We start from the raw sequence: 251,755 nt of genomic DNA, 5'->3' as shown, positions 1-251,755 counted from the left end.
AAAGTTGTCAGTCAGTTCTTTCTCTTGACAAATATGCAGGAGTATGCTTTGCAGCAGGCACTGTTCTCGGCTCTGGGAGAGCAGAGAACCAGGCAGAGTAGGCTCCAGCCCACAGAGGACTTTCATTCAGCCCTGGAAGACCTTAGAAGTCAGCTAGACCTTCCACTTACCCTAGGAAGTGAGTGAACTGGGGCCCCAAGAGTCCACACCATGCAGGGTACAGCCTTGGTCCTGGGGTCTCAAGAAGCCAGAGGGAGCGGTTTTCTTCAAAAGACACCACACTGCTTCCTTCCAACAAGACGTAATTAATCTTAGAAATGTAAACAGTAGAGTAGAGGTCTGAGAGAATGAAACATGGACAGTGAGTGTTGATTGGCAGAAGAGTGTTAAAATCTGAGAAACCCGATAGCAGAGAGTCTTAGGACGTGTTGGGAGTCAGTATTCATTCAGAAACATTTCTTTGACACCTGCATTCTGCCCAGCACCATGCTAGAGAAGACTAGTTCAATTTGGTGAGATAGGTGCTGTAATAAGTTACAGAGTACAGGAGGAAGCAGCTGGCTCCACTAGGGAATTGAAGGGAGTGATACTGATCAGAGACTTAAAGAATGGGGTGGAGTCGTTTTTCCTAACTGGAAAAAAAAAAAAAAAAAAAGGCAGGTATTGACACACAGAAAGTTGCAGGACAGCTAGAAGTTGCTATGACGTGACTGTAGATGTGATACGGGATAAATTTTCAGAGAAAGGAGATGAATACAGATCAGTGGTTTAAACTGTAGGCGGTAGGTTTCCACATGAGGGATTCATCTAGATGCTGAGTGACTGACTATTAAGGCAGAATACCCAGGGGAGGTAGGTGGTTGGAGAGAGGCCAGCTGGAGCTCCAGTTCAGCTGTGGAGGTGACTTCCCTCAGGGCCCAGCAGGACAGCCTTAGAGTGTACGGCCTCAGGGTAGCCCTGCTGGGGCAAGAAGCTGGGCTTTCATTCCCCACCACCGCTACCACTGAGCAGTCACCAGCCACAGCGCGGCCCAGGTGGGGCTGGGCGGAGTAAACCAGGTCCAGATCAAGGGCAGCCCTCCAAGAAGAGCTGCAGGTGTCAACCCTGAAAGCACTTGAAGGGCGCGTTGGGTACAAAAATGGAAAGGGGCATCCAGGCAGAGCTGAGCAGAGCACTAATGCTGTTGGCTATAGAAGGATGTAAGCGGGAGATGAGTGTGCACAATTTGTATTTGAGGAAGCTGACTGGGGCTCAGGGATGGGGAAGATGGACCGGGGGAAAACAGGCAGGCATCAGAAGAGCTGTGTGGAGGCTGACCAGTGTCCCAGGATGTGATGGCAGTGGGGGTGTGGTCTCAGGAGAGATTGCAGGAGGCGGAGTCAACAGACAGGGCCTGTTGGAAGGGAGGGGGCTGCTGCAGGACTGCTGCGGTGTTACAAGCGCAGGGGTCATGAAAGCAACAACAGGCACAAAGAAAGAAAGAGCGTGCTGGAGCTGTGAAGGAGACACCAGCCTGCCGGAGGTCAGCCCTGGTGAGACACGGGCTGCTGAGATGGAGCCCCCACCCCTCTCAGAGCAAACCTAGGGATCTGGTCAATCCCCAGGAGATGCTTAATCCCCTAAAGGAGCCCAGGGCAGGATGGAAAAGAGACTTTTGATTAGCATTTTAAAATGTACATCTCTAAAACACAACATTCACATGGGTCAAAATCCAAAACGTATACAAAGAAGCCTTTTATCTCTACTCACCACTGCCAGTCCCAACCTAGAAGCAGCCACAGAGAGACCACGCCTATGCAAGCAGACAGCTAAGCATACTCAGAGAAGAGATTTGACTGCATGCAAATCTGGGCCTCTCTTGCGCTAAGAGGTTGTATTTTCCGGGCTCAAAAGGCCTGTTCTGGCCCCTGTGTCCTACACTTCCAAGCAAGGGGCAGCCCTGGGTCCAGAGGCCCCACCAATTCCCACGTTCTTATGGAGCTGCTCCCATCGCCAAAATCTTCCCTACCCTGCTAGCAGGGAGAGTAAGAGAAACAGCAGCTGATGGCCTAAGGAATGGAGAAAAATGGCTGCAAGAAGCAGCAGTGGTGCCGGAGCCGGGCCTCAGCAGCCTGGCCAGCCCTGGGCTCCTCAGAAGTGGACCCACACTGCTCCTGCAAGATGCACGTCACACCTGAAGTGGACTCCTCTTTCTAGAGCAACTGCCCAAGGGTTAGGGGTGCCCAGATGAGGCCACCTGTGGAGCTTCTGTCCCCAGGGAGTCCCCAGGGAGGTAGCTCTGACCAACTAGCTGACGCAAAAAACCAGGTGATGGAAGCCGGGCAGAACCATGGGGTCTCAGATTCCAGCTTTCGGTCATTGTAATACGTTAGCATAAGCTAAAAGACACATCCACCAGTGCCATGGCAGTTCTAAGGCCAACCATCAAAGATCAAAACGTGGGTGGTGGCCCAGTTCCTGGAAATCTCTGTCCCTTCCCCAGAATGGTTGGATAATTCACCCGCTCACTAGCCTGTGAAATTACCCAGCCCATAAAAACTGACACCCCATATTTCCGGGCCTCCTGTCTTCCGAGACAGCCCACACTCTGTCTGTGAAGCATGTTTCTCTCAAATAAATCCACTTCTTACCTATCCCTTTGTCTCCCACTGAATTCTTTCTGCAATGAGATATCAAGAACCTGAGCTTCATTAAATCCTGAGAACAGGCCTGTGATCTCAATTAAAAGACCATGAGTGGGGACTTCCCTGGTGGTCCAGTGGTTAAGAATCTGCCTGTTAATGCGGGGAACACTGGCTTGATCCTTGGTCTGGGAAGATTCCACATGCCACCAGGCGACTAAACCTGTGCATCACAGCTACTGAAGCCTGTGCGCCCAGAGCCTGTGCTCTATGAGAGAAGACACTGCAATGAGAAACCTGAGCACCGGCAGCTAGAGAGTGGCCCCTACTCGGCGCAACTAGAGAAAGCCGATGAACAGCAAGGAAGATCCAGCACAGCCAGAAGCAAATAAAAATTTAAAGTGTGACTCTCCATAAACTTAAAAATAAGATGATGAGGGATTTCCCAGGCAGTCCAGTTGTTAAGAATCTGCCTTGCAATGCAGGGAACATGGGTTTGATCCCTGGTCAGGGAATTCATATCCCACATGCTATGGGGCAAGTAAGACCACATGCCGCAACTACTGAGCCTGCAAACCACAACTAGAGAGTCCGTGTGCCTAAAGGAAAGATCTCACAGGACACAGTGAAGATCCGGAGTGCCGCAACCGAGACCCGAAACAGCCAAACAAATAAATATTAAAAAATGTTTAGGCTTTGACATTTAAAATAAATACACAAATAAAAAACTGTGGGTTCAAGTCCCATTCAGGGTTTAGGCTGGACTCGAGTCACAGTCAGAGTTACACTGTTTCAGCAGTGTAAACAGGGGGCTGGCTGTAAATGTCTAACCTGGAGCCCATCTATTTCCTGCCTCAACCTCAGCTCCCTGCCTCCTGCTCAGGGGTCTGGGGCCTGGGAGAGGACTGCACAGGACAGCTGCCAGCTGTGGGGGCGCCGGGGACCTCTGTGGGAACAAGCCCTGGGGAAGCTGGCCAATCCTGCAAGCTCCCTGAACCTCAGCTCCGGGTCCTCCCTGCCCCACCCTTCCACTCCCCTCGGAACTCAAGCCTGAGTCACAATGGGTGCAAAGGGGATACAGAGACACAGTGTTGCTTTAGTCAGCAATTCCAGCCGTTCTGCTTCTTTGCACTGAATTCAGAGGTTCCACACCACTCCCCGTCCACTTCCTCCCCACCTCGCATGAGGTCTAGGGTGCAGACACCTCTGACTACCCTTCCCCACCTTACCCTAAGCTCCTGGCTCTGGGATCTAAAGGATCTAAGTCCCAGCTCGGCCTCCTCTGCCCCACCCAGATGGGTGCAGCACGTCTTGCTCTGACCGCCATGGCTCGCCCTTCATTCTCTCACTCATTCATTCTTTCCCAGGACCCCTACCACCACCACCAGCTTTATCTCAGTGCCCTGCTGCTGCTGCTGCTGCTAAGTCGCTTCAGTCATGTCCGACTCTGTGCGACCCCATAGACGGCAGCCCACCAGGCTCCCCCGTCCCTGGGATTCTCCAGGCAAGAACACTGAAGTGGGTTGCCATTTCCTTCTCCAATGCACGAAAGTGAAAAGTGAAAGTGAAGTTGCTCAGTCGTGTCCAACTCTTCGTGACCCCATGGACTGCAGCCTACCAGGCTCCTCCGTCTGTGGGATTTTCCAGGCAAGAGTGCTGGAGTGGGGTGCCATTGCCTTCTCCGCAGAATACTGGAGTGGGTAACTTTTCCCTTCTCCAGGGGATCTTCTCAACCCAGGGACAGAATCCAGGTCTCCCGCATTGCAGGTTGATTCTTTACCAGCTGAACCACAAGGGAAGCAGACTGTCTTGTATTCCCCCAATTACTATACTCCCAAACACCTCCACACATTCCTAAAATATGCGTTAGGGCACTGTCTCTCAAACTACCTATGGTGAAAAGCCAGTTACCTTCCCTAACTCCATAATCTGTCCAATATCTATACTTTTATTTAAAAAAAATAAGAGTCACTGGGGAAAATGAAACAAAAAATTAAAACATACAGAATATAAGTTCCATTTTATTGCATTTGACAAACAAAAATTACCATGCAAGTGTCTAAATGGTTACTGTCAGTTTTTGCTCTTATCTCATTGCAGGCCAATAAATAGATAGTTCACAGACCAGTTCTGGTTCGTGGGCCACATTTTGAATAGCACTGACCTAGAGACAGTCAGTGACACCTTTGTTGAAAATCACTAGTAACACCTAGAGACACCTTTGTTGAAAATCACTAGTAAAAATAAAGCAATACCTAAGAATGGTAGTTAATATTACCTTTATAATTTTCATGCTAAGTATCCTCTCTTAGAGACTGAAACAAACAATAGTATCCACATAAACAACCCTGCACTGCTCCACATGCTCCTGTCTAAATCTCCCGACATGCACACAGGTCCTAGCTCGTTCCTTTTTTAAAGGGCAACCTTGTCTTCTGATGTTGAATTTCTCTTTGCAAAGGTGCATCTACACTATTTACAGAGTGAAAAGTCCAGATTCCTTTTACAAGCAAAAAACAAAAGGATAAAAACAAAATTTGATTTGAAAACGACTCATAAAAATATACATACACGGAACACAAAAATGATGCTCCTCTCATGCCTGTCCACATGGAGGTTCCTGCCCATCAGCCTTTCCTGTTTCCCCACGTCACACCTGACCTTCTGAGAGTTCACCCTGTGCCCGCCCATCACTCAACACAGGAAGGACCACAAGGATAGGCTTTGCTTTCGATCATGGTCCACTTACTTATGACACAAATACATTACTTGTCCAGAAGAATTTGTTTTAAAGCATTGACTCCTTTCCTTTTTTAGTGGTGTCCTATTGAGAATATTGTCACATGAGACCACTGTCAAGGCTTCTCCTATCCTTGACACTAAGTAGAGTTAAATATCTCTCCACACACAATGTACAGAATGACATTAAATTTTAAAAATTGCTTTAAAATGCTATTAACTTTACCAATTTTCATTAAAAAGATTCAAACAAATCTCTGATGTTGTTCTCTACTTAACTTTCAGGTAAAGTACACAATAAGCTGTGAATTTTAATCATTTCGATTTTCTATGAAGATTTCACACATAATAACATGACATAAAATACTTTAGTCAATGCTCTCAGTTCAGTTCAGTTCAGTCGCTCAGTCGTGTCTGACTCTTTGAGACCCCATGAATCGCAGCACCCCAGGCCTCCCTGTCCATCACCAACTCCCGGAGTTCACTCAGACTCACGTCCTTCGAGTCAGTGATGCCATCCAGCCATCTCATCCTCTGCCGCCCCCTTCTCCTCCTGCCCCCAATCCCTCCCAGCATCAGAGTCTTTTCCAATGAGTCAACTCTTCACACGAGGTGGCCAAAGTACTGGAGTTTCAGCTTTAGCATCATTCCTTCCAAAGAAATCCCAGGGCTGATCTCCTTCAGAATGGACTGGTTGGATCTCCTTGCAGTCCAAGGGACTCTCAGGAGTCTTCTCCAACACCAGTTCAAAAGCACCAATTCTTTGGCGCTCAGCTTTCTTCACAGTCCAACTCTCACATCCATACGTGACCACAGGAAAAACTATAGTCTTGACTAGATGGACCTTAGTCGGCAAAGTAATGTCTCTGTTTTTGAATATGCTATCTAGGTTGGTCATAACTTTTCTTCCAAGGAGTAAGCATCTTTTAATTTCATGGCTGCAGTCACCATCTGCAGTGATTTTGGAGCTCCCAAAAAATAAAGTCTGACACTGTTTCTACTGATTCCCCATCTATTTCCCATGAAGTGATGGGACCGGATGCCATGATCTTCGTTTTCTGAATGTTGAGCTTTAAGCCAACTTTTTCACTCTCCTCTTTCACTTTCATCAAGAGGCTTTTTAGTTTCTCTTCCCTTTCTGCCATAAGGGTGGTGTCATCTGCATATCTGAGGCTATTGATATTTCTCCCGGCAATCTTGATTCCAGCTAGTGTTTCGTCCAGTCCAGCGTTTCTCATGATGTACTCTGCATAGAAGTTAAATAAGCAGGGTGACAATATACAGCCTTGACGTACTCCTTTTCCTATTTGGAACCAGTTTGCTGTTCCATGTCCAGTTCTAACTGTTGCTTCCTGAGCTGCATACAGATTTCTCAAGAGGCAGGTCAGGTGGTCTGGTATTCCCATCTGTTTCAGAATTTTCCACAGTTTACTGTGATCCACACAGTCAAAGGCTTTGGCATAGTCAAAAAGCAGAAATAGATGTTTTTCTGGAACTCTCTTGCTTTTTTGATGATCTAGAGGTTGTGGGCAATTTGATCTCTGGTTCCTCTGCCTTTTCTAAAACCAGCTTGAACATCAGGAAGTTCACGGTTCACATATTGTTGAAGCCTGGCTTGGAGAATTTTGAGCATTACTTTACTAGCGTGTGAGATGAGTGCAATTGTGCGGTAGTTTGAGCATTCTTTGGCATTGCCTTTCTTTGGGATTGGAATGAAAACTGACCTTTTCCAGTCCTGTGGCCACTGCCGAGTTTTCCAAATTTGCTGGCATATTGAGTGCAGCACTTTCACAGCATCATCTTTCAGGATTTGAAATAGCTCAACTGGAATTCCATCACCTCCACTAGCTTTGTTCGTAGTGATGCTTTGTAAGGCCCACTTGACTTCACATTCCAGGATGTCTGGCTCTAGATGAGTGATCACACCATCGTGATTATCTGGGTCGTGAAGATCTTTTCTGTACAGTTCTTCTGTGTATTCTTGCCACCTCTTCTTAATATCTTCTGCTTCTGTTAGGTCCATACCATTTCTGTCCTTTATCGAGCCCATCTTTGCATGAAATGTTCCCTTGGTATCTCTGATTTTCTTGAAGACATCTCTAGTCCTTCCCATTCTGTTGTTTTCCTCTATTTCTTTGCATTGATCACTGAAGAAGGCTTTCTTATCTCTTCTTGCTATTCTTTGGAACTCTGCATTCAGATGCTTATATCTTTCCTAGGGGTATTTAATTTTCCTAGGGGCACTTATGACTCGATGAAACCATCTTTTGTATGTATTTGCTTCTGCAGAGTGGGTCTCCCCAGCTTGAGAATAAGCTTTATGAGAGCAGGCACCTTGGCAGTCTTCATCATGCTGTGGGGTGAGCTGTATTGGTACTCAGTGATGACTACTCAAGGACTGACTGGCTGAATTACGTAAATAGTTGTTGAGTGGCCACCACGGTGCAGGCACTGGACTAGGTGAGGGGACTGCAATCAAAGCAGCCTTGTTGAGAGAGCACGGCCCGAGAGAAAGCAGAGATGCGCACCCCACAGGATGACCTGACTGCAGGCACCATAGGGCCTGCTGCTGGGGAGGCACAGAGGAGATGCGTGTTTGAGCCCCAAGCCAGGATTCCTCCCCAGCACCTGCAGCCCCAACTCCAAGCTCACTTCCCTGCGAACCTCACCCACTAGCGTTAAGAGCTCCCCCAGAGTCACACGTGTCTCTCTAAGGGCAGAGCTGTAATGTTACATTTGCCTATAAGATTACTTGACTGCCTCTCTACACTGTTTCCAAAGGTTCTGTGGGACAGCCCTGCTCGGGACCATAAGCTCCATGTATCTGTTTGCCCTCCAGGCCTACCATGGCGTCCAGTTCTGGGGCACCCAGTCACTCTCTGTTGAACAAAGGAATGGACAGGGAAGCTGGGTCCTCCCCAAAGCAAGCAGCTCCTCCTTCCTGGGACTGTCCTCTGTCCCTTGTTCTCATCTACCACCCAGAGCACCCCACAGTCTCTCCTTGTTCCAAGGATTCTGTTTCTCATGCAGGCGTAGAATCCAGGGCTTCTACTTCTTGGCACCACCCCCATTTATATGCCCCAAACCCAAGGCATACCCTCGACTTGTGCACTGGTGGTTGTCATCCAGGCCCTGCCAGGCAGTGAGTTTCTTGGCCATGTTCCCAGCCACACCACACTCTGGGCAATTTTAAGGCAAGTTTGTCATCTTCACCAGCCACTAGGCAGTATCTGGCTCTAGTAATAGAGACTAGTTCTGGTTCATGAAGTTTTTCCAGCTTTTCAATTGCATTTCCTGGTTGCTTTCCCTTCATCTCTTCCCCTAGATTTGCCAACCTGCGTCAGCACCTGCCACACCCTGGGGGAAATAGGATGCTCTAGCATGGGGACTTTCCCTCTGGGGCTCTTCTGTCTTTGGGGCCCAGCCTTGGCACCCTGCCCTCCCCTCTCACTGGCCAGTCTATTCTCTCTTCTTCTCCAGTTATGGGTATCTGGTGGCACCACTGATCATTGAGGAATTTCCCCAACCTGGCAGAGTGAACTGAGGAGCAGAGAGGACAGAAAAAAAACTGTAGCACTCAAGTCAAGTATGAAGGATCCCAGAACCTTGGGGAGGTGGTGAATATAAAGGATCTTCTTGGACTTTGAGTCATGTTAGCCCTCAGAGGCCATCCCAAGAGTCAGACTGCTTCATAACTTTGGAGAACATTCTAGTCCTCGAATGTTCTCTACCCCATTTCACAAAGTTGTTGACCAGCACACATTTGGTTATCCCCCTCTCCCATGATGGTGAATTCACCACCACTTATTTAGGCCCATTCTATCTTTGGACTGCTTTAATTGTAAGAAAGTCTTCCCCCGTAGCAAGTCTATATACATTCACTGGTCTTTGCTCTCAGGATTAACAGAATCACTGTGGCTTCTGTTCCAACTAGAAGCCCTTAGAGTCTGAAGATCATCTGCCCCTGGAGTCTTCTCCCCCAGTTTGACATTCCCATGTCCTCTTTCTGGTCATGGCCTGCTCTCACCATCTTGATTTCTCCCTCTGGACCTCGCTGTTTGTCCCTGTCCATCTTAAATGGACCACACACTCCCAACAGGGTCTGACCATCACAGATCTGGGGCCTCTGCACGCCCCCATTCTGGATCCTAAAGTTCTCTTCATGCTGCTCAAAGTCAGGCCACTACTTCTGGCAAGGTGCTAGCTCTTACCAACCCTGTCCCAACCAGAATCACCCTGTCTGCCCACTGGTGTCATTCCATTGCCCACACATCATGCCCTTGTGCGGAGGATGGTGTGAGGACCAAAGAACCAGACTGTGCCTCTGTCCCCATTTGATGCCATCTGGTCAAATCTGGGCCCTCAAATTAAGTTTAGATCCGGATTCCATCATCCAGCATTGCTCCCAACTATGTGTTAGCAGCCTTCAGTTCTTGAGAATGGCAGTGTGCTCAGCCAGCATGTCACTGAAAAGTGCCCCCACCAGTAGAGACTTCCCTTTAAGTTGACAAACACACATTAACCACCATTATTTGGAGATGAAATTCCTACCAGTTATATCTACTATCCTATCATCCTACCCACAGTTAACCATTTTATCCCTAAACATGTCCCAATATGGAGCTGATGGCTGCAGAACCTCTGTGATAATCACTGGGAAACCTGGTTTCCAGGCCTGGCTGCCACCAATGTGTATGTGATTTCACGTTACCAAGTGTGTGAGGGCTGCTGGGAAATAAGCAGGGGCCAGATGATCCATGGAGCCCTCTCCAGCTCTGACGTCCTGTTCTGGTGGTGGTCAAGGTTAGAGAAGGTCAAGAAGGTGAGGGAGAGGAGCTTCCATGTTGCAAGAGACAGGAAGTGGGCACTTCTGCTCCTGTGTAGAGAAGCTTCAACTCCACCCTTCCTTCAGGGTGGCAGGTAGCAGGCTCAGCTATTCCCTTTGCAACTCCTTTACTGCAACTTAAGCTGATCCTTGAGCTTCCCAAAAGCCCAGGATGGTAAAAAAAAAAAAAAAGTGTTGATGGTAAAAAACAAAAACAAAAACCACCTGCCTTCCAATGCAGGAGATGAAAGAGATACCAGTTCAATCCCTAGGTCAGAAAGATCCCTTGGAAGAGGAGATGGCAACCCACTCTGGTATTCTTGCCTGGCGAATTCCATGCACAGAGGAGCCTGGCCCAGACTTCCCAGCATTTGATTTCCCCTCAAGTGCCTGGGGTGCCCCCACCCAAACATCTAACCACTGCTTGCTTGATACCCGGCAGAACTATGGCCTCAAGAATATCCAGACCGTCAGTTCTGAGTTCCTCACAGTAGAACTCTCTCCCAACCTGGCTCTCCAGCACACCCACTCCAGCTTCCCGAAAGTCTTGCGACGCTTCACATCCCCACACTCTGGACGTTCACTGGGCGCAGCTGAGCACAGTGGACAAGCTAGACAGAGGGAAAGTACGGTGTCTTCTGAAATGAGACAGCCAAGGTTGGTTGGTTGGTCAGTTTGTTTTAGAGAAGGAGAACTTTATTGTGTGTATATAAAGGGTGATTTCAGTTGTCCTCTGAAGGGCACCCTGACTTTCAGCGTGACACCAGGCTGTATCACTTACAAATTGTGTGACCTTGGGCAGAATCTCAGTTTCTTCTTATCCTGGTTGTAAAGAATTTAGTTGTTATTAATATTGGCTTCAAAGTCACAGAACCTCTCTTCATAGTCTATTTTTTCCTTCACTCCCCAGTGAGGATTCTTCGCCCCACTGCCCAAGTCTGGCCCTCACATGCCTCTACTAGAGTTTGTTGGTGGGTCTCTCAACTCTGCCTCCCGTGGTCCCCATTCCCTACTGGGTGGAATTCCTACCTGCGCCCACCCTGCCCTCTTCTGTTACCGACAACAGCAGTTTTAGTCATCTGACTCTGGTTGATTGATGTTGAGTTAGCACAGGATTGAGATCAGAGGGTACAAGGAAGGGAATAAATTTTTAGTTAGAGAGACTAATCTTAAACTCAGTAAGTGAACGCGGTGTTAGGGGCACTTGGTTTCCTCCCAGCTCTGCGACCTTGGGCAAGCAACTTAACCTCTGTGGGAACCCACTGTATGCACTGGTCCTCACCGTACAATCATAATAGGTGGTGACTGCCTCAAATAGGATGTCTGGGCCCAATCAGTACTCGGTTATTCTTGCTCTTTTCTCTGCACAGAAGGGAGTAAAATCCCTTCCTCAAGCATCATTCAGACTGTGGACTCAGACACCTGCCTGCTTCCCACTTATCCCACACAGGAGGCCAAATATAACTCCTGACACATCCTTTTGCCTTAAAGCAAGAGGCTTGTCTTGGCTCCACTGCTCTTATGTTTATAGGCACCTGGTTCAGTCTCTGCCAGCCAGCTAAGTCTGTTTGGCTATCTCTCACCCACCTTCCTGTCATAACACGTGCTTGAAATGCCCTTCCTGTCCTCTTTCCAAAACCAGGCTCCACCTTCTTGGAAGCAGATTTAAGACTCACTTCCTCCCTTAAGTCTGCTTGACTCAAACTTCCCAGTTTCAGGATTGCTAATCACGAAAAAATATTTCATGCCTGCTGCAGCCTTCCTCCACCCCGTCTCCTCCACCCTTTGCAACTATGATGTAATAAGATTGCACCTGTCACATCTGCACCTGTGGGCACCTGTCTTCCCAGATATCTGGTTGTACATGTGAGTGGTTATAGAGTAGGAAGCAAGAATAGATGGTGGCCAAAAACTCAACCAACAAAACAAAAAAGTAGCTGGTGAGGTGGAGCGAGGACTGGGCCAGATCAGACCTATGTCCATTTGACCACTTACTACATGGGTGACACTTAGCAAGTTACTTAGCCTTTCTCTCTGAGCCTCTATTTCCTGGCATATTTGTTAAGAAAATCAGAAAATTACTACGACTTCCCTGGTGGTCCAGTGGTTAAGAATCCGCCTGCCAATGCAGGGGACATGGGTTTGACCTCCGGTCAAGGAACTAAGATAGCACATGCTGTGGGGCAACTAAGCCCACATGCACTAGTAGAGAGAAGTCCCCACATGCTGCAATGAACACCCAGCCCAGCCAAAAAGAAAAAAATTACTACTATTATTATTTACCTTACCCAGTACTGTCCTTACTTAGTACTGTTCAGGCACTGTCCTAAACACTTGACATAGACTTTACATTTAATTTTCACTCAACACTAGCAGGTAGGTAACATTATTTTCCCTATGCTTCAGCTGAAAATACTGAGACACAGTAGAAACTCAACACAGGTATTAAGTACCTTGCCCAGGTCACATAGCTAATAAATGGCAAAGCCAGAATTTGCACCTAGGCAGTTGGACCCCAGAGTCCATGTTCCTAAGCACTCTCCTTACTGCCTCCCACATGTAATCCTGTGTGTGTGCAAAGCCATTGACACAGTGCTTGTCATTGCAGCCCCAGTGAGGAAGGTGACTACAAGTATAGGAGGCCAGGGCACGTGTCTCTTTCCCTGAAGCTTGTCAGGACAGAATAGAGAGTGGACGCTTTACACCCATTTCCAGGGCCTAAGAAAGGTGGGGAAGAAATATAAAGAATTTAAAGCCATATTTTACCCAGATGTGTCTTATACATATGCCACATGGACACACACTTCTCACAAATACACAATCAGTGACCACTCTGAACCCATGAAGCTTCCATCAGGAAACCTTCCTGAGCTGGTCCAGGCCTCACAATCTCTCAGATCCCTAAATGTGCACAGCACTGACCATTAGGCCCAGCCAAGCCAGCCCTCACTATGTAGTGTTCTAGTCATTCAAATAATTATCCAATAACTACCGAAAATCGGGCCCAGGTATTGGAGAAGGAGGATCAAAAAAATGTTGTTTCTGTCCTCCAGGAACTTTGAATCTCGTAGGAGAAGCTAGCATACACATCAAGACTTCACAGTAGGACAGAGGAATACGTGTTATCATTGACAGATTGAGGTATTTTGGAAAGCTTCCTGGAGGCGACACGAGTTAAATTTTAAAGGTGAACAGGAGTTACTCTGGCAAAGGAAGAGGTGTGGAGGAAGGAGAGTAACGAAGAGGGAACAGGTTAACAAGCTTGGGAAACCCCAAGCCGTTCTATCAGCAGAAATGAAGAGTTTTCGATAGAGGCAGAACATGAGGCCATAGGGATAAGGAGGGCCCAAATGCCAAAAAGCCTGATGTGCTGATCTGAGAGAATCAGAGTCTTTCCCAAAAAGCTTCATGGAAGGGTTTTTGGCAGAGACACATCACAATCGAATCTGCATTTCAGAAAGGTTGACTCAGCAACACAGAGATAAAGGGATGACAGTGTGAAAATGAGGGGACATTGAAAAGACTTTCAACTATCTCTGGAATAAATGAACTGAAATTCTTGGCACAGTGGGAACGGAGGGGGTATTTATGAGATATCATGGAAAAGGGCGGAGGCCATCCACTGATATAGGTAACATGAAGGCCAAAGGTGAGACTGGAAGGGGAGGAGCCAATGATACTTTTTGACTTCTGGAGTTCCAGGTGTCTCTTGAACACCGGGGTGATACCTAATAGGCTTATGAATATGTGTGTGTCTGTATTTTTTTTTTCCATTATTACAGTTTGCAAGACATGTGGACTGGAGATACAAGTTTGAGTGCCATTGGTGTACAGGTAGCAAGAGTGTCGATGTAGTCACTCAGAGAAAGTGTGGGCCAGGACTGAGCTCTGAGGAGCTCCAGCTCCAAGCAGTTTAAGGCTTGGATTTGTGAACATTCTTCCAGGAGCAGGGTGTGAAGAAAGAAGTAGTAGGAAAGGAGATCAACATCATTTAGAGGAAAACAAGCTGAAGAGACGAGAAGAGAGGGACGAAACTGCAGGAGAGACCAGAACACGGTGTCAAGTCGAGGAAAGTCAGTAGCATCAAACACTGCAGAGGTCAACGGAAACTTCATGTTAGGTTTGGCAACTAAGAGGTGGCCAGTGCGGTCAGAGTGAGGTCACTCGAGCGCTGAAAGGGTGGTTTCCGGCTGTGGAAGAAATTTTTTCAACTGAAACTCAGTTTGAGCAGCTGGCTGGGAACTGCACCCCCCGCTGCTTTCCCGAGCTCATCAGAGTTAAGCGTTCACACTAACACACCAGAAGGCTAACAAGGACTTGGCGTTTTCGAACAGAGCGCGCAGGAATCCTGCGCAGGCGCTTCCGGAGTCGGAAGCTCTCCTGCGAGCCTCTCCCCAGGCCTGCAGAGGGCGCTGCGCCTCGGAGAAGCCAGGGCGTGACGCCGCTCTAGCCAGCGCTCGGGCTCGGTGGCGGGCGCCGCAGCTCCGCGTCCCGCTCGCCTCCTCCCAGCACAGGTGGGTCCGCCCGCGGGGGGCAGCAGTGCTTGGGAACCTTGGGGCGGGCGGGTAGCGGCAACCTCTGGGCACAGAGTGGTCTCCATAAGCTAAGTGCCCCAACTCGGGCCCAGCTCCGGCGGATCGGGCTGTAGGCAGGGCCGCACGTGTGCAAGACCAGTTCGGGTGGGTTCCTCCTGGACTTGCAGTGTCTGTCCCGGGACCCCTTAACACCCCAGGGGTCTCCGCCCGGGCTTGCTCACGGTTTCCTGGGGACATCGAGGGGCGGGGCTCCGAGGGGCGGGACTCCCATGATTGACACGTCTTTCGCCAGGTTTCACGGGCACCACTGGACCCTTCCCCTGCCCTGAATCTGAGCCAGCACCATGGTGAGAACCCTGAGCCCAGCTCCTCACCTCCGCATGCGCACGCCCTTGCCCTTGTCCGGCGTGGGCTTGCCTCCGTTGCCCGATATAAACCTGGGGCTCCGCAGGGGTGGTTCCGGTGGGTCTGCCCCAGCAAGGCAGCCTGCACTCTTGCAACCATAGCACGGGCGCCTGAAGGTGAAGACATCGGAAGAGCAAGCGGAAGCCAAAAGACTAGAGCGGGAACAGAAGCTGAAGCTATACCAGGCAGCCACCCAGACTGTCTTCCAGAAGGTGGGGCCCTCGGAGGTAGTCCCCTCCCACCGTGGCTCCCTTAGCATAGCACTTGACCAAGAACTGCGCCTTAGAGTCAGGTTGCTTGAATCCACATCTGGGTTCTATCACTTACTAGCTGTGTGTCCTTAGGCAAGCTACTGAATCTGTTTGGACCTCAATTTGCCCATCTGTAAAACAGGGCTAACGATTGTACTTACTGCATAAGGCTGTTGTGAAAATCAATGATTGCAAGATTACATATTATCCCATAAAGGGCTTTATATAGTACTTGTAGTAAAGTGTGGCATTCACAGAACATTCAGTAGTTCTATTTATGTTATGGAGCTCTGTAGAAGAAGAGTGATGTGATCCCTGATCCTGTTATCTATCTTCTCAGCGCCAGGCTGGAGAGCTGGATGAGTCAGTGCTGGAACTGACAAGCCAGATTCTGGGAGCCAACCCTGACTTTGCCACCCTCTGGAACTGTCGACGAGAGGTGCTCCAGCAGCTGGAGGTCCAGAAGTATGTAGAGGTTAAGGGCCCAAGGAAGATGGCCCTCGCTCTGGCCCTGCCCGGCCTAGGTCCAGGGGTGGGAGAAGAATGGGGCAGCCAGGGGCATAGGCAGAGGGCAGTGGAGGGCTAGGTGCAAAAAGTCAAGGGTGAAATGAGACTGGGTGTTGGAGGGCCCTGACCCCCATTCCTCTGGGCACAGGTCCCCTGAGGAGTTGGCCACTTTGGTGAAGGCAGAACTGGGCTTCCTGGAGAGCTGCCTGAGGGTGAACCCCAAGTCTTATGGTACCTGGCACCACCGCTGCTGGCTGCTGGGCCGCCTGCCAGAGCCCAACTGGGCCCGGGAGCTGGAGTTGTGTGCCCGCTTCCTCGAGGTTGACGAGCGGAACTGTACGTGCCTGCAGATTCTGTCTCCCTGCCTACACCTGCCCCATGTCCCGGTACTAGGGCCTCAGTAAGGTCCAGAGTTGGGAGGGATGGCCAGGATGGGTCCACTGAGCTGATGACACAAGGGATGACAAGGCCAAATGTGTCCTCCATGGAGGGCACAGAGGTGTTTCTTGGGGTTGCCAAGGGGATGCCATGGTCCCAGCCAGGCAGCTCTTCTTGCCCTGCTTCTGAGATGTGTTGTCTGCCTATCCCCCCAGTTCACTGCTGGGACTACCGGCGGTTTGTGGCTGCACAGGCAGCTGTGCCCCCTGCAGAGGAGCTTGCCTTCACTGACAGCCTCATCACCCGAAACTTCTCCAACTACTCCTCCTGGCATTACCGCTCCTGCCTCTTGCCCCAGCTGCACCCTCAGCCAGACTCTGGACCCCAGGGGCGCCTCCCTGAGGATGTGCTGCTCAAAGGTAAGCAGGGTCAGGGAGTGCTTGAGAGGACTTTCCCATGCTGCTCTTCTGACCCTGATGCCTAGGCCTGCTCCTGAACCTACCACTCGGGAAAATGCCTGGCTCTGGGGATGCATAAGATCCAGCCCCTGGCTGCAGAGAGCCCAAGTGTCCACTTGGCTCCTGATGTACGCAGCGCCTGGGTAAGGCTGGCATATAAGTGAAACTGAAGGCAGGAAGTTCTCCAAAGAGAGGGCAGTATGTGGGGGTAGACAGGAGCCCAGAAGGGTCCTAACCAAAGCACCATGCCTCCTTGGCCCCTGCAGAGCTGGAGCTGGTGCAGAACGCCTTCTTCACTGACCCCAATGATCAGAGTGCCTGGTTCTACCATCGCTGGCTCCTGGGACGAGGTGAACAGTAGGGAAGAAGTGGGGGATTGGAGCCAAGAAGGAATGGAAGGATATTTAAGGAGACCTGAGACTGTTTCTTCCCACAGCTGATCCCCAGGACGCCCTGCGCTGCCTGCACGTGAGCCGGGATGAGGCATGCCTGACTGTCTCCTTCTCTCGGCCTCTCCTCGTGAGTCCCGAAGCTTTTGCTGAAGGGTACCGTGGATGGTGGGCCTGGTGCCGTTGGAGTGATGGTCTGTCTCTGTCCCCTGCATCAGGTGGGCTCCGGCATGGAGACCTTGCTGCTCATGGTTGATGAGTCACCCCTGGCTGTGGAGTGGAGGACCCCAGAGGGCAGGAACCGGCCTAGCCACGTCTGGGTATCCCAGGGTTGGTGGGTGGAGTCGGGGCTGGGACAGGGCTGGGGTGGGACAGTCAGAAAAGTGGTGCAGCCTGGGCTTTCTCTTAACCCCGTGCTCCCAGCTCTGTGACCTGCCTGCCACCTCCCTCAACGACCAGTTGCCCCAGCATACATTTCGTGTCATTTGGACGGCAGGCGATGCCCAGAAGGAGTGTGTGCTCTTAAAAGGTGAGCCAGCCTGCAGCCTCCCCCCTTTGCAGCAGCGCCCCCCATCCCTGTCTTCCTCTCATGGGTGTCCTCTCCTACCCCTGCTCTGTCTCTCAGGCCGCCAAGAGGGCTGGTGCCGAGACTCCGCCACGGATGAGCAGCTCTTCAGGTGATGAGCACAGGGAAGCACACGGATAGGAGCAGGGCTGTGCACTCTGGGCAGCTGGGTGGGATGCTGAGGGCTCAAGCAGATGTCTCAGACTGGCTACTGGGGATGACCAGCACTGCTCCCCCACCCTGCCCACCCTCAGGTGTGAGCTGTCAGTGGAGAAGTCCACCGTGCTACAGTCGGAACTGGAGTCCTGTAAGGAGCTGCAGGAGCTGGAGCCTGAGAATAAATGTGAGGCCCGATTCCCCTGAGCTCCTGCTTCTCTGAGGGCCCATCCTAGGCAGGCTCCTTGCCAGGAGGATCCCTCCGTCCTAATCCCCACCCTCTCCCCAGGGTGCCTGCTCACCATCATCTTGCTGATGAGGGCGCTGGACCCCCTGCAGTACGAGAAGGAGACCCTGCAGTACTTCCAAACCCTCAAGGCAAGTTGGGTCCATGGGAGTTAGCACGGGGGCAGCCCAGCACGCAGGGGCCAGGCAGCTGACACACAGTCCCTGTGCCCTCTTCTCCCCGCCAGGCTGTGGACCCAATGAGGGCAGCGTACCTGGACGACCTGCGCAGCAAGTTCCTGCTGGAGAACAGTGTGCTCAAGATGGAGTACGCGGAGGTGCGCGTGCTGCACCTGGGTCACAAGGTAGGGCGTGCGCATGCGCCTTCCCCACCCTCACCCCGCTGGCCCGCCTCCCTCTTCCTCAGGACTGGCTGTGTCTATATCTGCTCCTCAGGCCTCAGCCAAGACACTCACCGTCCCCCGCTTTGCCTTCCTTCTCACGTGCCCTTCTGGACATTTCCTTAGCTCATTCCATGCTTCTCTCCCTGGGGCAGACCCCAACACCTAACAGCTGAATAGTTCTCAGAGATTCCTGACAAACTCCTGACTCTGTTTTTCCTCTGTAGTGGTTCCTAATCAATCTCCCTAACACCTTATTTTTAACATGGTGCTGCTGCCCACCTTTGCTCCCACCAATCCAACTCCGGGCTCACTGGGCCCTCTCCCGCTGGTATCTGTGTTCATCCCAGCACCGTGTACCTGCCCCGCTCCCTGCACTACAGGCCACCCCGACCCCGTGTCCTTGATCAGGAGCATGTACTACTGGGGGTGGTGAGGTATGCTTCCCAGCTGCTCCCTCCTGTCCTCAGCTGGGGACCCCCCAGGGCCTGTGTGGGGCGCACTGGGCAAAGGCCTGATAAACGACAGCTGAGAGCTGTCCTCCAGGCCTCGCTGGGTATCTCGTCCCCCTCCTCAGGATCTGACGGTGCTCTGCCATCTGGAGCAGCTGCTCTTGGTCACTCACCTTGACCTGTCACACAATCGTCTCCGAGCCCTGCCCCCTGCTCTGGCTGCCCTGCGCTGCCTTGAGGTAAAGCCCCCAATCCTCTGTCATTGTTCTGGGTTTCCCTTTCCCCTTCCTCCACCTCACAAATCACTCCACCCTACTAAGAGATGCCCGGGTCCTCCCAGCCCCCACAGATGACCCCAGCCTTCTCTTCTGTCACCCAGCCTGACCCGAGGAGCCTTTCCATGCCCTGTAAGCTGATCACCCTGGGCTCCCCGGTGGCTTGTACAAATCCCATACTGACAGCTGCCTACCTACCTGCCTTGTCTTCCCTGCTCCCAGGTGCTGCAGGCCAATGATAATGTAATTGAATCCCTGGATGGTGTCACCAACCTGCCCCGGTTGCAGGAGCTTGTCCTGTGTAACAACCGTATCCTTCCGTCTGGGTGCCATTCAGACAGCAGGGAGGGCAAGGTGCCACACCAGGAAGGGATGGCCAAGAGGCAGGGCGGGTATGCCCTGGGCGTGAGGAGGGGGCATTGGCCATCTGAACTGAGGAGAGGATAGCCTGGCACTGTATGAGGCTGTTATTGACTCTCACTGGTAGAGTTTTGCAGGATGGAAGGAAGTGACTCCCTCAAACCTAAGTTCACAAACCACTGCCTACAGATGTTCTTGGGTACCACATCGTATGTTTAAAATCAGGAGGTTTTATATTCTTTAAAAATCTAGAATTCTGATTATTCTCAAATGTGTAAGTTGAAGCACGCTTTGGCCTGCATTTCCACTTGGGAGCCCTTGGCCACTGATGAATCATGGGCGCCTCTGCAGCAGGGGCTGGCTTTCCCCTTGGCCACAGTTTCCACCACTCCTCCGGGACCATATCCCCTCAGGGTCCTGTGCCTCCTGCCTGGCTCCCAGGGGCAGGTATCTGCAGCCTAGAGGCCTGTGTCCTACAGGGAAGTGGCCAAGGGGCCCATCCAGCGGGTTGCTCAGTAGCAGTGCTCGATCTGCAGTGACAGGTGTTCAGGAGCAGGCGGATCTGGAGAACCAGCTGAGCTTTCCTTGACTCCTGCCCAAGGCCTCCAACAGCCTGCGGTGCTCCAGCCTCTCGCCTCCTGCCCCAGGCTGACCCTCCTCAACCTGCAGGGCAACCCGCTGTGCCAGGCGGAGGGCAGCTCGGAGCACCTGGCCGAGCTGCTGCCTTCGGTTAGCAGCATCCTCACCTAAGAGGCCCTGCCCCCACCCTTGCCCTTTAACTTATTGGAACTGAATAAACAATGAGGAGGTCCCTGAGCACTGCTAAGCTGCTGCCGCCACCACCGTTATTGCTGTCACCACTGCTTTTCTGGACAAGAAAGGGAGAGAGATGTGTCGGCTCCCCCGCTGTGCTTCCGTTTCATGCTCAGTCTTGCTGTTCCCTGTCGGGGAGAAGCAGAACCTCCATGTTGGGGGCAGAATCAGGGCCACGGCTGGATTGGAGTCTGCCTTCTGCTTTGGGGCTGGGCTGCGCCTAAGCTCCAGGCTGGCATCAGGTTTGGGTTCAGGTTCTAGTTTGAGTGGGGCTACAAAGCACCTGGAAGTCTCTCCAACTAGAAAGGCTGAGAGAAGTTTCTTCTGTGATCTGTGTCCCTTCCAGACACCCTGTCTGCCCTGGCTCTCCTTCACCAAAGCTGTTCCCAGGAGGTGTGTTCAGGGCGCCCTGGCTCCACTGTCTTATAACAACACTATTAGTCTCCATGAGTAGCATGCCCAGGATAAAGAGCCCTTGAAAATACTTGATCCCATTTGATCCCCGCAAGCTCTCAGGGCTGAGATGATTAGGCCCATTGTGCTGATGAGGAAACTGCTGTTCAGACGTACCCAAGGTTGCTGAGCTCAAGTGCTGGAGCCAAAGCTGTCTTTGTAACTTGGTCTGGGATTCCAGATTCATGTTCTTGCTTCTGGATTGGGCAGAACCTGGCCTTAGGTCCTAAAGTACAAAGATAGTATCTTTTCCCAGGGTCCCCCCTCCAACACACACAAGTACCTTGTCCTGACTCTGAAAGCCCTGCGGCACTTGAGCCTCCTGGGACGAAAGGGGAGTGGCTCAGGGGTGAGGGCCCTGAGTCAAACCTGGCTGGGTGGGGAAACAGAAAGATTGATTGAAACAGGAGGGAGAGAATGTGACCAGGCATTTTCCTGTTTCCCTGAGAATCTACCTGGGCCTACATGTACACACACTGGACTCTCAGGGCCCTCCCTGTCCTTTCTGTATCCGGAGTGATATACAAACAGCCTTCCGTGAAGCCCTTTGGCTGACCTGCCTGGAAATTTTATTTCTGCTAGTGTGATTTCTATTCTTGAATGTGCTGGAGGTGGGGTTAGCCACCCCCTGCCAGGTCTGGAGCTTAGACTTGGACAGGAAAAGGTCATGAAGATGCGGAGGGCTCTGCTAGGTCCTGGAGCCTCTGTCCCCACTCCCCTAGGCACCTCCCTGCCGCATGCATCACCAAACTCAGCCTCTCCTCCAGGCAGCTTCCTTGTATCTCCTTGCCCTCCCTGTTTTTACTGTCTTCTGTTCAGTGTCCCATGGGCAGAGCTGGGACAATGGCAGGATGGAGAGAATAGAACCTAAGAACAGGGTCCCAACCTTCCGGAAGATGCCTGACCTCCTCTTTGCCTTGGGGTTCTCTTGGTGGCCTCTGTGGTGTTTCTCTCAGGGTTGGGATGGAATTGGGCAGGTGCCTGCAGCCGGTTGGTCAGGATTCCTAGGAAGAATTCCAAGTTGAGAACTCCGGCCTCCAGCTCACCAGACATTTGTCTCAGTGGAAGAAAGGGGTACTCTGCAGACTGGGGAGAGAGACTTCATTTCCACCTGAGCCCCAGAGCAAAGACCAAAGTCACCTCCAAACCCCTGGGGGTTGGGGAAGGGTGACCGTTAGAAAACGAGATCGCTTCCACTCTGACCTTCCTAATCCCAAAGGTGGAGGGTCCCAGGGAGCAGGAAGCAGCTCTCACTCATACTGGGGGCTTGGCGGAGCCAGAGGAAGAAGGAGGGACAGGTGGATGGTAGGGTCAGAGGATCTGGTAGAGCCGGCAGGTCAAGGGCTGGCTGGTGGAGCCAGTCTGAGGGCCAGGTGCTGATGTCACCAGTCTCTAACAACTTGGGATCCAGGGACCTCCCTGGGCTGGACAATTCCTAGAGCGAGCCCATGGACAGTTTCAGAGACACAGGCGGGCAGCCTGGGCTTGGGAACAGCAAGTCTGCTGGACAGAGGTGGCCCCTGGCCCATTGCCCTCTGAGCTTCTCCACTGAGAATGTGTCTCTGATGCACCCAGTTTGGCAGGCAGCATCCCCCAGACAGGTGATCGCCGGGAGTCTTTCCAACTTGAGCCCTCACAGACACCAACCGCGCCCTCTCCCTACTTGTCGGTCCTTAGTTCCTCGAAAGGGGAAAAGAGGGTGTGGCCCAGAGTCATTTCCCGGCCCCCAGACGCTGGACCTCCTCCCCCAAGTGGGGGTGACGAAGCAACCTTCCTCTTCTTCCCAGAAGCTTGGCCCCGCCCTCCCCCCTTAAAAACCACTTACCGGCCCGCCCCACGCTTTCCATTCGTGCGGCGGAGTCTGTCCCGTCCCATCGGTCCCGACCTGTTCCACCTCCGCCGCGGGACTCAGAGATGTCGTCGCCAACACCTTCATCAGGTGAGGGGCTCCGACGGGGCACTGTGATGCTGAACCCCAGCGATGCTGTCTGGGGGCCGAGGTCGGGTCCCAACAAGGTGGAGTGCGGGCCAGCCAGAGCCTGTCCGCCCCAGCGAGGCTCCCGGCGACCAGAGATCCCCTGCCTGGGAAGACTGACTTCAGGCACCTCCGCCCCCTTCCCCTCCCAGCAACTGCTCATGGGTGTTTGACCCGACAACGTGGGAAAATGCCAGGACCCCCAGTGGTGAATGTCACTCATCTAATTCGGGGAGCAGTGGGTGGGGGATTCCTTCTAAGCAATGGTCCTTGAGGCTTCAGCATTGGATCTCCAGACTGAGGAGCTGGCAGGGGGAGCAGGCTCAGGATGGTCTGTGCTGCCGCCTCGAAGCTGTGACAAGCGTGCACTCGTTTCCGGGATGAGTCCTGGAGCAGGTTTCTGGATTGGGCATCTGCTTTGAAGGATGTCCCTGTGAGGGTGAGAGGGGAAAAAGACTCATCTCTCTAATGTGGGAAGTTTCTCTAGGTGAGTGAGAGGAGTCTTTGGGGGAAGGTCTCTGGGTGGATCTGAGGGAATCTCAGGGTCAGGGTCAGATCACCTGTCATCTGGCTGGGACGGAATCAGCTCTCTGGATGGAGGGTTTCTGAGTGAGCTGACTGGAGCATCCTGTAGGGGTAAAGGAGGTCTGAGTGAGTGATCAGAGCCTCCTTGCCTCTTCCACATAGGGGGTCCTCGCTCGGATGTCGGCCGCTGGGGTGGAAACCCCTGGCAGCCCCCCACCACCCCTTCTCCAGAGCCGGAACCAGAGCCAGACAGACGTTCTCGCCGCGGGGGCCGATCCTTCTGGGCTCGCTGCTGTGGCTGCTGCTCTTGCAGGAACGCAGAAGACGATGACTGGGGGCCTGAGCGCCGTGGAGACCGGGGAGGTCGAGGGTCTGGCTCCAGGAGTCGAAGACCCGACTCCCGGGGTTCAGACTCCCGCCGGCCTGGCTCCCGGGGCAGCGCTGTGAACGCAGCTGGAGATGGCACCATCCGGGGTGAGGCCCACCTGGCCATGCTATCTGAGAGCCAAAATGCCTTAATTGGGCCTGAGGCTCATTCTGACATCTCTGGGGGCCTGGGAGGCTAGTGGTGGGGGCCTAGACGCCCTGTGGGGCTCTACTGAGCCAGAGCTGTGGCCTTGCAGAGGGAATGCTGGTGGTCACTGGCATGGATCTGCTGAGTTCACGCTCAGACCAGAACCGCCGAGAGCACCACACAGACGAGTTCGAGTACGATGAGCTGATTCTCCGCCGTGGGCAGCCTTTCCATATGGTCCTCTTCCTGTCTCGTCCCTATGAGTCCTCCGATCATGTCACCCTGGAGCTGTGCATCGGTCAGTGGAGCCTGCAGTGGGGGATGGGGATGGTGGTGGTGAAGACCCCAGGTAGGGTGGAGTAGGGATAGGGAGCTGGTTAGCAGGGCTGCTAGCCCTGGTATTAGGGTCACAGGGATGTCTTTAGGCTCCTCCCTTACCCCACTCCTCGCCCCTGCCAGCTAAGGCAGGTGTAATCATGTAAGTATGTCCCCTGGAGGGAGGGTCTTGGCTTCCTTGTCTTCATTTCCTAAGCTCACCCTCTCCAAGCCTCCAGGAGCATTTGTCTCAAGATACTTTTCCTTTGGATCCTTACTGCCACATCCTCTCCAGTGTTGCTGCTTTTGTGTATCTTTCTTTCTGGGTCTGCCCTCCTTCCCCAGGATGTGACTTCACTCTCTGTCCAACTCTGTCTCTCTGTCCCCATGGCCCAGGGCATGTGCCTCCCTCATTGCATTGCTTGGTGGCCATTGACTGCCTAGGCTGGTGATTATGCTGCCACCGGGGGCGGGTGACTCCTGGTACCCTTTGATTAGGGCCTAGCCTTGCCCACCCCAGCCTCTAATTTCCCAGGTACCCTTACCACCTCCAGCAGGGATGCCTTGGGCTCTGGAAGCTGCAGCCCCAGAGAGCGGGCAGGCTTTCAGGACAGGAAACTGTGCTTTCATATGGGGTGGGGACACCTAGACCCAGACAGGGTGGCTCTGCTCCTCCTGCCCAGATACTGGCACAGTCAGGCAGGTGGAGGGTGACGGTGACCTGGTCTCTTCTACTCACCTCCGAGTTAAGTGCGAGGGAACAGGTTTGGGATGTTGGACTGGAGCTCTGCCCTGACATGTGGGCATGCGTCGGGTGGGGACAGAGCTATTCTCAGTCTGGCCCAGGCAGTTGTCCAACTTGGGACACACATCCTGGGTGGGGCTGAGAGAAGTCCAAGGCTCCATCCCCCTGCTTCAAGTGGGCTGCAGCAGCTAATCGGTGTTTCCCCCATGGCAGGAAACAATCCCGAGGTGGGCAAGGGCACCCACGTGATCATCCCGGTGGGCAAGGGGGGCAGTGGAGGCTGGAAGGCCCAGGTGACCAAGTCCAGTGGGCAGAATCTGAACCTGCGGGTCCACACCTCCCCCAACGCCATCATCGGCAAGTTTCAGTTCACCGTCCGCACACGCTGCAAAGCTGGAGAGTTCCAACTGCCCTTTGACCCCCGCAACGAGATCTACATCCTCTTCAATCCCTGGTGCCCCGGTGAGCTGCTGGAGCAAAATGTGGACAGGAGGGGAGGGCATGTAGGGTTTCCTTTGCTAGATCTGGGTACACGCCTGGGTGCCTAGCCCTAGGAGAAGCCAGCTTCCCAGTGTCCAGGTGAGGGGACCTCGATGCAGGACATAGAGAAGTGACCAGCCCAAGGTCACAGAGCTGCATCACCTCTCCTAGTGAAGGGCCCTGGTGACAGCCACCCTTTTCCCATTGTCCCCTATCCTGTTTACTCCATCCGTCCTGGAAGCAGTGCTGCCGGGTTAGAGGTGTCCCTGCTCTTCCTCTGCAGTCATGAGCCCTGCAGAAGCAGCCAAGGGGCAGGTGGGACCCAGGGAGAGGGCTGAAGGGGACCAAGCATATGTGTTTTGGGGACACAGAGGACATCGTGTATGTGGACCATGAGGACTGGCGGCAGGAGTATGTGCTTAATGAGTCTGGGCGAATTTACTATGGGACAGAAGCGCAGATTGGCGAGCGGACCTGGAACTACGGCCAGGTAGGGTTCGCTGGGGCCTCGTGCACTCGGGGGCACTAGAGGCAGGTGAGGCGGGGTGGCGGCGCAGGTGCTAGCCTAAGGGTCACCTCTGCCCTGGCTCCCCCTAGTTTGACCACGGGGTGCTGGACGCCTGCTTGTACATCCTCGACCGGCGGGGCATGCCCTATGGAGGCCGCAGGGACCCCGTCAGTGTCTCCCGGGTCATCTCTGCCATGGTGAGCTCCCTTGAGCCTCTGAGCCCTACTGAGTGTCTGCCTGCTGTCTCCCTCCCCCATTCCTACCATTTCTGATTCTTCCAGGACCCCAGCCCTGTCCGTGCCCTTGCAAAATGTACGGTGGGAAGGGATCTCACTCATTCCCCTCCCAGCCTGCCCCCTAACCCTCCCCTTCCTGGCTCCAGTTCCAGCTCTTGTGGAATGTAGGGCCAAACCCCAAACTTGGCACACCCAGGATTCACATTCCTGTGTCAGACCAGGATGGGGGGGCAGAGGGCTGTGGGAGGGGCAGGCAGGACTCAGGCTGCCTCCGAATCTTGAGTGTTTAGGGGTGAGGGGTGGTTGCAGGGCCAGGGGCTAGGCTGGGGGCCACAAAGCAGGTCCTGAGCCTCTTCCCCAACTCTGCCCCACCCCATCCTGTCCTGGACAGGTGAACTCCTTGGATGACAATGGGGTCCTGATTGGGAACTGGTCTGGAGATTATTCCCGCGGTACCAACCCATCAGCATGGGTGGGCAGCGTGGAGATCCTTCTCAGCTACCTACGCACCGGCAACTCTGTCCCCTTCGGCCAGTGCTGGGTCTTCGCCGGTGTGACCACCACAGGTAGTGGAGGGATGGGACCCGAACCGCCTGGGCTCTACACGGAGGATGGAAGGAAGCTAGGCTCCACCTTCGTGAGCCCAGCCCAGTTGCGGCTACAGTGCAGGGACAGGCGGGGGTGGCTGGCAGGCTGGCCTTAATTATCATTAATTAGTGTTAACAACCCAGAAAGGCCTAGAGGAGAGGAGGGAGAAGGGACAGGCAGGCACAAGGCCAGGCAGGTAGCCTGGCTTCCCCTAACCCCCAACACTCCCTGGCTCGGTGAACTTCTGACTTTAGTGACCCCTGACCCAGCTTGGCAACCCCAGTTGCCCTTGTCCCCTTGCTATTCCTGACCTCATGCCTCACCTGCCCTTTACCCCTGCCCTGGCCCGGGGCCCTGAACCCTAACCCTGGCTGCCCCCCCACAGTGCTGCGCTGCCTGGGCCTGGCCACCCGTACTGTCACCAACTTCAACTCCGCGCACGACACAGACACTTCCCTCACCATGGACATCTACTTTGATGAGAACATGAAGCCCCTGGAGCACCTGAACCATGATTCTGTCTGGTGAGGCTGGGGCTGGGCTGGGCTGCCTGTCCCTGCTGGTGACCGGAGACGCGAGTCCTGGATGCCGAGAGCTGGGGATGCTGGGGAGGCCCCAGGCAGGCAGCCCACTGAACCCTCCATCTGCTTTCATCCAGGAACTTCCACGTGTGGAATGACTGTTGGATGAAGAGGCCAGATCTGCCCTCAGGCTTCGATGGGTGGCAGGTTGTGGACGCCACACCCCAGGAGACCAGCAGTGGTGAGCAGGGCCCCTGCCTGGCTCCCAGACCCCACTGGGGGTCCCTCCCTGTGTCCCCAGCTAGGGGAATAAACTCCAGTGTCCTGGACGGGGCCTTGGAGTCAGGTCCTTTCGTTCCACAGTTCTTCAGACGGACTCATGAGGGCAATCACCATGTGACCCTTCATTTATTTTCACCTTTCTGCATAATTATTAGCCCCAATTTTATTTATTTATAATGGTTATTACACTCAGATGGCTCAAAAGTCCCAAGATTTGAGAGAATTCAGTGAGAGGTTTCCCTCGCCCGACAAACCCACTTTTCCCACTTACATTTTTATTTACATGTCCTGGAGGTAATTAATTGAAAGACCTTTTTAAACCATATATATATAGTTCAAAAAGTCACTATTTTAAATAAAGAGCTTCCCAGGTGACTCAGCGGTAAAGAATTCGCCTGCCAATTCAGGAGATGCAGGTTCATTCCTTGGCTTAGGAAGATCCCCTGGAGGAGGTCATGGCAACCCACTCCAGTATTCTTGCCTGGAGAATTCCATGGACAGAGGAGCCTGGTGGGCTACAGTCCATGGGGTTGTAATGAGTTGGACACAACTGAGTGACTAAGCACATTTTAAGTAAAACATGCTTGGAAGAAAAAAAATAGAATTGCATAACATAAAATGTAAAACTTCCTATTCTCTCCCAGGTGGTTTCAGTTTTGTTTCAAGGAAATTTCTAGACCTGAACTCCAGGAACAGATTCCAGAAATCTGTGTGTTTTTGAAAGTTCCCCTGGTGATGTTGCAGATCAGCTGGGTTAGAGGCTTTCTCTAGGGCACAGTGTTAGGTCAGCAGCAGAGTGAACCCAGCCCCTAACTTCCTCTCTTTTGGCACATATTCTTGCCTTTACCAAGTTCTTCTCATTGCTCCACTGAGTTATATGTATGGTATGGGGAAAAAATCAGGGTTCAGGTAGGTTCAAAGGAGGTAACAGCTTCTATAACCCAGTCCAGCCTAAGAAATAATCACTGATGGCGTAACCTACTAGTCTCGTCTCTGCAACATATGTTTCTGCAAAAATCAGATCTCCCCAGACTTTCCTGGTGGTCCAGTGGTTAAGACTCCTCACTTCCACTGCCAAGTCTGCAGGTTCAGTCCCTGGTGGGGGAAGTTTTGCATGCCGTGAGGTGTGGTCAAAAACAAAATTAGATCTCAAACAGGTCCCCCGCACCCTTCCCACTTAATAATCTGGCCCCAGGTGGCCCCCACCTGCCCCTCCAGCTGCTTCTCCCCTCCCTGCATCCCGCTTCTCCCTTCCTCACCCTGAGTCAGATAGCCCTCTCCTAGCCTACCTTCCTCTTCTGGTCTTGACCAGACCCCTCCCTCCCAGTCATCTCTGTGAATAGTGCCCCCTGAGTTATACAACCCCAGAGACGCCTGTGATATTGAAAGAGCCTGTCACAGGACACCAGGAGACATGAGTTCCAGTCCCTGCTCTAGGAAGTGGGTGGGCTAGGTGGCAGGCAGGGATTCTGAGGCCAGCCAGGGCTTGATTCTAGCTTGATCACTTCTTAGATATGTCATCTTAGGCCAGTTCCTTGCACCTTTGGGCTCTGGTGTTCTTGTTTGTAATATGGGGATGATGTATACCTTATAGGGTGATTGGGAGGATCAAACGAGAAGCATATTAGACTAGCAGCATGGCTGGAGCTTAGTAGCTACTTGGTAAGGATTAGCTCCTTCCAGTCTCTCTGTGTCCGGCTGTCTTACGTCCTGGCATTCGCTTTGCCTTGCTGAACCTATTTCCCCATCTGTAAAAGAAGACCCTAGTTCGAGGTATTTTCTAAGATTCCCTCCTGTTGGACAGCCCTCGCTTCCTGTTCTGTGTCCTCTCAGCCACACCTCCTCTCTATCAACCTGTCTCCTCCAGAAAGCCCTCTGGAGCATGTTGAAGACAGACACTGTTTCCTACCAGCTCCCCAGTCACCTCCCCACAGAGAGGATACCATGGGCTGTAGAGCTGAGGGTGGTTCTGGATCTTTCTGGAATGGTGACTGTGATGCCATCTCTCTCCCAGCTGGCAAGCAGAGCCATAATGGGCTCTGGGTTTGTTTTGATGTAGGATGGGGTGGGTGGGGTGGGGTCTTGACCTCTGGGGGGTCATAGACAGCTGACATCCAGCTTCAGCCAGTGGAGGAAGTATGCCAGCAATTTGGTTACCAAGGCAGGCTTGTCCCCCCACACTTGTCGCTGCCCCCCTCACCCCCACCAATGACTGAAGCAAAATAGAACTGCTCTCCTCTTTGTTTTCCCTCCCTGAGTTGAACTGTGAAGTCAAATTGGTCAGCCGTGTCCGACTCTTTGTGACCCCATGCACTGTAGCCTGCCAGGTTCCTCCGTCCATGGGATTTTCGAGGCAAGAATACTGGAGTGGGTTGCCATTTCCTTCTTTAGGGGATCTTCCTGACCCAGGGATCAAACCCAAGTCTCCTGCATTGCAGACAGACTTTTTACCGTCTGAGCCACCAGAGAATCCAGACTGGTGGGGGCTGAACCTGGGCAGTGGGGACTGGGTGGGCTTGGAAGGGTGGGCCCAGGATCTAGGGGTCCCACTCAGCCTCCCTGGATCTCTCACCCCTGTGGTGCCCTCACTCCCGTAGGCATCTTCTGCTGTGGGCCCTGCTCTGTGCAGTCCATCAAGAATGGCTTGGTCTACATGAAGTACGACACACCCTTCATTTTCGCAGAGGTGAGGGCTGTGCGCCCGGTGCCCTCATGGGCATCCTGGGGAGACCAGGGCACTGGCGTTGGTCCTAGGTTCTCCAGGCGTGCCCCACTGCTGACCAACTACCTCTGTGACCTTGGGCAGGTCACTCATTCTGCAAATCTTAGTTTCCCTAACTGTAAAAAGCCATAATAATGGCTGCCGTGCTTTCTGTGCTCGGGATCAAAAGACATAATGGGTATGAAACTGCTCTATAAGTCATGGAGTCAGCAAGTGAGTGCAAGGGATTACTGTTATTAATGCCCAATGCACTGTGCAGAGCCTCCCAGATCAACTTCTTTCCTGCTCTCTGGCCTTGTCTGGCTCAGCTTGAAAAGTCTCCCAGTTTCACTCTGCCAGGAAGCTCCCAACCTTTGGATCCAGCCTTCCCTGCAGTTCCTAGGATCCGAGGAAGGCAGCTGGGGGGTCAGGCCCACCCTCAGACCCTCTGGCTCATTCATTCCTGGTTCACACCCCTGACAACTGCCCTCCTGACAGGTAAACAGTGACAAAGTTTACTGGCAGCGACAGGATGACGGCAGCTTCAAGATCGTGTATGTGGAGGAGAAGGCCATCGGCTCACTCATCATTACAAAGGCTATCGGCTCCAACATGCGGGAAGACATCACGCACACCTATAAGCACCCAGAAGGTACCAGCTCCCCATCCCGGCCAGCTCTGGCCACAACCAAGGGTGCCTTCCAAGCGCCCGCCCACCCAGCAGCAGCTGTAAGCTCACCCTTGACCCTCAACCCCCAGGCTCAGAAGCAGAGCGGAAGGCAGTGGAGACCGCGGCCGCCCACGGCAGCAAACCCAACGTGTACGCCACGCGGGACTCAACGGAGGATGTGGCCATGCAGGTGGAGGCGCAGGACGCAGTGATGGGGCAGGACCTGACGGTCTGCGTGGTGCTGACCAACCGCGGCAGCAGCCCCCGCACTGTGAAGCTGCACCTCTACCTCTCTGTCACCTTCTACACCGGCGTCACGGGATCCGTCTTCAAGGAGAGCAAGAAGGAGGTGGTGCTGGCGCCGGGGGCCTGTAAGTGCCCCTTCCCCAGCCTGTAGCACCCCTCTCCATGTCTGGGTAGCCCAGGGCTGGGCACATGGAGACCCGGGGAGGCCGGGTCTGGGGAAGCAGGCCTCGGTGACGCCAGGCCTCTTCCCTGCAGCGGAGCGCGTGACCATGCCCGTGGCCTACAAGGAATACCGGGCCCAGCTTGTAGACCAGGGAGCCATGCTGCTCAACGTCTCAGGCCACGTGAAGGAGAACGGGCAGGTGCTGGCCAAGCAGCACACCTTCCGTCTGCGTACCCCAGACCTCAGTCTCACGGTAGAGCAGCGGGCTGGGCTGGGGGCAGATTGGAGGGCGAGGCGCGGGGCACGAGGCCAGAAGCAGTGGTGGGAGGAGGTTAGGGACCAGCCTGGGCTCTTGGGCTTCGGTTCCCTTTTCTGGAAAATCAGAGCTCATTTCCCTTACTCTGGAGTGGCTTCAGCTGGGGAGTAGGTTGGAGTTTCCTCTCTGGCTTTGGGTGAGGCAAGAATGGGGGCTCAGGGCGGTCTTCATTCTAAGGAGCTTTCCCTCCCTCTCTGGTGGGAGTGTCCAGTCCCATAAATTTGGCCCGAGGCTCTGATAATGGGGGTCTCTTTCTCTCTCAGTTACTGGGAGCAGCTGTGGTTGGCCAGGAGTGCGAAGTACAGATTGTCTTCAAGAACCCGCTGCCTGTCACCCTCACCAACGTCGTCTTCCGGCTCGAGGGCTCCGGGTTGCAGAGGCCCAAGATCCTCAATGTTGGGTGAGTGTAGCCCCTCCTTCTGCCCCGGCCACTGCCCTTGCCAGCCTCCTGGCTGCATGGGTCCCACCTTTGTCACTCTCCTGCTCAGGTCAGGACAGTAAGGTCTGTCACCTGGGGCCAGCCAGCAACACCTCCTGACTGAGTTCAAGAAGGCCTGCTTCAGGCAGTGCTCCTCGGTGTCCCTGCCCTGCCTTGCTGGCTTGTTAGGGAGCTAAAGCCTCATATAGGAATCACTAGCTATTTGTCACTACTGTTGCCCAGCACTCAAGAGTTGAGCAGGCACTTTTCAGGAATGTAAGCTCCTTTGGAGACGCCCAGTACCCTTGAAAGTACATTAGAGATAATCATATGATGAGCTTCAGGTCCTGGCTTCTTCACTCATGGGCTGTGTGCTATATGTATGATCTCTATGCCTCAGTTTTCTCACCTGTAAAGTGGGGATAACAGTAATAAACTGGCTCTGAGAATTACAGGAGACAATACATGTAAAGCCCTCAGCATGGTGCTGGGCACAGCATCAGTGCTCTGCTGGTAGCTGCCCACCCTTTACAGATGTGGTGGCTGGTGGTCACATCTCCCAGAGCGTCTCGGCTCCTAAGGGGCAGGCTCCACTCCTCTGCCATGGTGCACACCTCACACAGGCTCTCAAGCTGGTTGCTGGGCTGGTGTGGTGAGCAGAGTGAACAGTTCCTAAGGAAAGAGCCCTGTGCCTCAGGCCCTCATCCCACCTGCTGGGGCCTGATCCCAAGCCAGGGGAGGCTGTGTGCCCAGCAAGTGCCCAAGGTCGTGTTCCCGGGCCATGCTGCCACCTCTGACATGGACTCACACATGCAGGAACAGGGACAGCAGAGAAGGCCAGAGGCTGACCTTTAAGATCAGCTTTCTGGTGACACGGGCAGGCATTTTCCTCATCCAATAAAGAGCACCCGAGGGAAAGTGACCACACTCACGGAGGGGCTGGGTGAGGAAACAGAGGGTCCCTGACCACCCTACCCATCCCTCTCCCCACACACAGGCTCTGCCTGGGGGTGGCTGCCACTTTCGCCAACAGACCAGAGCTGAAAAGGCTGCTGTTCTAGCTTTGCCCCATGCTGGGCTCCTGGGTGATGGGACACCTCACAAAGGAGCGCTCTCCTCCTGTTGCCCTAGAAGAGTTTCTGGCAGCTTAGAGAGCGGAGCGTGGAACTCCCAGGCAGCCTGCTTGCTGGGGTCTCGCCTGCCGCTGACAGGCAGAGGCTCCCTTGTCCTGAGGGGTCCCCGGAGCTGGGCTCCCCTCAGCTTCCCTGCCAGATCTTTGATTCTCTCCCTTTCCAGGGAGTAAGGCAAGGGCCACCCACACTCTGTACTGGAGACTCAGCCCCTCTCTTCAACTGTGGGGCTTGTGTGGGCCCAGTCTCCCCACCAGTAAATGAGAGGGTTGGATGGTGGTTTCTCAAGGCAGGCCCCCGGTTGACATTCTGTGGCTCCTCCAGCTACTGTGAGCCCAGGCTGGGCCTCCAGCACAGGTGAGAGCCCCGAGCTGCTGATTTGGGTGTATTATTGGCTGGCCAAAAAGTTCGTTTGGGTTTTCCCCTAACATCTTAGAGAAAATCCCTGAACAAACTTCTTGGCCAACTCAAGCAATTCCAAAATTGGCATTACTTCACTCTCATTTGGACATGAAAGGCTGTGGTATGGAGCCTCATTATGGCATAAGGTGTGCCACCCCACCTGCTTACTGGCCACTTAATAAACATTCCAGCACTTACTCCTCCAGATGGCTGTTGTCACCACTAAAGCAGGCACCAAGGGAAGCTAGAAGTCTGCTCCAAACCCTTCTGGGAATTTCCCCCAGAGCCTGAATCACATTCTCTAGAATGTCCTTAGGGTGGTCTTCTAAGGAAGTGGATTTGACTTTGGGGAAACAGCTTCAAGTCATTTAGAACTAAGACTGATTAATAAGGTAAATAAGTGAGCTAGGTGGGTCATAATGCCCTTTTCAATCAGAAATGAACCTTGGCTGTAAAGGAGGGACAGTGACTTGGCCAGGTGTGAGTGCACGCCCAAGTGGGTACATGTAATGTGTGTGGAGTTTTAAATGGCTGTGAAGGAAAATCTGAGAGGAGCTTTTTTAAATGTTCAGTGTGGTTGAACAAGAGCATAAATGCTAATTTTATGCTAATACTCAAATTAGCATCAAAGACAATGCTAATTTGGATGTCTAAGTTCTGATGTCCTGTCAGAGAGTTTTATTACTGGCACTCAGTATGTTGTGGGCTCATTCCAGCGTTAGTAGCTGATGTGTTTGCCTTAAGCTAGGGTGCAGCCAAGGTCTTGCCTGACACTAAGATCAGGGTAGGGAGAGATCTTGACATCCCTAGTTGGAACCTAGAGAGCAATTTATCTTGGAAATAATCTTATAAATAAAGGCTAGGCTCTGAAATCGTACAGTTCAATTACACATATGTGTGCTCAGTTGCTTCAGTTGTGTGACCCTATGGACTGAACCCCACCAGGCTCCTCTCTCCATGGGGATTCTCCAGGCAAGAATACTGGAGTGGGTTGCCATGCCCTCCTCCAGGGGATCTTCCCGACCTGGGGATCAAACCCTTGTCTCCTGAGTCTTCTGCATTGCAGGAAAATTTATTACCCTTGAGCCACTGGAGAAGCCCCACAGTTCAATTATAGTATGGGTAAATAGACTTTTGAAGGCTGGTCTGAACCCAAACAACCTTTAACCTCATTTCAATGGAAAAGTGGGCACAAATTAAAAACACAGATTTGTTACCAGGCAGAGTACAGCTTGGGGCTTCCGCTGTAACTCAGTGGTAAAGAAACCACCTGCAGTGCAGGAGCTGTAGAAGATGCAATTTCTGTCCTTGGGTTGGGAAGATCCCCTGGAGGAGGGCATAGCAACCCACTCCAGTATTCTTGCCTGGAGAATCCCATGGACAGAGGAGCCTGGCGGGCTTCAGGGCACAGGGTCTCAGAGTCGGAGATGACTGAGGCAACTGAGCACGCACGCAGAGTATAGCCTACCTGTTAAGTTGTAGACTGAATTTCAAGTTGCATATTATGATAGAAAATCTAGAAATTAAGTCTACAACCTATCAGGTAGACATCTATCTTCCAGACTTTCCTACTTCTCGCCTTCATAGAGCTTGGAAGCACCTTCAAGACCATCTGATCCCACCCCCTCATTTTATATTCACTTCCATTTTACATCAGAATGTGAGGATGATTGGTACGTGTTCTAAACTACACAGTTAATGGGGTGGAAGGAGTACAGAGTGGTCCAGGGACGTCCCTTGGCAGCAGGCTCCAAGCTAAATGTTTTTGCCCCAAGGAAATCCTTGATGTTGGGGTGTTGGCTCATTCTTTTGGAGGACTGTGGTGTTTGCACAAGTCTGGCTCCAGAAATGGTCCCCAAGGCAGGCTCAAGTTTAGCAGGGGCCAGAGGTAAGGGTTTCAGGCAGAGGCAGGAAAGGACAGATGCTAACAGGTGTAAACAACTGCAGTATACATTCAATCACAGTCAGTGTGCCTGTGGACTCGCAGATCACTGGAGAAGCTCAGAGATTCATTTTCCTGAGGGTAGGAGGTGCTCCAGGGAGCCCTCACTTAAGAGGAAGGGTGAACTGGGTCTGGAGGCAGCCCAGGGGCAAGGCATGAAAACAAGGTGAATTCAGGAGAGGGGTGGAGCTCACTGGGGCTGGTGGGCAGGAGGAATGTGGTGGTAGTGGGGGGGAATGATCGCAGGCAGGCGGGGTGAGTCAGAGTGACCCTGTGTGTCAGGTTACGGAGCTACAGTTTCGTCTATCTCCTAAGCAACAAGGAAGCCAAGCCCTTGAAAGGCTCAGTTCACCTCTGAGTGATTGGAAAAATGAATGGAAAATGAGATGAGAGGCAAGGAGGGCAGATAGAAGGCAGGTGAAATTGTAAATTCCTGGAGGGGTGATCTGGGACTAGAGGTGCATGGGAAGGAAGAAAATAAAGACACTGAGGTGTGTGTCTGTGTACACCAGCATGTGTATTTCTCTCACATACACACTTGGTGTGTGTCAGTTTAATTTAAATATGCCACCTGTCTGTTCTTGGGAGGGACTCCAGTTTTGTTTGCTTGTCTTTTGGGGGACTCTAGTTTTGTTTTGTTTGTTTTGGGGTTTGTTTGTTTTTTTTTTTTTTTTGAGATAACATCCTAAGAGGTGATGGTAGCAGAGAACTCCTTTTCTTCCACCTTCTTCCTTGGCAAGCCTGGAAGTATTTGGCAACACTGTGTCAAGCCCCAAAGTCTCCTTTTGAGGTTTCCTTGGTCTTGGAAACCCATCAGGGCATGGGGCTGACCTGGTTGGGGCAGGAGCACTGGTGATGGAGAGGAGGGGGCTGTGCTCGCTCTTCGGCCCAGATGTTTGTGAGAGCAGGGAGGGAGGAGTGCTGAATGCCGAGGAGATTTCCAGCTCGGCAGCTGGCTGGGTAGCCGCTGATCACGCTTTGTGGAGGCGGACTTGGGATTCAGGCTTTGTCCTCCGTCAGTAGGTTAGGTCGTGGGTGTAGAGATTCCAGCTGAGCCCAGAAATGCCGGAAGGGCTCCGCCTTCTGCTCCTTCCTTCCAGCTGCCCCATCAGCCCTTACTCCCCACTCCGCACCCTGTCACCCCAGGCCCATGACCCTATCTCTGCCCACAGGGACATTGGGGGCAACGAGACAGTGACCCTGCGCCAGACGTTTGTGCCTGTGAGACCAGGTCCCCGCCAGCTCATTGCCAGCTTGGATAGCCCACAGCTCTCCCAGGTGCACGGGGTCATCCAGGTGGACGTAGCCCCAGCCGGCGGAGGCGGGGCCTTCTCAGACATTAGAGGCAGCGGTCGCTCACGGGAGACCATCCCCATGGCCTCTCGAGGTGGGGCTTAGCCCTGAGCCAGAAGCAATGGGACTGATGTCAGATGAGCAAGGACACTGCCTCAAGACAGGGGCCTACGGCAGAGAGGCTCCCCAGGGGCTCAGGTGGGAGACCTGGGCCCCTGGGAGGAGCTGATCTCATTTGCACAGATGCTAGACGTAGATGCTAATAAACCGTTTTTTAATAAAGCTGCTGTTCTGTCCATGTGTCAGTCTATACCGAGCTAAGGAGTGTGGGCCCATGGCCTATCCTGGGGATGCAACTTGGCATTTCTGACACCCTTAGTTCTGAGAAGCGTGGTTGGCAGATCACCAGCGGCAGCCCTCAGCAGCTCTTACTGCGGGCCGCTTGGCATCAGGACAGCCTCCAGTGCTTCCCCAGCTAGTCTCCCCCCACCCCAGGGTGCTTCTACTGATCGAAGCCCTTCTGAAGCTACCTGGGCTGAGGGGGACTGCCCCTTCCACAGCACCCCCTGATGGAGAGAAAGAGCTAAATTCCTTTCTATGGGCACAAGTTTGAGGTAAGAAATAGGCTGGACTTCTCTGGCAACGGCAAAACTCACTTTCCAGTATTGATCTTCAAATATCCTTGTCAAAGAATTTTTACGAAAGTAATATGTGTTCAGTGTTAAGCATTAAGAAAATACAGAAAATGGTAAAGGAGAAAATAACAATAATCCTCAACTCCCACCATGTACAGAAAGTAACTTAACATTGTTTCACATGCTGCTTGCCACCACCCCCCGGCACCCTGCCCATAAATTCCTACAGAGTTAAATATTCTTTGAAAACACCACAGTTGGAGACTAGATGGTAGACTAGGCCCTCCTGGTCCCTCGGATCTCCGGCTGCCGTTCTCACTCTCCAGCTGGTGCTTCTGCCTCTGCTCAGACTCGGCAGTTGGGGTGACTCAGGCCTCTGCCCTGGGCTGTCTGTCATCCAGCTACACTCTGCCAGCCTTGAGGTTTTAAAGACTCCCCAAGTTGTATGTGTTCCTTGAACCCCAAACTTGTGTATTTACTGCCGTCTCAATATCTTTACAATGTGACTGTCCAATGTGGCTGTCTCTTAGACACCCCAAGTATAACATGTTGGTCTGAAGTCAGACTCATGACCTTGCTCCAGCATATGTCTTCCTGCAGCTTCCCCTCCTACATCAGAAAATGGCACGTCCATCTTTCCAGTTTCTTGGCGCCAAACTTTTGGAGTCACCCTTGACTCCTCTCCTTCTCTCATAACCCACACTGGATCTGTCAGCAAATCTTGCTGGTTCTATCTCCCATAGGTGTTCAGCTTCTGGCCACTCCTCGTCGCCTCCGCAGGCACCATCCTTCTCAAGCTGCTTTCCTCCCTCAGCTGGACTGTTGCAGTTGCTTCCTAATTATTTGACTCTTGTCCTGTGACACCCTGTTCACACAGCAGCCAGAACGAGCAGGTGGACCAGATCGTGTCAGTCCTCTACTCAAAGCCTTCCGCTGCTGCTGCTGCTAAGTCGCTTCAGTCGTGTCCGACTCTGTGCGACCCCATAGACGGCAGCCCATCAGGCTTCCCCGTCCCTGGGATTCTCAGGCAAGAACACTGGAGTGGGGTGCTCTTGCCTTCTCCAAGCCTTCCACTGCACCCCCTCAAATCAAAGTCCTTAGAGTGCTCTGTGACTCCGCCCTCCCTCCCCTCCCCGCCCCAGGCTCAGTCCATCCATCTCACTGGCCCCTTCCTACTTGGACAGTGTGAGGCACACTCCTGCTCCACGAGCTCAGTGGGCTGCACTTTGCCTGCAGACTTCTTTCCCGCGTGGCCTCACGGCCCATGCCCTCTTCTTCAAGACTCGCTTAACTGTCACCATCTTCCGGTCTTCCATTCTATTTTAAAGTTGCAGCACCTTCCATGTTTGCTGTCCCCCCTTGTTCTTCACTTTTCTCCAGAGTGCATGTTACCATGTGATGTTCTTCTATTGAATTTTTGTATCGTTTGTTTATTATCTAATTCTGTCTACCACTACTGCCCCATCCTAGTCCAATCCACCATGTTCCATCACTTGGATCGAAGCTCCAGTTCTTCCGCAAGCCTTTGCCCTTCCCTGTCTATTCTCAACTTGGCAGCCAGGGGATGCTTTTAAATGTCAATCAGATTATGTTACCAATCTGCTCACACTCTCCAGTGGCGCCTCACCTCTCACAGAATAACAGCTATGGCTACTTCACCTTTCTTGTTGTTTCTCAAAGCCTTGACATCATGGCCTTCGGACTGACAGTTTTCCCTGCTTGGCACATCGTTCCCCTGATATCCAGGTGGCAGGTACCCTCCTTTGAAGCCTGTCCTCAAATATCACTGTCTTAATGGAAGCTTTTCTGGCCACCCAATTTTGTTTTTTATTTATTTTTCTCTGTGCCAGGTCTTCACTGCTGCATGGGCAACTCTCTAGTTGTGGCTCAAGGGAGGGCTTCTCACTGCAGTAGCTTCTCTTATTACAGAGCATGGGCTCTAAGCGCGCGAGCTCCAGTAGTTGCGGCTCCCAGGCTCTAGAGCACAGGCTCAGTAGCTGTGGTGCACAGGCTTAGCTGCTCCAAGGCATGTGGGATCTTTCTGGATCAGGGATCGAACCCACAATTGTCTCAATCGCTCAATCGTCTCCTGCATTGGCAGGCAGACTCTTTACTTCTGAGCCACCAGGGAAGTCCCTGGCCACACCATTTTAAATTGCAACCCACTCTTCTCACGACCACTTTTCCTTGCTTTATTTTTCTCCATAACACCTGTCTACATCCAACATATTCAATAGTTTAACAATGCATTTATTTATTGTGTCTCCCCTGCCCCAACTGTAATATAAACAGTGATTTTTCTATTTATAAACAGTGTAATATAAGCAGTGATTTTTGTCTGATTTGGTCTTTGTTATATGCTCAGAAGCTAGTGCATGAAAATGCTCACCGAATACTTGCTGAGTGAAGAAGAATTTGGTACTGACCTATGGCTTTCCTGGTGGCTCAGACAGTAAAGAGTCTACCTGTAGTGCGGGAGACCCAGCTTTGATCCCTGGGTCGGGAAGATCCCCTGGAGAAGGAAATGGCAACCCACTCCAGCATTCTTGCCTGGAAAATCCCATGGATGGAGGAGCCTGGTACGTTACAGTCCATGGGGTCACAAAGAGTCGAACATGACTGGGCAACTTTACTTATGTATAAGAATGACTGTCATCTTCACAACAACCGCTTAAGATAGTTGGATTGTAATTCCCCCTCTACAGATGAAGAAACTGAGGCAAGGGGCTAGGGTACCTGTCAAAAATCATTGAGCAGTCTAGAATAGGATGGGAACCTGGGCAGTCTGGCTCCACAGCCTGTATTTTATCTGAGACTGAAAGCGGCCCCACAGAGTTCTTAATTTCACCCTCAAACTCTTCTTCCCCTAGTTTTTCCCATCTCATTGTTACTATGATCATCTAGTTGTTCCAGCCAAAAACCTACAAATCACCCTTGATTCCTCCCTATTCTCGCTCCCAAGGTTCACTCCAGCAGGATTTCTTATCAGTTCTGTGTCCAAAATATATTGGTGTCTGTCCTCTCCACTCACACTGTCACTGTGCTCTTTCCCTACGGAACTGCCATAGCCTCCTGGTGTGTTTCCACTCTTGTTTCTGAATAATCCAATTTCTACACAGCCAGTGAGCTTTCTAAGCTCTAAATTAAATCCTGGCATTCTCCTGCTTAAAACCAGACAGGGCTGGTACTGAACTCATGTTCATCTGTTTGCTTCTTGAAAGCCAGTACTCAAGAGACACGTATTGGTGGGAAGGGACTAGCTGCATTATTCAGGAGGTCATCAACCTGGGAAGACGGTGGACTAATGTCCATTAGTTGCCATTTCCAAGTTGCTGGTTATGGACAAAGGGTTTTAAAGTGGAGTTTCAGGGGTGTTCGAGATGGGGCTATGTGCAGAAGAGCAAAGTCAGCCCCAATAATAATAATAAATTGGTCATGTGGTGTTCTGGTCAGCACCATCTAGAAGGGTTTATGTGCCTTTAGTTTTCTACTCCAGGCTTGGTCTGCTCCCGTATTCTTAAGGCCAGTCCCTGGGATTCTTAAGCAAGATTGTCTCCCACTCAACTAGTCATTATCTAAAAGCTCTAAGACATGCCAGGGTCAGTAGGGAGCGAAGATGCAGGTAAGTTTTAAAATCTGTGCTGCTGGAGCAGCTTATGGCTACACTTCCAATGCCTTCCCAACACCTTTAGAACCATGCAAAGTGCTACCCTCATCTATTTGGCCTTGCAGCCATCTCTAACCTCAACTCCACCACTTGCCCCTGACCCTGCTGCCTCAGCCCCACAGTCCTTCTGCTTCTCAAATTCACCAGCCTTCTACCTAAGCCTTGGCATCTGTTCTTCCTTCTGGAGGAACACTCTTCCCCGTGGCATGGCTGCCCCTCATTCTTCAGGTCTCAACTCAGATGTCACCTCCCTCAAAAGAGAGGGGATATATGTATACCTAGGAGCCTAGTGGGCTGCTGTTTATGGGGTCACACAGAGTCGGACACGACTGAAGCGGCGCAGCAGCAGCAGCAGCATGGCTGATTCATGTTGAGGTTTGACAGAAAAGAACAAAATTCTGAAAAGCAATTATCCTTCAATTAAAAAATAAATAAAATTTTTAAAAAAAGATGTCGCTTCCTCATAGAGATCTTCTCTATCCATCAATCTGATTAGTTGGTTACCTCCAGTCTCTTAAGTATATCACCCTATTTTATTTTGTATCCTACTCAGCACTTATTGTTTAACATCAATGTGCTTGTTTGTTCATTAAATTCTCTTTTCTCTAAAATGTAAGCTCCTTAAGACCCTATCTGTCTGTTCACACCCAGGACCCAGAACAGGGTCCAGCACAGAGCTGCAGGTGTTTGCTACTTACACACTTAAAAGCAACAACTTGCAAGATGTAACTTATCATTGTTCCTTGAATATGTGGAGCAAACTCCAATAGTTGTACTGTTTTTTAATAAAAATGATGTGATTTATTTGATTAATCTCCCATTCTTAGAAATTTAAGTCTTCCCAAAGTTTTACTAATTTTTTTCTCAATTAAAAAAAAATTGGAGTATAGTTGATTTACAGTGTTGTTAATTTCTACTGTGCAACAAAGTCATTCATTATACATGTATATGTACATTCTTTTAAATATTTTCCATTATAGTTTATCATAGGATATTGAATATATAGCTCCCTGTGCTATACAATAGGGCTTTGTTGTTTTTCTGTTCTATATATACTAGTTTGCATCTGTTAACCCCCAGATCCCAGTCCATCCCTCCCCTCCCCTCCAACAAAAGTTTTGCTATTCTAAATAGAGCTGTAATAAATATCCTTGTACAAGAAAATAAATCTTTGGGCTCATTTAAAATTATTTCCTTAAGATAACCCCCAGAGTGAGAATTATTATGCAAACAACATTGAACACATTTAAGGTGGTTTGATACACTTTATTAGTTTCCAGAAATACATCAGTATCTCTTTTTATTGAACTTGGGGGAAAATGTGAGAGCTTAAGATTTCTAACAACTTTGTAACTTGCTTCACATTTATTCACTTCATCCTGGTCCTCTGCATGTATCAGAACTCAAAAATGCTTGAAATCCTGAAAAACAAAAACAAACACAAAAAAACGGGAAGGCAATGCTATTCTTCAAACAGCTAGAGCGAAAGAAACAAATATATGTTGAGCTCCTACTGTAAGTTAAGCTCAAACTGGGTACTTTGTGGGGATCATCTCCTTTTTTTTTCTAGGGGTGAGCATCAGAATCCCTATTGTCCCAGTTTAATTTGTTCTTAGGCCTCTGGCTCCCCTCCCACTAGAATGGAAGGGCAAGGACCTTATCTCTGTTACTCACGCTGATTCATAGCCTGTGACATACTAGGTGTTCATTAAATATCTGTTGAATGGAAAATGAACTAAATTGGAGGGTGATGGGGCGTCTGGAGGCTTAGGAGTGCAGTGGATGATTATGTTTTGGAGAATTTGTGGGAAGAATGCATGAGGGATAACTAGTCCAGCTCTGGGAAGACATAATTGGGTACTCAGGGAGAGCTGAGTAATGACCAGCTGAGCAAAACTCTTACTGGAATTGTACCTCAGCAAAAGTACTAGGGAAACGTATTTAATACCATTTACATTTTATATGATTATTTCCTTTACATCATCCTTTATAAAACAGAATGCCTTTCTTAAAAAATTAAAGATGTATTCTTAGTTTTGGCTTTAAGAAATTCACTAGAAGACTTCCTTGGTGGCTCGGTGGTAAAGAATCCACCTGCCAACACAGGAGACACAGGTTCAATTCCTGATCCAGGAAGATCCCACATGCCTCGGAGCAACTAAGCTCATGTACCACAACTTCTGAGCCTGAGCTCTAGAGCCAGTACTCTGCAAGCTCAAACACCACAACCAGAGAGTGGCCCGTTTGGCACTAGAGAAAGTCTACACATAGCAGTGAAGACCCAGTACAGCCCCAAATAAAATTTTTTTAAAAGAATTTAATAAGAAATCCACTAGAGTTTCTGAGGGAGGCTTGGGGAGATAACTACGAGGGGTTTTGTGGAGGTAGTCAACACATGAGCCACAGAAGATGAAAGTCAAGCCCACGAGGCAAGGACGAAGGACTAATCCAGTATGTGCAAAGCACAAGATATGAGACAACTTGGTATATCCTGAAATGCAAGCAGTTTGAAGAGGACTGGCTTATAGGTGCATGATAAGTGCAAAGTGGCAAGGAATGTGTTAGAAGAGGTGAATTTATTCAGATCATTAAAAACCCTTTCGCCATATTTTGGAGCTTGGACTTTCTTTCGAAAATAAGGGGGAGCTTTCAGTTAGGGATGATGTGATCAATTTTGCATTTCACCAGATTTATGATGAAGGCAACATGGAAAAGAAATTAGGAGTTGGGCTGGAGATGGGAAGACTAGAGTCTTCTCAATATGAGAGACAGGGAACCTGCTGTAAGATACAGACTGTGAGCATGGAAAAAAGAGGGGGTAAGTTTGAAGGTTCCATTAGAAGTAGAACTGATTAGACTTGGTGAGGGATTAGATTTGGAGAACAGAGAGGACAAACTTAAGGGCAATGTTTTTGTTTTCTGAGTCATGGGTAAAGAAACATGTCATGCACAGAAATACAGAGGCCAGGAGAAAGAACAGAATTTAAAATAGAAGATAATTTTCAGTTTTCATTCTGGCATATAAAGAGCTTAGAAGTTCTTCTTACTTCTGTCCTTACAAGAAGGATGAATAGAAAATCAAAAACCAAGAGAAAATCTTGAATGAAGCCTGAGGAGTAGAAGTGGGTACATCTTACCTACAGAGGAGCAAAAATAAGAATTACATTAGGGGAATTTCCTGGTGGTCCAGTGATTACGACTGTGTGCTTTCACTGTCAGGGCCAGATTCAATCCCTGGTTGGGGAACTAAGACCCCGCAACCCATGCAGGGCGGCCAAAATAATAATAATAATAATTACATCGGACTTCTTCAGAAACCATGCAAGAAGAGAGCACAGTAAAATGTCTAAAGTGTTGAAGAAAAAAAGTCCATCAACCTAGACTTCTGTCTCTAACAAGATTATCTCTCAAAAGTGAAGGAGTTAACACTTTTTCAGGCAAACAAAAATTGAGGGAGTTTGCAGCCAGATCTGACTTGCAAGATATGCTAAAAGAAATTCTTCAGAAAAGAAGGAAAACGACATAGGCCAGAAACTCAGATCTACATAAAGGCAGAACTTTAGGGAAAAAAATAAAGGTATAATTAAAAAGTCAGGTAACTAGAATTTCATAGATGTCCGATTTGAGTACTTTGGAACTTCCAGCTAGATGTCCCGCTGGCAGTCGAATGCATGGCTCTGCACAGAAGACTGATCTGGGTGGCGGGGGGGGGGGGTGGGGGGGTGGGGGGGGTGGGGAGGGGCGGGGTGTGGGGGGGTGGGGAGGGGGGGTGTGGGGGGTGGAGAGACAGGGAGGATCTCTAAGAAAAGAGATGGCCCATGGAAAGGGTAGTTTCACCAAATCCCTGTAAGGCAGTCAGAGCAGATAATTAATTCAGAAAACAAAGAATACACAGTGTGTGTCAAGGTTCTGTCCCTGGAAATAAGGAGAGATCCCAGGAAGGGTGACAAGGAGAAAGACAAGTTACATGAGGAGGCTGATGGGAGTAAGCTCACAACAGAATTCCAAAACGGAAATCTATGTTATTATTTTTAGCACTACACGCCTTTAAAAAATATATCAAACACAGAAGAACAAACAAAATTACCTACAGTCTCACCATCTAGAAAAAACTTAACAATCTGACGTATTTTTTCAAACTTTGTATTTTATTTTTTAAGGGCGGGCGCCCTCTCCTGTTCTGTAAAAAGAGCCGAACTCTTACTGGAAGCCGCGCACCGCCAGGGGAAGGCTTTGCAGACACTGGTATGGGCGCTGGGATTTAAGGAATCGGATTTGAGAGGCTGGAGACGATGGAGAGGGAAAGTGGCACGAACCTCCCTTTACCGACTAGAAAGGCAAGTCTTCAAAGAACGAAGCGCTTTCTCTGCAAGCTCCCCGAAATAATGCACCGGTTGGGGGCGGAGCCCAGACGCGCGGTCCCCTCCACCCCGAAGCTGTCGGAAGTGCGCGGAAGCGAGGGCGGGGACCAGCAGCGGCGCCGGATCTGCCCGGGCGTGGCCTTGTGACGCGACGTCACGTAGCCCCCGTCTGGCGGCCCATTGGTTCGCCACTACCACCCTTTTCCCGGGTAGGAGAAGTGGTCGCAGAGCCGGAAGCGAGGTAGCCTTCGGGTTTGAGACAGCGGCGGCGTTTCTAGTGCCAGTGGAGCTGGCCAGCTTCTCCATTCGGGCTCCATCCCGAGTTGGAGAGAAACACCAGGATTCTGGTGGTCCTTGGGAGGCGCAGAGTGGGATAGCCAAGTATCCGTTGCAGACTGAAATAGCGGAGCCAGTGAAGGCCACCGGAAACCCCGCCCCTGGGAGGAGTCGAGAAGCCGCGCCGAGGAGGTAGGAACCCAAAGAGACGGCCCCTGGGGTGGAGTCCACCTGCCATGGCCACACCCCCGGGGGCCGGTCCCGCTGCTATTCGCTTTGTAGCAGCTGCCAGCTGGCGAGTCATTCGCGGACGCTGCGTGGAGCATTTTCCCCGAGTATTGGAGTTTCTGCGATACCTGCGCGATGCTGCCCCTGGCTTGGTTCGCTACCGGCATCATGAACGCCTGTGTATGGGCCTAAAGGCCAAGGTATTGGAACCAGTAGGACCTGGTAGAGGGGATAGGGGCCGACTGCTTGGGGATGGAACCGGTAGGAAAAGGGCAGTTTGCTCCGACGTGGGCATTCTGAGCTCAGTACCCTCCACAGTTGGTGGTGGAGCTCATCCTGCAGGGCCGGTCTTGGGCCCAGGTTCTAAATGCCCTACATCACCACTTCCCAGAGTCTGGACCTGTAGTGCGGGACCCCAAAATCGTGAGTAACCCTTGAAGCGAGCCCTACCCCGGTTAACACCTGATGCAGCAGAGTTGCTTCTCATCCTGGTCACTGGATCCTGGTGCCCCTTACCCGTTTGCCTTCCTTACCCTCGACAGACAAAGCAGGATCTGAGGAAGATATCGGAGGCTCAGGAAACCTTTTGCCAGCAGGTGAAGCAGCTGGCAGAAGCCCCTGCTGACTTGGCTTCGAAGCTGCAGGTAGGACTGGCTGCTTTGGAAGCAGTGGGGTAGCTGTTGGCTCTAGCCCTCTCTGACCTGCTGCTTTTCCTCCTGCAGGAACTTGAACAAGAGTATGGGGAAACTTTTCTGGCAGCCATGGAAAAGCTGTTTTTTGAGTATTTGTGTCAGCTGGAAAAAGCACTGCCTACGCTGCAGGCACAGCAGGTTTTGTTGGGGCAAAACACATAAGGACAGAATGCTGGGGTGGCGGGTGGGGTTGTAACAAGGCCTGTGGTCTTCATAATTCTCTCCCTTCTCACAGCTTCAGGATGTGCTGAGCTGGATGCAGCCTGGAGTTTCTGTTACTTCTTCTTTTGTCTTGAGCCAGTATGGCGTGGACATGGGGTGGCCACTTCCAGGTACCAGGACCATGTGGGAGAACTAAGAATTTAGGGGGTGGAGTGTTTAGCTTGAGACCTTTTGAGACAGCCCACTGTTAGGGTTACATGGGCTTGAGGTATAAGAAACCAAACTGATTGGATGTGTTAGAATTTTAGCTTTTTAAGGAGCCTTGTTTTCTTCTTCAGAGTGCTCTGCTGCTGATTCAGTGAACACAACAGAGCCCTCAGAACAGAGTCCTCCTCAGCAACCAAGACCAGCACTCCACGACCCTCTGCCAAAAGCCTCTCCTGGCCCACTGCCTCCTCAGGGACCAGCCTCGAGGAAGCATCCAGAACCTCTGACCGGCCATCATTTCAATCTGGCCCCTCTAGGCCGGCGAAGAATCCAGTCCCAGTGGGCACCCACTAGCAGAGGCCATAAGGAGCGCCCCACAGTCATGCTTCTCCCCTTCAGGGATGTGGGTTCACCAGCCCAGGTCATATCTAAGCCTGGGAAGAGCAAAGACGGCACACACACAGCAGATCCAGCAGGTGCTGTGGGCACCAGGGCACCCTCCACCGGGAAGTCTAGGAGTCCATCCAAGACCCTGGGGGGAAGAGCTCTGAAGGAGAATCCAACTGACTCATCTGCCTCGGAGCAAAAGGAGTGAGTAGAACAGCTGCTTCTCCCTACTAGCAGCACGTGCCCTGCCCGCTTTCCTTTCACCCTGTCTTTGCTTGCTCCCACCTCAGGAACTGCCACATGGACTGCCACATGGAACCACTAAGACTCTCATTATCACCGCCTAGGAAGTCAGGTAGGTATCCTGAGTCAGAACCAGATCAAACAGCCTTCTCTCCTGGGGACTCCTGAGGATCTGTGTTCACTGAGGAGAGTACCTGGACTCTCTTTCCTCCCTACAGTGTGTCCTCCATCTCTGTACAGCTCTGACATTACCATAGGGGACCTGGTTTTGGACTCTGACGAGGAAGAAGATGGCCAGAGGGAAGGAAGAGTGAGTAGGAAAGCTGGGAAGGGGGTGGGTGGGCAGAACAAGACAGAAAGTGACATGCTCTAGGATATGGAGGGCTCAGGGCATGTTTCAATGATGATAGGATCTCCCTGCTCCCTTCTCTGCAGGAATCTCTGGAAAACTATCAGAAGACAAAGTTTGACACCCTGATCCCCACCTTCTGTGAATACCTACCCTCTTCTGGCCCCAGCACTGTGTCTATCCCCTTCCCTGGCTGTACAGACAGTTCTAGACTCCTGTGATAAGACTGAAATGCCCACGACATTCTGCCTGTTTCCTTTCTCTCATACAGTTTAGTGGGGATAAAGTGGAAGCCTGGGCTTGGGTTGCCTGACTATAATGCTGAAGTTACTTTGTAATGTTTGATAATTAAATTCTGGATTTGTTAAAACAGTCTTGATGCAAGGAAGGCGAATGAAGCCTTCTCTAAGGTCAGGGTAGGTCATTCTTTAGAAACACAACCAGCCTCTCTGGGGCTGGAAGCGGATCCTTTTGCCATTTTACTTCCCTTGGAGAGTATTGTTCAGACATGCCCAATTACCAGGGCTGAGAGCCTGGAAGAAAAATTTCCTTTTGCTCTTCTGAAAATACTCTGTGGTCTGATGCCAGAATATACTTTGTAAATTCTCATGCTGCCAGGTTCCTTGGGGGTAGTGGCTCTAGAATGGAGATATTTCATGGGAAGGGTACTCACTGTCCCTGACTCTACTGGGTCAGTGCCGACTCCACTTGCCCTGGGGTAGCACCCAGATGCCAGCCTTATGCAGAAAACCCCAGAATCTCAAAGTCATTGGGATCTCTCTTTATTGAGGTATTTAAAGTATGTAAATACTGCCACGCTTTGTAGATATTCAAAGGTCTATTTAATGAATCTGATTAACATAACATGATTCTAAAAGCATACCTCTACCAGAACCAAGGCCACATAAAACATTTATGTATGAATCAGCCTCTCTTCTTTTTAATCATCTTCAGAATGCTGGGTCCCCAGATTCCCACTTGATTCTCTCAACTTCCTTTTCTCAGCCTGCCTGCCTTGCTTCCTCCCCACTGAGTGCCCTCGGCATTTTGCATGTGCAGATAGAGAAGTACAGAATTACTGCAGGAGCCGTCAGGAGGATAGGAAGTGACCAAGTAATAGCCTCAGTAGCTGGGATGAGAGAGGGGCCCACGTGGGAGCCCTGTCGTAGATGCTAGAGCCCTGGGAGGGCAGAACTGCTCAGGTCTAGCTCTCGTCACTGAAGATCGGATTCACCTGCTGGGTGACACGGATGAAGGTAGTTCTCCGGCTCAGCTCCTTCAGCTTAGCTGCTCCCACGTAAGTGCAGGTGGAGCGGATGCCTCCAAGAATGTCTCGGATGGTATGTTCCACATCCCCTTTAAAGGGCACCTCCACTGTCTTTCCTTCTGAGGCCCTTAGAGGAAGAAAAGCTTTCTTACCTTTTCTTGCTGGATTCCTTACCCTGGTCTCTAGCATTTAGTCCTTCCCTGTTCATCACTTTTCTTCCAAGAACTGTACTATCCATCTCCCAGCAACCGTGAGTTCTGCCATCACCCTTGTTGGAAAGTCATGCTTTCCAAGAACCCTTGGCCTCTGGCCACCACACCTACCTGTACTCAGCCACACCCCCGGCATACTTCTTCATGGCCATTTCGGAACTCATGCCGTAGAAGAGCTTGTACTTCCTGCCATTCCTCTCGATGAGCTCACCACCTGACTCACTGTGCCCAGCCAGCATGCCGCCCAGCATCACGAAGTCAGCCCCTGCCCCTGCCAGCACCAGCGAGAGGGTAAGAGATGAAACTGGCCCAGGTGCCCAAACTGTCACCCTCAGAAGCAACTCACACCAAGTTTTCAGGCCTGACAATGATTCTGGCATCTTCCTGGTTTTGTTTCCTTAGCTGTCCCATAACCCAAGCGCACAGGCCTGCTCTGCCCTGACTTCCTCAGTAGGCCTGACTTTTCCAAGAATTTCAAAAAGAGTCTCTGCCAGGCTTCTGCTCTCTGCTTTTTGCTGCTTTTGCCGTCTTCTGGTCACCTCTTTTTACTGTGCCCAGCCAAACAAGACTCACTTCAAGTGTCTCACTTCAAGAGCAAAGGTCTCCCACTTCAGGGTGAGTAGGGATAACCCAGGAAGCTGGAAAGTACAGATCTGCAGCCTTACTCCCCAGAGCTAGATCCTGTGGATGTGCTCTGGGGCTCGGGCCTCTACTCCATCCGGCAGTCCAGGCGATGGTGCAGATGGTCCTGGCCCACATTTGGAGAGTCTGTATTTAGAGTTTCAGGATGTCCCCTGCTGACCTGCCCCAGGTGACACCATAGACTTCTGGGTCCCTAGTCATATTATAAAAGAACAGCTTTCTTGGACTTCCCTAGCCTGATCCTCAACCCACTCCAGTGTTCTTGCCTGGAGAATCCCAGGGACGGGGGAGCCTGGTGGGCTGCCGTCTATGGGGTTGCACAGAGTCAGACATGACTAAAGTGACGCAGCAGCAGCAGCAGCAGCAGCCTGATCCTAGACCCTCAGAGGTGACTCATCCTCTTCTACAGGATCCTCCTTATGTGCCCTCCTTACCGAAAGCCTTGGCCACATCCCCAGGACAGCTGCAGCCTCCATCCTGCAAAGTAAGGAGCACTGTGAAGAGACGGCACGGATGCCCCAAGCCCTCTAGGAGGTCCCAGCGGCCCAGCTCAGTGCTGACAGGGACCCAGGAACCCTGATCCAAACTCTACCAGAACCTCCAGACGTGGGTGAGAACCCAGATGTTTGGCAGCTTCATACCCTACCCTGCCCTTGACCTTACGGAAATGATGTGGCCTTTGAGGCCATGAGCAGCATCTGCACACTCCATCACTGCACTTAGCTGTGGATACCCGACTCCGGTTTTCTTCCGGGTGGTACACACAGAGCCTGAGAAGAATGTGACAAGAATGAGGATGAAGTCCTCCACAGGTGTCGGCCACTGGAGGGGTGACCAGTGCCCCCAGTGAACCAGCTTACCCGGTCCAATTCCCACTTTGATGATGTCAGCCCCAGCGAGGATCAGCTCTTCCACCATTTCTCCTGTTACCACATTCCCTGCCTGGGACAGAACCATCAAAACAGCATTCTCAGGGTCAGAAAGAGAGAAGGCCATGTGCTTCCAGCATTATTACAAAGAAGAGTCCCTGGGTTCCCCTTTTAGATGAGCCACTCACTTCAAAGGACCCTGCTTCCCAAGCTGAGGTCAGGAGGTGCGTGGCCAGTGTCAGTGTTATACTGGGGTAAAGTGGGGGTCCAGCTGGAATAAGCTCACACCAGATTTACAGATTTATCTCCCTCCCCACCAAGACACCCAAACGCATCCTGTGCTTAAGCTGCTACGTCATGAAACCTCTCTGGCTTCAGGGGAAGTGGGAGGACTTGGTAATGTAGGCTAAGTACCCACCTACCCAGCTGTATTTGCTTTTGATGAATAGGACAGAGAGACCCCACAATGCTGTGAAGAAAACAAGGCCTTGTCATCACTCCCCTAAGCTTGTAAAAAAATAAAACTGCATTTCATGTAACCCCTTTAATGTAAGACTTGTATCTGTCCGTCTTTGGGCAGGTGTGTATGTACCAGAGATATGTGCAATGCATAAGTGTTCCATTGTGGTTTGGTGAGTGACATCGGGTACTGGATTTACAAGACCGTGTATCAAGGGTCAGAGACAACAGCACTGGCCAGTAAACAAACATCTAAAACGGGGAAGCGTGGATAACCACCCAGTGCCATGATTAAGTGGACTGGGAAATGCAGTAGAGGAGAAAGGAACTGATAACAAAATAGAGTGGCAGGAAGAGTGGAGAAGGAGAGGCATGGACCCACCAGAGGGCAACAGACATACCATGATGGTGTGTTCAGGGAAGCGCTTCCGCACATCCTTCACAAATTCAACAAAGTGTTCAGAGTAGCCATTGGCCACGTCCAGGCATACATACTTCACCTGGGGAATAGCGTTCAGGATCTGTTCCAGCTGCTCAAAGTCTGAAGAGCCTGTGCCTGAGCTGGCAGCCAGATGCTGTGAGAGAAACAGGGCCATGAGCATGTCAGAGGCAACATGGCTGGTTAGCCAACGGGAGTGGGGAGGTCAGGGTTGGAAGCCAAGCAAAAGGGATTCTCGGAAGACTGGGCTAAGGAAGGGATCAAGGGAGGGCCAGTGTTACCTCAAGACAGTCAGGATTCTGGCTAGCAAACTCTTTCCACTGCTCGAGGCTGTAGTGTTTATGGACAGCAGTGAAGAGGGAGAACTGGGGAGAAGAAAGAGCGTTAAAAAGGAAAGAACTTGTTAGAACCGCTTTCTCTGGAAACAGACCTTTATATTATCCTATCTGAGGGACAAAAGGACTGAAGTCTGGAAAAAGCAACTAGAAGATGTCAGTGGTTGAACTGAGACCTCAGTTCCACTATTATTCTCCCTACAAATGCAATTGTGCTTTTCCACATAAGCTAGTACTTGCCTAACACTCCCACCAAAGCACTAAGTCATCTGGATTGGATTCCACCTGCCAGCGCGTGTAGTGCTTGACTTAAAAGGTGACAAGGACAAGCTGTGGGTGCAGTGGGATAAGCAGCAGACAAGAGAGAACCATGAAAAGGCTGGACAGAGAGTGTCTGCCTGCACTGACTCAGCTCCTCCTCCTATGACAACCTAGTATAGAACTAACCTATTTTTGGTATTTTCTGTTCCATTTATCAGCAGTAATTCAGTGAGCCTAAATGCTCACAAAATCAAAAAAGGTAAGGCCTTAAGGTTAACAGCCGATAAGGTACTACCCTTTCTCCATCTCCGCTAAAGTAATGGACAAATGGGACTTTCCCGGTGGTCCAGGGGTTAAGACTCACTTCCCATGCAGGGGGTGGGTTCGATCCCTGGTCCCACATGCTTCAACACATGGCACCCCCGCCCCCCCCAAAAAAAGTAATGGATGGATTTTCTTAAGTCATGGACCAGCCTGAAAAGTCTGTTTCAGCCTATTTCAGTTAACCAAGTTCAAGGCTAGAATGACTCATCAGACTTATGTTCCCTAGCTCAAAAAATTGCAGACAACATCCCAATACAAAGGCCACTGTGAATGCTGCTGTTTGTGCTTTAAAAGTGCAGACATTCGAATAAACAAGACAGCAGTTGAGAAAGCACAAATCTTGCAACTGATAAGAGATCCAAGGGAGTCACGTGTTAGTCAGCAGTAAGGAAGTGCACATGCTATACTCAGAGATCATCAACACTACCCAGCTAAAGCTGCTACTGAATTCTGCTTTCTCAGAACACTGCCACCAACAAAGAAAAATCACTCTAGAAAGTCATCACACCTGGGAGATATCTTGGCATAGGGTGGCATGATAAATACGTCCAATTACATACCAAGCTAGGGATCTAGCAAAAGGTCCTTGCTTGCATCCAACCTTTTAATTATTACTGAGATGCCTGTATCTCTAAAATCTGACTTCTTAAGCGTTCATCAGCAGAAACAAAAATCCAGTCTTAACATAAAGCATCAAGAAGGTCCCAGCAAGGTCCATATGTTGTAGGACATCTGTTAACACTGAAGTCAGATTCACCATTCCTTCTTAACTACTGGATAGGCCAGGTGGACAACGGGCAACAGTGGGATTGCTAAGCAGATAGTGAATGGCAACAGTAATATGGTACTAAAGCTGCATAACTATGAACCTCCAAGAAATGACAGCAGATATTCCAGAAAGACTTACAGCAATCAGAAACAGAAAGGGAGTCGAAGTCCTTAAGGATAACAGAGCCACAAGCAGCAGCAGAATCCATCAAACAGGGCTACATGGATAACCAGAGGAGTGTACACATATACACTCAGGATACCCAAAGTAACTATCCACTTCTCAGCTACAAGTATAGAAGCAAGTAATATAACTGACAGGAGCAGCATCTTCCATTTTGAAAACAAGCAATAACCTGTATAAGAAAAACATTCCATTTTGGGCACATCCCAGAACACCCAGGAACCTAGGACTTAAAAGGAAGGTTTAAAAAAAAAAATAGTAGGCATGAAAGAAACTAAATTTCTTCTCTCTAGGATTTTCTAGTTGGGAATTTTTGAATGCTCAAACTATATTTAGTTTCTGGACTAAAACAGTGAATGCTGAGTATCCTAACAGTAGTGTAAAGAGAGATGCATGTGGTTTGTAGAGGGTGATCTGGGTAGTGGGAAAAATTGGCAGGATGTTTAAAACGCTGGACAGGAGAAAAGGGAAGTTTTGTTAAAATGGGTGCAAAACTTAGCTTTGAATCTCCCTAAGTCAGATGGCCATTTAAAGTTATCAGATAAAGAGGCCTTAGTACTATTGCAGAAAGCAGTAAATCAAGCATTCTGACTGTTAATTGCCAGAGCTGACCTGGGATGGGAGTAGGGATGCAGATACCTCTGCAGTCAGCCCACAAAACACCATGAGGAAGGGGCATGAGGGAAGTCCTACCTTACAGAGAACCTTGGCCATCTCAAAGGTGCCCACAGTATCCATATTGGCAGCAATAATGGGGATCCCAGTGTACATCTGCTTTGAGTTCCGAAATGCAAAGGATCTTGTGAGATCCACCTGCAGATGCGAATAGGAAACCGAGCGTTTCACTCATCCAAAAACAAGTACTGCAGGAGAGCAAAAGCCAGGAGTCCTTCCCAGTTCAGGCCCTCCAAGGAGCTTGGGATCAAGAAAGAGCAACTAGGAAAGCAGGCTCACCTCACTTCGAGACTTAAGGGTACTGCGTTTGGGCCTCAACAGGACATCTTTGAAATCCAGTTTGACGTCGTTGTCGATGTGAGGCATGGCAGGGACCTTAAGATAGCACTGAATCTGAGGGTTGGAAGGTAGGAAAAGTCTGGGAGAGGGTAGCTAAGTCAGCTTCTCTTTAGGTCTTAATGCCCTGTTAAAGCTGGGTGGCTTATCTCTCTTCCTAGCTTAAATAGTGGAAATCTGGGCATTGACTGAGGTACAGTCCCTGAAGAATGTCACTTCAGACCCATGCGGTTTCACTTTCTCTCGGTGTCTCCAACAAATGGTTGTTGGGGAGAACTGGGATGGAGTCGTGAGTGACCCTAAAATGGTGCATTCTTTACCCCACCACTCTTCTTTCTGCCACCCTTACAAAGACCAGTCTGGGGTAAGGGGCAGATTTGGGAGTGAGAAGTGGTGGGTTTCTCATAAATCAGCTTCCGGGATAGGGGTACTCACTTCCTGTCTCCGTGATCCGGGTGGCAGTTGACCAACGCTTCTCTCGCTTAACCACAGCCTCGCGCAGCCCCGCTGAGCCTTGTGGGATAACAGGTTGGGCTAATTTGCCGCAGAGCACTAGCAACCAAGGAATTCCGGCTTCGGTGGCAGCCGTGCAAGGCCTTCTGGGTAACAGTTCACACATTGAGGATGCCGTCGGATCCGAGGGACAGAGGACTACAACTCCCAGAGTAAGACGCGCGGAGCTGCCCCCTGGCATGATGGGAGGAGTAGTTCGTTCCGCCCCCGCTTATTACTAGCCCAACTCACTGGGGACTCTCAGAATTGTCATCTCTGCTGTGACTAATCTGGCTGCCTTTTTACTTTCTTTTTTTCTTTCACTACGCCACCGAAACGAAACGCAGAAATATTCCTGAGCCTTTCCGAAACCCCTTGGAAAAAAGGAGGTGGGGGAGTGCGAGGCAGGGGTGGAGCCTGGCAGTGACCCGGAAGCAGAAGTGATTCCTGCAGGCAGAGTGCTGGGGAGAGGCATCGGCGACCGCAGCGGCAGAAGCAGCAATTTGTCTGTGTGCAGCCCCAAACTGAGAAGAAGATGCTAATTAAAGTGAAGGTGGGAGCACCACCAGCCTTGCCGAGACGCAGTGGTACTGGGCTGGCCGCTGTGCCTTAAGGGAGAAACCGGGAAGGAAAACCACGCCTTTCCCGAGCATGGAGGGGGTTGACAGCTTCGGGGCTTCGCGCGAGGGGTGATGGGAGGTAGGGGGGAGGCCCAAGAGGACTTTGAGAGCAGGGGGCTGGCCCCGTCAGGGGACTCTTACGTACCTGCTTTTACTTCAGGGCCGCCTTTGTCCGAAGTCTCGCTGGTTTTACGCACCCCCGCGGTCATAGAGAAGGCCTAGTAACTTCCTGGCCTCCATATCTCTCGGTTTCTTGGAATGAGCTCTGTTCTCCATCCTTCATCCCCAAGTTACCCGCTTCTCCCAGCCCCTAACGTAGGCTACTCCGAGCACAGCACAGCACAGCACAGCATAAAAGGGTTAGCCTAGGGAACTGGGGCCTCCCAGCAACTAGACTGTAAGCCTTGGCTAGTTGTTGCCAAGATGTAATATCTCAGCCTTCCTTCAGGAACCAAAGGTGGGAGCGTGTTCAGTTAGCACCTACCTTTCTGAGCCAGCATCCTGGACTAGGCTTGACTGAGGCAGGTTATCAGTACCCTAGTACGCGATCTCCATCCCGCCTCCCATGGTTCTTCACTAATTCCTAACCCTCATTAGCCCTACCTTGCAGTTTCCTCCTTTGTGCCTTAAGACGGAGGGACAAAAACTAACTAACAAGTGGTGCAGTGCAACGTGAAACTTCTTTTTTTAACTGCTAAGTCTGTCGTTACTGCATCTGCTCCTTATTGTGTTTACCACGCATAATAGCCACTAACATCTTCAGCCCTTCTGAACTACCTCTTAGCTAAGGATTGAGGCCAAGCAGCAGTTTAAAGGTCATTGTTTTTTAACATTTGAATAATGATTTACAGCTTATAGCTCAGTCAGTAAAGAGTCCGACTGCAATGCAGGAGACTTGGGTTCGAATCCTGGGTCAGGAAGATAGATCCCCTGGAGAAGGAAATGGCAACCCACTTCAGTATTCTTGCCTGGAGAATCCCATGGACAGAGGAGCTTGGCAGGCTGCAGTCCATGGGGTCACAAGAGTTGGACACGGCTTAGCAACTAAACCACATATTTTCATTTCCTTTGGATAAATACCAAGGAATGGAATTACTGGGTCATGTATAACTTTAAAAGAAACTGCCAAACAGTTCTCCAAAATGTGGCACCATTTTACATCTCCACCTGCAATGAGTAAGCATTCTAGCTGCTCTGAACCCATCTTTATTTTAGCTGTTACAGTGGGAGTGAAATGTTACCTCAGTCAGGTTTAAATTAATCACTGTTGGTCTTCCCTCACCACAGCACTTTGTCACTGCACCTTGTATTTGGGCGGTAATAATCAGTATGGCATTTCCTTGTATGTTGGTTTATTAATTGTATGTCTCATTGTCTGTTGATTGTAAATCTTCACTTGAAAAAGATTGTTGACAGAGGCTGAGTCACTTAATTTCTTTTGTATCCCCTCTAGTGCTTAGAGCAGAATGTTAAGTTTAGGTTCATCATAGACCAGTTGAATACCATTTGATATATTCCCAGGTCACAATGATCAGATTTGAGGGAAGAAACCCAGTATGACATGATCTTTTAAAACTGTTCAGTTTTAAACAGTTTTAATTTATGGACAATTTCAAACATATACAACAGCAAAGAGAAGGAATAATGCACCTTATGTTGTTGTTTAGTCACTAAGTCATATCCCGCTCTTTTGTGATCCCATGGACTGTAGCCCACCAGGCTCCTCTAGGTCCATGGGATTTCCTAGTCAAGAATACTGGAGTGTGTTGCCATTTCCTTCTCCAGGGCATCTTCCTAACCCAAGGATCAGACCCAGGGATCAAACCCACGTCTCCTGCATTGGCAGGCGGATTCTTTACCACTGAGCCACCGGGGAAGCGCAAAGCACCCTATACGCAGCTTCAAAACTATCATCTCATGGCCAATCCTATTTTATTTATACTCACCACTTTTGTTACTTGATATTTTAAGAAGCAAATCCCAGATGTGTAGCATGTATTATTTGTACATATTTCAGTATTTATCTGTAAAGAAGAATTTTTTTCCTAACATAACCATAATTATTACAACTAAAAAATCAATGATAACTTCTATCATTGTCATATTTATTTTTCACAATTTGTTTGAATCTGGATCCAATTAAAATTCATACGTTGTGCTTGGTTGATAAGTATTTTAGGCCTCTTTAAACTTGTAATTCTCCATTTCCCTCATTTTTTCTTGTTGAATAACCTAGATTATTGGTCCCATAGAGTTTCCTATATTTTGGATTTTGCTGACTACATCCCCATGTTGTCTTTTAATATATTTCTTCCCTCTTTATTTCCTGTTAATTGATAATAAGATCTAGAGGCTCAGTTAGTCCTGTCTGTTCATGTGAGAGTAATTCATGGGTGGTTTTGTGACATTTACTTCTGTCAGGTGGTTTTGCCTTCCGTGATGTTAGTAGTTGCCTAGATCTATTATTTCATTGGAGTTTACAAAATGGGGATATTCTGATTTTATTGTTGCTTCCTACGTAAGCTGGAATGCTTGAGCCGTGTCCAGCACAGTGCTCATTAGCCCTCTTTGGCTATCAAGCACTTGAAATGTGGCCAGTGAGACTGAGGAATTGAAGTTTTATTTCAGTTATTTATTTTATTTGTATTTCATTTTAGTTAAATATAAGAACTAAAACTTTATTCAGCCCTTGGGAAACCTTTTAACTTGTTTGGAACAAGTTGGTAATGTAAATCTTTTTCAACTGTAAAATATGAAGTTTTAAAAATCTTTTTAATACTTATTTATGTGGCTGCATTGGGTCTTGGTTGCATCATGTGGGATCTTTTGTTGGGGCACATGGACTCCGGCTCAGTAGTTGTGGCACTCTGGCTTAGTTGCTCCTCGGCATGTGGGGTCTTAGTTCCCCTACCAGGGATCGAACCCTGATCCCCTGCATTGCAAGATGGATTCTTAACCACTGGACCACCAGGGAAGTCTCATCAACTGTAAATTATGAAGTTTAAATATGGATCAAGTATTTCAGATGAAAACTTACCATCTGAATTGAAGTGTGCTATAAGTATGAAATGCACACAGGATTTTGAAGATTTAGTTAGAAAAAAGAATAAAATATATTAATAATTTGCATATATTGGGTTTCAGAATATTAAAATTGCACCTTTAAAAAATGTGGCTACTAGAATATTTAATATTGTATATGTGGCTCTTACTAAGTTTCTATCTCTAGTAGACGGTGCTACTTTGCTCTCATCAAGGACATTGTTTTAATTTTTCTTTTCATCCCAGTGTGTTCATGGTTTTTACAAAATGGAAAATACACAAAAGCACAAAGAAAGTAATTTAAGTCAGCCATAATCTCACAACTCAAGATAAAAGCACTGATATGTATATCCTTTTAAACATTTTGGAAGCGTATAAATACACGTGTTGATTTATTTATTTATTTACAAAATTAGAATTATACTATTAGTCTAAACCCAGTTTGAGGAGTCTGATTTTCCCCCTGTGTCTGAACCATAATTTATTTAACCTTCAATGGTATGGTATTTAGATGCTGTTTCTAGTTTTGCAGTTTCAAAAGGTTGCAGTCCATAATGGCAACCCACTCCAATACTTTTGCCTGGAAAATCCCATGGACGGAGGAGCCTGGTAGGCTACCGTCCATGGGGTCGCTCATTCGGACACGACTGAGCGACTTCACTTTCACGTTTCACTTGCATGCATTGGAGAAGGAAATGGCAACCCACTCCAGTGTTCTTGCCTGGAGAATCCCAGGGGCAGCGGAGCCTGGTGGGCTGCCGTCTATGGGGTCGCACAGAGTCGGACACGACTGAAGCGACTCAGCAGCAGCAGCAGCAGTCCATTATCATAGATATATTTTTGGACATATTATTGTCCCAGAAGTGTTGTTGCTGGGATGCCATATGCCAGAATGCTGTCTGGATACATTCATGGGCTTTTGTAGTCAATCTCAGAAATAAGAAAACCAGTCCTAGACTTTTAGAATTTATAAACCGGTAATTTTTTTCAAACATTGTAAAGCCCAAGCATTCAGCTCTTGGGAGGGTAGTTCTAGGCCTCCTGTTAGAGTTTTTTGTACTCTTTAAAAATTGTTGTTATTAAATCAGAATGAATATTTAATATCCATATGATAACGGAATATATTTTTATTAGAAATGTAAATAGTACAGATAAAGGGAGAGTTAGCTTTGGTAAACCCTCTGCTCAGTCCTACTCCTCAAGGATAATCATTGTAAGAGATATGTATACTTTTAATCCTTTTTAGGTATGTATGTATATATCTACATGTAGAAAGTGATACTAATCGTATATTCTTTTAGATCTTTCCATGTCTGTGTATAAGCTGTTGCATAATAAATATATCATTCTATGGGTGTACCATAGTTTGTTTTCTTATTAATAGGCATTAGGCTATTTCTAGTGTTTTGCTTTTATGAAAGGTGTTACAGTATATTTTAAATGTTCCTCTTTTGAATATGAACAAAAATTTCAAGTTTTTCCATTAGGTTAGTTACCTAGAAATAGAATTGTCTGGTTAAGGAGTCTTTGTACTTAAAGTATTAAGAACAATAAAGTGAAATATTTGTGGACAACACAGAATTGTATACTTTTCATTTGGTCAGGAAAGAGCCTAAAAAAAAATACCATATATTGTCACTATCATTTCATAAAAGGACATTTTAACAGCTGAATATATTTAGTTTCAGGGCTTCCCAGGTGGCACAGTAGTAAAGAATCCACCTGCCAGTGCAGGAGATGCAAGAGACACAGGTTCGATCCCTGGGGTGGGAAGGTTCTCTGGAGTAGGAAATGGCAACCCGCTCCTGTATTTTTGCAGAAAATCAGAGGAGTGTGGTGGGCTACCGTCCATGGGGTCACAGAGTCAGACACAATCGAGAAGGCACGCACATACTTAGCTTCATGAAAATCTCACTGTTGTCATTATGTTTCTCATTTTGACAGAGACTATTGAATTTTCATATAGACCAGCTTGGGTTGGGGTGGAAACTTGAGAATCACTATTGTAATGTATTATTTTGCATCCAAGCAGGTCGATCCAAGGGAGTTACTCCTGCATTTTTTTTTTTGCCATTCTCATAGTTGAGAAATTAGGTCCTATGTAATTTCTTCATGCTGGTCCCATAAGTGGGAACCATATGTTATTTTGTGATCTGCCACAGGAGTGTACATTGAGTCCCAATACTAGATCACCTGGGCTTCCCAGGTGGCTCAGTGGTAAAGAATCCACCTGCCAAGGAAGGAGCTGGAGATGCAGGTTCGATCCCTGCATCAGGAAGAGCCCCTGGAGAAGGAAACGGCACCCACTCCAGTACTCTTGCCTGGAGAATCCCATGGACGGAGGAGCCTGGCGGGCCACAGACCACGGGGTCATAGAGTCAGATGCGGCTTGCAAGCATGTGCCAGATCAGCCAGACTCAGGCAGTGCTGAATATGGAGCGAGAAGCTCTGGTTCTGGGGCCAGAGAATTTGCATTTGGGTCCACACTCTCCTTTGACATCATAGGCTTGCTTTTTAACCTGTCCAAACCCCATTTTCCTGATCTATAAATGGTTATAGGAATAGTACATATCTCGTTACTTGCAAGGATTAAATGTATTGATGCATGCAAGACACTTGGCATAGTTTCTGACTCTTAGGAAGTGTTCAGTAAGTGTTGGCTGTGATCATAACATGATCTTCAGTGTATTTAGTGAGTGAAGTCGCTCAGTCGTGTCTGACTCTCTGTGACCCCATGGACTGTGGCCTACCAGGGTCCTCCGTCCATGGGATTTTCCGGGCAAGAATACTGGAGTGGGTTGCCATTTCCTTCTCCAGGAGATCTTCCTGACCCAGGGATTGAACCTGGGTCTCCCGCATTGTAGGCAGACGCTTTACCGTCTGAGCCACCAGTGTGTTTAGCCTTTCCATTAATATTTATCAACTGCTTATATGTCAAACACCATACTTTGTGCTTAGACTGGGAAGATTGAACAGTCTCTGTCCTTTAGGAAGTTGGAGTGTAAATTGGAGAGTTTGACACTTAAAACAACTAGCTGTAATATCTATTAAAGTGCATTGGTAAAAAAAATTAAAAAAAAAAAAGTGCATTGGTGACAAGTCATCAATCTTAAAGGGTCCCTTGAAGGTTTGAGAAAGAGTGGAAGAGGGGATGGCAACAAGGAAAACAGTAGAAGCAAAGAAAATGTCCCTAAATTAGACTGTCCATTTGCAGTCTAGATTACTGTAGACTGATGCAGGTGGCGCTTTAAGAGCAAGGATGGATGGGAGATAAGATTGGATGAAGCACAGCATTTGTAAGTGTATGGTTGTGTTTTGGGTATCAGCAACCCTTAGCCTATGGAATAAGTCAAGAAGACCAGAGCTGCAATTTTAGGATTCAGGTGAAAATCTGGAGAAGATACAGGAGAATAGAATGTTGAGTTCTAGTATTGCTTAAAAAGCTGGTCAGAGGTGATCTCTAGTGTCCTTGAGAATGCTTTGAATTATCTGAGTGTTAATTTCTAGCATTAGTACATAAAACAAGGTCCTTTTCAAAGGAATACTCTCCTTAGGTCAACTCTCATTGCTGTCTTATCCAAAGGAGTTATAGTATTCTCATGGATTCTGATTGGGTGGGGAATGAGATGACCTGTGAGATTAAGAGGTCAAATGGTTTACAGACTGTTCCCCTGTCAAAGTTGTTCATAGCCTAAAAATGTCTGAAATTGGGTCTGAGCAAATACTCCTGACACTTCAAATCAACTTTGCTGAGAATGTGCATTTCTCAGGAGGGAGTCAATCCCCCAAGGCTAGGCCAGGATGTTTTACCTAGGAGACAAATTGTATACTGAACTATAAGACTTATGAAAGCCTTGCCTATTTCAGACGCTGACCGGAAAGGAGATTGAGATTGACATTGAACCCACGGACAAGGTAGTGTATGCCCAGTACCTCTCCAAGCCTATCTCCCTACACGTGCCTTTGCCTGGGTATGCTGATGAAATTAGTCCTTTTGCTCTCATGCTATATGCATAGCTCTTGTTCTTTCCACTTCCATGGTCCCTCCCCTTGAGCAGCCCCTGACTACTTGTACCCCTAAAGGTGGAACGAATTAAGGAGCGAGTGGAGGAGAAAGAGGGGATTCCACCACAGCAGCAGCGGCTCATCTACAGTGGTAAACAGATGTAAGTATGGAATGGAAATGAAGGTATGGTGATGGGGTTTTTTTTTGGCTATGCTAGGTCTTTGCGGTGCTGGCTTTGCTCTAGTTGAAGCACGTGGGGTTCTCAATGCCGTGACTTCTCTTGTTGCAGAGCACCAGCTGCAGGGCGTGTGGGCTTCAGTAGTCTCAACTCCCGGGATCTAGGGCACAGGCTCAACAGCTGTGGTACATGGGTTTAGTTGCTTCTCAGCATGTGGGATCTTTCCAGATCAGGGATTGAACCTCTGTCTCCTGCCCTGGCAGGTTGATTCTCTGCCACTGAGCCACCAGGGAAGTCTGAAAATATCTCTAATTTCTCTTGTTAACAGGTTACCCATATTGCTAATTCCTCTGTGGGCTTTTGTCTGTGTTCAAAATTGAAAGAAATATCAAGTTACAGTTGGGGGTTAGTAAAAAACATAAAAGATGTAATTTATTTTCTCATATGCACTCGTAGATCTCCAGAGATCCATGAAACCCAGGTCAAGAGCGCCACTCTAAAGGGTGTTGCTAACAACTTGTTTTCCTGTTTTTGCCTCTTCCTGTAGGAATGATGAGAAGACGGCAGCTGACTACAAGATACTAGGTGGCTCAGTCCTCCACCTGGTGTTGGCTCTGAGAGGAGGGGGTGGTCTTAGGCAGTGATGGACTCCGCTCCGCTTGACCTCCCTGCCCTGTCACTCATAATGAGGCATCGTATATCCTCTCCCTCTGTGGGACACCAGAACCACTCCCCGCTCCCCTGGCTGCCCAGTCTTGTGTGTCTGTTGGTGGGAGACTGTGAGGACCCCAGGAGGCAGTGTTCCTGGCCCAGAGGGCCCTTGCTGGCTACTGGGTTTTAGTTTGCAGTCCTGTGTGCTTCGCTCTCTTATGGCTGTGTCCCTGGTTCTCAATAAAATATTTCTTGACCTCCTGGAATCTTTCTTCTATTGCACAAATGTGACTGAAATCAAAGTGGACCCAGGGAATTCCCCAGTGGTGCAGTGGTTAGGATTCCGTGCTTTCACTGCTAAGGGCTAGAGTTCAGTCCCTGGTTGGGGAACTAAGATCCCACAGGACCGGTGGGATCTTAGTTTTGGGTGTGGTAAAAAAAAAACCCAGAACGGACCCGGTGCACACCCAGTTACACCAGGCTGAAGGACTGTGACAATGGGCAGGAATGCACCCTTGGAGGAATCCTCAAACTGTAAGTGTATATGCTCAGGAGTGTGCCAGAGCCAACTGTTACTTGTGCCAGAGTTAGTCGCCGGCATCTTTCCCAGCCCCATATTAACTGACTTCATGTTGGTAGCTTGAAATTGGCCACGGTCAGAGTATTTACAGAAATTGACAATACAAATCAGTCCTTCCCCCCAAACTGGTTGTTAAATATCTTTCAGCATACTATTGATGTAGGTGTTAGAAACCAGGAGAGTGAGTTCTCTCCCATTGAGATGCTACAGGTCATTTGGGCCTGGTTCAAGAAAAGCCCTCAAGAGCTTAATCAACACTACATTTTTTAATGGCTGGAATATTGCTGAGGGCTCAGGTTTCTATACCATGGAGAGGCTGATAGTGAGATAGGATGAGGAGTGATGAGCTATGATGGATCACTTTAGGTCTCGGTGAGATAAAATGAGAGAGGGGTACTAGAAGAAAGGGCTTCCCTTCCTTGGCTCCTCTAGTTCAGTAGAATATGGTGAGCCTAGGTGAGGTGGAGAAACAAGGGAAGATACCTTGCAGAGACCTGAGGGTTATGGGAGCGATGGTACTTTGCTGAGGTCCTTCCCCTCCTCCACCACGAGAGGGCGCCCTTGTGCGGTCTTGGGACCGACCTTCCCAGCTCGGCTTGGCGACGCTCTAGTCGCCGTTTCTCTGAGGACAGCCGGCGGCCACCGAGCTGTGAGAGCAAGGCCTGCCTCCGTGCGCACAGCCTGCGGGCACGGGTCATGGCGCGACTTCCGAAACTCGCAGTCTTCGATCTAGGTGAGGGACCGGATTGGGGAAAGTTTCGTAAGGCACAGTATTTCTCCAAACCCCAGTACCTGCTCTTGTGGCCCTGCACCCGCGCAGGCTGAGACACCCCCACCTTCCTCTCGCAGATTACACGCTCTGGCCGTTCTGGGTGGACACGCACGTAGACCCCCCGTTCCACAAGAGCAGGTGAGGCAGGGCCGGGGAGGCCTGGGGCCAGGCGGGGCTCCGCGGGAGCTGAGCGCACTCTCGCCCTCTCCAGTGATGGAACTGTACGAGATAGGCGGGGCCAGAGCATCCAGCTGTACCCTGAGGTGCCTGAGGTCCTGGAACGATTGCGGGGCCTGGGAGTGCCCATTGCGGCCGCTTCACGGTAAGAAGAGGGACTGAGTCGGTCTAATGTTGAGAGATGTGTGCATGAGGAGACTTCCATGTAACCCTTTGGCTGCAAAAATTTAGGCTGTGCAAATTTGCAAGTATTTGTACGTTTTCGAATTGTACCCTCTGCTGTGCATTTTGTAATTTAATAAACATTGGCTCAGTGGTACCCGTGTCAGACAGGAAGGATATGGAATTGAAGCTGGACGGAAGATGCTTGCCCATCCCGGACAAAAAAGAAGTTGATTTCCCCCTGGTTACACATAACTTCACTTGAAGCCTTGGCCCTCCATTCTCCCCATCTACTATACCTTTTTGTAGGACAGGTGAGGTTGAAGGAGCCAACCAGCTGCTGGAGCTCTTTGACCTTGTCAGATACTTTGTTCATCGGGAAATCTATCCAGGCAGCAAAGTCACGCACTTTGAGAGGTACGAAGCGATAAGTCGTGAGGCAGGGAGAGAAGACCAGGGAGTCTGGAGGGGCTAAGAAGCCAGCGTGCTCACTCCCACCCTGTCTTGCACAGGTTGCAGCGGAAGACTGGAGTTCCTTTCTCCCAGATGATCTTCTTTGATGATGAGAAGAGGAACATCGTAGATGTCAGCAAACTGGGTACTAAGTGGTGAGGCTAGCCATTTGGGGAATGAGGAGAAAGGCTTCCTAAGAGGGAAAGGGTTGATAGGTATGTACAGGATAGTTTGCATGCAGGTGATGCCCAAAAAGGTGAGAGTCCTAACTGGGAGCCCTGAAGGCCTGATGAAACGCGGCTTCTTTTCTTTCTAGGTGTTACCTGCATTCATGTCCAGCATGGAATGAGTCTTCAAACCCTAACTCAAGGATTAGATGCATTCACAAAGGCCCAGGCTGGACTCTGAGGTCCAGTCATTTGAGGCACAGAACTGAAAGGAAATCAGGAGGGCATTTTCAGGTGCATTTGTAAATTATTAAAGTGTATTTGTGTGCGGCAGAAGAGATCTTATCCTGTGTGGGTTGTTTCTGTTTTGACCTGGGGTGGGCCATCCGGAGGTGCAAAGACCAGATTGTGAGGCACTGGTGCCGCTTCATAAACTTGTGGCAAACCTACTGTGACCTCCTTGTGCTCTCCCCATTCCCACCCCTCTCCCGAGCTCTGTCAAGGGCATAAAAAAACTCTTCCACTGGCCCCAAGTAGTAGGGTGCATTACCCTGCACATTTCCTTCCAGGAAACAAAGAGTTTGTTCGCGGGTTGGAGTGGGGCGGCCTTTTTATACAGCGGGAAATGAAGCGGCCGCTTTGAGAGGAGCGCGTGGCTTTGGGGCTGGTGTGTTGGCTCACGTGATAGCAGTGGTCTCACTGGCGCCTGTTGATGATGTCGCCGCGGTGCTCTAAGGAGGGATTGGCCGAGGCCGGTCTCGGAGTGATGCGTACGGCACCTTCCCTGAGCAAGGCGGAAGCGCACGGGATACCGTGGGGCGGTGGCGGGAGAGGCGAGGGTCGCGATGAGTGGGCTTGGCCGGCTGTTCGGGAGGGGTGAGCCCGGGCGAGACTGGCCCCCGGGAGGTGCGGGCCGCAGGGGGCTGGAGGCGGGGAGAGCCGGAGACGCTGTCTGGAAAACCCCGATAGCCCGGCCTTCTCCCGAGCCAGCACCGCTGCTTGTGAGCGTGCGCGGTTCCAGCTGCGTTCCTCGGGAGGGAAGAGCCCGAAGCCCCGGAGGTGGCGCGAGTGGAGGGCGTGGCTACTGTGCTGGCTCCCACTGTTGAGGCTTTTGGGACGAGTTTCTTGGCAACCAGTCCTTTCCAAAACACTGGTGCTTCCCAAGAAAGCTAGCCCTCTTGAGCTCCTCTGAGGTGGGGGAGACAGGCAAAATCTAGCATTTACAGTGTGGTGTGGCAACTCCGTGATGGAGATTTTCCCGAAAGCCAGGGGCACACAGAAGAATCAGGGTGGCAGATGGTGATCCGGAGTCTAGAAGTATGCCAAGCGAGGGGTGGGGGGTGGGGGGTGGAAGGGTGGTTGAGGTTCTCTAGGAAGAGGTAACTGTGCAAAACAGAGGCAGGTAAAAGTGTGGTATATTTAGGGAAAAGTTCTGACCTCTGAGTATGGATGTGTGTGTGTGTGTGTGTGTGTGTGTGTGTGTGTGAAGGACCCTGTGTATCTTGTTAAAAAACCTTTTTTGGATTTTATTCTGTAGGCAGTGGAGAGTATGGAAGGATCTTAAGCAGGCTCAGGCCTTCAGCTTTTTTTTTTTTTAATAAGTCTGTTAAAAGTGCAGAAGATAAAGGGAAAAATTGAGATCAGATTTTTTTCTTTAGCCTCATGCTCTGTTCAATTTGATGCTGTGGAGTCAGGACCTTGAGTATCTTCTAGGATGACAAGTGGAACAGTGATTATAAAATGTGATTGAACTCTGGTGGGGAACGAGATAATGAGGAGGTTATGCATGTGTGGGTGCCGTAGGCACATGGGAAATCTTTGTACCTTCCACTTGCTCAGTTTGCTGTAAACCCAAAACTGTTCTAAAAAAAAAAAGTCTATTAAAAAAAAAAAAAGATTGGAAATGACTTGAAATGTAGTTAGGAATAGCAAAAGGATCCTAGCTTTGGAATTCATGCTGTCACATTTCAGTTCCTTGCAGTCTCTTATACAGCAGTTGCGATTTTAGATCAAAATGTTAACCTCTTTGTGCCTGTTTTCACATTTGTAAACTGGAGTTGGTACATTTCATTGTAGAAAGTCGTTTGGGGATTAACAGCACTATTAAGTGCCTGGCACATACCATGCACTCCACAATCAGTGGCTAATATTTTTCCTTCACACAATGTGGGCTGCTCCATTGAATTCCAGGAAAGAAGGAGAAGGGGCCAACCCCTGAAGAGGCAATACAGAAACTGAAGGAGACGGAGAAGATATTGATCAAGAAACAGGAATTTCTGGAGCAGAAGATTGAACAGGAGCTACAAACCGCCAAGAAGCATGGGACCAAGAATAAGAGAGGTAATGGGGGAGGGAAAGGTGCCACCAGGGAGGGCCCAGGGGGAAGCAAGGGCTTCTGGCTCTGATGTTCAGGATGTGGGCTGGATCAGCTGCCCTACAGGCTTTGCGGAGGAAGAAAAGGTTGGAACAGCAGCTGGCACAAACCGACGGGACATTATCCACCCTGGAGTTTCAGCGTGAGGCCATTGAGAATGCCACCACCAATGCAGAAGTGCTTCGTACCATGGAGCTTGCTGCCCAAGGCTTGAAGAAGGCCTACCAGGACATGTGGGTATGGGGGGTAGGGGAGGAGGGGGCCTAGGCACTGGGGAGAGCAGCTTGGTTTTGTGCTGTGAATCTTAAAACCTCTCCAGATGTGAACTGAGAGTAGAGACACTTGTGACGGCGAGACCTCTGTCAGCCTTCTTGCTTACTACAAGATGACCTCTGCTGGCTGGGACATTCTAGGGAGGAAAGATGATTTTCCTTTTTTTTTTTTTTTCCTTTTTGGTTGTGACGAGCAACTGTGGGATCTTAGTTCCCCAACCAGGGATTGAACCTGGGCCCCCAGCAGTGGACGTATGGAATCTTAACCACTGAATCACCAGGGAAGTCCCAATTTTTCTCATTTTTTAAGACCCTTCAGAGAGAGCAACCAGTCTTCCCCATTGTGGCTTCATGTCATTCCTCAGCCCAAGTTTGTCTCTATACTTTTCCAGGGGTCTCTTTTACCTGGTAGCCATGGATTTGTCAGCCTGAAGCCACAGGCAGGAGGGACATCATTCATGTGAGATTAAAAAGTGAAGGGGATTGTCACCTGATTTCTGGGCTGTGTATCTTATTCTCAGGGACATTGACAAGGTGGATGAACTAATGGCTGACATCACAGAACAACAGGAGGTGGCCCAGCAGATCTCAGATGCCATTTCTCGGCCTGTGGGCTTTGGAGATGACGTGGATGAGGTGATTGGGCGAGGGGGTCAGGGAATGTTGAAGGCACGGGACCAGTCAGAAGGAATGCCCAAGAGAATTGTGGGGCAGGTTTGGGGGGAACTCCAAAAGTATGGTTTTGGAAACAGAATTTTCCTTTGTTCTGAGTGGTCTTTTCCTCCCACATCCAGGATGAGCTGTTGGAGGAGCTAGAGGAGCTGGAGCAGGAGGAATTGGCCCGAGAGTTGTTACACGTGGGTGACGAGGAGGAGGAGCCCCCGGTCGCACTGCCCAGTGTACCCGCTACACATCCACCTGCAGAGCCAGGTACCCAGGGCTCTTCTGTCATCTCAAGGACTTGAGAGGGTGGGATAGACAGGGGGAAAATTACTCCTCATCCATCCTGCCTCAAAGGATCCAGGCAGAGAGGGTTGCTGCTACAGTTGCATAGGTTGTTAACTGCATAAGGGTACCTGGCTGAAGGGGCATGGGGACTGAGATCCACTTCACTCCACAAACCATGTATCCTGGTTTAGGGATGCAAATGCTGGGAGAAATGAGCACCTTCTGATTTGCACAAAGGTGCTATGGGAATTAGCAGCAGCCCAGCAAGCAAGACCATACCCTTAGGTTCTTTGCTGCGAGAGAGCATTCAGCAGGTTCCTAGTGTTACAGGAGGGGATGGTTGGAAGTTGCTGAGACCTTAACACTTTTCTTTTCTCTGGGTGTCCTTGTCTCCAAAGCTCCCAAAGCGGATGAAGATGAAGCGGCACTAAAGCAGTTGGCTGAGTGGGTGTCCTGATGAGTCTGGGCTTGTCAGCCTGACGTTGCCTTTGTTGCTCTCTTTTCCTTAAGTGCCAAATGCTGAGCTAAAGGAAACAAGGCCTTGTTGGTAGGTCCTGCTGAGGGTGGTGGTGTGACCCTGCCTGAGAAAAGGGTCTGTGGCCCTCCCTTCCCTGGCTCAACTATGAAGAAGGATTGGTATGGGAAGAGCCACTGGGCTCCCATGGATAGCGTTACAGTGCCCTCACTCCCAATAAAACTGGGCGGATGGAACCCTAGTGCTCATGCTGCCTTGTCTACACGGAAACTCATCTGGCTCTTGGAGCTTCGTTTCAAGAAATGAGTGACAGCGAGAGTGAGAAGGGGAGCTGTAGCGTAGAACAAGCGGAGCTTCCAGTACCTTAACCTGGTGTGCTCCGGGCAGGTATTGTTCCATCTCTCAAGCTGGTTTGTCCTAGGGTTGCCTAGTGCTGAGGGTAAGGAAACTGCTGTCTAGTATTATCCCAGAATCATGTGGAGCCGCCCCTAAGTCTTCCCTCATCCCTTTTCACCCAATTGTGCCACTGCAAAGAGAGCCGCATGATTTTACTACCCATGTTCCTTTCACTAAGCCCGTTCACAGATAGGAGAAATACATAGATAACGGAGCAAATAGGTTTGCTTTCTCCGGAACACACAGTGAATAGGCTTGGTTTGAAACTGTTACTTCCACGTGTAGGAACAACGATGAGGAACCGTAACTACCAGGACTGTTTCAGTGGTAGTTAAGATGGCGTATGGAGGAGGAAGGAACCAAAATATTGCCCACCTCCTGATACTGGTTTCTAAAAGAATGAACAACGCTGTCCCTTTGGACTATAGACAAACAGAGCAACCAGGGTAGAGCAAATTCTGCCCCACTACTTGAACATTTGGAGGCCTGGAGATACACAGCAGCGAGCATGTCCTCAGCCAGAATAGTGAAGCAGCTCCAAAGCAGGTGTTCCTCCCATTCACACCCAGGCCACCTTCAGAGCCACAGAAGAGCTAATTGTAAATTACAATCTAGACTTAACTGGTGTCAAAATGACTGGTTACAGGCTCTGGGCGGAAATCCACCTCTCACCCTCAGTACTGGTCCCTGCTAAGGGTCCCCTGAGGAAAGAATGTGACTACAGCTAATGAAACTAAACAGAATGAGATTTATTTATTTTTGGTATAAAAGATTTTTATCCCCAGACCCTCCTGCTTTGCTCCTCTTTCAACCCCCCTCCCCCCTCTGCCACTTTCAGGTACTGATTTCCAAGGACTGGTGACGATTAGTGGTGCTGGGGGGCTGGCACATGGCCTCGAGTAGCCTGATCTCATGGGTGGGTTGCTCAGGCTGGAACTTCAGCACCCAGGGATCCTTGATGATGTCCAGGATGGTGGCACGCTTGGTGGCTTGGCGTAGCGTCTGGAGGATCAGGTTCTAGGGCAGGGGAGAGAGAGGTCTTGGCTGAGCTGGCCCCCTACTGTGCCACACAGGCAATGAGCAGCTGGACCTAAGGAAGAAGCAGGATAGCCCATCACACCACTCTGGTGAAAGGGAGTATGGCCCTGACTTTACCCTTAAAAGCCTCCTGTCTTCTGGCCTAGAGATAGAGACTGCTGCTGCTGCTGCTAAGTCGCTTCAGTCGTGTCCGACTCTGTGCGACCCCATAGAAGGCAGCCCACCAGGCTCCTCTGTCCCTCGGATTCTCCAGGCAAAAACATTGGAGTGGGTTGCCATTTCCTTCTCCAATGCAGGAACGTGAAAAGTGAAAATGAAGTCGCTCAGTCATGTCCGACTCTTAGCGACCCCATGGACTGCAGCCTACCAGGCTCCTCTGCCCATGGGTTTTTCCAGGCAAGAGTACTGGAGTGGGTTGCCATTTCCTTCTCCAAGAGATAGAGACTAAAACCTGCTTATCATTCATCCCAGGTGCAAGCCCAGGGGTTGGCCCTTTAAGCCCTCCCTGCCATTCTAGGGCAGAGAGTGGGCGTGAGATGGCCCTGGTGGCGAGGAGCCTTCCCCTGGATCAGGAGGTCTAGGTTGGGTATTCCCTCCCTATGGGGCACCCAAGGCTTCAGCCCTCGTAGGGGAGCCAGCACCTTGCACTCCTGGGAGATGGCATAGTTAGGTGGAAAAGTGACCTCCTTCTGAGTCTCTTTCAGCAGCTTCTTGAGATTGGTGTCATCAAAGGGTAAACGGGCAACCACCAGAGTGTAGAGGATGACGCCCATGCTCCAGGTGTCAGACAGGAAGGGGTTGTAGGGCAAGCCTAGCAAGATCTCCGGGCAGGCATAAGCAAAGCTGCCACAGTAGGTCTGGCTGAGGTGGCTGAAGCAATTCACTTGGCGGTAAGAAGGGCTATTCCGCACAGACTGGTTAGAAGGCACCATCTTGGCGAAGCCAAAGTCCGATATCTTCACATTCTCCCGCTTGTCCAGCAGCAGGTTCTCCAACTTTAAGTCCCTACCAGCAGCAGAAAGGCTGGGGGTCAGGAGAGGGCTTAGTATTAGACTGGGAGCTGAAGGGCCAGGGGTCAGAGGCTAGAAATGAGGACAGGCAAAGGGAGAGAGATGCCAATATGAGGACACAGGGCAGAGAGGAAGGAAAGCCAGGGAGTTGTGAGCAGAACCCAAAGGGGAGAGGATGGCCACTAAGGACTACTGGGAGCTTACCATCACTTTTCATAAAGTGCTCTGCTCACAGGGGGCACTTAATATATGTTCTTAAAAAAAAAAATGTTCTTGATGAGACGATTAAAGTGGATGAATGGGCCTAGATACTCAGGAAGGAGATCAAGGAGGGGAGGGTGAGGGAAAGGGGGCAGAAAGTAGGAGACATGCATAAAACCCCCTGGAGCCCAAAGGCCCCAGTCTGAGTGGCAGCGCCCTCACCGGTGCACGATGCCTTTGCTGTGCAGGTAGGCGATGCCCAGGGTCAGCTGGGAGAACCACTTTCCAGCAAGGGGCTCAGAGCAGGCCCCGTAGCGCTGGATCCACTCAAGAACGTCACCACCCTGAGCCAGCTCCAGAATGATGTAGACCCGGGATGTGGTCTCGATGGCCTGATAGAAGTTGATGAGATACTTGTGCCGCAGGACCTTCATCACCTGGCTCCAGAAGAGGGACCCATCAAACCCAGGCAGGGAGCTGTGCTCCAGCCCTCCTCCTCTCCCACTGCTGCTTTTTTAGAACTCTGCAACAGAATCAAACCCCAGAGGGCTGGTGGCCTATGGACAAACCTTGTGTTTTGTACTCTTACTTTTGGAGGGTCTGAAGGTGAGGTGGAAAGAAACTTAAATTTTCCTAGCTGCCTAGTGAGTCATTCAGTTGTGGTTTAGTGGTTTCTGGCTCCACCCCCTCCTAACCATACCCCTTTTGAGAACCAGTAAGTATCTTGCTATCAGTGCCCTCTTCTAGACCCCTTTCCAACCTGTATCTCACGGGGCAGGAACTTGTTAAGATAGTCCTCAGAGGCCTTCTTCTTCGAGATGATCTTGACAGCCACCATGACCTTCTGCTTGGTGTAGTAAGCCTCATACACTGTCCCGTAGGAGCCATTGCCAATGACTTTGCCCACTTCATAACCATACTCCTCCATGACAGAGCGGTAGGCCGAGGTGGGTGGTGCTTCCACGTCTCCCTTCCCCATGGTGTTGGGCTTGTTGAGTGCAGGGAGCTTTGCTACTTAAAAGCCTCCTGTCTGCCTAGAAAGCCAACACCTTAAGCTGCTCTAGGCTAGGGTACCAAAGTGAAGTTAAAGTCTCCAAAAGCTTGCCTATGCAGTCACACAGGTCTGGGATGCTGGGCTCAGCTCTCCACTAGGAACTTGGAAGGGGAAGAAGGGAGAAGCAATTATTTTTGTCTACACTGGCTGTTGTTACTTCTTTCTCCTCTTGGTTACGGAACTCCCCAAGGTCCCATGTTCTGCACACATCATAATTCACCTTCTATCCACCACTGGCCGCAAGGCTTGAGAGGAAATGCAGTTTCATTGCTGGAAATTATCCCTTTGTAATCGGGTGAGACTCATTCCATGGATCTGGTCCTTTCAACCAGTCATGTTTATTGAGTACCTGCTGTGTGCCAGGCAGTGTGTGGCATCCTGGAAGAAAATTACCAGTCAGACCAATAGAGACCCTATGCTACTAGTGTTTATAATCCAGCATGAGAAACACCTGAGTGTGAGAATATTACAGAGAATGGTAAGGTATTGTAGAAGCATGTTCTAAGGAATCTAAAATATTCTTTCTGTGGAGGTGGCTTTTTTTTTTTTAACAGATTGAGCTGGACTCACTTGGGTAGTTCATCTGGTGACATCTCAACTAGGCTGGTTTGTTTCTGCATAAGTGAAGTGAAGTGAAAGTCGCTCAGTCGTGCCCTACTCTTTGTGACCCCATGGACTATACAGTCCATGGAATTCTCCAGGCCAGGATACTGGAGTGGGTAGTCTTTCCCTTCTTCAGGGGATCTTCCCAACCCAAACCCAGGTCTCCCGCATTGCAGGCAGATTCTTTACCAGCTGAGCCACAAGGAAAGCCCAAGAATACTGGAGTGGGTAGCCTATCTCTTCAGGGATCTCCCCAACCCAGGAATCGAACTGGGGTCTCCTGCATTGCAGGCGGATTCTTTACCAACTGAGCTATGCATATCATGTCATTATTCAGTAGACTAGCTCAAGTTGCCTTACATAGTTTGCACTGAATTCCAAGTGAAAAAAAAAAAAAAAACAGGCTGCATGACCAATTGAGGCCTAGGCTCCAAAATAAAAAAAAAAATCACTTCCATACCTTTATATGAATAAAGACAGGTACAAGGATCACTCGGATGTATGGGGTGGGGCTGGAGATGCCTCTTAACCTTGAAATGCACACTTATCTTGCCTTCCATGACCCTGGACTCCAGTTTTCCTTACATCCAGCCAGCCATTCCCCAGGATTCAGTGGAGCCTCTCCCACCATCCATCCCTGTAACAGAACCTTATTTCTGTTATTTCTCCCTCTAGTCCTAATAGAAATAAGTTTCTGTTACAAGCCTTATTTCCTGACCTTAACATCCTTCCTAAGGATCTCATCAAGACCCCTCATTTCTTCACTGATGACTCCAGCAAGCCTTCTGCTCCTCTCCCGTTGGTGTGTTCATCCTGAAATCCAGGGAATAAATCTGATTTTGTTCCCACAATTCAGTGCCTCCCCATTCTCCTTAGGATCAACTTGAAATTCTTTTGTGACTTCAAATTTGACCCCACTTGCCTCTCCAGTTTTCTGTTGTAACATACGTGCAATGTTCCAGCCAAACAACCGCTTCTCCTCCGTTCTGGAAGACTGTGGCTCTCTCCAGGGCTTAGCTGATGCGCTGTTTCAGGGAAGCCTTTACTGGATGCTCAGGACCAGATCAGACGCCCCTCCCTCCTGAGCGCTCCCGTGGCTCCAATGCTTTCTCTAATGCAGCGCCTGTGATTTTTCTTGCTTGCCTCTCCCACTAGGCTGTAAGGAAGGTCAGCTGATGAGAGAAGGGGCATGAAGTCAAAGATCTGAGAAGAAAGGCTTGTGGAGTATGGGAGAGAGCTGACTGGGAAAATGGACACCGGGCAGCACTGACGGTCCCACTATCGGAAAACCCAGCTTATGGACACAATCCTAACACAGTGTAGTGTTGATTCTTTTAGCATCCTGGATATTGGTGCTCGAACATTAACAGACAAGCTGACCCAAGATTAAGATTTCACTTGGCAGCTGCAGTGAAAGGATAATGGGAGATAATCAAGAACTCAGGCAAGAAGGTGGCTAAAGACCTAAGTTGTGTGGGTTAGGAAGACAAGCCACAGGGCAGAGTGAGGGGTTGCAGGTCTCTGTGAAATGAAACGAGGCTGGTGGGAAAGACAGAGGAAGAGAGGTTATCTGGGTTTAAGATGGGGGGGCGGCGGTGGGGATGGCACACAAGGAATAACACACACAAGGGAAGAATCAAATTTCTTTTATCTTCCATCCTCCAAAATAAAACTTTCAAGATTATGCCATAGGCTACTGGTAAATTCTCATTGATTGACAACCCTGCTGGCTACTGGTAAATTCTCATTTATTGACAATCCTGCTGGCAGGGTGGCTGAAAGTCCTGTTGGAGTCAGATCTACATCCTCAGTCTATCAACACGAGCAGCTGTCCAGGACACACCACGGTAAGAAGGCTCACCCAGCCCTGCCTGTCTTCTGCTCCCCTGGACAGGCAGCTTGGTGGCACCTCTGTTCTTATCATGTACAGTAGGTAAATCAGTTCATGCAAGGAATGTGTATTAAGCTGCCTCAGTCGCTCAGTCATGTCTGACTCTTTGCGAACCCATGACTGCAGCACTCCAGGCTTCCCTGTCCACCAACTCCCAGAGCTTGCTCAAACTCATGTGCATTGAGTCGGTGATGCCATCCAACCATCTCATCCTCTGTCAGCCCCTTCTCCTCCTGCCTTCAATCTTTTCCAGCATCAGGGTCTTTTCTAATGAGTCAGCTTTTCACATCAGGTGGCCAAAGTATTGGAGCTTCAGCTTCAGCATCAGTCCTTCCAAAGAATATTCAGGACTGATTTCCTTTAGGATTCACTGGTTTGATCTTGCTGTCCAAGGGACTCTCAAGAGCCTTCTCCAACACCACAGTTCAAAAGAATCTATTCTTGGTGCTCAGCTTTCTTTATGGTCCAACTCTCACATCCATACATGATTACTGGAAAACCATAGCTTTGACTAGATGGACCTTTGTTGGCAAAGTAATGCCTCTGCTTTTTAATAGGCTATCTAGGTTTGTCATAGCTTTTCTTCCAAGGAGCAAGCATCTTTTAATTTCATGGCTGCAGTCACCATCTGTAGTGATTTGGGAGCCCAAGATAATAAACTCTGTCACTGTTTCCATTAAGTTGCCTACTGTATACAAAAACACTGCTAGGTTGTGCTTGCTAAGGATTTATCCTTTGCTAAGAATACCAAAATGGATAAATTATAATCCCCCTGTGAGGAGTTAGCAATTACCAAGAGAGACCGACACATAAGAAGTTAATGAAATAGTACAGTGAGATAAAGTTCTATAAACAAAGTCTGAAAGGAGACGCAAGAAGGTGGCATTTGTACTGTTCAAAAGAAAGTTAAGCAGGGAATGGTGGATTGAACAGTATAGGCAGAAGGAACTATATGAAGCTTGCAGGCCTGAGAAAATAAGACATTCAAGATTTCAATTTAAATACAGGATAAGGTTCCAAAGGGGAATGTACCTGCAGAAGTAATTTAGATCCAGGTCTGAGAGGCCTAATATACCAAGTTTTTTTTTTTTTCTCTGTCCTATGTACTTAGGGTTAAATTTTGGTATGCATCAAAATCAGAGCTTGTTAAAAAAAATACTGATGCCCAGTAATGTCCTCCCCAAGATCCTGATTTGGGAGAGGACCCAGGTCTCTCTGTTTATAATAAGTTTCTAGCTGAACCTGATGCATACTGAGATTTAAGAACTGTTGTTGCAAACTAGTGAATTTACTTTTTTTTTGGTCACACTTCGAGGCATATGGGATCCTAGTTCCCCAACCATGTTCCAGGCATTGGAAGCAAGAAGTCTCAACCACTGGACTGCCAGGGAAGTCCCAAACTAGTGAATTTAACAAAAATAAGCAGACTCACAGATTAAAAAAACAAACGAGTGGTTACCAGTGAGGAGGGAGAGAGGGACAATATAGAGGTGGGGGAATGGGAGATACAAATTACTGCGTGTAAGATACGCTCAAGGATGTACAACGTGGGGAATACAGATAATATTCTGTAATAACTAAATGGAAAGAAAGCTTTAAAAATCATTAAATTTTTTTTAAAAAAGAATCACTGTTGCTGGAAATAGGACATCTTTAAGATTAAAAAAAGAAAAAAAACTTGCAGCAACAGTGTGGAAAATAGATACAAAGGGAGAGATGACCAAGAGAAAAGCAAGGTGGCTGTCAACTTAGTTGAGGGGATAGGGCCAGCACCAAGGCAGGACGGAAAGTAATTTGGAAGATACTCGAGAGAAAAGCAGAGGAATCCTGGTGGCACTGATCTTATTGGGGGCGAGGAGGGAGTGACTGTTAACTGTGAAAGAGGCCCAGGTTTAGAGACCAGGAGGTTGTCACATAAAAGATTATTCCAAAGCCACTCTAAGTTACTTTTCTAATTACAAAACTCACTGTCTAAAAATCTCAACCCCTACATCCTGGAACCTCACCTCCTCCTGCAGGGAGGGAGGGAGTAAATGAAGGACTTCTCAAGCCAGAAGTCACTTAACACTTTCCACTTTCTTTACTCGAGTAAAAGGAACCTTAAGTTGTTCCCAAGTGGCCAAAAATAGTCACCGACCCTAGGTCTGATCTCCATAGGAACTTCCCTAATGACCAGATCCCTTGACAGAATAAACTTTTCTAGAATAATCTGCAATACAAAATTAAAAGATGCTCAAACACATACCAAGAACTTCCAGATGTTCAAGCTGAATTTAGAAAAGGCAGAGGAACCAGAGATCAAATTGCCAACATCTGCTGGATCATAGAAAAAGCAAGAGAATTCCAGAAGAACATCTACTTCTTGCTTCATTGACTACTCTAAAGCCTTTGACTGTGTGGATCACAACAAACTGTGGAAAATTCTTCAAGAGATGGGAATACCAGACCACCTTACCTGCCTCCTGAGAAGACTGTATGTAAGTCAGAAGGAACAGTTAGAATTGGACATGGAACAACAGACTGGTTCCAAACTGGGAAAGGAGTACAAGGCTGTATATTGTCACCCTTCTTATTTACCTTATATGCAGAGTACTTCATGCGAAATGCCAGGCTGGATGAAACTCAAGCTGGAATCAAGATTGTCGGGAGAAATATCAATAACCTCAGATATGCAGATAACACCATCCTTATGTCAGAAAGCGAAAAGGACTAAAGAGCCTTTTGATGAAGGTGAAAGAAGAGAATGAAAAAGCTGGCTTAAAACTCAACATTCAAAAACTAAGATCTTGGCATCCAGTCCCATCACTTCATGGCAAATAGATGGGGAAACAATGGAAAAGTGACAGACTTTATTTTCTTGGGCTCCAAAATCACTGCAGATTGTGTCTGCAGCCAAGAAATTAAAAGATGCTTGCTCCTTGGAAGAAAAGTTATGACCAACCTAGATAGCATATTCAAAAGCAGAGACATTAGTTTGCCAACAAAGGCCCGTCTAGTCAAAGCTATGGTTTTTCTAGTAGTCATGTATGGATGTGAGAGTTGGACATAAAGAAGGCTGAGCGCGGAACAACTGATGCTTTGGAACTGCGGTGTTGGAGAAGACTCTTGAGAGTCCCTTGGACAGCAAGGAAATCAAGCCAGTCAATCCTGAGGGATATCAATCCTGATAACTCATTGGAAGGACTGATGCTGAAGCTGAAGCTCCAATACTTTGGCCACTTGATGAGAAGGGCTGACTGATTAGAAAAGACCTTGATGCTGGGAAAGACTGAAGGCAGGAGGAGAAGGGGCCGACAGAGGATGAGATGGTTGGATGGCATCACTGACGCAATGGACATGAGTTTGCGTAAGCTGCAGTAGACGGTTAAGGACAGGGAAGCCTGGTGTGCTGCAGTCCATGGGTTCGCAAAGAGTCATACACGACTGAGCGACTAAACTACAACAAACACATACACACAGGTAAATAAAAATAAAAACATCGATCAAGGCATGTTAAGATGCTTTACCTGCAATTAATAATAAGCGTCAGGCTGCCCAACTCACGGGGTAAAAAACTCGATCTCTTTGCCTGCCTCTGCACCAGACCTGGCCCAGGCCTGCCTACTGTCGGACACAGGACGGTCACTATACAGTCAAGGAGGCCTCCAGTACAGCCTCGGGAAGATACTTTTATTTACGTATTTGGTTTTTGGCAAGAGGCCATTTATGACTGTTGGCAGAGCAGCCGTGAGGTGAGATCCGACTCTAGGGCCGTTGTACGGGCTGTGTCCTCGCTGTCCTAGCACAGCAACGCCCAAAGCCTCATCCTCGTCCTCGGTGGGAACCTTGAACCGCCTCTCGGGACTCGACCTGAGCGCTCGGCGGCGAGTCCCGTTGGTTCAGCCGGCAAACTCTTCGGGCATCCACTAGGCGTGGGCTAGCTGCCCCCGGGATCCGGACGGTCACTAGGTGCGCGCGGCGGGTACTGCTCTTAGGCGTCCAACCCCAAAATTCCTGAGGAGAGGGGACCGGACTGTCAGCGATTCTTATCCAAAAAAAGGTGTTTGTGTCCTCGTAGCGAGGTCTCAACCGCAACCCCTCCGCGGGAAACAGGACAGCGTAGCAGCCTCTTCAGCCGGGGGCGTGGCTCGCTCCAAGCTCCAGGAAAGGAGTTTTCCGCGGGGCTGAGGTCCCCGCGGGCGAAGGCGGAAAGGGAAAGATTGACGTGTCCCGAGCTGCCCTTTCGATTGCCCGGAGGGCCCCGCGTCGGGCGACGCACTAGCGGAGAGTCGCTGGGTCTGCAGAGGTGGGCCGAGCCTCCAGCCGTAGAAAGTTCCTCCGGCAGCACTGAGGTGAGCCGAGCGCGACGTTTTGCGGTGCGGCCGCAGCCGCTGTGATCAGGCACCGCGGCGGCCAGCCCCGTGGAGGTCGGTCGTCAAGTCCTCTCCAGGCACCCCGCTAGCGCGCCGCTCTGGGGGAGACCCCGGCCGGAGCGCAAGAGCGGCTACGGGGCCGCAGAGGCCTCCTCGGCCAGCCCTTCCCGCGTGGAGAGCACCCCAGGGCTACAGCGGGAAGGTGCCGGAGGTGCGGGGCCGCGTGGCGTTGCCATGGAAATGGGCTGGTGGGGCTCGCGGGGAGGTCCCAGGCAGGCGGGCTGCTAGAGGGGGGACCCCAGGTTCAGAGGACTGCAAGAGCAGAGGCGGAACCTAGCGTTCGGGCTAGAGAGACTTGGTGTGGTGTGGCGGTGGGGTCGGGGGGTGGTGGCCTCCCGAGGGATGGGAGGAAAGGCCAAGGGGAGGAATTGGAGCCATCGGCTTCAGTTCGAAGAACCTGACCTGGGGCGTCATTTGATCCCTGGTTCCCATAACTGCAGGACTCCCTCAAACAGGTTCCGCTGCCTTAAGGATGACAGTCCTAGGGCACCCTCGAAGTTGGAGCTGCCGGTGGTGGCCGCTCCTGCTGCTGCTGCTGCTCACAGGCCGTGAGCCGGGGGTGGAAGCTGTGACACACTACAAGGCCGGCGACCCCGTCATTCTGTATGTCAACAAAGTGGGACCTTACCATAATCCTCAGGAGACTTACCACTACTATCAGCTTCCAGTCTGCTGCCCTGAGAAGATACGCCACAAAAGCCTCAGCCTGGGCGAAGTGCTGGATGGGGACCGAATGGCAGAGTCTCTGTACGAGATCCGCTTTCGGGAGAATGTGGAGAAGAGAGTTCTGTGCCACATGCAGCTCAGTTCCGCACAGGTCAGCCTCTCCACAGTGACTGGGACTCAGCCCACCCTCCCAGGACCTTGAGTTTATGGTTTTCAAAGCACCTGTATGGAAGTGATCTCATTTGATTCTAACTACAACTTTATGTGACAGGCAGGACAGTTGGTTGATACAGAAACATCCTTGCTCAGAAGTAACTTTTTTCGAGACTACATAGATGGTGGATTACAGAGTTGATATGAGAGCCCAGGGCTCCTGACTCGAAGCTTCTCTGTTGGTCGTAAGGTCCCAACTCCTACGTAGTCATTTTTTTCCATTCCTACCTCAGCTATGTTAACTGGTTCCTTTACACTCTGTTTTGCCTGTCATGCTGTTTTCTTCAGCGATTCCTATCTTAGGGCATTTTCCCTTGGTCTACTCTAGGCCTTCCTACACCTTCTCCCTCTCCTTCTAGGCCTTCATCCTGACAAATCATACTTGTTCATTTAGGAGAATCACAACATACGAGGGTCTGATCCATTGGCTCTCAGCAGAGGGGTTTTGTCTCTCAAGGGACATTTGGCAATGTCTGGAGATATTTTTGATTGTTGGGATTGGGGGATGCTGCTGACGTTTAGTGAGAAGCTAGGGATGGAGCATCTTACAGTGCACAGCCCCCCAACAACAAAGAAGCCTCTAGCCCAAAATGTCATTAGTGCTGAGGCTGAAATCCTGCTCTAATCCATTGCTTGGGGAGGCCTTGTCTGACTCCTGACTTGCTCTCTATAGGTGGAACAGCTACGCCAGGCCATTGAGGAACTATATTACTTTGAATTTGTGGTGGACGACTTGCCAATCCGTGGCTTTGTGGGCTACATGGAGGAGAGTGGCTTCCTGCCTCACAGCCACAAGATAGGACTCTGGACCCATTTGGACTTCCACCTAGAATTCCATGGAGATCGAATTATATTTGCCAATGTCTCAGTGCGGGACGTCAAGCCCCACAGTTTAGATGGGCTACGACCTGATGAGTTCCTAGGCCTTACCCACACCTACAGCGTGCGCTGGTCTGAGACGTCAGTTGAGCGTCGGAGTGACAGGCGCCGTGGTGATGATGGTTTCTTTCCCCGAACACTGGAAATCCATTGGTTGTCCATCATCAATTCCATGGTGCTTGTGTTTTTACTGGTGGGTTTTGTGGCTGTTATTCTCATGCGTGTGCTTCGAAATGACCTGGCTCGGTACAACTTGGATGAAGAGACAACCTCTGCAGGCTCCGGTGATGACTTTGACCAAAGTGACAATGGCTGGAAAATTATCCATACAGATGTCTTCCGCTTCCCTCCATACCGTGGTCTGCTCTGTGCTGTGCTTGGTGTGGGTGCCCAGTTCCTGGCCCTTGGCACTGGTGAGGTGATAACAGTTAATCAGGGATTTCTCTCAAGGGGTAGCACTAAGTAGGTGGTTTGTTCAGAAAAAGATCTGCAGATCTTTTGTGTCCAAGGTGAGGGGCAGACCTAAGGGGTGGTGGGATGGCTGTAACAAGGATGCATATATTCTGTTGTGGGTTTTCTGGACAAGAGAACTGGGGGATATTGGAAGCCCTGGGTCTGGGAGAAAGGGGGCTGGCTGATCTCTCTGAAGTGGGATAAGTGAGATCTAACACAGGCTTTCCACTACCACCCTGCAGGCATTATTGTCATGGCGCTGTTGGGCATGTTCAACGTGCACCGTCACGGGGCTATTAATTCAGCAGCCATCTTGTTGTATGCCCTGACTTGCTGCATCTCTGGCTACGTGTCCAGCCACTTCTACCGGCAGATTGGAGGCGAGCGCTGGGTGTGGAACATCATTCTCACCACCAGTCTCTTCTCTGGTATGACTGCCTGTTTCCTGGTGGGCCAATTTAGGAACTTAGAACACATTGTGGAACCTGAGTTAGAGTCCAAGTAAGGCTTTAAGGGAATGAAAATAGGCAAAAAGAAAACCACTAAAAAAAAATTCAAAAGACAAAAGTGCATTTTCTTCCATAGTTAAAAATGATTAAGCCTTTAAAATGTTCTCCTGCTGCCCCACTGCTAAGTCACTTCAGTCATGTCTGACTCTGTGCGACCCCATAGACGGCAGCCCACCAGGCTCCCCCGTCCCTGGGATTCTCCAGGCAAGAACACTGGAGTGGGTTGCCATTTCCCTCTCCATTGCATGAAAGTGAAAAGTGAAGGTGAAGTCGCTCATTCATGTCCGACTCTTAGCGACCCCATGGACTGTAGCCCACCAGGCTTCTCCATCCATGGGATTTTCCAGGCAAGAGTACTGGACTGGGGTGCCATTGCCTTCTCCGTTAAAATGTTCTAAGCAGAATGATAAGCACTTGACATGCCTTCATCTCATTTAATCCTCATTACTGACTTTATGAAGTTGGTACTACTGTTCCCATTTTACAGATGAGGAATTTGAGCTTAAGGCTGGTTGGGTAACTTGCCTAAAATTATACTTCTAAAAAGCAGTGAATCAGGTTTCATAACTAGGCAATCAAATTCTAGAGCCTGTATTCTCAACCATTCCACTGAAATAACATTTTTGAATTTATCTTTTGATACTCCCTTTCTTTTTCCGGAAGCTTTTTTAATTTGGAAGTGGGCTCCCCTACTCCAGCCTTTCAAGCCAGCTTGTCCTTTCAAAGACAGTAATTTGCATTCTGAACCTTTTGTGTTTCCAAATCAAGTGTCTGATTTCTGTTCCATCACATTTACATTTGAACCAAGGCTTTCTGAAAACAGGGCCTTAATTCAAAGGAATGTCTCATACTAGGAGTCAAGCAGTGCCATGGCAGGATAAGTCCTTGGAGGCAGGTGGATTTGTGTCATTCTTAGATTATTGTGTAACAGGCTTGCCTTTATACTCAATGATAATGGGTAGAGGAGGGAGTTTTGGTAAGCCAGGGAGCAAAGAACGAGACATGAAGGGGTGGAGTCAGCCTGGGAGCAGGATGTTTCACTCCTCACCCCTTTAGGTCCAGTGTGATTGGTGCTCCCAGGGATGTAGCTCCTAGTGCTGACCCTCCCTCTGGGGGCCCATCCCTGCAGTGCCTTTCTTCCTGACGTGGAGTGTGGTGAACTCCGTGCATTGGGCCAATGGCTCAACACAGGCTCTGCCAGCCACTACCATCCTTCTGCTTCTAACGGTTTGGCTGCTGGTGGGCTTTCCCCTCACTGTCATTGGAGGCATCTTCGGGAAGAACAACGCTAGCCCCTTTGATGCACCTTGTCGCACCAAGAACATCGCCCGGGAAATCCCGCCCCAGCCCTGGTACAAGTCTACGCTCGTCCACATGACTGTTGGTGGCTTCCTACCTTTCAGGTATCCTCCCTTTATTCTGTGGCCATCACTCTCAGGATCCTGACCTTAACTTTCCCCTTCCCTACTCACCAGTACCCTAACCCAGTGTCAGTGATGGTCCCTGGTTCAGCTGTACCATTAAGAGATCACTAAGTGGTTCCTCCTTTCTCCAAGCAGGAGAATCAGTTCAAATATGAGGGTGTCTAATTTGAAAAGCTCTCCAGAGACATTGCTCCTTTCACTGTCTTCCTAGTTTCTGACCTTAGTGACACCATGTGGGGCTTAAAACCCATTTGATTGCTCATTCAGTTTGTTGAGTACCTTTTCATGCCAGGCAAATGCAGTGCAAAACAGAACAGACAAAATCTGCTCTCAAACTACCAAAGATGTTCCTGAAATGAGAGCAGCTAATCACAGGTTAAAAACAATCCCCATCAAGCCAGGAACTCCAGGGCAAGAAGTGGAGAGGGCCCACTTTCCACAGTGAGCCGCTAACACGGAGGGGTGGTGGCTGGATTTTGGCCTGGCTGCTGCGCTGGCAATGCACCCAGTCCTCTAAATGCTGTCTACCGTCTCTTCTCTTCACAGTGCCATCTCTGTGGAGCTGTACTACATCTTTGCCACGGTATGGGGTCGAGAGCAGTACACTTTGTACGGCATCCTCTTCTTCGTCTTCGCCATCCTGTTGAGTGTGGGGGCTTGCATTTCCATCGCACTCACCTACTTCCAGCTGTCTGGAGAGGATCACCGCTGGTGGTGGCGCTCTGTGCTGAGTGTTGGCTCCACTGGGCTCTTCATCTTCCTCTACTCGGTGTTCTACTATGCCCGTCGCTCCAACATGTCAGGGACGGTACAGACAGTAGAGTTCTTTGGCTACTCCTTACTCACTGGATACGTCTTCTTCCTCATGCTGGGCACCATCTCCTTTTTTTCTTCCCTAAAGTTCATCCGCTATATCTATGTTAACCTCAAGATGGACTGAGTTTTGGGTGACAAAACCATTGCTCTTTCCCTTTCTTCATGCTGTCCCCCCCCCCATTCATTGGTCTCTTACCAACATCTCTTCGATTGAGTGACTGACTTGTGTGGTGGTTTTGTTGCCTTCCCCTTTGCCCTTTGAGTCTCCCTTCACCAGAGAGGGCCTGGAAATTATAAATCTCTATTATTATAAGGAGTATATATTTGAATTTTTTAAGTTGCTTTTAGTTTTGGGCCTGATTTTTCTTTTTACAATACCAAAATAAAATTTATTAAGAAAAAGGTTTGGTCTGGATATAGGAACTCATGCCCTGCCGTTAAGGGCAATGTTCCCTAGGAAGCCGGGTCGGCCGCGAAATGCACGGAACTGGAATTCTCCGCGGAGCTTGGGAACTGTCCGCTGGGGGAACTTATATTACCAGGGCCCTGTTTCCGCGGCTCAGCCGGCGCTCGGCCCAACGGAAGTGGTGGAGCCCGAACTCCGCTAGAAGCGAGTTGAATCACCCTGGTGACGGGAGGGGCGCGGAGCAACGCCCTTTCCGCCGGAAGCGGGTTTCAGACCCTCCACGTGCTGTCCCAACCCCCTTCCCGGTCCAGCAGCCGCGGCTCCGCTACTGCCATGGAGCCCGCCGGCCTGGAACTGATCCTGCGGGAGCTGCTGCTGCCGGACACCGAGCGCATCCGTCGGGTACGGGGCAGGCGGGACCGGGCCAGGGCGAGTAGGGGATTGCGGGAACGGCCCGACTCTGACCCTCAGGCTCTTCCCAGGCCACCGAGCAGCTCCAGATCGCTCTTCGGGACCCCGCCTCCCTGTCCGCGCTCTGCGACCTGCTGGCCTCAGCGGGCGACCCTCAGGTGAGGCTTCTGGCCCTTCCCGCTGAGCTGTAGTACGCCACATGTCAAGTCCTAGCTCCTACCCTCGGCCATCCGCTCAGCATCTTTCTGCCCCGGTCCTCACACGCCCGCTTCCTCGTCCTTCCCCGGACCCCCAAACGCCTGCTTCCTTGTCCCGGCCGGTCCCTCACGTATCTGCTTCCTTGTCCCAGATCCGCCAGTTCGCGGCCGTGCTGACCCGCAGACGACTGAGCACCCGCTGGCGTCGGCTGGCGGCAGAGCAACGGGAGAGGTGGGTTGGGCCAGGGGCAGGGCGGGGCCAGACTGAGGCGGCTACTGGGTACCAATCTTCTGCCACCTGTGTTCCAGCATCAAGTCCTTGGTCCTGACGGCCCTCCAGAGAGAGACAGAGTAAGTGCGTACCTGCCACCTCTCTGGGTCCTAACTGACTCCAGGTTGAGACCTTCTCCGGGTTTGTCACTTCTTTTTCAGCTCTAGGCTGGGTCTTGGGGGGGCAGGGACTTTGCTTCTAGATCAAGGGTGGAGGAAGAATTTTTCTCGGGATGTATTAAAAACTAAAGTTCTTGAGAGTGGGCTGTGATGGTCTGGCAAACTAGAGTCGGAAGAATGGAACTGAAATTCAATATAAGGTCAGTCCCACCATCCTTCTTGTTTCTTTCTGAGTTGCCGTCTTCTGTGTCCCAACTTGGCAGAGACCATGTGCACACACCTGGAGGTTTCTCTCCTGGCCATCCTAGGGAGGCAGAGCCATTGTGTACAGAAGGGGAGTTGGAGGGTGATTGAGGGCGGGGAATCTCTCCTGTTTGCAGGCATTCTGTGAGTCTTAGCCTGGCCCAGCTCTCAGCTGCCATTTTTCGAAAAGAAGGCCTGGAGGCTTGGCCTCAGCTCCTGCAGCTTCTTCAGCACAGTACACACAGCCCCCACATCCCGGAGAGAGAGGTACTGTCACATGGTTGGTGGGAGGAAGGGACCCAGAGGCGGGATAGACTGTAAGCTTTTCCCTCTCAACCCTTCTTCCTGAGCAGATGGGGCTTTTGCTTCTAAGTGTGGTGGTGACCTCCCGCCCCGAGGCCTTCCGACCCCACCACCGGGAGCTTCTTCGACTTCTGAATGAGACTCTTGGTGAGGTGGGCTCTCCTGGGCTCCTCTTCTATTCCCTGCGCACTCTGACCACCATGGCCCCTTACCTCAGCATTGATGATGTGGTGAGATGTGGGCCCTTACCTTCCTGGTTCCTGTCCTCGAGCTTTCGTGTCCTTCCCTTAGCGGATGCAGATCTACTTGAGATTTTTTTTCCCTGGTTTTTATTCTGCCTAACAGTTGAGAGGGGATCCGGTGGGTGGCTGTCCCTGGACTCCTATGTCCAGACTTTGAGGAAGCTGCCAGTTTCTGGGGCTGGAGATTAGGCTGTGTCACGCTTTCTGTGATGCATCTCATCTTGTGTCCTCCAGCCTCTTGCGCGGATGTTGGTGCCCAAGCTGATCGTGGCCGTGCAAACTCTGATCCCCATAGATGAAGTAAGGACATTTGGGTGGGAGCTCTGTTGGAAGGGGAAAGTTGCAGGAGTGTTCAGCCTGATCCACTAAAGAAGAGCATAATAAGCCTGTGCCTTCTGTTTGGCAGGCAAAAGCCTGTGAGGCCATGGAGGCTCTGGATGAACTGCTGGAGTCAGAGGTGCCCATCATCACCTCACACCTCTCAGAGGTCCTCACTTTCTGCCTGGAGGTGAGCCTGGGCTCGGCACTGTCCTTGCTGCTCTTCCTGCTGGGAGCTTCCTTGCCTGTTTCTGATTCGAGCTGGTCTCTGGGCAGGTGGCTAGAAATGTGGCCCTGGGCGATGCAATACGTGTGCGGATTCTTTGCTGCCTCACTTTCTTGGTCAAAGTCAAGAGCAAGGTGAGTTGCCTTCTGATACACATCAACCCACCCCCATCTCCTCCTCTGTCTCACTCCTGGGGCTTGCGGTCCTTTTGGGGATATGTAAAAATAGCATAGCTAAGGTATTCCAGATTTGGCCTGGACTCAGCCCAGCTCTTGGCTTGGGGACTGGGAATCTCCTGCTGGACCTCTTGTAGCCTGGACGGCTAGAATTTTAAATGTGAGCCCATCTTGGGAGCAGATTCTCAGGGACACCGTTTCATCCTTCCCCTTCAGGCCTTGCTGAAGAATCGCTTCTTGCCACCCTTACTGCACACCCTTTTTCCTATCATGGCTGCTGAGCCCCCCCTGGGCCAGCTGGATCCTGAGGACCAGGATGTGGAGGAGGAAGAGCTGGATCCTGGGCTGGTTGGGGAGACCCCCAAGCACTTTGCTGTTCAGGTGGGATGAATGTGGAGGGTCCGGTGGCTGGGGTGTGAGGTGGTTGGAGAAGGTCGTGGGGCACAGATGGAGTCCGGCTAGGTCTTCCTATCCTATTCCAGGTCGTGGACATGCTGGCACTCCATTTGCCTCCTGAGAAGCTCTGTCCCCTGTTGGTAAGTGTGACTCTGACCTTCCAGTGCTCCTAACCCCAGGTTTGCATGATCCCTCCGAGGCTGAGGATGTTTGGGCTCTGATAGGCATGGCAGGCTCTTGCTGGGATCTCAGGAGACTGCCATCTGCTCCCCTAGATGCCCATGCTGGAAGAGGCCTTGCGGAGCCAGAGCCCATACCAGCGCAAGGCTGGGCTCCTGGTATTGGCGGTACTCTCCGATGGAGCCGGCGACCACATCAGGCAGAGGTGTTTGCTCCCGTCTTGGAGTGAGGGTGGGCCATGGTGAGGAGGAATGTGCGCCCACAGGACACCGCCCACAGCAGTCCTGGGCTGCGCTTGTGCTTCAGCCTCATCATCAGTAGCATCTGCCCTTCCTCTCATATGTCCTGACCTGGCAGATCAATGTCTATACCCCGGCGGCTGGTGCTTACCGTCTGGTGACAGAAAGCTTGGTTTTCCCAGGGGAGACAGCAGCCTGGCTCAGCCCAGGGATCTCAGGTCCTGCCCCTCAGACTCCATCCTCTTGTCCTGCCCCATCCAGACTGCTGCCCCCGCTGCTGCAGATCGTGTGCAAGAGCCTGGAGGACCCGTCGCAGGTTGTGCGCAATGCCGCGCTCTTTGCCCTGGGCCAGTTCTCAGAGAACCTACAGGTCAGCAAGGCCACAGTGGGCAGCCACCATTCCAGAGTTCCCACCCCCTCCCACCAACCCCCTGCTCCGACCCAGGGACCAGCCTCCCCTCAGCTCATCCATCTGCATACCTGCTGCCCTCAGGTATGCAGACTTAAGCTGACTTAGACTTAAGCAGACTTAGACTTAAGCTGACTCAGACCCCCCTTCTCCTCTCCCCAGCCTCACATCAGCAGCTATTCCGGGGAGGTGATGCCACTGCTCCTCGCCTATCTCAAGTCAGTGCCTCCTGGGCACACACATCACTTGGCCAAGGCCTGCTATGCCCTGGAGAACTTTGTGGAGAACCTAGGTAGTGAGGGCATTTGGGGGTGTGAGGCAGTGGATGGGGCTGTGGTTTTGGCCGAAAGGGCAAGGATGTGCAGCTCCGTGAACCACTGCCTGTGGTGGGGACAGGTGTGGTAGGGAGATAGGCACGGTGGGGCCACAAGGCGGATTGCCCTGGAGGCAGGCATGAGAACCTTGGTTGGTTGCCAGAGGGGTGCCCTTTCCCACAGGGCCTAAAGTGCAGCCCTACCTTCCGGAGCTTATGGAGTGTATGTTGCAGCCTTTGAGGACCCCCAGCAGCTCCCGGTCCAAGGAGCTGGCTGTGAGTGCCCTGGGAGCCATTGGTGAGTCAGAGGCAAGAGGTGGGCACCCGGGGTTCACTCACCGTTCACTCACTCACAGTGCCTGTGGCAGGTATCCCGGCTCACCCGCCAGCTCTGAGTCTGTCCTTCCATCCATAGCCACGGCTGCCCAGGCCTCCATGCTTCCCTACTTCCCTACCATCATGGCGCACCTGCGGGAGTTCCTGTTGACGAGCCACGAGGACCTGCAGCCTGTTCGGATCCAGAGCCTGGGTGAGTGAGGGGCTCCTGGCAGGCTTCCTGGGGCCGAGGAAGGGCCGATGCTCACCTGATGTTCACAGAGATGGGCTCCGAGGCAGCACAGGTGTCTTCTTCCCTCGCACTGTACCCAGGGGTGGGAGGGGTTTCTGAATCCCCCTCAGCTACCTCTAGTTGCCCAAGCCTTGGCCCTGCACATCTCTAGCCTAGAGCTCCTGGTCCTAACCATGCCCTTGCCTCCGCAGAGACGCTTGGGGTGCTGGTGCGAGCAGTAGGAGAGCCCATGAGGCCCCTGGCTGAGGAATGCTGCCAGCTGGGGCTGGGCCTATGCGACCAGGTAGACGACCCTGACTTGCGGCGCTGCACGTGAGTGAGCCCTTACCCTGCCCCCACCCAGACCCCAGACCTCCCGTTCTGGACCATGGGTTCCCCGGGCTCCCCCATGCAGCCTGGCTACAGCAAGCAGGACTCTACAGCTTCCACCTGCCTCTCCTAGGTACAGCCTGTTTGCAGCCTTATCAGGGCTAATGGGTGAGAGCCTGGCTCCCCACCTGCCACAGATCACCACACTCATGCTGCTGTCTCTGCGTTCCACCGAGGGCATTGTGGTGAGTGGGAGGTCAGGGGAGGGTGTGGGCCCGTGGGGGAAGGCCGCCCCTGGGATGGGAGCTCTCTCCAGGGCCCAGCTGAGCTGAAGTCCCTGCCGGGCCTCCCCATCCAGCCTCAGCACGACGGAAGCCACGCATTCCTTCTTTTTGATGATGAGAGCAGTGGTGAGGAAGAGGAGGAGCTCACGGAGGAGGATGACGAAGAAGAGGATGACTCAGAGATCTCAGGGTGAGGTGGCTGCCCTTCTGGTCCAGGGGGTCCTGGCTTAGACAGGGGCCCAGCGCCAGCTCTGCTCTTCTTGGCACTTGATTGCGGCTGCCTCCCCGCCTTACTCTAGATACAGTGTGGGGAATGCCTTCTTCGATGAGAAGGAAGACACCTGTGCTGCCCTGGGGGAGATCTCTGTGAATACCAGGTGAGCATCAGCCCTTCCCCCGCACTGGGAACCCCTCCTGGGACCCTCTTCTCCATGGTGGTGTGTCTGTCTGTCTGTCCACAGCGTTGCTTTCCTTCCCTACATGGAGACTGTCTTTGAAGAAGTGTTCAAACTGCTGGAGGTGAGTGGACCGGTGGGCTGGTGAGCAGGGCCAGAGGGCTCGGGTTGGCCCTGCACACAGCATGCACGTCCCGCCCCTCCTCATGCTGCAGTGCCCTCACCTGAACGTGCGGAAGGCAGCCCACGAGGCCCTGGGTCAGTTCTGCTGTGCACTGCACAAAGCCTGTCAAAGCTGCCCCTCGGAATCCAACACTGCTGGTGAGAAGGGGAGGTCAGGGCCCCTGGAAACGGGGTGGGTGGGGAGAGGGGCAGGGCCTGAGCAGGGCTTCAGCCAGTCGTGTCCCCAGCTCTGCAGGCCGCCCTGGCCCGGGTGGTACCATCCTACGTGCAGGCCGTGCACGGGGAGCGAGAGCGCCAGGTGGTGATGGCCGTGCTGGAGGCCCTGGCGGCGGTGTTGCGCAGCTGTGGGGGTCTGGCTCTGCAGTCCCCTGGGCGGCTTGCTGAGCTCTGCCAGGCACTCAGAGCTGTGCTGCAAAGGAAGGTGAGGAGGGCTGCAGGCTGAGGAGGTGGCCTGGCCCCGGGTGGGGCTAGTCAGAGACATCCCCCTCCTTCCACCCCATGGAGACGGGAAGGGGCTGGAGAGCCCAGACCGAGCTGAGCGCCCTTTCCTGCAGACAGCCTGTCAGGACGCTGAGGAGGAGGAGGAGGAGGAGGAGGATGACCAGGTGAGAGCTTTGGGTACAGGCTGGGACCAGGTCATCTCCACGGGGCAGGGTGGACAGTGCACTTGGCCTTGGCCTGGGGGTACAGGGGCTGCTCAAAGATGGCTAGTGGCTCTGAACAACCAACCCTTCTCCCACCGAGGCAGTGGAGATTCAAGGAAGGCTTCCTGGCGGTGGGGATTTGGGGTGGCTTGGATCAATGGATGGGGATAGGAGAACCAGGAAGGAGGAAAGGCTGGGCTGCAAACCAGCCTAGCCTGGGAGGGGCCCCCAATCCTGTCAACCAAGGGCAGCCCTCAGGGGAGACCACCTGCTGCTGCGGAGGATCGCGACGGGAGCTGCTCCCAGGCTCAGAGTTGGCCCTGGCACTCCAGCGTCTGACCTGGCCCCATAGGCTGAATACGATGCCATGTTGCTGGAGCATGCTGGCGAGGCCATCCCTGCCCTGGCAGCTGCGGCTGGGGGAGATGCCTTTGCCCCCTTCTTTGCTGGCTTCCTGCCGTTACTGCTCTGCAAGACGGTGAGTGCTCTGTTCTCTTGACCTCCAACCCTGTTCCTCCTGGGCTCCAGTGCCCTCCTCCCATATCTGTCCCCATCCCAGGCTGACTTGCACTCCTCCCCTCACCAGAAGCAGGGCTGCACAGTGGCAGAGAAGTCTTTTGCAGTGGGAACGCTGGCAGAGTCCATTCAAGGCCTGGGTGCCGCGTCAGCCCAGTTTGTGTCCCGGCTGTTCCCCGTGCTGTTGAGTGCCTCCCGGGAGGCAGACCCCGAGGTACGAAGTAATGCCATCTTTGGACTGGGCGTGCTGGCAGAGCACGGGGGTCGCCCTGCCCAGGAGTATCCTCAGTTTGCAGGAGAGGGGAGCCTGAATGCGGTTGGGAGCGTGGCCCTGGCGTTCGGGAGGGGAGTGGTCTGCCCCTGTGCCTGTTCCTTGACTTTGGACCAGACACTTCCCTAAACTTCTGGGGCTCCTGCTGCCCCTCCTGGCGCGAGAACGCCATGATCGTGTCCATGACAACATCTGTGGGGCGCTTGCCCGCCTGCTGATAGCCAGTCCCACGAGGAAACCGGAGCCCCAGGTAAGGTTGGGGGGCATCAGACAAGGCCAGGGACCCTGCTGCAGAGCATGCAGGGCCAGGGGCCAGAGTCTTCCGTGTGTCCAGGTGCTGGCCCCACTGCTGCATGCCCTGCCACTGAAGGAAGACCTGGAGGAGTGGGTCACCATGGGGCACCTCTTCAGCTTCCTGTACGAGAGCAGCCCTGACCAGGTAACCCCGATACTGGGCCCCTTGCAAGGGGCTTGATGCTCCAGTCTCATTGATGGGCAGAGTTAGCATCAGTTGAAGCTGCCCTTCTCAGCTTTCTCATTAGTCTGCCAGGATTGGCAGCCAGGACTTTAATGCGAGAGAAGGGGCTTCCTCTCGCCATGTAGCATTTTTCCTCAGGGAGGCTTTGTTTCCACCCTCTGTTCTGAGCCAGAAATCCCAGCTTTCATAAACTAATTTCCTAGACCAGAGCTCTTTCAGACTGTGTGCCATGAAGCCTGGTTCCGCTGGGCCACCCCACCTCCCATTCTAATCAGAGCAGCTCTGCTTTCTGAATACAACTTGTCTGAACCAAGTGGCTAGCTCTGGAGCCATGCCCCAGCGCTCCTGTGTCTATCACCTCTGTCTTGCGCCTTCAGAGACTGTGTTGGTGGAGCTCCTGAGTGTGTGAGCCCCTTTTGGTCTTGAGGCCATGATATCAGCTATCTGTGGTCACAATCCTATCCTCCTGCCACCCCTCCTCCCACTGCAAAATTACTGCTACCCTGTTTCATGGGTCCTTCTCAGGGTTCACAGTTGTTTGGGATGTCTGTTAATCAGTGTCAGGCTCAAACAGCCCAGGTGGGAGACTGCCTCTCCGGGGCTCCTGCTGCCCACCCCAGTGCTGGGGCCCAGAGGTTCTTCTGTCCCTTAGTCGGCCCATCTTTTCCCACAGGTTGTAGACGTGGCTCCAGAGCTCCTTCGTATTTACAGCCTCATCCAGGCCGAAAACAAGATCCCATCAGGTGAGGATGGCAGTTGTGGGCAGGGCTGGCGGGGAGGCGGAGAGCAGCAGGGCTCGGAGGGCCTGGGGCAGCTAGGATTGGGGGCCAGTCCTCCCCAGACGTCTCCCTCTTCACTCTCCACCCAGACACCAAGGCGGCGCTGCTGCTTCTCCTCACGTTCTTGGCCAAACAGCACACCGACAGCTTCCATTCAGCACTGGGCTCCTTGCCTGGCGACAAGGCTCAGGAGCTCCAGGCCGTCCTGGGCCTCACCTAGACTGTGGGCTGCAGCTGGGCTGAAGAGAACAGAGCCTGCCCAGGCCCAAGACCAGCTCTCAGCCCAGTTCCAGCTCAAGCCTTACCAAAGATTCTGGGCCTGGGCCTCATACCCACTTGGAGTCCCAGCTCTACTTGCTGCCTTATGGGGGTGTCCCCTAGGGCTGGAGCTGTGGGACAATACAGAGTCGTGACACCATTCTGTAATAAAGGCAGTTTATTTTCTGCTTGAACGGTAGTTCTAGGAGCAGGAAGGACAGAGATACACGTTCAGAAGGCCACAGTGTAATGTAGCTGGTTGCCTGGCAGCTTTGTAAATTGGCTCTTAACTGTCGTGGAATCGGGGCCCTGGCTGGATCAGGAGGCGCCCATATGGCTCCTCTTGTTTCACACGAAAGATCTGCTGCGCGGCAAGCACTGGTCAACAGAGAAGGGGGCTGGTCAGAGGAGTTGCTACCACAGCCTCTGGCCCATGTGTCCGCTCCCCACCCTCCACATGGGCACACATGCTCCTCACTCACCTAGGAGCAGGTAGAAGACACGAGCGGCCATCCTGCGGGGGCTGAGAGGTGGCACCAGGCTGCTGAAGTCGGGCTCCCTGTCGGCCTGCATCTCCCGCGCCACTGCCCTGTGGTCAAGAACCAAGAACCGTCAGGTGAGGCCGCAGCCTGGCCACCCGTGGAGGGGCCTCCTTCCTAGTACCTGTGCACAGCCTCCAGCGAGAGCAGCTCGGGCTCTGGGGGCAGCTCCGCAGGCAGCTCCACGGGCACCTCAGGGAGCTCAGGCACCACAGGCAGCGCAGGGGCCTCTGGCTGCTCCGCCTCCACCCAGGCCCTAGAAGAACACGGGAGTTGGGCGGAGCAGGGGAGGAGGCGGTGCTGACAGCCCCATCCCACTGCTTCCCCCTGCTGGCCAGGGCTGCAGGCAGGCCGCTGCTCACCACCGCTCTTCTGGGGGCACGAGGCTGATGCGGGACTTCTCCTCCTCAGCTACTTCCAGGGAGATTTCTGTCAGGGAAAGGGGAGTGTCCTGAGCGGGTCTGTTTGCATCTGAGCAGTCGGATTTGGGGTCACCTGGCCCAGCTGGGTGCCACAGCGGGCAGTGACTTATTAACAGCACTTGGTAGGGAGGGGAATGAAGATAATCAGTCTGTGAGTCCTTATGTTAAATGCACTGACAAGAACTGTCAGCAGCTGGGGCTCCACTTTCCTGGGACAGTGGTTAGAGTGGTGGTCTCCATTGACCCTTCTCCAGGTACTTACCAGAAGATACCATGAGGGGCCCACTGGGCTCCTGGGCCTCCCTCAGGACCTGGGGATGACAGAAAGAGAGCTAAGGCCCCAAGCATCACAGCTGGGCCAGGGGTAAGGCAGGCCCGTTGGCTCATGTGGGCAGAAGGCAGCCTGTGGGACTTCAGTCAGAGCAGACGGGGCTCCAGGAGGGACTGAGGGGGCCGCTACCTCAATATCGCTCGGAGTCTCAGCCTTTCTCCTTTCCTCCTCAGCCGCTGCCTCCCTCTCAGCCTCCTCTAGCTCCTCAGGCAGCCTTCGCCTTAGTGCCCTTGGAGGTGGCTGGGCACAGTGGGTCCAGAAAGCCAGCAGTTCTGGGGGTAGCCAGCCAGCTGAAGAGGGGCAGCAGGGAGGGGGTTGAGGTGTGAGGAATAGGGGTGTGGAGGATCCCCTACACCAGCTCCCATCACTCCTCACAGTAAGTCGGGTTTCGGAACAGCTCCACGGGGGTCCTGATCATCCTCTCAGGAGGCTGCACCATTGGCTGTGTGCAGAGAAGGCCAGAAAACCGTTAGGAAGGAGCCATGGCCCTTCACCTGTAATGCCTCGTTCCAAGGCCTCTGGCCTTCCAGCTCTTCCAGGCTCGTGCACCTGTCTGCTCTGCTCATCGTTAAAATGACTTTCAACTGATGCCCTTGGATGTGCTAGGCAGGGTCATGAAGTGGTGTGTGGGCAGTTCCCCAACCCATGCATGCGGGGGACTGTTCTCAAGATTCCCCCAGGAGTTCAGATGGCCCAGCATGCACCTGCCTCCCTCCATCCCTCCAGAGCCTCGGGTACTCACACACTCCCTGCAGTGGGCTCTGGTTTGCAGTTGTTCCTGGAATTCCTTCCGGGAGATCTGAGTCTCTTTGTCCCAAAATAGTAACTGGCGGCGGCGACGGCGAGCTGGTGGGCCCCTGGGAGGTGGGGAGACTGGGGGCCTCCTCCACTGAATGGGGAGGGGAGGTGCAGGCAAGGCTACCCATTACTCTTTCCTGAGGTCCTGGTGGACTGTAAATAGGCCCTACACTCCCAATCCCTAGAGGTGCCCTCGCGATGGGCTTGGGTGGGGACTCGGAGGGGGTGCAGCCCCCACTGTATGAGGTTCCCATCTGGGAGGTGCAGGGTGTGGGCCAGGCTACCTTGTACAAACTTGCACAAAGGCCTGTGGAAGCCAGCAGGGGCCTTGAGGAGACTGAAAATGGGTGAGGAGCTCTGGCAGAGGCAGTGTGGAGGGGCAGCACTCACCTCAGGGCTGACTGGGACGGGTGGCAGACGCAGCTCCGGCGGGGGCGTCACCTCTGCAACAACAGTCTAGGTCCACACCCTTTGCCCTCAGAGCCAACCAGGTGAGAAGCTAGAGGGTCCTCCCTTCAGCAAGCTGGATTACAGGGCGTTGTCTGCAGCAGCTGTGCTGGGACCCCGAGGAAAGACCCCGGTTTAGTGGGTACTCACCAGGAAGTGGGACCTCTGGCTCCCAGCCTACCGGCTTTAGCTCCTCCGGGGCCAGGACCTGGCTGGGAAGTGGCTCTGCTGCCTCCTCCACCCTGAAGGGAAATGGGCAAGAGGATGAAAATACCCTCCCAGCGCTGACCCCTACCTGGCCTGGGGCTCCTCCCCTTACCCTACAAGAGCTGAAGGTGAGGGTGGGGGAACTGTGATCTCCCCCTCTGGGGCCCGGGGCTCCTCTCTGAATTCTGCGAAGAGAGGATCAAGCTTAGAACACAGAAGAGGTGTGAACATTGCCCGGCCCAGATGGCCAGCGCCTGGGGTCTGACCGTCCACTGCCAGGTGGGTCCTACCTAGCCGACGTTCCTCTAATAAGATGGCTTCATCCTCCTCAGCAATCAGCAGGTCCAAGACTCGGCGGCTGACTTCTGGGAGGTCCAGTTCACCCTGTCAGGAGAGGTGACCATTTCTGTCTGAGAGACATGCCGCAGGGCCAGGCCAGGCTGAGGAAGCCTGTGGGTACTCGGGCATCGGGGGAAGGGGTAGAGAAACGGAGGCAAGAAGGCAGGACTCTAGGGGCAGAAGGAGCGGGTACAGGGGGCCTGGGCCATCAGACGCAGGACTCGGCCTTGGGCTCTGTGTGCAGGGGGCAACTCACCTCGATCCGCAGCATACGTATGGGCTCCGCCTCCTGGATCGTGATGGCTTCGGGGGTGACCCGAATCCTTTCTGGAGGGGGAGGGAAGTCACACCAGCCTCTGTTTCAAGTCTCCACACCCATGTGTGTAGGGCAAAAACAGACTCTAGAGTCAAGCCAACCTGGGTTCTAGTCAGGCCCTGGCCAGTCATTGGCAGTCTGACCCAAGGCACATTGCTTAACCACTATGGGCTTCACTTTCCTCATCTGTAAAATGGGCATAATAATTCCAATCTCGTAAGAATCTTGTAGTGCCCCTCCCAAGGCCTTGCTCCTGAAAGAAGCTCAAAAACAGTTATTTCTTCAGCCTTTGGGCGTTGGTCTGCCTCTCACCAGAAGGGTCTCTGCTCACCTGGCTCCCGAGGCTCTACGGGGACTTCAGGAGGGATCTCTTCAGGAACTCTCTCCAGGGTCACGGCCTCTAGAAGGTGTCGAACCTTTGGGAAGGGATGGGAACAAAAGACCAGATTCAGCTTCAGTGCCCTGCTCCCCCACTTTCACAACCTTATTCAGACAATGGACAGTGACACCCCTTTATGCCTAATCCTGTGGCACTAACAGCAGCATGCAGGGTGAACCCACTCACCATCCAGCTCCCCTTCCTCCCATTTCCTGCCCCCGCCCAATCGTCTAGCCTGGGTCACTTTGTGAAGGAAGCACTGCATCCTGGGGTCAAGTGTTGTCAGGGACAGAGGAAACAAAAGATCCTTGAGGATGCTGTCTAGTGGGGAGACAAGTTTGTGTATGACCCCAGCAAAAGCCAGCACAAAGAATGCTGTGCTGCTGAAACTAGCACAATGCTGTAAATCAACTACACTTGAACAGAAGCTTGTCTAAGCTGTAGGGGTGTTAGGAGTGGATGGACAAGGACATGGAAAACCCAGTGCTGAGGGACACGGAGGGCATGGACTGGGGCCTCGGCTCTAGGAATGGTGTGAAGACAAAAGCTGCCTCTAGGTTGGTCCTGAATAGGTTAAGTGCAGCAGGCTTGTCTGGATAGGCCCACCATGACAGCTGCCCTGCACTGACTCCTGTGGGGCAGAGCTGGAGCAGGCCCCCACCTGCACCCCCCAACCCTGGTGCTAGACTGGCGCAGAAAGAGCACCCCACTCTGTACCGTCAGCTCATCAGTCTGAGCTGTCCGACGGGGAGGAGACCTACCTGAGGGATATCAAAGGGATCAGGCAGCATGGGATCCACAGACATCATCCCAAAAAAGGGGTCTGGAGCATCTTCCAGAGTCTCCATCCTGGCCAGGTGGTCAGGCAGCAGCAGGCTGGGTCTGAGGGAGACAGTGGGCTGTCAAGGACTGAGGCCAAGTTCCCTTCCAAAGACCGGGTGGTCCCAGCCCCAGGGATGCACTCACAGGTCAGTCTCCACCATATCAATGCGGATCTGCAGCTGTGCCCTGTGCAGGCGCTCCAGGATGTGCTGGATGTCTTCTGCGGTGAGGGAGGGCAAGCTACAGTGCCCGCCCAGGGGAGGACCACTTGGCACTGCCCTACATCCAGGCCTTCCAGCCTTACCTACAAGGTACTGGCATTGCTGAGAGTAGACGCGGATGACGCCAATCTGGAGCTGCGCTGAGAGGTAGAGCGAGAAGCGGGGCCGCGGTGCACCCGGCAGCGGGGGCTGAACTCGCACCAGCACGTAATTGAGGATTTCCTCGCTGGGGGAACAATGCACCCCATCACCGCTGCGCCAAAGACCTACAGCCTTGCCCAGCCCAATGCATCCCCTAACCCACCCCAGCCCTGGGCCACTCTTTCCTGGGCCTTACCAGGTCTTCACCACATTCACCTTCAGGTATTCGCGCTTCACCAACCGGCAGCCCCGCGTCGCTGCCAGCCTGGAAGAAGAATGAGGCGGTGTAGACGCAGGGGGAGCCCTCAGGTTGGGACCCCTGGGTGTCCCTCCCAGAGCACCTACCCTGGCCAGGCCCGCCCTTACCAGATGGTGGCGAAGCAGCCGGTGTGGCGCTGAAGCACATTGGGATAATAGAACATGGTCCCTCCAGGGTTTTACCCTCGTCTACACGACTTCCGTTCAGATCTCAATCCAAATTCTTCGGGGTACAGAATTTCCCAAACCGTTGGAGAGAAGGATGTGGACCGGTAGTGTGGACCAGAATGCCAAATACAGGAACCAATGAACTATGGGTGGATAAATGATTAAGGGGATAAGTAAATGGAGACACAGACTGGATACACGTGAGCCCTGAGCCAGTCTGCACACCACGTAGGTGCTTCGAACTTACAGGAGCCTTGCAGGTTGGATTCCAGGTTGGAGATGCAAAGATTCGCGAAGGAAGACCTTCCGAGCTACAACCCAGGCCGGGTCCGGGGGAGAACGGGTGTCCTCTGCAGATAGGCCCGGCAGCTGACTGTTGCGCAGCTTCGGCTGCTGCCAGTCCCGCTCCTGCAGCCCAGATCCCGCCGCGGGGAGCGCGTGCTCTGGTGCTTTGCACTTTACTCCTCATTAGATGGCGCGCTCTCCAGAGCAGCCAATGGGGAACAGGGTCAACTTGGGGGCGCTCGTTTGGGGCACTAGGTAGCCTAGTCCAGGCAACAGCGGGCTCCCGAGGCAGGCAGCGAACCAATGGGACGAACCCTGCAGGCGGTGGGGGGAGGGGGGAGGGATTGTGAGGGGTCTGGACCAATGGGCTCTCATCCTCGCCGGGTAACAGGGGTACCTCGGGAGTGCTTCCCCATGGACCAATGAGTAGGGAGGAGACTCCGAGCACCGAGCCTGGTAACAAGGTGCTTCAACTAGAGGAGGAGGTTGCGTCATGCCAAGGGCAATCGTCAGGCCCTGTTTAGGCGCCTGACTTGCAGTTAGACCTTACCCTTTTTCCGAATCCCACAGCGCAGCGAGTGGTTGGTCTACTTTTATGCCCAGCCTAAGGCCTATGGCGAACGGGTGTGAGGTGGCTTTGGAGCCACCACAGGTCGATGGGGAAGAAAGATCTCACAAGCAGTGAGGGTCTTGCCAAGTCCCTTCCTAAACTTGAACAGCTTAGGTGGTAGGCATTCCTCTCCTGGCTGTTTCTCAGGTGTGAATGTTCTCCTGGCTGAGACCTTAGTTTCGCTGGATGTAGAGCATATTTATCAGCGTAGCAAAAGCTGTTTGTCTCAAACAACTGTGTGCTGTAAATTGTGTGGCTGTAGTTGCGAATACTCCTTTCCCCATGCCTCCTGCCTGCACAGTCATTTCTTTGGTCTAGAGTGCACTTTTCAGCCTTGACTCCAGGGCGTGCTTCTGTCTGTAAGGCTCAGCTTTTCACACCATACACAAAAATAAACTCAAAATGGCTTAAATACTTTAAGACATGACACCATAAAACTCCTGGAAGAGAAGAGAGGCAAAACATTGTCAGACATAAATTGGAGCTATATTTTCTTAGATCAGTCTTCCAAGGCAAAAGAAATTAAACCCCAAAATAAACAAATGGAACCTAATGGAATTTAGAAGCTTCTGAACAGCAAAGGAAACCATAAACAAAAGGGGAAAAGCCTACAGAATGGGAAGAAACATTTGCAAACGCTGTGACCAACACAGGCGTAATTTCCAAAGTATATAAACAGCTCATACAACTCAGCATCGGAAAAACAATCTGATAAAAAAATGGGCAAAAGGGGACTTCTCCGGTGGTGCAGTGGTCAGGGTACATGGGCTCCATGCTTGGTCTGGAAAGATCCCACATGCTGTGGAGCAACTAAGCCCACTCACCACAACTACTGAGCCCACGCGCCACTGCTGAGCCGATGAGCCCTAGAACCTGTGCTCCACGACAAGAGAAGTCACTGCAATGAAAGGCCCATGCACTGCAAAAGGGAGGTCCCCACTCACTGCAACTAGAGAAAGCCTGCTCGCAGCAATAAGACCCAGCACAGCCAAAAATAAACAAAAATTTAGAAATATTTTTTAAATGGGCAGATCTAAATAGACATTTCTCTAAAGAAGATATACTGATGGCTAACAGGCGCATGAAACTTTGCTCAACATTATCAGAGAAATGCAAATCAAAACCACCATGAAGTATCACCTTCCATGGATCAGAATGGCCATAACTGAAAAGTCTACAAATAATAAGTGCTGGAGAGGGTGTAGAGTAAAGGAAACCCTCCTACACTATTGGTGGGAATGTAAATTGGTGCAGCCATAGTGGAAAACAGTATGGCGATTAAAACTGAAAATAGAGTTACCATATGATCCAGCAATCCCACTCCTGAGCATATTTCCAAAAAGGACAAAAAGTTTAATTTGAAAAGCACATACCCCAATGTTCACAGCTTTATTTGCAATAGGCAAGACATGGAAGCAATCTAAGTGTCCATCAACAGATGAAGATGTGGGGTATATGTATATACACATATACAATGGAATATTACTCAGCCATAAAAAAGAATGAAAAATGCCTTTTGCAGCAACATGGATGGACCTAGAAATTATCTAAGTGAAGTCAGAGAAATACAAATATTATATGATATCACTCATATGTGGAATCTAAAAAAGAATACAAATGAACTTATTTACAAAACAGGAATAGACTCACAGACATAGAAAACAAACTTATGGCTACCAAAGGGGGAAGGGGAGGAAGGGATGAACTAGGATTGTGGGATTAACAGATACACACTACTATATATAAAAGAAACAAGGACTTACTGCATAGCAGAACTATATTCAGTATCTTGCAATAATAATCTATAATGGAAATCATCTGAAAAAAAGGTACATAACTGAACCACTTTGTTTAGTACTTTTGAAACTAAAACAATAGTTAATCAACTGTAGTTCAATTAAAAAAAAACTCAGCTCTGATTAGAGCCAAACTAACCCTATTTCATTTGTTCGTTCAATCCAGGAACTCTTACGATTGGGGTCTTGTTTTTTCCTTTAGTGCCTGAAACATAGCAAATATTTGTCAAATGAATGTACAATTGCCCTAAATTTACAACCACTGAATATTAAGGCTGAATGGGATTCCAAAATCCCAAGACTTGTGTTCATGGTGAGAAAACAGGCCCATACAGACCGTTTCTGCCAGACCACACAGCTCTGTAGTGGCAGCCTGGTTGGGAGCTCGACTCTTCTGAATTCCAGTGCTCTCAGTCCTTCCATGGTGCCTGGCTAAACTGGTTTCTACATGATACTTACAAATTGTTTTGATCATATATTGCCAGTGTTCCTAAGGGTTAACACTGGGGCACACATATGATAAATTTGGGGGTACCTGCCTTTAAGGAAGGCACTTATAACCTAGTTTAAGAGATAAGGGATACAGTAATTTGTTCATTCACTTAACAAATATTTATTACATGCCTACCATGTATCAGGCAGTCCTCCAGGCACTGAGGGTGTAGCAATGAACAAAATAAGTCCCTGTTCTCAAGGAATAGGAAAGGAGTGATGATAACCAAACAGACAAATAGAAACATATGAGGTCATAATCTGTGCTGTGAAGAAAAATGAGGCAGCATAATGTAATAGTGAGGGGTGCTATTTGGGTCAGGTGCTCCAGGAAGCTCTCTGAAGAGAAGGGGGCAAGCCAGTGTGCTTACCTGAAAGAAGAGTGTTTCTGACAAAAAACAAACAAACAAACAAACAACTTAGCAAGCACAGAGGTCCTGAGGCAGAAATGTGTTTGGCGTGTTCAAGGAGCCTAGAGCAAAGTGACTAAGAAGAATGGCAAGGGGTGAGGTTAGAAAGGTGGATAGGAGTCACATTGCCTTGGAGGCCAAGAAAAGGATTTGGGCTCTTCCCTTCGTGAACAGAAAACTATTGGAGAGCTTTGAGCAGAGGAGTGACATGATGAGATTTATGTGTTAAGAGATCTCTTCTGTGTTGAGAATGGACTGATGGTGAACAAGAGAGGGAGCAGAAAAGATGTGGAAGGAAGCGGAAAGAAGAGGTGTGTGAGATAACAGTGGTTGAACAATCAGTCTTAGCGAGGGAAGCAGAGGCCAGATTCTGGAGAGAATTCTGAAAGGGATGCTAGAACCAGCTGATGGGTTGGAGGTGGGGTATGACGGAACAGGAAGTAAAGGGCCTGTGCCTCTGTGCACTCAGCACCCGACTTCCTCACTGCCTATGCAGGTGCCTGTCTCGGGAGGGACAAGGAAGGTCCAAGGAGGCGGGACGGCTCCAAAGCAGCGCTGACGTTTGTCAGGTGAGACAGTAAGGACTTCCTCAAGAAGCCAGACGTCTGTCTAGACTTAATGATGTAGCTGAACCACTCAAAGCTTATATAAGTGACATCACAGGAAGGAGCTGGTTTGGAAGGTTCCTGCTCTGCCCATCTGGTGTCCTGTATGGGGAGGGGGGAAGCGGTGGCTATGGCAGTTGGGTAAGTGGTGAACTAGTTTGGTGAAGGTGAACGTCCAGAGAGGTAGGAAGACCGCTGGCCTTGGGAAGAACTTCCAATTTGGGAGCAAGATAAACACGAGGTAAGGGAGAAAGGTGTTGGTGGATTTGGGCCCCTGGGATCCCCGCAAATAGAGTGCTGCTGACATGGCAGTCTAGGTTAGGCCGTCCGACGTGGGGCTCAGGCGGAGTAAGGAGACCAGCATGGCAGCAACTTTCAGTTAGAGTGACAGTGCCGCAGACACTGGGAGAGAGTCCCCAGGACCTGATCCGCCTTGGGCACAGGAGGCTCAGCCCCTCGTCCCTCTGATGTCCTCCCATGCCAGGCCCCAGGGCCTCGAGCTCATGGTTTCAGGTCTGTTCATTGAGGCTTCCAGGTAGGAGTTCAACCATGGGCCGAATCAGAGGCCTCTAGCCACAGGCTGTGGACACTGGACTTTCCCATGAGAGAAGGTGGCTCAGAGCCCTTCTTGGTGGCTGACCCCAACCCTCCCTCCAGTCCTGGTTGCCTGGAGAATACAGAGAGCTGGGCCCAGAACCCACAGAGCCTGGACAACTCCCTTTCCAGAAACTGTGAGTGGATGAGGGGAGAGGGGCCCAGAGACACCAGCAGGAAGAGACCCTGGGAACCCTGCTCTCAGGCGACATCTCCACCATCTCCCTGTGATCCTGCTGCCTTCTTCTCTCAATGAATCCGATGAGGAGTCCTTTTTCAGTAACATTTTATTTTAAATCCTTAGTGAAGATCTAAGACAAAAATATAAAGTGCTAGGTTTTAGGGTTGGGGGCGGAGGGAAGAGCCCACTGAGTTCACACCATTTGGACCTGCCTGTTCAGTTCCTCAGAGATGAAAGAGGGTATATCTCAAAATTGAAAAAAAAAAAAAAGTCATTCTTGAGTTTCCCACCAATCGGTGTCCATGAGGAGCTGAGGGACAAAGTCACCTCAGACCACCAATGAGAACGCTCACTGGGGGAGGCAGGTCGACAGCAAGGAGGCTGAGGCTGTCTCAAAGAAGACCGGCGGGATAGAGAGAGAAGGCAGGGGGTCCTGCAGGCTCTGCAGCAGAGACAGGGCGGCCGCCTGCTCCTCTGGGGTCTCCTTCAGCATATGTCGGGCAAAGGCCTGCTCCATCTGTGCAGAGAAGTGGGAGAGGGGTCTGTGGGCACCACAGGGCCGGATGCTATACCCCGGGGCTTCTTCCCCAGTACGACCTTCTCTGGAACATACCACCCCCATGCAGGCAGGCTCTGCTGACTCACCTGCACCGCAATCAGACTCTGTGAGGTGTGGCTGGGGTCAGGTTTCTCCTCCCAGAAATTAAGTGTCACCTGAAACTTGGGTGGGGGCCCCAGGCCCTGGAAGTACCTGGCCAAGTCTGAGAGAGAAAAGGCCAGGAGTTGGAAGAAAGAGAAGACAGAAGGCCCCAGGCAGGGAAGGACAAAGGAGGAACCCATTACGGAGTTAGCGGGATGGTGATGGGGCCACTCGGAGAACAAGGCTAGAGCTGGAGCCCAGGGGTGGTGACACTGCTGTCTTGTGCTAGGAACCAAACTGCTACTCACCTGAGGACAAACAGGGAAAGGGGCCCCCTTCAGGGGTAGCCGATCGTCACACACCCTGAAACCTCTCTGCTGGGGGAGCTCAGAGTCCGTTTGGCAGCAACCCTGGCTGCTAACACAGCCATGCCACACCTTGGTTGCCTATTCACTCCCTTCCACACTGACGCTCTGTGTCCCCCATATTCCTGGCCCCAGTCCCAAGGTCCAGTTGAGAGCTGAATGGAGGCAGGAAGTGGAATTCTCAGCATGGTTGGGAGAGGGGGAACCCGAAGGCAGCTCAAGCAGTGGGTGAGAACATGTGACATGCGCAGCTCTCACAAGTGTGGATGGTCGTTGAGCGAGTGTGTCTGGCGGGCGAGGGGGGTGTGGCGCAAAGCGCACCTTCTTGTAATTACTGTATGCTTCCATGTGGTGGCGCTCCTGAGATGCGCTATTATGGTGCCGGGCTCCACCTGGGCCTCATCTTCTGTGGCCTTGGCCCAGGAAGCCGGGCTGCCAGGGCTGAGCCCTGGGATGTGCACCACACAAGTGCAGGGGCCAGGCCTGGACTGTGCTGGGGGATTGGCTGGAGGGAGCACAGGGTGACAGCCGGCCCAGAGGCAGGGAGTGGAGGTGGCGGAAAGGGCTCAGGTGCTTGGCTGGAGCAACCTCACCTCTGCAGAAGTAGTTGGTTCTGAAGAGCTCCACGCACTCGTTGATGGGCAGCAGGTGCGGACCCGGGCCAGATGGCATCTGGGGCGCATTCCAGGAGATAGGGATGGGGCAGAGGCGCTGCACAAAGAGGCCCCGGGAGTTGCTGGCCAGCAGGACCCCTCTCTGCAGCTGGCTCAGCAGGCGCTGGGCGGGCTCGCATGGGTCAGGTTTGGGAAATATCACCTGCTCCATGCTGCACTGGGAGCTTGAGGGCTCAGCCACGAGGCGGCAGTCTAGGCTCTGCACCTGGGCCTCACCCACCACACGCCCGTTGTAGATGAAGGTGAGCAGCAGCGAGTAGTCTGCAAGACAGAGAAAGGCCAGCTGCACCAGTGCCCTCCCGGGGGCCCACTGACTGGCAGGAAGTTCTGGAGAAATGAAGAGGGACGCCTTGCAAATCCAACACCCTCATTTCGCTGGCGAGGAACATGGGGCTCACAGAGAGAGACCAAATGAGGGCTGGTGAGCACCAGGCAGGCTGCGAGGCTAGGGGCAGCAGCCGTACCTTCTGAGGACAGAGAAGACCCTTGCCTTTCCTATCCTCATCCCCCAAACCTCAGCAGCCGGGGGGGGGAGGTCTTCCACTCATGCTTTCCCAGCCCTTATGTGTGTGTCTGACTCTTTGCAACTCCATGGACTGTAGGCTTCCAGGCTCCTCTGTCCAAGGGATTTTCCAGGCAAGAATACTGGAGTGGGTTGCCATTTTCTTCTCTAGGGCATCTTCCCAATCCAGGGATCAAACCCAGGTCTCCTGCATTGCAGGCAGTTTCTTTACCACTACACCATGGGAATTCCCTGGCTCCCAGCACTCAGGAGAGGAGCTAATACATAGGTTTCCACTGAGGCCTTAATGCCCAGGGTCTTACAGTTTACAAGAGGGTCCCAGAGATCAGGCCTCTACTTAACCCACAGAATCAACATCTCAAAGTGGATTTCCAGGGAAGAGAATGTGTAGGGGGTATTTTTGAGAAGTGAGTTGTGTGGAGTCTAGAATCTGGCAGGCATGCTGCCTAGAAACCAGTGCCTCTGGGTCAGGTAGCCAGCTGCAAGGCCTGACAGATTAGATAACACATGCATGGCCTTAGGATGATGAAGGGAGACAGGGGCAGGGGTGAGTCACAAATGCCAAGTACCTGAATCTGGAGGGGGCAGAAGCTCCAGGGACAGCAATTCTCCCTGGAAAAGAGCCTCAGCTGTGTCCCCACCTGGAAGGGAGGCAGAGGTACTGGTCATTCAGAGTGGACCAGGGAGTCCAAGGGCCAGAGGGTGTGGTGTGGAGGATGACACAAGAGGCAGAGTACTCAGTACCTTCCTGAGGCTCAGGGCTGTTGCTGCTGCTGCTGCTGCTTCCGCTGCTCCCAAAGTCTAAATGGCCAGCTCCCCCATTGGTCTCCACTGTCTCCTGCAGACACAGTTCCTGTGGCTGGCCCACCTTGCCCCCAGTCATTGCTCTGCCCTCAGACCCACCCGGTTCCCTCCCCTGCTCTCACATTCTGAGGGTGCTCCTGGAGCAAGGAGGGGCTGAGTATGCAGTTCTTTGTGGTAACCTCTTCCTCTTTCTTCTCAGAGAATGCAGAACTGTGGGGTCGCTTTGATGGTAATTTCTGGGTCCCTGATTGAGCTGTGGAACGTTGAGAGGGAGGCAAATGTCAGAGCCTTAAGTGGGCACAAAAGGAAGGGGAAAGACAGGAGGCAGTGAAAGGACGGGCAAGACTGGGCAGGGAACCTCCTTCCCAAGGACAGAGCAGATCTCTGAACAAGGGGCCTGGAGGGAGGCCCACCACCCTCCCAGGAGGCGCAGAACTTCATCCTTCCCCCCACACTCCACCCATAGCTGCTGATTTTAGGAGTGGTGGGGCATAGGGACACCCACCGGGGACAGTTCCTGATGGCAGCAGCCGGTACACCTTGTAGGGCTCAGCGCCATCCCTATGGCCGATCTCAGGAACCTCCTCAAATTCACAACTTTTGTTGAGAGCACAGCGCAAACGAGTCTTCCAGATGGCAGGGCCTTCCGAGTTCCCCTCCTTGTACTTCCCCTTGAATACCGCCCAGGCCTAGAAGACAGCAGCAGTAAAGAAGAGATCACTGGTAATGGACCACTGACCTGGCTGGCTTCACAGATGTACAGCCTGAGCGCTCGCACAGAAGGGCTCAAGCTAGGTTTACGCTCAGCTGTTGCCACCGTGAGATCCATGCTGAGTTTTGCCTTTCCATCTTGCGTGGGGCTGGTCTTACCCTCCAATCTCCCCTTTATCTGTCATCCTACAGGGTGTGCTCCAACCCTCCCTCCGAGAGGCCAGTTTCCAGGCCTTTCACCTTGAAAAAGGCGGCATCCTGGTCCTCCCGGAAGTCCTGCTTGCCTGCGTGCTTCCAGGGGATCCGGAACATGGTCTTGGCCGCATCCTCCCAGCACACTCCTGGGAATTGCCCGCTCTCCACTTGCTCTACCACCCAGTTCCGGAGCTTTCGGGTGCAGCGCATCCTGCCTGATGCCATCCTGGGGATAAGAGCAACAGAAATGTCAGGGGAACTAACACTTTGGGAAGAGTGAGACCCTGGCCCTTGGGGTTGGCTTCTGGCCAAGGCCCCTGGAGATCCCATTTTTATTTTGCCTCCAGACATATCTCAAAATTCTAGGGTTGAATTGTTTCATTTCTGCCATCACTAGCAAGTACCAAAAATACTTTCAGCATCCCAACTGTGACGTCTGGAGGGAAATCCGAGGCATTTGTCTTGATATTTTTCAGGAATCTACTGTTTGGAAGAGAATTCCCCTAGTGTCCTTCTCCAGGTGAGACGTCCTATCTTGATCCCCAGTGTTTACAGTAGCTGCTTCTGAGATGTCTCATCAGCCCTCTTCACCCACCACCCTCACAACTCCTTTGATGTTTCCCAAACTTCCTCTGTGCTTGTCCCAGGAGCAGGTGGGGCAGGGAGCTGGGGGCTGGGGCAGAGCTGGGGCGGAAGTGGGCAGGGCCAGAAGGCAAGAAAACAATCAGGAGATGGGGCAGTCTTCTTCCCCAAACAGCCCCATAGCAGGCCCTCCTGCCCTTGGCCTGTAGGGCTTGGGACACTGGCCCCGGATCAGTCTTCACTCAGGACAAACTTCTAGCTCCTTAGCTCACAGGCCTTCTGCTGTCTATCCCTCAGTCTAGCAGAGGCGTCCCCAGAAGCCCCTACCCACCACCTCCAGTCTGGCCAGGCTTTCCAAACCTAGGCCCAAGCTGATACCCATTTTTGGTTAATCTTACCTGAGCTGCTGTGCAGGGAGTTCCAGGGCTCAGCCGACCTCAGCTCAGCTCAGCTCAGCTCAGCTCAGCTCCCAGCTGGGCAGCTTCCGTATCTCTCCACCCCTTCCTACAGTCCCCACCCTAAGTTTCAGTTCTCCTCCAGGGAGGGCCCTTTCCCTGAAATCACGTGGTCTCAGAGTTGCAGGGCAACTGGTTACCACCAGGGGGAAGCAGCATCTGAGAACCTTATCTTTGGAATCCTGCTGTCAGAAGATGGAGGAGGGCCTCTCCTACTTCAGGCTCCTTCCCTTTCCTCCCTTAGGATTCCCCTTTCTTGTATCTGACGTCTCTATGACGCCACTGCTTCCCCTGGGAGGCTGCAGTGTCCTGGAGTCTGGCCTGGGGCTTCTGGATAGCTCTGTACCACTTGCCCATCTATATTCCCCCCATGATGTCTGCTTGATACCTACTAGGTGACCCCAGATATTAGCTGAATTCAATGAAAGAAACAAAGGAGGCAGGGAAGGAAGAAGCCCAGGCCAGGTAGCTGAATGGGGAGGGTTGCCCTTGGCCACCCACAAGTTTTTACAAAGCTCTGTTCACCCCACTCCCCTTTCCCTGGTGCCCCCGGATGGTTAGTTAGGTCAGGAAGGAAGAAGGACTACCAAGAAGCCTGGGCAAGGAAATGCCTCTTTATTGGTGCTAGAGTTGTTCCTGTGGGAGTCGAACCACAGGCCCCTCTTTGGGACCCTCGCTCTCAGCTACTTCCTCCTGCGGGGGATACTCTGTCCCAAGGGCACCTCTTCTATCAGCTTCTGCAGAAAGAGAGAGGAGACAAATGATGCTGGAAGCCTGGGACTCAGACACAGGCTGGAAAGGGGACTCCTAGAGAGTGGGGTCAGAGGCAAGGCTGGAGGGGAGGCTTTACTTGTAACAGGCGGGCGTGGTAGGTGGGGGCATCCTCCCCAGGCAGTGCCTGGGGGCGCACGTGCAGGTAGCGCTCCGCAGCTGTCTCCAGTTCCTCCACTTCATACAGGGTGGCTGGGTCCAGTGAATGGGCGTTGATGAGGCTCACAAGATACTCTTTGTAGTGCGCCCTGAGGAGATGAAAGGGTAGAACATTTGTTCTGTTTGGCTGATTTTAACTGAGTGTGCTGGGCACTAGCGTACTTGGAAGAACCAGACGGACGCCCCTCACCTGTTGCTCCTGTAGGCACTTGCCAACCTGTGCGTGCTACCTGCTGTGCCCTTGCCTGGAGGGCTCCCTCCCTCCCACTTCTCACAGGACCCACTACTCCCAGAGGCCCACTTCTCTGCCCAGGCACACCTCCAGTTCTCCCCACAACACCAAGCTCCATGCCCCGCCTGGCACTCACTGGCAGAGGCCAGCATAGCCAGCGGGAGTCTCCTTGCCACAGGCTTCGTCCCGGAACCCGTTGGGAACTTCCTTCTGCTCCATCACTCGACAGCCACCTAGGGGTAAGGGAAGGAAAGGACCCTTTGCCTGGAGGAGGCCACTGACCACAAAGGCCCAGGGGAACGTGGGAGGCGGCCTCTGGGAAGAGGACTGAGAATAGGAGTCCCTGCTCTAATGGGGGTGGGGGTGGGGGGGCATTGGGAAACAGATGCCACTGTGCAGACCACTTGTGATACAGAAGCAGGGACCCGCTGTCCTTGCATTTAGCTAAGCTCTTACAAGGTTAGCTTATTCTGTGAAGGTCTTACTCTATGCAGATGGTGAGAAGTGGGATAGATTTGAATCACATGCAACATCTTTTCTGTTGTCCTCACAGAACCTAAAACAGTGCAACTAGTAAGTCTCATTAAATAGCCATTGAGTTAATTAATGAATCACTATCCTCTGGGAATGGGAGAATAAAATTAGCATCAAGGTACCAGGTGCTTGAATGTGGCCTTACATAAAACAGCTGGGCTGTACGCTGGACACGAGCCTGCTTCACAGAGGAAGAAACAAGCCCGGGGAGGCTGACTCACCAAAGGACACAACAAGCAGGCGCAGGACGGGCTCTGCATTCTGGTTCAACCCCACACCCAAGCCCCCTTCATCCATCACACAGCGGGAGCCAGCCCCTCCTCCCAGGCCTGTCCTGACACTCACCTCCGGGCACTGCCCGGGCCCCCGCTGGGGGTTCTGTGTTGAACATGACATTATTGTCCTGAGGGCAGAAGGTTGGGAGTTAGTTTCCCTGGATGCCAGCCTGCTGATTTCTCTGCGTCCGACCTTTCCCTTCCTGCCACCCTACACCCTGCCTCCTCTCCTGGGCAGCTGGCAAACCAGCCAAGTTGGCCACCCGACCTGAAGTAGCTTTTGGAGCCGGAGAGCAGACCAGTCCCGCAGGTAGAAGAGGCAGTCTCGGGGGTGGTGGCCGTGCAGGGACTTCTTCACCCTGCAGTTAGGGTCTGGACATTTCTGGTGGAAACCCAGATGGGAGAAGGGCAGTTGGAAACTGTTGGGGTCCTGGCCTCTCAGGAACCCCTGCATGAGGGGTATAGGGGTGGGGGAGATGGAGACGTTGGAGGGTCTGGAGCAAGCAGAAGGCGGGAGGGGACAGAGAGAGGTGCTTCACCTCACCCACCCCCCGCCCCGGTCTCCTCTTCCCCTGGGCTGCTCCTCCACTGCCTCCACCCCTCCTCATGGGAGCCCCACCCTGCTACCCCTTCCATCCCAGGCCTGGGAGCTCACATTCTTGGCATAAAAGGCATTGTAGCAGCCGCTGCAGAACTGGTGGCGACACTGGGTGCAGTGAAAGTGCATGCAGCCTCCTCGGGCCAGTGCGTACGAGAACTTGCACTTGGGGCAGTCTGCAAGGATCAGCGGGTCAGGGTTGGGGCTGCTCCTCAGGCCGCGAGAAAGAGTGTCATTCTTCGCAATGAAAGATGACTGGGCACCTTACCTATGCCATTTTCCTGAAGGTACATCGCCAAGCCCTGGGCTTGGTATTCTGGGTCATTGGTGCGTTTCCAGTTCTGGAAATCTTCACAGCTCCGGCCTCGGTGCTGCTCCTCCCACTGCCAGAAGGAAGCAAGCTTCCCATGTAAGCGCCATGCCAGGCCCTGCTTGCTGGCCACCCCACTCAGATCCAGAGGGCCCTGACTCAGTGTACAGCTCTGCGATCCACCCTGTGCTCCAGCACCAAACTGCAGGGCCAGACTTGGTTCTCTCATCTCTCCACACCTGACACATTCACCAGCAAGTCTCGTTTCTGTCACTCTAGCCCAGCTCCCCTTTTCTTTATCCCTCCCCTGACCGCCTTTACTTCAGGCCAGGTCAGGTCTCGCCTTGGTTGCTTGCCTCGAGGACCAGTCTCTCTGCCTCCACTCCTGCTCCCCCGTGGTTCAGCCTCCACCCGGCAGGCAGTGTGCCTCTGAATGCATACATCAGGCAGCTTCAACTGCACTGGGAGTGTTCTAGCTTGGAAGTTTGGAGGTAGGGTGGCAGGTGTTCACTTTATTATTGTGTTTCATAAGACAGATGCAAATTTTTGGTATCAAATATTTAACTTTTTTTTTATGAAGAATAAACAGCCAATTTTATTGGGCTCACTCAGACTAGGAATCCATTCAAATATTCAACATTTTAAAGGTACATGAAGGCGCATAACCCCTTGTTCAGTCTTAGAATGAAAGGACCTGAGACTTCCCTGGTGGTCCAGTGCTTAAGACTCCACTATTCCACTACAGAGGGCGCAGGTTCGATCCCTAACTGGGGAACTAAGATCTTACATGACCCATGGCACAGCCAAAACAGAATGAAAGGCCAATCAATCCCCTCCTCGCTTGGCCTCATCATGACCTCTCCTGATCTGGCAGCTAGCTCTTCTTGGACCACCTGGCACTCTTGCCCTTGCTTTTGAGGCTCCAACCATACAACACTTTTTTGGACTTTGGCCTTTCCGTGTTTTGTTCTTTCTCTCTCAAATACTTCTTGCATAGTTGACTTTTTAATTTTCAGGCCTGAGCTCAAATTAAGCCATTTCATTTATTTCTAAATATTGATTTACTTTTGGCTTTGATGGGTCTTAGCTGTGGCAAGCTGCTGGGGCTCTAATGGTGGTGCACAGGCTTGGATGCCTCAAAGCATGTGGGATCTTAGACCCCCGACCAGGGATTGAACCCCTGATTGCAGGGCGGATTCTTAACCACTGGACCACCAGGGAAGTTCCTAAATCAAGCCATTTTAGAGAAGACTTATCTAACCTCCCAATCCCATGTACCAGGTAGGTCCACTCTGTTATTCCTGACCTCAGATTCCTATTTGTTTTCTTCATAAACAAATGGTGATGTATATACTTCTGTTCTCGCTCCCTTCCTCAACCTTGCCCCCTCCCTCCCTTGCTAGTCTGTAAGCTCTTTGAGACCAGAGAGCTTGTCTGTTCTGTTCTGTAGCAAACCCTGAGTCTCACAGAGCACCTGCAGTGGCTCAGCAGGTATTCCAAAAGGTTAAACGTGCCTCACCTGGCGCTTACAGCGCACACAGAAGGTCTGGTGACACTGGGGACATGTTGCTTCCAGCTGCTCACGCTCATATATGAAGCCAAAGGAGCACTGTGGGTGCAAGAGCATAAAGCTATCTAAGGCCTGACCACGTGCTATTCCCCACCCCTCCTTCCGGTCAGCACCTCTGGGCAGCCCACTGACCTGGGCACACCACAAGAACTTGGGGTCCCGCATGAGCACGCCCTCCGTCAGCTTCTTGTGGAACAGTGCATAGGCGTCTGGCTCTAGGCTCTCTCGGAGCTGGGGACAGGATGCGAAAGTGGCAGACGGGCAAGGCTCCTGTTCAAAGCCCAGGGCACCCTGAGTCCGAGGGACTGCCCTACCTGGATGTCGAGGGTGGAGAAGTAGCCGAGCAGCTGTGTGTCATCGGTGAGGTCGGGGCGGCCACAGGCAGGGCACACCATATCTGTGATGTGCTTCTCCTTCAAGGCGATGGTGAAGTGCTGGCGGAAGCAGTCGGGGCAGATGGTGCACTCACAGGAGGTCAGGGCCTGCATCTGGTGGAGGGGAGAGGACGGGAGGGGAGGGGTCAGAGGCTACAGCTGCCAGCTGGTGGAAGGGGCAGTGCCTGGTGTCTGCTACAACTGGCCAGGCAACCTAAATGTCTGAAGACCTTCAGATGGAAAAAAAAAAGACAATGGTGAGACCTAATGTAAACAGAAGAAGATCTTCTGAAGGCATCCTCAGTCAATTGAAAGCAAACATGATAACTGAATCAGTTTTCTGTGCTGTACACCTGAAACGAGCACAGCATTGTTAAAACAACTATACTCCAGTAGAAAATAAAATTAAAAAAAAAAAACATTAATTGAAAAAGGAAAGAAGAGAGGGGGGTATTCCCTGGTGGTCCAGTGGTTAGGATTCCACACTTCCACTGCTGAGCACCTGGGTTCAATTCCTGGTTGGGAAACTGAGATCCTGTAAGCCATGTGGCATGGCCACAAACAGCAAACACACAAACATCCTTGAAATGAGAAAACTGTAGCAACGGAGAACAGACTAGTGCTTGCTGTATGACAGGAGGAGGGGAAGAAGGTTACAACTCTAAAGCTGTAGCACAAGGGGGTGCTTTTGTGATATCTTGATTGTAGTGGTGGTTACATGAATCTACATGTGAGATAAAATTGCACACAAGTACATGCATAAACCAGAAGAAATATCAACAACCTCAGACATGCAGATGATACCTCTTTAATGGCAGAAAGCGAAGAGGAACTAGAGAGCCTTTTCAAGAGTGAAAGAGGGGAGTGAAAAAGCCAGCTTAAAACTCAATATTAAAAAAACTAAGATCATGGCAACCAGTCACATCCCTTCATGGCAAATAGAAGGGGAAAAGGTAGAAGCAGTGAGAGATTTCCTCTTCTTGGGTTCTAAAATCACTGTGGATGGTGACTGCAGCCCAGAAATTAGAAGATGATTGCTTCTTTGTCTATGACAAACCTAGACAGTGTATTAAAAAGCAAAGACATCACTTTGCCAACAAAGGTCTGTATAGTCAAAGCTATAGTCTTTCCAGTAGTCGTGTACAGATATGAGCTGGACCATAAAGAAGGCTGAGAGCCAAAGAATTGATGTTTTTGAACTGTGGTGCTAGAGAAGACTCTTGAGGGTCCCTTGGAGATCAAAGCAGTCAATCTTAAAGGAAATCAACCCTAAATACTCGTTGGAAGGACTGATGCTAAAGCTGAAGCTCCAATACTTTGGCCACCTAATGTGAATAGGTGGATTCATTGGAAAAGACCTTGATGCTGGGAAAGACTGAAAGCAGGAGAAGAGGGTGACAGAAGATGAGATGGTTGGATAGCATCACTGATTCAATGGACATGAACTTGGGCAAACTCTGGGAGATGCGTGAGGGACAGGGAGGCATGGTGTGCTGTAGTTGCAAAGAGTTGGACACGACTTGGTGACTGAACGACAAACACACACATCCACACACAAAATGAACAAGGTCTGCAGTCTAGCTAGCATTGTACCAATATTTATTTCTTGGTCCTGACACTACACTACAATTATATAAGATGTCACCATTGGGAGGTAGGTGGAGCACATAAGACTGTACTATTTTTATAACTTTCTGTGAATCTGCAATTGTTTTAAAATAAAAAGTAAAAACAAACAAACAAAAACACAGGGCCAGCCTAATTAACCTGGGCTGTATTTGGCCAAGGAACTGCCACTTCTGACCTAGAGTTAAGTTAGAAGGGGCTCAGGAGATAAAAGGGGCCTATCCCTACCAAACGGGTATTTGATGATGACATTAAAGAATTACTGGTAATTTTTTTTGGCATGACAGTGGCATTGGTGCCTGTATTTTCAAAGAGTTTTATCTTTTAGAGATAGATATGGAAATATTACTAGTGAACTATCTGATGTCTGAGATTTGCTTCAAAATAATCCTGTGTAGATAAAGTAAAGATTGGCCATACATTAATGATGGTTGAAGCGTGATGATGAATACATAGTGGAGGGAGGGAGGCTGAATTTCTTATACAATTTTCTCTACTATTGCACACTTGAAATTTTTCATAATAGAACATTAAAAAAAGAGAGAGAGAGGTGGCCTATTCCTGCTCTCCCCTTCCCAGAAGGCTTCAGGGGCACATGGGCAACTGCAGAGCAAAAGACAACATGAGAGACAGGACCGGGGTAGAGGGGAGGTCCAAAGGGAACAGAGCAATTCTAAGGCTGGAGGCAGCGGAGACTCACCCGGTTGCGGGGCAGGGCCCAGCCGCACACGGCACACTCCTGGGCAAGCAAGCGGCGCAGGAAGGCCCGGTCCTGGCTCTGCCTCACAGCCTCCACCACGTCCCCCAACTCATAGTTCCTAGGTGTTTCCTGCAGCAGCGCCAGCGCCAGCTCTGCCCGGCCCCAGCTGGGGAGTGCGTGGACTGCCAAAAGCCGTCTGACCAGGCTCTGCAAGGCGATTCAGGTGGAGAGGGAAGATGTGGCTGTCAGACCCCAGGGAGCCTACCCTTCAGCCTGCCCTCAGCCCTACTAAGTGGGCTCGTCACCTCCTTCCAGCACCTGCTTATCTGGCCCATCCCAGGAAGGGGTGGGCTCAGGGCCACTGTCCCAGAGGCGCTGATGGAAGGGCTCTAGGCGCTGGCGCTGTAGCTCAGTCAGGGCTCGTGCCACATCACCCCCATGTTGGAATAAGGCTTGAAGAGACCCTTCCTCAGGCCCAAAGCCCAGGGACCGGAGCTCCTGCACCTGTGAGTTGGGAGGGGCGAGAAGGAGTGAATCAGAGTGTGAGAGGCTCTTAGATCCACAGCCCTCAACCCTGCCTCACCTCCAGCACGGCTGCTATACCTTCCTCCGCCGGGTCCTCACACACTCTTCCACAGCTTCATCCAGGTTGCCATGACGATCCAGCCAGGCCTTCCGGGCCTCCTGACAGGAAAAGGCGCCCAGCCCTGGGTCCTGATGTCCAGCCAGCTCAGCCACCATCTCCAGCACGTACAGCAGCTCTGAGCGCAGCCACTGCAGGGGCACCTCGGTGCCCGAGTACTGCAGAGCCGAGAAGACCTCCTCTGGAGAGGCGCCTCCAGCTTCCCCTTCCTAAGAAACAGCCCCGCTCAGATAGAGAGCCCAGCAGGAAGGGCACACTCCATCCCCTCCTTGAAGAAGAAGTGAAGTCGCTCAGTCATGTTCGACTCTTTGCGACCCCATGGACTGTAGCCTACCAGGCTCCTCGGTCCATGGGATTTTCCAGGCAAGAGTACTGGAGTGGGTTGCCATTGCCTTCTCCAGGGGATCTTCTCGACCTAGGGATCAAACCCAGATCTCCCGCATTGTAGGCAGATGCTTTACCGTCTGAGCCACCAGGGAAGCCCATCCCCCCCTTAGCCTGAACCAAAATGCTGACAGTGCTTGAGACCATGGATCGTGTGAGCAGTGCACAGTCTGATACCTGCCACGCGGGAAGGGTTCAGGCAGCTGCTGCTAACAATGACAGGTTTTGAGAATGCCCATCAATCAACTGCAGCCTCTCCCTTCCCCGACAAGCTCATCCCAGGCCCATGTCCTCACCCGGATCTTGATCACCAGCTGGAGTCCTTCTTCCCTCATCTTGTCTTGGCGCTGCTTCTCAAGGTCCCCGCAGGAACTGGTCACGGGGGCACAGAGGGGTCGTGGAGGCCCTGGTTCAGGGTGTCGCTCTTCCAAAGAGCTGGCATGGGGCTGGGGGGTCTGCTGTACTGGGATGGGGCTGCTGGTCCGGTTGCACATAGCACACACCCAGCCAGGGCCCGAGTTGCAGAAGGTACAGTGAATACAGTACCACGCTGGAGTCTGGACAGAGGAAAGCACAGTATCCCCCTGCTGGAAAGGCAGAAAGAATTATCCTATCGAAGGCTGGCTAAGGCTCAAAATGGAAATATAGGAAGCTTGGGGGAAGATACCAGGGAACTAAGGGAAAACAGAGGATGAAGAAGTAGAGAATGGCCTATGGTAACAGATCTAAATAAAGAGATCAGAAGGCCAGGAACAAGATACCTGAAGGGGCTTCAGGCAAATGCCGGAATCCTGAGAATCCACCACCAAGCTGGGAGGCTGAGCCAGCCGAGGTCGCTCACATATGGCACATAGCACGGCCGCAGCCTCGTTCTCAAAGGTGCAGCTCTGGCAGGCCCAGTGACCCCGAGAAAGCTCAGGTTCTAGGCCCCCAGTTCCTTGGGGACCCTCGATTCCAGGACCCAACCCCTTACAGCCTCGGGGCCGATCACAGGCCACACAGAGTACTGCCCAAGGTTCATTTAATAAGGCACAGGCAGAACAGGGCCAGGGCAGACGGGCACTTGCAGGGTCAGAGCTGTCTCCCAGGGTTGGCACGGAGGCTGGCTGAGGCCGTGGTGGAGCTGAGGCAGGCAGGCTGTAATGGATAAACAGACATGGCCTGCTGAGGGGGTGCCTGGGCCCCTTACCCACGGCCCCCTCATACTCTGCAGGACAGCACATGGCTCTGGCCTTTGCACATGTTATCCTCTATGCCTGGAATACTCGCACACTCATAGCCTGGTTAACGGTGAAATGACAGCTTAAAGTTCAGGTCTGGCTGGTAAATATCTCAGCCTCACCCCTATTAGATGCTTAAAATACTGCCAACTGATTGAGCTGATCCTTCTAACTAGGGTGCATCCTCCCACTACCCATTCGCACACCATGACATCTATTTTGCTATGACTATATCTATGTATGTATATCTTGCTTGGTATATATGTCTATGAATCTCCTGAAGGGCAGGAGCCAGCTGCTTGGCATTTATGAAACAGTCTTTAGCACAAAATCCATCACACAGTAGACTCAAGGAATAGTAAGTTCTCTCAATTTTGCTCCCACTCAAAAAAGAAGATCTCGCACCTGGGGTGAACAGCCTGAGGGGGTCCATGCAGGGTCTGGCGATGGTGATGCGCACGTTCTGGGTGTCCGTGGAAGAGGCGATCACAAGTTAGACACAAGGCCTGTTTACAAGTTGAGCAGTGCAGCGTGCCTGGGGCAGAACCACAGAGGAAGCAGGGACCAGGAGTGGAGCCTGGAGAACGGGAGACAAAGAAGAACAGAATATCTTTCTAAAAAAAACCAGGTTACATTTGAATCAGCTGTGGAGGGAAACAAATCACAGACTACTTTTCAACACATCTTTCTACCCAAAGAAACAATCTTAATCTCTTTTTTAAAAGAAAGGGAGATAATCAAGAAGAAAGAAGAAATTTCTATCAATATGATCTACTAGCACTCCTTCCCCCTAATACAGAACAATAATACCTGCAGCAGAGGGTATGGTGAGGGGGCCGGGAGCAATCTCTCTCAGTAAGGGGGCAAACTCTGAGAGCTGCAGTAGCTGAGGAAAAAGGACAGGGAATGAGTAAGGGCTTGGGGACACAGGCCCACAACAGGTTTCCTTTGTTCACCAGGCCCCAGAGCCCCATTCCTGCCTTCCTTACATCATCTTCAACCTTGTCTTTCAGCAGCTGCTCCAGTGCTTGCGGATTTGGATGAGCATTCTGCAAACAAGATGAGAAGAGTTCCCACCTATAGCCTTAGAACAAGACCCTCCCTCAAAGCCCTGGTCCCCCAACATTCAGAGTGAAAAGTACAGAGAGATCCCAAGTTACCGTGGAGACTATGCCTGTGATTCAGCAGTATGAGAGTCCCCAGACTGGCTTTGTTGTTAGGCTAGTCTCCCCAGCCCTGGTGCTTAAGTCCTCAGGACTAGAGATACCTCACCTGTAACAAGAGATTGAGCTCTGTCCGAAGCAGCAGTACTTCCAGTGTGACTGTTGCAACTTGCTGCTGATCCGGCTCCTCCTGCCTCTCAGGGAAGCTCAACCCATCTGGCTGCTCCTCTGTGTAGCCATACAATCGCAGAACATCCCGGCCCCCCTGCCACACAGGCAAACCAGTCACCGCCCAGCAGGCCCCCTTCCCAGTACGGCTGGGACTCAACCCATTCAGCACAGCCTCAGGCCTTTTCTAGCCAACCCCCAGCCCAGGCTAAGTTTCCTACTCCCATTAGGGGCCCAGGAGCTTCACCTGCACGGCATCCACCGTAGAACGAAAGACAGGGTTATTAAACTTAACCCCGCGCCAGTACCGAGGCCTCTGAGGGCTTAGGAGGTTGCGGCCATATTTCTCCAGGATGTTCAGGGCCGTGGAGAGAGTGTTGAGGTAGTTTCGGGGCTGGGAGCAGTCAGAGAGCAGAGAGCTGTGAGCCCCGGCCCAGCCTCAGGTCCTCTGTCCTCCTCCCGAGCCGGGGCGGGCCTCACCTCCCCATGAGCGTTGCAGCGGATCAGGCGTGCAGCATCCAGTTGCAGGTAACGGGCTTCTGGCGGCAGAGAGGTGCCCAGTAGCGGCCAGAGCTGCTCCTGCGTAAAAGCCTGCCCGGAATCCCTCCTCAGGGCGCTCGCCAGCTCCTCGCGGGCCTCCAGGAAGGCCCGCTTCTCTTCCTCCCCCGGCATCCTGAGACAGAAGTCAGCCCCGGCCCGCTGCCAACCTGGACCGGGCGCAGGCTGTGCACGGCCCGAGCACCGCCCGGAGCGTCTGGGGTCTGGCTTTCCAGCCCGACCCTGGTCGGTGAGGACGCCCCGGGGCACTCAGGCCACGGTCACTCTTCGGTCCCAGGCCCCATGCCAGAGTTAGCGGGAACAGGAAGTACTAGGAAAGAGGGCGGGATTGAGACCCAAATTCAGGGGAACGGGAGGGGTTTAAACTTAAGATGGGGTGGGGCCAGGAAGTCAGGGGGCGTGACCATGAAGGCCCAGCCAATTATAATGGTAAATAGTCCCTGGCTCCTCCCCCAGAGCGTCTAGGCAATAAACCTTCTTTTAGCTCGCTTCCCCTCTATGGTCCAGGCTGGTTCCACCCTTCTCCGGGTAGCTCCCGGTGCGGGGTTACTTTATTCCCATCAAAGTCCTCTCTATCCGGACCCCATTGAGGAAATCCCACTCAGCTGGGGACTCAACTCTGGCCAGCCTGAGCCCGTCAAGCCCCTCTGTCAGTCTTGAAGATAGAGCGCCCTTCAGGAGGAAGCCCCCTCTTCCATATCCTCTATCCCGTCTCCCTCCTACTACTTCTCCCACTCACTCTGATCCCTCTCTGACCCTTCACCGCAGTCGAGCCTTCCTGGGGGAGCCACACCACTGAGCACACCCTTTCGCACTCTCCCACCCTTCTCATCCCTACCCCAACCCTGACTATCCTTGGGCAGTCCTTTCCCTTCCCTCTAAGCCGCTCCCCTTCGAGAGACAGCCCCTGTTCAATCTCCGCCTGTTCCACTTGTCCTAGCCCCTCCCACGGGCAGCCCCTGGGCTTGTGACCAGTCAGCACCGCCTCTCCCACTCGCACAGGCTGAGAATGGCAGAGGGGCTCCCTACGGTTTGTTGCCTTCCAGGGGGAGGGGGAAAAGAAGGAAAGGGGCGGGGCTGAGGGGGGCGGGCCTGGACGTCGGGAGTGAAAGCGAAAGCCCAGGCGGCGAACTGGGGGACCGGAGATCTAGCAGCAACTGGAGCAGCATGGCCAAGCCTTGTGGGGTGCGCCTGAGCGGGGAAGCCCGCAAACAGGTAACGGGGGACCGGGAGGCCAGGAAGGGGCCGAGGAGCCCCTCTGAATGGAGGCCAGACTGGGTGCTCAGGGGGAACGAGGCCGCGCCAGAGAAATCTCCCAACCTCTCTAAGTGCTTTCACTTCTGCCCCGGGGGATTACAGATACCTGCTCTCTGGACTATCTCTGCACTGAGCATAGGTTTCCAGGGAAATCTGGCTTGTGGTGCGAAAGAACTGAGCCAAGTTGGAGGGCATCCCATTGAGGGTGGGATCTTACTCTGGACAACCGAGACCCTTAACCGACATCCGGGTACTGCTCTCTGTGCAGGTGGATGTCTTCAGGCAAAATCTTTTCCAGGAGGTAAGTAAGTCTTCAGGATTCAAGCGATTTAATCCAGAATCTAAGGCCAATACTTGAGGGTTGCAACTTCTCAGACTGATCCCCAAACCCACCCTCGCCCCGTGCACTACTTTATCAAACCTCCACCCAAGATAAGCTCTTAATTATTGATCTCTGCTTTTACTTTGACCTCTCTTAAAACCGTCCTTAGTTCCGTCACTTCCTCTCCCCTCTTTTGGTGTGGAGAGAAAAGCCATGGCCCCAAAGTAGGAATGAATACCACAATTCTTGGTTCTGCTGCGTCCCAGCTTGGGCAAGTCCCTTCACTTTTCAGGGCTTCAGTTCCCTCATTTGTAAGTGTTAGAGTCAATGATTTCCAAGGGCCCTTCCAGTCCCACTTCTCAGACATCTCACTGAATGTCTTCTGTGATTCTGACCGTTGCAATATAACCCACAGGCTGAGGAATTCCTCTACAGATTCTTGCCTCAGAAAATCATATACCTTAATCAGCTCTTGCAAGTAAGTAGTGTGAACTCCTCCTGCCCCATCCCATAGCCTCTCTCCTCTTCATCTACTCTCTCTGGTTAACAACTACATTCTGAATGCAGAATACAGTTGTAAGTGGTAGACTGGGAACATTAGAAATAACATGAAGCCTGAGCCTAGGTTCCGAGGCAGAGGGCGGGTGTGATGTGTGAAGGGAAGGCTGTGACTCAGGCCGAGGGGGAAGAGGCTGGGCAGCCCCTGACAGTGAGCTCTGTGCAGGAGGACTCCTTCAATGTGACTGACCTGAATTCTCTCCGGGCCCCACTGGACATCCCCATTCCAGACCCCCCACCCAAGGATGATGAGGTGAGGCACTCAGGGTGTAGGGCTCTGGCTATAAACGCAGTGTAAATGATGGCCCTCCAACCTCCATGACTTTTCTAAAGCTATTTTCCCCCTTTTCCCCTTAGATGGAAACAGATATGCAGGAGAAGAAAGAAGGTAAGAGAGGAAGAGGTGGCTAGGGAAAGGGAAATGGCACACTGACTGTTGGATGAGAAAGGGTCTAAATCCCCTCTTTCTCACAGTCCCTAAGTGCGGCTTTCTCCCTGGGAATGAGAAGGTTCTGGCCTTGCTTGCCCTGGTTAAGCCAGAAGTCTGGACTCTCAAAGAAAAATGCATTCTGGTAAGCCTGGGAACTGGGGGACATAGAGAAGACAAGCAAGGCCAGGCCCTAGATACTCAAGTCCTTCATTCAGGAACTTATTCCCAAATTAGGAAGCTTCCTTCTGTGCCTTGTGTTTAGATACCTTTTGTTTATTACAATGGTGATCACATTCCCAAATCAGATGGTGCTGTATCCACCTCCATAACCTCTGAACCTACTGCTGTACCAGGTATGCAGGTGCTGATACAGTGAGCTGGTTTAAGAACTTCGGCCCTACAGGGAGACTGCCTTAGTTCAAATCCTGACTCTATCACTTACCTAACTGGTTACTTTAAGTATGTCACTTAGACATCCTGTGACTCAGTTTTTTCATCTGTTGAGTGGGTACAATAAGAATATTTACCTTGAAAGGTTGTTGTGAAGATTAAATGAGATGTATAATACATTGCACAGTGCCTGGCATATAATAAGTACTCAGTTAAATGTAGGTTTATTAGGAAGTAGCAGTAATAAGAACAGAGAGTTTGTTGAATGATTCCTACATGATAACTTTTAATGTAGGTGATCACATGGATCCAGCACCTGATCCCCAAAATTGAGGATGGAAATGACTTTGGGGTGGCAATCCAGGTAAGAAAGGGTATGTGAGGATGCTGAGAGCAGGGAGAGACTTGGAGAGAAAGGGACAGGAGCTGGACATGAACTGGGAGGAGGTGGGAGACAGTGAGCGAAGGAGGGAGATGAAGTGTTTTCTTTGCCTCGCATCTCTTTTGTCACCACAGGAAAAGGTGTTGGAGAGGGTAAATGCAGTCAAGACCAAAGTGGAAGCCTTCCAGACAACTATTTCCAAGTGAGAACAGTTGGAGGGCTAGTATGGGGGTCTGCAGGGACATTTATTTGGGACTCCCAAAGCTGAGCATGCCCATTGGGATGAAGCAGGGCTTTGGGGAAGGTCTGAGGGAATCTCTCTCTCTCGAAATAGTCATTCCTGTGGTTATTCCTCTTGCTCCTGGCAGGTACTTCTCAGAGCGTGGGGATGCTGTGGCCAAGGCCTCTAAGGAGACCCATGTAGTAAGTACATAGTCTACCCGCCTTTTAGCTGAGGCTGGCTGGGGTGAGGGCGGGTGAGGAAGTGGAGATAGAGGTCCTCTTTGTCTTGTTTATGACCTTTCCAATGTGGAGTATATTAAGCCCAAGAAAACTGATTTGGGTTTCACAAACCTTGACCCCTTTTCTCTGATCCTGTGTGATCCCATTTCTTGGCTGAGAAGGGGCTCATTCTTCAAGTTAGCTATTCCTTATATAAGGAAACGAGACTAATATCCCACCCTCCTATGGGGCTGACTCAGCTTTGCTTCTCACATCCCAGATGGATTACCGGGCCCTGGTGCACGAACGAGATGAGGCAGTCTATGGGGAGCTCAGGGCCATGGTGCTGGACCTGAGGGCCTTCTATGTGAGTCTGGAGTAAGTCCTTAAGGGAGGTGGATGAGGGAGGCAGGGGAAAGGCCGAGAAACTGACTATTGTCCTTTGGCCTTCTTCCAGGCTGAGCTTTACCATATTATCAGCAGCAATCTGGAGAAAATTGTCAACCCAAAGGGTGAAGAGAAGCCATCTATGTACTGAGCCCAGGGTTAGAAGGGAAATAAATGACCTATACTTTGTGTAGATAACCTTTGGTGTGTGTCTTTCATTCAAAAAACATGTACTGTCACCTGGGCTTCTCTTGTGGCTCAGATGGTAAAGAATCTGCCTGCAATGTAGGAGACCCAGGTTTGATCCCTGGGTCAGGAAGATCCCCTGGAGAAGGAAATGGCAATCCACTCCAGTATTCTTACAGTAGCCTCAAGACTTCTCCATCCATACAGCACCGATGATAAAATATCTAGCTTAATGGTAAAAAGATTCTCCACAGTGAGGGACACCTAGAGAGGTTCACAGAGTTACATGGAGAAGAGAAGAGGGAGGAGGGAGATAGAGGTGACCAGGAGAAGAGGGGGAATCAAAAGGGGAGAGAGCAATCTAGCCAGTAATCAATTCCCTATTTGCTTTCCACAGTCTGGAACACTCAGAGAGGTTCACGGAGCTACAGAGAGAAAAGAGGAGGGAGGAAGGAGATAGAAGTGACCAGGAGAGCAGGGGGAGTCAAAAGGAGAGAGACCAATCTAGCCAGTAATCAGTTCCCTAAGTGTTCTCCACAACCTGGAACACCCAAAGAGATTCACAGAGTTAAGTAGAGAAGAGAAGGGGGAGGGAGGAGATAGAAGTGACCTGGGGGAGAAAAAGGAAAGTCAAAAGGGGAGAGAGAGAGCAATCAAGCCAGTAATCACACTCCTTAGTAAAAATGGGTACTGAAGATTGGATTCTTAAAGGTACAAAATTAATAACAATACCAAAAAGCAAAGATTAAAAATCTAGATGTTAGAAATCTCTCAAAAATACAATGTTAAAAAAAAATTATAAAAAATGTATATATGAAATTTGCTTTAAAAATAGGGTCTTTTGTGCAAGCTAATAGGTTTTAAAAATGAAAATTAAAGGAGTAATAAAATTTTAAAAAATTAAAAAAATGATACTAGTAAAATATATCTAGGAATTTCTCTGGAGCTGTTGAGGGCAGTGTGGGGTCAGTTCCGTTTCAGATGGTTCCTTGTTCCAGCTTATACTTCTTCTCAAGGTTTATAGGCCCCTTCTGATGTAGTCAATGCTAACTACCAGGTTTTAATCTGTTGCACGTGTCACTTCCAAAGCGATTCCCTCTTCTTTATTTTGACTTCTTCTTTTGCAAGTCTCTTCAGTGTCTGATTTCCACCCTGACGCAAGGGGGTGGTGATGGACACTTTTTTAGGCTTACTTGTTCAGTCGTGCTGTGGGGAGGGAGGAACACTGCAAACAAATATCACTGGCGTGTGTGGGGTGTGCTCGCAGTGTCTGGGCCACACTGGGTTTGCCACCCCCCAACCCGCCCCGCTCACAGCGTGTGTGCTTTCTGGGTCTACACTGCTCAGGTTCCAGGTTGCTCTGCAGGGGAACTGTCTAAAGTGGGCCCTGGGTTGCATGCACTTCCCAGGTCTACCCCACTCAGGTTCAGGTTCTCCGGTACTCCACAAAGGCACAGTCTCGATTGGGCCTGTGCTTTGTGCCCTTCCCAGGTCCGAGTAGCTCAGGCGACCAGGTGCTTGGCAAGTGCAACACTCCAGGATTCTTGCCTAGAGAATTACACGGACAGAGGAGACTGGTGGGCTACAGTCCATGGGGTCACAGACAGTTGGACACGACCCAGCAATTACACTTTTACTTTCAGTGTCACCTGTGTCCAGACACTAAATGTGAATGATGTGATAGGAAAGGGAGGGGTGCCAGGAAGACAAAGATGAATTAGAGATCCATCCTAGTCTTAGGAAGTCATCCTAAAGAACAGGGTGGGGGCTGTCACATGCCATCAGCCATGAAGATAACCTGTATTTGGGACTTTCGTAAGATCATTTCCATCTGGAGGTCTCTTGAGTGCATCCTGGGAGAGACGGCATTTGGGCAGAGCCCTTACAAGAACAATCAGGCTTTGGAAGGCTCTGCGGCTGAGGTCAGGGAATGAAAAAAGGTACAACCCTTGTCATCAGCTCAGGGCAAGCCCAGAGGGAGAATGAGGTTTTACTGCGAAAATTATGGGTAGATGGTTGGGTTTCTTCTCAAGGGTTGGGAGGGTAAAAAACACTTCCAAGGCATTAAGGCGAAGGAAATTATACCACAGGACATTATGGGAAGGATAGGTCAATAAAATTCTTTTTGACCTTTACCTCCTCCTTTCTGCAATTACTTCCCCGGGGAAACCAAGGGCCAGATAACTTGAAAAGTAACACGGCTTAGTAAGTGGCAGAACCACCACTCTAGAATACAGACCCATTAATTTCATAGCAGGAACCATGCTGTCCGCTATGTACCTAAGTTCGAGATTCCACGGCTCCTGTAGACTCCCGACTTGGGTGCGGGCTCCACCCAGAGGGCTCAACAGGGCCTGTATGGACGGGAAGCAGAGGTAACAGACGCAGCCATCTTGCAATCAAGAGCCGAAGTGGGACAGCCTAGCCAATCAGCGCGCGGGCAACTCTCTAGTTTCCAGTCAAAGGCGGGGCGAGGTTGGATACTGCCGGTGATTGGGCAAAACGATACCCTCTAAGCCTATCAAAGAGTACCATGTGGGCGTGACTCCAGAAGCGGCTCGGACGCGGAGCCCGGCTTTTGCGTGTGGTAGGCTGCGCCGTTTGGGGGCGGGAGTGGCGGAGCTCGGTGCTGCAACATGCCGTTTTGGCCGCCTGCATTCCTGGCCAAGTGGGGGCCGGGAGTCGGGCCGAGGTCGGCCTGAGCTGACTGGATGCCTTCGAGTCGAGTCAGCGTCACCGTCGAACCTAAGTGAGGGGGCACGGGGAAGGGCCTAGGAGGGCTCTGGGGCTCTGGAGGGGGCTTCGCGGACGCGAGCTGGGGCTCCGCTCGCCATGGGGGAGGTGGAGATCTCGGCCCGGGCCTACGTGAAGATGAGCCTGCACGCCGCCCGGTATCCGCATGCCGCTGTCAACGGGCTGTTGCTGGCGCCGGCGCCGCGGTCGGGAGAATGCCTGTGCCTCACCGACTGTGTGCCCCTGTTCCACAGCCACCTGGCCCTATCTGTCATGCTGGAGGTCGCACTCAACCAGGTGCCGCCGGACGCCCATCGACCACCGCGAAATCCCCTAACACCCCTAGCCCAAGCCCATCCCTGGTCTCTTGGCAGTAGTGCGCACCCACAGGGCGGGCGGCACGATTTAGTTACTGATGGCCCCTTTCCCATGGCAGGTGGATGTGTGGGGCGCGCAGGCCGGGCTGGTAGTGGCAGGGTACTACCATGCCAATGCAGCTTTGGACGACCAGAGGTGAGTGGGGTAGCCAGAGGCAGAAGGCTAAGGGTTATGGGGTGGGGGGCGTCAAGAGAACCTCTCTTGGTCATTCCTTCCATCTTCCCTTCATTCAAGGCTTAGGCACTGTAAAGCAGGCACTAGGCTGCGTACGCAGTGAGGAAATATAAAGAAGCTATTTTTCTGAAGGAGCTAGGTGGGGGTGGGTAGGACAATATCAGTCTGACACCTGCTGTAACTGAGATGCCCCGCCACCGCCGTCCCGCCCCAACAAGTGCTGAAAACACAAAGAAAGCTCAACTGGAAACTTTTATTTTTTTAAAGGAGGTTTCTTTTTATGTATACAGTTCACCATTTAACGACACAGGCTTGAACTACCTGGGGCCACAAACAGGCAAAAATTTTTCACTAAGTACTGCAGTACTACAGGACCCAAGGTTGGTTGAATTCCAATGTGGAATCCAGAATAGGGAAGGCCCACTGTAAAGTTATCAGCAGATTTTCAGCTGCTGAAGGCTCTGTGCCCCTAACCCCATCATTGTTCAAGGGTCAACTATATATATAGAAAAAGCTATGTAGTTATAATCAAATATTTGGGTCAAACTATACTGTTTTGTAATTTGATTTTCCCTCCTTAATAAATATCTGACATCTTTCCATCTCTACACTAATAGCTACCTTAACCTAACAGCTATATAGTACGAATATGGGCGTACCATTATTAATTTAATGCTTTACATTAAACATTGCGGTGGTTTCCATTTTTTTTTGTTATTACAGACACTGTCCTATTAATACAGTAAATTCTTTATAAGTAGAATTTCTGGGCTAGCATATGTATAGTATACGATATAAGTTTGGATGGTTATGCCAAATTACTCTACAAAAAGACCATCGTAGATTTCCACTCTCACCAGCAGTGTCTGAGCACCTGTTTCCCACAGCACTGCAGCATCAGGCAGTCATGCATGAAGCATCAAGTAGGCCGGGTGCCCCCAGGCCAGATACAGGGAAAGGCCATCGCTGCATCCATGTCTTTGAGACCTGGGAGGCCCAGCTCAGATGGATGCAGTCTGCCCACAGTATGCTCCTCACACGTCTGATCTTCCCTCTACACAGCCCTGGGCCCCTGGCCTTGAAAATCGCTGGGCGGATTGCTGAATTCTTCCCTGATGCAGTACTTATTATGGTGAGGCTTGGTTTTCAGAATGGGGAGTTGGAAAGAAAGGAGGAAGGGGGAACCCTTGAAACCCTCACCAGCCCTTCCTTGTCCACACAGTTGGATAATCAGAAACTGGTACCCCAGCCTCACGTGCCCCCAGTTATCGTCCTGGAGAACCATGGTCTCCGCTGGGTCCCCAAGGACAAGAACTTGTGAGTGCCCCTCTCCTTCCACCTCTTCTTAGAAGCCCACAGCTCCTGAGCCTCCTCTGTTGTTGGTTCTGTCCCAAGGGTCCTTCTCTAGACCTAACCTGGCCCCGCTCCCTGCTGAGTTTGACTGCCATGGAGGTTATTATTTCAGAGTGATGTGGAGGGACTGGGAAGAGTCACGGCAGATGGTGGGAGCATTACTAGAGGGCCGGGCCCACCAGCACCTTGTGGACTTTGACTGCCACCTTGATGACATCCGAGAGGATTGGACCAACCAGCAGCTCAACGCCCAGATCACCCAGTGGGTTGGTCCCACAAATGGAAATACCTGAGCCAGGGCCAGAGGGGAGGCTCAGGATCCAATAAAGAGACTTGGGCTGTTGGGCAATGGTATGACTATGTTTATTGTGCCTGGGAGGCAAGGTGAGGGAGAAACCAATAGGCAGAAGGTGGGGAAAGTCTGGAGTCCCCTGTAAAAGTCAGAAGGTCTCTGCTGGAGCCATCACAGAATGAGAAGAGGGTCTCAATAGATCATTCCCTTTGTTTCTCCCCTGGGCTTCTTGAGCTTCTCGAAGTTCTTCAGGATGATGTCATATAACACAGCCTATGGGGCCAGGGAGGAGAGAGTCAGCCACCAGCTCCCAGTGGCTCTGTACCCCATTTCTAGCCTTGTGGAGAGGTTGTACTTTGTAACCCTTCACCCCAGCCTGCAGGGTCAGGGAATGGGTGGCTTGGGAAAGCTGCCTCAGCCCACCCCCAACCCTCGCCTCCTCACGTAAGCATTGCGGATCTCCATGACCATCAGCCGGATATCCCGGTACTCTGCCTCATCCAGCTCATGCACCAGTTGCCGATAATCACCCTGCGGGAGACTTGGATCAGGCCTGACTTCAAGTGTCCCTCCTCCCTTGCACCCAGACTGAGACCTCACCTACCACATGGGGCTGCTTGGCTGCTTTAGTTACAGCATCACCGCGCTCAGAGAAATACCTGTGGGAAGTAGAAGGGTATGGAGCAGGAGGAGGAGGGAGCAGAGGCCTGTCTCTGCCAGAGGCAGAGCAGTGGGCAATGACTCACTTGGAAATTTGAGTGTGGAAGCCTTCTAGCTTGGTGTGAAGGGCAGTCATCAGCTCAAACACCTTCTCCTGGGGAAAGAAAGCAGAAGGGAAAGTGGAAAGCAGCAAGGACTGGAGAGAGAAAGTTGGCAGAGGAGTGGGGCAGTGCTCTCACCTGGACAGCCACTCCAAAATTATTCCCATCCTCAATCCGAGGTATTTGTAGCTGTAGCCAGGTGGTGACCTGGGAGGAGGGAATGGCAAAGAAGCCCCATCAGTCTCAAACCCAATTCCCAGCTTCCTGTCCTTTGTTTCCTTGCTCACAGTGAATGGGAGTGTGTCAGGTCTGTCCTGAATGCCATGGCCTGGAATTCTGGCTTTACTTGCTGTGCCCTCTCCTGCTAAGACCTGGCAGGTGCCATGCCCAACTGGTAGGGAGAAAGGAAGACAAAGGGTTTGACCTGAAGTGTGTAGACGGAAGTGGGGGGGCTCACCAGGTTGAGCTTCTCAATGACATCCTTGATTTCAGGCTTTACGCGCTGCAGGAGGACCACAATCTTCTCATTGCAGCTCACTGGGCCACATGGAGGACCTAGGAGGTGGGCACTGGGTCAGTCACATGACTGGGACTGTGCCAGGCAAGGAAAAGGCATCCTTAGGGAGGAGCTCCTGGGAAGTGAGACACAAGTCCCTTCCACCATAGTGATACCTTTGTCTTCATCTTCCCCTTTCTTCTTTTCATCCTTGTCTTCCTTCTGCAGGGAAAGGGAGGCTCTTGGGAGTCAGGCCTGAGGCTGATTTTTCCCCGGGTTGGGTCCCTCCTCCCAGGAATTCCCATCTTGCCTCCTGCTGTTTCCTCCGCTCCTCCTTCTCTTTCTCCTTGACTGGATCAGGCACTGGGATGTCCAATGGGGCCTTCAGATTGCTCAGGTTGGCTTCATTGAGAGCTGGCTCCTGGTGCAGGGTGGGAGAAGGGCTGGAGGCAGGGGCGAGCTCTCACCTCCTCACTCTCACAGCCCCTGAAGCTCTCCCTTTGGCCTCTACTCCCTGCCCAGCCCCAGTACCTTTAAAAATGCATCCAACTCAGAAATCTTCCTGGGAAAATAGCTCCCGAGCAGGTTCTCTGTCTGTGTGTAGAGTAACGGTAAGGGAGGATGGGGGTCAGAATCAAATTCCCTTCCTAAGCAGTGAAGGAAGGGCTGCCGCTGCCTAGCAAAGGAGGGCTGAGCAGTGGGCTTGGGGAGGGGTGGGGTGATGACCACGCAGGTATTACCTTAGTACATAGGTCTTCACGGAACACATCCACCTGTGGGACACAAGCAGCCCTTCAGAATTTGGCTTTATGGCCAGTTTATTCGAGAACCCTTAGGGTTGCATGGGGTCTGACTTGGGTGCGGTGGGATTTGGGGAATAACATTCCTGGAATTGAAGGGCGAACTGTTCAAGAGGGAACAGATCCCTCGGTGGGCAGTGGGAGGAGGGATGTAAGAGAGCTGCTGCGACTGGGGCAGGGTCGGAGTGCCCTGTGGAATGGGCGCGGGGCCTCCCATGGTGGCAGGGCAGAGCCCGAACCCCGTCTGTGTGTGGGCCCGGGCGCCGGGCCAGTAGATTTCCCCTTCACGCCAGGGCTCCGCTTCACCTCACCCCGCTGAACCTCGGCCGCCTCGCCTCTCCTCCCGCAGGCAGACCTGGCGGGGCTCTCCGGGCTCAGGTGCTCTGGGCACGGGGCCCATGAGTGTTCGGATGACTGACCCCTACTCGAGGGGCTGAGGGGCGGGTCACGGACTCCTTCAGTGTCTCGGAGGCACCCCTCCCTGATGGGCCCTTCCTAGAACCCGCAGCGCTCACCTTGGCTTGGGCTTCGGGCAGGACCCTGAGCGTGGCCATGGCCGGGGTAGGGGCCTGGCGAAGCACGCGGAGCGAGGAGTGGGCACGGGGAAGGGAAAGTGAAAGCAGCGCTCGCTCCCCGCACGGCCTTCCTGGGTAGTGGGAGTGGAGGTACTAGAGGAGGCGGGGTCAGACCAGAGAGAGGCGAGTAGCTGAGCGCCGGGAGGCAGCCCAGCCGGGGCTCCCCCTAGAGTCGGAGAGGCGCCTTTCCGCCTCCCCGCATCACCATCGCTGTCGGTCTTTCGATTCCCCGCCCACGACTCCGCCCACCTGCCCCACCCTCCCCTTGACGCCCCGCCTCCCCGGCCACGAGGCCGGGGCCCGCCTCAGGACTCCCCGCCCCTCCAGCCGCCTGCCCCAGACCTCGGGCTCTCTTCCCAGTGCCGCCTGGGACAGTGGTTAGCCTTATCTGCCTCTCTTCTGGGTGGTGAAGCAAGACTTGGCTTCCCTTCCTTTGCCCTGCCAGCCTGGACCCCTAGCTCCACGGGCATCGTCTGGCCCACGCAGTGACGTTCAGACTCTGGCATCATCCCATCACAGGACCTGGTCAGCTCTCTTAAGACCCTTGTGGACTCCATTCCTCTGTAACCCACTCACCACGCAGCAGCAGGATTCCACCTTGCTCTTGCTTAAAACGTTCTCAACTTCCTGTTGACCTTAGAATCCAAAGGACTTTCCTGGTCCAAAAGGCCTATCTGGCACCTGTTCCCCTTCAACTTTGCTTTCCACTGTTTTCTCCCTCTTTTCAGTTATAAATACCTGGACTTTCCAGTTGTTTCTCAGACCTGCCAGCGTTGTTCATTCCTGCCTCAAGGCCTTTGCTCTTGCTAATCCCTTTGCCAGACACAACCTACGCTGCCTCAGGATGTCATTCTGTTCTCAGCTTAGATATCATTTCTTCAGAAAGAACTCTGCTTATAACTCCCTCCAAGTCTATTAGAAAGCAGCCTGTTTTAGTACCTTCACAGTACTATCTCTATGAAGTTAGTTTCTTTTTTGAGGATAGTGTGGTTTAGAGCAGGAGTTGGCAAACTTTTTCTGTCAAAGACCATATAGTAAATATTTTAGGCTTTGTAGTACCTGTAGCAACTACTCAACTCTGCCATTGTAGCAGGAAACCAGCTATATAGTTAAATAAATGAGTGGGGCTAGTTACCCTAAAATTTTATTTATGGACTGCTGCTGCTAAGTCGCTTCAGTGGTGTCCGACTCTGTGCGACCCCATAGACGGCAGCCCACCAGGCTCCCCCATCCCTGGGATTCTCCAGGCAAGAACACGGGAGTGGGTTGCCATTTCCTTCTCCAATGCATGAAAGTGAGAAGTGAAAGTGAAGTCATTCAGTCATGTCTGACTCTTAGCGACTCCATGGACTGCAGCCTACCAGGCTTCTCCATCCATGGGATTTTCCAGGCAAGAGTACTGGAGTAGGGTGCCATATGGACAGTGGCATTTCAGTTTCATGTTATTTTCACCTGTTATGAAATATTCTTTTTTTTCAACCATTAAAAAATGTAAAATCATTTCTTAGCTGTCAGGCCATCTAAACAGTGGCCACAGGACTGTTGCTTGCTGATCTCTGTTTTAGAGCACAAATAACAGATCCATACTGCCCGGGTTAATAATTCTAGCTCCAATATTTACTAGTTGTGAAAAACTTACTTAGCTCTGCACCTCCATTTTCACAAATGTACAGTGGGAACACTCCTACCTCATGGTGGTGTTGTGAGGGCTAAATATGTGAATTTATATAAAGAATTTATAGATACGTAGAATGGTGCCTGATACAGAGTAAGCACAATAGTATTATTATTTGTAAGTTTATCATCAGGTAGTAACCCACGGGCCCCCAAACAGCAAAAACTTTGTCTTTCTTAATCACATGGCAAAGAACTATGCTTGGCTCAATGAACATCTTTTAAGAAAATAAGCATGTATAGACCCTCTTTGGAAAGACAGGGTAGAAAGGGAGGCTGAGTAGGGTGCCCAGATAGAAAGGCCCCTGAGGATGGTTAGGGGGGGTTCAGTGCTGGAGGCAGGAAAAACAAATCAACCAAGCTGGAGATGGAGCATCTGTTTAGTGGGAATGCTGCCCATCCCTGAGGACACTGTTACCTGCCCTGGCAGTGCCAGTCTTTGACATCAGAGCCCCAGATATCTTGATGTCTGCAGAGACCAGGAGACTGAAAGGACAATAGGAGGGACAGGGGTCAAGCATAAGGACATTCAAGGTCAGTGACAGCAAGGAATGACTGGGGAACCCTGGCGACTATTATACTCTCTTCTTACCCTACCCACCCTTTACAGGTCCTGCCAACCCAGTGATGAACAGAGCCGGAGCTAGGTCTGATGTGACTTTATTCCTTTCAGTTATGCTTGTGGCTGGAGTGGGGGCGAGGGAAGAGCCCATGGCCGGGGCTCCCTGGAGACCAGGGCTGATGATACCAGCTGCCATAGGTGAGGTACCAGGCAAAGGTACCCACTGCGGCCCCCACCACCTTGTGAGTATACTGGTGGAAATAGATGACGGTGCAGAGCAGCAAGAAGTTCCAGAGGCCCAGCAGCAGCACATTGAGCAGGAAGACAAGGCGCAGGGGTGCGCCGGCAGGCAGCCCATGGGCCAGATACTTGGCGAACACTGCTGCTTCCTCGGCCATGAGCAGGCAGCAGAAGGTGAGCAGGAAGGTGTGGGAGGAGACCGTGTAGCCCCGCCATTGGTGGCCGGCCGCTAGGCAGCTGCGGCGATCCGGCAGCTCGTGGAGCAGCAGGCCCTGAGGCAGAGGCTCGAAGCAGGAGCCGGTCAGGTCCTCGATGAGCAGGAAGGCCCGGCCGGCCCCCCGCCACACAGCTGCCCCCACCACCAGCCGGCTCAGGTGCCGGGCAGTCACTGCCACGCGCCGTGTAGCCAGGAAGACCACCAGCAGCACAAAGCCCCCCAGGAAGGTGCAGGTCCAGCCCCACGCTGAATTCACAAACTTTCTGTGGCAGAAAAGAGGAAAGGCTATTGAGGCCCCTCAGTCCCATCGCTCCCTGTGTGTTCCCAGCCTGGCTCTGTCTCCAGTCGCAATATCACCCCCTGTTGTTTTCTGTGCCCTCTTCCCTCTTCTCCCACAGCCACTTGAACTTGGCCATCTCCTTAGAGGTCCATTCAGCCTTCTAGGGTCCACATTTCCTCTTCGGCCCTGCTCCTGTACCCCCCGGCTCTGTTCCCCTCCCCCCTGACTTTCTCCTCAACCTCCTAGTCTATTTTTAGTGTCTCACACTGGCAGGAGGACAGAAACCTGGAGGAAGCCGGGATCCCTGAGCCCAGGCAGCCAGCGCCCCCAGCCTTGAGTGGACTCACATGTTGAAGAAGTTGCCGTGGCTGGCGAAGATGGTCCGAGGGTTGACGTGGAACTGCAGAAGGGGCCCAAAGATGACCACTGCTGCCAACCAGGCATGGTAGAGGCGCCGTAAGCAGGGGCTTCCCAGGAGGCGGGCAGCCTGTTCGCTTCCAAAGTACAGCAAGGCAGAGGCCACCCAGAGCAGCACCCTGACCAGGCCGCCCAGCAGGGCCCGGATCCGGGCCCCGGCCCCCCGCCCTGCCCCCACCACCGGCCCCCGCTCCATGTTCCCTCCCCTCCCCACTAACTGCTTGCTCTGCTGAGCAGCTGAGGAGGGGCTGATGGGGCCCCCCCTGGACAAGGACAGGCAGTGACAGGTGTGGCAGACACAGGGCAGAGCCCTGTTGGCAGCTGGCAGGCGGGGGAGAGGGGCGGGGGGCAGTGAGGGGCCAGGGCTGAGGGTTGCCATGTCAGCAGGGTTCTCACTTTGGGTGTTTCCTGACAACGGCCTTGTTCCTTCCCTGTTAGTCTGTGTCCCTTGACTTTAGGTCCTATGTCTCTAGGTCAAACCATGTTCAGGTTTCAGGGCCACTCCTGTGGTTCAGGGCTGTTTTTGTCCACAGCTTGCTTGGGTCTGTTTGTCCCTATTTGGTCAGCCAAAGTCACCCCAACCCCACACAGGTTGGCCTCTCAGAGCCCCAAAGATCAAGTTCACTCCCACATGATAGGGGGTAGAGAAGACCCTAGGAGGAAAATCCCCAGTCTGGAGTCCATCAAATCCTTGGGGTTGTGCCCCTCAATTACCTTGGGGCTTGGCCACACATAGAATGTGGCCTCCAAGCCTGACCACTGAGGCTGGAGCCATAGGGCGGTGAGCAGCTTACCCAAGCGAAGTCCCTGTTATTCATTCAGCAACTGTTTTGAGATCCCTATTTGTCTTCTCATTTCTCAAAATGAGATTTGAGAAATGGGATTTCAGGGGCTACCTTTGTGGAGGCTCATGAAGTAGTGAAAGGGATGAGCAAGAAAGGGTACCTGGGTTCTGGCCCAACTCTGTGACTTTGAGAAAATAAACTAACCCTCCTTGGTCCTTAGTGCCATCATCTGCAAACTGACCAAGATGGATTAACCAATTAGGATCCTTCCAGATTCCATTTCCCATACCTCGACATAGCACGTGCTCAGGGGCTCTATACCTGAGGACCTCCAGAAGCACTCACACATTTTTAAGCTGACACAGAGTTTTTCATTGCAATTTTAAATAGTTGCAAAGGACAAAATATCTAGTGTATTATATATACTTACTTTTCAAAAATAAAGCTATCTATATAACTCCTTCCCTGGTGGCTCAGACGGTAAAAAATCTGCCTACAACAAAGGAGACCAGGGTTTGATCCCTGGGTCAGGAAGATCCCCTAGAGAAGGGAATGGCTACCCACTCAGTGTTCCTGCCTGGAGAACCCCATGGACAGAGGAGCCTGGTGGGCTACAGTCCATGGGGTTGCAGAGAGTTGGACACGGCCACGCGACTAACACTTTCACAACACTAGTGATTATATACCTCACCATTTTTCATTTTTAAAATGTGACAAGATCTTAACAGAAATTATATTTCCATTCTATTCTCCCTACAGAATTTATCCTAATATGTTTTTATGCCTGAAAATCTTCATTGATCATACATAAGTCTCTGCCAAAAAAAAAGAGTAGATGATTTGAAACAATTTTTACACATTTCCTGTGACCATAAGTTGAATTTTTTTCTTCTGTATTGAATTTCCATATAAATTAGTACAAATTTCAAAATTGTTAGTAGCACAAAATATATTATTTGTACAACAAAACTTTCACAGAGTTTTATAATAATACAATAAGATTGTATTGGAAATGCATCTCTTAATGAGAACAGATGGCCCTTGGGGTCTTGATTAAATGAGGATTTGAGGACACTAATCATTTTAGTTGGCATCTCCTTCTAGCATCCTGGAGGTAAAACAGTTCTGGGTGAGATGGGTGGCATCTCTGGGTGTTAGGCGGTAGAGATAGGTATCATTTGTTAACTAAGCTTTGCAACAGGGAGTCCCTCCTGGGCGAAGAGGCAGAGGGGAGATGAAAGGACCAGTAGAGATCCATGTGATGGTTTCATGCAGGTGGGTCAACTGGAGGAAAGAGATCACCTGGAGGCCAAGCATCTGGACAATTTATTCTTTTAAAAGTGTTTTGCTGTTGAACACGTACATCTCTTAATCCCTTGCTGTGTCTCTAAGACCCCTTGGAGGTGAGCATTCTGGTTCCAGAACTGCCTTAAAGATAATCAGGAAGGTGAGGCCAAGCTGCTCCCCTATTGTCCACACCATGGGTCTGCCCTGAGGCATGGTGGCTGACCGCTGTATGCCTCCATTTCCTCACCTGGAAAAAAGGGTGCTGTGAGAATGGGTGAAGTCCTGAGTGTGAAGTGCCCAGACGGGGCCTGCCATCAGTGCCCACCAGGTGATCTCTGGCTCTGGGCTACTTCTTTCCATAGACTGGACCAGCTCCAGGGCAGAGCTGATGTGGGTGTTCCGGGTTCTCATCTAAACCGTGTTTGAAAGTGAAAGTGAAAGTGAAGTCGCTCAGTCGTGTCCGACTCTTTGCAACCCCATGGACTGTAGCCTATCAGGCTTCTCCGTCCATGGGATTTTCCAGGCAAGAGTGCTGGAGTGGATTGCCATTTCCTTCTCCAGGGGATCTTCCCGACCCAGGAATCGAACCCAGGTCTCCCATAGTGCAGGCAGACGCTTTACCATCTGAGCCACCAGGGAAGCCCAAAACGTGTTTACTTCCTATTATCTCAATTTCCATTTGCTGAGAAGTTTCTGAGGTTGGTGAGGGACTCCCTGTTGCAAAGCTCAGTTAACAAATGATTTTGGTATTCCCTTTCATCTTCGGGCATCAAAGCAGTGATTTCTCTAACAGAGGAGCATATCTGAAAGCTTTGTTGAAACCATTTTCTTAAAGTGAGAGGATAAAAGATTTGCAACAGGATAAAGAGAGAGACAGACAGATGCTGAGCCAAGTTCCCACAGAGTTTATTGAGGGAGCCAAAGCCAGTGATAGGACAAAGGAGTCCTACTTCAACATCCCTCCTTGAAGCTGCTGGCCTCTGGCATGATGGAACATTCTGGGAGGGGGAGGACCTGCCCTGTGTGGGGCCACACAGAGCCTCTCACACCATAGCCTGCCCACCCCAAAGACCCAGACGCATGAGAGAGAAGACATAATTCCTGCCGTGGGAGGGTGCTTATCCATCCCCCTCTCCCTGAGGGGCTAGAGCTCTAGCCATTAGGACCTCTGGAACAAAGGCCAGCACTCCTGGCCCTCTGACTGACCAGTCTAACTAATCCTCAATGTGAAGGCCTGGGCAATGGGCCTTGCTGATGGCACAGTTCAGACCTGGCCCCAGGCATCTACTCTAGGAGCTAACACTTAACATCCAAACATGATTAAAAACATTCAGGACAGTTCTCCTGCTGATCAGATAATGGCAGTCCTGCCAGACCCCGGCCAGAGACAGAGGTCCAAGATGATTGAGTGTGGGCATGTGAGAGGACCACACTACCCCAAGGGGAGGATCTCCCAGGGGTCAGCTAGGGGCCCAAAGCCTGGGCTTCTGTTTCTCCCCAGCCAGTGCCAGTGAGTCCCCAAAGATCCCTCATAGGGGAGAAAAGAAGGAGAAGGTGGAGAGCTGGTGAAGAGGCTCACCCATGACTGGGCCTGGAGGTCAGATCTACTGGGGCGAGGAAAAGGCTGTAGAGGGGTGGGACATTGGGGCAGGGGTGCTGGGGTGCTCCTCCGACTCTGGCATGTCATCCTGGAAGTACTCAGCCTGGCGGTACTGCCACAGACGCAGATTCCCGTCCCACTGCAGGGTAGAAGATGGCAAGCAGTCAGGGGACGCTGCCCTCACTCGGTCCCAGACACACGCTGGCCACCCTCACTCTAGCATCCTCACCGAACTGCTGACAATCTTCTCCTCAAAGGGGTGCCAGCTGACGTCACGCACACAGGCCTTGTGGCTGGTCAGCTTCTTCACGATGTGGCCACTGAGGAGGTCGTACACTGTCCGGGGAAGGCCAGAGTGGAGAAGGGCAGCCAGAAGACCTTCCAGCCATCCCTCATCTCTCCCTGCCTCTCAGGCAACCTCCCACCTTCCCAGAGGAACAAAGCCCACATCTGGGGATGCTGTTAGTTTCTTTTCCCTACCTCAGGTTGAGAGTATGATCTAGCAGAGCCTGGGTATCTCTGGCCCTTAGCTAAATGTTACAGGGTCAACAGTTAAGAAAATGAAATGTGGCTTTAAAGCAGCAATTTTTTTGAAAGCTCACAAGATATGGGAGACACCACAAAGGTGAACATGGGCCTGTCTCCATAGACTTGTAAACCTGCTGCTCCTCTTCTGGACTCGGGTGTGCCTTCCTCTCTCCCTGGATGGGCCTTCATCTCAGCACCTCCCTAGGTCTATCTTAGGCTCTGTCTTAGGCTCCATCCATCTGTGTCTGTTTCTTTTCATGCATTCCTCCTGCTTCAGTGGCTGTACATCTTTTACGACTTGCTGCTTTTTGTGTCATTCTTTCTGTCTCTGTTCCCTCCTACCTTTCATCTGTAATCTCTTCCCTGACTGATTAAAAAACAGAACCGTGTATATTTTTGGTGATCTAGTATATTTACTGACTAGAATTCTGTGTTCCTTTCTTAATTTAAAATGCTAATGAATAGAATGTTTTCTCTTTCTCTGTTTAAGCCACCCTGCATCAGGCTAAATGAAATTTCATTATAGTTCTCACTGGATTTCTTAAGGTGCTCACTGGTGCTCACAGGTAGAATGCCAGGGGAAATTCCTGCCCTTCCCGAGACCCCCTGGTCTGACCCAGTCCTTACCGACCACTTTGCCAGTGGAGCAGCCACTGTAGATGAACTGCTGGCCGGTGCTGTGGGTGGGGGAGAATCGGCAACGGATGAGGGTGTGCAGCACCCCGTGGCCCCGGTAGGTCATCAAGGAGCTGTCCCCTGGGAGCTTCAGCTTCCGCCAGGCTGGGGAGGGATGCAGGGCAAACCCGGGGTTAGGGAGTCTGGATTCTCCTGTATCACCAGTCTTCAGCAAACAGTGATGCTCATAGATAGTCCTCTTTCCAATCCCCAACTGGTGTCTCTTTCCCCACCAAACAGTCAGGTGATATACGCCAGTATGGCTCTGCTGACTGTCAAGATGCTGCAGTACTTTCGTATCCATTGGCTTGGAGTGAGTGATCCCCAGTTCCCACATTGGTAACTCCTGACTTTCCCACGGTTCAGCAAACAAAGAGTTAATGCCTGGCAAGGGGGAGTCAGGAGGGGGGTCCCAGCTTCATCCACCATGCCCACACTGGGCCTTACCACAGGTTAAATATTTTAACTAACACTCCTGATTCTTCACTCTCCAGATCTCAGGTTCTACTTCCCCTCTCACCTTTTTTGGGCACCTGCTGCCAGCGGTAGTCCCAGTTTTGCTGTGTGGCAGCCTGGCGAGAGGCTTCCATGCCTTCCCGGCTAGAAAAACGTCGGATATCCCAGAGCTTGATGGTCTGGTCTTTGGAGTTGGAGATGAGATATCGGGCATCACCCTGTGAATCCAGGATGGATAAGGAGGATCAGAGCTCCCCCTCTCAGTTGAGCGGTATGAACGCAGGCTGCTCTTTGGTCTCCTCTCTCTTCACCCAGGTGGGCCTCGCCATTGGTTTCCTACCACGGGCCACACACCCTGGCTAGGCTTCCCCTTCTTTGTCCAGCACACTGACTGGCTCCTGTTCTACCTTGGATCAGATTGTCTTCTACTTTTCTTGTACAGAAAGCCCCGCTCCTTGTGGATGGTGCTGATCTTGCAAACCGTGGCTAAAGGAGGAGCTTGGAGAGTTGCCACACCTGTTTGCTTTGATAGCACAACTCAGTAACCTGGCTGTGCGGTCCTGCCTCTGCACCCACCTTACTGTCAATGAAAGTGATGCCGTCCTGATGTCCGGCAAGTGCGCCCACAGGCTTGGGGTCATCTTCCCTCATGGTGCGTCGATCCCACACTTTGCAGATGGCATCGTCACCCCCGGAGAACAGGATTTGGGAGCTGACATCAGCAAAGGCCACCGCATTCACATCATCCTCATGGGACTCAATCTAGGGGAGAAAGGGGCCAGAATGTTTACAACCTCTTTCTAGGTCTTCCAACAAGCCAAGGACCAGGAGGCGGGGGCTTGAAATCTCGGGAGCAATACCTGAAGGGTCCGCCGGTTCTGTTCTCGATCAAAGACGTACAGGCAGCCATCATTGGCCCTGAAGGGGAGGCGATAAAGAGGGCTTTGGAGCCAGGATCGAGAGGACCCATGCTACGTGTGCTCTGGAGACACTGTGTCTCGAAGTCCCGCTAAGGGGCAAGCCCTTGTGTCTTCTTATACAGGAGGTGGGAGAAGAGTTAGCTGTGACCTCCCATCTCATGCTGGAGAAATGGTGCTTGAGAAGTGAAGCCACACATAAATCTTGGCTCTGGAGAAGCCCTGGTTGTTCTCCACAGCTGCCTGGGTATCGGTATCTACTATAGTCTCTGTAATGGTAGAGCCTGTTTCTGGGAGAATTTCTATCTCATTAAGTTCTGGAGGCATCCCCACAAACACTCACCCTCCTAGCACTTCTCGTCCATCTGAGGAGACAGCGATGGAGAATACAGCGAAGCGACGTTCATCTGGCCTGAAAAGAGACAAGGAGGAGCTACATTAAGTGAACTTCCCTTTAGCCCGGGTTAATCCACACAGAATGTGACAAGGGCCGTGAGGCACACTGCTGAGGGGAAAAGAAATCCTGCCAGCACACATGCCAGAATGTGGGGCACCTCAGTGAGGAACCAAGAAGAATCCTGCAGCCATCTATTTATCCTGGTCCTCTGGCTGACAGGCTGGGTGGTTCCCTCCCAGAAGTCCACACAGAGAAACTTGCAACCAGTGTACTTTCCCCTCTAAGCGGGAGTTCCAGTTCAAGAGGTATGCTCCTAGAGAGCCTTTCTTGAGTAGTTTCTGATGAGTCTGACCAGTAAGGGAAGCCAGTACCTTAGATCCAGGGCAGTGTGTGTGTCTCCCTCCCCGTAGATGTTGCAGATATGAACTAAGAGAAGCAAGAGAAACAAGAATCTTTCAGGGCTGAGGTAAGGAGGGTAGAGCCAGGGAAGAGATAGAACAAATGGGAAGGAAGTTGGACCTGGGGAGTAATTTGTCCAGGAAAAGGCATGGAGTCATGGCACGGAGGAGATGGGTGTTTGGAGACCTCAGGTCCCCAGCTGGAGAGACCATGGAGGTCTGGGGCACACTCACTGTAATCGGACCAGCTGGAGTAAAGGAAATGGTTTCCATCAGGGGTGAAGGCCACATCCAAGACGCTCCAGCCGACATCTCGGGCTTTGATGCTCTTGAATTTACGAAAGCGGCCATACCGGCAGTCATATAGTCGGATTGTCTGGTCTGTGTGAGTGGCGATCAGGCAGAATTAGAAAACAGCCTCCTGGAATCCTCCCTAGGTCAGACCTCTCTCACTCACCACTGATCTGTGGAATCTTCCCTTGATCATGGGACAAAACATGTGTTCTAGCTAAGCATCCTTAAGCCAGGGTCTGAGCTCCCTGGATCTGGGGCTTTCTAGCATCAGTCAGAGGGAACATCTCTTGTTCTAAGGCAGCTGGTAGGACTAGGGTATGGTACCTTGACAGGCAGACATGAAGATTTGACCATCTTTGCTGTAGATGCCACAGAAAGCTTTCTGAGAGTAGGTATCGGTGAAGCCCAGATCATTGGGCAAGAAGCTGGGGAAGCAGAAAGAAAGTGAGGGTAAGAGGAGCTCAGGATGGCTCCTTGTCCCAGTTAGCAGCATCCTAATACAGCTGGATGTGAGTACAGGGGCATTCTTTCCGGCTTTGGGTATAAGCCTTTGTCTTTGATTCATTCTATCATCCTCTCAATTGCTATACTTTTCCACTTTGCTCATTCTCAAAGCCTCAACCCCACATAACCTAACTTTAATATCCCTGAGAATCCTTTAACACTCATCCTTTCAAAGTTTAAGAAAGTTTAGACTTATCTGGCCCTTGGAATCTCTCCACCAAGCCCCATACTCACTGAGACATCACTCGAGACCGTTCTCCAAGGGAGAAGCTTCCCTGGTGGCAGAGGCCCCGTTCTCTCTAAAGGAAGGGATTGGGGAATATTGCTAGTAGAAACAGAGGGCCACCTCAGCCACACCAAGCCCCCTCCTCCAAAAATATTGCTCTTGCTACAGGAATGAACCCAGCACACAGTAATATGTCCCACCAAATGCCCACTCAGGCTGGTTGAGAGTGCTCCAGCTCCAGCACTTGAGGCTTCCTTGGAAAGTTTACTTCCCTCTTCTCTGGGATTGTGGCTTCTGGCTGCACTAATAGTCCTGCTGCCAGACTGGCTGGATGAGGAGAGGCCTACCTGGTGCAGCATTTGAGGAAAGCTGAGCTCCCGGGCTGCCCGCCTAAGCCCCAGCCGCCCTGTGGCCAGTTCCACTTGTGTCTTGATCTCACTGCATTCCAGCTCCCGGGTGTCAGGGGTTGCATCCACTGTGAGCACCAAAGAGAAGTTTCATCCTAGGTCTTTTCCAGCCCCAGCAGATAGTTAGCGAGGCTGTGCTCAGCCTTCTCAATGTGGCTGAATATACTGGGGCTGCAAAGACTCCCTCATTCCCTGAATTATCTCATCTTTTTCTTTCAATTTTTGCCAAAATTAATTTTTTTAAAAAAGTTTTGTAGTGGAAATCCTTTGATGTTAGGGTCTCTGTCTGTCTTTCCTCTTACCTGGTGGATTGTATCGGTCTCCAAGACGACCATCCCAGGCACTGTCATGCTCTTCCTCTGAGTCCGAGAGGGCCTGGATGAGCTGCAAATTTGCTGCACCTCCTCCCTGCACCAACCTCACTTGGCCTCTGTGGAGAGACCCCCCACCCCGTGATAAAGGGGAGGATCCCTTCCCCAGACCAACCAAATTCAGAGTCAATGGTTATGTAGTTCATAGACCACCTTGTCCTCAAACCCCTGTACTGTCCCCATGTTGAGGTTTGAGGCTGACTAGACCGTGGCTGTTATTTTGTCTCCTATAAGACACACCAGGAAGCTAATTTTCACTCTTACAAGAGGAGCAGAAAACCCCAGCATTGCATGGATGTTGGCTAATCTACTGATTTGACTTCCCAGAGAGTTAGAAATTCTGAGAGCATTTCCTTCTGAGTCTCTGCCCAAGGAGTCTAGCATAGGACATGGTTTTCTGAAGGGATTCTCAAGCCTGCCTTCTCCCTCAAGGAGCCATAGCTAAGAACCAAAGCCAGTTGCACCCCCTTTCCAGGCAATTGCCAGTGGTCACTTCCCTCAAAGCATTCTTTCTTCAGGAACAGGATTAGAGTTAGGTTAATTTAAACTTGTTTTTCAAGTAAATCCATGTGGCCTCATATCATGTGTCAATGACTTCATTTAAATTCAACACCCACTTCCCCAACTCTTTTCTTCACCCCTCATAGCACTTCCTTCCCACCAGGACACCCCTCCCTCTTTTTTCTTTTACTTACTTGGAAAATAGGTTACATGTGTGTAGTCATAGCTAGACTCCCTTGAACAGTCCCCTCAACACAAGAGCAAATCATCCTGCTGACCCTGCCTAGGGGAGTGCTGCCAGTGTCCAGCAGAGAAGGCTGTTCTGCTCAAACAGAACAGCTATCTTGGGCTGATCCCATTTTCTATTCTCTGTAACTTCCCCGACGGGAGCTGGTATCAAGGGACTGTGGTGGTGCCTGGTGGGGACACACCAAGGGGTAAGTTACCTGCGTAGGAGATAGGCCAGTACCTGGGCCAGATCCACATCTTCATCCTCCTCTTCCTCCTCCTCACTCCTACGCAGGCCAGCCCCTCTTCGGGGCAAGCCCTCGGAGGGGTCTCCGGACCCAGTTCCTGCGCTGCTACTGTTACGTGATCCCATCTTCTGGTCACAGCATCCTTAAGTCCTGTGTGGGGACTCCTCCTGTCACCTCCTTGGGTTTGGTGAAAGCAAAGCCTGCTCTAGAAACACCAGAGTTTCCTGAGATCGATAGTAGCTATCTCTAGGAGGGCGACCCTTCCTAGGTATTGAGATCCCTTCTCCTCAGCCTGTAACAACTCCCAAGGCTTCGGGAACACAAACCTTTCCCAATCCTGTGAAGCAAAATAAGCAGAGTGAAACCTAGGGCATGACCCTAGCTCACTAGTGAAAATCCTTTGAACAGGAATTTCTCAGTTTTCCACCTCAAACTCACCTATCAAAGTCCCTGGGGTGGGGGTGGATTCCCAGGTAACCTCTCCGGCGAACCAATCAAAACCCCTCGCGGATGGAAAGGCGCCTCATTAGCTTACCCACCTAGCCAATCAGAAGCCTTAGAACTCAGAGACCCCCTCGACGCCCCCCTTGCCGGCCAATTACAGCACTCCCTTGCGAGAGCCGGTGGCAGCAACAACCAATGAGGTTAAAATTCGGCCTAACACCCCCCCCCCTTCCTTGCCTCACGCCCACGTGGTGTTCCGGGGGTGTGTACGCTAAGCGGGGGCAGGCAGGGAGGAAGCCGAGAAGCACCTCCCACATAGTTTGCGGTTACCGCCACGCGCGAGACCACCCACCAGCGAGAAGCAGTCGCAGGACCAGCAGCGGCGCGAGGCCTTGTTTACACGGACTGCCGCCGCAGCGTCGGCTAACCGCTTCTCCGTCACGCGCCGCCTTCGTCACGCATCTCCCCGCTCCGCGACCGGCGGATTACGGACGTCACGCGACAGCCCTGACGGCCCAGCCCTCTTGGCCAGCTTACTGGACAGCTGAGCGCGGTGATTGACAGACGGGCGGGAGAAAGTGCGCGAGGGGTTTGAGGGGAGGAGAAAGCGCGCAGCCCAGTAGGGGCGACCGCTCCTTGTGGGAGGAGTATGTAGGGAACCGGCTGCTTCCTGAATATGAGACCACGGAACTAGACTAGATGAGCGAGGGGCGGGGCTTACAAAAGACGTTGGCGCGCTTCCGTGAGGTGTCTTAACAAGGGATACAATTTGCTGTCGGTCCCTTGGGTTAGTTTGGCTTCGCACTTTTCAGACGACCTCTAAGGACCTACTTACTCTTTCCTTCCCTTTTCCCCTTTCGGCTCTATCCTCTCTCTCTTCGCCGACTGCAGCTACTGCCGTCCCTGCCCTAAGGGGTGCCCGGCGCCTTTGGGACGTGTTCACGTCATAGGCCCTCCACCCTCCCTTCCGGACTTAGCTTCCGGAAGCCTTGTTCTTGTAGGGTTTGCCGTTTCTAGACCTCCTGTTAGCAGCTTTGGCAACTTTTTAGGTGACCCCTGTCGGTCTTTGCTGACGTTCCCTAACACAGACGCGGGTCTCCTTTGGCCTTTACTTTTTGTCTGTTCCCCTCAGCCGCCCCCTGGGCCCTCTGGGATTTGCGGACTTTCCTTAGACCTTCTGTGCTTCGGGTGCCTCTCCGCCCCAGGCCGGCCCTGGCGCGCGGCGCCTCCTACCCCCTCCTCCCGGTTTATGAGTAACTCGGCTAAGTCCAAGGCCGCGACTCGTGTACTTTGGGATCCTTGCCCTTGCTGGGGTTGGGTGTGTGTGTCTGTGGGGGGGAGTGTTGATTGTTCGTGCCGGGCGCGGGCGCGTAGATCCGGGGTCTGAGGTGCACCTCAACAACCCCAGACAGCAGTCTCTTAGAAGTGTTGTCATTTGTCCCCCTCCCGGTGCCGCCTCGGGGCAGGTAGGGGAGTGGGGACGCTTAGTTTCCCTGGGCTCATTCTCGCTGGGAGGGCGGAGGTGTGGTTAGTCTTTTGGGCGATACCTCCTAGTTTCTAGGTCGCCAGATCGGTGCTTATCACCTGATCACCAGGGCCGGCTTCTCGGGCCCACACTTGGTTTAATATTCTGCTATCACCCTTTGAAATGCTTAAAAATTTTTTTGAGCAAGTGCCCCACAATTTTCTCTTGCTCTGGGATCTACTAATTAAGTAGCCTGTTCTGCCAGTCAGCCATCTCCTATTGCTAGATTACTTTCTGCCCTGTAGTGTTTATTGCCTCAATAAATATTATATATGTATTTATAAATAAATTCTAAAATAATATAAGCGAAAGTGTTACTACCCTCTGTGACCCCATGGACTGTAGCCTGCCAGGCTCTTCCGTCCATGAAATGCCATTCCTTTCTTCACCGTCTTGAGTCACCATCAGAAAATATTAGATTCTGTGGTTTCTGGGTTGTCCAGCCTGGAAAATTTGGAATCATTTTCCAAAATGACCTTTCCCTTCTCTTTACCCTTTAAATTCAGTTATTCAAGTCCTATGGTTTTCAGAGTCATCACCCAACATCAAATTTTCATTGTTTCACACCTCTCCCGGTTAGTTAATCTCTGGAAGTATTCTTCTCTAATAGCCTTTAGTTCTTAACCTACAACTGGTTCATTAGTGTTTGTTTCAAATACAAACTTCCAAGCCTGCTTGACTCTTTTTTTACTCTTAGAAGTGCTCCGATCTGTCCCCCCTTGTCATTTTTTTATTACTTTTGCCAAGCAAATATGGCCATAAAGTCCTTACTCGTTTCTCTTCTCTGCACCTTCCCAGAATTTCTTGTCTGGGGGAAAGTTTGTCTCTACCAATCAGACTTCCTTTCTCATGACCCAGTAGTGTCACTTCTAGGAAGCTAGCCCTAGTCTATATGCCAAGTTTAACATAAATGTTTATGTTCAGGAGAGCAATTATGGATTGTAGTAAAACACTGGCAACAAAATAGATCTAAGCACACTGCTACAGGATAGGATTGGTTAAATAAATTATGGTTCATATGGTAGACACAAAAATGCCAGGTAGCCATTAAAATGATGTAGTCTTCTATTATTATGCTGTGGGAAATTGTGCAAGTTACATTTTTAGGTTTCAAAAAGGTGGTAGTTCTTCTGGTGACATGTGGATGCAAAAACAATATGTTTAAATTCTGCATTTAAAAAGTATAAAAATACTCTACTATAAAAATAGTAGAGAAAGCCTTGCATGAACTAATGTGATAAAGATACAGTATGAACAAATCATTATGGTTAACACGGTTCAACCACTTGAGGTCTACAGAAAACAAAAACTTCTGTTAAACTCATCTTAACTCATTTAAAAATTACCTCTTTCCCTCCTTAGCTTACAAATCTGTTTAATTTACAAATGCCGTTTAAAGCTGAACAAATCTATACTCAAATCTTTGAAAGATGGAACTTGTGTGTTATTGAATAAGGCATTTTAAAGTCACAGTAAATGTTAAAAAGAAAAATCTGAGGTTTTATGGCCAAAATGAGTCTTGACATCAAATGCTGAAGAGTGTAAGATCTCATCTCTTGATACATCGGTTGATTTTTGTATATAAAAGATTTTAAGCCTATGAACCTGATTATATCACTTGCGACAATAATTTAAAAATGTATATGAGCATTTATATGTTAGGATATACTGTGTGTTTCATTGAAAGAAAATGGTGTTTCTTTAAAAAATAATTTTAATTAAGTCATTTTGATAAACTTTATTGGCCCTTCCTCTCATGAATTTGAAATTTGGCACGTTGCTTGGCAACAATTTATAAGTGCTTTTCGTTTGGGCAATCTCCACTCTCCCCACCTACACTTAAAGCAACAGAGAGGTTTTCTAGTTAGCACCCATTTTAGGACTGATTCTAGTGATTGCTCTGTAAATGTCAGCTAGTTGACTTCCCGTCTGACCTGCTTTGGGCATTTCCTGCTCATTAGCATGTCCACCAGGGGGCGGGCTGGGCTTGAGAGGAGAGAAGGAAAACAAATTTTTCTCTGGCTACCTTTGTCCTCCCTCTCCCTAATCCCAGCCTGGTGACGGCAGAGCTCCTGGAACACATGTCCAGCTACAAAGGAACACGTGGACAACACAAAGGAACATTTTGTCTTCTGAAGTGATGGATGACGTGTGTTTATACATTCTCTTCTTATAGCACGCTCAATGTAGAAGGAAAGGGGGAAGTATGCTGGTTTACCCAGGACTTAAAAGTGTGTTGACTATAAAGCGATTGAGTAATTACGGGATTTCTAATACTTTTGTGTCCTTGGGAACCAGAATTTTTTGTGTGGCGGGTAGGAGGTATAAATATGATACAGAAGTTAAAAACAGTTTAGTTCTGAGTTTGAATAGGAACTATCAGTTTGAACTCAAGAGGTGTTTTATTTTCCTATCCCTATCCACTGAAAAGATCTAGAAACAATCTAGTGGCAATAAACACTCCTACCACCTAAATCTTAAAATACCATTTCCCATGAAGGAAACCAGAGCTTGGGGTAGGTCTAGGGTGCATGTGTGCGTGCTCAGTCCTGTCTGACTCTTTGTGACCTTATGGAATGTAGCCTGCCAGGCTCCTCTGTCTGTGGGCTTCTGCAGGCACGAATACTGGAGTGGGTTGCCATGTCCTCCTCCAGGGAATCTTCTCAACCCAGGGATCAAACCTGTGTCTCTTATGTGTCCTGCATTGGCAGGTGGGTTCTTTACCTCTGGCGCCGGGTCTAGGGTAGGAGATGTACAAGGAAAGCATGGAACTTACCATACCAGATAGTAAAGAAGCCAGTAAACATTATCAGGGTAAAGTCAAAAGGACTCAGGAGCCAAGCCTATGGCCAAAGAAGGGGTAATTTGAGCATTATAATTTAATAAACATTAAGTATGTTTAAATCCTTGAGTTCATAATGGGTGTGTGTGTGTGTAACTAATTGGTCACACACAAAAAAACCAACCTGGTCACCTGTTTGAAGGATGATATGAAACCAAATCATTATTTTTTAAAATAACTAAAACATTTATTTGTGCCAGGTTCTAGTTGCGGCCCATGGGGTCTTTGGTTGTGGCATGAGGGATCTAGTTCCTTGACCAGGAATTGGGACTGCTGCATTGGGAACTCAGAGTCTTAGCCACTCACTGGACCGCCAGAAAAGTCCCAAAAAACATTATACTGAAGATGGTAAGTTAAGGAAAAGAATCAAGCAGTTATCTTGCTGTACCTGTATAAACTGTGCCTTAGGGTAATGAAGACAGAAAATAAAAGGAGTGTCCCTTTGTAAGGGAATTTGTAAGAGTTTGAGGACAGCTTTTCTGAAATCCTTAACAAATTAATGAATCTAGGCGATGAACTTCTAGGCCTGGATTCTTCAATGGTTAAATTGAAGAGAAGAGTAGAGGGGTAACCTGTAGATTGAAAGAGATATAAAAGGTATACAGGTTTTTCTTTTTTCTTTTAATGGATAAGGTTAGGCTATAATGTCTAGGGTTCTGGATTTAGGTAATACTGGAAAAAGGCAAGGATGTGATTATCATGAACCATGGTGTCAGTTTACACCAGGAAGGGGAGGGACTGGGAAGATGAGGAACATGGTGGTGATGGTGGTGGCAGTTTTAGTGTTTGGCAAAGTTCTGTTTTTCTGGGTAATGACTTCAAGGTTCGATTTAGTTTATTAAGCTACACTTTTATTTTGTATGGTTTTCTATATCTATGTTTTAAAGAGTTTAATAAAATGTGTTAACTATATTTTATCATTTATCCGGAGCTGCAGGGCATGCAATTTTATTCTAATTGGCAAAATCTTTTTTTTTTTTTAAATGGGGATTTGTCCAGGCTTTTTATTTTTTTAAATTTAAAAAATTGAGGTATAGTTGTATTAGTTTCAGGTATACAGCACAGTGATTCAGATACATATATGTGTGTGTGTGTATGTATTCTTTTTCAGATTAGTTTCTTTTGTAGGTTATTATAAAATATTTATAGTTCCCTGTGCTATACAGTAAGTCCTTGTTTATTATCTGTATTTTATATATAGTAGTGTGTATATGTTAATTCCATTCTCCTAATGTATCCCTTCCTCATACCTTCTGCTGTGGTAACCATAAGTTTGTTTTCTCTGTGTGGGTCTATTTCTGTTTTGTAAATAAGCTCACTTGTACCCTTTCAGATTCAATATGTAAGTGATATATATTTGTCTTCTCTGTCTGGCTTACTTCACTTAGTATAATTTCCAAGTTCATCTGTGTTTCTGCAAATGGCATTATTTTATTCTTTTCTATGGTTAATATTTCATTGTATATATATACCACATCTTTATCCATTCATCTATTGGTGGACTTTTTTTTTTCCCAATGAACATTTAGGTTCCTTCCATGTTCTGGCTATTGTAAATAGTGCTGCAGTGAACACTGGGGTGCGTGTATCTTCAAATTCTAGTTTTCTCTGGATATACGCCCAGGAGTGGGATTGCTGGATCATATGGTAACTCTGATTTTAGTTTTTTAAGGAACTTCCATGGTGTTCTCCATAGTGGCTGCACCAGTTTACATTCTCACTGACAGTGTAGGAGGGTTCCCTTTTCTCCACACCCTCTCCAGCATTTATTTGTAGACTTTGATGATGGCCATTCTGACCAGTATGAGGCGATATCTCATTGCATTTCTCTAATAATTAGTGAAGTTGAGATTTTTTCATATTCCTGTTGGCCAGCTGTATGTCTTCTTTGGAGAAAAAAAAAAAAAAACAAACCGTTTTTTTGGCCTTGCCATGCAGCGTGTGGGATCTTAGTTCTCTGACAGCCACTGGATTTCCAGGGAAATCTCCAGACTAATTTTTAAGGCTATAACACCTTCCTATTCCTGTGCATTTAGGTATGGTATCAGAAAGGTGCCTGGAATCCCAGTTCCTTGCCTCTTTCCAGGAAGGACTTTATTTCCAACCTATTTTCTTTCTCCTCTAAATTGTATTTACATTGCTCAGTTTCCTCTTAAACTGTCAAGTCAGCAGTGTATAACATGCCTACGGGGCCCACTCTAATCCATATAGAGTGAAAAGGTGAGAACAGCTAACTTAGTCAATGGTTATTCCTTGTCAGGCATAGTTATGAGTGCCTGGCTTCACTGACTCTTAATCCAAACAACACTGTCAGATGTAGGCACATCCCCATTTTATAGCTGAAGAAGCTGAGAGGCACCCCTGGCTTGAGTCTACTATGTGCCTAACATCTATACTATGCTACCTCTGATCATATTGTTAGCTATCACATGCTATGTATGAAGTTTTAATATCTGTTAGTGCAGTTTAAAATCTATTTTAGTGCCATGGACTCCATTGCTGTGTTTTAGCATGTAATCCACTCTGACTTTAGATTCCTTTTTGCTCTTTATACATTATAACTGGTTATTGGCTGTTTTCTATAAAAAACGTTTGTTGTTTCCTCCTCCAAGGTTTTCTTCTGAGGAATTTTCAGTTATTTTGTGAATATTTATCCTCATTTTGTGGGTACAAACTTCCATCGTACCCATCTCAGTTTATACATTCACTCAGGCAGATCCAGATCACGGGTGAAGTTATTCTCAGCCGTCACTCCTGAACAGTGCCTGTCACACAGAAGGTACTGTGGAAGCGTTAGCTGCCTCAATATTGAATCAGCTCTCATGAATACTTTGTGAGTCAAACTTCAGGGTAATGCAGGAGGAAAAACAGGTCTGAGAACTGACAGTGGAGCCGCGTCACTGGAGTGGGGTCATAGAGGCTTCCGCTTCTCTGATGGGAGATTAGGAATTTTAGGCCTGGAGGCTATTCTGAGCTGCTCACAGAGGTCCCTCCTTTTTAATTCCTCAGGACACCAGTAGATACTGTCTTCTCCCAGCAGTTTCTACTTATCTGGCTCGGTGGTTGAGCTGCCTGTGAGAGAGATCCTTATACCACTGGGCCATGCCAGGGCAGGCTGCACTGGGACACCAGCTGCTTGGAAGAAGATTGTGAAATTAGTGTTAAAGGGAAGCCTGTGAAGACAGGCAGGAAATGAAAACAGCACAAATGTTATATAAATGAGCATCTCATTATTAGGCAGCATGTGGGGAAAGCTCTGGGGCTTGATCTCACAGCACCCAGAGGATGAGAGTGTTGTTAAGTTGCTCATAGTTTCTGCAAGCCTGGTGGCTTGCTTATTCCAGGGGAGTTGAAGGTGGGGGTAGGGGGGTGCTGTGCCCCCTTGCTAGCTGAAGGCTCAGATCACATTCTGCGCACACGTCCCTCCAGGGCCTCCAGCTCAGCCAGCACTTCCTTGGGCAGATCCTGGTTGACCTGCTCTGTCAGATAGCTCCGAATGTCATGAACCTCCTGTTGCCAAAAGTCCTTGGGAAGGGAGAACAGCTGGGTGGTGTCTATGGCTCCCAGGCTGCTGAGATCCAAGGCGCCTTCCTTAGGCACCAGCCCGATGGGTGTCTCCCGGGCACTGTCCTCCCCGTCGAGCCGTCGGCAGATCCAGTCTAGCACCCGGGCATTCTCTCCAAAGCCTGGCCACAGGAAGCGGCCCGCCTCGTCGCGCCGGAACCAGTTGACATGGAAGATGCGGGGCAGCCGGACCCCCTTGCGCCCCTCCATGCTCAGCCAGTGTTCAAGGTAGCGCCCAAAGTTGTAGCCGAAAAACGGCCGCATGGCAAATGGGTCATGCATGATGACCTTCCCTGGGGAGGGGAGCAGGATGGGTAAGGAATCTCCTTTCTTACTGGAGAAGAGTATTCTGCCTCCAGCTGGAGGAAGCTGTGAAATGTTGGTGGTACTGGAATATCCTTAAGGCAGGGCTAGGAGAAGGGAGTAGGGAAAAGATACACCTGGGAAGGGGTGGGCAGGAGGAAGGCCTGGCTCATGGAGGGAGAGAAGAGGCAAGGTGGGCAGAGGAGTGAAGCAGGGAGGGCACTCACCTTTGTGTTCAGCCGCTGCAGTGGCCTCGGAGCGCATGGCACTGCCCACAAACACCCCGTGGCGCCAGTTGAAGGCCTCATATACCAGGGGGACTCCTGGGACACCAGGGCACATGGTCAAAGGCAGCCCTTATCTTTGCACCATCACTCTATCCCTTTTGGTGATCTCAACTCCTACTCTCTCCTAGGACCTCCACTGTGGATTTTCAAACCCTATGCTGCCCCCTCCACCTTGATTCTCCAGGGGCGGGGGCGCTCTACAGGCAGACAGCTGTAGTTAGCAATCCAGGTTGAGGCCTTCTGAGCTTTAAGTACAAGAGGGAGGTGTGTCCTGATAGAGAGCCTGACTCTTAACCCAGAAGGCACGGAGCCTGCATGATGTTTACCTTTGGGTCTACGGCCTCCAAAGATGATGGCGTCAATGGGGACTCCCTCTGGGGCCTCCCAGGCGGGGTCTATGATGGGGCACTGGCCAGCCGGGGCACAAAAGCGAGAGTTGGGATGCGCACAGGGCTCCTTGTCACCTGGCAGAGCAAATACAAATACTATCACTTCCAAGGGCATGTCCACTCCCAACACACATACCTTTGCAGGCACTCTTGCACAATTTCTTTTTGCCTCATTGGCTCCCTGCAACCTTGAGTTGGAGGTTAGTAGGGAGAAGGGAGCCACAACATCTCCCCTGAAGATCAAGTTATTTATCCATGATGGTGCTGCCAACTGAGTTATGGGAGAAAAGAATGGGAGAGGAACTGGGGTTTAGCAGGATATTAATGTTTATACTAAGTTACAGAATTTGGCCAGTGCTTAAGGGAATGGGGTTAAATACTGTCATAGAGTTATAATAGAAATTTTGCCCCAGAAACTCTTTTATGAGATTATTATTTAAATAAACACTCAAACCTAAAGCAAAAACTGAGACTGTCAGGTCAGTATTTCAGATAACTGACTTTCCATCAGCAAATGGTGGAAGACAATTTCCTGAGTTATCAAAATGCAAACAGGAACTAATTTTAAAGCAGGCAGTATTTTGGTAATTTCCCTGGGTCTGCTTAGACCCTGCTGGAGTGACAGGGCTTGAAGAACTCAGTTGAGGACGTAACCTGGACAGTTGTTACCTGAGGAGGTCATTTTAGGCCCCTTCAGATGCCTGGAGAGGAGATGGGACCGAGTCAGTGGCATATGTATAAAGCCCCATCATGGGGGCCCTGAATGGGCACAGTACTTTCTCTGCTAGAAGTTGCTGCTCAGACCTGGGGGGCAAGGGAGTCACAGAGCCAGTGTACCCTGCCCTGCTCCAGCCCGGCTCCTGCCTCCACTCTCATATAAGAACCATCCCTTACGCTTCTCTCTGGCACTTTCATCCTCAGTTCAGGACCTAGCTCAGGGTATTATTCTGAGAACTGAAGCTGGTACAACACGCCCTAGTAATACCCCTGAATCCAGGGATGATGAAAGGGTTGGGCAACTAGCCTGTGGGGAAATATGAAAGTTTCTTGGATTTTGAAGTTGGGTGGGGAGGCTGAGGAGGGCTTAATGATGGTGTTAGAGAAAATGAAGGATTAGATGAAGAGGGTGACTGCTAAGCCAGCCTGGAAAACTTGAATGTAGGCTTCAGTGACCACAGGCCACCCTCCCCTGCTAAGCTCTTCTTTGCTCCCAACCCTAGATCTCGGCTGTCTAAATGCCAAAGGCCACTAAAAGCTGAAGGTCCAGAGTGCAGGACTGGGGGAAGGGAAGGGCGGCAGGGCACTGGAGAGTAATGACATGGTTGAGAAACTAGCTTCCAGGAGAGGCTAAAGAGCTGGTCTAACTTCGTTTGAAAGGACTGGGGTGAATATGTTGGAAGAGCAGGGGAAAGTTAACAATACTGACCTTTAGCCAATGGTTATTTTAGGAGGGTGGCGGTGGGGACCCAGGGGAGGGGAGGGGCAGGCTTCCTCCTTCCTAATGGGTCCAACTTTATGGATTGTGCTTTGAGTCCCATTCTTTCTGTAAAAATTTCCAAGACAGCCCGTCCCCTTTAAAAACATTCAGCTTATATTAATTGAGAATTTACTATGTATTTGGCACTATGTTGAACCTTTTACATACATTCTTTAATTTAATCCTCCAACACCTTATGAGCTAGTTACTGTAATAACTACCCCCATTCAAGTGATGGGGACCCTGAAGCTCAGGAGGTTTTAGCAACTCTGTCAGGCCACAGAGCCAATACTTGGTGGAGCTGGGATGTGACTTGAGATCTTGCTTAGGGTTAGAAAACAGAACATTCATAAATCCCTGGGCCTCCCAGAGGTCCTGGGAGGTGGTTGCAGGTTCCTTTACATCAACAAGGTACTGAGCCCCGGGTCTGACTAACTCCTCATACCAGGTTTCCAGGGTTTGCCTAGCCAGGAGGTCACAGTGACGCCAGGTGGAAGAGGCTGATCGATGCCCTCCCAGTACACGCCGCCATCGCTGGTCTCAGCCACATTGGTGAAAATGGTGTTACTCTGGATTGTGGCCATAGCATTGGGATTGGTGGTGGCAGAGGTGCCAGGGGCCACCCCAAAGAAGCCATTCTCAGGGTTGATGGCCCGGAGTCGACCTGTTGGGAGGAGAAGTGAAAAAAAGGAAGGACTAACCAGGAAAAGTTGAGAGGCTCAGTCTTGGAAGGTCTTGCTCAGCTCCTCCCTGCCCTGAGCTAGACCCTAGATCTGAGGGGAAAGGCTCTGCATCTCCAGGGTGGGGGGCTGCCAGGAGGCAGGGGGGAACCCAGAGTATGATCTGAGGGCCTCTCACCATCACTGTCAAACCTCATCCAGGCAATGTCATCCCCCACACACTCCACTTTCCAGCCTGGCAGTGCCGGCCGCATCATGGCCAGGTTTGTCTTGCCACAAGCACTGGGGAAGGCGGCTGCCACATAACGCTTCTTCCCCGCGGGATTGGTGATTCCCAGGATCTGCGAGTTGGGGAGAGAGAGGACAAGGAAGAGAGCACCAGACAGAGGTCAGGAATGGCCTGCTTGGGAAGGACAGCTAGGGGTCGACAGGGAGGACCAAGGTCTATTCACTAATTGGGTACACCGCCTGGCCATGGGGCCTGGGGTGGCAGCAAGGGGAAGCCCCCCAACAGTCAGCAGCCTCAGGCCAAAGCTTTGGGCATCTGGGCTGAGTCCTTGGCCTTCAGTCTGGCAGTGGAGAGGCGAGGCTGAGGCTGACTGGTCAGGCCCCACCCCTGGCCTGCCCCCCTCAGACCCTCACCAGGCCCTCACCAGCATGTGCTCCGCCAGCCAGCCCTCATCCCGGGCCAGCCGAGAGGCGATGCGAAGGGCAAAGCACTTCTTGCCCAGCAGGGAGTTGCCACCATAGCCGCTGCCGAAGGAGATGATCTCCCGCTGGTCGGGCACGTGGCCAATCAGGGTTTTCTCTGGATTGCATGGCCACTGGCACACCGGCTCCCCTGGGGACAATGGATTCATGGGGCTGCTGGCAGGGGCATCAGGCATCAGGGTGTCAGGGGCTGGAGGGATTGGGGTTGGCAGGAAAGACACTGGGAGCAGTGGTGGTGTCAGTGGGTGGCTAAAACCGCCTACCTCATGACACCTGTCAGCTCCGGTGCCCCTATTCTTGGATAATTCTTCTCAATCTTGTGCAAACGACTTTGTCAACACAGACTCACTCCCAGCCCACTCCTGCTCTAGAACATGGGACTTCACTATCTCACTAATCAGGATGGCTAGGCTGTGGGGTTCCCTCTGAGTACAAGCGGGCCTCTGTGTCCTCCCCTGGGCAGAGCAGGTGCTCACCTTGCCCAGTAAAGGGTTGGCCCACAGAGTGAAGACACTTGACAAAGTCGCCATCTCCCAGGGCCTGAAGCACAGGCGTCCCCAGCCGGGTCATAATCCGCATGCTTGCCACCACGTAGGCAGAGTCTGTGAGCTGCACTCCGATGCGGGACAGCGGGGAGCCTACGGGACCCATGCTGAACGGAAGCACGTACATGGTTCGGCCTACGGAGGAAAATGCCACCTGGATGAAGGGTTCCAACCTGTTGATACCTTCAGTGCCCCTGCCTCTGTGTCCCTGCCCTGATTACCCTGCATGCAGCCTGGAAACCTCTCATCCACAGCTTGCTGGAACTCAGCTGGGGACATCCAGTTGCCTAGCTGCCCACGGGCCCCACCAGCCGGGAGGGGCACCGTGTCCCGTTGAGAAGCAGTTACAATCACCGTCTTGCTCTCTACTCGTGCCACATCCTTGGGGTCTGTGCGGGCCAGCCAGCTGGGGGAGAGCGGATATCAAGAAGATAGTGGCCAGCAGACCGCCCTCACCCCAGACCCACTCTTTCATGTCCAGCTTTGTCTCCAGATCTTCTGTTGGCCTTATTTTTTCCCATCCGTTTGCATCTCAGTTCTTCCCCCAGATTTTTTTTTTTTAATTTTTGGGTCTTAGTTTGCGGCATGCCAAGCACATGGGCTCAGTAATTCCAGTGTGTGGGCTTAGTTGCTCTGCACCATGTGGGATCTTAGTTCCTGGACCAGGGATCAAACTCACGTCCTCTGCTTTGCAAGGCAGATTCTGAACCACTGGACCACCAGGGAAGTTCTCTCCCCCAGATTTTGTCCCAATCTAAGGGGTAGTTCCCTTGGCCCCCAGCCATCTAATGGCCTCTGCCCTGGCAGAAACTCCCTGAATTTGTAAGTAAAAAAAAAAAAAGTAAAGGCTTTTATTTGTATCAACTTAACATAAAAGTATAGACCAACTGCAATAATTTCTGATGGTTTCCCTCAAAGCTCCATTCTGCTTATTCCATTGGCATGGTCTATTTAAAATTGGATTTTGTCTCGGTAAACCCAAAGTGGCCTCGGTCCACGCAGCTGCCCCCATGTCGCAGGTTGCTGGGCTCAGGACTTACCAATTCTTGTACTTCGGGAGTTTTCGGATGAGTCCCTGCTGTTCCAGAAGGGCCAGCATGGCAGTGTTCTCTGCCTCGGTCCCATCACAGATGTGGATGCTTTCTGGTTGGCACAGACGGGCACTGTGCTCCACAAAGTCTCGAACCTTAGCAGGCAGTTGGCCCAGATCTCCGCTGAGGACTCGCAGCGTCTGGATGCTACACCGTGACGACCAACCCCAGGGGCTCAGCCTGTGCCAGCTAAGCCTGCAAGAGAAGAAACAAGAGAGGTAATGGGCCAGGTGTTCTCATGGAAGATGGGCAAGTCAAGGGTACAGAGGGCTGGGCTTCTAAAGACGAGCTAAAGTCCATCTGGGTACAGGCACCACGAAGAGGTCAGACTAGGTGAAGGAGATGGGTTCAGGCCATGTGTATTTTGTGGCCTTTATGAGGCTTAGTGAAGGTGTCTCCTGATTAGCAAGGGACAGGTATCACCAAATGAGCATAAGGGCACATGTCTGGCAATATGGAAGTATATGTTTAGGCATGCTGATGTTTTTGTAGGCTTGGCTCATGCCCATGGTTTACTACATCTGGTCAATGTCTGGAAATGAGCAGGTGTCCTGTGGCCCAAATGTCAATAAATTGTGCCCAGGTGACAGCTTCATGTTTCTGGTGTTCTTTTCATTCTCAAGTATAGTTTTGCATGCTGTAAGGCTGTGAAAGCTTCAAGCAGAGGACCAGGTCTGTGACATGGTTAAGTCCCAATTTTCTCAATTTGGGCCCTTTCACAAAGAGTGGGTGATCGGATGTCAGGGTTTCAGGCATTGGATCTGTGGCTGCCCAGCGGCCCAACAAGGATTGCATAAAGTGTTGCCACTGGGTAGGTAGGTATTTTCAAACTGTGTGGAAGGCTGACTGTCAGGGAATATCACTGGCTGGGCTGCATGCCCCAATTCTTAGAACAGAGCCCCTGGAATCTGTCCCTTCACACCCTTAGGAGAGGGAAAAGTAGGGTCTGCTCTGATTGGCCTGGACCCAAGGTGAAGTGATGCAGAGAGAGCAAAGGCCAAGAGAGGGAAGTTACCCTCCTCCTATGCCAGGGCCTTGCCCACCAGAAACTGTACCCTACACGCCCAGCACTGCATGACCCTGTCCCTCTCTTGGCTCTCTTTCCTAAAGAACAAATGCCTAGAGCTTTGGCAGTGGGGTGGAGCATTAGACTGCAGGGTGCTCAGGCTCACAGGGAGGAAGCCTGGGGAAGAGAGGACACTCAGGCCTGGGAGCTGGGTGGCAGGGTGGAGACCTAGCGTGGCCCTAGGGGCAGAGGAGGAAGCCTCCTGGGACCTGTTCTGTTCGGCCTCTGAGAGTTTTCCCCAAGCATTAATTTTAAAGGCATTCAGCCTTGGGGAGAACCTCTCTCTGTGGGGAGGCTGCCTCCGGGAGTCTCCTGTGAAGCTCCCCCTGCTCTTCTCCAGTCTCTGGAGTGGGACCTTCTTTTTCTCTGCTCCAGAGACCACCCACAATGGCTAGCCTAGTGGAACCAGCTGTGGGAGAGACAGGGGGTCGGCTTAGACTCTGAGACAAAGCTGAGAAGGGAGACTACAGAGGGAAGACAGAAAGCTGTGAAAAGGCGGTGACGATAGACAGGCAGGGCCTGGGGGTTCGTCCTGGACAGGGGATGAAGTCAGCCAGGTAAGAATGAAGGCAACTTGGTCTCTACCTCTACCATGCCTCCCTCCCTCTTGGGACCCCAGAGCCCCCCAGCTGTGCAGGGCTCCCGGCCAGGTTCCCATCCCGGGGAGGCCGGAGAATGGCTGTTTACCTTCTACCTTCTTTAGGGAGCTCTGAGCTCAGTCCCCAGGGGTTCGTGCATCCTTGACCCCAGGGCCCTACTTCTCACTGCAACCTGTGGAACCACTTACATCTGTACCAAGCAAAGGAGGGGATATGGAGACTGGGCCCCGCGAGGGAGAGCGAGGAGGGGGAAAGGAAGTTCTGAGAGTGGCAGATATAGATGGTGTGGTCAGGGACCAGCAAAGCAGGGAGAGGGAGGAGGGGACGGAAACAGAGACACCCGGAGCGGCTCAGGCCGCCCCGATCTCCGGCGTGACGCACGAGCCGAGAGGACGAGATCCAGACACACTCGCCACCTGCCCGTCTCCTCCTCTCGGATGCAAAACCAGGCCGAGGGGGACGAGCAGGATAACGCGTATGGCAGCCCTGAGGGGGCGAGCGCGGCGGAAAGTGAGGGTCGGCCCCGGTCTGGGGGTCACTCACCGCAGGCCGGGGCGATACATAGCGGCCATGGCACCTGCGCTGGGGCTGCGGGGTGGCCGCGAGAACCGAGCGGAGCCGGGGAGATAAGGAAGGCGGGGAACGAGGGAGCGGCGCCGAGAGCGGGAGCTCAGGCTAGGCGGGAGGCGCTTAAAAAGGAGGCGGGCCGGCGCAGGGGCGGGACCCAGCAGGGCCGGCTGGACCCTCTCTCCGCCCCCGGCTACGCGCGGGTCCGCCCAGCCGCGGCCCCACCAGCTGCATCCTAGCCCCCAAACCCTTGTCTCCCATTGGAGGACTGGTTCCTCTCCTCGGCCCCGAAGCCCCGCCCCACCGGTCCGCCTCGCCCCCTGCACATGATGAAATTTTGAGGACTCTTGCTCCTGGGAAATAGCGACTGGCAGGCACTGGGTGGCAAACAAACCAAGAACTAGGGCCGAGGCCAGAGGTGGAACCCACGGAAAGCTGGAGGTTTAGAAGCCGGGGGCTGGGCTTTGCCTTTCCCTTTCCTCCCGGGGCTTGGGCACTCTGAGCCCAGGCTCTTCTGTTGTCCAGGACTCTAGTATCAGGAGCTCCCAAAGCCGTTTCTTCTCCCGGAGATGAGGATTCTTCTCTGCCCTAATGTCTCTCCACCCCAGAATCTCTTCTTTGGGGCCCTGGACTGATCATTCCCTCCACATTCCCCTGAAGAACGCATCTGCCCCAACCAACCATAAAGTCCTCCGGTAATTTCTCAAGTTATGTCTCCATCCAGACATCTGTCTTCAGCTTGAGGCCCTGGGTATTATCCCAAATGCCATATCACCTCAAACTCAACATGGCTATGGTAAGCCAGCATCCATTCCTTATTTCTGTTAATAGCACACTGATGTTCCTTTGGGGAACCACCTCCTCAAACTGTGTGGTCCTGTAGGCCTCTTGGGGGTGGGCTCTGAGCTTGGCCAAATTGTGTGTTCCTTCCTCTGGCCATAGCCAGTGGAAATATTCAGGAATGGGGTGATGTCTCTCTCTCTCAGGCTTTTTTGTCAGCTTTCAAAATGGGCTCCCTATCTGCTGGGGTTGCTGGGCTGGGAGAACCTAAGCCTGATGCTGCTGGGTGTCGGCTTGGCCCTGCAAAGGAGGAAACTGCCTGAGATGGAAGCCAGCCTAGAGGAAACAGGCCGAGGGATAGAGAGCAACAGATTCCTGATTCGAGGGTTAGGAATCAATAAATGTTTTCTCTTGCTCAAGCTAATTGTAAGAGGATTTCTGCTATCTGTAACAGAAACAATCCTGATTCTCTGATTTCTCAGAGTTCTGTGCTGAGAAAGGGGAGCTGGTCTCCAGCCTTGGGCTTGCTACTGACCCTCATCCCTTCCACCCAGGCTGCATCCTGGACTCAACCTCATGTGTATGTATTTGGGACAATTTCTTCCAGTCCCTACATCCAAACTCTGTCTTAGCCACTCCACTGCAATCAACTGCCTCTTTGTGTCTGCTCTCTGGCCTAAAGATGTGCACACTGGTGGCATCACAACCAACCTTTCAAAGTGATGCTGAAAGCCCAGCTTGTCTGTACACTGGTGCCAGATCTAATCTTGGCGACAGAGTTTTGGGTGAAGAAGAAAATAATTAACTTTATTACTTTGCCAGGCAAAGGAGGCTACAGTGGGTTAATGCCCTTAAAACTGTGTGTCCCAACTTGGAGAAGATGGTGAGAAATTTTATAATAATTGTTCGAAGAGAGCATAATCAATTTGTGGACGTTCTTCTGATGGCTTGGTGGTGAAGTAAGTAGGAATCAGCATCATCAACCTTCAGATCCAACTGGTACATGCTTGTGGATAGCATACCATCATTTGATAACTTCTCTCACCTGGAAAATTTTCAGAATTTGCAAAATAACTCAAGGATATTATTATGTATATCAGTTGCTAGGGAAACAGGACCTTGCCCCATAGTTGCCCTTAACTGTGTCTCCCTGGTCTTGTGTCTCTTCCCTTCCCTAGTTAACAACTGCTTGAATCTGTCCATTGGAACTCAGGGAAGGTCATGGAGGCTGAATGAGGGCTGTTTCCTATAATCAAAGAAATGGGGGACACAGAAAGTCTTTGCACCTAGGAGCCCCACGGAGCCTAGCTTGATATCAATAGGTCATCATCTCTTCTGCTCTCATGGTTCGCTATCAGCAAATGGAACCACTCTCTAGCCAGCTGCCCCAGAGGAACCTGAATCAGTCTGGACTCTTCCTTCCTTATCTTCCACAGCCAATCAGACACCAGGACCTTTGGATTTGTACTTCACAATTAGCTCTCAAATCAGTGTCTGCCCACTTGACCTTTGCCGTGGTTCAAGGTTTATGTCTCACTTGGCTTTAGGCACCTGCTTGGCCTCCCACATCTCCAAATGCCACTCCCTCTCCCTCCCACTAATTTCTTCTCCAAACTTTGCCCGTAAGTTCACTTTGGAAAATTAAGAGAAAAGGATAATGTTTATTGTATGGCTCCCAGGTGCCAGGCTCTGAACCAGCAGTTTTACACACGTGTGTGTACGTGCTCAGTCGTGTCTGACTCTTTGCGACCCCAGGGACTGTAGCCCGCCAGGTTCCTCTGTCCATGGGATTTCCCAGGCGAGAATACTGGAGTGGGTTGCCATCTCCTCCAGGGGACCTTCCCGGTCCAGAGATGGAACCTGCATCTCCCGGGTCTCCTGCTCTGGCAGGCAGATTCTTCACTGCTGAACCATTCGGAAAGTTTTTTACATACACAGACTCATTCCATTTCACAACAACTCTGTTTTATCGATGTGGCCACTGAGGCTTAGAGTTTAAGCCATTTTTTTCAAAGTCACACAGCTGATCAGCAGGAGAAATAGAATCTGAATCCAAGTTTTTCTTTTTGTTTTTTTTTAATCCAAGTTTTTCTGACTCTAATTACCAAGTTGGGTTTTTTTTCCCTGCAATTCTATATTGTCTCTGATTTATCATTAAGGAAAAAAAAATGAGATCATAGCATTCTTAGGCTTAAAATTCCCTGAAGGCTTCCTACCACATGACAACTGATGTCTGTCATAATCTGGCTTCTGTTTAACCAGTGGTATCACCTCCCGCTCCTTACTTGCTGTCTTCTCTCCTATATGCTGTGTTAGCTCTATACTGTGTGGATACCTATATCTTTGAATTAATTGTATTTTATTATAGTTGTTTTTGTATCTCTGTAACCCCGGGCCCTTCTTTTAGCCTGACCCACCAGGTGGGCCAGTGTCAGAGGAACACCACCAGGGGGCAGGGCAAGCCTTGGCTTGGTCTGCATTTTCTGCTCCCCAGGGCCCTCTGGTTCACCCCATGGATGTCTCACAGAACCTCTGCAGCAGATACTAGGAGTGTGGCCCAGAACCCCACTTTAGAATCATGGCACTTATTGAAACTGAGTGGGATCCTGTGGGACCCTCCCAGGTACAAATCCTTTTTGTGTCCCCCGTTTCTTATTTGGAGGAAAAAGGCTTCAGCTTCCTAGACCTTCCCTGAGTACTGAAGGGCAGATTCAAACAGTTACTAATCAGGGAGGAGAGATAATGCAGAAACAGAGGAGGAGCAGTTCAGAAAGGATAGTGTGGCTATAAAGCAGGGTCCTGATTCCTCCTCAAGGTATATCAATTTAGTTCAGTTCAGTTGTTCAGTTGTGTCTGACTCTTAGCGACCCCATGGACTGTGGCACTCCAGGCCTCCCTGTCCATCACCAACTCCTGGAGTTTACTCAAACTTATGTCCACTGAGTCAGTGATGCCATCATCCTCTGTCATTCCCTTCTCTTGCCTTCAATCTTTCCCAGCATCAGGGTCTTTTCAAATGAGTCAGTTCTTTGCATCAGGTGGCCAAAGCATTGGAGTTTCAGCTTCAGCATCAGTCCTTCCAATGAATATTCAGGACTGATTTCCTTTAGGATGGACTGACTGGATCTCCTTGAAGTCCAAAAGACTCTCCAACACCACAGTTCAAAAGCATCAATTCTTTAGTCCAACTTTCACATCCATACATAACTACTGGAAAAACCATAGCTTTGACTAGCCAGACCTTTGTTGGCAAAGTAATGTCTCTGCTTTCCAATATGCTGTCTAGGTTGGTCATAACTTTTCTTCCAAGGAGTAAACATCTTATAATTTCATGGCTGCAGTCACCATCTGCAGTGACTCGGGAGCCCCCCAAAATAAAGTCTGTCACTGTTTCCACTGTTTCCCCATCTATTTGCCATGAAGTGATGGAACCAGATGCAATGATCTTAGTTTTCTGAATGTTGAGTTTTAAGCCAACTTTTTCACTCTCCTCTTTCACTTTCATCAAGAGGCTTTTTGGTTCCTCTTCACTTTCTGCCATAAGGGTGGTATCATCTGCATATCTGGGGTTATTGATATTTCTCCCTGCAATCTTGATTCCAGCTTGTGCTTCATCCAGCCCAGCGTTTCTCATGATGTACTCTGCATATAAGTTAAATAAGCAGGGTGACAATATACAGCCTTGATGTACTTCTTTCCCAATTTGGAACCAGTCTGTTGTTCCATGTACAGTTCTAACTGTTGCTTCCTGAGCTGCATACAGATTTCTCAAGAGGCAGGTCAGGTGGTCTGGTATTCCCATCTCTTTAAGAATTTTCCACAGTTTATTGTGATCCACACAGTCAAAGGCTTTGGCATAGTCAACTCAACAACACAAGCAAACAACCTCAAGGGATATACATAAAAATATCTTTGAGTTCTTCTGCAGCAACTGAGGCCCCCACCCAGGTTGTTATTCAGTTGCTAAGGCATGTCAACTCTTTGTGATCCCATAAACTGCAGCAGGCAGGCTTCCCTGTCCTTCATTATCTCCTTAAGCTTGTCCATCCAGGTGGAGAATGGTAACTTCAGGCTGAGCACAAGATCCCTGGAACACAGCCCTGTTACCTCACCAGCAAGCAGTCAGAAGAAAAAATTCACACACCCTAAGGCCCCTACCCCAGATTTTGTCTATAAAATCTTCTTCCAGAAACCCACTGGGGTTTCTGAGCACGAGCCACACTTTCTCCTTGCTTGGCCCTGCAGCAAACCTTTCTCTGCTCCAAACTCCCACATTTTGGTTGGGCCTCACTGTGCTTCATGGGGTATGCAAACTTGCATTTAGTAACAGGTGCAGGGTGTGACCAGCCTTGTCTTACTCTGCATTTTCTGCTCCCCAGGGCCCTCTGGGTCTCCTCTTGGATGTCTCACAGATCCCCCGTGGTGGGTGCTGTGGCATGCTGCCCAGATCCTTCAGGATCCTGTCCCAGATGCTGAGTGTTGGGTGCTGATAGTGAAGAGCTGAGCACTTCCCTGGGTACCACCTATGGCTGAAGGGAGCTGTCTTGCCAAATGTGCATGCTTCTTTCCTGGGGCAGCCTGTGTCCAATGACTGATTGGTTCAGGGGTCCAGAGTCCCAGCCCCTTTCTTTCAATTGAGGGCACTCTGAAGTTTCATCCTAGCTCCAGAGCTCCTATAGGGTCAGCTGAAGCCTCTGTTTCAGCCATAATGCTCTTCAACTCTTATCTCTATCCAATGCTGCTTCCCTCACAGACTCTGAAAATCTTCCCATCAAACCACCTGTACACAAGTTTCCATCTCAGAGTTTTTTTTTTTTTTTTCCAGCTTAAGATATCCCCCCAACTCAACTTGGATACTGCATTAACCCCCTAATCTGACTCTTGATTCCATTTTGGCCATCCTTCACAGTAGATCTGAAGTGATCTTTTCAAACACTACCTGATCATTCCACATCTTTGCTGGAAATCCTTTAGTAGCTTCTCATTGTTCTTAAGGGCGTCCCCAGTGGCTCAGAGGTAAAGAATCCACCTGCAATGCAGGAGCTGCAGGAGACGTGAGTTCGATCCCTGGGTTGGGAAGATCCCCTGGAGGAGGAAATGGCAACCCACTACAGTATTCTCGCCTGGAGAATCCCATGAACAGAGGAGCCTGGTGGGCTACAGTTCATAGGGTCGCAAAGAGTTGGACACTTATTTATTTATTTATTTATTTATTTTTAGCACGTTCTTTTTAAAGTCCATGTCCTAAACTTGGCCTACAAGTCTCTGCATGATCCAGCCCCACCCTCACCTATCTCCATTCTTCCCACTTTGCTTTTTGGCTACAGTGGTTTTGTTTTTCAGTTTCATGCATTTTTTTTTTTCAATTTCATGCATGTGTCTACCTCTTCCCTGCCCAGACCCTTGCATAGATTATTCCTGTGACTTGGAATCCCCGTCTTCTCTACCCCTCCAGACACAGTCCCTTTTTACTCCCCTGACTAGTCTCAGTTTAATGTGACTTCCTTAAGCTAGTTGTTGCTGTAATGCCACTGCCTCCCCTGCCCCCACATTAGATTAGGTTCCCATGAAATAAAGTTTCATAGGTCCCTGCCCTTCTCTTGCACAGTACCCATCTTCCTATAATGAATTATTTTTACGTAGGCCCATCCCTAACTAAAGGCTCTAAGCATTTGAAATGTATGACTTAAACAAGCTAACAACTATTAAACAAAATATATTCTATTCTTCTACCTTGACAAATACACACACAATGGTCTGGAATTTGGTTCGAATTTGAATTCAAATTTGGATTTTGTTTGGAATTCTCAGGATTCCACAGCAGAATGTGGTGTCGTGGGGGAAGGCATCTCTTTGGATCCACTTCTTTTCCCACCTCTGACACCATCTTCTACCACAAGGGGACTCCTTTGCATCATGTGGACCTTCCTGTCTACACAGCCCAATTCCGTCCACAGTCTCCTGCCAACAGCCACTCCTTGGCCACCCCCTGGGTCTAGGAATGTGTATGTGAGTAGTGTGATCTACCCTTGGGAGGGCAAACCCAGGAAAGAGGTCCATGTGGGCCCTAGAAATGGGCTTGGGGCCCTTTGCACAGAGAATTCCTAAATATGTGGAGTATAGTCCGGAAGGTGCTTGGGGTATGGGCAGGGGAGGCCTGGACTCCTCACTGCAAGGGACATAGCCAGAAGAGGGCCAGAGAGAAGCCTTCCAAAACACAGGGCCCAGGGCAGGGGCTATTCCTACCTGGGCCCAAGGGCAATAAATTCACATTTCCCTGGTTCATCAGGCTGTAAGCTCCACAAAGACGGGGCTGGAGATGGCCTGATTTACTGAGTGTCCCTAGTGCCCAGCACATTGTTTGGTGCAGAGTAGGTGTTTAATCAATATTTGTCGAATGAATGTACGAGAGGTAAACCAAGAAGAGGTCTGAGGATTTGGATCCATTACTGATGATCTAGATTGTACAGGTTGTACAGGACTGCAAAAACGGGGGTGCAGGACAGAGGAGATGGGAAGGGAATCCCAGATTACAGCTCTGTCTCCCTTCCTCTCCTTCCTCTTTGCTCCCTACCGCTCTCCTCCAGGACCTTTGCCTGCCTGGCCTCCCTCCGCATGGTCTGGCATCCCTCTGTCTGTATCCTTTTACCTTTAGTTCCTAGGTCCACTGCTCTTTTTCTGTGGCCTGGTCATCTATTTGCCTGTTATGTATTTGTTTCTAGTTCTTGGTTGCCAGTCTTACCTTCCTCTCTCCCTTCTTCTGCCACTTTTACTCTTCTAGCCCCTTGTTCCCATCACCTCTTACTCCCTCTTGATCCCCTCTTGAAAACTTTCTTCTCTCTTTTAATTCCCCATGGCCCTTCGAAGGCCCATCTCTGCTTTGTGCCCATGTTCCTCTGTCTCCTTCAATCCAGATTGCTGGGGAGCCCCCGACTTGTTCTGTCCTCTCGCCCAAGTCTATACTTACTGCCTCCTTAGCTAAGTCTTCCTGCCTCCCTTCCTCTGTTTTGTCCTTCCCAGAGTCCACCTGGTTTCATCTTTCTCATCTCCATTTCCCTGTCCCTGCTTGTCCTTGAGCCAGACAGTCTCAGCATGGGTCTCCCTCCTGCCAAGAAAACCCATGAAGCACCTTGTGGGTCCTCACTGGCTACTGCAGGTTCTTCTCTCTGTGCCCTTAGTCCTTTCCCCTGGCCCAGCCCTCACCCCCCAGACTCCTTTCCCTGGTCAGTGGCGCCTGGTCTGAGCCCCGAGTGGCTCAACTTGCCTGAGCTTGTTTAGTCTGACTCCTTTAGCCCGTTAGAGGCTTAGCCCTCCCACCTCTCCTCTGAGCGCTCCAGTAAACAAGAGGATCAGTGCAGACCTGACAGCTGCTGGGGGGCAAGTGTCTGGCTAGACCAGACCAGGCCTGTGAAAGGGGCTGCAGTCAACACTTGCTATTTCTTCTTCACCAGGGAAATTCTGAGGCCTCTTTCCTGTGGATTTACCTTAGAACCACATTCCATGGGCATATGTATGGAGTATCTAGTCTCCATCGTTCCCATTCCCATTTTGTGGCCTTGTTCCCAGGCCTTGGGTTTTGTTTGTTTGTTTTTTTGTAAAAATAACACTAGATCCAGGCCATCACACCACTTGAATGATGGCAACGGCTTCTGCTCCATAAAATGGAGGCCGAGTGTGGAAAGACAGGAGTCCTCTGATGGAGGTGTTTTTATATATGCGTAGCGACTTAGCAGCAGCAGCAGCAGCAGAGAGAGAGACAGGAGAGACCACCCCCACCCACCCACCCACACACATACACACAGGCCCCAAAGAAAGCTGAGTTGACTACAGGTATTCTGTAGACCAGGGGTTCTACTTTAGTGTTCATCAAAATAACCTGGAGGACTTATAAAAACACAGAGTTTTGGGGTCCCATCCCCAAAGTGTCTGATTTAGTAAGTTTGAGGTGATTGCAGAGAACTTGCATTTTTTAACAAGTTCCCAGATGGTGCTGCTGATCTGGGGGCCCCAGTCTGAGAACCGCTGTCTTAGATCATCTGAATCCATCAGCTCTTCACCTAACTCCAAAGGCTGGGACCCAGTTAATTTTTATAATTGACGATCCTTGGGGCCGATGGACACCCAGGTGTCTCTTTGGGTGGGGAGAGAAGACCTGTTAACCCCATGGGAGTGTTTGGATGTCCTTAGAAAGTAGAGAATAGCCTTTAACTCCTGGAGTTCTATTCTAGTACAGACTCTATTTAAACAGCTTCAGACAGGTTTAAACATCTCCTTGGCTAATACCTAGTATCCCTGTTCCAACTTCTACTCGGGGATGATAGCTCTAAGAGGTGTTAGGGGATTAGGCTGAAAATGTAGGTCACCCCCCAGCCATCTGGGAACCAGGAGGAGTGAGAGAGGAAGAGAGAGGTTCAGAGACACACACAAGGAAAAGGTGAGGGGAAGCAGAGGGCAAATGAGGGCAGTTTCAAAAGTGCCTTGGATGGATTGGTGGTGATTGGATTTCAGTGTCCCGAGGTGGCCTGGAAGGAAAGAAGGAGCAGGGTTCCTCATTTCCCCTCTGCTCCTGCTCCCAAGCTGCCTGTCCTGGGGCTGGGTCCGCAGCAATGAGAGAGGCCGAGAATAGATTAGGCAGGTCCTGGAAGGTTGTTTATCTTTCTGATGCCATAACTGTGAGGGGCATGAGGTGGGGATGAGGTAGGCGGCAGAAATGTAAGGATTCCTGAAAACAGGAAACAGATTCAACAGGCCAGGTGAGAGTGGGCTTGGAAGAATTCATACTCCCCTAAAACGCCCACAAGGCATGGCGGAGCCTTGGAGGCTAAGGGTGCTGGAAGCTTGTCTGGCCCTCTTTTCCAGTCCCAGGCTTTCAGTCACCAAGGGCTGAGGGTTATGTCAACATGAGGGTGCCGATGGGGGCCAACGTAGCACTCTGTACTGGGGAACGGGGAACAGTGAGTAGGACCATCTGTGATATACTTTGCTGGGGAAGATGCCCCCTTCCCTTCTTTGAGACCAGGCAGACTTGTCCTCTCATTTCCTGCAACCTCCCAGGTCAATGAGATATGCAAATGATCCCCTCACCTCATTGGCTGGAGGCCTGAGAACCATGGATGACCTAAGAGAGCTGGCCCTTTAAGAGTGCCCAGTGGGCACAGAGGTGCCAGGCCCTGCTCAATGGGGCCTCCATTCTCTGGGGAAGCTGTGCCTGCCTGGCTCTGACATTTGACCAATCATCTCTGCCACTCCTAAAGTGAGTATGTCTGAGGCCTCCCTTGGGTGCCAGGCCTCTCACCTAGAGCCCCCTCCTCCAACACCTGCTATCGGCTTTTTGTAGGGCTTTTTGTTTTCTGTTTTCAGGAATCTTCACATTTCTGCCCCCTGCTCTACTCCCACCTCAACTGGCTTTAGGTCCCTCACTGCTATCACGTCAGAAAGAAAAACAGCCCTCCTCACTTATCTTTTCATCCAACTCTGTCTGGACACCTCTCTCTCTCTCACCTTCTCCCTGTCAAAGATCAATTCCTTCAATGTGTGTTTTTGTTCCCATCCCCTCTACCCTTCAAGGGTGAGGAGCTCACTAGATATGGCAACACCTGGGACAGGAAAAGAGAGAGGCCTTGTCCTTCCTCCTGCCTCTCTGGGCAGAACCTGGGGGCCTGAGATGTGGTTGGAAAGCAGCTATCTAGGTTTGAGGCATGAAGATGGAGCCAAACTCTAAACCCTGGGGCTGTGTGTGTTAGTTGCTCAGTCGTGTCCGACACTGCAACCCCATGGCTACTCTGTGCATAGAATTCTCCAGGCAAGAATACTGGAGTGGATTGCCATTCCCTTCTCCAGAGGATCTTCCTGACCCAGGGATTGAACCCTGGTCTCCTGCATTGCAGGCAGATTCTTTATTGTTTGAGCTATAGGGAAGTCCCTGCTTTGTCCCTCCTGGGGCTGTTAGAACTGGGAGTTGGGCTCAAGCTTGGGACTTCCAGGCTGGGAAGTCTCTCCAAGGTCACCTAGCCAGAGGTGCCTCAAGTGGGCACATGCTCTGTGGTTGATAACAGAGAGGAGGGTTCCTGGGTGACACAAGTTCCTGGGTTCAACTCTGTTGAAGTTGAGCAGATGGCTTACTGAAGGACTTCTCAGGTGACTATGTTGCTTGTGCTCTGTGAACCTGCAAGAGGTGAGGATTGGAGGTAGCATTTCTCAAAATGATCTGAGCATAGACCCCCTCCTTGGCTATTTCTCAGACTTCATGTTTTGCAGAACAGTCTTTGAGAATTGTTAAAGTCTAACTACCTTCCTTGAACAGAAGGGGAAACTAGGGTCAGAAAGGGAAGGTGACCTGTTCAAGTTCACATGTCTTAGGTCCTGGATGGAAGGAGGAAAACTAATCTCGGTTGGTTTTCCTTGGAGAGATTGGCCTTGAGGAAAGATGGTTACCACTCTGTCCTGATCTTTTTAGAATTGATTCTGGGACCTTTTTTCCTTGAAGAGTCTCTTGCTCGTTGATTAATCCATAGAATGAATGTGCACTGAGGGTCTTCTACATGCAAGGCGTTGGCCTGGGTGTTCTGAGAGAGAGAGGTATTACAGCATGTGATCCAGCTATATTAACATCCACAGCATATGTGCCTTGCCATTGCCCTAAAATATACACATTCTCTGTCACAGTTAATTAAGCAACATTTTTTTAATTGCTTGGAAATGAAATGATGCCTCTTGAGATGACAGAGACGTTCAGCATGTCCCAGCACTAGAGTTGGGAGTGCTGCCATATTCTTCTTGTTTTTCATAGATCCCAGAGGCACCAGCAGGCTGGAGGCCGTGCTATCCCCTTTCTCACTCAGGCTTTAAGCAGCTTGGCCCCTGGTCAGGAGCCCCTGCCACCTAAGAAGTTGTATCTCAGCCTGGAGGCGACTATGCAGGGAACAGACTGTGCCATCACCCCAGCTTTCCAGAATTCTGTCTCCATGGCACTTGGGCTTTGGGGGAGGAGACTGGCAGGAAGTCTCCAGGTGCTCCGAACCTGTCCTCTTCTTTGCAGGTGCACCCCTCCTAATCCAGCCCCAGAATGGCACTGCCTCCCAGTCCCCTGGCCATGGAATATGTCAATGACTTTGACTTGATGAAGTTTGAGGTAAAGCGGGAACCCTCAGAGGGGCGATCTGGCCCCTCGACAGCCTCGCTGGGCTCCACACCCTACAGCTCAGTGCCTCCTTCACCCACCTTCAGTGAGCCAGGCATGGTGGGGGCCACCGAGGGCACCCGGCCAGGCCTGGAGGAGCTGTACTGGCTGGCCACCCTGCAGCAGCAGCTGGGGGCTGGGGAGGCGCTGGGGCTAAGTCCTGAGGAGGCTGTGGAGCTGCTGCAGGGTCAGAGCCCAGTCCCTGTTGAAGGGCCCCATGCCTACTACCCAGGGAGTCCAGAGGAGACAGGAGCCCAGCATGCCCAGGTGAGTGGTCAGTGAGAGGGTTGGGGGGGGGGGGGCAGGGTGAGAAGGGAGGCCAGCCCAGAGAGGAAGGAGAGTCCCTGGAGAGGCTTACCAGTTTGGGAAAGGAACAAAGGACAGGAGAAGGGAAGTACCTTTAGAAGATATCAGATAAAGAAAACCATTGTTCTGCGCCCCCCACCCCCACCCCCCAATAGGGAGAAATGAGTGGGCTTAACCAGGAGGAAGAGGGAGAAGACAAGGTTAGAAGAGGACCAACTGAAAGGGGAGAGTTGAGAGTTAAAGGGCATCAGGAATGATTGATTACGGGCAGGTATATAGATACTGAGTTTGTGGAAACCGGGAAACCGTTGTGCGTGGAATGGAGTGGAGTTGAAACTGTAGGAACCAGAATGAAGTTGGCCTTTTTAAGACTTCCCCAGCCCCCAGTCTTCTCAGGAAGGATTGGGACTCATCCTATTAATCATAGACAGATGGGGGCGTTGAGGGCATTAAGACATAATCCAAATCCTTTGAGGGTCACAGGGTTGAGGAGCGAGGTGTGTTGGAGGACAGGGGAGCGAGGCGTGTTGGAGGGGCAGGGTTTGTCTGCCCTGGGACACACATAGGCCAGGAGCCCCGCTCAAGACCGCGCAAAGGCAAAGGCGGTGTGGGGTTCCGGCGCGCGATTGGCTTGCCCGAAGGTGGGTGGGAAACGCGGGGACCACCCAAAGGGGTCGAAGACCCTTGCTGATGGTGGAGGGCAGTGGAGAGCGTGTTGGGACCTGGAACAGGATCTAGGCTGCAGGACAGATTCAGGGGAAGGCGCATGTTCAGGTAAAGTTGGGAGCCGGGGGCGGGGCCAGGTGGGCGGGGCCACCGGAGCTGGGAGCCAGGCGGGAGCCAGCCGGGAGCCTGTGCTCACCCGCGACCCGCCGGTTCTCTCTGCAGCTGGCGGAGCGGTTTTCCGACGCGGCGCTGGTGTCGATGTCTGTGCGAGAGCTAAACCGACAGCTGCGGGGCTGCGGGCGCGACGAGGCGCTGCGGCTGAAGCAGAGGCGCCGCACGCTGAAGAACCGCGGGTACGCGCAGGCCTGTCGCTCCAAGCGACTGCAACAGCGGCGGGGGCTGGAGGCGGAGCGCGCCCGCCTGGCCACCCAGCTGGACGCGCTGCGGGCCGAAGTGGCCCGCCTGGCTAGGGAACGCGACCTCTACAAGGCTCGCTGTGAACTGCTGGCCCCAAGCGGCCTGGGGCCAGAGGCCACGCCCACCTCTTCCTCTGAGCCGCTGGCCACCGAGTGGTGGAGTAGGTGGGCGGGTGGTGTGCACCACCCCGGAGGCGCCTGTGCCATTCACTAGATGGCTACTGAACGCCTTCTGGTGCCAGACACTCCTTTGGATGACCACACAAGTATCCCCAAACTTCCTGGACCCTCAAGGCATGCTCTGAGGTTAGATGCTGGTCATTTCCTGGGAGAGGGGTCCCCTTCCCTCACGCAGGACGTGCACAGAAACCCTTCACTTTCTGCCCCACTCTATAGGACCGGGTCACTGAAATCTGCGGGGGTCAGTGCCAGGCATTGTGTAGGGGGCGGGCCGCAAGGAGGTGTGGATGACGTACAGTGAATGGGAGGTGAGGGAGTCCTGCTGCTCCCAGATCAGTATAGATTTTAATTCAAGGCTTTCAACCTGTAGTGCAGTAAGGTGGTAATTAGCAATGAGGCTATGTTTTCATTCCAGGGCTTGTAACCTCCCCATTTTAGGACAACTGCATTTTCAAGATTTCAATTTCCATTATCAAGACAGACCAGAAACTTGATTCAAGAGGCTTTTGTCCTAGCTAACCCCATGGCCTCCAAGGTCTAGAGCAGCAAAGATCAGAGGAGCTCCAGGGGTGGTAGGTGTGGGCTGGGAGAGGACCCTGAGCAGGAGTCTGAAAACCTGGGTGCTAGTCTCAGCTCTGCCACAGGATACCTCTGGCACCTTGAGCAAATCACTGGCTCCCTGGGTTTTGATGACTTCATCTAATGCTCACTTGACTGGATGACTTCTGACACCTTTCCAGTTCTGGCCTTTCCGTAGTGTGGAAGCCCCAGGGGTCTCCCCGAGAATCCCTCAACTCAGCCTCATTAAAGGGACTTCCTGCCCTGTTCCAGCTTCCTGACTGCAGCCTAGGCCCTGGATGAGACCGTGCACTGGTTCTGGGTTGCTCCCTCCATGCTGCCTTGGCCTCCAGACCTGCATAGGTTGCCCCTGCTCCCTTTCGCCTCTCTGAGGGCTGAGGTGAGACTGTCCCCAGCCTGTCAAGGAGCTGAAAGAATGCAGCTTTTGTGAATTAAACTTGAAGTCTAGGCACAACCGTATGCTATTGGCTAGATGTTCTTGCAATTTAAGAAGTGTTTATTCTATGTCCTTGCTCCAGGCCTATGTAAGTGTGTGTGTGCATATGTGTGTGTGTGAGAGAGAGAGAGAGAATGAGAGAGAGAGATACAAAGTGTGGTGTGGGGAAAGAGATTGGATAGCCCCCACCAGGCCTGAGTGGAGCATCACAGTTCTAAGGCCCAATTGAAATGGGGGTGGGGGGCGGGGATTGGGCCAGATGGAACCTCCCGCTCCCACCTCCACTGCATAGAAGCCCAAGAACAGTAGTGACCCAGCCAGGCCTGCCTGGGGCTATCCTGATGGCTCACAGTTGCCATGGTAACCCAGCCCTTGAGTTCAGCAGCCTACAGAGAGTGGGCGGGGCTCTGGGTAGAGGAGAGGCATTGGACTGGGAGCAGTTACCTTAGCAGCAGTGGTAGGTCCTCTAAGGGACATATAATAAATGGAGAGAAGCAGCTGGGTATGGGGGAAGAAGCTCCCATATGTCTCTCTTCCTTTCTGCCCCCTCTATTCGCCCCCTCCCCAGCTGTCTCTTCCCATCCCTGTTCTTGTTCCCTCCTCCCGTCCTCTAGTTCTAGCCCAGCTCATCCCTCCTCCACTCAGGAGCCTGTGATGAGAGTCCTCTCCTCCATCTCCACCAGAATTTTCTTTCTCTTCTTATTTCCCACCACTGACCACTGGTCACCCGCTTGGGCGCTGTCTCCTCTATGAGTGGCTTATGGCACCCTGAGCACCTCCTCCTCCATCCCCTTCCACTGGCATCCTTGAAGGGAGAGGCTGGCGCAGGGAAGGTCCTTCTAGGAGCCCAGCTCTTCTCCTGTCACTCTGGCTATCCCCTGGATCCTCATGTGTTCTCTACAGCTGTGATCTAGACCCACCACCATTCTTGCCCGCCTTCTTTAACTAGCTGAGGCCCTCCATGACACACGTAAGGGCAGAGACGCCCATCCATAGACATCTACTCCCATACACATAATTGGGCCATGTTTGCACACCCTGGGGTCACAAGTGGGTCACGTGGGTACACCGCAAATGGAAGTTGCACATTTATGATTAAGTGTGGACCCTTTATTCTTATGGGCCTAGACTCAAGTTCTAGGCCTATTAGTTCTTCATTGACCATAGGTAAGCTTCAGTCAAGCCTCATTTGCTTTGTCAGGAAAATGGGGAAGATAATGGTAACTACCTAGTGAGAGTGAACACATTTAAAGCACTAAACACAAAGCTTCACACGTGCTAAATGGCAATGTTTGTTGTCCATATTATAAAGAGTACACAGGGAATTCCCTGGCGGTTCAGTGGTTAGAACTCAGAGCTTTCACTGTGGGGGTCTGGGTTCAATCTCTGGAACTAAGATCCCACAAACCTCGAGGCACAACAACAACAAAAAATGTATACAGCTGGACTTCTGAACCACTAAAGGCCTATGCAGTTCATGAACACACACACACACACATTCATGCACCAGGAAAATCAGGCTTCACTAGCAGACCTGCTTCCCTCCTTCAGTCCTCTACTCCCCCCTTCATAGCCCGCCCCACAGCTGTGTGGGGGCTGGAGTTCAGCCCCTGGGGGGCTCAGCTAGGATTCTCTGGAGACAGCTTAAGAGGGCATCGACTTACCCCTTTGACAGCCCCTTATTACCCTTCCATGTCTGGTAATTAACCACCAGGGAGCCTGGGCTACCACCCCACCCCACCCCCACAACCCACCCCAAGGTTGGGAGGTGAGGGTAGGCACTCCTCAGATCTCACTGACACATAGTTGGGGTGAAACTGCAGATACCAGACTGCCTGGGGATCTCTGGCTCAGAGTTCAAAAGGTGCTGGTCCCCATTCCTTAATGGTGTGTGTAGGGTGCTATGGATGGCCCAATGGGCATCTGACACATGATGGGTACAGGCTGAGGTGCTAGGAGTGCTTCCCTTTATTAATGGCCAGAAAGTCAGGATCACTGAAGAGCATCACTGAGGGGACATGAGGCTGAGGGTTCTGGGGCCTGAAGAGATGGGGTGGGGCTCACCACTCACTTCCGGCACCCAGAGGGCACACCTGGTCCAAGAGGGAGAGGCACGGTCTCTTGAGTCACAAGGGTCAGAACAGGCACCTGGGGGAGAGTGGGATAGTCATAAGCACCCTCTTCTACACCACACACCCAGCCCAGATGGACTCCACCAAGCCCTACCCTCTAGTGTCCCAGGACTCACTGAAAGACTGAGGGCGTGTCCGTCAGGTAGTCGGCAGTCATGGGCTAGGGCTGGGGGTCGTGGCTGGCGTGGAGGGCCTGGGAGCCCCGGGGCTGATGCCCTGGCTGGCATAGTACTCCACCACCTGCCGGGGCACCTCGGCCAGGACACACTTCGCTAGCGCAGAGGGTGAGGCCTGGGTCGGGGTTGGGGTGAGGAAGTGGTTAGGGGAGGTAGAGTGAGGGAAGGCGGGGCTCAGGTGAGGGGCGGAGCTTCGGGTGGCCACCTGGATTCCCACGTCTTTCGTGGGACATCAATCAGGTGGGAGAGATGGGTCTGATCTGGAGGGCAGGAGGAACTGAGGAGCCCTTCAGCCGGGAGGGGGCTCCGGGCACTCACATCCTTGAAGTCCCGGAACGGCACGAACTGGACGATGTCGCGAGCCGCGGGCACCCCTCGGGGGCAACGCAAGGTACCGTCGTCTCCATCCAGGAGCCTCATGTCAGAGAAGTCGGCATTGCCCACGCCCACGATGATGATGGACATGGGCAGGCGGGAGGCGCGCACAATGGCGGTGCGGGTCTCAGCCATGTCGCTCACCACACCGTCCGTGAGCACCAGCAGCACCGAGTACTTCTGAGGCCAGACAGAGTGGGGGAAGGGTCAGCTCTGCGGCCTTGGCGCCCACCCGCCACCCCCGGCTCCACCCGCAGGACACCTAACCGTGGCTTGGCCAGTGCTCTGCTCCCGCTGAGCTGGCCCCGCCACGCGGTTGATGATGGGGGCCACATTGGTGGGGCCATAGAGCTGGATCTGGGGCAGGCAACGGCGGTAGGAGGCAATGACCCCTGAGATCTCTGTGGGCAAAGAGGTAAGAGGGCAGAGATTAGCAGGGAGCTCTTCCAGACTCCCTACAGTAAGGAGGCATTTCCTTGTCTCAGGACTGCCCTGCCACCATGATCCGCACTAAGCAGGAGAGTCGGATGGTTCAGGTGCTGGTAGAGTTGGGTGGGCAGATATCTGGTCAGGGGCTGAAAGTCTTACCAAATGCAGGCAGACACTGGAAGCATGAAGGGGCAGGGAGCGGGGCCCATGGGAATGGACTCTGTGCTCCTGCATGGGGTGCACAGGAGTGGGCAGCAAGCTGTATGAAGGGAGGCGGGGCTGGTGGGAGTCTCCTCTCTTACCTTCACATTCAGGATTTTCTGGGTCAAAGTTGATAGCAAAGTCATGGGACACCTGTGAGGGGAAGGTGAGGCCAGCCAGGGGATGTTTTTCCTTCTTGTCTGAGTCTCCCAGCATCTCCTCTCCTACCCTTGCCCAGCCTACCTCGAAGTTGGGTGGGATGCGAGCTCCAAAGCCAAACGCTGGGAACCGCTTGTCACTGGGGAGAAGAAAAGGCTATGGGGGCCCATCGGGCAAGACATCCCTGCCCATCCCCCACCCCATCTCCTGCTACCTGTCATAGTCCTGGCAGATGCCTCCCACTGCACGCAGAGCCTGCAGGTAGTGGTTGGGCTGGCGGGGGCTCAGGCAGTGCAGGGACTGGCTGCTCCTTGGGTCCCCGTTGGAGGCCGTGAAGTCGATTGCCACCTGGTGGAGATGGGGAGAGGATATGCTGCATCCATGAGAGCCACCAAGGAGGCTAGGCCAGAGCTGGCGTCTGCAGGGAGGACTAAGGTGAATCAGAGCAAGCCCCCAGGTAGCCTTGTCTTGGAGTCGGGGGAGGGGAACAAGCTGACCACGCCAAGGCTCATGAGAGGTCCAAGTAAGGGCAGTGTGGATTCTGGGCTCCTCTGCTCACTAGGGCCTGGCCCTTCCCCCTCGGCTGCGTCCCCGCCCCCAGGCCTTTACCGTGAAGCTGATCTGGCAGCCCCCCATGATGTAATCCAGGAAGGTGTGCACCTTCTCCACCTGGTGGGGAGAGGGCAGATAAGGTGGAATGCTGGGCCCTTGAGGAGGGAGCTGGGTGGGGCTTCTGCAGGGGAAATGGAGGGGCCGGAGTTTTTGAGGCTCAAGTTGGTGGTAGATAGGACGAGGGTTCTCAGTTCCCAGAAGCAGGGAAATGCTCTTTGTAACGAGGGCAAGGCTGAATCTGAGGTTGCCATGGGGGTTGTAGGGGGTGGGAAAGGGCTTGAGATGGGCACTGGGACTTACCGTGCACTGGGCCAGCACTACGGTCCCTGAGCTCTTGTAATTCTTCTTCTTGTCCCGGTACTTGGGGTTGATACAGTCCCACTGCATCTAAACCCCACATACCCCACAAGCCCAGGGTCTCATCATGGCACCTTTCTTCCCCCTTGCAGTGGAGCCTCCCAGAGCAGAACCCTCATGGCTCAGTCCTTAGGCTGAGCCCTGAGTTTCCCACCCTCTCCACCTCCTATCGCATGTGAGGGGCTCTTCGGCATCTCCTTTAGGATTTTCCCAGGGATCCTGGTGAGATTCTTGAGGGGGGGGGCAGTCTTTGCAGTACCTCCTGCCCAGGGTTTGCTGTTCCTTCCTGCATCTCCTGGAAGGTGCTGGTGAACTCGCCAATGAAGTCATGCTTCCCGCTGGAGTCATAGTCATACACCAGGAACTGAAAATGCAAGGGGAAAGGAGGAGGGGCTGGTCAGGATCAGAGAGGCTTTGCAGTGGTTCAGTGGGGGCAGGAGGAGAGACTCAGGGAAGTAGGGCCCTGACAGTCACTAGGCCCAAACAGATGTCCTCAACCTGTCCAGAGAAGCCCCTTGTGAACTTCATCCTTTGGCTCAGTCTGGTTGGGACTTGGCCTCTGATAGAAGGAACACTGATACAGGAACATTGAGCTGTGACTGGTTCTTTATACCACAGCGGGTAAGGGGGAGAGAGAGGGGCCTGCACCCTCAGGTGGATGGTCTCGGGCAGGGGCTGGATGCTCTGCCAGGCTGCCCTAACTCGTGGGGCCTCACCTTGAGAGGCCGGTGGACATCACAGCTGCACAGGGAGTGCAGGGACAGACGGAACGGCTCCCAGCTGGGGTTCAGATTGTTCTTCACCACCTTGGAGAGGCACAGAGAGCTGGTCATCCCTGGTCTAGGCTCACCTACTCTGCCCTTCCTCCTGCCTTCCCCACAGCCTCGGGCACCCACCTCCGTTCTCCAGACCAGCTGGTCGCTCTGGTCCCCATTGGTCTTATAGATCTCCATGAAAGGGTCAGACTTGCTGAACAGGTCCTGGAGACACGGGGGGAAAGGGCCCCTGAGCCTGGTGAGGTCTGAAAGGGGGGCGCCTAACCCCGAGGGCTAGACTACCTAACAGTGGAGATGGGGGCCTAAACTCTGGGGTTCCAACCTTGTTGTCCAGCTTGTGGGCTCTGAAGGTGAGCTGCACGTAGTCGTTGGTGCCAGACACCTCTTCGGCCACAATCTGCAAGGGGGATACAAGTGGCAGGATTCCCCCACGCCACCCCCACAAAGCCCTTTCCCTTAGGTGGGGGCCAGCCCTGGGGGCAGGATGGCACCATGGTTGTCCCTGCAGGGGTGTTGAATGCCCTGCCCAACGGTGAGTACCAGTGACCTTGCCTACCGTGATGGTGGACTTGCCCGCGTTCTTCCCATTCTTCAGTAGCAGAGGCTTAGTGACCTTGGTTTGTGACACGATCTGGGGATGGAGGTAGAGGGAGACCCAGCTGTGACACCCCCACCTGCTTTGGCCAGGGCGCAAGGGACAGGGTAATACGCGCCCTTTGGTCACTCACAGGGGCTGCACTTGGGCTAGAATTGGACTTAATTTCCATAGCAACCCTAAGAGACCGCACTGAGACCGCTCATTGTTTAGATGAGGAAACTAAGACTCAGAGAGGTTAGATGTCTAGCCCAAGGCTGCACAACGGGCGGATGGCGGAGATGGGATCCAACCCCCACCCCCACCCCCCGCCGACTGAACTAACTCTGCAGCTTACTCTGTCTTCTTCTGGCTTCCGGAGGCAGAACCGTGGGGGTGGGGGTGGGAATGCAAACCTGCCCCAAGGTGCACTCAGTGGAGCCGAGGAAGGTGTCGTTGCGGGGACTGGTGGATCCATCCTCGGCGTCAAACACGTGAAACTGCAGGGGCTGCTTCTCCTCGAAGAAGTACTCCAGGGCCAGCACCCGGGAGAAGACGGGGCTGGAGCAGGAGCGCAGCACCTCTGTGCGCTCCACCTGTGGCAGGAGGGGAGCCCACCTCTGGGAACCTGGGCTGCTTTGCTCTGTCCTGGACCCCCGCCCCTCGCCCCGGTCTTGCCAGCTTTCCTCAGGTTCCTGTGCCCCAGAGACTGGCTCCTCCCTCCCTGGGCTGAACCCCGAGCTTAGGGTGCTGCCTGCCCCTAGGACCATCAGCCCTCAGGGGCTCTCATATTTGGAAGCAGTGCCACTGCCTTTGCGGGCCATCTCAGGACCCCATAGGACCCTATGAGCTTTGGCCCATGTGAAATGCTTTGCATGTGTAACGATGGCACCGCATCTTTAGGGTTACCCACACAGACTGGAAGAGGCCCCTGAGGGTCCTGACCATCCCCTGGGGCTGCCCCCACCCAGCCTCCTTCCTTTCAGTCCCGAGGTCCGTGAAGGAGAGGCCAGCCACTCTCACCTCCACCCACTGCTCGTCGGAGTGGAGCTTGAGCAGCACACAGGGGTGGGGCTTGGTGAGTGTGTCTCGGTCGAGGAGGCCGTGGCAGGACACCCGCAGCTCCACTCTCGAGGCCCCCAGCGTCATGGCTGGGGGCTCGGGCACCCAGGCCATCTCTGGGTCGGACATGTCTCTGTGGGGACAGAGCAGACACTGGCCGCTGGAAGGGGGATGCCTGCCGGAGGAGGGGTCTGCCTCTGGGAGCCTGGGCCCCACCCCCTTACCCTGCTTCCTGAGGCCCTGGCATCTCATGGACCTTCTTCCCCCTGACCTCACTTGGCTTCCCCTGAGCTCTGAGCCTCTCACTCCTGCACAGCCCAGTGAGTGCTCTTGTCACCCCTGCTGGCCTTGTAGGCATGGATGGGGCTGGAGAGGGCTTGGGGGTTCCCGGCAGCCTTGGTTCCTAGGCAATCGATTGATCCACATTTTCTGCTACATCAGCACCTTCTGCTATTTCCTGACTGATGTTTGAGCCAGCGCTGCACTCAGTCTTGGCTTGAGGAAGCTGAACTGGGGCAAGGGGGTGGGGAGGGGAGTGGAGGGGCCCCGGCAAGTCTGAAGGGGATGGCCAGGAACGGAGGCTGCTGTGGGCAGGAGGAGACAGGTTGGAAGGTGCCCTGCAGGGCTGTCCCCATCCACCTCCCCCGACTCACCTTCTGGTTGGCTGATGGAAAGGGAGGGGTGGTGGGCTTGCAGAGTGAGCAGCAGAGCTCGGCCCTGCTGAGAGCTTCTCTAGGTTCCTGGCAGTGCCTCCCACGATGACAACACTGGCTTTCCTCCCCACTCCCCTGTTCTCACACTTCTTGGCAGCACTGGTGCTGTCTCTTAGCGACAGGATTTTTGGGGAGCCTCGGCCCCCTCCATGCTGCCCGTGGGATGCACGCATGCCACCCTCCCCCAACAGTGGTACCGAGCTTCGGGCAGCAGCATGCAGGGGTACGCTGGCCCGAGTTCACGGCCGGTCCATCCGTCTCTCTGTGTCTGTCCACTTCTCAGGGTGAGGCTGTCTGATCTCGTGTTGTGCTTCCCCGGCGAGTGTGCGTTGGTGTGTCTGGATGCCCCCACCCCGTGTCTATCCCCTAGTCAGGTGTCTGTCTTCAGGAGGCTGTGACAGTTCCTGTACGTCCCTCAGAACTGGGATCCTTCCCTGGCTGGGTACCCCCTCCCCACAGTGTGTGCCCTTTTGGATACGTGAGGGAGGGTCTGGGTTGGCGGGGGTGGGCTCTGCCTTCTAGCCACAAGTCTCCCAGTTCTCACAGATCCCCTGAGTCGGGCAGGAGCATGTGATGGTGAGGGTATTGGGCAGGACTGGAGACCTCTTTGGAGGCTGGGGGCGATGTTGTTATGGAGACTGGGCCAGGCTTGGGCTGGGCTGGGGCTGGGCGAGGGATGAAGGGTGGGCTCACCTGGGCTCTAGTCGGGGGCTCCTCTCTCCGGCTGTCTGGCCCTGGCCCTGACTCCCTTGCTGCTCCAGCCGCTGGCGCCGGCTCCGGCTCCGGCTCTGCTGCTATTTATGGGGCCTGGATGGGGAGGGGTGGGGGGGCCGAAGCACCAGCTCCCCCCCTTGCACAGACCGGTTGGGAGGGAGAAGGGGGGCAGGGCCACTGCTTGGGAGGGAGCCATGGAGCCAGGGGAGGAGGGCGGGCTGAGGGTGGCTCAGAGGCAGGACCCCCGCAGACACAGTGACATACATCTTCCTCTCCTGCCACACCCACACCCAGCATCACAGAGAGGCGCACATTGCGGTGGTGCATGCACACACACACACATTCACGCCGGGAAGCGATGGAGACATACGCACCCACGACTCACAGGCTGACACACAGTCTTGACACAAACAGGTGCCAGCACATAAACTCACCACGACATCATGACAGTTTCAGCCTTGGGGATGCACACAGGGAGACACACCCGGTCTCACGTCGCTCTCCATATCACATTTGTTAAGGACATTTGCAGTCACATACAGAAGAACACGGGGCTATACTTGTCACACACACACATACCCTCATCCACGCCCACCAACCTGAATACAACAGAATGGAGATCTTCACGTGTGCCTTAAAGACCATTGCATATCATGCTGATCCTCATAGCTTTTAGAATCAAAAGTTCCACCTTTTAACAGGGAGACAAGGAAACGGACACAATTGCTAAATAGCACACAGTGTCACATCTCGGTCAGGGGCTTCCCAGTGTGGAGATATGCTGGACTGACTCCGGAGGCATCTTCCTAGTGCCCGTAACTCACCCCCAACCCGGAGATTCAGCCCGTATGGCCACATCCTGTGGGAGGGGCCCTGCCACGCACAGATCTTGAGCAAACAAGACATTAGTCATTCCCTAGTGAGGCCAGGGGAAAGGAGCAATTGTCTGGATGCCGCACATGAAGACATTTGGGAACATGGTGGTCTGGATGAGTATGACAGAAGGGTCACCAGGGCACCTCACTTTTCATCCCCAAAGCTGCTCGTGTAGTAAGGTAGCAATAATTTATTGAGCATCTCCTGGGTGCCAGGCACTATGCCAGGGTTTGGGGCTACACTGGGGACTAAGACACAGCTCCTGCCCCTCGGGGCAGTATGTGCATATAGAACAAAAATCCCACAGAGATGATCAGAACAAATGCATTGAGATATGACAGGCAAAAAGTATGGATCTATTGAGGAGGCAATGGGCCACAAGAGGAAGGGCTCAATTTGGATGAGTCAGGGGAAGGCATCAAGAAGGGCTTCCCAGAGGAAGAGGCTCTTGAGCAGCATCTTGGTTGCCAAGCCAGCATTTGTTAGTACACTGATGGGAAACAATTAATTTTAGCCATTGATCTTCTCTCGCTACAGCAGGCCACTCTACTATTTAGATTTCTGACTACTGATGGTGCCCCCGGGATGACACACCACCATTTAATACCACCATTAGTGAGCCTGCCTGTACATAAGCACACACGTACATACACATAGCATACTGCTCCCAATCTCCTCCTGGGACACCAGGACCTCCCCAGTCCCACTGTACCTCCGCAAAGCCCAACACACAATGATGCTGCTTTCTGCCACCTTGGCCCCTTCCGCAGCCAGCTTTCAGCCCAGACCCTACAAATGACATGCCCCTGCCTGGGGGTTTCCGAGTCCCCTCCCATCCAGCAGCTCTCGTCTTTCCTGCCTCTTCCCTTAGAGCTCTAGCCCCATCTCTGGGGGGATGGTCCCTACTTTTCCCCACTGTGGGGGACTGAGGGAAGGGGAGCATCTGGTGGGGAATGGGAGCAGAGAATGAGGAAGACAGCAGAGACGCAGGCAGGCAGTGATTTTGTTTTTTTATTCTATACAAGTGGAGAAAGAGCCCCTGGGGATGGAGGAACAGATCCGCCCTCCCAGGAGAGATCTGCAGAGCCAGCAGAGCCTCCCTCTCTCCAGGCTGCTCCCCCACTTCTGGTTCCCCGTGCCTCATCCTGCACCCCGGGGACAGGGGCTGGCAGAGGGGCTTGGGGGTGTGGGGGTGGGTGGGGGTCGGAGTCCTTGTGAGGCACATGTCGAGAGGAGGGCTGGGGAGGGTGCCGTAGCGGCTGTCAGTCTGTTCCCGGCTCGCTGGTTCCTGCTGGGAAAATCCAGGGAACCCTGTCTCCCCAGCAAGGAGAGCCAGCTGCCCTGTGCGGGGGCGCTGCGTCAGATGGATGGGTGGGCAGGGGGACCACCCTCTCACCGCCCCTCTGGCACCTGTGGGGTCAGGGGGCTGCCTTCTGTCAGGTTCCAGCTTGTCGCAGGACTGCGCCCGCCGCGTCCGCTTAGGCTTCAGGGGTGCAGTCCGGCGGCCTGGATCTGGGGCCCCTGCAGTGACAGTCAAGGCAGGCCTGGCATGTGAGTGGGGCTCCTGGGCTGGGCGCTCACCCAGGCCATGGCTCCTGGCTGTCTGCTACTCGTCCTGTGCCCAGGAAGGGACCTGACGGGGGGGTGGGCAGGGAGGCCCCAGAGGTACCCACAGCCCCTCGAGCAGGTGGCACACCTTGGATCTCAGGCTCCTCTTGGTCTTGCTGTGAGCCCAGCCGCAGCCGGGGTTTGTTCATTCCTGGGGCTGCACCCCTAGTCTCGACCTCCTCCCGGCCCCCTGGCTCCTGTGGGGGTCGGCGGCCCCTTGGCACAGCCACGGGCTTGGGGGGCTTCAGAGCTAATGGAGGGTCCTGCAGCTGGCAAAGAAGGAGGAGGCTGGGTCAATTAGTTTGTCCTTTTGCTTCATCAAAGGTCCCTCCCCACTGCCTTGCTGGCTCTCACCTTAGCATTCCTGGTGGGAACCGTCCTCTCTGGGAAGACAGCCCCCTCCCTTTCCTCCTCCCCATCTTGGGAGGCTGGGCTGGGGCTCTGGCAGCCGTGGTTGGGGGCGCTCTCCTCAGCTGGGGGATAGGGAGAGAGGAGAAACTGCAGGAAAAGACATCCTTGCATAGCCCTCCCAGTCCCCTGCCGCTGTAAAGCCCTTGAGGCCAGGAGTTTCCCCTCCAAGCCCCTCTGCTCCTACGTCTCTGCCTTGGATGTCGCCTTCTGCTCTCCAGTTTCCTTTGCCCTTGGTCCCCAGGATCCTCCTGAGCCTGTCACCTCTGGAGAGCTCGGGCTGACCCTCTTGAAGAGCAGGGACAGAGCCAGGGTCTGGGGCCTGCTGGGTTCACAGGCATGGTTGCCCATCCAGGGCTGCAGTGCCCCGGGGCCCTGCCAAGGCTGCAGCCTGGCCTTCCTAGGACTCTCTGCCAGTCTGATTTAGGTGGTGAATCTGGAGGAGAGGTGCCTGGCATTCTCGCTGCACCCTAGCCCCGCCTCGTGGCTTTATGCACTCCAGACCCGAGGATATGTGACGTGGATGGGATTGTCTGTGTCTGTATTTGTGAGGTGCAGATAAGGAAGACCTGGAAGGTGCTGGCAGTAGGTGTGTGTTGGGGGGGGGACAGGGGGGAGCACCCCATCTCCCACAACCATGGTCTCCTAAATGAAAGCTGGAACCCCTCTTCGGGTGTCTTAACTAGTCTGCTTATGGGACAGGATCATCAGGGAAGATGTCCAGGTGATGTGTTGGCCTTGGAGGATGGGGCAGGTGCCCAGGCATTGCCAAGCCTCAGGCCAGCCTAGCTCTCCAGGGCACCCTCATGCCCTAGCCCTGGGGTGGGAGTGGAGGAGGGAAGAGAGTGTCAATCTCTCCAGGGAGATTTGTCCCTGTCAATATTGTTGGAGGGTCACATTCCAGGCCTGTGGGAACTGAGAATGATGCCAAGCTGACTGGTTTTCCGTTAGCGGCTCCCTAAATGAAAGGTGCTCTGAACCCAGCAGAAGGAAGGTGTCATACTATGATCCCCCACCCTTTATTCTGGAAGGTAAATTACTTGCTAGAGGTCAACACTACGGGTGGTGGCTGAGCCTAACTGAACACCCAGGGTGTCTGACCCCCAAGGTGGGGGGCTCTTGCCCCTTCTGGTTGGCACCTTTCTATGTGGGCAGAGGATGGTCTGGTGAGCTATTTGTGGAGGAGACTGGAATGTTTGAGGTGGACCTGGTTGGTACTGCCCACCATTTCCCTAGCTGAGGTACAGAGAGAGGTCTTCTTTATGGAGGGTACCGTTCTGCTGATGGCCCCTGCTCTAGAGAATTCCCTGCGACCATCCATAAAGTTTTGTTCCCGTCGGCTCAGCCTGGCAAAGCACTTTTGTTCCGGGGGGACTTTCTTTGGACCGGGTGGTTTGTTTTTTTTGGATGTAGTTTTATAGATACCCTGAAGCATCTTCACAGTGTTGACATTGTACTGCCCCACCTTGATTGACTTGTCTGTTTGGACACACTCGGGCCTTCAGAGCTGCTGCCAGGAAAGAGGCTTTCCATACCTATGTGCCACGTGGCCTCTGCTCGGCGCATGGCACTGAAGCTCGGCTTGGTGCTTTGGGGGGGCGGCGGGGGCTTCCAGGCTCCAGGCCCTAGAGTGGAAGGAGAGGGTGGGAAAGAGAGAGGGGGGAAATGCATGTTAGGTGGGGCTCTGAGAGCGGGGTCAAAGGAAGGAAGTGAGGGCGCCCATTCTCACCTGCATCATCTGAAGAACGTCGTTTCTGCCAAGCCTGGACGCTGCCCTCCAGGTCTGGGCCTGTGCCCTGAAAGGACAGCTGAGTCAGGTCATAAAAAGTCTCTTCCATGTGGGGACTGCGGTTAGCAAGGGGCTTCTGCTCTAGCATCTCATGTCATTGGTCTCTGACACTCAGACTCTTTTCCTCAAAGAATGATACCCATACCACCCCTAGGGGACATAAGAAATGGTTTACATGAATGAATATACTGTTATTTTAATATGTGTTTATTTTATGTGTCGTAGAAAAAACATGACTAGTACAAGCCTGTGATTTTAAAAGATGATAACGCTTAGGTCCAGCCTGAGTTTAAAAAGGTGAGTTGATTTCAATAAAAATGTTATATAATAATGCCATGGTATGTGGATAAGGTTAAAGCAGTCATAAAGCTGGTGATCAAGTCACTAAAATTTGGGAAGCCGCTCTAGAGGTTAAGTATTTTGGGGGCCACACACTTTACAAGGAAACAGAGGCTCCGGAAGGTTAAGTGACTTGTCCAGGGTTCTGCACCAAGTGTAGGGGCAGAGCCACAGCACACACCTTCCTCCCCAAAGCACTGCTCTCTCCACGGACCTACCAACCACAGGCCCATGGGGAGGGGAGGGGGCAGGCCCATGGGGAGGGGAGGGGGCAGGCCCATGGAGGGGGAAGGGGGCAGGCCCATGGGGAGGGGAGGGGGGCAGGCAGGCCCATGGGGAGGGGAGGAGGGGCAGGCCCATGGGGAGGGGAGGGGGGGCAGGCCCATGGGGAGGGGAGGGGGGGCAGGCCCATGGGGAGGGGAGGGGGCAGGCCCATGGGGAGGGGAGGGGGCAGGCCCATAAGGAGGGGAGGGGGCAGGCCCATAGGGAGGGGAGGGGGCAGGCCCATAGGGAGGGGAGGGGGTTAGGCCCATGGGGAGGGGAGGGGGTTAGGCCCATGGGGAGGGGAGGGGGTAAGCAGGGACCTGCAGGACCCCCAGTTTGCCACCCTGGGCTCCTCTCACCTCTCGTTTCCCATCGAAGCTCCAACCCTTGGCTCTTCCCAACCCAGGAAGGGCAATACCGTGGACCCTCGGCTGCTGTGCTGTCCCGGGGGCCTGGCCTCCCTCCCCAGGCTCTGCCCCCTCCGTGTCCTGGAACAAGGTTACAGGTTTAGAAGCAGTTTCTTATGGAGAAGGGGCTCCTTACCTCTCCAAGTCGCCTGTCTGGAAGCCCTACCCAGACCCTCTGAGGAGTCCTTCCACTGCCCTCCTTTGCATGCTGGGAGTCTGGGTCACCAGGCTTAGCCCAAGGAGCCAAGGAGTGGAGACCTGGGATGACAAAATTCTCCTGATCCCTAGTTCTAGCATCCTGCCACTAATTGCCTGGGGTGGATGGACTGTGTGGGGGCAGCAAACCAGGACTCAGAGCCCCTGCCTTACTTACCGTCTTCCTGCGGAAGGAAGGCCCCCGGCTCCCGCCAAATGTGGGGAGGAGGCTGCTTTCCTCCTCGGGGCTCCAGCAGGGGGAGGAGTTATTGCCAAGGCTGGGGGGATCTGGGCTGGGGGGGCTCTCCTGAGTTGGGGGTGGGGGTGGGGGAGGAGGGAGGAGGAGCCCGGTGGTGGGGGAGCCTGGCCCCCTGTCCCCCTTGAAGCTCCGGGGCCGTCGAAAGTGAAACAGGCCTCGGCGCCTTTTCTTCTGGAGCGGAGGCAGTGGCGGTTCGGACAGGCCTGGACGCAGGGTCCTCAGAGTCCGGGGGTAGCTGGGCAGGGTCGGGGTGAGTTAGTGACAAAGTCATGGGGAGAGCCCAGTGCCAGATGCTGAGGTCGTTGGCAGTTCTCAGAATCCCCCACTCTCTCTCATCTAGTGTTCCCTGCTGCTCATAACTCTGTCTACATATTCCCAGGGGATGGTGTCCTCACCTTTCCTGTCGTAACCCTCCAGCAGTCTCTTCCCTCCCAGGGACCCCTTCCCCCACCTCCTCTCAGCCTCTCCAAGTGATCCAGTTCCTTCAGGAGAGAGGCTGGGGCATCTGTGCAGGGCAGTGACAGCATGTCCCCTCCAGGCCTGGTACCACACTCATCCCATCCCAGGTCCTGCTACCCAACCCCCAGCTCCTGCAGTCCCACTCCGGTGGTTCCTTCCAGCTGTCCTGAGGAGATTCAGAGAGCAGGGGAACTAAGGGCTGGGTGGGGAAGAAAGAGAATGTGGGGGGAAATGTCCCAGGGAGACTGCCACTGGAGAAACCTCCCTGGGAGGTGGGTGGACACAGGAGCTTTTCTAGGGCCTCGGGGCCTGCTGAAACTGGGGGTGTGTGCCTGGATGCCGCACCTGGAGCTTTCATCCATGACTCTTCTGCTGAAGAAGTCCTCCAGCCCCTCATCCAGGCGGGTGGCCATTCCGTTCTCCTGACGGGTCCCAGGTACTGGTGCCTGCTGGGAGGAAAGTCCTGTAGGATATATTATCTGAGTGAGGAAGCCCTCCTCCCCTCTATTCAAGGCCAGCCCCCTGGGACTTGACCTTGCCTCCTCCTGACCCCACGCAAACACAGACTTCAGGCTACATGAGTATCTCAAGCTTGGCGGCTCTTGACTCTCACCAAAATGAGAACTGCCACTGTCCAGCAGACAGATTTCCTATCTGTGACCAGGTCTAGCTCCTTCCAATCTGGATACTCCCTCCCCTGTTCCATGGCCTGCCTGGGCCCCTGCCCGATCCCACAAGGCGAGGACCTCTGGCATTGGTGTCCTAGAGCTAGAGTCCCTGGCTCTGGCATTGCTAAGTGAAGTCGGTCCTCTGGTGAGGCCTTAGGGACTCACACTGGGCCGACCAGGTCCTGGAGGGGTGGTCCTGGGGGGCCGGGGCCGCCCTTGTGTTTGATGCCTTAGTTTATAGCCATGAGTGGGCAGCTCAGATAGACCTTCCCAGGAACCACTAGCTGCAGGCTGGCTGCTCCCGAGTCCTGAGAACCAGCCAGGGGGGATTCCCAGGCTCCCCAGCTGACTTTCCATGTCCTGAGGGCTCCCACCTGTGGGGACAGCAGCGTTAGAGGGACTAGCAGGCGGGCTGGGGAGAGAGTAGGCTGGAGAGGCAGAGATAAAAGAAACAGAATCAGTGCCATTAGCACGGAGGCTGGAAGACTCACTAATGAAGGCAGACACTGGCCGGATCTTGCGGCAGCGTTTCTGCTTTTTGATGGCCATGGTGTCCTGCAGAGAGGGAGGCACGTGATGGGGCCAGGTGGCAAGTCCCAGGAGACTCCCATCCCGCATGAAGACCTGGAGCCTCCCATCCCGCATGAAGTCTTCTCTTTAGAGTCCATCCTGGCTCCCTGTCCTCAGGCAGCTGAGCCAATGGGACGAGGGAAGAGGCTGGGCGGGATCAGGGTGAGGGCATGAGACCCAGTGTGGGACAGAGGGTGGAGTCCAGGGACGTAGAAAGGGACAGTGGTTTGCAGGTTCGGGGGCAGGACCAAGGTTAAGGAGGGGAGTAGGGGTGCTCACGATGTTGGTTCCAAGCTCATCATCTGTGGTCTCCTCGTGGTCGTGGTTCCGGCCTCGGCCTCGGGAGGACGGATCTTGCCCTTGGCCTGCCCCCCCTGGTGGATCTGACAATGTTCTTAGCTGGGCCAGGTGTCGGGCCTAGGGAAGGTCAGGTGTGAACAAGGAAGATCAAGATCCCAAGGAGGTTGCCCGCCTCCCAGGATCTTGATGGGGAGGGTTGGGGGGGGGCAGGTGGGCTGATGTGGGATGGCGTAGAGGGCCTCCCTGGGCCTGGTGGAGGCTCAGAAGTCTTACCAGGCTCTTGTGGGAGTGGTATAGCTCCTGCAGGATCTCGTCTACTATGGAGTTGGTCAAGTAGGTGACGACTGAGAGCTTCACTTCACTGTGGGCACAGGGGGAGCTACTCAGCTCCCCCTCCCCACCTCGGAGTCTCTGCCCCAGCCTTTCCCAGATGCCTGAGGGAGTGGGCCAGCTGCCCTGGCTGCCCACAGAGAACACAGCTGCTGTACAAGGTACCCTGGGTCTACCACTCAGCTCCACCCACAGCCCTTCCAGCCTGGGGGTATGTGGATGAGAAGGGTGGACAAAAAGGAACCGAGGAGAAAGAGGAGCACGGGGGCTCTGGGTCAGGCCCCTGGAGCTCCAGGGCAACAGAGAGAGGTAAGTTGAGTTGCTGAGTGAATTCTGCTGGCCTCAGCTGGCATCATTGACTCAATGGATACGAGTGTGAGCAAACTCCAGGAGATGGTGAAGGACAGGGATGCTTGGAGTGCTGTAGTCCAAAGGGTTGCAAAGAGTTGGACACAACTGAGTGACTGAACAGCAACAACTGCTGGAAGAGCAGGAACCAGTACTTCTTGAGCTTGCCTATTTCACGGGTTTGCGTTATAATTTTCCTTCGTTTCCTTGTCTTGAGAGGTGGTACCCAGACTGGAATGAAAGAGTGCTCTAGGGGCCACGAAAACTTGGGGGGATAGGCAGTGCAGTCCATGTACCCGTATCCTTTGCCCCTACCTCTGAGGAGGCTGCGCTTTGTTTCTAGAGGTCAATCCTGGGGTCTGTGTGCAGCTGTGTGTACGTGTACACCTGTGTGCACTGTCTGGACTCCTAAACCCCAGCTCAGCATTTACACTTCTAGGGCAAAGACCAGTCAGACCCTAAATAGCAAGGTTGCAGTTGGTTAAAGATTCATCTCTTATAATGGAGATTGTCATTCATTATTCATTGCTGATAGCTGGGCCCCGGAGTCCCTAAGTGCTCAAGGCCAAGTCCAGCCCGTCCCAGCCCCGCCCCTGCCTCTCACTCCAGCTTGTTCTGAATATCCTGTCCCGCCTGCTCCAGTAGCGCCCCGCGGATGAAGTTCCGGGGCACGGTGACACGCTCGGCCACGTTGCTCAGCATCTTGTTGTGCCCTTCGGCCACCCGCATGGCCACGGGGCATAATTCCTGCGTCAGGCTGACCATGGACTCCAGGATCACCTAGCGTGGGAGGAGAGGAGGCCAGAGCCCCAAGGAGGTCAGGGCTGGCCCCACAATGGAAGAGACTGCAGCGTGTCTAGCTCATCAAGGTCACAGGGCAGGTTAGCAGCAGAGCCCTGGACACTCAGGCCTCCCCACATCCTGCTCAGCGTTCCTGCCATCCCACCACATGGACACATGGACAGGGGAGAGTCAGTCTAAGGATCAGAGTCCAGAGGGAGAGGTCAGAGTTCAGGGGCTAAGGCTGAAAGGAGCAGCAAACATCCGAGCCCAGTTTTCTGGCGATGCCTGGGGCAGTGGGCGTGTAGGTGGTCTTCTGCGCTTTCTTCTTGCCCACAGTAATCCCCCTGTGCTGACCTCTGCCCTCGACTAAGGGCCTTAGTCAGCACTGGGCTCCTCCCCGGGACTTGCCTGCAGCTCCTTGTCCACAGCCTTGGACACCTCGCTGGCCACTGACTCCAGCCTCTGCCGCACAGGCCCATCATTGGCCAGCATGTGGCCCAGCTCGTAGAGGCTGGGAAACAGCTGGAGAAGGAACAGGGTCTGATCAGAAAGCCAGAATCGGGCCTCGCTGGGTCCCTGGGGGCCCTGGGCTAGGAGGGTAGATGCACGGGGCAGGGGCTGGATGCTCCTGGGTTGGCACGTGGCCTTCCTGTCCTCTCCAGACTGTCAAGGGAGGGCAGGGCTGCAGAACGCTCACCGCCCGGGAGTTCTTGGCATCCTTGATGAGATCCCGGGCGTAGAGCAGCTCGTCTTGCACAGGCTCCAGGGGGCACAGCCTCAGGGCCCGGACCTCCTCCTGCACCCTTCCGCACAGTCGCTGCAGCATCTGCAGCACAGTGCAGGAGTGTCAGGGGGCACCCCCGCCTCTTCACCTTCCCAGGTAGGCCCTGGGTGCCCCATTTCTGGGCTCCCTTGGACCATGTTGCTGGTGCCGCCACTGATGGGGCAAGGGTGACGTCTGCCGATGGCCTGTCCCCTCCTCTTCTTGGAAGGCTGTTCTTGAACACTCAGCAGAGCTCCCACAGTCCTGGGACCCCTTGTCCGAGACCCCTGCTGTTTGCCCACATGTTCTCTCACGTTGGGGCCCACGTTCTGCACGTCTGTTTTGTTTGCTCTCTCACACGCTCAGTCCAGCTGCAGGCACCTCAGGATGCCTCTCTCCTGACCCCTCCCCACCCCCACCCGCGCACTCCAACACATCACCCCTGTGCTCCCCGCATGCCCACGTGCGCCCCCATGTCCCCGAGGGAAACGTTTACTTGCTCGGCGCTGCTGGTCACCAGGCCCTGCTGCAGCCTGAAGGCCTGCTCCTGGGGGCATGTCTGGGAGTGATTGTTCCTCACCAGGCACCACTGGATCTAGAGATGATGGGTGGGTGGGGTCAGGACCAGGGCAGGCGGGCTGGCCCCTGCCCCCGGGGATCCACCCTGCTCAGGCTACCACCTTCTGCCAGACATCCTCGGTGCGCTCGGGGGCGCTGCGGTAGGCTTGGGAGATGTCGCTCACCGGGAAGGACATGAAGCGCAGCGTGTGGTTGCTGTGGGACAGAGTGGCACAGCTGGGTGGGGAGGAGGTGGCAGGGCAGGCTCCTGCTACCCACACCCCGCTCTTTCTGACCATGTCCCTCCATGGTCCTCCTTAACATTTCTATGCAATTAGGTCAGATGTGCTGGATTGGGGCTTGAGAAGTTCAGGCTGGATTCAGATACAGGGAGGCTGGGGGCTTGGTTAGGGCAGGGCCCTAGCCTACTCACCTCTCCAGGGCCCTCGCAATGTCCAGAAAGCCCAGGGCGGATGTATTGTTCCGATCCCAGAGGATAGTTCTGGGGAAAGGGTGGGCATCAGCTTGTTACCCCTTCTACTGGGCCTCTCTTAGGGAGCAGGGACAGCCCTGTCGGGAGCCCTCCCACCTTTCCTGGTTAATGAGGCTGACTCAGAGATAGTCCTGGGACTACGGGTCTCCTGGAAACTGGGGTATTAGCAGTGAGGTAGTAGGGAGGGCAGGTATGTGTGTTTGGGGGAGGGCGGGGGCTCCAGGTGAGAGGGTCAAGGCGTGGGCCCCACCTGAGGGAGGAGTTTATCTGCAGGGCCTTAGACAGCATCTTGGCCCCAATGTCCTCCATGCCATTGCCGCTCAAATCCACCTTCGCCAGGCAGGTGTTGCTGCCCAGGGCATTGATGAGGATGCTGGTGCGAAGCTTCAGCCGGGAGTCTGCCACCGACAGTGACTGCAGGGACTGTGTGGGCAAGTGGGGGGTTGGACCCAGTCCCTGCAGCCCCCATCACTGCAGGTCCCCTCCCAGGCCCTGGCACTCACACAGTCCTCTTCCTGGATCAGCTGTACCAGCTTGTGGAGGATCTCCTCCAGGGTCCTGCGGGGAGTCGGGGCTCAGAGTAGGAGGGGAGGGGGCTGGGGTCATGCTACTGGAGCAGCAGAAATGTGCTCAGGGGTGATTCAGTGAGCCAAAAGGATAGGCCAATGATGGAGCGGGGGTCTGTGGGTATAGGGAGGGGGGCCTCACTTGGCCTTGACGTTGAAGTTCTTGCCCAGGAACAGGTGCTTGAGAGACTTGTTCTTCCCAAGTGCAGGCACCAGTGTCAGGAGGTCCGAGTCGAACCCTGGCCGGCAGATGGAGAGGCCTGGACTTGAGGCCCGAAGCTCACTGGAGTCATCTGAGGGTTTCTCCTCCAGGCTCCAGGCCCCTGCCCCCACCTGGCCCCCAGGAAGGGAGGGGCCCCCACTCACCATTGTCTGACAGATCCAGGCTGCCCACACAGGTGACAGCCCCCAGCTGCTCCTGCAAAGCCTGGGCTCCAGCTGAGCGAAGCTGTAGGGACACAGTGAGGGTGAGGCAGGAGGCAGGGACTGGGGTGGAAGATAGGGCCCCTCTAATGCTCAGAGATAAGAGGAGTCATTCCAGGATTCAAGGTCAAATCGGGTCTCGGGAGTGAAATCAGGAGGCCCCTTCTCCACACCAGATCCTTCCCCGGGGCTCTTCCCTTCCTTTGGCCAGAAAAATCTCTGGGCTGGTGCTCTGGAGACAGCCTGCTCCTGCCATCTGCTGGGAAAGCCTGGTATTTCCCATCCCCAAGCGGTCAGGGAGGGGATAGCAGAGACTGGAAATGACCTCTAGAAAGAGTGGAGGTGTGGTCAGGTTGTAGGGCTGCAGAGGGGTAGTGCAGAGGCAACAGGGAGTCAGAGCTTGACTTAGGTCAGAGAGATGAATGGCAGGGGAAGGAGGGCCCACCTCACAGCTGCTGAGGTCCAGGTGCAGATCGCTGAGGTGACTGTTGAGGGACAGGCCCTGGAGCAGCGCCCTGTGGGAGGAAGGTCAGCGGGCTCACCTTTACCCTTCGCCCCTTCTCCCAGGGCTCCCCGTCGGACGCCCCCAACCCTGCACCCACCCGACCTGAGGGCCTCCAGGGGCAGCCTCGTGGCCGACAGGTTGACGTGGCTCAGAGTGTAGGCGCTGCTGAAGAACTGCTTGAAGGCCGGGGGGGCCTCCCGGCCCTTCCTGCGGAGATGTCTGCGGTCAGCAAGGAAGGGGGTGTCCATGGCATGCCCCTCCCCTCCCCACACCCCTGCGCTCCCACCTGTGGGAGCAGCTGTTTCGCGCCAGGTTGAGGTAGGTGAGGTGGGAGCAGCAGCCGTGGAGCAGGGCGCCCAGAAGCTGTGGGGGAGACAGGGCGCGTCTCACAGGGCTGGGAGGGCTGCCGGGAGGGGCAGTGAGGACTCCCTCCTCCAACCCCACCGAGGTCCTGGCGCTTCACCCTCTGTGGTCAGTCTGTGCAAGTCCCGCGTGCCTGCCCCACTTAGCCTCTTCAAGCCTCAGTTTCCCCTCTGTGGAAAGTGGGTCTCCTCCCACCCACCTGCCTGGCCCCAGGGATGTGAGAGGCTCACAGGCAGTGGATGTGTTAAAGCTAGGGCCACCACAGGCTTATAAGGTGGCTGGTTCAAGTTAGGGAAGGAGTCCTTTCCTCCGGGGGGACTCAGCCCTGCGCTGGGGTGCACAGCCAGGGGATGGATCCAGGCTGGCTTTCAGGCACAGCCAGCACAACCTTGGGCAGCGCAAAGACAAAGTGCCACACAGGGGTGAGCTTTGGGGTCGCTTTGGAATTGTGCTGAACCTGAAGCCATCCTGCCAGCTCGGCCCACCTCTGTACTCAGAGTACAGAGACCAGAGAGTACAAGGTGAGACAGAGACCACCCTGGCCTCCCCAAGTCCCTGCAGGTTGGCGCCCCCATCACCAACCCCTCACCGAGTCGATGGTGCAGTCGGTCCCTGCCAGGTCCAGGTGTACCAGGGCATTGGGCTGGGCCAGGAAACTGTAGAGGGCCTGGGAAGGAAGGACAGAGGGGGCTGCAGGGGGAGGGGTGACAGAGCCCCTCCCCTCCCCAGGGCTAAAGGGCAGAGACTCCAGGCCCTGAGTGTATTTCTGCAGGGACTTGAGGCGCCGTTCATAGACTCACATTGGCCTCGTCGGTGGCGAGCAGCCCAGGGTTCTTGCTCAGGTCCAGGTACCGGAGGGAGCTGGCAAAGGCCGGGTTGGCCCCAAAGGTCTGGCCCAGTGCTTGGAGCCCTGAGCACAGCGGGCACTGGGCTGGGTTGGCCCCCATCCCCACCTCTCCCCCTTGCACACAACTCTTCCCCACTCCCCAGCTGTGCTCCTGTCCCTTCTGTGATCCTTGGGATGCCATGTGCATGGGTGGGGCCTCTGGGACTTGATACCCAGGTAGTACAGGGCAGGGGAGGGGTCAGGGGCCAGAGGTCAGGGGTCCCGGGGCAAGTACCTCGAGGGGAGATGGCAGTCTTGGCCAGGCACAGTTTGGTGAGGCCAGTGGGGAAGCAGAGGAGCTGCTGGCTCAGACTGAGGAAACCTGGGGAGTGGAGAGAGAAAGGGGGCTCCCTGAGAGATAGGCAGTGGGGGCAGGCGGTGTAGTCAGACAGGGGGCTTGAGTGGAATGTGGGCCTGGGGTCTAGGATGGAGGTACTGGGATAGGGGCTGGCATCAGGTTGGAGAGCCCCTGTTCAGCCCTGGGTTGGGCTCTGGGCTGGGCTGGGGGGGGGGGTCTGCACTGCGGTGGGGGCAGGATTCAGGGCCGGGGCTCACCCTTGTCCTCGATGGGGTTGTGGGACAGAGTGAGGGCATGCAGCACACAGCTCCCGTTCTCCCCAAACACCCCGGCCAGCTTCTGGACAAAGTCCCTTCAGGGAAGGGGAGGAAGGACGTGTTTGTCCCAGGCTCTGGGCTTCCCCTCCTCCTCCATCTGCCTGCCTGGCTGGGGCTGCGATGGTCAGCGGTCCCCGCAGGTGGGGAGCAGCTTGGGGCCTGCAGGGAGCCTGCTGTCACTCAGGAGTACCTGGGAAGCGGTGCTGAGACAAAGCCTGGCTGTGGGTCCTCGAGACCGGAGCAGAGTAGTCTGCTCTGCAGCTGACAGCAGGAGGGGATGGGGCTCGGAGATACTGGGGAAGGCCGTGGAGCTGGGGGTCGGGAGGCTTAGGTGGGACTTGCTGCGTGCCCTCTTTGGGCCTCAGTCTCCTCTTCTGTAAAGTGAGGAGCTGGATGAGATGGTTCTACATCACGAGGCCTATATCATGCCCTGAGGTTCTGGGACCCTAAGACTATATCAAGGGGCACCACTGCCCAAGGAGGAGGCTGGCCTCACGTCTTAAGTCCGGCGTTGTCCAGCACCAGCTCTTCAAGGCTCCCTGACTTGCTCAGGGTGTGTAGCACCTGTTCTAGCACTTCAGAGCCCTGGGGGCAGAGGGGGTCGTGTGGTCAGGAGCCAGAGGGGGCACCACTCTCCCGTCCCCCATTCCTCCTAGACCCTACCAGCCGCAGGTCTTTGCAGTAGAGTTTGGTGAACCATTGGTTGTAGGCCAGGGCTGCCACCATTAGGGCCAAGTCTCTGTGGGAAGATTGATGGGGGCAGGAAAGTGGTGAGCAGGTGACCGGGGCAGGAAAGAAGAGACGAAGGATGGGGTGGTTGGAAGCCTAGATGGGTGGAGGGCAGTGGGTATGGGGGCTGGGAGACAGAGCCCAGGCTGGGTGGGGCCAGAAGGGAGAGGCTAGAAGGGCCAGGGCTGGGCTGAGGCTAGAATGCGGGGTTAAGTCTCTATCCCATCTACTTACCGGCTCTCCAAGTGGCTGAAATCCAAAAGATTGAACTCTCGGTTATCCTCGGCATGATAGATGGTGTCCACATCCTTGGAGAGGTGGAACTGGCTCGCATATGCTCCCCTCCTCCTTGGCCCCCTCCCTCCAGGTCCCACCTGCCCGCCTGCCAGGTCCCTGACCAAACGCACCCATTGCACCTCTTCACGGCAGTGCAGCCCATTGTAGTCGCACAGGGCAGCGTAGGTCTCAGAGAAGCCACCTGTGGGGCAGGAGATGGGCTGGCTCCTTAAAGGCTAAGGGGGTGGGGAAGAGACTTGGAGTGTTCAAGGAAAGGTCAAGGTCATTTTATGTGCCAGTGTCTTGGGCTCCTGCAGCATCATGAACCTCCGAGGTCTGGGAGCTGTGGAGCCTCAAGCCCTACCCACAGAGGACTCTGAGCAAGGGGCAGGGTGGTGTAGGCCCCCTTTCCCTCGAGCCTGCCCCTGCTCACCGCAGACACTGTGGGTGGTGGATGTGGAAGTCTCAGAGTTGGGGGACGTGTCTCGGGGCCCGTCCGGGGTGTCTGCATTTCCACGCCGGATTAGACTCCTGGAAAAACAACAAATCCATCCCAAGACGGGTGGAAAGAGGCTCTCAACTCTTCCTCTGTTACAGCTTCTGGATCCCTAGGAAAAGCAGGACTGGGGACATGAGAGCTCTTCTCCTTGGTGTCACAGGGTCCCAGGACCAGGGGAAGGAGGGAGGGGGGAGGGGGCTTCTTTACTGTCTGACCCCTGAGAGACTCCTCCTTTGCCACTCACCCAGGGCCAGGGCAGACCTTGGAGAGGGCAGAGCTCACATGCCGTGTCACCTGGTCCACGCTCTCAGCTGACGGCAGCCGCATGCTCACGATGCCACGCTCCGTCTCCACTAGGATCTGGGAGAGAGGGAGCGGCAGGGACTCAGACACAGGCTCCCTCCTCCTGCTGGCCCAGGAGTGGGGCCCACGCTCCAGTGCTCACCTGGTTCTGACTGAGCGTGTTGAAGGCGCGGATCTCTAGGACATTGAAGGAGCTCTCCACCTGAGGGGTGGGGGCGTGGGAATGTGCAGCTCCTGGTCAGGGCCTGGCTGCTGGGCTCAGAGGAGGGCACCCTGGGTGTTCTCCCACTCATCAGCCCAACTCACCTTGGCTGGGACTTTAAGGGGGAAGAGGTGGAGACGCCAGGAGGTCAGGGCCTTCAGAGAGGGAAAAATAGAGCGTCAGCAGCAAATGGTAGTTTCCTGGGCTTTAGTCCCCTTGCCCTCTGTCAGCCCCCTCAGCCCATGTGCACCCCCTGCCAGCTGGCCTTCTGCTCTGAAAGTCCCTGCTTCTCTCTTATGCCCTACCCCAGGTTCCTGGACATCCAGCTAGTCCAGCCTCCCCCTCCCACAGGCTATGTCTTCTCAGCACTCCTCCACCTCTGTCTCCTTTGCCTCCCAGGTTCCTTGCCCTTACCAGCCCAGGTGCCCTTGATTCCCCCTCCCCTCCCCCAGTCCAGGCCCTCACCAGTACTCGGTCCTCGAATTTCTTGGGCTTTGTCTCCAGCTTCACGCGATGTTGTTGGAGCACAGCCCCTTGGCTCAGGCACCTCCGGATGCTGTCTGCAGGTGGGTAGTAGGCTGCTCAGGGCCCCTCTTACCCTAGCCGCCCCCACATACCCAAGGCCCTCCAGGGGTAGGGTCAGAGAGGAGGAGACAGAATCAGAGAGAGATGAAGAAGAACAGGAATTGAGACCTTTCCTTCTTGGGTAACTTTTTCTATTTGAAAGGCAGGGGTGCTACGGAAAAAACTCTGGCTTCTGATGTCCCTGAGTTGAGGGACAGCAGTTGGGTGGCACTCTGGGAGAGTGTGAAGGATTTTCCCAACCCATGCACTCCAGCAGCTGTCAACCCATACAGAGTGAGTCAGTGTGTAGGGGCGCGGGGGTGTCCCACTACATGCTTGATGGTCTGGTGTGGTGTCTGCCTTTTACTATGTGTGTAAAGAAGATGCCAGGGAGCTTGTGTTGAGGATGGGTAAGTGTGAATGAGTATGCTGTACTTGCAGTTGTGAAAGGGGCACAGAGCCAGCCAGTTCTCCTGTGGGTGGGGGGGAGGGAGGTAGGAAGGAGTTAGTGTTTAAATGAGTCCCATATCCATCTGCTGGAGAATCATCCAGATATCCCAGTGTGCGCGTGTGTGTGTGTGTGTGTGTGCAGTTTCTGTAAAGTGTGTGTGTGTGTGTGTGTGCAGTTTCTGTAAAGATGTGTGTACACACATCTCACAACTGTGCTTGTGTGCCTCTGGAGGTGTGGGAGATCAGCATGGTGTAGCGGGCCTCTGAGTATCCTTGAGAGTCCTGGTCTCTGCGTGGGCTAGCCTGTGCTCCCACCTCTGAGGGTCAGGGTTGTGGCTGTGCTGGGGGGTCGGTCTTGGTTTGGAACAGTCTGAGAACCAGGCAAACAGGAGAGGCCTTGAGGTGTGGGTGTGGGGTAGAGAGCAGGGGGCAGGCTGGTATGGGGGTTGTTGTAGGTGAGCTGCAGAGACCCTGCTCCCGGTTTCAGCTCCAGTCCAAGCCCTCTTCCCTGACTCCCGTCTTTGCCCCCACTGGCCTGGGCACAGCCCGGCTTCTTGAGGGGCTCTTTGGAGCCAGTTCCGGGGCGGGGCCGGGAGGAGGGAGGGTGTAGAGCCTGGAGGCGGTCAGGACCTGGGGCAGCTCCCATCACCCGGCGGGGCGGGCCTGGCCCCGCCCGGCGGGGGAAAGGGGACTCTCCGCCGGGGAGACTGGATGCTTCGCCTAGGGATGGGCCAGGATAGCTGAGAGTCAGCCCCAGGGAGCGTGAAGGGACTGCACCTGTCACTGAAGATCGGGACGGGCGGCTCTGGGACAGGTAGGTCCTGACGGGTGAGGCGAGGGGGCAGCGGAGGATGCTCTGGGGACAGCGATGCCCCGAGCTGGGATGCAGGGGCAGGGGGCTGCCCTGGAACCGGGATGCATGAGGGGCGGAGGGACCGGGGTGTACCGCGAGGAGGAACGCACTAGGGCTGGGAGGCTCCCGGACGGAGCGTCCCAGAGACCACCGCAGCCTCGTACCTTGCAGCTCGCGGGTGAGCTCCGCGCTGGACTTGGCCATGGCGGCCGCTGCTGCCGCTGTTGCTGCAGAGGAGCCGCCGTCACCGCCGCCAGGGAGCCGCGGCACATGCTAGACCCGGCTCCGGCAGGGCCCGGGCGCTGAGCGCTGCAGCAGCCGCGGAGCCCGCTCCTGTTAGGGGCGGCTGCGCGAGCGCTCCTCCCCCCGCCTCGGAGCGCCGGGTCTCCCGCCCCGCCCGGAGAGGTGCCGGATTGAGCATGCGCGCCGCGCCTCCGGGCCGCGTGAGACCCTGCGCGCGCTCGCGCCCACCCCTCCCGCCGGCTCCCGCGTGCGACGCCCTGTGCGTGTCGCCTTGGAGCCCGGGCTGTCTCCCCGGCGGGGGTACAGCGCCCTCACTTTCCGTGTCATCCAGTCCTCCGGCACCGTCAGCAGAACCCATTTCTTTTGTTTGTGGGCCTGGGTACCCCTCGCGGGGTCATCCTTGCCAGGCTCCTCCCTTTTCACTGCTTGCTCGGGACGCGTCTGGCTTGTCCTCGCTGACCCTCGAAGGAAGGAACTTGCGGCCAAGGGCGATGCTAGGAGAGGACCTGGCCACATCTGCGGAAGTTCGACCTTCCTTTCCCGCTTGCCCAGCCTCGGTGATCCCTCCGATGTTCTTGGCACCATCCCCGCGGGTGTGAGCCGAGAGTAGCACCTGGGAATTCCCGTGCCACCTCCTCCCAGCTGGCAGCTCTGCCAACACCTCCACCCTCAGCATTACGCTCAGGTCCTGGAGACTAGGAGGAGGGTTAGGAGGATCCAGACTTAGCATCTGGGAGCGTACTAGGGGAATCCAGTCCACTCAGACTTATGCTCTGCTCGGCTATCATAGGTGTGATAGCACCTGCACTGAAAAATGAGCACATTGACTCAAAGCATGGTGATCATCTGCGTTTTATTTGCACCTCATTTGCGAGCTGTTAATTTCCAACTCAGTTCCTTCCACTCCAAGTTCCTTCTGTCCCATCTCCCTCAAATTTCCCTGATGCCCAGAAAAAAATACTAGTTAGTCTTTACCATAGTAGACTAAGCCCTCTCAGCAGGCCCGCTCTGTTCTCTCTAGGGACGTCTTTGTCCAAGGCTACAAGCAACAGCGGGAATCCTCCCAAGACCACACCTTGATAGCAGAGAATGCTGGAGCTTTTCACAGGGCAGAATTGATTTGTGTGTGTGTGTATGGCAGGGGGGTGTTATGGTGTAAGGGTAGCAGTATGCTAGGCAGAGATGGGAAAGGCCAGTTGATTGATTTGAGAACAGGACTCTAGAGCTGGAGCCCAATCTCTGCCCTGGTGGATGCTCTCCACATCCTTAGAGGTGGGATTGAGTCCCTCCAGCTACCACCACTGTCTCCCCAGTGATGTAGCTGGCGTCTTCAGAACACAGGAAAGACACGATGCCGGCACAATCCTCTGGCTTGCCTATCCTGGGAAGCAGGGAAAAAGGAAGGGAGTAAAAATCAAACAGGGAATGGAATTTGCTAAAGTATCAGGCGATTTTTCAGGATCAGTGAATTGTCCATAAAATAGGGCTACCATTATTATAAGCTGTTATAATTCAATAGAAGCATTAATACTGTACTCTGCAAAAACCACGACACATTATATTCATATAATATAGGGATACTTTGTTTTTTAGAGAACTCAGGACACCAAAATCCAAAGTTATATAGATAACCTGGCTATTTCATTCTTCAGAGAATTTGTTTCACATGTGTGCATACTATTTGAATATCAGAGAGTCTGTGAGACAGTAAATGATTTGTTTAAAATGATTCCATTTGTACAGCTTCAATTCACAGACAACTTTTTTAGGAATCTATTTTTGTCTCAAAGTCATTTTGTGAGATTGTGCTAATTCTCAGTGTTTGTATCACTGATTGCATAGTTAGGGAACACTTTAAGTGCCATAGAATGCTCTAGAGGTGGGTGGAGTGGATACTTCAAACCTAGAAGGACTGGATTAGTGGTTCTCCATCCTAGCTACACACTGTTATCATCTGAGAGGCTCAACTTCTCCCTCCCTCCCCTTCCCCCACTAAAGATGTCTAGGTCCTGCCTTGGACCAATTAACAAAGAATCTCTGGGAGTGAGGCTTGAGCATCTGTGGTTTCACAACTACTCAGCTGATTCTAATGTGGATCCAAGACTGAAAAGCACGGGGCCAGATCATTCACTGTGGCTCAAGGATGACAATGGCCTGACCGATTAATGGACTAGGCCTGCAGCTCATGCCTGACATGAGAATGGCTTTGGGAGCACTTGAGAGCGTCTCCCTCCTCAAGCAGGCGTTGCTGGTACGTGTCCTTGAGGGGACAAGGTGGAGGAGCTAAAGACAAGAGAGCTCCGGGAAGCCAGAGACTGGAAAGAGGCAGAGAACGTAGAGGACAGGGAGCCAGATGAAGGTGCCTGACCTTTTGGGGGAAGAGGCTAGTTTTCTTAGGCAAGGGAAGTTTGGAGACTTTTATTTGAATTGTAGGATCCTTTTATTTGAACTGTAGGATCATCAACCTGAACTTTGGAAACATGACTCTTTTTATTCAAGGGAAACTAAAACAGCATGCTTTGATTTTGGTTTTGGTCCCTGATCCTTAGGGACACCCAGAGGTGGAGGCAAACACCCAAGTGGAGAGAAGAGTCAGGGCCTCCCCCAGGGCTCTGCTCTGCTAAACCTGGATGCCTCTGTGTTTGGTTTTTGCAAGGAGGCAGACTCCCTGCACACACCACTGTAGTGATGCTCTGTTCACAAACTTGTGAAGTCTGTGTGTTTGAAGCAAGGAAAGGATGGCTGTGTTGTCTGCGGGACCGAGAGATGGCAAGCTATAGGCTTCGAGGGACCAGACCTTTCCATCTTTATCCCTCCTCACCCTCCCCTGTGACAGCCTTACCTTTTGATCTGCATGGCTGCTTTTACGCTCTCCTGTCTTGCCTGATCCTCCCACAACTGCAGGAAAAAGGAAAATCTCTTCCTGTGAGGGACAGTGAAAGGACAAACTGCCTGCCCTCACATCTACTGAGAGAAAGGATGGAGAGGTGCCCCCTTCATTTCCTAGTCCTTCCCAGCTCCCAGTCACCACCCACTACCCTCTTCTGCTCTGTTCTCTTCAGGTCCTAAGGAGGCATTTTGGTGGGTTGCTCCAGGTCTCATCCACTTAAGGAAATACGAAATGGCCTGAGTGGCATCTGAATTCCTCAGTCTCACTGTGCACCTTAGGAAAGGAGAGTGTGGGGATCTGGTCTGGACACATGGCTGCTTTGGAGGGGGAGGGTGGAAAAGCCCAGGGCAGGGGGTGGAAGTGGTTGGGAGCTCAGGATCCAGGAGCTGGGCTCCTCCATTGAGAAGATGCCCTTTAGAGTCCCAGTGGGATTCAGGACTCCCCTTCCTCACCATACGGCTGAAGCTAGTCTTGATGAGTCCAGGCGCCAGGCAGTTCACCCGAACATTCCACTCTGCCAGTTCGATGGCCAGGTTCTTAGTGAGGCCCAGCAAGGCTGTTTTAGAAACGTTGTAAGGACCCAGGCTCTGGGGAAAGGAGAGAATTGGGTTAGTCTCTTCAACTCCAGCTCATTCTTGGTGGAGAATATCTTAACATAAGATAGAACGGGCAACTAGTAATAGGGCATCTCTTGTTAAAGAGGGTCCCAGTTAGAAAACTGTCTTATGGCAAAACCGCTCCTAGGTTAGCATTTGTGGAGGCAAGGCCTCTATTTCATTGGAAGGTGGTGTGCAAAAGGGGACACACATTTCCTAGGGTGACTGGAGGAATGGGAAGTGCAGGGTGGAGGAAAGGATAAAAGCAGCAGAGAAGGGGGTTCTTACAGGAAACGGGCTGTAGGCTCCTATGGAGGACACGATCACTATTGAGCCGCCTCTGAAAAAAGAGCAGAACGGCCCTGCTGCCATGGACCCCTGCCTTGGCCTGCGAGGGGCCCAGCGCGCCCCGGCCCCCTCCTTCCCTGTACCCTCGTTTCGCCATCTCTGGCACCACTGCCTTTGTCAGCAGGGCTGCGGCCTTCACGTTAATGTCCAGAACCTGCAACAGAAAGAAGAGGGGGAATAGCATGAGGGTCTTCAGAAGGCTGCAGAAGGCAGGGTGATGGAGAGTTAGAGTGGGGTCCCCAGGATCTGTTTGTTAGGGTTGGCAGAGGTCCTGGAGATGATTTACCCAGAGCTTAGAAGTGAAGACACCATGGCCCAGGGAGAGGGAGCTTTGAGAATGACAGCCAGAGAATGACACATTTTGGGGTTTGGGTGAGAAAGAATGGAGCCTGCTTCATCTCGTTTCCTACGTCTGAGCTGACCCAGTATGCATCTGAACTCTCAAGGCTCTCTTGGACTTGAGCTGGACTGTCTTCCAACTAGCGAGAGCCTGGGATTTGGGCTGGCTTCCTGGACCTGCCCCAGAGTGAGCCGTGATTCTCAGGGAAAATGTGGCCTGACCTCAGGCACTTGGGTTTGTTCCAGCACTTTTCTGGCTTCTGAGTTAGGGAGGGAGATGCTCTTGGCCCTCCAGGATCGACTGGCTGGCTGGATACTTATTGGCACATGGGATCATGAGGAGGCACTACTGGGGGAGCTGGGACATAGTCTAAAATCAAAACTGTACATCTGTAATTTAAAACAAATGCATGAGCCTTGTTTTCATTGTTCCAGGCACTGCTGGGATAGTCCCCTCCCATTCCCCCCATGTAACTGTTTATTTTGAAAAGTTTCACTCTTGCAGATCAGTTGAAATAGAGGGACAATGAATATCTGGATATCCTTTAACTACATTCACCAGTTGTTGACATTTTGTGCCATTTGCCCTAACTATGTGCTTATGCAGCTTTTTCCTTACCCTTGGAAGGTACGTTGCAGACATTATAATACTGTAGCCCTAAATGCTGTAGCATTATTTCCAAATAATAAGGATGTTCTTACACACCACCATTCATTATCACACCCGAGAAATTTAACACTGAGAATCATGATTTTACTTAATATACTGTCCATAAAAAATCTTCCCCAATTGTCCCCCAAATGTCCTTATTTTAAAAGTCCAGGGTTCAATCAAGGATCAACCACGGCATTTAGATTTGATGTATTATGATGTTAAAAAAAAAGCCAACTAGAAAGAAAAATTACTCAGTTGATAACTGATTTTCATGTGGTCCCTATTCAGACTGCTCATGAAAGATGTTTCTCTGCTTTAAAGAATATCAATCAAGAACTGACTCACTGAAGACCATTTTGGCACTTTGGTCTCTATGTCTGTGGAACACTGATAAACAAACTGGAATATTTTAGTATCCTTAAACTTCAGTGTTGAGAAATTATTGATGACATCAGGGTAAAAGGCAAAACCATGGGAGATCATAAAAAATTTAGCATTTCCAAATCATGTGGGAGTATTAACCTTAGTAAACAAAGACAAATCTTTCAATTAAGGCTTTATAATTAAAGAATGTAGGTGTGTGATATACCTTATAAATATAATGTAATTATACACCCTCACATGAAAACCAATATCCTGTTCTTGAATTTAGACATCTGGATCTCAGATGTTCTTGACACTGGAGTTAAAAAAGAAAGAGTGCAAGTCTTTTTCAAAGACTGTATGTCATAAAGCGGCAACTTAGTTCATTTCACTAGAATTGATATTTCACTTAACTAGCAGCTATTAAAGTTTTCCAACTAATGGAAAATCATTCGTTTTTGGCAGCTGAGAGGGGGAAGGGTGGTGTGTAAGTCTGAGTGTATTAGTTATTGGCATATTAGCTGCCATGCCTGCTGGAAATAAACCAGGAAGAAGAGCTTGGATAAGCCCACGGTGGTAGAGGGGAGAGAGCTGGGGGAGGGAAGCAGAAGACAGTTAGCAAGGAGTCAATGAAAACAAGATTGCGAAGCAGAAATGAAAAAGAAAGACAGGGACAAAGGCAGGCCCCCACCTCCATTCGCCCTTTACCAGGTGTGCTGCAGGTGTGTGGCAAATTGCGAGGACTCCTCACATTCACACTGCACTCAACAAGTGCATTCTAAAAGCAGATTGAGTGTGTGCCATCCTCTGAGGCCCACCCCTGCTGCTCTCATCCCTCCTTACCTTGTCCCACACCTCCTCGGTGACGTCCATCAAGCTTCCAAAGAAAGGGTTGACGGCAGCATTGGAGACCAGGATGTCCACGCCGCCGTGAAGCTTCACAGCCTAGAGAGGAGGAAGGTCTGAATTAGGGCTACAGGACAGTAAGTTCAGTTCAGTCACTCAGTCGTGTCTGACTCTTTGTGACCCCATGAACCTCAGCACGCCAGGCCTCCCTGTCCATCACCAACTCCCGGAGTTCACCCAAACTCATGTCCTTTGAGTTGGTGATGCCATCCAACCATCTCATCCTCTGTCGTTCCCTTCTCCTCCTGCCCTCAATCTTTCCCATCTCCAGGTTCCTATGCAATATTGCTCTTTACAGCATCGGACCTTGCTTCTATCACCAGTCACATCCACAACTGGGTGTTGTTTTTGCTTTGGCTCCATCCCTTCATTCTTTCTAGAGTTATTTCTCCACTGATCTCCAGTAGCATATTGGGCACCTACTGACCTGGGGACTTCCTCTTTCAGTGTCCTGTCTTTTTGCCTTTTCATACAGGACAGTAAGGGAGGTGCATTTATCAATATTGGTAAGGGTTCCTTCTTAGGGACAGTTGTCAAAATGAACTCTTTTCCTTAAAACATTTTCTATTCACAAGCACCCCAAGCTCTGCTATTGTTCACTCACTAAACAGTGTCCAGGTCTTACAGTCCTGACGACTGTAACCTGCCAGGCTCTTCCTTCCGGGGGATTTCCCACGTAAGAATACTGGAATGGGTTGCCATTTCCTTCTCCAGGGGATCGAACCTGCATCTCTTGCACTGGCAGACAGATTCTCTACCACTGAGTCACCAGGGAAGCCCCAAGCTCTACTGCTAAAACATTTAAGGTTGTCTCATTTCTTCTGCAATCTCTTCTTCCTGCTCCCACTTCTTCTAAGGCTGTCACTGATCCTTTCTCTTTTGACTTTCCCTTTTGGAACTCCTTTATTCTCATGGCCTCAGCTTTCACCTCAAAATCCATTTCTAGACCCTTCCTATTTTATCCTAGCCCCATTTCTCCAAGTGCTTACTGTCTAGTTTCCCTTGAATGAATTACCATTACTCAAACTCAGCCTGTCCATATGTACCTGAATGGAAAAATGAGTTTAAATAGACCCACAGAAAGTTGCCACTGGGAGGGGCCTTTGAGATCATCTTGCCCAATGTCCTCATGGTAAAGGTGATAAAACTGAGGTTCAGGGAAGTTCATTTCTCAAGGTCATATGGCTCAGTAATGACATATCAGGACCAGCTAAGAAGAGGAATTCTGCTCATTGAGTCTTTGGAGAGGTGATATGCTCAGGGCACAAGGCTAATTAGGGGTGGCAGAATTGAGTCTCTAACCCAGAGCTAATTCATAAGAGTCCTCCAAAAGTGAGTTGGGGGCCACTATGAAACTGGCTATCCAGGAGGGCCACGATGGAGGAGACGCCGGTCTGGGCTTAAAGCAGTTCCACGCTCAGTTATGATGCCTTTTCCTCCCCTCCCCCACCTTCTGCTTTTATTTTTTGGCCTGGAGGCATGGAAGATTCAAGGCAGAAACTGAGATTTAAACTGGGAAAACCAAGAGAGCCAACAGTTAACCTCCTTAATAAACTGTACGTAGGTGGTGAAGGCACGTGCTGGAGTAACGAATAGCCAGTCTTTCTGCCAGCATTCTGCCACTGGGCAAACAGACTTCACATTTGCCCAGACTTGGCAATTTTGATGCCTTGGGCAAACGGCGCTAAATGGGCCCTCAATCAACTTTGTGCTTCCCGATTTGGCACACAGAGGGGTGTTATTAACAATGTGTACCATCTGCTAACTCCCGTTTTTAACTAATTATTCTTGCTAACTAGGTGCTAAGCTCAGTTGCTTCCACACTGCTGAGGGGGATGCCTGGGCTGTCAACACGTAAATTTAACACATTTTAAGATCACATAATCTTTGCAAAACCTCTATCAGTACTCTCCTGCACCGTCTAAATTTTGGTGTCCAGGTCACCTGCCTCGGCTCTGTGTAAGTCTCAAGGAAAACGTAGGATGAGTTAGAAAGTGATGTGTGCTGGGCCGAGTGCAGATGTGTTAGGGGTGGGGAGCCAGCGGACTGCCGCAGAATTGCCTGGAGCGCTCTTCCGGTTGGTCTGTGCATCCCGTCCCCTTCTCCTTCTAGGCCTATCAGCGTGGACAGGAGAGCAGGCTGGCTTTTGACTGAACAGAGACAGAGAACCGTGGAAGATTAATGGCAAATTTGCTATGACCACCCAGGTGTCTTCTAAGGCTTGCTCTAAATTGTGTGATTGCTACCCTAAAGTGGTTAAGAGTTGCTTGCTCTGTGTTCTGACAGGTCTTTTTTTTTTTTTTAAGTAGAATCAAGTGGAGAAGTGGCTGATCTGGTTTCAGCTCATGTTGCCTTTGAGAAGCTTCAAGGTGCAGCTTAGGAGGCCACTGGGGAATACCCATGCTCAGGGCAGCAGCTTCCCTCATCACAGGCTAGTGGCTGGCTATAGGCAGGACACATCTCAAACTGCCAACGAGTATCCTATCATTCTCCACTCGACACTGGTCTTTTCAACTACTTGAGAGTCAATTTTGATTCATCCCGCCTGGTCCCATTTCTTGACACCAGCCAGGGGGAGAATTTTTGGTTGGTTCCCACTAAACATCGCTTAGGCACATCTGTTCTTCCTGCCACTGCTCTAGACCCAAGTGACAGCATCAGCTTCCTCACCAATGTCCTTGCCTAGAGTCTTCATTTCTCCAATATATCCTTCCTACCAGTGCCAGATTATTGTTCTTTAGTAATTATTTCCACCTCACTCAAAATCTCGCTTGGATTCTTATCTCCTCCAAGAATGTCTAAACTCCTTTGGGAGGCCATGGAGGTCCATGTCCCCCATCCTTCCCACCCGACCCATTTCCTACCAGGGCTCCTGAGCCTGTGCTCTCACACTGTGGGTTCACAGAGCACCCCACCCTCCCTTCCTTGACTATCTGCTCACTTTGCAGGATCATTTGGGATCCTGGCCCTAGGCCATCTGCCTAGTCCCACCCACTCCTCAAAGTCTAGCTCAAACCTCACTTCTGGGTCAGAGCTGCAGGATGGGCAAAGGGGACCTAGCGAGGGTCCAGAAGTCACCTTCCCAGCAGGATTTTGACAATAAGTGGCCACATACATTTCACATGACCACTAGTTGGCCCAGGATCCCAGGTGGCTCCCACCCTGAGGATCAAGGTCTTGGGCTCTGTCCAGCAGAGATGGCAGAGGTGGCCAGGCATGGTGGCCTTCTTGGACCCACAACTGACTGTCTCCAATGCACATTTGAGCATCTGCCAAACGACTCCTGACAAATGGAATAACCTATGGTGTTTACTATGCCACTGTCTACAATCGTTTCATGCCCTCCTTGTCTAAGATTACCCAAATTATTTCCACCGCTTTTCATTCTGTCAGCACAGTATCTTTTGCTTCCCATCCTTGGGTAGATTCTTCCTGCCACTCCAAGAAATAAAGAGTGTGCCCTGAGCCTAGGAAAGAGTGGCCTCCTTTGTAAGATGTTTACCTGCAAGACTGGTGCCAACCAACTCTCGACACTGGTTTAGCCACATTCTTTGAGACTAAAGTCCAAGAGGGCAGCTAAGGCCTGACCTGGTAGGGAAATGCTTGGTAGTTTGTAGGTAGCTTGGCTTCCCTGGTGGCTGCGACGGTAAAGAATCTGCCTGCAATGCAGGAGACCCGGGTTAGATCTCTGGGTCAGGAAAATCCCCTGGAGAAGGGAATGGCTAGGCACTCTAATATTCTTGCCTGGAGAATTCCACGGATGAAGGAGTCTGGTGGGCTACAGTCCATGGGATCACATGACTCAGTGACCAACACAAACACACAGGTAGCTGGTAAGTCTGGGTTGGCTCATACCTCTTCCCTTACTGGTTGTGGGACCTTGGGGTGTTGCTCTAGCTTTCTGAACCATTCTTTAAACAGGGAGCATAGTCCCGCCCTTGCTTGGGTTGTTGTTTGCAGATAACCCGTGAAAGGCTCGAGACAAAGTGAATGGCACACGGTGGCTGAAACAAAATGGGCTGCCTCCTATAGGTTCCTGGGCACTCAACTTTATAAACTGAAAAACCGGGGATTGATTGTTTCTTAGCCTATAGTGGGAATGCCTATTTACCCTTCTTATCTGCCCAATTAGACTGGAAGCTACTGGAGAACCAGGACCAACTGGAGTGTTTTGGGTGCCCCAAGGCACAATGCAGGGTAGAACAATAGAGTGTTTTTTGGTTCTCTCACTGAAATGGGATGATTCTCGGAGACAGAACCGAAAGGCACACATAAAAATGTGCTGGTGGACTGGTGTGGGTATGTGGAATGCACTATTTTATTTTAGTGAACAGTGCTGGTTTGGATTATACCCATGTTGTCTAGGAAGGCCAGCGCAGGCTGCCTCCTTTCTGCTGTCTCATGGCTCTGGACCTGTATGTCTGCTGCTTACCGTGGCCACCAGCCGCTCCCGGTCCTCAGCCTTCCCTACGTGGCACACGGTGCCCGAGACGCTCAGCCCCTCCCCTTGCAGTGCTGCCACTGCCCGGTCCACATTCTGCTGCTTCCGGCTGCTGACCACCACGTGGGCCCCGTCCTGCGCCAGACGCCGGGCGATGGCAAAACCGATCCTGTGGGCAGAGAGAGAGAAGGACTTTTAAGCTTGGTACAGGAAGAGGGGGAGAGCATGGGCTCTTAAGTCAGGCTGCTTTCTGTAGGACCTCCACCTGTTAGGATTAATGGCACAGCCATTACCATACAGATGGACATGCTTAGCATCTTTTTGGCACTGGTTTACTACTTTTATTATGGTTTTGGCCCTCAGTCTAGGTTCCCAGGAAGTGATAACACCTTCCATAGGTGTTATCATAGGCTCCATACCCTATAGGGACTGGGGAGAGAGAAATGACTTAGGGGTATAGCAAGCAGCAGTGATTTCCATGATTGGAGAGTCTCTCTCAGAAAAGCCTTTACCCCTAAATAGTTTCCTCAGGACAGTAGTCTACATCATCTCAATATTCTATTGTTAGTTATGTTTTGGGGTACATATGAAACGGGGTCTCTGGTTCAGTCAGTTCAGTTCAGTTGCTCAGTCGTGTCCGACTCTTTACGACCCCATGGGCTGCAGCACCCAGGCCTCCCTGTCCATCACCAACTCCTGGAGTTTACTCAGACTCATGTCCATTGAGTCAGTGATGCCATCCAACCACCTCATCCTCTGTCATCCCCTTCTCCTGCCTTCGATCTTTCCCAGCATCAGAACTGAACTGACTAGTTATATTTTGGAGTACATATGAAACTGGGGGTCTCTGGTTATGAACATAAATTTTTTACATTCATAGGAGAAAGGGTCATACATTAAAAAAAAATTATCTACCTGGCTATATGGGTCTTGGTTGGTCCATGTGGGATCTAGTTCCCTGACCAGGGATTAAACCTGGGGCTCCTGCATTGAGAGCATGGAGTCTCAGCCGCTGGACCTCCAGGGAAACCCCCAGGGTCGCACATTTTGCACCTGTTAGCCATTTGCTGCCAAGTCGCCTCAGTCGTGCCCCACTCTGTGCGACCCCATGGACTGCAGCCTACCAGGCTCTCGCGTCCATGGGATTTTCCAGGCAAGAGTTCTGGAGTGGGGTGCCATTGCCTTCTCCAGGTTTCCCCATTTATATGTATTCTAACTTTGTGAAGAGCTGGCATCTAGCAGGGGTCTGTGGGAATGAGAAACAGGGTAGGTAACAGTGGCTGGTAAGAAACAGGCTGGGCAAGAGAGGCCACAGTATACTGAACTAAACAAGAACCTGGACACATGACTTGCGTCCCCTCTAGGGAAGGGGCAAAGTTCTGTGAGGCTCCTGGGGGTGCCACAGTGGGGGTGTCTGGAACATTTCCACAGTCGGTGTAGGCAGTGCATAGGGTGTTTGAAATCTGGACTGTCTTGGACTTCCGGCCTCTGGTCTTCCCAGACTCTAGGTGGAGCCAGTTGATTGGGGCGGCCCAGAACCCCAGGAGGCAGGATAGACGGGGTAGGGTGAGGGGCAACGCCAAGGCGGCGGACCCGAGCCAGGGGCGGCAGTGACAAGAGCGCTGTTAACTGCAAAGGTGGGGGGAGCGGAATCTGAAGGGGGCTGCAGGCCAACCACGTGCTGCCTTTCTTCCAGGGCCAGCTCTGGCCGCACGGGAGGGCTGAAGAGAGGGCGCGGGAGGCCAAGGACAAGGGGTATCACCTGTTTGCAGACAACGGGGGACTCAGAGACTCACTCGGGCACTCACCCGTCAGTGGAGGCCGTTACTAGGGCCACCTTATTCTCCAGCGGGTTCCGGCGCGCCATCCCGCAGCTGGCCATCCGGACCGACTTCCACGACCGCGCACAGGCACCCAAAGGCAGTGGCACCTTCAGCATGGCGCCGGCGGGTTCAGGGTTCTGCACCGCCCAGGGGATGTGACAGTGGGGCAGGGCGAGGGGCAAGGCGAAGAGTGAATCGCCTCCTGGCTCGGCGGCCCGCTCCCCTCCCAGCTTCTGGCTCCAGGATCCCGTCTCCCCGCCCCTCTTGAGCCCTAGATCGGGACAGCTCCTCCCGCTCCGCGCGGGCCCTAGGCCAGGGGAGCCGGCCGTGGCCAAGAGCGCCCCCTGCCGTTTGTGGCCGCCGCGCCCCTAGATCCCCTGCTCTCCCGGGCCGGCACGACTTGGGACGGTGCTGTCGGTTCCGGTTCCCTGTGGGGCCCTCCCCACCTCGGGGAGCTCGTAGACTTCCTTGTCCTCCCTCTCCTCCTCCCACCTCTGCTTGCCCACGTCAGTTCTTGGGCAGAGGGGACTTTAACTGTTTGCTTTTGCTTCCTAGAACTTCAAGGTGGGTTTTGTTTTCCGAGAAAGTCTGGGTCCACGTTTGTGACAGCCCAAAGGAGGCCAGATGTTTTGAGATTGCTCATGGGGGTGAGGCTCCTCCTGAGGGTCTCAGGGGAGCCTGGAGGAGCCTACGGGAGACACCTGATGGAGAGGAGCAGGGCTAGGCCTGCACTGCCCTTCACTCTGGCTCAAGTTCTCCTCCATCCCCATAGGCCTGGAGGGTAGACTCTGATCACCGGGGGTAACCAGTGTGCAGAATTAAAGATCCTGACCTGACAGGATCTCTTATATCCTCCACTCTAGAGGACTTCTCTAGGCCTAAGTGGTAGCAAGGAGGCTAGAGTGTCCCCTAACCAGTGGTGGAAATTCAGAGCACTCAGGAGCACTCAAGTTCTCCATAATCACTGTGTCCCCAGGTCTTAGCCTCCATCCTAGTTCAATAAATATTTGTTGAATGTAAAAGCATTTTATGAACTTTGAACTACTAAACACATAGTAATTATTGCCACCATAGAGTAATTATTATTGCTGCCACAAGCCAAGCTCTCCATCTGTAAGCTGAGGGTGCTGGGGTAGATGATAGATAAGGTCCTCTCCAGCTATAAAATTCTGTGTCCAAGACTTCAGCCCCTACTTCTGCCAAGTGGGCTGAAATGATCTCCCTCCTGGGTTTCTGGGAGAATTAATAAATCTGGATGGCTTATGATACACTGAAGAAAGGCCCGGCAGACCCAGTGTCAGCATCTGAATTGGTTTAACCCTGTGGCCTCCAAATGCCAGACTGAGAAGCTGTGTAGATCCAAGGCAAAGTTTTCACTAGTTCAAGGCAAAAAATGAAAATACAGTGTTTCATAAAACTAAGCTTATTTAATTTAAGAGATAGTCCTTTATTCTGGGATATGCTTTTGCTCTTTTTAATTATTTTTTGGTGTTAGTCTTTCTGTTAAGAGAATATGATGAAAGCAGATGGGTAGGTTAAGAAAAGGGTTGTTAGTTGGTGAAATCACCAGTCTGGCAACCTGATGTCAATCCCTACAATTAGAGGAGAGAGAATCCCGGTCTGCGAAATTCAGTTCCGGGGATTGCTGTTTAACAGAATTCATACTTGCTAAAGGTTCAGGTAGTATATGTGTAGGTCAGCTGAGCAGCCAAAAAGATTTCAGCATCTAAAAGTGTATGAGTAGTGAATGATATAACAAACATGCACTGGATTTATAGTTTATTCCTCAATCGAGATGTTATATAGCTGTGATATTCAGCACATCTCGATGAGATAAGAGAGCTTGAGTCTAATTTTCCCCATGTGTGGGGAAAACTGACTCTGACTGGTGCCCCTCAGTCTGAACCTCATGAATTATTGACAACAGAGGCTGGATAGCATGACACTCCTCTTCTTCCTGACCTGTTCAGAGCTAATGCACTGTGGGAACACTTCCCAGGGCTTGCTACCTGCCTGTGGGGCTGGGGGAGGGGATTTAGGACTGAAGCAGAGCCTCTCAGGGCTTTGGCTCAAAGGGACAGGCCTGTAAGGCATATTTGATCTCTCTCCACTTCCTGTCCAGAGATGAGCCGCCAAATCCAGGGGCTGAGGTTAGCAGGGGGTTGCGGGGGGTGTGTGGAGGCTGAGGGAGGTCACACCCCAAAGAGCAAAAGGTTTGAAGGCCTTCTCTGGTGGTCCAGCGGTTAAGAATCTGCCTTAAGACACCACAAGCCTCGGGGCAACTAAGCCCTTGTGCCACAACCACTGAGCCTACATGCTCTAGAGCCCGCGCTCCGCCACAAGAGAAGCCCTCTCAAAGAGCAAAGAGTTTGGGGAAAGGAGAATTCTGGCCTGGGAGCTCGTGAACAGCACATAGCCTCCTTGTCTGGGGCTGGGCGGGGGGGGGGGGGGGGGGGGGGGGGGCGGGGGGGGCGGGGGGGGTGTATTTGGCCTCCAGAGAATGCCGCAGATATTGGGGGAGTGGAATCTGTGAACAGAAAAATGTAGAAGGAAAGCAAAAAGGGTGGAAGTCTTCAGCTTCTACTACTCATCAAGCTGGTTTGTTGGAGAAGAGGGTAGGAAATTTGGGGGGAAAATACATAAATGTGTAGGAGTCTCTTTTAAGTGGGGATTTTAATAGGTAATGGGGTTATTCTTATATGGAGGTGGGACCATCTGCAGATCTTGAGGAGATGCCTCTGTGATTGAGGACTGCACTCTCATCTTCCTCAAAGGCTGACTGTAGTCCAGAAGGAAGTTCACCTGGGGTAGAATTCAAGTCCTGCATCTTGCTATAGCTATTCCATTTTGGTCATTGACTCATCATCCCTGACACAAGTCAGGCTTGTGAGGTGTGGGAGGACTGTGTGATAACAGTGACTTTTATTGAACACTTACTAAGTGCTGGCAACTGTTGGGTGCTTTTTATAATTTTTATTGAATATGTCTAATCCAGTGAAGTAGGCAGTTTTATTTCCATATGTGAAATCAGAATGAGTCATGACAACCTGACCTGCTGTCAGTGTTGAATAGCTATCCTTAATTGTTTTGACGTTGTTAGAGAATGACAGTTTTCTTGGAAATTAATTTTCTCTAAAGTGGAATTTTATTTTCTGCATCAATGCATTTTTGTTCTAATCATTGAAATATCTATTTTTTAAGTTACAAAAATAACACATGTTCACAATTTTTAAAAGAGACCCAAGGTTATAGAGTGAAAAGTAAAAAAGAAATTCTTCCCTATGCTTCTTTTACCTGCTCCCCCTATAGCTCTTAGTCTTGTGTATCCTTCTAGAAGTTTCCTAGGCATTTACATGCATATTTTCCCTTAAACGTTTCCGATGAATGGAATGGCACTACACATAATGTCCTTCAAATTGCTTGTTTCTCTTCTTTCTTCTTTTCCCCTACTTCTGTCTTTCATTTCTTAAAATACATTCTTGGCGATTGTTCTGAGTAGTTCACAATAGTCCCCTTTATTCTGTCTCTCCCTTTTAAAAATAGCTATAAGATATTCCATTGTGCGGATATTCCATAATTTATTTAGCCAGTCTCCCACCGATGAACATTTAAATAGCTTCCAGTGTTTTGCCATTTGAAACACTGCTACAATGAACAACCTTGGATGTATATATATATATTGTATTTGGTACAAATACGTATATTTTATCCTGGGTCAAATGTTTTCACTTGATGACTGTGGTCAAATGACCTTAAAAGAGATTTAATCAGTTCTGATGAAACTTTCTTCCAAACTGAATTTACCTGCTGCTCTGTCCTTTTATACATTCTGTGTAGAATGCTTTTAACTGTGGTTGATGGTGTCAGCTTAGGGCGATAAGAGGCAGCATACCTTGGTCTCAGTGCCTGGGAACTTATGGGATAGGTGGCTCCCCCTAACCTGCTGCTTGCAGACCTGGGGTGCACCTAGTTTCTTCCCTCATGTTTGTAATTGACAAGGCCAACCCAGGATTGCCAGATTTTAGGAACTGGAAACAGAAGGTAGGAATCTGGGTTTTAATATGAAATATTTGATTAAAAATATGTATTTATTTATTTGGCAGCACCAGGTCTTAGCTGTAGCACAGAGGATCTTCGATCTTCAGTTGTGGCCTGTGGAATCAGTTTCCTGACCAGGAACTGAACCCGGGACCCTTGTACTGGGAGGACAGAGTTTTAGCCACTGGATCACAAGGGAAATCCTGAAATGTTTGATTTTTAAATGTTGGCAATAAATTTACTAAAAAACAACAACCCCAAACCAATCAATCAACCAACCAAGGTAACAGAACAAAACAAAAACAGTGAATATATCTGTAGGTGCCAGAGACTGACACAGCCTTTGCCTATTCACAGGTAATGGATTACTAATTTTGTGAGATATCGCTCCATCTAGAATCTCATGACTCTAATGCATAGTTCATTCAACTTCTTGTTTTTCAAAATTTTCCACCTATTGCCCTGTATTTAGGCAGTTATTTGTAAACACCGTATAGAAATCACCCACCCAATGTTTGTTCAGGTTCTTTTCAGGAACTCTGTACAGCAGCATGCAGAGGTTTTTACAGACAGACATTGGGGACTTTCCTTGGTGGTCCAGTGACTAAGACTCTGTGCTCCCGATGCAGGGTGCCTGGGTTTGATCCTGGTCAGGGGGACTAGATACCTCAGGCTGAGAAGAGTTTGAATGCCACAGCTAAAGATCGTGCAGGCTGCAACTAAGACCTGGAGCAGCCAGATAAATAAATAAATATATGCAAAATAAATAAATATATGCAAGTATGCTTGTATGCTAAGTCTTCTTAGTCATGTCCGACGCTTTTCGACCCCATGGACTATGTAGCCTGCCAGGCTTCTCTGTCCATGGGGATTCTCCAGGCAAGAATACTTGAATGGGTTGCTATGCCTTCCTCCAGAGGATCTTATATATATATTTTATATATATATGAAAGACAAGCCTCGGCTTCTCTTTTCCCTCATGCCCAGGATTGCTTTCTTCTGCTGTGTTTGGAAAGGGGTGGGGGTATCCTTGCTTATGTTTCCTGCATTGGCAGGCTGGTTCTTTATCACTAGCGCCACCTGGGTTACAATATAGGGGGACAACCCCCCAAATAGGATGCCTAATATGACCTTCACATTGGGTGCTTTATGAGCACAACCAAATTCTTAGGCCTGTTCTCAAAACTGTGATTTCCCCTTTTCCTCTTTCAGAGACAGTCCCTGTGGCAGGCGTGGAGATGCAGATACTGTTTAGATCCTTCTTCTAGAAAGGACTCACTTTTGCTATGGGGAGTATGATTAGCAGTCACCAGCTGGCAGTCACAAGCATGGCCTCAGCCAGTGCCTGGACAGGACGGTGGTACAACAACCTTGCCACTTCTGTGCCTAACACGGGGCTCCTCTAAGGGGCTCTTTTTGCTTTGAAGCTTCCTGTAGGTCTGGCGTTTGTCAGATCTGCATCTCAGGGTCTCACAGCTCCTCCTTGATCCTGCTTCCTCCTCTTTCCTTCCACAGATGTTACGCTGACTAAATCCTCTGGACTCCTAATTCCATCAAGGTATCTGCTTTGTTGGGGACTCACAGTTTCTCTCCTTCATAATCTTTGCAATGCAAGACCCCACTCCCAATACACAGGGGTTGTTCTCCCAGAGAATCTGTCCTTCCCCCACCATCTGAGCATCAGGGCACTCTGAAGCAAGAATCCTCTGTAACTGTGCTTCCTGCCAGTCTGAATTTTTCTATGAGGGACTGAGGAGAAAACAGCAGGGCAGGCTTTGGCTATATCAGGCCAGCACAATAGTGCAAGGCCAGCCCTGGAGCTCCATGCGTTTCCCTGAGATCTCTCTGAGGGTGTGAGATGAAGAAATGTTCCCTGGCCTCTTCTGAAATATTTCATGTTCCTGTAAATTTCTGGATCAACCAAAACACACACACACACACACACACACACACACACATCTTCCAAGAACTGACAGCAGTTCCTAGGGACAATGCAGCTGAAACTACAAAAGAAAGGGAAACATTTCCCTAGAGGTTCCAGCCTGCCCTCTCTGGAGATAACATTTGCCATTATTATGCAAAGCAGTTTCAGTTACTCTGTCCTGCTTTTAGAGCATTGAAAGAGGCCTCTCGTATGAAATGAATAAGGCCCATCACAAACCTTGCCAAAATGACAGAGCAGTCTACTTCTGAGGGCTTTCTCTTTGTTGGGCCAGATCAAATTCTTGAGCAGCATGTACTCTTTAATCTCTGCAGAGGAAGTAGGGGAACTTTAAGATTAATTTATTATTCTGTTGAGAGCAAACCCTCAGGAGTGAAGGGGGTGGGTGGGATTGTCCTCTGTTTACATAAGCTTTTCTCATTCATCTTGAATTTAATGACAAAGGATTGTTCTTACATTTTGAAACTTTCTATAATCATATGCTACACACTTTCTCCACCTTTTTTTTTTTTAACTTTTGATTTTGAAGTAATTACAGTTCCATGGTAATTATAAACTCAAAAGTAATACATAGAGTTCCCAAGTACCCTTCGCCCAACTTCCCCCAGGGTGACTTCTTGACATCAGTCATACAATGTCAAGACCAGGACACTGGCATTGGTTCAACACTGTTAACTAGACGATAGACCTTATTTTGTGTCCATCTTTTTTAATGTGTCCTTATTTGTGTATGTCAAGCATGCATGCTCGCTAGCTTCTTTGACTGGAGATCTTTGACCAGTAGGTCATACTTCATCCTTATTCCCTGTTTCATTATCTGGATGATTTATCAGTTACCTATTGAAGTCCACTTCAGTTGATTATGGCTTTAATATACATGATGTTGCAAAAGCATGTTTGTTCACTTGGCTAGAAGAACTTCTTTATACTGGGCCCAAATAAATAGCTGAAGCTGCAGTGCAAAGATTATGTTTCTTTGACTTTTTGAGAGAAATTGCCAATTGCCCTCCAGAAAAGCTGTGCCCTTTTCCAGCCTCAGGGTCCCTTCCTGAGAAGGCAATTCTGTGATAGTGTCCATTTCATCACATCCTCATAGCGCTCAGTTTCACCAAACATTTTAATTTTTGCCAATTGAGGTGAAAAAAACTTTTTGATTTGTATTTCTTTATTAAAGTTTATTTTTTCATATGTTTATAGATATTGGTGTTTCTTGTTTCATAAAATGCTTGTTCATGTCCTTTGTCTACTTTTATTGGCTTGTTTATTTGTTTTTTCTTAAAAGGTCAATGTTCACTCTTGCCATCTCCTGTTCACATGCCACAGGTCTTTCCTGTCTGCACAGGAACAGGAGGTGGCAAGAGTGAACATTGACCTTTTAGGAATCAGTGAGCTAAAATGGCCTGGAATGGGCGAATTTAATTCAGATGACCATTATATCTACTACTGTGGGCAAGAATCCCTTAGAAGTAATGGAGTAGCCCTCATAGTCAACAAGGATCTGTTCAGATCCTTCTTCTAGAAGGGATTCACTTTTGCTGTGGGGAATATGATTAGCAGTCACCAGCTGGCTGGTGACCAGTCACCAACAAGAATCCGAAACACAGTACTTGGGTGCAGTCTCAAAAATGACAGAATGATCTGTGTTCATTTCCAAGGCAAACCATTTATATCACAGTAATCCAAGTCTATGCCCCAACCAGTAACGCTGAAGAAGCTGAAACTGAATGGTTCTATGAAGACCTATAAGACCTAGAACTAACACCCAAAAAAGATGTCCTTTTCATCATAGGGGACTGGAATGTAAAAGTAGGAAGTCAAAATATACCTGGAGTAACAGGCAAATTTGGCCTTGGAGTACAAAATGAAGCAGGGCAAAGGCTGAGTTTTGCCGAGAGAATGCACAGGTCATAGCAAATACCCTTTTCCAACAATACAAAAGAAGACTCTATACATGGACATCGCCAGATGGTTGATACTGAAATCAGATTGATTATATTCTTTGCAGCCAAAGATGGAGAAGCTCTATACAGTCAGCAAAAGCAAGACCGGGAGCTGACTATGGCTCAGATCATGAAGTCCTTATTGCCAAATTTAGACTTCAGTTGAAGAAAGTAGGGAAAACCACTAGACCATTCAGGTATGACCTAAATCAAATCCCTTATGATTATACAGTGGAAGTGAGAAATAGATTCAAGAGATTAGATCTATCTGATAGAGTGCCTGATGAACTATGGACAGAGGTTCATGACATTGTACAGGAGGCAGTGATCAAGACCATCCCCAAGAAAAAGAACTGCAAAAAGGCAAAATGGTTGTCTGAAGAGGCCTTACAAATAGCTGAGAAAAGAAGAGAAATGAAAGGCAAAGGAGAAAAGGAAAGATACCCATCTGAATGCAGATTCCAAAGAATATCAATGAAAAATAAGAAAAACTTCCTAACTGATCAATGCAAAGAAATAGAGAAAAACAATAGAACAAGAAAGATTAGAGATCTCTTCAAGAAAATTAGAGATACCAAGGGAACATTTCATGCAAAGATGGGCTCAATAAAGGACAGGAATGGTATGGACCTAACAGAAGCAGAAGATATTAAGAAGAACTGGCAAGAATACACAGAAGAACTATACAAAAAAGATCTTCATGACCCAGATAACCACGATGACCTAGAGCCCGACAGCCTGAAATGCAAAGTCAAGTGGGCCTTAGTGAAGCAGGAAACAGACAGAACAGGCTCCATCTTGGGCTGGACTGTGGACTTTGAGCTATATGCCCAGTGTCTATGGAAATGACATACCAACTGGAAAACCAGACCCCCCAGATGGAAGAGCCCCAGGGTGCATATCTAGACTCTCCATCACCTGAAAGAATACCCTAATTATTTGTACAACCAAATAGAATCATAAATTCTATTATGCTTATAGGGGTATGACCACAGGCCTATTGATAATTGTCCACTGTTAACTACCTAGGCTTAAGGCATATGAATCACGGGTTAACTTTGATTGTATCTTTCTTTTCCTTTGTTCAAACTAGTTTCAGGGAATTTGGGGAGGTGGGTTTGGGCACGTACACTTAGGGTATATAAGGTTTTCACAAAAACTGGTCGGGGTCCTTGGCTAAGAGGAGACTCTGCCTTGAGCCCGCCGGTGTAATAAGCTGCACCCCACCGTCTGCATTGTCCTTCTGAGTGAGTTTGTTTCCCAGAACACATGGCTAAAACATTTGGTGCACTGGCTGGGAAAGTCCTCACTTTGAGGAGACAAGTCCCATTTGGGACTACTCCAAGGCCTTGCGGCTCGACTCTTCTGGGGGGAAAGGCGCCTTGCCCTTCTGGAAGGATTCTGCTTCTCAGAGCCCGCACCTTTCCCGTTAGCAGGTAGTGGATGGCAGCAGGAGAACTGAGCGCTCAGGTGAGGAGGAACCCACCGGCAGGGTGGAAGAGGGGGCCTGATCACCCCCCTGGGAGGGACTAGAAGGGGCGCAGACCCACAGGAACCTGGAATAGGCAGGTGGAGGAGATTGCTTGGTACACAGGTTGACGAGAGTGTTAGGGCTTAGGAAGGAAATTTGCGAAGGTCATTTAGGAGGTGGTGTCCACGCCGTCTTGGGGATAATTATTACCAAGCAGTCGCCAGGGGGTTGTTAGGAGAAGAAACTTGGTTTTTGTGTGCTTGTTTTCTGCCCTCCCCAAGGAGGTGTCCCATCTGCTGTGAAATTCTTGACCCCCTCGGAACTGGCAGGCTAGAAGGAGGGGGATAAAGTGAGTACGCACTGGCTTTTCCAGAGATGGCCTGGGACGTGGGATATTTAACCCATCTGTGTTTTCATCTGCACCTGATCAGGCCCACCAAGGCAGAATGAACTTTAAAAGTTAAGGGAGAAACAGTCTTGGACCACGTGGTGTTCTGGTTTGGCTGTGCTGACCGGCAGGTGAAGACATGCCGATCCCCCTTCTCCCTCTGGGATCTGACAGGTAAGGCTCATCTCACCCCAATTCGGAAGAAGGCAAAATGGCAATATAAGTGTTTCACTGAGTGGAAATATCAGAAGTACATAGGGTACCAAGAACTTCGTAGACAGAATGAAAAGGAAAAATAGAAGAAGGTAAGCAAGATGGGGGGAAGTGAATCTAAGGCTACTGTATTGGAGAGCGTGATTAAAAATTTAAAGAAGGGATTAGGAGGAGACTATGGGGTGAAGATGATGCCTAACCGCCTCCGTATATTCTGTGAGGTCTAATGGCCCCCTGTGGGAGTAGGATGGCCACCAGAGAACACTATGAACTTAGAAATAGCGGAAGCAGTCTATACAGTAGTCACAGGAGAGCCAGGACACCTGGATCAATATCCATATACTGACTCATGGCTAGGGTTAGCTCAAGACCCTCCTACTTGGACGAGGTTCTGTATCCAGAAGGGAAAGGTAAAAGTATTAATGGCACAAAAATTGACTGATGATAAAAAAGGAAATTCTGCAGGATTTGGACAGGGATGACCTACGCCTTCCCCCATACTGGATAACACACCCTCCTCGCAGTGCTCCACCAGGACTGGAGGCTGCTTTAATGCCCGATCCAGGGCCAGGTGAAGTTCCTGCAGCAGCCACTGCTCTTCTGCCAGCTCTCCCAGAGTTCACAGACCCACCGTTTTGGCAGGCTCCTATCCCAGCAATGGAGACCTCTGGTCAATGGCCCCAGAATTCCACCCCAGCCGGATCTCCTAGATTGTATCCACCTCTCCCGGTGAGTGCTGATGGGAAAGAGGAAGAAAACACAGCAATTAGAGGCTGTGCTCCGCCAAGGATCAGGGGGAAAGAACCCTACTACAGATGCCCCTCAGAGAGCTACGACAGCCTCCAGTTCAGGATGCGTGGGGCACTACCATCAGCCCCCTGAAGCCTATTATTACCAGCCATTTTCCTCTATGGATTTGTTAAACTGGCAGAGACACACTCCACCGTACTCGGGGGAGCCACAAGCCATGATTAGGCGAATGGAGACTATTTTTCGAACCCACCGCCCTACGTAGGATGACATAATCCAACTACTAGTCTCCCTTTTCAGCACCAAGGAAAGACACAAGATCCTAACTGAGGCCAGAAAATGGTTAAGAGAAATGGCACCTGAGGGTACTGCAAACCCACAGCAGTGACAGAACTAGCCACCCCCATGAGAGGCCCAGCTGGAACTGTAACACAGAGGAAGGGGGGACCACCTAGAGAGATACCAGGTGGCTACTTTGCAAGGTCTCAAGAGGGGGCCCGAAAAGCTATGAGTATGGCAAAACCCTCCCAAGTGATTCAAAGGGAAAGTGAATCACCCTCTGAGTTCTGCGAAAGACTGCGAGTCCTATAGACTTTATATGCCAATAGAGCCAGAGGCCGGAGAAGGCAACGGCACCCCACTCCAGTTCTCTTGCCTGGAAAATCTCATGGATGGAAGAGCCTTGTAGGCTGCAGTCCATGGGGTTGCTAAGAGTCGGGAACGACTGAGTGACTTCACTTTCGCTTTTCACTTTCATGCAGATGGCAACCCACTCCAGTGTTCTTGCCTGGAGAATCCCAGAGACAGAGGAGCCTAGTAGGCTGCCGTCTGTGGGGTCGCACAGAGTCAGACACGACTGAAGCGACTTAGCAGCAGCAGCAGTAGCAGCAGCAGAGCCAGAGGCTGCTGGGTCTCAGATGGTGATAAACGCAGCCTCTGTGTCTCTAGCCTACCCTGAAAATGTCAGATGGGGGGACACCAAGTGACTCATGAAGTTTTATACATCCCTGAATGCCCAGTACCTTTGTTAGGAAGAGACTTGCTGTCTAAATTGGGGGCGCAAGTGACCTTTCCTCCCACGAAAGACCCACTGTTCCAGTGGGCTCAACCACCTATTTACTCTTCCTCTTGGTAACCCCTCAAGATGAATGGAGGTTGTCCGATCTCCCGGAAGGGAAACCGGATGGGCTAAACAGTCCAGAAAGAGAGTTAGCTCAACAGTCCCCTGAGGTCTGGGCAGAAGACAACCCCCCAAGGCTTGCAAAACAAGTCCCACTGGTAATATAACTCAAACCCAGAACAGTTACATCAGCACCCACCTTGGGTCTGCCAGACCTTGCTTAGCTATTTACTCTTTACGTGACTGAAAAGGACAAAGTGGCTATGGGAGTGTTGTCCCAGATTATGGGGACGTGGGACAGACCCGTGGTTTATCTCTAATCAGCTGGACAATGTTGCCACTGGGTGGCTGGGATGCTTACGGGCAGTTGCTGCATTTACCTTACTGGTCTGGGAGGCAACCAAGCTGACTTTGGGCCAAGATTTGATCGTAAAAGACCTGCATGAGGTCAACACTCTCCTGTGAGAGGACCCCCATAAATGGCTGTCAACATCCCGGATTACTCAATACCAGGGACTGTTATGTGAGAACCCCATGTTACTATTGAGCCTTGTCAGGCCCTGAATCCAGCCACTCCCCTTCCTGTGGGAGAAGGTGGGCCCTCACATGATTGCAGGGAAATCCTAGAAGAATTTTATGCCAGCAGACCTGACTTGAGAGACCAGCCAATCCCAGGCCCAGATTTGGTCCTGTACATCAATGGCACCAGCCTGGTGAAACAAGGACAATGACTGTTGGGATATGCAGTGGTCATGGAAGAAACCATCGCTGAGGCTAGCTCTCTGCCACCACACTGATCTGCTCAACAGGCCGAACTATATGCTCTAATCCAGGCCCTCCAGCTGTCAAAAGGTAAGAAGACAAACATGTACACAAACTCCAGGTACGCTTTTGCTACACTACAGGGCTATGTATAAGGAGAGACGCCTTTGACAGCTAGTGAAAAAGATATTAAAAATGAGGAAGAAATTAAGACCCTATTAGATACTAGCTGGGAACCAGAAAGGGTTGCAGTCATACACTGCTGAGGACATCAAAAAGAGGATACTCCCTGGGCTCGGGGAAATAGACTGGCAGATGAGACTGCTAAACAAGCAGCCGAGGGCTTGGGAGTGACAAGTGAAGCCTCTATTAAAGCTCTCATATTGGCGGAGCTGCCTGAGCTAACACTGGACTCTCCAAAATACACTGAAGCCCAAAACCAACTAGCCAAAGTGGAAAGGGCCATCAAGACTGAAAAGGGATGGTGGGAATTGCCAAGTGACAAATTATTGATACCAGAGGAGCTGGCACCCACTCTGGTAAGCCAAACACACCAAGTGACCCACCTAGGCCATGATAAACTTGGCTTCCCTGGTGGCTCAGATGGTAAAGTGTCTGCCTGCAATGCAGGAGACATGATAAACTGGAAGAGCTAATTTGAAACTATTTCTTGGTTCCTTGCCTCTCTTCCCTATGCAGGACAGAATCTCAGAACTGCACTGCCTGTTCATAGGTCAATGCTGCCCCTTGGCATAGACAGAAACCTCCGGGGATTCAGCTAAAAGGCACACTGCCCTTTTAACACCTGGAAGTGGACCTCACTGAAATGAAGCCTCACTGACACTACCGTTACCTGCTGGTCATGGTATGTATGTTCTTGGGATGGGTAGAAGATTTTCCTACCCGGACTGAAAGAGCATCAGAAGTAGCTTGGTGCCTGCCTAGGGAGAAGTTCACAGATCTGGATTTCCTACCAGCATTGGATTGGACAATGGCCCAGCTTTTGTAGCTGATTTAGTATAACAAGTAAGCAAAACTTTAAACATCAAGTGGAAATTACACGCAGCATATAGGCCCCAGAGTTCTGGGATGGTGGCAGGAACCAACCAGACACTTAGAGAGACACTCTCCACTTGGATCATGGAGACTGAGCACTCTTGGGTGGACTTGTTTCCGACGGCTCTGCTCAGACTCAGGATGACCCCACGGTCCCATGGCTACTTTCTTCACGAAATTGTGTACGGGAGGCCCCTCCCATAATAAAACAGATGTCAACAAATTTGCCTCAGGTAAGGGGAGATGAGATTTCACAGCAGATGGAACAACTGGGGAAGGTAATAAATCAGGTAACTAAGTTTGTACAAGAAAGGGTGCCGGTCCCCCTTGGGGAACAGACTCACGAATTTGTGCCTGGGGATCAGGTATGTATCAAGGACTGGAAACACAACTCCTTGGCCCCACATTGGAAGGGTCCATATACTGTTGTTCTGACCAGCCCTTCTGCAGTTAAAGTTGCAGGTTTCACTCCCTGAATCCACCACATGAGGATGAAGAGAACATACCACGCAGACCCAGAAAATGCTGAGTGGACTGTGCAGTGGGACCCCACTGGCTCTCAAGAGACTAAGATCATCCTTAAGAAGAAGAAGGAAAAGAAGATCCCTGACGAGCCCCTTCAGGATGAAGCCGCATAATCAATTCCTGCCACTTGGCCTCATCAACGTGATTTTGAATTTAACTTCCGTTTCAACTCAGGACAATGTTTTCATCTCATGGACACATTCCTATGCAGATTTCCACAACACCTCCAACTGCTGTGTATGTGGGGCTATGCCTCTTCTGTGATGGATGGACTTCCTCGGTGGGCGTCACCGCTTCGCCAAGGAGATTTTAAACCATTCTGCTCTTTTCTGGGATGACAAAAAGACACTTTCCTTTCTCTTGTCAATCATAATCTCTCCCTGCTCTCTTGGTGTAAGCCAGACCTGCAGTCAATAGACTCGGGTCATGGTGTTACATTTGATGTAAACACCAGCTTCATAGAAGTAACAAAAGCCTATACCTCATATTTAAAGAACAAAATGGGGAAAAGCTCCCTGTCCAGCAAGGGAGGACAGGCCTCTAGGTATGTTGAACAATTCTGCCAAGTCTGGGATGAATATTTCTGGATGACCCCAGAAAAGGGTCAATTAATTACTCCTGTTGCTATATGCTGAGAACAAAAAGAACAAAGGGTAGGGTTTGGTGACCATCCGTTAGACCCAGAAGAACTAAAATATATGGGGTATCTATCCCCCGAACAATGTAAACGAACATTCGAGGTACACACCACCCCAACCAGTCTATCCATTGGCCACGGTCTGATTGGAAATATAACCCTGGAATCTGCTGGGTGGTGCCCAGCGGAACACAGTGGCTTTGTGGGCCTAACCTTTGGCCTTGGTTACCAATCAGCTGGGTAGACTGCTGCACACTGGGATTCGCTTTTGCCCATGGCAGCATAAAGCCTAACCTACAACAAGCCCCGGCAAATCTCCCTTATTTACAAGCTAGGTAGACAAGGTCTGTGTTTCAATGGTATGAGTGTATTGCTGCCTTATTCGTACCTTTTATAGGGACAACTAGATAGTGCTAAAGCCATCCAAACCTTAAATGAAGAACAAATCCAAATGAGAAAAGCAGTAATTCAAAATAGAATGGCTTTGGACTTGCTCACAGCTGCTCAAGGAGGGACCTGTGCTATAATTAAGGTTGAATGTTGTGTACATATTCCTGATTTATCTGGCAATGTATCAGCTGCTTTAGATGACATGAAAAACCAGGTAAAAGCAATGTCAAATGAAAACATTCCTTTCTGGACTTTGGTCCTAACTTGGGAGAAGGGTGATTGGTGGAAAACTATTTTTACCATTGTTATAGTTGCCTTCAGAGTTCTGCTTTGTGGACCTTTCATTTTACAATGTATTATGAACTTTGTAACCCAAAAGTTGGTGTTGTTCTCCCAAATTGGCGGTCAGAAATCCAGGGTGCAATATATCCCTATGAGTGATGCTCATACTATGAGATAAGAGCATCAAGAGGGGGAATGAAGGAGGAAACAGACAGGACAGGCTCCATTGAAAGCAGGACTCCATCTTGGGCTGGACTGTGGACTTTGAGCTATATGCCCAGTGTCTATGGAAATGACATATCAACTGGAAAACCAGGCCCCCCGGATGGAAGAGCCCCAGGGCTCATACCTAGACTCTCCATAACCTAAGAGAATGCCCTAATTATCAGTGTAACCAAATAGAATCATAGAGTTTCAGGGAATTTGGGGAGGCGGGTTTGGGCACATACACTTAGAGTATATAAGGTTTTCAGAAAAACTGGTCGGGGTCCTTGGCTAAGAGGAGACTCTGCCTTGGGCCCGCTGGTGTAATAAACTGCGCTCCACTATCTGCATTGTCCTTCTGAGTGAGTTTGTTTCCCAGAATGTGTGGCTACAACATTAAGAAGCATCACTATGAACAAAGCTAGTGGAGGTGATGGAATTCCATTTGAGCTATTTCAAATCCGGGAAGATGATGCTGGGAAAGTGCTGCACTCAATATGCCAGCAAATTTGGAAAACTCAGCAGTGGCCACAGGACTGGAAAAGGTCACTTTTCATTCCAATCCCAAAGAAGGGCAATGCCAAAGAATGCGCAAACTACCGCACAATTACACTCATCTCACACGCTAGCAAAATAACGCTCAAACTTCTCCAAGCCAGGCTTCAGCAGTACATGAACCGTGAACTTCCAGATGTTCAAGCTGGATTTAGAAAAGGCAGAGGAACCAGAAACCAAATTGCCAACATCCGTTGGATCATAGAAAAAGCAAGAGAATTCCAGAAAAACATCTACTTCTGCTTTATTGGTTACGCCAAAGCCTTTGACTGTGTGGATCACAACAAACTGTGGAAAATTCTTAAAGAGATGAGAATACCAGACCACCTTACCTGCCTACTGAGAAATCGGTATGCAGGTCAAGGAGCAACAGTTAGAACCAGACATGAAACAACAGACTGGTTCCAAATTGAGAAAGGAGTGCATCAAGTTTGTATATTGTCACCCTGTTTATTTAACTTATATGCAGAGTACATCTGGAGAAGGCAATGGCAACCCACTCCAGTACTCTTGCCTGGAAAATCCCATGGACAGAGGAGCCTGGGAAGCTGCAGTCCACGGGGTCGCTAAGAGTCGGACATGACTGAGTGACTTCACTTTCACTTTTCACCTTCATGCATTGGAGAAGGAAATGGCAACCCACTCCAGTGTTCTTGCCTGGAGAATCCCAGGGATGGGGGAGCCTGGTGGGCTTCCATCTGTGGGGTTGCACAGAGTCGGACGCGACTGAAGCAGCTTAGCAGCAGTAGCAGCAGCAGCAGAGTACATCATTTGAAATGCTGGGCTGGATGAAGCACAAGCTGGAATCAAGATTGCCAGGAGAAATATCAATAACCTTAGATATGCAGACGACACCACCCTTAGGGCAGAAAGTGAAGACAAACTAAAGAACCTCTTGATGAAAGTGAAAGAGGAGAGTGAAAAAGTTGGCTTAAAACTCAACACTCAACAAACTAAGATCACGGCATCCGGCCCCATCACTTCATGGCAAATAGATGGGGAAACAATGGAAACAGTGACAGACTTTATTTTCTTCGGTTCCAAAATCACTGCAGATAGTGACTGCAGCCATGAAATTAAAAGACATTTTCTCCTTGGAAGAAAAACTATGATCAATCTAGACAGCATATTAAAAAGCAGAGACACTACTTTGCCAACAAAGGTCTGTCTAGACAGTGCTATGGTTTTTCCAGTAGTCATGTATGGATGTGAGAGTTGGACTATAAAGCAAGCTGAGCACTGAAGAATTGATGCTTTTAAAGTGTGGTATTGGAGAAGGCTCTTGAGAGTCCCTTGGACTGCAAGGGGATCCAACCAGTCCATCCTAAAGAAAATCAGTCCTGAATATTCATTGAAAGGACTGATGCTGAAGCTGAAACTCCAATACTTTGGCCACCTGATGTGAAGAACCGACTCCTTGGAAAAGACCCTGATGCTTGGCAAGACTGAAGGTGGGAGGAGAAGGGGACAACAGAGGATGAAATGGTTGGATGGCATCACCAGCTCAATGGACATGAGTTTGAGCAAGCTCTGGGAGTTGGTGATGGACAGGGAAGCCTGGAGTGCTGCAGTCCATGGGGTCGCAAGGAATTGGACACAACTGAGCAACTGAACTGATTTGTTTCTTCATTTTTTCTCATAAATGCTTCATGAAAGGAAATTAACCATTTGACTGGCATGTGTGGCAAATATTTTTCCCAGTTTGACTTTTTGGTTTATGTTTTTTTAATTTTAGGTAGATGCTTTAAATTTTTATGGAATCAAATTTATTCACCTTCTATTTTATGGCTTATGAGTTTTAGATCATGTTTAGAAAAACCTTGCTTACTCCAAAAATATAAAAAATTTACTCATGTTTTTGTGTAGCTATTGAATATAGTTTTGTGTGTGTGTGTGTGTCTGTTAAACTTTTGGGGGCATCTGATACTTGCTCTTATATAGGAAGTGACATAGAGATCCACTTTAATTTTTTTGCCAAATGGTTAATCAGTTATCTCAGCACTGCTTGCATTATTCCTCTATGCCTTTATTATTTTTATTATTCTCATATGTATTGGAATCTATTTCTGGATTCTGTTTCATTCTATTAATTTCTCTATCTGTTCCCATACCAGGATTTTAATAGATGCTGCAAAGAGGTAAAAGGAAAGTGGAAAAAGTTTCATAAGTTAATTTCAACAGAATGGTCATCATGCAAAAAAATAAAAAACTACGAAGAATAAATACTGGAGAGGATGTGGAAAAAAGGGAACCCGCCTACACTGTTGGTGGCAATTTAATTGGTATAGCTACAGTGGAGAACAATAATAGAACTACCATATGACCCAGTAATCCCACTCCTGGGCATCAGTTCAGTTCAGTTCAGTTGCTCAGTTGTGTCCGACTCCTTGCGACCCCATGAATCGCAGCACGCCAGGCCTCCCTGTCCATCACCATCTCCCGCAGTTCACTCAGACTCACGTCCATTGAGTCCGTGATGCCATCCAGCCATCTCATCCTCTGTCGGCCCCTTCTCCTCCTGCCCCCAATCCCTCCCAGCATCAGAGTCTTTTCCAATGAGTCAACTCTTCACATGAGGTGGCCAAAGTATTGGAGTTTCAGCTTTAGCATCATTCCTTCCAAAGAAATCCCAGGGCTGATCTCCTTCAGAATGGACTGGTTGGATCTCCTTGCAGTCCAAGGGACTCTCAAGGGTCTTCTCCAACACCATAGTTCAAAAGCATCAACTCTTTGGGGCTCAGCCTTCCTCACAGTCCAATTCTCACATCCATACATGACCACAGGAAAAACCATAGCCTTGACTAGACGGACCTTTGTTGCCAAAGTAATGTCTCTGCTTTTGAATATACTATCTAGGTTGGTCATTACTTTTCTTCCAAGGAGTAAGTGTCTTTTAATTTCATGGCCGCAGTCACCATCTGCAGTGATTTTGGAGCCCCCCCAAAATAAAGTCTGACACTGTTTCCACTGTTTCCCCATCTATTTCCCATGAAGTGATGGGACCAGATGCCATGATCTTCGTTTTCTGAATGTTGAGCTTTAAGCCAACTTTTTCACTTTCCTCTTTCACTTTCATCAAGAGGCTTTTTAGTTCCTTTTCACTTTCTACCATAAGGGTGGTGTCATCTGCATATCTGAGGTTATTGATATTTCTCCCTGCAATCTTGATTCCAGCTTGTGTTTCTTCCAGTCCAGCGTTTCTCATGATGTACTCTGCATAGAAGTTAAATAAGCAGGGTGACAATATACAGCCTTGATGTACTCCTTTTCCTATTTGGAACCAGTCTGTTGTTCCATGTCCAGTTCTAACTGTTGCTTCATAACCTGTATACATATTTCTCAAGAGGCAGGTCAGGTGGTCTGGTATTCCCATCTCTCTCAGAATTTTCCACAGTTTATTGTGATCCACACAGTCAAAGGCTTTGGCATAGTCAATAAAGCAGAAATAGATGTTTTTTTCTGGAACTCTCTTGCTTTTTCCATGATCCAGAGGATGTTGGCAATTTGATCTCTGGTTCCTCTACCTTTTCTAAAACCAGCTTGTACATCAGGGAGTTCACGGTTCACGTATTGCTGAAGTCTGGCTTAGAGAATTTTGAGCATTACTTTACTAGCATGTGAGATGAGTGCAATTGTGTGGTAGTTTGAGCATTCTTTGGCATTGCCTTTCTTTGGAATTGGAATGAAAAGTGACCTTTTCCAGTCCTGTGGCCATTGCTGAGTTTTCCAAATTTGCTGGCATATTGAGTGCAGCACTTTCACAGCATCATCTTTCAGGATTTGAAACAGCTCAAGTGGAATTCCATTACCTCCACTAGCTTTGTTCGTAGTGATGCTTTCTAAGGCCCATTTGACTTCACATTCCAAGATGTCTGGCTCTAGATGAGTGATCACACCACCGTGATTATCTGGGTTGTGAAGATCTTTTTTATACAGTTCTCCTGTGTATTCTTGCCACCTCTTCTTAATATCTTCTGCTTCTGTTAGGTCCAGACCATTTCTGTCCTTTATCAAGCCCATCTGTGCATGAAATGTTCCCTTGGTATACACCCTGAGAAAAGCATAACTCAAGAAGGCACATGCACTCCAATGCTCATGACGATAGCCAGGACATGGAAGCAACCTAAATGTCCATCAACAGAGTGTGATAGCCAGCCAGAGGGAAGCTCTGTATAGCACAGGGGGCTCAGCTTGGTGCTCTGTGTGACCTAGAGGGGTGGGATGGTGGCTGGAAGAGAGGCTCAAGAGGGAGGGGATACATGTATACATATGGCCAATACATGTTGTTGTACACCAGAAACCAATACAATATTGTCAACCAATTATACTCCAATAAAAAAAAATTTTCAAATAGAACAGCATGGCAATTCAGAGGAAGGAGAGTTTTCAGTTGCAGTGGTCTGGACAAACTTCATGAAAGAGGAACTTGTAAGACATAGCTTGAAAGCAATAGTCAAAGGGAATAAAGCGCTAAGGCGTGGAGGCAGGAGAGGGTGAAGATTTGTGTAGAGGTCTGTTGTATCTCTGCCAAGGAACTCACTTGTGTTTTTATGCACGCCTGTCTTGCATATGGTCAAGAGCATACAGATGTTTTGGTATTACTTTCTCCAGGAATTTCGAGGATATATTTATTTATCTTTTCAAAATTTTCAGTCATGCCATGTGACTTTCAGGATCTTATTTCCCTGACCAGGGATTGAACTTGTGTCTCCTGAAGTGGAAGGTCAGAGTCCTAATCACTGTACCACCAGGGAAGAGGGAAGTCCCCTTCAGGATACATTTATGAATCATACTAGCTCCAAATGGAGCACCTATTATTTGCTAGGAATATCTATATTGATTCCTATTTTCATCACAGTGAGCAAAAGTTGATATTGTTATTCGCATTTTAGGAATGAGGAAAAACCTCAAACAAGTTAAACAGCAGCTCATAAGTGGCTGCACTGAGATTCGAATCCATAGCTAAAAAGTTAGAGCTAGACAAAACAAAACCAGAATAGAGAACATCCCAGATGATCACTCATGGTTAGGGGTTAGGGTGTCTGGAGCAGGTCCTGTCCCTTCTCTGCCCATGCCACCTGGGATCATTTTTACTTTTTTTTTTTCTTTAAACTTTTTTAGAGTTTGATCTAAGGGAGAATCCCTTTTTTTTTTTTTTTTCTGGCCAAAGTGAGAGGCTTGCAGGATCTTAGTTCCCCCACCGGGGACTGAACCCAGGCCCCCTGCAGTGGAAGCACAGAGTCCTAACCACTGGACCACCAAGGAATTCCCAGAGAGAATCTTTAAAAAATGTTTATGCCAGTGTAGTTGACTTACAATATCATGTTAGTGTCAGTCCCTTCACCCTCTCTGTGTGCGCCAACTGAATTCCAACGGAGTGGCCCTTGGCTAATGATAATGCTGGCACTGGGATGTACGCAGCTCTATTGCCCTATCCTTGGAATGATTTTGAGGTGTGACCCGCAGTGCTCCCTGAAGACCCCTGAGGGAATGAGTCAGAATTACCCTCTGTGTGGCCTAGCTTAATGCAGCGCCTTTGCTTGGCCCCTTCCTGGTCCAGCTTCCTCATTCCTCTAACTCTTTCCCCTGGAAACATTTCCTAGTAAATTACTTTCACACGCACCTTCCTCTAAGGCTGTATTGTTTCAAGAAACTTGAAAAAAAAAACAACATGTATTTATTTGGCTGCGCCGGGTCTTAGTTGCGGCATGAAGTAACTTTTTTTTTTTTTGGTTGTGGCATGAAGGAACTTTTTTTTTTTTTTTTAGTTGTGGCATGCTAATTCTTGATCTTCTGGGTAGCTCAGATGGTAAAGAATCTGCCTACAATGCAGGAGACCCAGGTTCAATCCCTGGGTAGGGAAGATCCCCTGGAGAGGGGAATGGCAACCAACCCCAATATTCCTGCCTGGAGAACTTCTTGGATAGAGGAGCCTCCCAACCTACATCCATGGGGTCGCATAGAGTTGGACATGATTGAGTGACTAACACTTTTTCATGCTAATTCTTAGGTGTTAAGAGTTGAACTCTTCACTGAATTACCAAGAAAGTCCCTCAAGAAACTTTTGTTTCACTTAAGTGGAAGTGTGTGTGTGTCTGTCTGTCTGTCTATCTATCTGTGTTGCCATTTAACATGCATCAACTACTATGGAGCTAAAAAAGTGCAAAAGTCCCTGTCCTTTACCACATTATACTATCTCTCTATTTCCGTGTGGCTCACTGAGCTGGAAGTTGTCCTGGACACTCCAGGATCTGAACTGCAGATCAGATTCCAGATCTTAATGCCTGTTTGAGTACAGCGACTTAAAATATACTGAATAAAAAATGCTTTAGTCATGGGTCTAGAGAATACCATCAACTGTGAAACAATTGGCTAGGCTGCTCTTTGAACTTCTCTGGGCACTCAAGCTTGCCAAACAGCTTGCAAAGTCCAGATTTCCCTTTGCTAAGGTTGATAAATGTGATATAAAGGTCATGCTGATTGATTATTAATTTTTTGCCAACTGGCAGAAGTAGGAAGAACAAGTTTGACTTGTAGCAGAGCCAGATGGTGTGCCTGACCACGTACGTGGCGGGGTGGCCATCCCAGAGCTCTGGTTCTAGGCTTGGCTTGGATGGGGAAAGTGGGGTGTTCAGAAATGCTCTACATTTACCCCCCAGAGTCAGTGCAGCTAAAGGAAGGGCAGAGAACACATCACACGCTCATTAACAACAAATAAGACCTAGCCAAGTAGTCAGGCAAGGCTGTCGGTCAAATCGGCAGGAACCTGGGGCAAGCCTGGCTGCCAGAATTCACTGGAGGCCATGAGCGGAAGGCAGAGAGCCCCAGTCCCCAAAATACGGTGGTGATGAATTCTGGAAGGCAATGCAGAGGTGAGAGCGAAACACCCATCTTCCCAGGAAAATCTTGGGAGCACTGCCTCATGGTACCAGCTGAAGATTCTATTTGCCAGTACAAATGATTTAATATTGGTTCCATGTTTAGAAAATAATGAGGATATGTGGATAATTGAGTGGAATGATTAAGGAAAAAGGAAGGTGACCTCGGCTCATCAAGGATAGCTCATTAGAACAGAGACATCGTGAGTGAAGAACTCATAGGGTCTCTAGTGTTGTTCCAGGGAAAAGCCATGCTTTCTGGTAGATGTGACATTCTGGTCGCCCAAAGGTGTGCTGCAAGGTGGGGAGTGGGTGCTCACCAGCATGGTCAAGGTCTGGCTGGAGGAGCCTCCGACCTCTCCTGATTCCACAGTCACTCCACTGCCTTCTGACTGTTACTCCAGGAAGGAAGGAAGGATCGCAGACAACCTTTTCTCATCACTGGCTTGTTTTCTCATCATTTGCCTGTTCCCCACCCAAACTGAGTCCACTGGCTTGAGACTAAATCAACTTCATGTGAATTTGGGGTCTGAGAGGCATTACCACATTCCCCCTCCCTCCGTGAAGTGTTGACTGTCCAAGCTCCTGGCTGACCAATTTGAGAGTCACATGGGGCTCAGCGCCCACTGGGACTCAGCCTGGAGTGGGCAGTCAGATCTCACAGACTTAGGAGTGCCACTCCCCTGCCTCATTCAGAGGCTGAGCTGAGTCCCAGGGTGTGTGTTAGGGGGTAGGGGAGCTGGGGATGCAGGCAGTACACACTGATTCCTGAGAGTAGCAAGCTTGAACTGTTGGTGAGACTTTGACATCCAGCAACAAAGGGGTGTCCACATAGGGGTGGGGGAGAGAAACCTTTGACAGAGCAGAAGTGGAAGGAAGATGGGATGGGATGGGGTCAGTTTTGTCCTCTGTTTCTGTGTGGCCTGCTCATCCTAGAAAGTTACATGAGAAAGAAGTCTTGGGGCTCTGACTGCAAGGGAAGGTCTGCTCAATTTCAGCTGTGATGAGCTTCTCCCCCATGCAGCCTTCTCTGTCTGATGTCCAGGGTGGGGTGGGTGGCTCCTATGAGACCCAGTGTGGGGTGATGTGGGGAGATTCCTTGGCTCATAGCACGCAAGTATTCGATGTTTTAAACCTTATCATATTCATCCAATACTTTTGAATAAACTTCACAACTGTAATTGTTTCAAGGATGCACCATTTTTTTTTTCCCCAAAGCGGATGCTAATTAATCAACAGTCTGCTGATGAAGCATCTGCAGGAGAAGCCCTGGGCTGAACGCTGTGGGAGATTAAAGATTCACAGCGTAAACTTAGTCCTCGCACTCAAGGAATTTACAGCCTAGCTGCAGAGATTGGACAGGTCAATGAAACAGTTAGAAAACAACAGTCTAAAAAAGTGCTCAGCTAAGTGTTATTTATCTGTACCTCCTTCTCACCCTTCCCACTGCATCTCCCCCAGAGGGAGGCTCTCCCCATTCTGGGTGGTGGAACCTTGGAGACACAAGGCAGGTGATATGCATCTTCCCTCCGTGCCACACCCCCTTCTTACGCCATGGGATTTAGTCCCCATCTTCTCACTGGGCTCAGTGCTGAGGATAGGGGTTTGTGTGGAGCTGATTCCAGAAAATGGACCAGGCAAAGGGGATCCTGCTCAGAGGTGAAAATAGGTTTCATTATTCGCTCATCTGTTAAAATTGGATGGGTTTGGCTGGTTGAATGGTCAGAGGGAGGATAAGAGGCCATTAGGAGACCCAGATGTGGACTTCTTGGGTGCTCCTCTGGTTGTTTTATCATGTTCTCTCACTGTGCTTTTTATCCTTTTTTTAAATTTAGGTATAGGCTTCATGATGTTTACATTTTAATATATTTCTTTCTTTATTTGACTGCAGTGGGTCTTCATTGTAGCATCTCTCATTGTGGCACGTGGGCTCCAGAGTGCAGGGGCTCAACTGACCTGCGGCATGTGCGATCTCAGTTACCTGACCAGGGATCAAACCCGTGTCCCCTGCATTGCAAGGCAAATTCTTAACTACTGGAAGTCCCCTGTAACCATATTCTTAAACACATCCCTCCCCAACTCACATTAATATTTGTGGTGGAATCACTGTATTTTGGCTGCGCCCTGTGGCTTGTGGAATCTTTAGTTCTACACCAGGGATTGAACCCAGGAACCCAGCAGTGAGTGCTGAGTCTTAACCACTGGATGGCCAGGGAATTCCCCTGGATGGGATCATTCACATACAACCCTGTGAACCAGACGAATCCAAGAGAGTGACGAAAGCATTACTGGGACCAGCTTTTGTTATTGGCTCAGCCTTTCTCAACAGGAGTTCCTAGAGAGAATGAAAGTCTATAGAACATTATTATTTTCTCTGGTCTCCCAAGGATGGCACATAGCTAGTACCATTCTGGAAGCATAAAAGATACAAGATAATTCATTGCATATAATAGATGCCTTAGGGCTTAGTTCTCTCATGGAATCCAGATTGAGAAGGGCTGCTCCAGGCCCACGTTCCAGTGACTCAAGCAACACCTGAGCTCCCTCCTTTCCTTGGCCTGCCTCAGATGCCGTAACTGACCCATAATGGCTCCCAGAGTCATGAGTTTTGATGGTGTGGACAAAGTATAATTGGAGTTTGAAGGAGAGACAGGCGGGTGGTAGTATGCTGAGTCATAACATTTTTAGATATGCTTTCTAGTGTGTGCTTCCCAGGTGGCTCAAATGGTAAAGAACCTGCCTGCCAGTGTAGGAGACATAAGAGACATGGGTTCAGTCCCTGGGTTGAGAGGAACCCCTGGAGGAGGGCACAGCAACCCACTCCAGTATTCTTGCCTGGAGAATCCCATGGAGAGAGGAGCCTGGCAGGCTACAGTCCATGGGGTCTCAGAGTTGGACGCGACTGAAGCCTTAGCATGAGCGCAAGTTCCAGTATTGACCTAGGGTAGGCAGTGAGCTGGAGGAGGACACAGATCCTCCTACTTTGCTCTCTCCCTCCTTCCATATGGGGTGCTCCTGCAAGGCACAGTGGCTCTTTGCTCTCTCCCTCCTTCTATATGGGGAGCTCCTGCAAGGCACAGTGGCTCTGAATGGCCGTGCATTTCAGTGACGGTTTCCCTCTACAGTGTGGAATTAGAAACCTCTATTTAAAAACACACTTTAGATCTGGTCGACAGTGATTTAAGTGGCGCAAATGAAGAGAGTTTGCCTCCCACATCTGATGCATTAATCCAGACCTCTTATGATTTGGCAAGAGAAGTCAAGGTGTTGAGTAAATCTGGAATTCTTCAGGATGGAGGAATATATAGAGAGGATAAGAATGCCCCCAGCCCATCAAGGCACAGGCAGAAACCTGTTGGGACGAAAGAGCACAGCAGTCGACTGGACTGCTGGGGGCAGTGATGGGGTGGGAAGAGGCTCAGGAAATGCTGAAATGTTAGAGTTTAAATGTTTGGGAAGTCATTTTCTTTGAGTTGGGCTTGGCCTGGAGATTGCCTGACTTCTGTGTTTTGGTAGTTGCCAGGGGGAGGATACATTCTTCCACAATTCTAGTTTCTCCTTTGCCTGGACCAGGCAGAACCTAATTTTCTTGGACCCCTGCAGGGTGTCAGAATTACTCTGTCTCTGCTTCTTTGCCACTACTATACAATCCTCCTTGAAACCCTTGACGTCCCTCTTTAGTGAGGGACCCTTTTCTTCCCTGCTGGATCCAGGAAGGGTGAGAGGGAGCATTAAAACTTGCTGCGCTGCAACCATCTCTCGTGGGACTGTGTCATTGTGTAAGGACCCATTGACTTAGGGTTTCTAGTGTCACCTATGGAACTACAAAATTTATTCTTATTCTAGGTTAGGTCTCTCTGATGTATGTTCTTATATACTTCTCTTTTGAAATGTTCATCATGCTACTGATTGTTTCTTTTTTTTTTTTGATTGTTTCATGTTTGTTTTCCCCAATAGACTGTGAGCTCCATGCTATCTGGAATGGAGCCTGTCTTGCCCACTGCAATATCCTTATTACCAACTACAGCAAAATCATCCTGGGCATTTCAAAGAGGGAATTTCAAAGAGGGAATTTGAAACAGGGAGCTGATTACACAGGAAGTACACAGAGATGAGAAGCTGAATGCTACTACCATGAGGGCTTGAAGGACGCAGGAGAAGGATGGTGTCACCAGAATCAGAGGCTGAGGCTGTCCCATGGTTGGTACTGGCAAGGACCCTGGAGGGAAGGGCTGGCTGATGGGGAACTGGAACCACTATGGGGAAATGATGCTCAAAACAGAGAGAGACGGTCAGCAAAAAGAATCTGGCTTCTCCTTACTTCTCAATCTCCACTCTCTTGCTAGTGCCTCCCATTGGCCATTCTTACTGGAAGATAGTTGGCAAAGATAAGCAGGAAACAGTTTTTAAGAGAAGGATGAGAAAGAAGCTTGAGAGCAAAGAGGCAATGACTGATGCAGCATGAACTAATGAATATTTGTAGCTTACATGAATGAATATGCAAATAGACATACATTAAGCACTGGCTGAACAATAATTTAAAGTTGTCACAACTCTCCCATTCAGAGCCTGTCAAAACAATTTCACCCGTCAGTTTTCTGCTACTAGTTGCCACAGATATCTTCTTGAGACGTGGGTTTGGACAATGCAAATTAAGAGTGCTTGAAGTTCAGAGGAGAGATAAGAGCCCTGAGGCTGGCACTTTGCCTGAAACACTTGAATTAAAATTTTTTTCTTCTGCTGGGAGAACCCAAAATACTAGTAAAGATGTAGGTCATTTAACAGTACCAAGTTTGAAATCCACCTTTGAGTTTTCTTAAGTCTCATATCTAACAGCTGCGGGGATAATGTGCCTCAAAATGACACAAGGCACCATTTTCGAAGCAAAGACCTAGCCTGTCCCTTAGGTAGGCACTTCCTTGGGTAGGGTTTCAGGTCACTGGAGCTTTTTTAAAATACAGAGATGGCTGCAGTTCCACAGTCGGTCCACCAGAGGGCCGCAGGGCCTCCCCTTGCAGAGTCCAGACTGGGCTGAGACTTGGTAGCCCATCCACAGGCCTTGGCTGCCTGTGGAATCTACTCTAAGGTACCTCCTGTGTTGAGGTAGATCTGGGGGTGCAGAGGCTGCCCTGATTCCAGAGGGAGGAATTTCCTATTCAGTTCTCTTATTTGCCCTTTTCACTGGTTCATGTTACATTTAATAACAGTTGATTTAAAAAATTTACAAGCGGGGAAATCAAAATAGGCGTGTGTGTGTGTGTGTGTGTGTGTGTGTATGTGTGAGCACGTGTGCACAGACACGTGTTCATTTTGAAGGTGGGGTATCAGGAAGTGGGGATAATTCTGGTCACCAATTCATACGAATAGCTTAAGTATTATTTAATGTAGAAATTCAGAGCTGGAAAAAGACCTTGGAAATAATTTAGTACTCCTTCGTTTATAGCTAAGGAAATCAATGCAACCTTTGCTACTTGCAAGACGCCTGGAGGTTCGGAAACTTTAGGAATGAGGTTAATTAGTAGAGTTATTAGGGGGTTGTGGTAAGATTTTATTTCAACATTCCACCCTTGCACTCCTTTTCTTAGGCTCAGCCTGAGTCTTGATGGCAGAACCAAAGCACAAAAAAGTATTTTCCAGTTTTCTATTGAAAATGCTTGGCTCTCTGGTTTTAATCCTATCCTTTGTTGTTGAAGTTTTCCAGACTGTTGAACCAGAAGGAAGAAAGATCTGACATGGTAGGAAAATTATCCAGGAAGATGGTTGAGTAAGCAGAAACCCAATCAAACTCTTAATCACAGATTCTATAAAAATCAATCAGAAATATTACTAAAGAATTTTCAGCAGTAGAGCAGAGATCAATCACTAAGATAACTTAAGGGAGAATGTATTAAACAGGAAAAATTAATGTGGGCTCCCTGAAAAAAATGTTATCACTCCAAAAAGACCAGAGAGTGTACGTAAAACTTTATTTTAATTAATCCTGAAAAAGAGCAACCATGGGGAACCACACAGAGAATCCAGAAACTGGTTGAAGCCTCTTTTCAAAGAAATGAAATTGAGTGTACTTCCTCTCAAGTGAGTGAAGGTCAGAATGAAAAAGAATGAAAGTAACAATCATTGTGAAAGACAGACTAAAAATATTGTTTCAGCTGCACACAGCAGAAATGGCACTTAAATAAGAAGGCAACCTGAGCAATATATCCAGAATTTTAAGAAACTGAGAAATGAAACATTTCAAGAAGGCAGATCTGGGGAACAGAGTTCAGTATTGCAATTTCTGAATAGGTCTCCTGAATAAGCAATCAAAATCAAAGGCAAGAAATCAATAATTAAAGAAGCAATAATACATTTTCCCAGAACCAGTAAGAGATTAGATCTGAAATAGAGAGGAGTCATATGGGCTAATAGAACATGTATGAACAATTGAAGGGTGACTTCTGTTTATAGCGCAGTTCTGTGCAATGACCATATGGTTTTTATTCCTCATTTTGTTAATTACGTTCATACATCTTTCCTTTTGATCTTCCCAGTAGCTATATGAGGTGGACAGATATTATTAATCTCTCATTTTACTGATAGAAAATAACCTCTGAGAGGCTAAATAACTTTCTAGGGATAAACTAGTTCTATCCCTAGTAAGTTAGAACTAGTGAGTGAAGAGTCCAAGGTTAAGTCCAGGTCTTGCTCTCCAAAGTGGGAGGGTCTTACACATTTAAAAAACAATAAGTGCTTTATTATTATTATTTTTTAACATAGAGAAAGCTTGGTGGCAGATCTGTAGCCACTTGATGTTTTTATAACTAAGAATTATAGTTCAGGCTCTCTTTGTAATAGAATGTAAAGGTGCGCTAACACACGTATATGTAATTGTTATGAAAATTAAGCTTAGTCACTAAAAGAAGATTCGCCATCTGAACTTTCTTCTGTGTTTTTTTCACCTTCACCATCAGGCACTGGAGCATCTGGCCTCTCAAGAAAATCTGGGTCTAGTCCTTCCGATATCATTTTGTCTCTTATTGCCATCACTGGATCACCCACTTGAAGCATTTTGAGATATCTGGTGGTCCAGAGTCCTGTAAACTGTTCTGCTGTGATTGTTCTCAAGTGGCTTCAGAATGTGTTCCATTTGTGATCCTCGTGACATTCACAGGAGATGCTTCCAATGTGACATCATCTAGGCCTGGAATAGATGATAACTTTGCAGCTAGAATATTGAGAGTCATTTCAATCTGCTGGATACGAAGAGAAAGGGCTGCTAGTTTTTCCTCACAAACTGGAAAAGCGGTTGAGGAAATGTACAGTGTGCATCGCAAACTTGCTTAGAAATGCCACCGTTCTGTTCTGTTGAGTAGCTGGCACCTTAGTCAGGTCTATGCCTGAGCCCATGAGAGGAAGCCCATCCTCATCCATCTCCTCAGTGAGCGGGGGACCCAGGGCTCACCCCCAAACCCCTCCCCAGCCCGGCCCGCCCAACCCGGTAATAGCGTCCCAACACCCCGCCTAGTCCCCTCTTACACACATTTTAAACAATACGGAAAATACATATTTGATAACAAGCAGAAAGAGAAGGTACTTTTATTTTATATATTTTAAAATTTAAATTTATTTATTTTAATTGGAGGCTAATTACTTTACAATATTGTATTGATTTTGACATACATCAGTATGAATCCGCCACAGGTGTACACGTGTTCCCCATCCTGAACCCCGCTCCCACCTCCCTCCCTGTGCCATCCCTCTGAAAATTAGAAAGATTATTGTCTTTTCTAGTAACAAAAAAAAAGAGGTGGATATGGAACTCTAACATCAAGAATGAGAGAGAGACAGAGACAATTCATTCTTTTTTTTGTGTGTGTGCTCTTTATTATATATATATATATATATATATATATATATTTTACTTTACAATACTGTATTGGTTTTGCCATACATTGACATGAATCCGCCATGGGTGTACATGAGTTCCCAATCCTGAACTCCTCTCCCATCACCCTCCCCATATCATCTCTCTGGGTTATCCCAGTGCTCCAGCCCCAAGCATCCTGTATCCTGTATCGAACCTAGGACTCTGTGGGAGAGGGAGAGGGTGGGATGATTTGGGAGAATGGCATTGAAACATGTATACTATCATGTAAGAAACGAATCGACAGTTCATTCTTGACCTTGCCAAATTGCCCTTCATGTGGGATGCAACAGACTCATAAGCTCTATAAGTTCTTAGAAATCCAACCAATCACCTTATTCCAACTAGCCTGGGGACCGCTTCTAAGGTAAGTCTGCCTTAAACACAGAGACTTAATATAGTTGCCACTGATGCACCTATTGTACACTGACACATCATCACTGCCTGAAACTAAAAACCTGCTTAAAAAAATAAAGTCTGTTAATTACTCCCATCTCTCCCCAGCAACAGTAGACTTCTGTATGTTGTGTAGGTGTGTTTGTACAACTATGCACTTCTGCGTGTCGTGGAGACAAGCAGCACTGTCTGGAGTGTGACTCTGACAGTGGGATCCTGTCTCTCTAAGTTGCCTGGCAGTGAGCCAGCTCTCAGACTCAATGTTCCCCCGGGGACTTGTTTCCAGGGTCTGGAAACTGAGGCATCAGAGAATCCGCCTAGACAGTGGGCGCCTACAATGAGAACTGCTTGGTGTGCATGTGAAAGTCGCTCAGTCATGTCCGACTCTTTCCAACCCCATGGACTGTGGCCTGCCAGGCTCCTCTGTCCATGGAATTCCCCAGGCAAGAATATTGGAGTGGGTAGCCATTCCCTTCTCCAGGGGATCTTCCCCACCCAGGGATGAAACCCCGGGTCTCCTGCATTATAGGCAGATTCTTTACCATCTGAGCCACCAGGGAGGGAAGGCCTTGGTGTGCATAAAGAAAATGTTTGGTGTGCATAAATAAAATGTTTAGTCCCTCATGTGAGGACGCTTTTATACACATCTCATAAAACAGAGGGCTAGAGGGGTGCGTCAAGCCCTCTGGGGCTCTTCTCAGCACATGTCTTTCACTGGGCTCCAGCACATCTCTCTATAGGACACAGTGGGGGGGCCCTGGGCCCCGCTGACCCTGCTCCTGTGAGTTCCACTCACACCAAGGGACACCATTTGGTGTGTATCCTGAGCCCTTCACAGAACGGTTGTGCTGTCTTAATTCAGATCCTGAAGAAATAAATGATTTCTGTAGCTAAAAGGACAAACTCTGTCCTGTGGCTTGAAGAGCAGAAGTCCATTTCAGCAGAAGAGACTTTTCCATTTCATCTCATTACACGTGTTACCCCATTATCAGAATGAACAGAGCCCTGGAGTTAAGTCTAAAGCAGAACAAGGACATTCTGAAGACCCTGTATAACAAGTGAAATGAAATATTAAGTGAAGTTAGACAGAGACAAATATATGATATCACTTATATGTGGAATCTAAAAAATGATGTGAATGAACCTAACAAAACAGAAATAGACTCACAGACATAGAAAACAAACATGGTTACCAAAGGGGATAGCAGGCAGGGAAGAGACAAATTAGGAGTTTGGGATTAACATATATACACTAGTATATATAAGCTAGATAAACAACAAGGACTTACTGTATAGCACAGGAAATATACCCAATGTGTTGTAATAACCGATAGTGGAAAAGAAGCTGCCAAAGTATCTATCTATCTATAGCTGAGTCATTTTCTGTATACCCCAAACTAACACATTGTAAATTAACTATAGCCAAATTTTAAAAAATGGTTAAAAACTAAAGCAGCACAAGGATCTTTTGAAGACCTGTATAATAAATTTCAGCCATATCACCCCATTCACAGAATCTAAAAGACGGCCATTTTCTTTTCTTACTATTTTCAAGGGGAAAATTTTTTTTGGACCTCTTTCTCCTCAGGTCTCCCGAATAATGCGGGCGTATTTTCTCTCTAATGGTACGAAGCAGGCCCTGCTTCTGCTGACTTTATTGATCAGGTCTGAGCTAATGGTAGATGTTTGTTTGAAGTAGATTTTTGTATGGGTGCGTTTGAGGCAAAATTCATGCCAAGAGACAGGTGAAATAGTCCTCTGGCTTCTAGCTGTGACCAAGAAGGTTTTATCTTTTTTTCATTCCCCTTTCTTTTCTTTGGGAATGAAAATAACACTTAAATATCTTAGTTGGCTTTGTAGTTGGTCCAATTATTGCAGATCAAAAACATCTCATCAATTACATTACTGGGTTTAATATGACTACATTTATATAATTACAAGGACCAGTTATATTTAAAAAGACACTTATTTTTGATGAAAAACCATAAAAGCTTATTAAATCACTCTGATTTTCTTTTTTCTGGTAACTACTACCTGAAAATACCTCTGAATACTCTCTTAAGGGAAAATATTTTGGAAAAATTATGTGAGAAGGTATAGAAATCACATACAAACAAAAAGAGCCAAAATATGTATGTGTGTATATGTTTGTGTATCTATATATAGATAATACATACACATGTAGGGGCTTCCCTGGTGGTTCAGATGGTAAAGAATCTGCCTGCAATGAGGGAGACCCCCGTTCGATCCCTGGGTTGGGAAGATCCCCTGGAGAAGGGAAATGGCTACCCACTCCGGCACAGGACTTGATTGTGAAGGGTATGCTGGTATATTCAAGCCATTTCATAAGAGCTTGGTATTCTTCTGTGCAATGGGCTTCCCAGGTGGCACCAGTGGTAAAGAATCCACCTGCCAATGCAGGAGACACAGAGGTGTGGGTTCTATTCCTGGGTTGGGAAGATCCACTAGAGTAGGAAATGGCAACCTACTCCAGTATTCTTGCCTGGAAAATTCCATGGACAGTGCAGCCTGGCAGGCTACAGCCCATGGGGCCACAAAAAGTCGGACATCACTGAGCACACGTGCACTGAGGTCTATGTGAGATCTTTCACCCCTCTTACGCACATATGTAACTACATATGTGTGTATATATATATATATATATATATATATATATATATATGGACACGAGTTTGAACAAGCTCTGGGAGTTGGTGATGGACAGGGAAGCCTGGCATGCTGCAGTCCATGGGGTCGCAAAGAGGTGGACATGACTGAGTGACTGAACTGAACTGACATATATTATATGCCATATACTTTCTTCCTTCTTCTCCTCCAAAATAGAGAATGCTATTCTTGTCTTATATACTCAGGAACATTTAGTAATGACATATTTCTAATGATCCCCTAGAAGTCTTGATAAAGTTGACTAGGGTTTGTTGTTCAGTTGCTAAATCATGTCCAACTCTGCAACCCTATGTACTGCAGTAAGGCCAGGCTCCCCTATCCTTCACCATCTCCCAGAGTTTGCTCAGGTTCATGTCCAGGTGATGCTATCCAACCATCTCATCCTCTGCTGCCTCCTTCTCCATTTGCTTTCAGTCTTTCCCAGCTGAAAGCCTAGCTTGAAGGATTTTGAGCATAACCTTACTAGCATATGAAATGAACACCATTGCATGGTAGTTTGAACATTCTTTGACATTTCCCTTCTTTGGGATTAGAATGAAAACTGACCTTTTCCGGTCTTGTGGCCACTGCTGAGTTTTCTAAATTTGCTGACATATTGAATGCAGCACTCTAACAGCATCATCTTTTAGGATTTTAAATAGCTCAGCTGGAAAAGGGTAAGAACCTGTAATTAAGCTTTGTCTTGGTGGTGTGAAATAAAGAAGGTGACATACGTAGCTGAGGGCAAGATCCACCAGCTCTTTCTCTACCCCGTGGTTCTATGTGATTTTTGCAAAGCCAGCCTTAGGCTGATGACGGTAGTGACAGTGATGTTGAACCTCGAGATGAATCAGATGAATCAGAATTCAGCCCAGAGACTGAATTATCAAGAGCTCTGCGGCCAGTGGCACAACAAGGACAATGC

At 51.1% G+C, this 251,755-nt stretch overlaps 23 protein-coding genes across 50 annotated transcripts; 11 read left to right on the top strand and 12 right to left on the bottom strand.

Moving 5' to 3' along the window:
• RABGGTA (Rab geranylgeranyltransferase alpha subunit) lies at nucleotides 14,338-20,368 on the top strand. Its single transcript, XM_018054638.1, has 17 exons — nucleotides 14,338-14,699; nucleotides 15,013-15,067; nucleotides 15,227-15,337; nucleotides 15,717-15,841; nucleotides 16,032-16,219; nucleotides 16,477-16,680; nucleotides 16,986-17,069; nucleotides 17,156-17,238; nucleotides 17,327-17,428; nucleotides 17,532-17,637; nucleotides 17,734-17,785; nucleotides 17,928-18,016; nucleotides 18,119-18,207; nucleotides 18,303-18,419; nucleotides 19,033-19,146; nucleotides 19,405-19,492; nucleotides 20,144-20,368. Exons 2-17 carry the CDS (start codon nucleotides 15,065-15,067, stop codon nucleotides 20,290-20,292), a joined length of 1,704 nt encoding a protein of 567 aa, XP_017910127.1. The 5' UTR covers nucleotides 14,338-14,699; nucleotides 15,013-15,064; the 3' UTR covers nucleotides 20,293-20,368.
• Nucleotides 22,616-37,060, top strand: TGM1 (transglutaminase 1). The gene is made up of 15 exons (XM_018054636.1): nucleotides 22,616-22,747; nucleotides 23,471-23,782; nucleotides 23,932-24,120; nucleotides 25,096-25,344; nucleotides 25,734-25,852; nucleotides 25,960-26,067; nucleotides 26,498-26,672; nucleotides 27,080-27,218; nucleotides 27,353-27,456; nucleotides 30,095-30,183; nucleotides 30,697-30,850; nucleotides 30,958-31,239; nucleotides 31,370-31,530; nucleotides 31,857-31,993; nucleotides 36,658-37,060. Exons 1-15 carry the CDS (start codon nucleotides 22,723-22,725, stop codon nucleotides 36,881-36,883), a joined length of 2,469 nt encoding a protein of 822 aa, XP_017910125.1. The 5' UTR covers nucleotides 22,616-22,722; the 3' UTR covers nucleotides 36,884-37,060.
• On the top strand, nucleotides 45,223-50,802 carry TINF2 (TERF1 interacting nuclear factor 2). Of its 3 annotated transcripts, XM_018054626.1 has the most exons (10): nucleotides 45,223-45,682; nucleotides 45,836-46,145; nucleotides 46,264-46,368; nucleotides 46,488-46,589; nucleotides 46,668-46,775; nucleotides 46,873-46,969; nucleotides 47,138-47,597; nucleotides 47,684-47,748; nucleotides 47,855-47,946; nucleotides 50,516-50,802. In XM_018054626.1, exons 2-10 carry the CDS (start codon nucleotides 45,954-45,956, stop codon nucleotides 50,684-50,686), a joined length of 1,392 nt encoding a protein of 463 aa, XP_017910115.1. In that variant the 5' UTR covers nucleotides 45,223-45,682; nucleotides 45,836-45,953; the 3' UTR covers nucleotides 50,687-50,802. The 3 variants fall into 3 exon arrangements, with proteins under 3 accessions (XP_017910115.1, XP_017910114.1, XP_005685388.3); XM_018054625.1 differs by having other exon boundaries at nucleotides 45,223-46,145; XM_005685331.3 differs by lacking the exon at nucleotides 50,516-50,802 and adding an exon at nucleotides 48,072-48,594 and having other exon boundaries at nucleotides 45,223-46,145.
• On the bottom strand, nucleotides 48,750-55,360 carry GMPR2 (guanosine monophosphate reductase 2). 2 transcript variants are annotated; one of them, XM_005685212.2, is made up of 10 exons: nucleotides 55,192-55,360; nucleotides 54,700-54,795; nucleotides 54,439-54,558; nucleotides 52,155-52,238; nucleotides 51,836-52,009; nucleotides 50,967-51,048; nucleotides 50,770-50,876; nucleotides 50,541-50,583; nucleotides 49,576-49,735; nucleotides 48,750-49,379 (listed from the first exon to the last, which is right to left on the bottom strand). In XM_005685212.2, exons 2-10 carry the CDS (start codon nucleotides 54,784-54,786, stop codon nucleotides 49,190-49,192), a joined length of 1,047 nt encoding a protein of 348 aa, XP_005685269.1. In that variant the 5' UTR covers nucleotides 54,787-54,795; nucleotides 55,192-55,360; the 3' UTR covers nucleotides 48,750-49,189. The 2 variants fall into 2 exon arrangements, with proteins under 2 accessions (XP_005685269.1, XP_013822288.1); XM_013966834.2 differs by having other exon boundaries at nucleotides 54,700-54,813; nucleotides 55,192-55,282.
• NEDD8 (neural precursor cell expressed, developmentally down-regulated 8) lies at nucleotides 55,275-64,011 on the top strand. Its single transcript, XM_013966838.1, has 5 exons — nucleotides 55,275-55,421; nucleotides 55,596-55,801; nucleotides 62,778-62,825; nucleotides 62,994-63,076; nucleotides 63,642-64,011. The coding sequence occupies exons 2-5, from the start codon at nucleotides 55,784-55,786 to the stop codon at nucleotides 63,736-63,738; spliced, it is 246 nt and encodes an 81-aa protein (XP_013822292.1). The 5' UTR covers nucleotides 55,275-55,421; nucleotides 55,596-55,783; the 3' UTR covers nucleotides 63,739-64,011.
• Nucleotides 64,547-66,401, top strand: LOC102188408 (magnesium-dependent phosphatase 1). Of its 2 annotated transcripts, none has more exons than XM_005685214.3 (6): nucleotides 64,547-65,058; nucleotides 65,175-65,235; nucleotides 65,309-65,419; nucleotides 65,746-65,853; nucleotides 65,949-66,044; nucleotides 66,206-66,401. In XM_005685214.3, the coding sequence occupies exons 1-6, from the start codon at nucleotides 65,022-65,024 to the stop codon at nucleotides 66,360-66,362; spliced, it is 570 nt and encodes a 189-aa protein (XP_005685271.1). In that variant the 5' UTR covers nucleotides 64,547-65,021; the 3' UTR covers nucleotides 66,363-66,401. The 2 variants fall into 2 exon arrangements, with proteins under 2 accessions (XP_005685271.1, XP_005685272.1); XM_005685215.3 differs by having other exon boundaries at nucleotides 64,564-65,058; nucleotides 65,949-66,034.
• CHMP4A (charged multivesicular body protein 4A) lies at nucleotides 66,613-70,366 on the top strand. Its single transcript, XM_018054631.1, is given in 7 exon segments — nucleotides 66,613-66,894; nucleotides 66,896-66,932; nucleotides 68,247-68,396; nucleotides 68,486-68,663; nucleotides 69,224-69,338; nucleotides 69,497-69,632; nucleotides 70,049-70,366. Coding segments are annotated over 7 exon segments (801 nt in total). The 5' UTR covers nucleotides 66,613-66,768; the 3' UTR covers nucleotides 70,108-70,366.
• On the bottom strand, nucleotides 70,469-80,493 carry TSSK4 (testis specific serine kinase 4). 5 transcript variants are annotated; one of them, XM_018054629.1, is made up of 4 exons: nucleotides 73,531-74,467; nucleotides 72,993-73,207; nucleotides 72,201-72,582; nucleotides 70,469-71,611 (listed from the first exon to the last, which is right to left on the bottom strand). In XM_018054629.1, the coding sequence occupies exons 1-4, from the start codon at nucleotides 73,747-73,749 to the stop codon at nucleotides 71,579-71,581; spliced, it is 849 nt and encodes a 282-aa protein (XP_017910118.1). In that variant the 5' UTR covers nucleotides 73,750-74,467; the 3' UTR covers nucleotides 70,469-71,578. The 5 variants fall into 5 exon arrangements, 3 of the variants coding, with proteins under 3 accessions (XP_017910118.1, XP_017910117.1, XP_017910119.1); XM_018054628.1 differs by having other exon boundaries at nucleotides 71,249-71,538; XM_018054630.1 differs by having other exon boundaries at nucleotides 71,249-71,538; nucleotides 74,045-74,467.
• Nucleotides 80,567-86,094, top strand: TM9SF1 (transmembrane 9 superfamily member 1). 3 transcript variants are annotated; one of them, XM_018054624.1, is made up of 6 exons: nucleotides 80,567-80,649; nucleotides 81,186-81,547; nucleotides 82,283-82,901; nucleotides 83,184-83,369; nucleotides 84,580-84,853; nucleotides 85,421-86,094. In XM_018054624.1, exons 2-6 carry the CDS (start codon nucleotides 81,203-81,205, stop codon nucleotides 85,812-85,814), a joined length of 1,818 nt encoding a protein of 605 aa, XP_017910113.1. In that variant the 5' UTR covers nucleotides 80,567-80,649; nucleotides 81,186-81,202; the 3' UTR covers nucleotides 85,815-86,094. The 3 variants fall into 3 exon arrangements, with proteins under 3 accessions (XP_017910113.1, XP_005685277.1, XP_005685278.1); XM_005685220.3 differs by lacking the exon at nucleotides 80,567-80,649 and adding an exon at nucleotides 80,709-80,881; XM_005685221.3 differs by lacking the exon at nucleotides 80,567-80,649 and adding an exon at nucleotides 80,709-80,881 and having other exon boundaries at nucleotides 81,171-81,547.
• Nucleotides 86,046-95,018, top strand: IPO4 (importin 4). Its single transcript, XM_018054623.1, has 30 exons — nucleotides 86,046-86,498; nucleotides 86,579-86,665; nucleotides 86,857-86,936; nucleotides 87,014-87,055; nucleotides 87,475-87,604; nucleotides 87,691-87,870; nucleotides 88,117-88,182; nucleotides 88,289-88,390; nucleotides 88,477-88,560; nucleotides 88,819-88,983; nucleotides 89,085-89,138; nucleotides 89,274-89,383; nucleotides 89,679-89,787; nucleotides 89,989-90,118; nucleotides 90,324-90,437; nucleotides 90,555-90,668; nucleotides 90,899-91,019; nucleotides 91,150-91,261; nucleotides 91,375-91,490; nucleotides 91,600-91,677; nucleotides 91,762-91,819; nucleotides 91,911-92,016; nucleotides 92,106-92,299; nucleotides 92,433-92,483; nucleotides 92,875-93,000; nucleotides 93,109-93,317; nucleotides 93,427-93,559; nucleotides 93,644-93,748; nucleotides 94,461-94,530; nucleotides 94,656-95,018. The coding sequence occupies exons 1-30, from the start codon at nucleotides 86,430-86,432 to the stop codon at nucleotides 94,784-94,786; spliced, it is 3,246 nt and encodes a 1,081-aa protein (XP_017910112.1). The 5' UTR covers nucleotides 86,046-86,429; the 3' UTR covers nucleotides 94,787-95,018.
• On the bottom strand, nucleotides 94,988-100,792 carry REC8 (REC8 meiotic recombination protein). The gene is made up of 19 exons (XM_018054633.1): nucleotides 100,460-100,792; nucleotides 100,153-100,355; nucleotides 99,983-100,051; nucleotides 99,729-99,871; nucleotides 99,569-99,644; nucleotides 99,364-99,484; nucleotides 98,555-98,639; nucleotides 98,164-98,234; nucleotides 97,681-97,952; nucleotides 97,512-97,603; nucleotides 97,305-97,357; nucleotides 96,859-97,005; nucleotides 96,492-96,558; nucleotides 96,246-96,406; nucleotides 96,048-96,096; nucleotides 95,726-95,792; nucleotides 95,488-95,619; nucleotides 95,307-95,413; nucleotides 94,988-95,202 (listed from the first exon to the last, which is right to left on the bottom strand). Exons 2-19 carry the CDS (start codon nucleotides 100,206-100,208, stop codon nucleotides 95,111-95,113), a joined length of 1,860 nt encoding a protein of 619 aa, XP_017910122.1. The 5' UTR covers nucleotides 100,209-100,355; nucleotides 100,460-100,792; the 3' UTR covers nucleotides 94,988-95,110.
• On the bottom strand, nucleotides 105,274-110,558 carry IRF9 (interferon regulatory factor 9). Of its 4 annotated transcripts, XM_005685225.3 has the most exons (10): nucleotides 110,078-110,558; nucleotides 109,143-109,323; nucleotides 108,697-108,880; nucleotides 108,314-108,444; nucleotides 108,132-108,225; nucleotides 107,957-108,028; nucleotides 107,007-107,125; nucleotides 106,784-106,901; nucleotides 105,831-105,946; nucleotides 105,274-105,702 (listed from the first exon to the last, which is right to left on the bottom strand). In XM_005685225.3, exons 2-10 carry the CDS (start codon nucleotides 109,320-109,322, stop codon nucleotides 105,535-105,537), a joined length of 1,182 nt encoding a protein of 393 aa, XP_005685282.2. In that variant the 5' UTR covers nucleotide 109,323; nucleotides 110,078-110,558; the 3' UTR covers nucleotides 105,274-105,534. The 4 variants fall into 4 exon arrangements, with proteins under 4 accessions (XP_005685282.2, XP_005685280.2, XP_005685281.2 ...); XM_005685223.3 differs by having other exon boundaries at nucleotides 106,784-107,125; XM_005685224.3 differs by lacking the exon at nucleotides 110,078-110,558 and adding an exon at nucleotides 109,502-110,010 and having other exon boundaries at nucleotides 106,784-107,125.
• Nucleotides 110,728-121,776, bottom strand: RNF31 (ring finger protein 31). The gene is made up of 21 exons (XM_005685227.3): nucleotides 121,342-121,776; nucleotides 121,109-121,255; nucleotides 120,803-120,958; nucleotides 120,520-120,579; nucleotides 120,341-120,416; nucleotides 119,936-120,107; nucleotides 119,072-119,447; nucleotides 118,607-118,897; nucleotides 117,887-118,135; nucleotides 117,602-117,787; nucleotides 117,284-117,490; nucleotides 114,898-115,071; nucleotides 114,716-114,814; nucleotides 114,533-114,622; nucleotides 112,972-113,086; nucleotides 112,761-112,879; nucleotides 112,374-112,487; nucleotides 112,176-112,233; nucleotides 111,433-111,529; nucleotides 110,985-111,153; nucleotides 110,728-110,871 (listed from the first exon to the last, which is right to left on the bottom strand). The coding sequence occupies exons 1-21, from the start codon at nucleotides 121,531-121,533 to the stop codon at nucleotides 110,818-110,820; spliced, it is 3,201 nt and encodes a 1,066-aa protein (XP_005685284.2). The 5' UTR covers nucleotides 121,534-121,776; the 3' UTR covers nucleotides 110,728-110,817.
• On the top strand, nucleotides 121,879-125,784 carry PSME2 (proteasome activator subunit 2). Of its 2 annotated transcripts, none has more exons than XM_005685229.3 (11): nucleotides 121,879-122,634; nucleotides 122,945-122,977; nucleotides 123,414-123,476; nucleotides 123,723-123,809; nucleotides 123,914-123,944; nucleotides 124,031-124,128; nucleotides 124,672-124,740; nucleotides 124,893-124,960; nucleotides 125,127-125,181; nucleotides 125,480-125,566; nucleotides 125,657-125,784. In XM_005685229.3, the coding sequence occupies exons 1-11, from the start codon at nucleotides 122,587-122,589 to the stop codon at nucleotides 125,735-125,737; spliced, it is 720 nt and encodes a 239-aa protein (XP_005685286.1). In that variant the 5' UTR covers nucleotides 121,879-122,586; the 3' UTR covers nucleotides 125,738-125,784. The 2 variants fall into 2 exon arrangements, with proteins under 2 accessions (XP_005685286.1, XP_005685285.1); XM_005685228.3 differs by having other exon boundaries at nucleotides 125,480-125,577.
• On the top strand, nucleotides 128,366-130,759 carry EMC9 (ER membrane protein complex subunit 9). Of its 2 annotated transcripts, XM_018054621.1 has the most exons (6): nucleotides 128,366-128,521; nucleotides 128,760-128,802; nucleotides 128,942-129,018; nucleotides 130,120-130,189; nucleotides 130,280-130,374; nucleotides 130,523-130,759. In XM_018054621.1, the coding sequence occupies exons 1-6, from the start codon at nucleotides 128,484-128,486 to the stop codon at nucleotides 130,701-130,703; spliced, it is 504 nt and encodes a 167-aa protein (XP_017910110.1). In that variant the 5' UTR covers nucleotides 128,366-128,483; the 3' UTR covers nucleotides 130,704-130,759. The 2 variants fall into 2 exon arrangements, with proteins under 2 accessions (XP_017910110.1, XP_005685287.2); XM_005685230.3 differs by having other exon boundaries at nucleotides 128,366-128,802.
• Nucleotides 130,756-133,552, bottom strand: PSME1 (proteasome activator subunit 1). Its single transcript, XM_018054619.1, has 11 exons — nucleotides 133,275-133,552; nucleotides 132,700-132,732; nucleotides 132,491-132,553; nucleotides 132,270-132,380; nucleotides 132,136-132,181; nucleotides 131,921-132,018; nucleotides 131,602-131,670; nucleotides 131,449-131,516; nucleotides 131,307-131,361; nucleotides 131,147-131,233; nucleotides 130,756-130,975 (listed from the first exon to the last, which is right to left on the bottom strand). Exons 1-11 carry the CDS (start codon nucleotides 133,311-133,313, stop codon nucleotides 130,895-130,897), a joined length of 750 nt encoding a protein of 249 aa, XP_017910108.1. The 5' UTR covers nucleotides 133,314-133,552; the 3' UTR covers nucleotides 130,756-130,894.
• On the bottom strand, nucleotides 135,651-137,928 carry FITM1 (fat storage inducing transmembrane protein 1). Its single transcript, XM_018054618.1, has 2 exons — nucleotides 136,655-137,928; nucleotides 135,651-136,290 (listed from the first exon to the last, which is right to left on the bottom strand). The coding sequence occupies exons 1-2, from the start codon at nucleotides 137,101-137,103 to the stop codon at nucleotides 135,678-135,680; spliced, it is 1,062 nt and encodes a 353-aa protein (XP_017910107.1). The 5' UTR covers nucleotides 137,104-137,928; the 3' UTR covers nucleotides 135,651-135,677.
• Nucleotides 139,682-147,681, bottom strand: DCAF11 (DDB1 and CUL4 associated factor 11). Of its 12 annotated transcripts, none has more exons than XM_005685231.3 (15): nucleotides 147,343-147,681; nucleotides 146,517-146,696; nucleotides 145,501-145,628; nucleotides 145,139-145,266; nucleotides 144,800-144,864; nucleotides 144,386-144,486; nucleotides 144,002-144,148; nucleotides 143,741-143,795; nucleotides 143,316-143,384; nucleotides 142,916-142,973; nucleotides 142,632-142,817; nucleotides 142,120-142,273; nucleotides 141,552-141,704; nucleotides 140,626-140,732; nucleotides 139,682-140,535 (listed from the first exon to the last, which is right to left on the bottom strand). In XM_005685231.3, the coding sequence occupies exons 2-15, from the start codon at nucleotides 146,669-146,671 to the stop codon at nucleotides 140,401-140,403; spliced, it is 1,641 nt and encodes a 546-aa protein (XP_005685288.1). In that variant the 5' UTR covers nucleotides 146,672-146,696; nucleotides 147,343-147,681; the 3' UTR covers nucleotides 139,682-140,400. The 12 variants fall into 12 exon arrangements, with proteins under 12 accessions (XP_005685288.1, XP_005685289.1, XP_013822296.1 ...); XM_005685232.3 differs by having other exon boundaries at nucleotides 146,517-146,883; nucleotides 146,985-147,680; XM_013966842.2 differs by having other exon boundaries at nucleotides 146,517-146,883; nucleotides 147,343-147,680.
• Nucleotides 154,566-162,756, bottom strand: PCK2 (phosphoenolpyruvate carboxykinase 2, mitochondrial). Its single transcript, XM_018054616.1, has 10 exons — nucleotides 162,613-162,756; nucleotides 160,354-160,599; nucleotides 159,535-159,719; nucleotides 159,245-159,448; nucleotides 158,711-158,898; nucleotides 158,236-158,398; nucleotides 157,823-158,041; nucleotides 155,838-155,975; nucleotides 155,452-155,547; nucleotides 154,566-155,214 (listed from the first exon to the last, which is right to left on the bottom strand). The coding sequence occupies exons 1-10, from the start codon at nucleotides 162,639-162,641 to the stop codon at nucleotides 154,760-154,762; spliced, it is 1,923 nt and encodes a 640-aa protein (XP_017910105.1). The 5' UTR covers nucleotides 162,642-162,756; the 3' UTR covers nucleotides 154,566-154,759.
• NRL (neural retina leucine zipper) lies at nucleotides 163,232-177,197 on the top strand. Its single transcript, XM_018054615.1, is given in 4 exon segments — nucleotides 163,232-163,432; nucleotides 174,455-174,862; nucleotides 175,790-176,081; nucleotides 176,084-177,197. Coding segments are annotated over 3 exon segments (711 nt in total). The 5' UTR covers nucleotides 163,232-163,432; nucleotides 174,455-174,481; the 3' UTR covers nucleotides 176,122-177,197.
• Nucleotides 179,120-186,283, bottom strand: CPNE6 (copine 6). Its single transcript, XM_013966858.2, has 17 exons — nucleotides 185,438-186,283; nucleotides 183,993-184,164; nucleotides 183,386-183,565; nucleotides 182,952-183,026; nucleotides 182,718-182,792; nucleotides 182,516-182,599; nucleotides 182,336-182,425; nucleotides 181,879-181,983; nucleotides 181,563-181,649; nucleotides 181,260-181,319; nucleotides 180,865-180,998; nucleotides 180,735-180,789; nucleotides 180,593-180,644; nucleotides 180,129-180,262; nucleotides 179,805-180,041; nucleotides 179,427-179,601; nucleotides 179,120-179,326 (listed from the first exon to the last, which is right to left on the bottom strand). The coding sequence occupies exons 2-16, from the start codon at nucleotides 184,158-184,160 to the stop codon at nucleotides 179,464-179,466; spliced, it is 1,674 nt and encodes a 557-aa protein (XP_013822312.2). The 5' UTR covers nucleotides 184,161-184,164; nucleotides 185,438-186,283; the 3' UTR covers nucleotides 179,120-179,326; nucleotides 179,427-179,463.
• On the bottom strand, nucleotides 187,332-205,149 carry CARMIL3 (capping protein regulator and myosin 1 linker 3). Of its 2 annotated transcripts, none has more exons than XM_018054614.1 (40): nucleotides 204,274-205,149; nucleotides 202,708-202,802; nucleotides 202,347-202,397; nucleotides 202,183-202,242; nucleotides 201,982-202,097; nucleotides 201,672-201,769; nucleotides 201,370-201,440; nucleotides 201,197-201,270; nucleotides 200,897-200,972; nucleotides 200,730-200,818; nucleotides 200,174-200,268; nucleotides 199,854-199,940; nucleotides 199,533-199,642; nucleotides 199,322-199,399; nucleotides 198,656-198,732; nucleotides 198,472-198,576; nucleotides 198,310-198,379; nucleotides 197,808-197,889; nucleotides 197,584-197,680; nucleotides 197,379-197,433; nucleotides 197,126-197,298; nucleotides 196,816-196,884; nucleotides 196,505-196,598; nucleotides 196,321-196,419; nucleotides 195,759-195,887; nucleotides 195,470-195,583; nucleotides 194,883-195,058; nucleotides 193,874-193,961; nucleotides 193,580-193,717; nucleotides 193,222-193,285; nucleotides 192,896-193,104; nucleotides 192,408-192,508; nucleotides 191,523-191,838; nucleotides 191,102-191,230; nucleotides 190,080-190,146; nucleotides 189,886-189,975; nucleotides 188,297-188,415; nucleotides 188,031-188,211; nucleotides 187,745-187,855; nucleotides 187,332-187,622 (listed from the first exon to the last, which is right to left on the bottom strand). In XM_018054614.1, exons 1-40 carry the CDS (start codon nucleotides 204,311-204,313, stop codon nucleotides 187,597-187,599), a joined length of 4,119 nt encoding a protein of 1,372 aa, XP_017910103.1. In that variant the 5' UTR covers nucleotides 204,314-205,149; the 3' UTR covers nucleotides 187,332-187,596. The 2 variants fall into 2 exon arrangements, with proteins under 2 accessions (XP_017910103.1, XP_017910102.1); XM_018054613.1 differs by having other exon boundaries at nucleotides 187,502-187,625.
• Nucleotides 205,181-217,022, bottom strand: LOC102169480 (dehydrogenase/reductase SDR family member 4). The gene is made up of 8 exons (XM_005685235.3): nucleotides 216,699-217,022; nucleotides 214,882-215,059; nucleotides 210,387-210,488; nucleotides 208,270-208,340; nucleotides 208,127-208,178; nucleotides 207,695-207,829; nucleotides 207,195-207,250; nucleotides 205,181-205,733 (listed from the first exon to the last, which is right to left on the bottom strand). The coding sequence occupies exons 1-8, from the start codon at nucleotides 216,827-216,829 to the stop codon at nucleotides 205,619-205,621; spliced, it is 840 nt and encodes a 279-aa protein (XP_005685292.3). The 5' UTR covers nucleotides 216,830-217,022; the 3' UTR covers nucleotides 205,181-205,618.

The sequence above is a fragment of the Capra hircus genome, chromosome 10 (genome assembly GCF_001704415.2).
Source record: "Capra hircus breed San Clemente chromosome 10, ASM170441v1, whole genome shotgun sequence".
NCBI lineage: Eukaryota > Metazoa > Chordata > Mammalia > Artiodactyla > Bovidae > Capra > Capra hircus.
The sequence above is the reverse complement of the archived record's forward strand: the minus strand, read 5'-3'. Positions and strand labels throughout refer to the sequence as shown.

Bases quoted from the DNA above. Each gene is read 5' to 3' on its own strand.
- RNF31 (XM_005685227.3), bottom strand. From the start codon at position 121,533: ATGCCGGGGGAGGAAGAGAAGCGGGCCTTCCTGGAGGCCCGCGAGGAG. The intron at 118,898-119,071 runs GTATCTTGTTCC...CTGCCTTTCCAG, and splicing joins TTTGCCTGAAGCCCCTTCAG to CAGGGGGATACTGTGCTTTC. The intron at 112,488-112,760 runs GTGAGCTCCCAG...GGTTTCCACCAG, and splicing joins ATGCCTTTTATGCCAAGAAT to AAATGTCCAGACCCTAACTG.
- LOC102169480 (XM_005685235.3), bottom strand. From the start codon at position 216,829: ATGCTGAAGGTGCCACTGCCTTTGGGTGCCTGTGCGCGGTCGTGGAAG. The intron at 210,489-214,881 runs GTAAGCAGCAGA...CCTCCTCTCTAG, and splicing joins GGGAGCGGCTGGTGGCCACG to GCTGTGAAGCTTCACGGCGG. The intron at 207,830-208,126 runs GTAAGAACCCCC...TCCTTTCCCCAG, and splicing joins GAGCCTACAGCCCGTTTCCT to AGCCTGGGTCCTTACAACGT.
- TGM1 (XM_018054636.1), top strand. From the start codon at position 22,723: ATGTCGTCGCCAACACCTTCATCAG. The intron at 22,748-23,470 runs GTGAGGGGCTCC...TCTTCCACATAG, and splicing joins GTCGCCAACACCTTCATCAG to GGGGTCCTCGCTCGGATGTC. The intron at 26,673-27,079 runs GTAGTGGAGGGA...GCCCCCCCACAG, and splicing joins CGCCGGTGTGACCACCACAG to TGCTGCGCTGCCTGGGCCTG.
- TSSK4 (XM_018054628.1), bottom strand. From the start codon at position 73,749: ATGGGGAAGGGAGACGTGGAAGCACCACCCACCTCGGCCTACCGCTCT. The intron at 72,583-72,992 runs GTGAGGGCGCTG...CCTGACCCCCAG, and splicing joins AGCAAAGGCATCGTGCACCG to CCTTTCTGCTGCTGGTAGGG. The intron at 71,539-72,200 runs GTGCTGGCTCCC...CCCCTGCCCTAG, and splicing joins CCATCTCCCAGGAGTGCAAG to AACCTGATCCTCCAGACGCT.
- NEDD8 (XM_013966838.1), top strand. The intron at 62,826-62,993 runs GTAGTGTATGCC...GTACCCCTAAAG, and splicing joins ACATTGAACCCACGGACAAG to GTGGAACGAATTAAGGAGCG. The intron at 63,077-63,641 runs GTAAGTATGGAA...CTCTTCCTGTAG, and splicing joins ATCTACAGTGGTAAACAGAT to GAATGATGAGAAGACGGCAG.
- IPO4 (XM_018054623.1), top strand. From the start codon at position 86,430: ATGGAGCCCGCCGGCCTGGAACTGATCCTGCGGGAGCTGCTGCTGCCG. The intron at 89,788-89,988 runs GTCAGCAAGGCC...TCCTCTCCCCAG, and splicing joins AGTTCTCAGAGAACCTACAG to CCTCACATCAGCAGCTATTC. The intron at 93,560-93,643 runs GTAAGGTTGGGG...CCGTGTGTCCAG, and splicing joins CGAGGAAACCGGAGCCCCAG to GTGCTGGCCCCACTGCTGCA.
- FITM1 (XM_018054618.1), bottom strand. From the start codon at position 137,103: ATGGCAACCCTCAGCCCTGGCCCCTCACTGCCCCCCGCCCCTCTCCCC. The intron at 136,291-136,654 runs GTGAGTCCACTC...TTTCTGCCACAG, and splicing joins CACGGCAACTTCTTCAACAT to AAAGTTTGTGAATTCAGCGT.
- TINF2 (XM_018054626.1), top strand. From the start codon at position 45,954: ATGGCCACACCCCCGGGGGCCGGTCCCGCTGCTATTCGCTTTGTAGCA. The intron at 47,598-47,683 runs GTGAGTAGAACA...CTCCCACCTCAG, and splicing joins TCTGCCTCGGAGCAAAAGGA to GAACTGCCACATGGACTGCC. The intron at 47,947-50,515 runs GTGAGTAGGAAA...CCTCTTCTACAG, and splicing joins ATGGCCAGAGGGAAGGAAGA to GATCCTCCTTATGTGCCCTC.
- EMC9 (XM_005685230.3), top strand. From the start codon at position 128,605: ATGGGGGAGGTGGAGATCTCGGCCCGGGCCTACGTGAAGATGAGCCTG. The intron at 129,019-130,119 runs GTGAGTGGGGTA...CCCTCTACACAG, and splicing joins GCAGCTTTGGACGACCAGAG to CCCTGGGCCCCTGGCCTTGA. The intron at 130,375-130,522 runs GTGAGTGCCCCT...TTATTATTTCAG, and splicing joins GTCCCCAAGGACAAGAACTT to AGTGATGTGGAGGGACTGGG.
- CPNE6 (XM_013966858.2), bottom strand. From the start codon at position 184,160: ATGTCCGACCCAGAGATGGCCTGGGTGCCCGAGCCCCCAGCCATGACG. The intron at 182,793-182,951 runs GTAGGCAAGGTC...TCCCCCTTGCAG, and splicing joins CGGGCAAGTCCACCATCACG to ATTGTGGCCGAAGAGGTGTC. The intron at 179,602-179,804 runs GTGAGTGCCCGG...ACCCCGACCCAG, and splicing joins CGTTCCGGGACTTCAAGGAT to GCCTCACCCTCTGCGCTAGC.
- RABGGTA (XM_018054638.1), top strand. The intron at 16,220-16,476 runs GTACGTGCCTGC...CTATCCCCCCAG, and splicing joins CGAGGTTGACGAGCGGAACT to TTCACTGCTGGGACTACCGG. The intron at 17,429-17,531 runs GTATCCCAGGGT...CCGTGCTCCCAG, and splicing joins ACCGGCCTAGCCACGTCTGG to CTCTGTGACCTGCCTGCCAC.
- PSME1 (XM_018054619.1), bottom strand. From the start codon at position 133,313: ATGGCCACGCTCAGGGTCCTGCCCGAAGCCCAAGCCAAG. The intron at 132,554-132,699 runs GTAATACCTGCG...CTCTACACACAG, and splicing joins GTGAAGACCTATGTACTAAG to ACAGAGAACCTGCTCGGGAG. The intron at 131,671-131,920 runs GTGAGCCCCCCC...CCCTCCTCCCAG, and splicing joins TCATTGAGAAGCTCAACCTG to GTCACCACCTGGCTACAGCT.
- CARMIL3 (XM_018054613.1), bottom strand. From the start codon at position 204,313: ATGGCCAAGTCCAGCGCGGAGCTCACCCGCGAGCTGCAAG. The intron at 200,819-200,896 runs GTAGGGTCTAGG...CTCTGCCCCCAG, and splicing joins ACTGCAAAGACCTGCGGCTG to GGCTCTGAAGTGCTAGAACA. The intron at 187,626-187,744 runs GTGCCAGAGGGG...GGATTTTCCCAG, and splicing joins GCAGCCCCCTGACCCCACAG to CAGGAACCAGCGAGCCGGGA.
- IRF9 (XM_005685222.3), bottom strand. From the start codon at position 109,448: ATGTCTGGAGGCAAAATAAAAATGGGATCTCCAGGGGCCTTGGCCAGA. The intron at 108,226-108,313 runs GTGAGAGCAGGG...CTGTGTCTGCAG, and splicing joins TCCAGGAGCACCCTCAGAAT to GAGACAGTGGAGACCAATGG. The intron at 105,703-105,830 runs GTGAGTCAGCAG...TTCTCTGCACAG, and splicing joins AGAGTCTGATTGCGGTGCAG to ATGGAGCAGGCCTTTGCCCG.
- PSME2 (XM_005685228.3), top strand. From the start codon at position 122,587: ATGGCCAAGCCTTGTGGGGTGCGCCTGAGCGGGGAAGCCCGCAAACAG. The intron at 123,810-123,913 runs GTGAGGCACTCA...TTTTCCCCTTAG, and splicing joins CCCCACCCAAGGATGATGAG to ATGGAAACAGATATGCAGGA. The intron at 124,129-124,671 runs GTAAGCCTGGGA...CTTTTAATGTAG, and splicing joins TCAAAGAAAAATGCATTCTG to GTGATCACATGGATCCAGCA.
- PCK2 (XM_018054616.1), bottom strand. From the start codon at position 162,641: ATGGCCGCTATGTATCGCCCCGGCCTGCG. The intron at 159,449-159,534 runs GTAATCAGGGCA...TTTCCTCCGTAG, and splicing joins GTTTCCAGGCTGCATGCAGG to GCCGAACCATGTACGTGCTT. The intron at 155,548-155,837 runs GTAAACATCATG...CTGGTGTCCCAG, and splicing joins TGGAGGCCGTAGACCCAAAG to GAGTCCCCCTGGTATATGAG.
- GMPR2 (XM_005685212.2), bottom strand. From the start codon at position 54,786: ATGCCTCACATCGACAACGACGTCAAACTGGATTTCAAAGATGTCCTG. The intron at 52,010-52,154 runs GTAACACTGGCC...TTTCTCTCACAG, and splicing joins AGAATCCTGACTGTCTTGAG to CATCTGGCTGCCAGCTCAGG. The intron at 50,877-50,966 runs GTAAGCTGGTTC...CATTCTTCTCAG, and splicing joins CAAAGTGGGAATTGGACCGG to GCTCTGTGTGTACCACCCGG.
- LOC102188408 (XM_005685214.3), top strand. From the start codon at position 65,022: ATGGCGCGACTTCCGAAACTCGCAGTCTTCGATCTAG. The intron at 65,420-65,745 runs GTAAGAAGAGGG...ACCTTTTTGTAG, and splicing joins CCCATTGCGGCCGCTTCACG to GACAGGTGAGGTTGAAGGAG. The intron at 65,854-65,948 runs GTACGAAGCGAT...TGTCTTGCACAG, and splicing joins AAAGTCACGCACTTTGAGAG to GTTGCAGCGGAAGACTGGAG.
- TM9SF1 (XM_018054624.1), top strand. From the start codon at position 81,203: ATGACAGTCCTAGGGCACCCTCGAAGTTGGAGCTGCCGGTGGTGGCCG. The intron at 81,548-82,282 runs GTCAGCCTCTCC...TGCTCTCTATAG, and splicing joins TGCAGCTCAGTTCCGCACAG to GTGGAACAGCTACGCCAGGC. The intron at 83,370-84,579 runs GTATGACTGCCT...CCATCCCTGCAG, and splicing joins CACCACCAGTCTCTTCTCTG to TGCCTTTCTTCCTGACGTGG.
- REC8 (XM_018054633.1), bottom strand. From the start codon at position 100,208: ATGTTCTATTATCCCAATGTGCTTCAGCGCCACACCGGCTGCTTCGCC. The intron at 99,645-99,728 runs GTAAGGCTGGAA...CCCTCACCGCAG, and splicing joins GCAATGCCAGTACCTTGTAG to AAGACATCCAGCACATCCTG. The intron at 97,006-97,304 runs GTGAGTGCTGCC...CTCCCCATTCAG, and splicing joins CCGTCCCAGTCAGCCCTGAG to TGGAGGAGGCCCCCAGTCTC.
- DCAF11 (XM_005685231.3), bottom strand. From the start codon at position 146,671: ATGGGATCACGTAACAGTAGCAGCGCAGGAACTGGGTCCGGAGACCCC. The intron at 145,629-146,516 runs GTAACTTACCCC...GTCTCTCCACAG, and splicing joins CTGGCCTATCTCCTACGCAG to AGGCCAAGTGAGGTTGGTGC. The intron at 142,274-142,631 runs GTGGGTGCAGAG...CTGGATTCACAG, and splicing joins TCACTTTCATTGACAGTAAG to GGTGATGCCCGATATCTCAT.